This window comes from Mustela lutreola, chromosome 18 (genome assembly GCF_030435805.1).
Source record: "Mustela lutreola isolate mMusLut2 chromosome 18, mMusLut2.pri, whole genome shotgun sequence".
NCBI classification, from domain to species: Eukaryota; Metazoa; Chordata; class Mammalia; order Carnivora; family Mustelidae; genus Mustela; species Mustela lutreola.
In genome coordinates, this window is record NC_081307.1 from 16,243,878 (window position 1) to 16,532,235 (window position 288,358).

Below are 288,358 nucleotides of genomic sequence, written 5' to 3' on the forward strand. Positions count from 1 at the left end.
CCTTTGGTCTAAAATATTAACTGAAAGCTTATATTTTTAAAGAAGAGGATGAAATTTATAGCTTGCATTTTCCTCACTTTAAAAAGTAATTAATGCATAAACAGTGATACTTCTACAATATTCATGTAAAGAAGAATGCAAACTTTTTTTATTTTGCTGTGAAAGAAATTTCCAGGATACATTATAAGCGAAAAAAAAAAAAAAGTGTAGAAAGATCTTTGTAGTATTCAGTCTTTTACTAAAAAAGGATACAAAAGTAACTCAAAAACCTGTTTATTTTCTATTATATTATTTTTATGTCATTTTTATTTTTAAACCATAGGACAATGCCTATACAAAAATTTTTACAAAACTTGAATTATTTTTATCTTATTGGATAACAGCAATACAAAACATAAATACAATAGAAGGAGAGCATTTTTCTTCCTCTTTCCTCTCGCGAAGTAGATTAAGATAGAAAGGGAGAATCCAAGTTTATCCCCGTGAATTGTCCAATTATTGTCTAGGTTTTTATGAGAATGAGAGAATAAAAAAAGCACCGCTATCTTCGCCCGGCTACGGCGTGTAGTAGAAGGAACGTTTTCAGAAGAGTCCTTTTTGTATTTACTCAGAGTTAAAACTTCTTTCCATCCACTGCTGCTTTTGGAAGATTTAGCTGTAATGGAGGAACCATAGATGCCCTCAGATACCCACGTCCACCAGGAGTCCCAGAAACAAAGCCGCAGCCTCTGGTGTCCTCTGCTTGTTTGTGCTCATGCTGTTGGTGCTGCTGTGGTTTTTAGGAGGGGAGACGTTAATGCAATGAAATAACTCTATTTTGTGTGACACTCAATGTTTTCATTTGCAGTGTAATCATATGTATAATCCCTATTTCTGATGAATCCTGAAACAAGCTCATGAGGATGTCCACATTCTTGTCCAGCAGGAAGACATAGCAACGCCAGTCCCGTGCAGCGCACGTGAAAAGCAGCAAGGTAGATATTAGTTAACTTTTTATGGTGATCTGTAACTAGCTTATTTTTCATAGGCCTCACTCTCATTTTGGTGAATTATCTACCCATAATACCTATGGCCAATACGTGTATCCCAAAATAAAATACATAGGATCCATAAACCATACATCAGAAGCTATAAAAGCTATCGTTACTGCTGTTTTTCAATTCTTTATTTCATAACTTGTGGACTCTAGACAGTCTTACAGATATTGGTAATGGGGTTCTAGCCTAAGAATTTCTGTATAATTTCAAAATTTTTAGGACAAAGTATAAGTTGCAAGATAAGATAATTTGTTAAAATTTGTTGAATGGATTAAGTAGTCAGGAAAAAAATACTAAGAAGAATGGTTGGGAATTGTCTTCTCTGAAAATGAATGACATTTTGATGTGAAAGAGTTCTCACAGAACCCATCAAGAGTTACATTAAAAAGGACTGAAGAGCAGTTCATAATGGAGGTTCACTCCAGCTGACACATGAACCTAGTGGCTACTTTGAAATCTTTCAGTCACTACTTCTGTGCCAATTAAACAAAAATTTTAAAAGATATTGATGAACCCTAATAAAATGGCCATTTCTCTAATTTTGCATAAATTCCTCATGTCCACATACCTGTCCTATAGGGCAGTATTCTTTTTAAAAATTAATTAATTAGTTAGTTAATTAATTAATTATTTTTGAGAGAGTGATTGAGAGAGAGAGAGTGCGTGCGAATGCATGAGCAAGGAGGGAGGGTCAGAGGGAGAGGAAAGAATGAATCCCAATCAGGCTCTACGCTCAGCTCAGTGCAGAGCCCCACGTGGGGCTTGATCTCATGACCATAAGATCATGACCTGAGCCGAAACCAAGAGTTGGACACTTAACCAACTAAGCCACCCAGATGCCCCAGAGCTGTATTCTTAGATTTGGAGAAGAGGAACGAAGAGAGGGAATAAGAATATGTATTATGTTATTTAGGACAGTTAACGGCCTTTTGAATATCAACTATGTAGTCCTACATATTGAGTGGTAAAATTCTAAATGTTTCAGCAAATGTGTACTTACACTTACTTCAAACAATGTTCAAATAACCATTTGCTTCATGCAGTAGGAACAAATTTCACACTGACCTTGAGTCACTGCAGTATTCTAACATGCCTTCTGAATCATCAAAGATGCAATTATGGTTAATTTAATTTTAGTGCTAAGAATATGTTAATATGAATAATTTGAAATTATTGCACAAGACTAATAACCTCTCTATATAGTTGCTTATGTTAACCAGAATATTAAGTTCATAGAAATTCACATGGGTCACATGTTTAGAATTTGCTGTCCTTGTAAAATCTGAAAATAAATGATAACAATAAATGATGTTGATAATGCTTTAGAGATGTTCTTTAGAAGCACAGGTTTCAACTCTTTCAAAATCCCTTTTTAAACTTTTTCATATTTAAATAAATGCTTCTCCTCTGACTGCCCATGGCCCCTTCTACTGCACATTACATGACAATTAGCCGTTTACACATTCATCTCTTCTCAGAGATGTTCAGTATCTAGAGGACAAGGGCTGTCTTATAGATGCATGGTGTGTGAATATATGGTGAATTGTGGGGGTTGGCAAACAATGTTTTTATTTTTTATTGAGATATAATGGACATGTAATATTATTTTAGTTTCAGGTGTACACGTATATTTTGCAAAACAATCATCACAATAAGCCTAGTAAAAATCCATCACTACACATGTTACAACTCTTCCTATGATGAGAATTTTTGAGATCTAATTTCTGCAACTTTCAGAAACACAATACAGTATTATTAATGACGGTTACCACGCTGTGCAACTTTGAGTTTCACTGAGTGATACGACTGTTGCTCACTTCTGTGTCAGAGGTGCCCAGACCACTACTCAACAAAACTGGATTGAACCCCTGTGGTATGACTGTCAGCATATTAGGACAAGAGCAGGAAAATGACACGAACAAAAATCCAGAGATGCTTCTGGTTAATCTCCAGTCAGTGTCATCTGGTGAAAGACTCTACGTACTTGTGTACATAGACAATCACTTACAATAAAGGAGATCAGTGCTGTCAGGGTAAATGGGGATACAAAGAAAGAAGGGGCCGAGTGTGGAGATGAGGAGGCGACCCTTGAGTGGAGTCCTAAGAAGTGAACTGAGGTTTGTTCACACAGTGAGGAGAGAGTGCGTGCAAGGCGAAGATCCAGGAGAGGCCCTCAGTGGGGGTAGACTAGGGGCAATTCAGCGGGTCTGGATGGCAGAGTTGATGGGTGGCACTGATGGAAGCTGACATTGGCAAGGAAGACTGAGGAGATGTGGAATTTTAGTGCTTCTGGGTCCCATGGCTGGCAAGAGGCAGATGGAAAAGCAAAAGAGAAAAATGAATGGTGTGTTGAGCTGACTAGAAGAAAAGGAGTGATGCAGGCAGAAAAATACACTTTGAAGTTACTTATAAAACACCAGTTTGGCAGCACCAGGCAGTTTGCTAGGCTATTAGGATGATGCTATTTAATCCTCACAACAGCCCCGTGGATTAGGCACCATTTTCATTTACAGATGAGAAAGGCTTACTGGTGTTAAGTCACTTGCCCAAACATAAGACAGGCAGATGACACTGTCCGGATTCAAACCCAGATGCATCCAACTCCAAAGTACATGCACAGAGTCACTAAGATCTCTGCCTTATACCTAATTCTAAAAATGGATGTTCCTGGGAATAACAGAGAAGATAAAAAGCACAAAATGATCAGAGGAGATTAAAAAATCAAAACAAAACAAAACAAGAAAATGAAACAAGGTATTTGTACCCTGGCCATTCTCATTATGCATCTTGCATTCCCTCCAGAAGCACACTGGGAAATCTGGCCATGGAGCCTGGAGACTCTGATCCCCAGCGTCTGATAATAATTGCGATAAGTACATGATGTTGAGGCGATTACCGTTACACCTGTTCTGCCAATGCAGTTTTTAAATGAAGACACCCAGCAGAAGCCTTTCATAAACTGTGCAGGTTGAATTTTGCCAGAGCCCTAAAACCACCAGAGGGAAAAACAAAACACTACAACAGTAGCACGGGCGGCTTATGCAAATGGATTTAGGTCACCCAGAATATGTAATTTTTGGGCAAATTGCCTGATATCCTTGCTATTTTATGTGCTCTATTGTTTGAGTATCCATATTATTAGTTTGCTCTCCTCTGGCCTGTGAAATTGATCTTATGAATTTTCTTTTCAATCCATTTCAGAAGGTGTTCTAATTTACATTTAAAATATCTGGGCAGTGAAGTGATGGCCCTGAGAGACTCTATTACACTGATATGGGGAGGGGGGCTGTGTGTGGGGGTGTGTTGGGTAATTGCTCGGGGAGGGGGCTGGAGAGGGGGCCCAGAAGAGATGGAGCCCTCGCAACCAAGACGTACTTAGCAATGTTTTCCTTCACCTGGCTTGCCACCTCAATCCTTAAAAAAGCAAGGCGTCAAGTAAATGTTAAGTGCGGGGATTTATTTATTTATTTTATTTCTGGCAGCCAAAAACCACGATTGAATTAAGTGAGTAGTCCTGAGCAACAAAACTACTTCCATCTATCATCGAGCAGGGCTGATATGGTGGCTGGGAGTCTCAATCCACATTTAATTAAACTCCTTTGCTTTTTCAGATGAGAAGCTCAGGAACACACACAGACACACACACACACACACACACACACACACACACACAGGGAGAAACTGTTTGTCTTTTGTACAGTGCTTCTGTGGTTGCCAGAACTCGACTGATTTCATTGCATCCTGATCCATCTCAACAGGAAAAACCTAATTTGTTCCATTTTTTCCTGTGCCCTCTGACTTATTTTATTTGAGAAGAATCTGTGGAATTTGAGTTGTTTGAATACTTTTGGAGGCTCAGTACTCGGGTTTATATTAGAACCTTGCCAAATTCTAGCAATAATAAATGATGTGAGTAAATAAAATTCTGACCAAATTCAAAGGCCCTGAACATTTGATTTTATAGAGGATATTTGCAAAATACATAGAAGTTAATGTAATGTTAGTGTCTTTCATGAAGCTCTGAAACATCCAGTAGTTTAAAGAGTGGCAGAATGTAAGAAAGATTTCAATAAGTAAGTCATGTGCCCCCCATACCCCCATGTAAACACAAATACATTATGACCTGTATTACCTGAGAAGGGAAGGGAAGTGTGGTTGGACATGAATAAGTAGAATATTACATATTCTACAATCAAGAAATTATAGATTTTCTACTAATCTCTATTTATATAGCAGCGTCCTTATATCGTCATGAAAACAAATAATTTTTTATAAATATCTGCCTTCTATTACTCCCTTTCATATCTCATTCGACTATTACAAAATAAAATATTATAAAACTATTACAAAAATGGCAATTATACATGCATACCTAAAAATTAAAAGCTTAAAACATTCATTAAAATTTGAGAAATGAGAAAATTTAGTATAATATTGTCTGAATTACTGCCACATACCTGACAATGAAAAAATTGAGTTAACCAAAATTTTATGATCCTCATGAGAAAGAATTATGCTAACAAATAAACATTTTATGTCAGTCTACAAGGCTGTCTTGAGTACTGTTTTTGTTGGTAGTAATGTGAAAAGTACATGGTTTGCAAGATGAGAACTGATGTAGTCATCCAAATCCTTCCTTTGTGTTCATTTCAGCCCAGGGCCCATTCCAATTATATCATAGATCTAATTAACTAATCAGGTTAAAAACAGAACAAAACAAAACAAAACCAAAGCAACCAAATAGCTTTTGTTCAAGTTGACCCAGTAATTAAGAGAAATTTTGATTGAATGCCTGCATGATGAAATGGACATTTCATATCATCTGAGTTCAACATGTATTTCCAAAACTTTCTCAACTGCATTAATTATGCAAGTATTTTATCTAGCGTTAAGAAACACGGAAAACTGCTCAGCATCTCTGAAACAAACCAGTTGCCAGATTTGGACCGGGAGGGCAAAGTAGCCAGGCCAATACTTGAGGGATCATACGAAGGCATTGCTTTTGGAACAAGGTCCAATCATACTAAGTTCTCAATTATAGAATGTAAATTAAGATACTGTTTAGTCATGGTTTGTATTTTGGCACTGCATACAGATGACCTGGCTTGGTACCAGGCTGTTGGGTCCCAGCAGGAACTATTTAGCCTATTTAAACAGGATTTTGTTGGAGAGTTTAATAAGGAATCTATTTACAGAGGTGCAGATAAGGCTATGGGGACCCAAGAGAGATGTCGAAGCATCCTCACAAAGAAAGAAAGCCATCACCACTGGCTCAAAGGAGCAGAGGTAGGGGGCTGTAAGCAAGCTGCAGGGGAGGGAGGCTGAGCTATGGCCTTTGGTATGGGAGCATAGCCATGGCCTCCACCCAGTAGGAAAGGAAGCATGGAATAAATACCCTAACCTCATTACTCCTTTGTCCTCTGCTAGTCTGCACTAAATTTCCATTGGCTGAGCCTAATTAGAAGGCAGAGAGGAAGAGGGACCAGCTAAAGATAGCTTCCTGAGGTACCAAGCCTTTGAATCTGAATGGACTGAATCTGGATGGACAAATGGACAACAGCCGCATAGCAGATTAGCCGAAGAAGGGTAGTGTTGAGTCAAATATCTGTGATAATGATTCCAGCTTTATTTCAAGGTTTTATATCTTGTTCATCCTGTATTTTTGTCCTCATTTACCAAAAATGATCCTCTTATAGGGGTGCCTGGGTGACTCAGTTGGTTAAGCAGCTGCCTTTGGGTCAGGTCCTGATCCCAGGGTCTTGGGATCAAGCCCCACGTCGGGATGCCTGCTCAGTAGGCAGCCTACCTCTCCCTCTGACTCTGCCTGTCTCTTTCTCTCTCTCTGTGTCAAATGAATAAATCTAAAATCTTAAAAAATATTAATCCTCTTATAGTAATTTCCCCTGAGTACTGAGTTTTCTGGTTAACTCCTTAAATTTTGCACCCTAGCTATTGCCTTGATCCCCAGGTGGTGGGGATCAACGTTCTGCATTTTGCTTTCTGGTGATAACCTAGAAGTGTTATTGTGGGCTTTGTTATTTTTGTGAAGGACTGTTTTAAAACTTAAGTTCTGAAAAAATGTGAGCAGAGCTGATACGTTTTATGACATAAACTTTGAGGAGTTCCCTTGTTTTGAAATAAGCAAGATTAGGTCTACCAATAAACTTTCTTTGAAAGAAAGCTGCTTGTCTTTGATTCTGAGTATGACTTGATTTCTTTTTTTCTTAAGATTGCATTTATTTATTTGAGAGAGAGAGTGATAGCCAGAGGGAACATGAGCAGGAGAACAAAGGAGGCCACCCTGCTAGGTGGGCGGCCCATTGTGTTGGGCACAAGGCATGATCCTAGGATGCCCCAACTATGGTCTGATTTCTACAGACAAGCTGTACTTGAATGAAAGCTGCTGTAATTAAGTTACCAGTTAACAGTCTATTCTGTGGCTTACCCAGTACATTTATTTAAATTTGAGACTAATGTCTGTCTGTCCACCACCTACACTGTAAGATTCATGAAGGCAAGGCTAAGGGTTTTGCATTTTGTTTTTGTTTTCCCTCACTACGGTAGCTCTCAAAATTTGCAGATATTAGGCAATCAATAAATATGGGCTCAATAAAGTAAATGAGTTCGTCAGCCATCATATGGTATAAGAACCACGAATTTCAGACACCACATCTTCTGCTACCAAGCTTTCAGGAAAATACCTCATTGCATGATCCAGAGTATTCGGCTTTCATGATGTGGTTTTTGATGATTTAGAATCAGAAAATTCCACTTTAGGAAACAAAAAAAGGGAGAACTTACTGCAAGTGACCAAAACACCTGCTTAGGTTAAACATGTATTTAGAGCATTTAATTTCCCTTGCTAGTGGCCCAGATTGCTCCCAATCTCCATTGGTCTGTGCCCACTATGTACAAGAAAATCAAAAGAAGGATCTGTGTAAGAAATCACTTTATGAGGGGCACCTGGGTGGCTCAGTGGGTTAAAGCCTCCATCTTTGGCTCAGGTCATGATCCCAGGGTCCTGGGATCGAGCCCTGAATCCCGCTCTCTTCTCAGCAGGGAGCCTGCTTCTCCCTCTCTCTCTGCCTGCTGCTCTGCCTACTTGTGATCTCTCTCTCTGTGTCAAATAAATTTTAAAATAAATAAATAAATAATTTTATGAGTACCAATGAAGATCCTGAAATAAGTGGCTAAATCAAAGAAGGAGTTCTTGACGCCGTCACTAGAATGGGACAATTTAAAAATCTGACTACTTTAAAATTCCTAAATATCAAAAGCACTGACGTTTTGAATGTTAAAATACTTCCATTATTTAGATCATCACGTGCTCTTTGTCACTTTTTGGTAGCAACTTCACAATGAATATGGCATGACTCTAGATCAGCTTAACTTTGGGAGCTAGAAGTTTCTATATCAGATGGTACCATTTGAGTGAATCCTAAGGAAATACCTCTGTGGTACTGCCATCGTGAGCAACACTTGCCTAATGATCTAATTAGCTTGCATTAGAATTTCCCAGAAGTGTTCTCTGGGACGTTAATAGGTGGTATGTGGTCTGTAGGTGTGTTTATGTATGTGTGTGCTGGGGGAGGGTGGTTATGTGGTCAAGTGCTTTTGCTAAATGCTGTGTTAAACAGACTCTTTATGTTTCCTCAGAGCCTAATATGCTGATGTGAATTTCAAATCTCCAAGAGTGATATGCCACAATGGCCAGTATATTTGATTACAATGCTCTTTTCTCCACAGCGTTTCTCAGGGAAATACTGGTGTATCCAGAAGTAACACTTTCAGTCCTGTATTAATTTCCTCTTGCAGTTATTAACAAATTGCCACAACACAAGTGGTTTAAAACAACACAAATAATAGTACAATCATTTTAGTGGCCATAATACTGAAACAAGCTTTACCTGATCACCATCAAGGTGGGGGGCAGGGCTGCTTCCTAGAGTCTTCAGGGGACAATCCCTCTCCTTGCCACTTCTGGTCTCAAGGGGCTGACCTCATGCAACTTCTGTTTCTGTTGCCACTTCTTCCTTTTTTCTGCAAAATCGGCAAAGACCATCCTGGTATCACATTTAAATATGTCTCATTAATTTATAATAATTTAATTCAAAGTATGTACTGAGCATCTACTCTGTGTGTTACTTTCGCTCCTACTATGTGACATGCTCGTTTGATTCAACACAGTCCCAGCCCTCAAATCATTAATCATTTAATTATAGATAAACACCTACTTGCCAGATATCCACATCCCAAGGAAGAATATAAATGGCCTAAAACTAGTCACCAAAGTGCTTGAAGATTCAGAGAGCAGATCAAACACTGAGTTGGGGAATTATAATGGGGCTCACAGAGTAGGTGGGGTAACAGACCTTAAATACATAGGCTGTGACCAGTTAAAATGTGAAGAGGCTAGCAGGGGATTAAAAAAGTCAGTGCAAAATGAACATCACAGAGGCTGACACATAGAGCATGAAAATATTTAGGTGAAATGCATAAATTCAGTGTTTTGAAAGTACAGCTAAAAGCCAAGTTGGGTTGTAATGTACGAGATGTGGAAAAGTTTGGAAAAGCAGGTTGAAGACAGATGGTGTATTTTCTTAATGTTTTGAATGAGGTGATTTTTCTTAACTTGGTAGGTAATTAATTTGGTCATTTATTCATTTTTTCTCAACATGCGATTAGAAGTACCTAATCCGTGTCTGACACGTTCTAGGTGCAGGAGGAAATGTAGCCACGTCATCACCGAGGAAGTGGTAATGTCACGTGGAGTTTTAAAAACAGTAAGTGCTGGCCGTGGAATAGAATGAATGGGGTACTACACTGGTTTACCAGGGCTGCCCTAACAGAGAACCATAAATTACATGGCTTTAATAGAGGAAGTTTACTGTCATTGTTCTGGAGGCTAGAAGTTGAAATCAGGATACTCTCACTGAAAGTACTAGGGAAGAATCAGTTTCAGGTCTTTCTCCTGGGGGCTCATAGCTCCTTGAGTCTTCCTGTAACGTTCAGTTTGCCTGCCTCTGAGTCTATGTCCAAATTTTCCCTCTCTATAAGGACAAAATCATATGTAATCAGCGCTCATCCCGATGGCCTCATCTTAACTTAATCAGCCTTAAATGCTCTATTTCCAAATAGGGAGGGTCACATTCCCAGGTTAGAACTTCAGCGCCTTTTGCGTGGGGGAAGGGGGTGGAGGGGGGGTAAGGGGGCTGGGGTGGGGACGGAATTCACCCCATAACAGACTGGAAGTGTGCAAGCGAGGAAAGGAAATCCAGAGCTGTTCCATGTGTTAGCAGAACAGGAGAATTTGCAGTACCCCCTTAAGACGTAAGTGGAGCCTAAGTTAGGGTCCTAGCAGTGCAGTGGGAAGAAGCATTGGGTGTAGCATGGAGCCTGCAGGCCCCAGAATTATTTCTAATGAGTCTATTTTTAAAAACTTCCAAGTAAGCAACATAATCTCTTATTTAAAGTTCATCTGCTAAAATGCAGCAGAACTATAAATTTGCTGAAAACTGCAACTCCCATCCATTTCTATCACAATTCTCTTTCTACTATTGACCAGATGATGGAAATAATCAGCACTATCTACACAGCATAGATATTTTTATTTGTATTAAATTGAATATGATTTTTTTTTCTGAAATGATAAAACACTGCATTTGAAAGTGATTTCTTTTTCTTTTTCCTACAGACTACATTTTTGACTTTATATCTTGGCAAGTTGAAGATTTTAACATTATTTTAAATTTGAATCAAAAGCACATACTTTTTTTTTTAATGTAAGCAAATTGCAATCACCTGGTGGTATATGTTGTCAAGAATCATGCAGTCCTTAAGTGTTTTTCAAGAAACTTGTCATGCATAAAATCCTTGATGTATGAATGCTGCAGTCCTGCCTTTCTTAATGAATGTTCTGAGAAGACTTCAGAGAGACGAATTAAGATCAGTTGTCCCTGACATGAATATCTAGGGAATATCAAGAGCTTTTAAATACATTCATTTAAGGATGAATATAGGCCAAAATATTTTTATTTTCATTCTTAGAACGGATAGATTGTCAACATTCATTAATGTGGGTGTAAATCACATTATATGACAAAAATCATCAATGGATAGTAAAAATTAAAGGGAGATGTCACATATATTATGATGAGCAATTGTTCTACTCCTGCATATTAAAATTACACATGAGTACCCTGCAACCTGTTCTTGGTCACACAGTGTTCACAATTTCTCCTGAGAAATGTGTAACTATGTGCCCTCTCTCTTCACATCCCCTCCACCCACTTTTGGCTCAAATCTCTTCTTTGCTTCTGAAATTGCCCAAGGTCACCTCCTAGGCAGCCAGCCAGTCTAAAAGAATCAAAGTAGCTGTTTTACAGGGTTTTGCTCATTGTTATTTTAGCAAACTCTTTCCATGTTCCGTGTTTGCCTCTGACGCACATCTCAGAAGAATGAAATTTGCTCACAGTTGTGCATTTGTAGTCTCAGAAATCACCGTTGCTGCATAATCGCTTTATATTCAGAATGATCTAGCAAGAATCTTCTCTTTCTTACAATTAGGAGTGGTAGAATGTAGTTTGTCATTCCACTGCCAGGAACAGAACTCCAGGCTCTCAAGATTCTGAGCTGGCATGTCATGAATTCTTACAGCAAATGAAAAGAGATGTAAGGAGGTTTAGAAACAAAGGTGTAGGGACTTAGTTAGTGTTCCACTATTTCTTGTCAAATCAAATTTTGCTGAGTTATAAATAGTTCAATTAGAAATAGGTTCCATTTTCCTTGAAATGCATACCGATTTGTAATCCAAAGGAATGTTGTTTTGTGCCCTTTCTCTTCTCAACATGCATCTCTCCCCCTCTCTCCCCCCTTCTCTCTGTCTCTCCCCTCATCCCTCTCCCATATGCAAAGTTGGTAGGAACTAAAAAACAATTTGCCCACTTCCGAATTTTGTCTGTGTCTCTACCTTGGCCTACAACTGTTAATACCTCCCAGCCTTTTTGAAAAGGTGATAACAAGGCAGTCTTGACATTTAGTGCAAATTCATCCCTACTGCTGGGAAAACCACTAAAGCGGGGCCTGCTAATGGTGCATCAATAATCTTTTGTGTCATAGGTGAAGACTAGTAAAATTAGCACTTAATGTAGGCAATTCTTCCTGGCCTTCCTAAGTAAATTTATGGAAGGAAGTGGATTAGTCTTTCTCTACTCTTAGCTCTGCTACTTTTAATGTATACTTTCTTCCTTGAAGACATCATTCATTTTCATGGATTTCATATCAAGCTCTTGGAGGCTGACTTGGCACTCTCGTAAGCTGGACTACAATGCCTGTTACCTGACTCCAGTCTATTTTCTGGTCTCGTCTGCTTCTTCTCCCTTTCTTGTCATTCACTCCTGCCTCCTTTGGTCTCGGCATGGTGGAATTTCTCTGTTCCCCACACGGATGCCCTTTTACATTGCTGTCCTTATTATTCTAATGATCGTCTTTAATTTCTCTACCAAAAAATGTACTCAGCTTAGTAGTTTTCTCCCTTGTGGAGTCTTCACTTGAAATCCTCTTTTCCAAAGGCATAGTAAATTCTGCCCCCCCCCACCTTTTTTTAAACTCCCAAAGCTCTTAATTCAGTTCTAATATTCAGCATATATTTTTAAAACTATGTAAGAATTGGGGTGCCTGGGTGGCTCAGTCAGTTATCAACTCTTGATTTCAGCTCAGGTCAGGATCTCAGGGTCATGCTCTTTAAAATAAATAAATAAATAAAATCTTAAAAACACACACACACAAAAAAAACTCTGTAAGAATTCATACAGAGAGATGCTCAGTAAATATTTTCCCCAGCTTTACTGGGATATAATTAACATAAATCATGTGTAAGTTTAAGATGTATAATGTATTGATCTCATATTTTACAAAATTACCACCATACTCTTCACTAACATCTCTACCACATCACATTAACTACATCGTTCTCTCCGTAATGAGAACATTTAAGACTTGCTCTCTTAGCAAGTTTCAAGTATATAATAGAATATTATTAACTATGATCACTGTTGGGTCCATAGTTCCGGGAATGCAGGAGGAACAATAGAAATAACTGCAGGGGTGGCCATCTTCCAGCTCCCTCCACCCTCTTCGTTAACCCTTGACTCTCCTGCCAAAAGGGTGTATGCCCAGATCAAGTCTCCACAGGTAACCTATGCAGGAAACAGGAGTATCAGGAACCCTCACCCCATACCTTCTAATCACCAAATACCTTACCATATATGGATGTGAGCCCCTGTCCTGCCTTGGCCCAATAAGAGACTCCCTCCAACTCCCTCCCAGTGCCACTTCCTCGACTCCCCTTTCTGAGTTGCAGAACCTCATTGGAGAGTGCCCACCTCCTCCCAGTGCAACTTTCCTGGAGCTCTTTCTGACAAGCCCTGAAACTTTGGGGGAGAGTGCCTTTAATAAGTCTTGCCTTTAGCCTACCTTGCCTGGTGTTGTGTTTACCTCGCCTGCAAAACCTTACAATCACCATGCTGCACATGAGGTCCCCAGAACATCTTCATCTTATAACTGGAATTTTGTACTCTTTCACAGGCATCTCTCATTCGCCCCACTCCCTAGCCCCTAGAAACCACTACACTACTCCCTGTTTTTTTAGATTCTACATATAAGTGAAATTGTATACTATGAGTCTTTCTCTCTGACATTTCCCTTAGCATAATGTCCTTAAAGCTCATCCATGTTTCCTCAAATGGCAGATCTCCTTTCTCATGGCCAAACAGCCTTCTATTGTGTATGAATACCATGTCTTCTTTATCCATTCATCCATCAATGAACACTTAGGTTGCTTCCATATCTTGGTTATCATAATAATGCTGCAATGGAAGTGCGGATATCTCTTTGAGATCCTATTTGCATTTCCTTATACAACTCAACAGCAAAACAAACAAAAAGTCTGATTAAAATGGACAGAATACTTGAATACACATTTTTTCCAAGGAAGACATACAAATGGACAACAGGTACATGAAAAGGTTCTGGATATCACTTATCATCAGGGAAATATACATCAGAACCACAATGGGAAAGTCATCTTTAGAATGACTTTCATCAAAAAGACAAGGAATAATAAGTGGTGAGGAGGTAGAGAAAAGGGAGACCTCATGCATTGTTGGTACAAATGTAAATTGGTACAGAAAACAGTATGGTGTTTCCGAACAAAATTAAAAATAGAACTACCCTATGATCCAGCAATTCTACTTCCGGGCATTTATCCAAAGGTCATATTTCCTTAATTAATGAATTATTTATCTTTCATTCTCAGCACTTCCTTCACCATATTGCCAAGGGATCACTGGCCCCCTCCCCCCAACACATGGAAGCTGGACATTTCTCTAGCGTGGGCTTCCTAGCGTTGCTGCACAACTACCCATCTACATCGTTTCTCTTCTGATCTCGACTACATTGCAAACTCCACGAGGACCCAGTCTGTGCTATATTCTCAGAGTCTAACACTGTGCCTGGCACACAGCAGTCACCAGTGAGTACTGAATGAATGAGTCAATAAAGTCAAAGAGCAGCATATCCAGTCATAGGATTTGTGACTGCAATGACTTTTTTCCCCACTGATGTCTGGGGAAAATGATGTCTCATTTGCGTCATTCAGTTTAACTTGTATATATAGCCACTTTCTTACTTTACTCTTTTTTCTTTCTTCCTATTGCAAATATCGTCTCTCCACTGAGCTGTTAACTCATGGAGGTTTTACAGTTCACGTCTCCCTAACATAGAAGAATGGATTGCTATGGTGATGGGGGTTCTTAGTGACAGGATTCTTTTCTTTGCAGGAATTAGCTCTAAAACAATTGCACTGGAGCTTCCGTAAAACATAGTCACATGTTCAGCCAAATGAAATTGTATTATGGGGAATATATGAAAACCCAGTGAAGGTGGTAAGGTTCGATCTCAATGGAGATTCTCATGGCACATTAACAAACTCATCATTGATTAATCTGGTTGGTATTAGATTCAGTTAATAGTCTAAGTTTTCCAGAAGTTTTCATGTAAAACTACAACTTTGGGGAATTTTTATTATGACTCTCATCCAAAACACTGAATATTGGATTGGATAAAGAATTTGAATCTATTATCTATAAAGCCATGATAAAGTTTCTCCACTTTACTGTAGAAAATATGCAAAAAGTTCAAATCACAAAATATTTTGTCTCAATTATCTAGTGTTAATGAGAGAATGAAAGTTTTTTTTTGTTTTTTTTTTTTAACCTTGAAGTATATTTACAGTTGACTTCAAAATACCACTTTTCTCAGTTAGGCAGATAAAACTAGATTTATAATTACCTTTTTAAAAAGCTGTTCTAATAAGTGGCAATTTAAGTGATATAAGCATTCAATTATATTGTTTGATTGTCATAAATATTTAATCCATTTATCCAGGAGCATCCTATATCGTGTTTTCTGCTTGCCTTTGTTTTCTGAGGGAATAATGATGAAAATAATCCCTACAGAATAAAGGATCTGAAGCCATAAATTACCTGAAAGATTTAGGGACTTATGCCATTTGAAATCTAAGCTTAAATGAGGTTTTTGTAGGAGGAAAGTAAGTCTAGAAGCTATTCCAGTTAAGTGGAGTTGGTCTCAAAATGCTGAAAAGTTGCAGAATGTAACATTTTTGTTCCTTTGTTTCAGGCCTCTATACCCCAAATAATTTCCAGCACAATGTAAGGTCAAGCTCAAGAGAGCAAAAACTGCAATCAGTTCTAGATTCTTCATGAAATTATCAAGTTATAGATCCAGAACTGCACAACTTAAACTTATTCTCTGCCTAGGTGACATAAAGATTGTCCAGGTTCTATGTTTTTACTATAGATTTAATGTTTTATTTCTGGAGAAGAAAACAAGGTTGTTGGTCAACTGTATTAAATTTTATTTTAATTTTTTAAAGATTTATTTATTTATTTGACAGAGAGAGATCTTGAGCATGAGTAGGGGGAATGGCAGGGAGAGGGAAATGGAGAAGCAGGCCCCCTGCTGAGCAGGGAGCCCAACATGGGCTTGATCCCAGGACCCTGAGATCATGACCTGAGCCCAAGGCAGCCACCTAACCAACTGAGCCACCCATGTGCCCCAGCTATATTAAATTTTAAAACAGCACCTTAATTATCACAAATGTATTCCCTGTGGCTTATTATGTGGTGTGATAGATGGATAAAACATGATCAACCACCACAGGGACAGTTACTATGTGATAATTCGCCACTCTAAACTTTCTTCTTTATAAAGAAGATATCAATGCATTCCTCATACAGTCATTGTGATGATTAAATAAGACAACATATTTAAAGGGCTTAGAGTAAATGCTTAGTATATTTAGGTCATTTTATAGAATAGTTATGCCTTTATGTGCTGAAAAGTTCCATGGCAGCAAAGTCACTGCAAAAGTGCTTAAAAGTCAAATAATATGACTGACTTAATATCTTACGGATTAGACAAGTAAGGGATTTATAGTTCTCACTGAGAAGTCTGGAGTTGATTCAGGACAGAGTCGGCTTCTCCTGAATGTTATCAAGGACGTGGATTCCTTCTATAATTCTGTTCTTAATCATTGGTTGTGGCTTTCATCCTCAAGTTCACAAGATGCCTCCTGTACTCCCAATATCACATCTGAATTCCAGACACAAAAATGGCAAAGAGGTAAAGATCTAAAAACCTTCTCCACATGGGGATTTTGTTTTTTTTTTATTTGTAAAGGTAGTCACTTCCTAGCACACTTTCAATTATAATTTTTAAAAATCTCAACACTTTTAATGATTTTTTAGAAATTACAAATAAGAAAAACAGCTTTCAGAGATATGTATTCTGGTAGTTGTTTTAAATCACAATTTAGTATAATAGGATCATGTTTTGTCTTCTTCACAAGTGTGAGAAAGTCTTCAGGGCTCAATCCCATGGTTGATGGTTGAAGCATTGGTCACTGGATGAAAGTACACTTTTTCTTGTCCCCCTTCTAAAACTGCAGAACAAAATTCTCATCTCCATTATCACAGAAGAAGGCCAAGGATGTGGCAGCCTTGGCCAGCTTTTAGTTTTTTCTAGCATGGCTGTCTCATCAGCAAATAGAAGATTCACTCCCAACACCTAACTGCTTGGCAAGATTATTTGAATTAATTTGTCTATCATGAAGAAGCGTCACCAGCCAATAGCCTTTTGTCTTCTTGTCTTCAAGAAATAAGTTCTTACGTTGTGTTCCTTTCAAATGTTGGATAAGAGGCATCATTTCTTCAATTGTAAATACTTATGCGAACTCCACAACCTCTGTGCAATGGCCGCTGCTTGAGTGCCACCCGCCCCTCGGCACCTGCCACTCGGCTGTCCTGGCCAGTGGAGAGGGAATGCCCAATTATATTTTATCAATGACAAAAAACATACCACATGGTGATTCAACACAAAGAGGACTGAAAGCTTTTAGGTCTTAACTAGGATCATACCCATGCCTCTCTGTTGTGTCTATTTATGTGTAGATATATCAAAATAATAATAAAGGAGGAAAGGGAATTGGATAGTCAACCAATAGTGTAAGCCACACTCAAATTCAAACTATGTATTTTGTAGCTTATATGAAGACATGTCTAAGTATAATCTCAAAATATAAGTATAGTTAAAATATTTTCAGCCAATTATGCCAATTATGAAGGTATATATAAGATAGTCCAGCTTAGTGAAAACATTAGAATGGGGTTAGAGTCCTGAGTTTTGGCCTTGGATCTGTCACTAGTTTACTGCTTAGCTTTGTGCACACTACCTAATAATTATTCTGCAAAGGCTTTCCTCTTCCATCAGTTGTGGAAGTTGAAAGAGATGATGTCAAACATCACCCTCAGGTCTTAAATTCTGTGGTTTTATGATTATAACATTTATCTCTTCCTCTTTAAAAAAGTTATAATACTGAAAATTTAATAATTTCTTGGAAAAATTGATCTCTGATTAAAACAATCATCCAAAGGTTGTTTACTTCTTTTAGCACTATGCTATGCTGACTATAAGACACAAAACAAAATGACAAAACAAGCAAAACAGAACAAAACCCAAAACAAATAACAAACAAACAAAAAAAACCCCTCAAACAACAGCAAAAAAAAAAAAAGAAAAAGAAAAAAAAAAGACTGAAGACAAGTTAAAGCTATGCTCCCTATTATCCACTTATGAAACTAAGTATGCACTATGTGGCCATAATTCACTGTGTGTTCAGAAGATCTGATAAGAGACAGGTCAGGAGGAAAAAGCTGGAGATATCACCATGACTGAAATGGAAGTGGAACACATCTCAGCAGCATTTGAAATAAAATCCAAAGTGGAATGTAAGGATTTGGCTAGGTACAGAAGCTTTGAAGTAATATCTCAAATGAAGGGTTACAACATTAACAGAGACTAGAAGGGAAGTTTACTGTTTTGGGGGAAAAGCCCAAGGAAAAAACCTATCCCAGTTGAATGAGCAAGCATATGCTGGTGACTAATAGAACATCAGTTGACCAAAGAATTTACACACCTTCTTCCAGCAATTCTTATTCTTGGGGCACCTGGGTGGCTCAGCCAGTTAAGCCCTGGACTTGATTTCAGCTCAGGTCCTGATCTCAGGGAGGTGACATTAAATAAATAAATAACAAATCTTATTCTTCTGCAAATATCTAGCTAAAACCAGGGTGCTGCTTCTCCTTCAAGTCTCTTTACTACTTGCACACACACATCACACACATCTAGATCCAGAGCCACCTGGACCCAGATTCCTGTGACCCAGAAAGTATAATACATCAGTTCATTACTGTACCATGTACCAGATCAGACTCACACTGTATACATTTTGCTAATACTATATCTTGACATAGCTGACTCCTGGATCTTGGATCCTAAGCTAGGGGGAAAATAGTCTTCCTATACGCTTTTGTTGGATCTTTAATCATGAACTAATCAATCATAAATTGCAACCTTCTTCTCACTCTTCTTTATCTAACTGGTCATGTTACCTATGCGTTGGTATGAAAGATAGAAGAAGACATAGTATTGCTTCATTGAGCGATGAGAAGCCATTATTGCTACTTGAAGAGAAAGAGGACTCTTCTACAGTTTTGTCCTAGCAGCATTTGAAAGAAAAAATAAAGTAGTATAGCATCAGGAAGACAAGGTAAAGGTACTATCTTGGAGGAAAATCATGAAGATCTAGAGTAAGGGAGTGAACGTTTGAGCAGAAGGGGAAAACATCAGATTTGAGCTATGGATTGGGAACAAGGACCAAATCAGAATATAGATTGTGTGTGTTTTTGTAAGACATGTGTTTGTACCATATTTATGCCTTTCCCACCTGGGCTATATGACTTAGACGGCTCTAGAATCTGAGATTCCAGCTGAGAAGCTGAGGGTATCGGATCAATGTGATGGGGAAGAAGTCAAGGGTGATCCCATGCAGTTTTTGTTCATTTCATATAATTCAGGCATTGAGAAGGGAATCTGGAAGGGGCCAAGATGAAGCCTCTAACTCTCTAGCCTGCTTAAAACTGGGATCATAGCAAGAAACTCTAATAGTGATAGCCTAATTAACATTTAAAACTAAAGAAATGAACAAAACTTTAAAAAGTCCTCCACATTTCAATATTCATGAACCACTTTAGACCTACATTATCTTAGCTATAGATTTTGTGTTTCTAGATGTAATCTACCTAATATCTTTATAGCCTCAATTTAGAAACTGCTCAATTCTTAAAATACTTAACCATCTATATCCCCATTATATAGATCTTTGTTAAAAGTTTGACAACTACAAACTTAAAAAAAAAAAAACCAACAACTTATGTTTAGTGAGTAAGGTAAAGAAGAGGAAAGAAAAATATATGAAAGTATTTTCAAATAATGGTTATAATTTTAGTTCAAGTTCAATTATTAAAATACACTTAGGAGACTTTTTTAAAAGAAAAAAGAAAATAGCACATTTTGATCAGAGGCTTTTAAGCACTAATTGGGAAATACACCTTTTATAGTCTTGTCTCTTCAAATACTTTTTTTTTTCCTTTTAAAGTGACTTTTGACATAATGCTGTGGTTTCTCTTTGTAGGTAGAATAACTTTCCCTGTAAGTCCCTGGGGTTCACATGCCACTGACCAAATCAAACTTCACAGCTCCTGGGGAATCATTAAACATTATTGCATCAATTTGCTTGCTACATATGTAGTTAATGTTAGAAGTGGCCTTTTTTTTTTCTTTTTCTATTTCAGGTGATTTTTTTTGTTGTTGTTGTTCTTCATAGTATTTGAAGGACAGTTTTCATATTTAAAAGCTGAAGTCCAAATATAGTTTATTCTGACAGTGCTTTGTAATATTTTTGGGTCAAATCACCCTTTGAGACACTGATGAAACATTTGTCCACACAATTTTGGAGAGTTTCATGGACCCTGAAGCCAGTCTATGAAATTGAGATGAAGACTTCTGTAAACCACAAGATTAACTGGTAACTAGGCAGTGGAACTGAAGGACTGTTTCCAGGTGGAGTAACTTAAATTTATTCACTATGCTCTGGAGCACATGTCCTGAAGATGCTGATATGGTTTCTCCTCAGATGTGAAAGCCACAGCCTTACTGAGCCACTGTTGCTGCTGATGGAAAATGCTGTCCCTTCATATACATGGAGAGAACCACTAACTGGTGGTCTATTGATGTTCTCCCCTACCTTCCCGGAAGACCACAGCCATGGGCACTTCATTCCCTCATTATCCACTCTTCTATCTACATTCTCCCATCATTAGTGTGACAAATATTGGGTGTCTAATACATATTAGACAGTTGGGACAAGACAGACAAAACTCCCTGCTCTCTCTATGACTTATATTTCAGTGGCGATGACAGAAAGCAGAAAATACATGTTAGAGGATGATTAATGTTATGATAAAGGTAAAACATCGCCCAAAGTGCTTTGATTCTCCTCCCAACAAGAAGTAGGGGGCAGGACCCCCACCCCTTGAAATTCTCCCCAGATACAGTTCTCTGTTCACTTTGAAGAAACAATTCTGGAAGCAGTTCCGTGCTGGCTTCCAGTTCCAGACCCACAGAGCCCGGCTGCTTCCTTTCCGGAGTCACCGTGTTAGAAGTCTGGATCATCTGATGAGATTGTGTTTAAAATATCCCGAGAGTGCATGGAGAGGGACGCAGGTGTGCAAGTTCCAGCCATCCCTGCCAAAGTGCCAGACACAAAAGTGAAGCCTGCTTGGAACCCCCACATCCCCCCAGACACCTGCAGAATAAACTGACTGACCCCAGTCAATGACACGTGGAGCAGAATATCCACCAGGTATGCTGTGCCTTTATTTATGACCCAGAGATTATGAATATAATATAAGGACCATGGAGTTCAGTCACTGGAGGTGGGATGGTTTATTAGTCAGCAGTAGATGACTGGATCCATGGCGGTGGCCTCCAAAAAATGGAACAAAAAGCCATGCTATTTATATCAGGCAAAAGCTCAGTGCTGTTGCCCATTCTTTACTAAACACTAACTGACTCCTTCTCCTATTTCTGACAACACTGTTCTGGACCTTTCCTACCCTACCCAAACTCAAAACCTAATCCTCAGTCTCCTTACAATCATTGTAAGACCTGCCTTTCCCTATATGAATATACAAATGATGTCCTAATTTGATACTGAATTATCAATATTAAATCTTCTCTACCATGCTTTACCTCAGAGTCCAGTGTCTTCAACCATATTCTCCTCCTGCTCTCTTTTCTTAGGGAAAAGAATCTACACCAATTTCCAAAGTTAATTTTTCCACTTGGCATGCAGTCTCAATCCCCCTGGTCTCCCTGGTGGTGTGTTCACTCTTCCTCTCCACCCTTGCTGGTCCTATGTCTATAAATGGTCTTTTCTCAGTTCTCATCCAGTTCCAAAGAAGCAACGCTTCTCTCGAAATACGTTCTTTCCTGGATTTTTAAGACACTGAATTTTAAACCATCTTCCCCACAACAAGTATTGTACTATGTAATTCTCTTTCTCATGAACCATCAGTGGCTCCCAGTTACCCTCTAAATAATACAACAGACTTAACTCTCCACAAACACCCTCACTTTGTTTCTTTTGTCTTATTTTGTAGGCCCTTATTCACCTGAATGTTATAGACATCTCTGCTTCCTTTCATGTTGAATCTTCATCCTAAAAACTTTCCTCCATTCCTAAATGCTGCCTATTTTTTAAGGCACTGCTGAAATCCACCTCTCCAACCCAAGCCTCACTAATCACCAACACATTATGGACCCTCCTTCTTCCCAACTACATTTAACCCCCACCTTGCTCTTCTCTTACAGCATTCTTTCCCTGCTTTGTTAAATATTTTGCATCATCTTTTACTCTTTTCACTATTAATCTACTGAACAACAATTTTAAGGGCTAGAGATAGCAGATTCTGGGATACATGCTAAAGAAACAGAGGCAACAGACACTGCTCATTCTCAAGAAGCACACATTCTAGTATAAAGACTGTGACTTACAACAATTTTCTTTCAAACTCTGGTAGACGTAATGGCTCATAGGATATCTGAAGAATGAATGTTTGAGTTTATGTAAGAAACTAAGAAAAGACTTCTAGAAGGAGGCTGAAGTTGAGTCTTTAAAAAAATGAGAAGTTATTCAAGATTAACGAGGGTAAGGCATTCTTGATGGGGGGAAGGTCAACAGCATGCCTGGTGGATCTTTGGATCCACCAAAGATTCCACCATCTTTGGTGGAACATTGAGTCACAGCAGCTGCTCTGAGAATCAACTCATCCATCCCAGAACTGTTTATAGAGAAGGGGCCTCCAAGGGCAGTGCCAAAGGAATTGGGTGAGGAATTGGACCTTGGTGCAGTCTTTGCTAAGTGTCCAATTTTTCCTACTTCCTTCTCATCCATTTTACTTCTCTGTATAAGTGGTGCTGACAGCAAACATATGATACTTGAACATTTGAGTTTTCAAAAAGGGAAAGGGAAAGAGATGACCTCAACAGAAGTACAGACCACATCCATGCCAACAAAGTGTCGGAGAATGGAATCAATAATTACGCCATGCATGACAGGTGCAAAACCTGGAGGATCTCCATTTAGTGGTTTCCACAAGGTCAGATATCGAAGGTCATTGCTGGCATAGGCAATTTGGTATAGGTGAAACTGAAAGAGTAGCTTGTAAGAAGCCCATGTCATAGTATGCTCCTGTTTTCTGTCCCTTCCTGGTAATATGTGCCTGGTTTGTGAGCAACCTCTTTAGTTCCTTCTGGTAACCCCTGGGTGAAAATTGCTTCTTTGAGAGTTTCAAAATTCAGATAGGGTCTGAAGAGCAAGCTTTGTAGTTTATCTTACCTAACAAAATTGCCAGCAAGAGAAAAGTGCAAACTTTTCTTCACATAGCTCTCCCATTTGGATTATAAAATCTTTGCTGAGGGGGTGATGAATGTGATAGAAAACACATAACTTGTTTCAGATGTAAAGAATGCTGACAGCCTCAAAAACATTACTTTACCTGATTTTCTTGGCAAATTCAATTTGTAAGAAAAGCTGGGAGTAGAAAATATCCAGATGTCATTTAGGGGTTCACTTTCCTAAGCACAGCCATCTTGATTATGCAGTTATACTCACTGCAGACCTCTGTATCACCAAAGCCTCACCTGGAGATAAATCCCTCAGTTTGTGCGGCGGCTGTACTAAGAAGTTTCAAATAAGGAAGAGACATTTGTTTCTTTGCTTATTACTTGTGAGTAAATGTTGCAAGGAGGAAGGAGTTTTAACAGACATGGTTTGGAGCTCTGGCACCCTGAGTGGTGGGTCATAAGTGGGTAAGTTTCTTTGAGCCTCCATTTTTGTGTCTACGATATGCACAATACAATCTACTTTATGAGAATATTGTGATACTTAACCACAAAATAAATGTCAAGCAGTTAGCCCATTACTTGGTATTTGGTAAATGGGTATCTATTACTACTATTTCATAAACCCTTTCGTACATATCCCTAAATAACACCATCCAACACTAAAAGTATATATGAGTTTCTTTTATGTAGAGAAGCTCAAAATTCTTTGTATAGTTATTCTTATCTCTCCAAGGATCACATAAACTTGACCCTCTCATTTTTCTATCAGCCATAGTTTTTTTTAATCTTTTGCCAGACAAATACATGAACAATTTACCACCACAGTCATTCATTTCCTCAACAAATATTTACTGAGCACATAGCAGGGAACATGTGCTAGTGCCAGGAACTGTTCAAAGCAGTGAGGACGCTGCGGTAAGTTAACCAAACCCGTGCTTTCATAGAATTTATGTTCCAGTGCATAGAGGCAGGGGAGAGGAAGAGAACCGCATAAGAAACAAGGAAGACATAGGTAGTATGCCAGATAGTGAAAAGAGCCATGGGAAACAGTGCAGGGCAAAGGGCAAGGGGTGTAGAAGCAGAGGTGTTGCAATATATAGCACATGTATAAAATCATCATGCGAAGACGCCTTTGCAAGATGTTGTTCCAAATGGAGATGGAAAGAAAGTTTGATTATTATGAGCACATTGTAAGCTACGTTGGATGGCTGGAATTGAGGTGACCATTTAACTTGCAAAACAGTCAGAAACTGGTGTGAAAAGTCAGACATTCCCATCCTTTTGCCTGTTTCTCAGATCCTAACTTCACTATATGCCAACAAGCTAAGACCGTGTAGCAGTTAGAGGATGAGAAACCGCTGTGCTTTCTATGAGTCATGGCAGATAGAATTTCAAGTGTCTATATTTGTCTAGGGTGAATAAACCCCTTTTCTAAATATATGCCTTACCACTTCCCATTAACCAAATTCCCAAACACATATTTCTGCTGGGAAAACAGAACACCAACCATTTTGTTCATGTAAAGAGCAGCCAATTTCTCTGTTGCTATCAGACTTAGAGGTGACACAGAGCTTAAAAAGGAAAACTAATGTACTTGATGACAGAATAAAGATTTAAAAGACTTTGACATGCTGGAAATATAATAAAATCAACAAGATAAAATTAGGAAAGATATATGTATAAGTCTAACATTTACATTTTTTGAAAAAGATTTTATTTGTTTCGGGGGTGGGGCATGAGCAGGAGGGACAGAGGGAGAGAGAGAATCTCAAGCTAACTTCACACTGAGCACAGAGCCCTACTCCAGGCTCAAAACCAGGACGATGAGATCAAAATTTGAGCCAAAGCGAAGAGCAGGACATTTAACCAACTGCACCACCCAGGTACCCCTGACATTTAGACTTTAAAAAAACAGCTGCACAAGTTTGAAATTAGGGTGATCTTGGTGATTATCAAGCCATGTGGGGAAAAAAACCCCAAACCCACAGATATTCAATTGTCTAAAAACCTAATGTATGAGTCACTTGATGATCATATTTTGTTTATATCTTAAGAATTATATTTCGATAATATCAGAATTTATTAAGAGGGTATTTTTAGGGGTGCCTGGCTGGCTCAGTGGGTTAAAGCCTCTGCTCATGGCTCAGGTCATGATCCCTGGGTCCTGGGATCGAGCCCCGCATCGGGCTCTCTGCTCAGCAGGGAGCCTGCTTCCTCCTCTCTCTGACTACTTGTAATCTCTGTCTATCAAATAAATAATAATAATAAAAAAAATCATTTGCTATAGTCAACTAATAAGGAATTAACTCAAGAACATTAAAAAAAGAGGGCATTTTTAGTTTGTGTTAGGTTGTGGCCTTCTTGAAGCAAAGATTCTGCTTACTCATCTTTCTAATTCAGCCACAAGAACAATTCTTGGCAAATAGTATTTTGATCCCTTTATTCATTGAATCTAATACAATATTTTATTAAAATAAAGTTGTATATACATATAAAGTGAGGAGTGTCTCCTTACAGGTTACTATGCTTAAACTATGTCTGCAGAACTGTATTCATATTTGAGCACCTACTGGAGTTTGTCCATTAGAGTACAACCAAAGAGAGATGAAAATCTTTAAGCTAAAATCACATAAGAAATTATTACACGAAATGGAGTGTTTCTAATCTTGGAGAAAGGAAGCTTTGGGAAAAATGATAGCTGTGTTCAAATACATGTAAGGTTTTCATACAGAAAAACAATTAGATGTTGTTTCAAAAATATAATAAAAATAAACAAAATAAAAATTATAAAAGGACAGATTTTAAGTTAACTCAAGTAATTCAAAATTAAATAGTTGCTTCCAAAACAATGAGATTCCCATCACTGTGGAAGTGCTCAAGTTGAATCTGAATCAGCATCTTTGCAGAATAAGAAGTTGCAACCAAGTGGTGCAAATGTTTTTATCCAACTTTGATCTATTGATTCTAAAGTTATTCTCAACTTGCCAATAGTAAGAAATATCCTTCCAAATCAGTTGTATCTTAGAGAGAAGGACTGTAACTTCTCAGGCTATTATTTTTAGATTTTCTTTCCATGTGAACTCTGGTTTTCTTGACCTAACCATACCATTCCACTGAGCAATATTCTTGCTCAAAGTCTAATGTTGATTTTAGACAATGTAGTGAAAAATCTGTGTGGATTTCTAGGTAGTATAAAGGTTAATATGTCATCCTGCTCACAATTTCCCAAGATACATGCTGTCATACTGCTGTTCCCTGCATTCCAAGAGACTCAAGAGTTGTTTGAATTCATGCTATGTCTACAGATAAATTTCTTTGTCAGAGATTATTAGCTCTAATTAGAAAAACCATGTCCTTTTGGCACTTGTTAGTGTCCTAATGCTAAAGCATAGAATTATATATACATTTGGTCAATGAAAATTCATTAAACAACATTTATTTAGTTCAAGGGCATGTATTGTAAGGATATAGTGACAAATAAGATGCCCCAGCTTCCAAGAATTTCCAGTTTGTTAGAGGAAACAAACATAGACCAAATCATTATAACAGAGTGTAATAGCTGACGTAACAGTGTTCATAAAAGACTCAGTTCTGGGGCCTCTGGGTGGCTCAGTGGATTAAGCCTCTGCCTTTGGCACAGGTCGTGATCTCAGGGTCCTGGGATCAAGCCCTGAATCCGGCTCTCTGCTCAGCAGGGAGACTGCTTCCCCCTCCCTCTCTCTGCCTGCCTCTCTACCTACTTGTGATCTCTCTCTTTGTCAAATAAATAAATAAAATCTTAAAACAAAAACAAAAACAAAAACAAACCCGACTCAATCCAAGCAAAAAGAAAAGAGCTGCCAATTCTGGGTAGGTTCAAAGAATCCCAAAGAGGAAACTTCAGAATGAGTCCTGAAGGTAAGTCAGGTTTTTTCAGGCAGACAAGGCCATTCCAGCAAAGAGAAAAAGGGGTATTGCCATGGAGGAATATTGTCATAGGATTGGCATGGGCTGTTCAGAGAACACTAAGGAGCTTCATGACTCCACTGTAAAGTATGTATAGTAATGTGAGGAGGTACTGGGCAAGTAGGGCATGAATCACATGGACCGAAGAGAAAAAGGAAGAGATGGACAAAACTACTTCAGAGTTTTTTGCAATTGTCCACATGAAGGAATGACCTAATGTGCAGAACTGGGGCTTAAAAGGAGCTGAGGGAATAGTGAGGAAATATGGTTAAAAGATAAAAATTCACAGCATTTATTGAATACTTGCAGGGGCTGTGCTGGCATGAACTAGTAAAGGTAAATACACACAATCCTTTGCTTTCAAGAAACTCTCTGTAGAAATATAGGCTTCGGTATCAGAGAGTCCTCCATTCAAATCTCTACTTTCCTACTTGGAAACTCTGTATTTAACTTTCTTAATCTGTTACTTTGAGATCCTTTGTTCACTTTTCTGGTCTGAAAAATCAAGGAACACTGTCCTGGTTGCCTACCCAATGGAACCTTTCTCCCAAGACCCTCTGACTTTGAAGGAGAAGTAATTCCCAGAGGTTGGTGTAAAGCTTAACTTTACATGTACATGGAAGAAGTACAGGACACAAAGTAAGTGCTCAGTAAAACACACACGGAAGTTTGGTAGTCTTTGTTTTTAAAAAATGAACATATCTGACTACATAATAGTGTATGTTTGTTTCTTTTAATATGTCAGTCCCATCAAAATAATTATTTCTTTAAATTTAAGGGTATGCCCCAGAACACTGAATTTTGGACATTTAAAGCTATTTTTAGACTAATTTATCAGTATTCTCTAGAAAAAAATGAGAAAGAAAATAACTCACAGAAAGAAAAGAAAGAAGGATAAATGCTGTTAAACTAAGTGATATTTGATTTCTGAAACATAGGACTAAGTTATAAAGTGTTTCTCATAAGCTTCTCTTCCTATTTTATATATTCCCTCTTTCCTTTTATAGTCATGAGGTCTTTTTTTTTTTTTTAAGATTTTCAGTTATTTATTTGACAGACAGAGATCACAAGTAGGCAGAGAAGCAGGCAGAGAGAGCGGAAGAAGCAGGCTCCCCGCTGAGCGGAGAGTCCGATGCGGGGATCCATAGGGTCCTGGGATCATGACCTGAGCCGAAGACAGAGGCTTTAATCCACTGAGCCACCCAGGCGCCCCAAGGTCTTGTTTTTTTAAATGATCTTACCAAAATAGCTATATTAATTAGTTAAGAATTTGCATAAACTTTTCTCAGACCAATCCTTCAGTCAAAGAATTTACAGTTGTTTGAAAGAAACGTTGGTTAAAACTAACCACACCAAAAAATTTCACTTCACTATATAAGTAAAGATAAAGTGATTTTTAAAATAGATTTTTAAAATATTACATCAATAGTACCCCAGATATTGCCTATTTTTAGCCTCCATGCTCATCCACACTGGTTCCTGGGATACTTTTGAATTAACACCATCACAGCACCTGATTAAGCATTCATGAATGCAGAAGGAATAGAAAAGGAGACACATACACTTGCCAAGCTCTTGGCATTCGGTCCTTTTGATTTTAAGTTGTTATACTGGCAAAATGATCTGAGTACATGTCCAAAATACTCATTCATATCAATGGTGAGGAGAATATATCTGCACTATCAATTTTCATTCTATTGTTTAGTCCCAATCAAATAAATAGATTCTAATTCAGAAAAATAAGTTTCTCTAGTGCCATCTTTTGTTCAAATGGCAGAGATACTGAAGTAAAAATTCCCCTCCAAAAAAGTCAGAAGCAATGACAGAAAGTAAGAAATATTTTTGTTGGTTCAAATGAAAGAGCTCGGAGTGTTTACTTAGTATGCTGGATAGAATATACCCAAACGTTACCTTCACTAATTAGAAGCTTAAGTCTGTATATAAAGATCTCCCCAACTGCAAATTTATCCCAGGAGCTGAAGTGGAGAGATTTAAAAATCTACTTTTTTTTTTTTAATGATTTTCACCAGATGCTTTATACCTCTGTTTGGTGCTTGGTACCCAGGAGCTCTGTCTGAAGGCAGGTTAGCTGTGCTCACATTGGATTATGTTCGGAGCATAATCCAATCTCTGATTAATGGAAAGGCAAAACATTTGCAGTGTGTAATCTGACACACCAATGCTCACAGCAATGACTACCGTGCACTGAGAATTCAGCCCTAATAAAAGCAACTGCCCCTTTCTTATTAGTTTTCTCCTTAGTGAAATTATTCTCTCTATATGAAAATAAGAATCTCATACATCCCAGTGGTAACTGTATTTGAACATAATGTGAGATTGGCTCTGACTCCTGTTTAGATGACTCTTTAACCTGGCAAGTACAAATTCTTACCTTGTGATGGTGGAGGAAAAGTAGGAGGGCTAGCTGGGCTGTGACATGGCCAGCAACTTGGTCTGGGAAGCATGGAGGAGGAATCAGCCCCTGACTGTCCAGGCTGAATCACCCCGGGGTAAGGCTGACAGGCTGATGAACTGAGGCCACCAGCTAACCTCACTACTGATGCCCTGGGAGTCAGAGGGAGCCACAAGACCCAGAATATCCAGCTGTATTTAAAACCAAGTGGACAAATCCATCGGGTGAAATCAACTATAGGCTAGACTGGAAACAGGGAGTGGACCATGCGATACATGACCCACATTTTACTTGAATCAATGAAGCTTTTGGGCTCCCTTAATTGTGGTATGGGGAGATTAGGGAGGCAACTAATTGGTGATTGTATCTGTTGTTTTCGTTTTTGGAAACACAATAAATATATATCTGGATCATATAATCTGAACTACTTCCAAAGATGACCTCCTACAATTTTTTTCAACCCTCCTAGAATTACCTGACAATATACCACTGAGTTATAATGAAAAATGTTGTACTAACTTATAAATATTTAAGTACATTTATTATAGGGGTGCTCTTGAAGCTATTTAGCATATCACAAGGAGTTTTATATATAGATGCCTCTCAGATTTAATGTGCAAAAAGTCACTTGGGGACATTGTAAAAGTGCACATTCTGATTTAGTAAGTCTAGGTGGGATGGTGGAAACCGTGTTTCTGGATTTATAGGAAATTCCCAGTGATGATGATGTTGATGCTCTTTGGACCACACTTTGTACAGCAAGCTGTATCAGTGTCCCATGGTAGTAATTTACTCGCAGAAAAGCTGCAATTGACGGCAATTTTTTATTCATTATGTAGTACTATGAATTGCACTGGTTTGGACCATATGAAATTATCAATGTTGAATCATCTTTTAACATACATCATTACAATTTCTTGTAATAATAGATATGGTATAGCAATGGTATACTCTGTAATCAGAGTTTTCTTAAGATTTTATTTATTTATTTGAGAAAGAGAAGATGCATAACCTGGGGAGGGAGGGGCAAAGGAAGAGGAAGAAACAGATCCCCCTGAGCAGGGAGTCTGACAGGGTGCTCAATCCCAGGACTCTGAGATCATGACCTGAGCTGAAAGCAGACGCCTAACCGACTGAGCCACCCAGATGTCCCTTCAGAGTTTTTTCTTTGAGTTGAGAGCCAGGTGGCTTGTAACTAAAACTGTGCCCCTCTCTCATAACAAAGTACACAGAACCATTTATAAGGAACATATTTTAGGCACTAACTTCCCCTCTTTGTAAGTAAGGAATCTTTAAGTTATAAGAAACCAAGACCTAAATTGACTGGCTTAAGAAAAAAATAGACTTACATAATGAGGAATATTAGATTTAGACCTTTTCTTATGGTGTGCATAGATACAGGAACTCAAATACTGACATCAGATCTCAGTTTATCCATTCTGTTTTGTTTTGATGATTTTATTCTTAGGCAGATTCTGTCTTTAGATGACTCCTTGTAATCCAGGGTGACAGCCTATCTTCTTTGCAGCTCCAACACAGAAAGAGTTTTTCCATTCAGGAACTGAATTTAATTGGATTTGCTTTGGCCAGAAGAATGGAAACCTCTGGTTAGCTAACCGGAGCTCTCATGCTTTCTCTGAACCTGGATCAACTCTGTCAAACCCATATTGGCTGAGAGTTAGGGGTTATTCTTCAAGACAAATTGGGTGACTATTACCAGAAAAAGGAAGAATATTGAGAATCCTTCCTAATAATGCCTTTCCTTTTGAGAAGATTATCCATCCCCACCTCAGTGTTGTCAGCATTGGCTTGTGACTTGCTTTGGCAAATGACCTGAGAGCAGAAGTGATAGGTGTCATTTCTAAGTGCAAGTTTTAAGAACCTAGATGTGTTCTTCCATGCTCTCTCATCCCACTGCAGGATTCCAGACAAGAGCAGCTCTATCCGTGCAGATCCTGGCATGAGAACTTATAATGTGAGCAAGAAATGTGCCTTTGTTGTTGTAAGCCACTGAATACTGGGTTGAACACAAGCTAATTCTTAGCCTAAACTGACTGATAAAATAGGCAAAACAACAGATGTTCACAATAACTACTCATCTCATTCCAACACGCACGTTGATTCTTCTTTTCAAACATAAATTTAAAAAACATCCACGCCAAATTTAATGCATACATTAAATATTGCTCTAAAACCCACTCAATTCCTCCCCAAGGAAAGAGATCATAAAATCTTGCCCTGCAGATAAGGATCTGCCTGCAGAGCTAAGGTCAGGATTTTTGAGTGCTGGGAATGTTTCTAGGTCAAATCCCAATTAACCTCTACTGGTGGAGCAACCTGTTTAGTTCAAGGATAGATTTAAATATATTTAAATGATGTATTTAGCTATCCCCAATACACATAATATACAATGGTGGAATTAAAAAAGAATAATTATAAAATAAAACAAATTCCTATTCTTCTTTTGAAAAGAAGGTAACAGAAAACAGCAGAATGGTCATGGGTCCATAGCAAATAAGAACTAGAGCCCTCCTAGCAGAACGAGTTTCCTGGTTCACCAGCCTGTCTTTTCCAATTCTTCTTTCTGTGAGCATCTTCTCTGTTTACTTCCATAGGAACATCTGAGATGACCTAAATAGAATTCTCCACTGGGGCTTCTCTGTTAGCTAGTATTGAGCTCATCTGGGCCTCCAGCAGTATTAAAGAAGAAGCCTTATGTTAGGAGTCCAAAGTGACCTGTCCTTTGCCCTCAGGCTTCATGTTTAATCTTGGCTTATGTGGATGAAGACGTTTAGGAGGAGGTGCTTGGGTGGGCCTGCCATATTTATCTTCTTATCTTATCCTCCACTCTATTTCTTACCTTACTGCTTTTTGGGCACTGACTATAGCTGAGCTCATCAAGCCTAGCTGTGTATCTTCCAAGACTCCAATCTCTTAGCTCATAAATTTCCAGCCATAGGCAGAAAAGGGCTCATGAATAGACAAATAAAGCAAAACACTAATTATTTTTACTTTTTGTTTTTACACAATCAAGTTATAACTAACGTAGAGTGTCTCTTTTTACAGAATCTTTGAAAATCACTCAGCATATGCCAGACTCTGTTATTTTTCTACCAAGTCACTCATCTCCAGCCTAGGGAATATGTGGACTGATTGCCCAAGGCACAAGACATGGACTTTAACCAACCACTTGGCTATGTTACAGGATTCCCAACTTTCCAGTCCAGGAGAGGGTTCTCTTTGTGCCTCATGTTACTTCAGCTCAGCTGGTGACATAGTTAAGATTCTGCGATTTGCAAAACCTCACTTCTATGATCTTTTTAAACATCAGGGTAGGGTTCCTTGGGTGAAAGCTAGAAAAACCCTCTCTGGCTGACTGGAGGGAACAGAAGTTGAAAAAGGTCTAGATTATCTCACAGAACTGAAGGAAAAGTCAAACAACCAAACTTTGGATAGGATGAGATCCAAGAAGCTCCAGATATGTAAACAGCAAAAAGTGACGATTTTTGTTTTGTGAGGGGGATTTATTTTATACAAATATCCACCACAGTCCTGAAGTCCTCATTTCCATTTTATCCTACTTTATTCTGTTGACTTTTTAAGCTACCAAAAATCCTTGGGAAACAAGATATAGAATAAAAACAAATAGTATCTAATACAGGTATTTGGTGAAACAATTCTTTCTTGAGATGAGAATCGCTCACAGTCCCTTGTTGAGTGTAAAAGGACATGGTGGGTGATCCTCTCAAATTCAATCACACTCGAAGTTTTTCTTATTCTTCCTCCATTATTACTCTTTTCTCCCCCTGAAACTTGCCCTCCACTGGCTTCTCTTCTTCCCTCTTCTAATTTGGTTCAATAGCATCAGCAATTCTCCCAAATATCTTTGGTAAAAAGCGCGAAATTACTTCAGTTTCTCCCCCACATCAACACCTCCACTTCCCAGAATTCATCCAATGTTGACTCTTTCTCCAAACTATCTCCAAAGACTCATGTCCCCTTTTCTGAGCCCATTGCTATTCTCCTAGTCCAGGGAACCTGCCCTTTTACCTTAGAATAATTTCTTTCTTATTTTGGAATTTTCCATGATCCCTTAAACAACACCTAAGCACATGATACATATTAGTTAAGTAGGTAAGTAAATAAACATATGTCTGGGTTTGGAAATGCCCTAAGAGCTATAATTATAACTTCTTGCTCTGTGTTATGTCTACAACACCTAACACAATATCTGATATGCAGCACATTGGCAATAGATGCTTGAGAATATTCGAGAATGAATGAGTATGAAAATGAATTCCTTTTACAGGTTTTCACAGAATCTTGAAGATCCCAATGTGTCTACCTATAGCAACTCTTCATTATAAATATGAATTTGGCTGGCAGAGAGGAAGTTTTCAAAGACTCTTACCAAAATGGAAGTACCTTTTAGGTTAGCAGAGTGACATTTGCGTACACACGTTTAGGAGAGAAAGATATACTGAGAGTTTGCACCAAAGTAAAAACAGAGATTGGAAGTCTCATCAGTTGCCATTCACCTGTGTTTGGCAGAACTTTATCCTGGCCCACAAGGAGGCTTTCTGCAAGGGAAGTTCTGCAGGGAAGTTCTGTTTGGCAGAACTTTATCCTGGCCCACAAGGAGGCTTTCTGCAAGGGAAGTTCTGCAGGCAGCCGGAGGTGAGAACATAATGTAGGCACCGAGGGAGAGCAGCAGTGACAGTCAATTCCTACCCTGGGCTTTACTTCTAGGCGGTGTTTCTATTCCACAAACTCCTGGCAATTAGGAGTCCAGCAAATCCATCATAAAGTTTTAGGGACGATGTAGGAACATGCAGTACTCCGTACATTCCATTGCTATCCTTTAGGCTGAATCTCCTCTGAGTTAATTAAATTCAAATAAGTATCTTTCCATTCCCTGGGACTTGGAAGGAGGAGTCCAATGCACTTGAGAAGTCACAAAACAGCCATTAGATGTTAATAACTAAGAACTGTTCCAACCTCTGCTGGTTTCAAATGAGAGGACCAGAAGCATAAAGCTCCATAGGGCATTACTAACTTCCTGAGGCACTCAGCTGCTGAAAATGAATTCCTCAAATAATAGTTTCCTTTTCCAAAATTTAGCTGGATCAGATATTTTTAGTTTAAAGGTCTTAATGAGACTTTGCAGGAACACGCACAGCAAGAGGGATTCCTGCACAATAAATCACTGGAGGTGTGCCACCTTACTGCTGGCAATTTGAATAAGTAACTTTGTTGATTTACAACAGATGTTTTTTCACTTAGCTGTCGCCCACCAAAGCCCACATTCGGCAGTAAAGTTCACGAGGCTCAGAACCATTTCTGTCTTACTCACTGCTGTCATAAATAGAACCTATCAGTGCCCAGCAGAGATTAGATGCTCAACAAAAATTTTTGACTGTACAAATGAAAGTCTTGTCTAAATACAGTACAAGAGTGTGTAGGGGGCTCAATTGGTTAAGTGGCTGACTTTCAGATTTGGCTCAGGTCATGATCTCAGGGTCATGGATCAAGCCCCAGGTCAGGCTTCTAGTGTGGAGTCTGCTGGAGATTCTCTCCCTATGCCTCTCCCTCCCTCTCTTCTTCTCCACCCTACCCCTGCACACGCAGGCACACCTGCTCTCTCTCTCTCTCTCTCTCTCTCTCAAATAAAGAAAATATTTAAAATAAATAAATACAGTGTAATATTCTCTGGTCAATTCGATCAAAGAGCAAGTGATACCTAGTTTTGATCTTCAGATCCAAGGAGTAGAAATAACCTATTTTGAAGTAAAAATGCTTTTGCTTCTTCCCCATTCTTTGATGGGGCTAGAAAGAATAGACTAAAAGCCTGGGGAAAGGCATAGCTCTGAAGGTTTTATGCATAAAATATTGCTTCTTGATGATAGATTGCTTTCGATACATAGGATAGTTTCACATACATTTCTCAATTTTTATTTATATTACATCTATCTATTTTCAGCTCCCAGTTCCATGCTTGTAAGTTCAAGCTTAACACATTTACACTGAATGAATATTTATTTTGGTTAAATTGATTAAAAATACTCTATTCCATTGGGTATTTGCTCAAAATTTACTTCTAGCTGTACAGATGTGTCTTTTCTGAGTCATCTTGTCCTTACCTTTAGCCCTGTTCCCAAATGGAAGTTTTCTTGAAAAGAAGACAAGATGAACATAATGCAAAATCAATAGATGTGATGTTTGGCAGTTTCCCCATCTCTAAAATGATAGTTACAATAGCACCTAATTCGTAAGGTAATTTTATGGCCTGAATGATTTCATATATCTAAAATATGCAGAACATCCCCCTACAGCACTTAAACTTCTACCAAATGTTATGTATTATTATATTTGTTGTAGCTGCTGTTATGGGTTACAGCATCAAGTACTCATCCCTCTGAAGAGCACAGGTGGTTAAAAAGAAATCAGTCTAAACTAACAAATTATTGGAGAAAATTAAACCAGTACTTGGTCTAATTTTTGTTTGGTTGGGTTTTTCCTATGATATATAAGACACTTTTTCAGAGAATTTCTGAAGGCCATTCTTACCCAAAGCAAGAAATGGCCTCTGACATGGAATGCTGCAATTTCTTATTGCAGAAATGCCATGGCAGGTTGTTCAAGGCAGACTTCAAGATCCTATGGTGCATTATGTCCCCATCTGTGAAGATGGACATGCTTAGCCTCTATCCAAGCCCGTTCGCTTCTTTGCTTTGCTTCTATGGCTTTTCCTCTCCCATTCATGCTCTCCTTCTCTCCATCCTCCTTTTCTTCTAGTCTTAGTTCTGTCCCACGGTCAAACACTTTTTCTTCTCTGGTGAGGTACAACCGTGAAGGTGGTGTAAGCTCTCTTGATGGGCAAACATCCATAGTTATTTATTTTGTGGCCCTTGATGGGTTCTTTGAATGATTAACTGACAATGCACACAAGAAGAGGGTTCTCCACATAGCAGTGGTTCTCCAAATGGCATTAGGGGTCTGTCAGAGGTCTAGGGATTCTCTGCAAGACTCTTTCATTTTGTGCTTTAGTTTTGAGAAAACAGTTTGAAAATTCAGACAAGCATTTTCTCAGTCATCTGGATGACCACCTAATGCTTGGGTATTGGTGTAAAATTTCAGTACCCACAATAGGTATTATTGTATATTATCTCTGTATTACTAATAATCACCAAAAATATCAAAATTCATTTATAATAAATTTTCCCAACTGCTATCAGCAGAACCCTTGAGGTCATCTTGGGATCCTGCAAATTCTTAAGTTTGAGAAACAAAACAAAACGAAATTATAAGACTGAAGAGAAGCAGAATCAATTTATTTATTTATTTATTTATTTATTTATTTATTTATTTTAAATTAGAATCTAATCAGAGCCTGGTAATTGAGTATTTATGTTGTACCAGGTACTATTTTAAGTATCTTATAAATATCAGCAACTTTTTTTTTTAATTTTATTTATTTATCTGACAGACAGAGATCACAAGTAGGCAGAGAGGCAGAGAGAAAGGAGGAAGCAGGCTCCCTGCTGAGCAGAGAGCCCAATGTGGGGCTCGATCCCAGGACCCTGGGATCATGACCTGAGCTGAAGGCAGAGGCTTTAACCCACCGAGCCACCCAGGCGCCCCAAGCAGAATCAATTTAAATAAAAACTAAAGTGAATACATGTCGGGATGCCTGGGTGGCTCAGTCATTAAGCATCTGCCTTGGGCTTAGGTCATGATCCCAGGGTCCTGGGATAGAGCCCCACATAGGGCTCCTTGCTCAGCAGGAAGCCCGCTTCTTCCTCTTCCACTCCCCCTGTTTGTGTTCCTTCTCTCTGTGTCTCTCTCTGTCAAATAAGTAAAATCTTTAAATAAATAAATAAATAAAAATAAAGTGAATACATGTTTCCCAATGAAAGGCAGAAATTAGATACACAGAACTCTTGAGGGTGAAATTTATGGCAAGTCTTCATCTTTATCAACAAATACAGAGTGAGTGCTAATTATGTACTAGAAAATGTTAACTTTTCTCACTACAGAGACAAATAAAGCTCGGCCACTGCCCTGAAAGGTTTGGACAACTGAAAGTAAGATAGTCACTTACCCAGGAGGGCCTATACTATAAGTTACGGAGTGGAGGCATTTTTTAAAAGTGCACTGGGACAGAAAGAAGGTAACACAAACTTCTGCTTTAAAAAAAGTTGGAAAAAGACTTAGATAGAAGATGGCATTTGAGTTGGGCCTTGAGGGCTATATGGACATTTATGAGGCAGAGAAGAGAGTGAGGTGGGATGAGAAAGATATTAGCATGGCCAGAGTTTCACTTTCATGAACAAAGGTTAAGGACTACAGTGGAAAACCTACATTGGGATTAGATTTTGAAAGATCTCCCATGCCCTGTTAAGCAGGTTGATCTTTCCTTTGTTGTCCATAGAAAGCAGACAGAAGTGTTAAAGGAGGCTGAGACAGGATAAATATTTCTCCAGGAAGTAGTAGTCTATCAATAGTATGGAAGATGAGTTAGAAAGGAGGAGAAACTGGTCAGAAGGTTGTGAAAATGATCCAAACAGTGGCAAAACCAATGAAAATCTTTGATTCAGGTTTTATGACAAAAGAGTTGGAACAGACAAAAATGGAAGAGTAACTGTATGTGGGAAAAAAATCAAAGAGGATGCTGCAGATTCTAGGCACAGCCTGGGTAGATCTTGATGGGGGTGGGGTGAGGGGTGGTTGCAAAGAGACAGGAGAGTCAACAAAGAAAATTGTACTTAGCCGCTAGCATGAGAAGGTGGGGAGGAAATGATCAGGTTTATTTTGGAAATACTGAATCTGAATTGCTTTGATTCATTGTGAAAGATCTTACCTACCCCTTCAGCTATGATCCTCTCCTCACATCTCATTCACTCTTGTCAACCTACCTTAATAAAACTGCCAGTTATTATAGTAGCAAAAGTGTTTATTCGGGAATAGTGGAGAATTGCAATTCAGATTACGCAAGTTAAGGCAAAACATAGGCAAATCCAGAGACTAAAGGAGAAGAACACTCTTTTATGCAGAAATGTTGGAGAGTAAGGGTTTGAGAGGGGCTGCTGTAAACAAAAAAAGAGTAAAGTGGGAGTTTAAAGTGCGGTGGCTTCTCATTGGCTGAGCCTTGACAGTCTCTCATTGGCTGGACTGTTAACAGGGGCGGAGAAAAGCTACTTTCCCCCTGCTAGGGCAGGGAAAGTACAGGTTGGTTCTGCCTCAGGCTGCAAGGAGTGGTATCAGGGGAGCGCCACCTTCTGGCCTTCCATTTCCATTTAAAACTAGGTTTCCTTTTTTCAGTTTCACTCTTTAATTTCAAGCCCCACAAATCTCCAGATAAATGGCTTTCTCAAAGACCACTGAAATATTCCAATCACTAAAACCCATGTTCTCTTTTCAGGCCTCAATTCACTTGCTCTTTTGTAAAAGTTGAATATAAGTATAGATCCATAGGTAAGATCCAACATGATTTCTAGACATCCTGACTAAAGCTACTTAGAGGATGAAACTAAAATATAAAAGACAACAAATTATTCTCCAAATGGGGACACCTTTGAAAGTGGAAGGGTCAGTGTTAACAATTATGTTGGGGCATAATTATGTTGGGGCAATCCTGGACAAACCAGAACTTTTAGTCTCCAGAGAGTTAGGAATGTGCCAGGTCTGGAATTTATCCTCCCAAAAGGCAAGTATATGCTGAGAAATAGTAGGGCACCCACAGTTTATCTTGAATAATAGTGGAATAAAGAGCCTCCTATTTCCATGACAGTAAAATTTTCCCATTCTCCATCAGCACTGGGGCAGGGTTTGGGAGCAGGCTTCCCTGGAAAGATCAGAACAATAGATGGAGGTAGGGGGGCAACATGATTTCTAGACATCCTGACTAAAGCTACTTAGAGGATGAAACTAAAATATAAAAGACAACTCCCGATTTTGCCATCACAAAAAGATTGATCATCTGAAAGAAAAGATTGGTCATATGAAAGCAAATCATGTGTCCTGCTTTCATAAATTTCCAAAATGGGCATACGTGTGGGAGTTCCAAAGGGTTAGAGAAGACACTGTGGACTCAGATTATTTCACTTTTTAAAAAAGAATGATACAGGGACACATGTTTTTGTGGCTCAGTAGGTTATGTGGATGCCTTCAGCTCAGGTCATGATCCCAGAATCCTGGGATCATGTCCCACATAGGGCTCTTTGATCATCGGGGAATCTGCTTCTCTCTCTACCTGTTTCTCCCTTGCTTGCGTGCACTATCTCTCTCTCTTACAAATAAATAAAATAAAATCTTTAAAAATAAATTAAAAAGCATGATGCAACTAAATGAGAGAAAACAAACAACAAGGAGACTGTAATGTTAGACATTTCTTGATTTTTGAGACCAAGTGGTGGTTTCAGTTCAGTGCTTGACTGAACTCATGCATATTTTTCTTTCTTATTTTAACAATGTCTCCCTGTGGGGAAGATAAATATCTGTCTAAGAACTTTATTTCTAATCAAAATACTGTATCTTCAGCTTTTAAAAATAGATGTATATACGCAACGTAAGGATCAAAAACATCATTGTTGGATTTATACTACAATATGGTTACCCTAATCCTTTTCCTTTTTCCTAAAGTTTGACCATCATGATGTTTGCCATGCCTTTCCAATTTTTAGTTTTTAAAGATCAGACTTCTGCTGAGAATACTGATGTTTTAAAAGTATTTCTAAGGGCACCTGGGTGGCTCAGTAGGTTAAAGCCTCTGCTTTTGAGTCAGGTCATGATCCCAGGGTCCTGGGATCGAGCCCCGCATCGGGCTCTCTGCTCAGCAGGGAGCCTGCTTTCTCCTCTCTCTCTGACTGCGTCTCTGCTACTTGTGATCTCTGTCTGTCAAATAAATAAATAAAATCTTAAAAAGAAAAAAAAAAAAAAAAGCATTTCTAAAGTATAGACCATTTGAAGAAGGGTTTTTCCAGGACTTGGAGCCACTTTATTACCATTAAGAAAAAAAAAAAGAAAGGAACATAAACTTGAGATTTTGAAAAGTACATTTTGCTAAAATAGTGATAATACTTCCATATGTTGTATTTGTGCTGTTGATTTGTGACAGAGAAGTATTTTCTTAAGAAGTAATAGTGATTTATATGTAATTGTTTTTCTACAACTAAAAAGCCAAAAATTATTATTATTTATTTTAAAGATTTTATTTACTTATTTGACAGACAGAGATCATAAGTAGACAGAGAAAGAGGAGGAAGCAAGCTCCCTGCTGAGCAGAGAGCCCGATGTAGGGCTCGATCCCAGGACCTTGGGATCAGGACCTGAGCCAAAGGCAGAGACTTAACCCACTGAGCCACCCAGGTGTCCCGAGCCAAAAATTATTTTTTTCTACTTTAGCAATTGATAGAATGTTAAAGCCAAAGTCCTTTCTTGAAATAATCTGTTCAGTCACCTCACACCTACCGTAATTTATACACCTACCTGTAATTTATAATTCTGTATGACTATCATTTAGCTTTCAAAAAATACCATTAATATATTCTGGACTACAAAGTTGTTATTTTTCTATTCAATGAAAGAAATAAGAAAATTAGGCATATCAAGTAAGGTCCTAAAGCAGAGTGAGAGAACAGAGGAAACTCTTTGAGTAGAATATTTGTAAGTACTTCTGTTGGACTGAACTTTATAATGGTCAGAGAGAGAAAAATGCAGAGCTCTATTAAGAATTGAGCTTAAATATATGTTATAAATCTCCTAGGCTGGTTGTTTCCCAATCTTAATTACTGAAGTAGAGCATATGAAAGGTCTAAGCCCTTAATTAGAGTAAGTGATATGGTATTCAGGTGTCAGGAATAAAAATCTGATTGTAATTTTTTTTAAAAAAGTAGATAAAGGATTATGACTTAGGGACATGCTTGACCAGTTAGGATGTTATGGGTTTTGTGTTTGCTTTGTTTTTGTGGTTGCTCTTCTGAATTCTCTAGTTTTGTTCTGAAATGAAAGGAAGCAGAAAAATGCAATAAGCAGGAAGAGGGGGGAGGGGCAGGTGTTGGTCCTTTTGCTGAAAAGGGGTAAATACAATATTCCAGAGCTCAGTAGGACTATCAGATGGGCAAATCAAAATCATCTTTCACGTAAGTCTCACAAGACCATGAGATATCATTAAACTGCTGTGAAACCTCACTTATTGGCAGTAGGAAAATTCATGGGCACTCAAGAAGTTTTATTACATCCCAAGTCTCCGGAACTGTTGATGCCTGAAGAGTGAGAAAAAAAAATGGTTTTCTTTCATTTTTAAGGAATATTAGGGTTGGATGAAATAATGAAAGAAATCATTTCACGTTCACTTCAAGAGATGCAATTAACTTAGATATAGATATTGTTTAACTTATCTTATGTTCTGTCCATTTGTTTAGAGCAAATAATTTAAGATTAACATTTTATATTTACTATTTTAGTAAATCATGGTATTTTATAGAAAAAGCTTAATTGAATGTAATACAAGATAAAGGCTCTCGTATCTAGCAATTCTAGCCATGGATATGTGGTTGTTGGAACCATAGAGTCATAATCCAAGGTTTATACTTGTTGGATATATTGTAGCTATAAAGTCAGGAGAGGAAAAAATGAGCTTCCATAAATTGAAATCTGGAAATCCAAATTCAAAACTGATGAAGACAATCAAAGAGGTAAAGAAAACATAATGTAAGAAATAAAACTCTCATTTCTTTATATCTTGTGTTTTTCAGTGACTTTCTGAAACTTCCAAGTTGGTTTCTTATAGAAATAAAATTTTGAAGGTTGGCTATTAGTCAACAAATATTTTTTGTGCCTTTCCTATGCACAAGTAAAGCAAGTTTTCCTCAGCTACTATTTCCCACCCTCAGTGCTTCTTCCTTGTCTCCTTTACCACTGTGGATCTCCAGTCCTGAGATCTCTTTAAAACTTCCTACATCTATAAGCACAAATATTTCAAATAAGTGCATGAGTAATTTTCTTAGTTTCTTCTAATGCCTGAGGCAATTTCTGTACAAGAAAACACAAAGCATCTCATGAATTCAGTTAGTATTTGAATCTGGCCATGGATTTGACCGCAGTGCCAAGAGGGTCACCTTACACTCAAGGCATTCACTCAGGTGATGGTGGTCTCCCTGAGGCTTGGTATGCCTCTAGTCATGGAAGCCCTTGGACTCTGAATGTGCTAGATGAAAATGTGCTGTATCTTTGGAGTCCCCCATTCACTGAAAGCACTTAATATAAATATCCGATACCCTCTACACCACAAAGATAAGCTCATGTGCACCTCAGTTCCATTTGCTTTGTTAATTTTTTATTTTTATTTTTCTCCCCAGTAGTCTTAACCTGCCTGTAAATTCCATGAACACTAAGTTAGAGAACAGTCAGAACTAGACCTTCAGATCCAGTCTTTCCCTTTTAGAACAGTGATGTTATTTTAAACTATATTTTTGTTTGCCATAACCTCACATCCCTTAGGATGCATTAGTCCACAGACCTGCATGTAGACTTCTGTGCAGGGGGGGCCTTGAGACCAGTATGACTTGTGACCATGATTCTTCACAAGATACTGCAGTGTTTTATGTGCAGGGGAAGAAACACACTTTACGAGGTATGAGCCATGTCCTTGGAGAACGTTCCATCTACTAGAGAAGATAAGACACATAGCGCTGATTATAGTACAGATTGAAAGTCACGTCTGCCGCACAAGCGGCTGTGAGAAGAACTGACGCAGATATAAACTAGAAAATGTCATGCCCACTGGGTGTGGACATGGTGGTCAATTTCAGGCTGCAAAAGGAAGAAAGCCTTAGTCTGATCTAGATGCAGGGTTCTGAGCTGGTGGTTTTGATGCTGAGAACTTCTACCCAGTTCTCTCTCTTTTTCCCCTTATTTTCTCTTTCCTACCAAGGATCAGAACACCAGAGTTGTACTGGACTCCATTTTGGTAACCGGAGCAGGTCCTTTGCCCTCAAGACAAGCTTAAAGTCCTCCATCCTTTCTCTTTCCATTACTGAGCACTCAGGCTGTGAGTTGACTTTCATTTCCTGCCCTTCTTATGTGTAAGAGTTAGGTCTTTGTCCATGGTGTGAGGGAAGGTCCAACTCTCTTCCCAACTGCATTGTCCTTCCTTGCATTCACCTGAGCTGGGACCCCTTCAGGGAAGCCCACCCACCACAGTGCCCACACGCCTGTGTTTACAGACTCCTTGCTGAACAGGGAGTCTGGCCTACCTACACCAAGGTCAGCCAACCACAGCCCCCCAGGCTAGAAGAACTGCTTTCTGTGGGAAGGAATAGGAAGCTTCATTTAAATAAATATATGAATAATAAAAATAAGAACTTTGGGTTAGTTTTGAATCTGTAAGTGAATTTTGAGTCCCACATTTCAGAAAAAAAGACTTCTTGAGTTTTGACCTTTTTAAGCTCAGTTGTTTGTTAAACTCACCGTGAGAGGGAAAGCGTAAAATCAGAAATGCATAAATAAAAGAATCTTCTGAGAAGACTGCTATTCAAGATGTGATTATTTGTGGGAAAAAAATGTGCCATTAAAGATAAAAAAGTAATTCTTGGGGCGCCTGGGTGGCTCAGTGGGTTAAGCCTCTGCCTTCGGCTCAGGTCATGATCTCAGGGTCCTAGGATCGAGTCCCGCATCTGGCTCTCTGCTCAGCAGGGAGCCTGCTTCCCCGGCTCTGCCTAACTCTCTGCCTACTTGTGATCTTTCTCTGTCAAATAAATAAATAAAATCTTTAAAAAAAAAAAAAAAGTAATTCCACACAGGAATTATAACTAAATTCAAAAGAGCATAAACTTTTCGCAGCCTGTAGAGGGACTTTCTACGTTAATATTAGTGAACTCACAGCAGATGAATTAAGCTCTTTAAAATTACAAAAGCTGATTTTCTCTTCTTATAACTCAGTGAATTTTACAAAGAACAAGTGTCTCAGGTAACAAGTGCTTTACAGGATGTGTCTCGGTTTACAGAGTTTTTGTAAACTTCTAGTATTGGAGAAGAGCTTCCTATTTTTATAAATATGAATTCTGTTTTAAATTCAAGTTTATTAAGTTCTGCTTCAGCTATAAGCTATTCTCAATAATTTAAAAGAATTATTCCTATTGGCCTCAGAAAATAATGTCTTTCCCATCAGAAACTGTAAGTAGACTTTAAAAACTTAAAATCATAAAAATATCCATCCTCCCCAAATGTATCTACAGATTCAGTACAATGCCAATTAAAAGCCCAAAATATTTTTTCACATATTTTGACAAGTTGATTCTAAGATTTAAACAGTAAAAGGCCAAGCAAGTGGGGGCTTACTGCCAGACATATCTCGAAACTTATTGCAATGCAAAGGTAATTAAGATAGCACATCATTTGTCTGGAGACAGACAAATTGGCCAAGGAAGCCAAACAGAAACTCCAGGTACAAAACCCACATATACAAATCTGATAATTAATGAAACGGGGCTTAAAGCTCAAGGGTAAAAGGAGGAACTGTCTATAAACAGCACTAGCATGTTTAGTTTTAGATACAAAATCATGAAGATTGCATTTCAACTTCACATCCTCTACATGTATGACCTAAGGTAAGTGACAGAATTAAATATTCCAGGCAATATGACAAACTTTTAAAAGACCGTATAAGAAATATCTTAATTACTTCAAGATAGAGCATTTTTTAAAAAGCATGAAAGAACTAACCATAAAAGAAAGATTGATAATTTCACTACACGAAAATAAAGGACTCCTGATCATCAAAAGAACTCATTAAAAAGAGAGGCAGAAGACATGAACCTTCTCCAAAGCAGACATACAAATGGCTAACAGACACATGAAAAAAATGTTCAACATCATTAGCCATCGAGGAAATTCAAATCAAAACCACATTGAGATACCACCTTACACCAGTTAGAATGGCCAAAATTAACAAGGCAGGAAACAACAAATGCTGGCAAGGATGTGGAGAAAAGGGAACCCTCCTACACTGTTGATGGGAATGCAAGCTGGTACATACTTTGGAAAAGTGTGGAGGTTCCTCAAAAAGTTAAAAAAATAGCTACCCTATGACCCAGCAATTGCACTACTGGGTATTTATCCCAAATATAAAGATGAAATGAAAAGAAGGGGCACATGCACCCCAATGTTCATAGCAGCAAGGTCCACAACAGCCAAATTCTGGAAAGAGCTGAGATGCCCTTCAACAGATCAATGGATAAAGAAGATGGGATTCATATATACAAGGGAATATTATTCAGTCATCAGAAAGGATGAATACCCACAATTTGCATTGACATGGATGGAACTGGAGGGTATGATGCTGAGTGAAATAAGTTAAGCAGAGAGAGTCAATTTTCCTATGGTTTCACTCATATGTGGAACATAAGGAATAGCTCGGAGGACCACAGGGGAAGGGAGGGAAAAATGAATGGGAAGAAATCAGAGAGGGAGATTAACCATGAGAGATCATGGACTCTGGGGATGAAACTGAGGGTTACAGAAGGGAGCAGGGTGGGGAGATGGGGTAGCTGGGTGATGGGTATTAAGGAGGGCACATGCTGTGCTGAGCAGTGGGTGTTATATGGAACTAATGAATCATGAAACACTACATCAACAACTAACGATGCACTGTATGGTGACTAACATAACAACAACAACAAAAAAACCCAAACCCATTAAAAAAAAAAAAAAAAGTGAGAGACAAGGGGTCCCTGGGTGGCACAGTCCGCTGAGCTCCAGACTCCTAGTTTTGGCTCAGGTGGTGATCTCACTGTCTTGGGATCAAGACCCACGTTGGGCTCTGGGCTCAGTGGGGGGGGTCTGCTAGAGATTGTCTGTCTCTCTCCCTCTGCCCGTCCCCCCACTTGCGCATGCTCTCTCTCTCTCTCTCTCTCTCGCTCTCGCTCTCAAATTAATTAAATAAATAAGTAAAATCTTTAAAATAATAACAATAATAATAAAGTGAGTGGACGAGTAGGAAGAACATATTTGCAGAACAAAGTTGTACCAGCAAAGGTTTTGTGGGAAGAGCGTGTAAAGAACTCCTACAAATAAAGTGAAAAAGCAAGAAATTACACAGCAACTGGCAAAAGACATGCATAGGAGTTTCCCAGATAAGGAGGCACAACTGATGCCTCACCTATGAAAACATGCCCCCCTCCACGGCAGTCAGAGGAGTGCGAACTGGAACTACAGTGAGACAGTATTTCACTTCTGCCTGAGGGGGTGTGCCTTACTAAATACGAGGCTGGGGAGCCCATTCAACTTTTGGTGCCTTAGTTTTTCCATTCCGAAGATGAGACTTTTCTTTACCCATGTTTGCCACAGTCGGGTCTGTTATTCCACATTCTTTTAAACCCGAATACCTTACCTGTTTCGTTACATTCGTTCTTCTCGCCCTTGTATCAGTTTCTAATGGATTTAGCAGGAAGCAGACATTTCTGTTCGGCGTGTACAAACCTGTGAAAACATTAAAGGAATGGAAGTGGAGATGGAAATTTCAGGCCACCAGGTGTCTTTATGCATAAACATAAATAATGCTGCCATAAAACTGACCCCAGCCTACCTTTTAAGTAGGAAAACATTCTCCTTTAATCCAACACGGGTAATTATGGATGATTCATTTGTTACTAATTTGCTGGAAACTCCGTTCAGAAAATGCTAACAATACATATATTAAGCCTTTCGTTAACACAGGACATTCGACGAGAATCTGTTCACTCTGATACTGTTCTTCTGAGGAAGTCCTTAGATGTGTCTCCTAATCAGCATAACGAGCTCTTTGGAATTTATGAAATCTAAAACTCCTTTCAGCTTTCAAGTTTCTGCTCTGTGCTTGCACTGTGAAGGACCGTTTACTTCCATAAAAACAGACTGAAGAGCTATCACGGGCCCCTCCCTCCTCCCCATCCGCTCTGCTTCTGGGTCTAACTCCAGTTCTTTTTTTCCCTCTTCCCTTACTTCTCTGCCTCTCTCTCTAGCTTTTATCCCTCTTACTCTATTGCTCTTTCTCTCGTTTACTCCGTGATTAAAAAATAAATAAATGAGATAAAATAAACCAAATTAGAAATGTCTACTAACTTTCTAAAAAGTCATCCTTCACAACACTGAGCAGCACTGCTAGCATGCTTCAATATACAGTACGTAGTTATGAATTTAACAAAATAAGTATGACCCATATTTCTCCTTGTAACCATGGTCTTATACAATGAGATATATTCGCTAGCGATGAACAGATGATCCATCTTTCTCGTATCAAAAATTAGCTTCCTTAAGTCTTCCAGGAATTTTTAGGAGTACTCAAAGCAATTGCTCACAACCTGGTCTGTCAGCAGGAGATCCCAAGCCTTCCAGACACTTCGTTTGCGCTTTCTCTTTGGCTCCCCTGGAAGCCATCTGGGCAGCTTGACCTCTCATCTGCCCTTCTAGAGGAGGTCACTGACCCTGTAAGACACAGACTCCAGATGCTGATGAAAACCCAGCTTTCTGGCGTCAAAGAATCTCCTGATTCCCAGTAGAGGTAGGGAAGATGGCTTCCTCTTGGACAAATCCTACTTCATTATCTGGGCAAGGAGGTAGTTTTGCATCTATGCTCATCTCAATTCTTCATGAAAAAGAGCATTGTCAAATTCTGGTCCTCTCTGGGGTAACCCAAGGCTCACTCATGGTTCAAGGGGCATGTATGGAACAGACCATTTCCATGAGGGAGAGATAGAGCCTCCTACTGTTCTCCTAAACTGTGCCCCGATGTAGAACTTCAAGCCCCTCCTCCCATGCTGTCCTCTAAATAATCTGTTTCCCATGCTATTCAACCTCCTAAAATATAATCCATGCCTGGAATTAAAAATTCTTTCTTTCTCCCAGTTACCAAAGCTGCTTCTCCCTTTTCCAGCCATTATAGTTAAAATCAATGGCTTCCAGCATGTCAAAGATATAAGCATATCCTGGAAGAAGATAAGATCCCGGCCCAACCATTCCTCAGGGCCTAATTAAATAATTAATTAGACTGACCTGCTAGACCTGGAATTCCAACCTGATGCATGAACTTGGTGGAAGACACTGATTGCTTGTCCCACTAAATGAGAGCAAAAACTGCATTCGCCTAGCTCGAAGGGAAAGTTAAGGGTGGACTAGACCTTGTTTTTATCATTTGTCTGTAATGCTGTATATTTTTCTGACTGCATTTTATATTTTATTTTATATTTTTCTGCAAGCACGCTGTAAAACACTTGAAAATTGCACATGTATAAATCACTCTGAAATCTTATCACACTGAGACAACCACTGTTAAGATCCTGACATTCCTATTTCATGTCCCTCTTTGAACATACATGCAGATGTAGACTAAATTTGCATAAATGGAATCATATCCCACTTCCTGTTTACATTTTGGAAATTTTTAATGTTGTCTTTTTTCATTCTGCCCTTATAAGTGCTCTTATTTTTTTTTTAATCCCTCATATCATTTACCTAGCGTTGCTTATTGTGAGTACTTCTTTCTCCTCCTTTGAGTGCAGAATTCCCTTAAGAATGAGACCAAAAGCATCCGTGTAACCACCACCTCACTAAAACTGAAATATCATTACACAGCTGATATCTCCCCCTCCCTCCCACATGTTAACCACCATCGTAATTTGTTATTTGTCACTAACATAATTATCCTTAACCACACGACATATACATCTTTGTCCCTCAACAACATACAACAGTTTTATATGTTTTCTACCTTCATACAAATAATCACAATTTATATATTTTTCTGGAACTTCTCTTTTTGTGGCTCCATGGGATAGGAGTAACTCTAGCTTGTTCATGTTTGCTATTTTGTAGCATGCTAGTCTGTTGTTTATCTAGTTCCCTGTTAATGGATATTGGTATTGCTTCCCGCTTTTTTGCTACCCTGAGATACATTGCCCTAAATATTCTTTTCAAGTTGAGAGGTAGTGCAACATAGCAGTTTGAACACCAACTGCACCGCCATGAATCTGCCACATGGCAGTCCATTTAATAGCTAAGCAACCGGGGTACCTGGGTGGCTCAGTGGGTTAAAGCCTCTGTCTTTGGCTCAGGTCATGATCTCAGGGTCCTGGGATGGAGCCCCACATCAGGCTCTCTGCTCAGCAGGGAGACTGCTTCCTCATCTCTCTCTGCCTGCCTCTCTGCCTACTTGTGATCTCTGTCTGTCAAATAAATAAACAAAATCTTTAAAAAAAATAGCTGAGCAACCTTGGCAAAGTTATTTAATCTCTCCAGGCCTCAGTTTCCCATTTTAAAATGGAGATAAAATTTACTTCATAAGAACATTGAGATGATCAGCTTGAAGCATATGTAACTGTGATTTCTGTAGGCCGAAGAGAGTCAAATATCAGCATTTTCATATGGTACAAACTCTTATGAGTTGATACACACATGGTTAATATTGTAACTATATGGTAAATACTTAGTCATTGTTAACTGTGACGATAGTGATGATGATGATGATGATGTTGTTGATAATGATGCCATTTCTTTGTGTTTATGTGTATCAGAGTTTCCCCAACCTACACATCTAAGAACAGAAGTGCTGGGTCACGGGATCTGTATAAACTCAATTTTTATTTCCAAAATTTTTGCCAGAATTTTCCTATCCAAGATATGATTGAGCTTACCATATATTTCAGTCTCCTTTAATAGATCTCAATAAAGTTTTATAGTAAGTTTGTAATAAATTCTCTTTCTGTGTGTGTACACATTTACTATTATTTCAACAAAGCAACTTCCAACACTTTACATGTTTAAAACTTAACGTGATCTTTCCTTTCCAGTGAACAAAAAGAAAATCTTAAAATAGACTGAAGCAAAATTACAATAGAGAATGTCAATCCAAAGAAGATCCTACAGGTTCTATGGAGTCTTCCATCAAGTGGCAGGCCTCAAGTCATCATTAAGAGTGAAATCAAGTTTTTCTCCTGTTCTCTCCCCCATCCCTCCTCTTCCTCCTCCTCCTGCGACTCTTCTCCTGCTTCTGCTTTTGCCAATGAACTATTTTAAAATTATATATTCTAGATATTGATTGCTGTTACATAAGAATTCAATTGATTTTTTTTTTTTTTTGCTTTAATATTCCAGATTCAAAGGTGAACATCCTCTGATGTTCTGATGTCAAGGGGAGACAGGACTCTGATTACCTATTCAGATCCTGTGACTTCTCCATGTTTCTGCAAGATTAGCATGACCTTCCTCAAAATGCTCAGACACCATCTTTGCTTTTCATGGATCAGGAAAGTTCTTTGTTGATCTCTCTCTAGGACTGTCACCCAGAGCTCTTAGACACTGTTTCTTTGGTTTGCCTTAGCTCACAGAGAAAAGCTTGCTCTAACCATACCCAGAGAAGCCCTTGGCTCTATTTGCTCCTGGCACCCTCCCCAGCCTCTCTGTGGCCCCAGTGGCCATATCTGGTGATTGGATGGAGCTGCTATCTTCCCTAGATCCACCTCTACTCTTTGTTTTCCCTCTCTATTCAGAGGATCAAGAGATTCACTCTGCTGTATAACAAAGGCTGGTTCAGTCCCAAGAACAAGGTTCCATCTGAGAATAAATACAAACTACTGAAAGTTCCCAATTAAGTCAACATTTTATTAGTCATATGAGCTGATATGACTTAGGAATTTATTTGTAATAGGAGAATGCTAATTTAATATAAGAGACTATTAGTCAAAAGTGTTATGAATAATTTTAGGACAAATCATACTAAACAATTCAATGCCAAATGATTAAATAGTAAAATTAAATTAATATGAGAAGAGTGAGAACTACAAAGAGACTTTCCATGACCTAACATGGAGTGGAATATTTTTCCAGAATAACATGTATAATATTTTAAAGAGTCATATCTATTTAAAATCCCATTCTTTCTGTATCTCCTTATGCAAGTGATTATCCTCTGTTGTTTTTCTATCTCCATTTTCTTCCCCCCTCTCTGCTGGACCCTTTCCAAAAACACTTAAATCAAACTTAGTATCTGCCATCTTTAAAAATAAAAACAAAACTACTCCCTGCAACTGTGGTTTTATCTCTCCTTTTCAAAGCCAAATTTTTCAAAAGCATTAATTATGGTTTTTATTGCCTCCTCTCTACCTCGCATTTACTACCAACCCATTTCATTTTGGCTCACCATGGTCATCCATCTATACCAAAACTCTATTTGCCGGAGGCACACGCTGTCTTCCACACAAGGCATCTCTGAGTCCTCATCTCCCTGAGCCTCTGAGAAGCATGTACTCCACACTCCATGGCAGCATCAGGCTTCTTTCCTTGCTCCCCAGATCTACTACTCTTCAATCTCCATTGCCAGTCTCAGCCCCCCTCTCCAGCTCAGAGTGTACACGTTCTCTTTCATTCTAAGCCCATGCCCTTTCAGTTCCTAGAATATTCTCTACTCTCTTTTTCACATGCTCTTTCCTCTCTTTGGAATGCGCTTCCCTAGCCTTTCTCATGGAAATACCTACTCAGCTTAAATACCATTTGCTCAGGAGGGCCCCTTTGCTCTCCGCTTAGTCCAGTCCACCTGCTATACACTCCTCTGGCAACCAGTAATTCTCCCTCATTAAAAACAAATTTAAAAAATATATAATATGAAATATAAATATAAATGCATATTATATATAGTAGGATATATATTACATAGTACATGGTTGATCTTTGTGTTCACAACTAAACTCTAAGCTCTAGAGAACGAGAGACTATAATTTCTTATTCACTGCCACAGAATTAGCATACAGTTGGCATAGCAAAATATTTGTTAATTGAATAGATAAAAAAATCCTAGGAGTGCCAGTCTGTTAAACATCCAGCTCTTGATTTCAGCTTAGTTTATGATCTCAGGGTTGCGAGATGGAGCCTTCTGCCCAGCTCCATGCCAAGTGTGGAGCCTGCTTGAGATTCTGTCTCCCTCTTCCTCTGCCCCTCCCCCCATAATACACACACACACTCTCTCTCTCCAGAAAACAAAAACAAAAACCCTAAAAACCAACATACAACCTATACAGAAGAAAAAACTTGTGTGATGGAAACTAACATAAATTTTGCCTACTTACAGAAAGAGATCACTTGAAAGTTTTCCTTGGATTGAAAGGATTCTTTGCTATAAAGGCAAATGGATCTTGAGTCTGGATAATATCCATTAACATCAGTGTAAGTTGCCTTGTGGGTCATATTGTTGACTTTTGAAGATATTTCAGTATACTGTCATATCTAAATGTAAACTATCTTCCTGAAATCAGCTATAGTTTTTGTGAGTGTCACCTTTTCTGAAGAAAAGCTAAGATGCTTTCCCATTAGAACAATTTAATAATTCGAATGAAAATAAAAAAAATATAAGTTCAAAGCAAAAAGTAAATATAGATTTAGAAGATATTTAATAAAAACCTTTTAATGTATTTTGTTTTAGGTAGCTCAAGTTCCTTTTTTATTGTATGGTGGGAAAACCCCACTCGGCTACCACAGGATTCTATGATGGCTTGGAGCTTGCATTCTAGACCCAGTAGCTTTCCGGGAGGAAAAAGGCAACCAGCCCAGCACATATGGGCCTTTCCAAATTGGCTGACATAGTAAAAAACCACTGAGACTATTCTTTAGAAAACTATTCTTCTCTGGGAAAGGATTATGTAACTACTAGATTCATTTTTCAAGATTTTTCATTTTATATATTTCTAAGAAATAAAAAAAAAAATCCCTCATGTAGTCATTAGACAAGGATCATAATCTTCATTGGTAATATGTGCTACTTAATAACAAATGCAGATTAGCTCTGGTAAATGGCTTGTAAGACGTTAAACTTAATTCTACGGATGATATAATAATATGATGTTAAGACCAGTAGGAAATGACAGAAAGATGAGTGCAGAGGGAATGCAGTATACAATCTTCAAGGAAACATTATAAATATGGATTTAAGCCACAGATATACAGACTTTTTAAAATCATTTTTGTACCCCTCTGCCACTAAAATAAATGTCAGAGGCTCCATGCCCTGAATTATCATTACTGCCGTTTTTGTCTCCTTTTTGCCTGAAGAATTGGAAAGCCACTATGTTCTACTCGGCTTCAAGGCACCTACCTCATGGTGGGTAGGCTGAATTAATTGAAGTGAAGGAAGTGCCTATAAGAAGAAGTCAAGACTCCTCTGCGCTGTGCACTGAGGATTTGATTCACATTTTTTCAGGCTTAGAAAAGTGTTGTCGAGCCAGCTTCCCACGCAGTTACCCGGCGGCAGAACAGATCTGAAATACTTGAGCATCTCAGCTTGTTGTCTCTGTTGCCCTTGTCTTGGTCTTCCCTTCCCTCCTCTCCCGTCCTTTCTTTCACCCTCTCTCCTTCCTTCCCCCTTTATCTGCCATCCATCTAGTCTGGCAACTCTCCCCCTCCATGTTTATGACTCTCTGATCTCTCTCTAACATACTGTATCCATCTTTATTACTCATCTCTACCAGCACTGTCCGTGTCCAATAGAACTTTCTTCAACGCGGGCGATGTTCCAGATCCACACTATCCCATCCAGTGGCCACCAGCCACACTGGAGCTCGTGAACTTTCACAAGGGCTGGAGCACTTCAAATGTGGCCTTTGTGTCACGAAGAAAATGAATTTTAATTATGTACTTTTAATTAATTGAAGCATTTATTTAAATACCCACATATGGCTAGTGGGTAGGATACAAAATAAGAACAAAATGCCATCCTGACCCTCTGAAATATCACATTTCAGGGCACTTTGTACTGGTATTTTCCCCCTGGATAGTTGGAGGTTTGCTGCGTTGGCAAGCAGAATGTTCCTTACTGCACACGAGTTTGACAAACTAAGAATTTGGTAGAAAGTCAGGATACGTAAATTATACATGCACAAATTGGTTAAGATTCAAGATAGTAAAAAAAAAAAAAAAAGTGCATGACCGACATACTACTAAACAACAAAATAGAATAAGTAGGTCTTTGATCAAGACATTTGTTTTCTGAGTGTTTTAGATGTTCCTCAAAATAACTTTATCAACAGAGCTCAGATTTTTGTTCTCAGCTGGACTCTTCTACCATCTAGCTGTGTGACATTGAACAACTCAGTGAATCTTCTCTAGGAACCTTGAATTCTCCACCTTTTGTAAAACAAAGAACAGGGTCAATGATATAAGCACCAACTACTATTAGGCTGTGGAAGTCAGGCCTTTGGAGATTTTTTCCTATGACATATTTAATACATAGCTTGCTTGTCTTTTAAATATTAATCTGTAGATGTGAAATACTAAATCACCTCCATGTCTTAGTCTGCTGTATTTTTAGCACAGATGTCAAACACAATCTTAAATTCTTAAGAATGAAAGAGACACCCACAGAGAGAGTGAGAGAGAGATAGAAGGCTAACGACAAACTATAATTTTTAATATTATTCAAATCTCTTTTTTTCCCCCCCACAGGGGTAGTCTTCAAGTACAACTATGTATGTTGATAGCGCATTAAATTGCTATGATTTTACTGGTCATGGAAATGCTCTTTATAGCTCCTACCTCAAGGATGGTCTTTCGAGAATATGCTATGAGTATTTTCTAGAGCAGAATCTTTGTAAAGAACTTTTTGGAGTAGACTACATCTTTCTTACTTTCTTATAAAATTTTTCATAAATATTTAGGGGCTCAGGTCTGGTCTGGTGGCTAGACTATTGTTTAGAAAGCTCTAACTTATGTTTACTTTAATAAAGCAAGCCTGTAGCTCTCTGAGTATGGGCAGACCACAAATTGTCTTTTTTTCCCTTACAATCTTTAATAATTATGGTATTTCATTTCCCTTTTCCTAGCTATTAAATCTATTAAATACCTCAAGGAGTTATTATTTATTCTTTACCTACTTTCAGGAAGGATTTTTGGTGGGCAATATGCACATTCAGTAATTGTGATAGTCATTTTGTAGACGGAAGGCCTAATTCGATTGTTCTTGCATAGAAATGTTCAGTCAATTCTCTCTTCTCCACACTAATGGATAGAAGCAATCGAGCAGATAATTTAAGTCACCAAATGGACCAAAATGCATTTTACATTTTCCTTGGGAATATACTTTAATATTTACATTTGAATGTAGGCACCGTGGATGTTTAGCTATTCTATGTAAATGACAAAAGCAACCCTGTGGGAGATTTATTGGGAAGAGCTGAAAGAAAGGATGCTGGTATCAGACCCCTCTCCCGCTCTTCAGCAATTCCACCCTTCCTCACCGCGCACCGCTGAAAACCGAATGAATCACTTAACATACTGATGAGAAACAGGAGCCTGGAGCAGAATTTCCTTATCTCTCTTAAATTTCTGGCTCAGCCCTTTCCTGGGACAGATCGGCAATGAAATGTTCTGGTTTCGACCCTTTCTCTTCCAGTGACTGCTGGAAGAGAAAGGTTTAATTACTCCTGGCAGATGATAACGCCCAGGAAGATTCTGCCTGGAAGCCACTTGGAAAGCCATTTGAAGAATTCCCCTCTGCCACAGTTAGTTTCCACTTGTGAAATATTTCTGTAACTATGTTTCACAATGCAGAGGCTATTTTCTTCCTTTCTCTGCCTGTTGTAATAGAGGGACAACTGTGGTAGGAATGTTACAAATTCTACAGAGGGTGATGTTAGTGCACTAAAATAATTCACACACACATACGTATACAATTATTTTGTTAATTATAGATTTGGGATTTATTTTGCCTATAATGATCAAAATTTTAGTGGCAATAATAATTACATATTTAAGTAAGGCCAAAATTAATTTTTTAAATCATTTTGGAGGAAAGTGAATTTCAGAAGCACCAACAGATCTTTGCAAGTCTACTAAAAAGAAAACTGTTATTATGATAATATTGATGTACCCACATGTAATTTTCTTAAAAGATTATTTTATGCCTAGAAAACAAGACCTTTGCATTAAAAGCAGCTCATCAGTGAGTATTCATCTCTAACTTTGTGAAGAAAAAATTATTGTCTATTTCTTTTTTTCTTTTTTTTTTAAAGATTTATTTATTTATTTATTTATTTATTTATTTGACAGACAGAAATCACAAGTAGGCAAAGAGGCAGGCAGAGAGAGAGCGGGAAGCAGGTTCCCTGCTAAGCAGAGAGCCTGATGTGGGGCTCGATCCCAGGAACCTGGGATCATGACTTGAGCCGAAGGCAAAGGCTTCAACCCACTGAGCCATCCAGGCACCCCTATTGTCTATTTCTGTCCTTCCCTAATATTGATACGGATATTGCAAATATTGTAGATTTATCTGCAAATCTTCTTGAGCAAATCAATGATTAATTTCTTTTAATAACCCAGAAGGACTGCAACTTCACATATTAATTTCACTTAAAAGCTGCTGACCAAGTATTAAGATCTGCGTTTAAATAATCTGTAAATTCATTAGTCAGATTTTCATTTACTCTTCTGTCAGATAGTTGATTTCAATAAACCTTCAGTTGGACTTTGCTACTTGAACACATTTCTTTTATCATCAAACAAGTTCCAGAGAAAATGTATAACCCTGTCAGTTGTGTTCCTTCATGTAAACTCCAATTTTGTTTCTAATATCCCTAGTGTCTTTATCTGCTTATCTAAAATGCATCATTTAACAGTGACATTGTCATTTTTAATTATTAAAGAAAATAAGGAGAGTTAATGGCAACTTGCACAAAAGGGAAGATTTAGTGGCCACTTATTTTACTACTTTTAATGCAGAAATGGACCGGGAGTGTAATGAGTTAAGGTAGTATATTTTTATTTTTTTATATATATTCAAATATGTATTTTTATAAAGACATCTATAAAGTTGAGGTTATTTTTCAATAACTATTATCTCACTATTTTTTTTAAATATTTTCTTTCTTTTTTTAAATTTTTTATTTTTATAAACATATATTTTTATCCCCAGGGGTACAGGTCTGTGAATTACCAGGTTTACACACTTCACAGCACTCACCAAAGCACATACCCTCCCCAATGTCCATAATCCCATCCCCTTCTCCCAAACCCCCTCCCCCCAGCAACCCTCAGTTTGTTTTGTGAGATTAAGAGTCACTTATGGTTTGTCTCCCTCCCAATCCCATCTTGTTTCATTGATTCTTCTGCTACCCACTTAAGCCCCCATGTTGCATCACCACTTCCTCATATCAGGGAGATCATATGATAGTTGTCTTTCTCTGCTTGACTTATTTCGCTAAGCATGATACGCTCTAGTTCGATCCATGTTGTCGCAAATGGCAAGATTTCATTTCTACTGATGGCTGCTTAGTATTCCTTTGTGTAATTATACCACATCCTCTTGATCCATTCATCTGTTAATGGACATCTGGGTTCTTTCCATAGTTTGGCTATTGTGGACATTGCTGCTATAAACATTCGGGTGTATGTGCCCCTTTGGATCACTACGTTTGTATCTTTAGGGTAAATGCCCAGTAGTGCAATTGCTGGGTCATAGGGCAGTTCTATTGCTGGGTCATAGGGCAGTTCTATTTTCAACATTTTGAGGAACCTCCATGTTGTTTTCCAGAGTGGCTGCACCAGCTTGCATTCCCACCAACAGTGTAGGAGGGTTCCCCTTTCTCCGCATCCTCGCCAGCATCTGTCATTTCCTGACTTGTTGATTTTAGCCATTCTGACTGTTGTGAGGTGTATATTGTGGTTTTGATTTGTATTTCCCTGATGCCGAGTGATATGGAGCACTTTTTCATGTGTCTGTTGGCCATCTGGATGTCTTCTTTGCAGAAATGTCTGTTCATGTCCTCTGCCCATTTCTTGATTGGATTATTTGTTCTTTGGGTGTTGAGTTTGCTAAGTTCTTTATAGATTCTGGACACTAGTCCTTTATTTGATATGTCGTTTGCAAATATCTTCTCCCATTCTGTCAGTTGTCTTTTGATTTTGTTAACTGTTTCCTTTGCTGTGCAAAAGCTTTTGATCTTGATGAAATCCCAATAGTTCATTTTTGCCCTTGCTTCCCTTGCCTTTGGCGTTGTTCCTAGGAAGATGATGCTGCGGCTAAGGTCGAAGAGCTTGCTGCCTGTGTTCTCCTCAAGGATTTTGATGGATTCCTTTCGCACATTGAGGTCCTTCATCCATTTTGAGTCTATTTTCGTGTGTGGTGTAAGGAAATGGTACAATTTCATTTTTCTGCATGTGACTGTCCAATTTTCCCAGCACCATTTATTGAAGAGGCTGTCTTTTTTCCATTGCAGGCCAGAAAGAGGTAGTATATTTTTAAAAGGATTTTTAAAAAGCTACAATGAAGGAAGATAGTGCATTATTTACATACTTAAGCATTTTAAATTAACTACATCAGACAAGCATGACCAAGGATCTAATGGATCCTTCATTATCAATAGCTACTAATGGTTATTCTATGTTCATTATGACTTTGGGAGTGATGAACATGAAAAAGAGATATATTTTGTGTTTATAAAAAGCACAAGTATAAATGAATTATCATACAGTAGAGAATCTACTTTTGAACCAGGGATGCAACGTACATTGATCTATTGCATTTGACTTTAAGCTGTATTGTATTGAGATTCCAGCTGGAATGGGGAGGGGGTTGACTTCTAACTAATTTATAGAATTTTAAATGATTCTCAAAGTCTGTTAGGGCAAGTGAAAGACTGCTAGAATACAATGCATGCAATATAATACTGGTTTCAATTCTGAATTTGAGAACTCATTGTACATGAACAGAGAGGATGAGTACCAGAATCATTAATAGCATCTGAAAAGAACAGAATAAGGTTGATAATCATCTGATGTGTTTTTGAGCATTTTACTTTTGACCTTGGTAAGAGTAAGTTTAAGACTGAAAATTTGGTCTCAATTCTATACAACTGCAAGAATGCAAACACATCTGATTCCGAAAGAAATTTAATCATAAAAACTATTGTTTATAACATTTAAAATTTGTTGTGGGTTTTCTTTTAATTGTAAAATATGAAAGGAAAATTGTATATAGCAAAGTTTTACACAACCCTCTGTAAATGCAGTAAAGATGAGGTAGTTAATTATAAAGAAGAACTAAAATAAATGTAGCTTCATTGTAAATATCACATTATTGAATGGTTGGACTTGAGTCTCCTCTGTCCTTTGTATTCCCAGCCTGACTCAGTGTTGGTTTTTAACATATATGTGTTAATTAAATAAAAATATCACCACATATGGCTGAAAACAAACTGAATAAGAAATTAAGGAGTTAAGGGAAAAAAGGAACTCCTGCCCAAGTAGATGAGGGCTTCTTTGTAGAAAATGATCTACTCCAGTTGGGCATTGAAGGGCAAATTGGTAATGACAAGGGAAGACAATATATTATAACATCTGGCTTTTGAAACTTTGGCTTTTTACTTCTAGAAAACTATTTAAATATATTTCCACAGGAATATAAACCTAAACCACTATTTCCCACTAGGTAAGTCTATTTTCAGCAAATAAATAGGCATTTGAATTTTAAAAGAATAGTAACAGAAATTTGATCAATGGAGAAGAACATATTTCTGAGACAACCTCAAAGAAATAGAGAAATACAGCAGCTTTCAACAAAAAATAAACAAATTCCTGTTCAGAATATTGAGAGGTCATTTCTTCCCTTATATAAGGCAGTCAGTTGTCTCAAAATTCAGAAGGGAAGAAAGAAAAAAATTTGTATATATCTATATCTATATATATATCACCTCATCCATTATCTCATTTAATCCTAACAATGGTAATACTAAAGGTTATTTTGTATGGATTTAAAGATTCAGAAATGAATGATTTCCCCAGGATGACATGAGTGGTGGATCAGAAATCTAAGCCCAGAAACAGGAATTCAAAGTCAGGGCCTTTTTGCTACAATATTTAGTGTTAGAAGAAAGAATAGAGCACATTAATTACTGAAAATGTTTTATTTATATTTTCTGAAAAACTAATTAAAATTTGTTAATCTTTAATAAACAGTTTCAAAGATAAATTAACCATGTGAAATAAATTAGCTCAAACTCAGGGAAAAAGAGAATTCAGAGAACTTATAAATATTAAGTTTTAAGTGTAATTATTATTTCAATTTCTATTACAAAGTAGTTCTTTTTTATTAATTTATTTGCTCACTAAATATTTACTGAATGTCCCCAATGTGCCACACACTGTGTTTGGGATTGGCTATGCAATTACAAAGGACACCATTTTTGCCCTTGAGAAGTTCATAAATTAAGACTTTTCATATTTTCAAAGTTTGCTTAATGGGAAATTCGTTGCTATGGGGATCAGCATGAGACAAATGTGAGCAGATTTAAGAGCATGGTGTGATTCTGAAGTAAGAAGACATTTCCATAAGCCACACAGGAACATTTATCTCATTTCTTTACAATCACACTGGGTGCCTAATGATTTATTTTTAATTTGTTTCTACTAATAGGCGCCCTCCCAAACTCTTTCCTGTTTTCACTTTACTTTCCTTCCCCATTTTCTCATCACTCAATCTCTACCCTTCAATTGCTTTTCGGGCTCCTATTTGGTTCAGTGAAACATTTTTCATTGGGCTCCCAAGGTCAGCTCTGCTGTCCCTTTCAAACGCTAATGCATTCTTTTACAAAGCCTTGCCAGCATTAAGAATTCCTCCCAAATATGCAGAAAGTTTTATGACTGGCAATAAATATAAGATCAACCAGGATTGGGTGCCTATACATGAACAGAAAAGGGCATTTATCACAAACATTTTAATTAAGAAATATTTTAATGTGATTGAAAAAGTACTGTTCTTTTTTAAAAAATTCTGCTAGTATATGATGGCTTGTGTGATTTTATAATAATATACTCTATTTTATTTTAAAAAATCTCCTATCTGTCATGGCTCATCTTTTTATTTTAATTGCAAAATACAGAAATTGAAAAGAGAACAAGGGGACCCAGTATCCTGTAATGGAAAAGAATAATACCTTCTCAGAAGACGTTTCTTCTCTGGAGAATGTCTCACTATATTTGCATACACTTTTCTATGACTACATCCAAAAGACTACATCTATGCCCACGTGTTTCATTTACTTCAGCTCACCAAGGTAATTCTGTTGGTCTTTAGGTCACTTGTTTCTAGAACCTTCTTTCATTTTGACCATCTACTTGAAAATATATGTAATGTATCAGTCAGGGACCAAGAGGTGAGAAACTATGTTGCTTAACACAAATCCATCCATATGACTGGAAAAGCACTTCGTATATATTTTCTATTGAATTTGGGCTTTTTCTATCTACAATAGACAGCTCTTTGTTTTTATTGCAAAAATGTCCGATGCCCTGCATAAAGTATACTTTAAAAACTTGCGAATAATCCCACCTCTTAATATTTTTCCATATACTAGGAACCTTTTAATAATGAGAAAAAGTCATAGATATAGACAGAAAGCAAGTATTTTCTTTTATTTCCTCAGGTATTTAAGACCTTCCTATGCATTTAAAAAAATTGTCCCTTTCTCTAAACTGAGTCATACTGAACCCACACACACAAACACATGAACACCGAATCATAGAAGCATAATGCAGCCTCTGTCCTAATTTTGTTCTCACTTTACTTCTATTTTGACAGGCATTAGCTACCTCTAATGCAAAGGATCTTCAACTTCTCCCTATAGTGTTATATTTTATTCCAACAGATTAATCTGTAGACCACCTATCTCCACTTAGCTCTGATTCTACTGGAAAAAGAAAAAAATCTGAATTAGATGAAGAACAGAGATACCTTTGATAAGGAACAAAATTACCTTTGGAAGTCTGTTTTTTCATAATATCACAAAGTAAATATTCATAATAGAAATGTAAGGATAAACTGTTATAATGTTAATAAAATCAAGTGATCAGTTTCCAGGACTAAGAAGACTCTCACGACCCCTACGAATCCAGGAATCATTGCCTCATGGCAGCTTTTGCTAGTCATTATGTTTCCTATTAATTTGTCATTGTTTATTCCTTTGGTTAGTGTCAAAAAATTTTTTGTCTACTCCTTATCACAACTTTTTCAAAACATGAAATTTTTTGCTGACATGAAAACATGAAACATTTGCTAGGTTTGTGAAAAGGCACAAACCTAGCAAATTTTGCATTCCAATTATATACTCAAATTTTAGGTATTGAAAAACTAAGAAATTAAGAAAGACTTGAAGGGAGTTGGAAAAATAGTCAAAATATATTTATTTCTTTAGTAACCAAAAGGGAGTAGTACTCCCAACCACTATGATAATAGCCATAAAAGTGACTGCTTTTATTTTCTATTTAATAGAATACCTTAATGTTAGTTTTCTAATATTAATCTTCTCCATCATATAAACTTACTTTCACTAGACATTAGGTCACTCATCCTTTTAAGATAAATGGTAGCTTTAGGAAGCTCTCTGACTGCTTATATTTGAGCTTGTCACACTGCTGTAATGAGGAATATGAGAGGGAGGGTCCACATGTAATAACATTGTTGGAGAAGAAATGACCAGTGTTGACTAAGAAATACCTAGTTATGTAAGAGAAATATCAAAAACAGAGGGCAATTTAAACTTAAAAGTAGACATATGGGATTTTGTTCAAATAACTGAAATTACATTTTATGGTGAGAAAATGGCTAAACTTCAGCAGACACAGCTATGACTGCCAATTACTATTTTTTTTAATATTGGCAAAAAGGGCATAAGAATTCTCTGTCAATAAATATTTTCAGGCAGAGAGTGACCAGAAGTTGTCATTCTATGGGAGTGTATTATTTAGGAAACTTTTGCATGTAATGATAAATTAAATTCAAATTGTCATTGAATCACTGGCTCAGAAGACGTGGTCAGGTGGCATGATGATATTACCAAACCCAAACTTCTCCCATCTCTTCCCTCTCTGTCTTCAGTGGTATTATTTCAATTCAAAACTGGCTCTAACTTTAATCTAAACCTCTCCTTCTGGTCAAAAGATGGAGACCAGCTGCTAACAGGAGAGACATGCTTACTTAATTATACTCAGTAGGAAGAAAGATTGTTTCTCCCAGTATACTTCTTGGAAAAACAACCCAACTTCTTTCCAAGAAATCTGCAGAAAATGTCACAATTTGCATTTGCCCAAATTGTGCTCTGATTCCAATGAAGGAAGGCAAGATAGTCAGTTTCCACAAAGTACTTGTGCTTCATAGACAAGGGGATACAAACAATTGGGATATAGTGAACAAGATAAAAGGTGAAAAGATCCCAAGCAATCCTTTATGTCAAATACTTGCTATTGGGAAGTTACTTGCTTTTGCAAAAGATGATGGGATTGATCCTGGTTTTTGCTACTGTCCCTGGTTGCTCACTTAGAGCAAGGAAAATTCTGTGATGAGGTCTCTCAGAGAAGCTGTGTACCTGAAGTTGAGAGAGAATAGTGAGCTTTATCTACTGATGGTAGAGGAATCTGTTATCTTTAAAGCTAAGGTCATGTTCCTCCCCTTCACGGTTCCTTTCTTTTCCCACTCAACCCTCATTCTCAGCACACAGACACCTACATATAATAGAAGCACCAACCCAGGGGTATAGAAAAAACTGACATGGTTCCTCTGAATCCATCCAGTTGTTTTGATAATTCTTTTTCTTCTTTTCTTCCTTGCCTGCTGTCTCTAGTGTCTGATCATGTCTTTATTCTTCTGTGCCTTCCACTAGTTTGCAGCATTTTGAAAAACTGAGTATCTTAGGATTCTTTCAAAGCACAATTTAAACATTTTAGGGTTGAGAAAATTAATGGATAAATATATGCATTAGTGTGATATATATTTAACAAGGAAAGTGCTTTGAATTATAGAAAATGAATTCTAAAAGAAATCTTATTCATTCGCTAAACATTAACATGATTATTGGTTCTATGAGGGACATTTTATTTACAAAACCTAAGAACTCCACTCTTTGTTAAAATACACAGACACATACATGCACACACATAATTTTTAAAAGCAATTTGAGAAACACACAAAAGATATGTTGGTAGATTGTTGCAAAATGCCTTAGAGGTTTTTTTATTATGTATTTTACTATATTCTATACACATTTCATTATATTCTTATGGTTAGATCATAAATGATGCTAAATAGAACCTTCACAGGCACCTTCACTGATTTTACTTTTCCGCGGTTCCATGTTCAAAACCCTTCCTACGTGTATTGGAGGATATTTTTTCAATTTCTAGTACCCAATATCTCAAGCCCTTTCTTTCTCAAAAGATTCCCTGATTATGAAGTTAAAAGCAATAGATACTCTAACTTCTTGGCATCAGGGAAGTCAGCAGAGCACATGAATTAGGTTCTGCCAATTGCATGATTCTGTTTGGGACTTTTGAGTCTTCAGGTAGTGATTCAAAAATAAGATAACTAATATTCATATACTTATTATGTTTTAGACCATGTTTTAAATGCTTTACTAGTTTAATATTTACAACAACTTTATGAAGTAGAAACTTATTTTTCACATTTTACAGCACAGATTTGAAGCTCAAAGACAAAAGCCCAGTTGGTTTAGTATTGATGGCAATCAGATATGAAAGTCCAATGACATGATGGGCACTAAGATTTGAGCATTAGTTCATTTCTGCTGCCAATCATGCTAAAGTAAATGTTGGTATGATCAACCGTAAAACTGGATAGAATACACAATAAAATGGTTTCCAGGCATTGGATAAAAGGAGAAAAAGGATATGATCCCTGAGAGAGGGGGAGGTCCAGGAGATGATACCCAGTTACCACAACCCCACACACGGCTTTCAGCCTGGAAAAATTTTCTGACAGAGACACAAGTAGCTAGAGTCCATGTAAAGAATGAGGGTCCCACTGAGATGAAAAGTGTAGGTCAGAGTCTGAGACTGATAAAGGGATGGGTATTTGCAAGGCAAAGTACTGGAGAGACTCAATATTAACAAGAAACCCATTCCTTCACATCTAGAATTTCAATGCAATGTCAATCAAAACTTGACCAGGCTTTTATTTATTTTTGAAATTGGTAAACTGATTCTAAATTTCATATAAAATCAAAGGACCCAGTAAACCCAAATTTTCTGTTAAAAAAGGCAGGGGGGATAAGAACAACAACAATAAAGTTAGAATATTTAGCCTACCTGACACCAGGACATAGTATACAGCTATAGCAAACAAGAGAGTTTGGTGTTGGCACAGGGATCACCACAGAGTCCAACGTGGGCCCACCTACCCGAGCAATTGATTGTTTTTTTTAAAAGATTCTATTTATTTATTTGACAGACAGAGATCACAAGTAGGCAGAGAAGCATGCAGAGAGAGAGAGGAAGGGAAGCAGGCTCCCTGCCGAGCAGAGAGCCCGATGTAGGGCTCGATCACAGGACCCTGAGATCATGACCTGAGCCGAAGGCAGAGGCTTTAATCCACTGAGCCATCCAGGTGCCCTGAGCAATTGACTTTTTTAAAATAAAATAATTAAAGTAATTTAGGAAGAACAAAAGATAGGCTATTTTCAACAATAGTGGAAAAGTATAACATCCAAACGGGAAAAATAGAATCAAACCCTGACTCTATCTCACACCAACACAAAAATCAAGTCAAAATGGATCATAGACCTAAATGTAAATCATATATATATATATATATATATATATATATATATATATATATACTTAAAAAGGAAAAAATAGAAAAAAAAAGTCATGACCTTAACATAGGCAACAATTTCTTGGAGAGTGCAAAAAAGCACTAAACATTTGTTTAATGATAAAATGGACTTAAATATTAATTCTGTTCTTTAAAAATCACAAAAATTCTAGCCAGTCTAGGAGAAATATCTGCAGTCATATATCTGACAAAGTGCTAGTGTCCAGAATACGAAGAAAACCCTCACAACTCAATCATGAAACAAACTAACCCAAATGCAAGATAGACAAGAGATGGGGCACCTGGGTGGCTCAGTGGGTTAAAGATAGTCAAGAAACTTAAACAGACACACCCAAAAGATGGACAACAGGCAATAAACATGAGCACATGAAACAAACATGTGAAAATATGCTCCATCTTATTAGTTAACAGTGAAATACAAACTAAAACACTGATAATATACTACTTAGCACTCAATAGGATGGATAAAATCAAAAAGAGTGATGGTATGAGATACTGGTGAAAACCAGACCTGGAATATTGCCAACAGAACTCTAAAATGATAATAATGGTCTCTGAGAACTCTTTGCCAGTTTCATGTTGAACAAACACCTACAATTTGATACAGCAACTCCACTTATTTATTCATCCAAAAGAAATGAAACCATATATTTATACAAAGGTTTTTATAAGAAAGTTGATAGCAGCATCATTCATAATATTTCAAAGGTAGAACTAATCCAAATGCCCATCAACTGAAGAATGCTTGAGCTGATTATGATATATTCATTTATTTTATTTTTTAGAGAGATTAGCTTTTATTTGTTATCATTACTTATAATGGACTACTACTTCACACTAAAATGAAACTGAAAAGAACTAACATAATAATATGGACAAATCCCCAAACATTATGCTAATTGACAATAGCCATATGCAAAAGATGACATAGTGTACTCCTTCCATTTATATAATCTTCTAGAACAGGCAGAATTAATCAAAAATGATAAAAATAGATCAGTTTTTGTTTGGGATATGAGAATAGAGATTGACTGAAGGGAATGTTCTGGGGCATAACAATGTTCTGTCTTGATCAGGATGGTAATTACAGAAGTATACCCAGCCATCAAAACTTGATTAACTATACATTAAAATTGTGTACATTAACTCTATGTAAACTAGATGTTAATAAAGTACAGTTTTAAAAAATCCCAGCACTGGGGCACCTGGGAGGATCAGTCGTTAAGCATCTGCCTTCAGCTCAGGTCATGATCCCACAGTCCTGGGATCAAGCCCCACATCTGGCTCCTCGCTCAGCAGGAAGCCTGCTTCTCCCACTCCCTGACCCTGCTTGTGCTCCCTCTCTCGCTGTGTCTCTCTCTGTCAAATAAATAAATAAAATCTTAAAAAAAAAAAAATCCCAGCACTAGCCCTGGACTCTTGAATTTACCAGCAAGAACATCAAGTGTCCTAGAAATCCATTTTAACCACTGTGTTCTCATGGTTTGACCTTGGCTGAATTTGCTATTCCTTTGGTTCTTCTTTGGTTATAGAGCCTGAATTTCCAAACTCTACCTTGATTTTGTGAACTCTCCAATATTCTACTTTCTTATTTTTTTTGCTTAATTTAATCAGAGTCAGTTTCTGTCACCTGCCCACTAACAGAGCTACCTACACAGATCTATAGGAACAGTGTAAGCGAGGTCTAAATAACTCCCTGGAAATTTAGGGTCTGTTCTTTATAATCTTAGATCTTATAGTAACACTTTGATTTTTAGCAAGCCTTTCTTCCTACCATGTGACCCAGTCACTTAATTTGGTGTTTGTACCTAACTTACTATTCAAGTCTTCATTAGTATTGTGTCCTCTGCCATATTGGTAGGTTGAGAATTTTGCTCCTTATATAAGGCCTGACTACATATCTAAGTGGTATGTGAGTAAATAAGTTGGTCATTTAGAGCATTTTTCATCCTATTTTACCCTGTATAATTCTTTCAGGATATGAAAAAAATATATATATATAAATATAAGTATACTTACATATACTTATATATAATATATAATTATATATTAAATATTAAGTATATATTATATACATAATTATATATATTATTTACATATAAATTCTCAAGCAACCTTGTTTTGTTCAACATAAACATTATAGGAAGACACAATTTAGGCTGTGAAAAAGTAATGAAAATACTGATTTAGAAAGTACAATTATGTCAGGAATATTACTAGGTAGTTCTTTAATTTCAAATTAAGCTCATATCTATTAAACAAGAGAGTTCCTTATTAATAGTTTTTTACTTCTTTGGAGATAAATTTCTGACCTACTAAATGTTTGTTTTTAAATGCTCATTGAAAAATATATGGCTTGTGTAATTTTATATAAGTAAGTGGAATTTTAAGATTATATTGCATCATGAGCTTATTATTTTTATATTTTATTTGATTATATACATTATAAAATAAAGATATCCCTTCAATTTACAGAGTCCATAAATGTGGAAAATTATATTGATTTTACTCTCCTATTTAGTTGTCTAGATAAATTTTGTAATAAAACCAAACAAATTAGGTATTTAAAATAAAAGCATTTCTATAATTCTTGACTGCTATATACTTATAGTCATCATGTGGCTCCCAAAAATTTGACAATCTGTCAAAAAATAAATAAAACTAGCCATTAGAACATTCCCTTCCCTTTAAGACTTCGATTACAACAATTTCAATGCCATGAAAATAAGTCATTCAGTCCCAGAAAACAATAAACACGTACAATCTCAAATAATAGTCCATAGTGTTATGGTTTAGTCTAATAAGTGTAATAAGTTGTACACAACAATAACTGGGTTCACAAGTATAAATTTAAGTGATTATAGAGATTGCAAGGCATCATGAAAATGATTAAATAGAAAATGGATAAGAACATAAAAAGATGCTCAACATCACTAACCATTAGGGAAATGCAAATCAAAAGCACAAGGAGATACCACCTCACACCAATTAGGATGATTATCACAAAAAACAAACAAACAAACAGGAAATAACAAGTATTTGTGAAAATGTGAAGAAATTGGAATGCTGGCACACTGTTAGCTGGAATGTAAGATGGTGTAGCTGCTCTGGAAAACAATATGGCAGTTCCTCAAAACATTGAAATTCAAGTTACCGTAGGATGCAACAGTCCTATTTTGGGGTACACACCCAAAAGAACCGAAAACGGGGCATAGAAGAAATATTTTACACTCATATTCAGAGCAACATTGTTCTCAACAGTCAAAAATTGTAAGCAACTTAAGTGTCCACTAACAGATGAATGATAAGCAGAATACTGTTTATACATAAAATGGAAAATTATTCAGCCTTAAGAAGACGGAAAATTCTGATACAAGCTGCAATATGGATAAACCTTGAGGACATTATGTCAGGAGAAATAAACCAGCTTCAAAAAGACTAATATTGTATGATTTCACTTATATGAGGTATCTAGAATAATCAAATTCATAAAGACAGCAACTATAAGGGCTGTTGCCAGGGGCTAAGAGGAGATGAGGGGTGGACAGTTCCTGCTTTATGGGTATAGAGTTTCAGTTTTGCAAGATGAAAAGAGTTCTGGAGATTGTGCTAGAATGTGACTGCTCTTAATATGAATTAATGTACCCTTAAGAATAGTTACAAGGATAAATTTTATGTTATGTATATTTTACTATAATTTTTTTAAAAATCTTGAATTCTGAAACACATTCGTTCCCAAGGATTGTGGAAAAGGGATTTATAGTCCCGTAATGATGAGCTACTAATTCTAAGCCAAGTTGGGAAAGGAGGGAACAATGAGCCATAAAAGGGGCACATAGATTTGAGGTTCTGATGGAGTTTGCTTGAAGCATTTTGGAGTAACTTGGAAAGATATCAGGTGGTTGTCAGCAATTTAGAAGCTTGAAGATTTAATTTGGAAAACTCGTAGTCTAAATTATGATCAAGAGAATGCTGAGAGGAAGGTGCAATTTTGAGGCAAAAAAAAAAAATCTAAATACCGGAGTTTAGAAGCTAAGATTAGTGGATCCTGAAATCTTCAAGAATGATGTCCAGGGTTGGAAAAAAGATCAGCAGCTACTTCTCTGTCCTCCGCTCCTACCACTCTCCCAGTGAGAGTATAGTAATAGGAAGGGAGAAGGAGAACAATCACCCCAACAGGGACAAATACAACTGGGTTGTGAAAAAAAAAAAAAAAAAAAAGCCCAAGAGTGCTTCAGGGGAAGTTCTCAGAAGACTAGGAGATTTCAGTAAAATTGAAGGTAAAGATAGTATTTGGAGAAGTATGACTCCAAGATAAGTGATTAGAAAGAAAATAAAAGTCCAGGGAATGGAGGATCTACCTGTTTTTAACCAAGTCTTGAATAGATGGTAGTAGCATATTTAATTAAATCTATAAGCCTTTATTGTATCTACAACATGCAAAGCACTGCACAAAAAACATGAAAAAGATACTTTCTGACTCTTTAGAAGTTCACAAGTTTAAACAATACCAAAGAGCCATTTCACAAAGCTAACCAATCAAACAAACAAAAATTAGAACTTTTTGGAAATTCCAAAATCCGATGTATTTGGTACTGAGTAGGCATCATGTTGAGTGAGGGTATTGAGAGATTATCATACAAAGATCTTTTAAATTAAAAAAAAAGAGAGAGAGAAAATAGAAAGTTTTGTAACTGGGATGTAGATACTACTAGAGATGTAGAAGAACCTGGGGAATAGATATCATAAGTGTATCAGGCATTACATACGAAGTGAGAAGCATAAAATGCAGTTTTGAGCTGTATATCCATCCATGCTTTTCAAACCAAAGGTCATTTGATTACACATGGTGTCTAACATGGTATTTAAGACCTTAATTAAAAATCTAATCTATTTATCTTATAATTTTTTATTATGTTATGTTAGTCACCATACAGTAAATCATTAGTCTTGGATGTAGCACTCCATGATTCATTGTTTGTGTTTAACACCCAGTGCTCCACACAATCTGTGCCCTCCTTAACACCCATCACCAGGCTTGCCTACGCTTCCACCCTCTCCCTTCTAAAATCCTGATTCTTAGAGTCTGTAGTCTTTCATGGTTCATTTCCCTCTCTGATTCTCCCCTGCTTCATTCCCTCCCTTCCCTATTCCTTATGTTGCACAAATAAGTTAAACAATATGATAATTGTCTTTCTCTGTTTGATCTATTTCACTTAGGATAATCCCCTCCAGTTCCATACATGTTGATGCAAATATTGGTATTCCTTCTTTCTGATGGCTGTTTAATATTCCATTGTCTATATAAACCACATCTTCTTTATCCATTTGTCTATTGAAGGGCATCTCAGCTCCTTCCACAGTTTAGCTGTTGTGGACATTGATGCTTTGAACATTGGGGTGCATATGGCCCTTCTTTTCACTACATCTGTATCTGTATTTGGGGTAAATACCCAGTAGTGCAATTGCTGGGTCATAGTGTAGCTCCATTTTTAACTTGTTGAGGAACCTCCACTCTGTTTTCCAAAGTGGCTGCACCAACTTGCATTCCCACCAACAGTGTAAGAGGATTCCCCTCTCTCCACAGCCTCTCCAACATTTGTTGTTTCTTGCCTTGTCAATTTTTGCCATTCTAAGGAGTGTAAGGTGATATCTCAATGTGGTTTTGATTTGATTTCCCTGATGGCTAATGATGAACATTTTTTCATGTGTCTGTTAGCCATCTGTATGTCTTCCTTGGAGAAGTGTCTGTTCATGTCTTCTACGTCTCTTTTTAATGAGTTTACAACTGTATCTATATGTACTTGAACTATATTACACACATATATATAAAATATTTATTGTTTGAACTTGAAGAATATGCACATTTTTGCACTTGTAAGAACTCTTAAAAGTTGAAAAATCTGTCTCTATCTCAGTGGTGGACAAACTTTTTCTTTAAAGGACTAGGTTATAAATATTTTAGGCTTTGTGGGTCAACAGGAAAAAAAAAATCAAGGATACCATGTAGGTACATATTTAATATGAGAGAAAAATTTATACAAATTTTTATTGTTGAAGATACATATTTGTAATACAAATCCACTAATTTAAAAAATACCCTACTAATGAGATGAATAGAATTATTTGGAGGAGGGGATAACATTTTGCATAGTTGAGGTTCAAAGTTAGTACTCCCTATCATCAAGGGGCACCTGGGTATCTCAGTCCTAAAATGTCTGCCTTGGGCTCAGGTCATGATCCCAGATTTCAAGGATCCATCCCTGCAGCAAGCCCCGCATCAGGCTCTCTCCTCAGCGAGAAGCCTACTTCTCTTTCTCCCACTCCCTCTGCTTGTATTCCCTCTCTTGCTGCCTCTCCCTCTCCGTCAAATAAATAAATACAATCTTTATAAGCAAAAACAAAAACAAAAAAAAAATTAGTACTCCTTATTATTCAATCAATGGCAAACATTCATATGTGAAGGCAGGTTCTTTGTGGACCAATTAAAACAACAACAACAACAACAATAACATAACCAAAACCAGGACAGGAGGTGGACAGGGTCAGTACTGCAGGTTGTAGTTTTTGGACTTCTGCTGTCCCATTTAGCTACAATCTAAACTTAGATTTCTTGACTATCTATGATTAAAAATCAGGTTTTGTTTTGTTTTTTCCTATTTGCTGCAGAATCAATACTTTGTTAAGTAAAATAAAAACTGAATTACTAGAAAATTAAAATTAAAAAAATCAAAACATAACCCCTATTTTCTTTATTATTAGAATCAATAAACATAAAATTATCCTGTTAAATTGCTATAAAATTTTTTCAACATGACTTTTAATTTATATGTTTATTTGGTGGCAAAACATACTAAAGAGTTTTCAGGCTGGTACTAAATAGTTTATGCATGATTCTGGATTTTTTTTTTTTTTTGTAGTATGTTCTAAACGGATTGTGATATAATTACTAACAGACATGGTGCTGCCAATATATGGAATGTGCTCTAATGGGTCACCAGAGCTTTCTTATTCCTCCAATTGAACCACACATGTGTTCGTTTTCTTTGCAGGCCTAATTGTCAAGACTTTTACAGATTTTCTAGAGGGAGTGAGAAAGAAGTAGGTAAATCAACCAACGGTTCTGTTCAGGTCTCTTTGGCTCTTCCTTTGTGAATGTTCCATGTGGTGGTCACCCTTACAATAAAGCACTAAGAACCAGATTGAGTCTATCAACTCTTTTCATGGAGCCCAACCACCATTTCCTGAGTTCATTCTTCAATATTCTGTAGTAATTTTCTTGTAGTATTTTGTTGCTATAAATGCATTTTGTTACTGACGACATTTATCTACTAAGTGTCCTCATTTCCAGTTTTATCACAATTCTCCATTTCGAATTTAACCAACTCAGATTCCAATCAAATAGATACATCCTGCTTCAACACTCTATCTAAATGAGTCAATTACTGTAGTCAGACATTTCCACAAATGCTGTAGGTATTCACAGAATATTATTTAGGTCCACCTTCGCCAGCCACGCTCATCTGGCTATGCAAGTTTAAAATGAGAGAGCTAAAATTTTCATTTTTCTGTGATCTCATTCCCAAATACATTATGTTCATTTCTTTGAGAAGAATCTATTACATTTTTAAGCACAATTTCCATCATTTTCTTTCTTTGCAAGAATAAAACAGTTTAAAGATACATCAGACTCTTAATTACCTTAAGAAAGGAGGAAAAACCATGTTTCCTTTCTCTTTCTCTGCCAGGCTGCAAGAGGACTACATTCTTGAGCTGGATATCAAAGATTTACAGCTATTTAAGGCTACAGTTTTTAATAAGATGCACATTCTCTTTCTGACGTAAGCCTCTCCTCGGGGTTCTGGAAGCAAGAGGAGAAACATTCTGTCTGCATCTCTTGCCAGCTCTCACCTGATAAGTTCTTATGGAGTGTTTTCATTTTAGGAATGCTTTACCTTTGTTCTTATTTTCCTCATTAAACACCTCTCACATGGCATATATGTTTAGTCCACTACATAGGAGATGAAATAACTAAAGCTTGTTCATGGCAACTGTTTACCTAAATATCTGGAATGTTTTCTCCAAATTACCCTATAAACTTCTACTTTTGAAATAAATTATAAGTTAATTATTAAGTAGTATAAATAGTACTCTGGGTCACAACTTAAAAGACCCTAATTTCTCTCATATATATGATTTCTAATGACCCAACACAAAATGAAACACCTCCCATGCCATTTACCCCAGTGGCATTAGATCTAGTCTGTGTAAAATCATCTTCCTTGGATACAGAGTTGGAGCTCACTAGTATTTGGGTGTTTCCATGTTACTGTTGGAAAAACAAAAAAGATTCTTTTTAAGATCAAAGAAAAGTACAACCCCAGGGTAAAAGGTGGTCATTTGAAAACAGTTGTAGAGATGTGAATTCTGATCTTAAAAGACCAGTAATAGAGTTTGTGTACTGGATTCTGCCACAAACAAGTTAGTACATATATACATACATATTTTTTATGTGTATGAATGAGTGTATTTCTTATGTGAGATGCCGAATATAATCATATTAGTCCAATGAAGGAATATCAGGTTGTGTCAAAAATATAGCACCTTGCTCTGGTTAACTATCTTATAATGCTGTTTTCAATCTTCCTCTCAGGGAGAAACATATCTGATGTTCAGCAAAGTTGATGTTTCTACAACTAATGTAATTTTAAACTGTAACCTAACATAGAGAAAGCTTGATGTTTTAAGATATTTTTCTTATAGAATATTAGGACTTGCAAATACATTTCTAAACCTACTTTATAATGCTATGAGTCCTTATCGACACTGACACTAAATTATCCCAGGTACCAAATTATAAATAAAGAGATAAGAATATTCTCATATTCCCTGCAATAAAAAGGATGCTATGTGCTTTTTTTTTTTTTTTAAAGATTTTACTTATTTATTTGACAGAGAAAGATTACAAGTAGACAGAGAGGCAGGCAGAGAGAGAGGGGGAAGCAGACTCCCTGCTGAGCAGAGAGCCCGATGTGAGGCTTGATCCCAGGACCCTGAGATCATGACCTGAGCCGAAGGCAGAGGCTTAACCCACTGAGCCACCCAGGTGCCCCAAAAAAGATGCTATGTGGTTTATGCTTCATAGGATTTTCAAAAATTGAAAATTTTGGCTCCACAGTCTTCATTTTACACATCTTTCAAATATGTGCCATTTCCACAATCAGAGAGACGGTAGCTGGCCAGCAGTCTGAGGCTGCTGATGGAGATGTTCAGGGAAGAGTCCAACAGACCAGTTTAGGTCGGGGACCTCACTGGTTCCAGTGTATTCCACAGTGAATAGAGAAGATGGAGTAATCAGAGTTTCAAGCAGTGGTGATTGGCACTGAAAACTTATACACATTCTAAAATAATAATGTGGTAGTATCACCTAAAATATTTTTCTTAATATTTCATAGTAATAATCATTAATGTAGGTTGATTGCTTACTAAGTGCCAGTCACTGTTCTAAACATATTTACATATGCTAATTTATTTGATTTGCATAGCAACTTTATAAGTATATTGTTATTCTACAGTAAGGAGGGTAAAGCAAGCACAGAGAAATTAGTAGCTCACTTGAGATCACATAACATGTAACCAGGATTCCAATCCTGGCAGTTTAGTTTAGAGCCAAAGCTCTTAACCACCAGATGTTATGATAAACATGTCACGGAAGGATTAGCCCTTGTCTAAAACTCTAGAAAGTAATCTTCGCATCATCAGCATCATCATCAAAACTACTAACATATTTTTAAATTTATTTTTTATTTATTTCAGCATAACAGTATTCATTATTTTTGCACCACACCCAGTGCTCCATGCAAACCGTGCCCTCTATGATACCCACCACCTGGTACCCCAACCATCCCACCCCCCGCCCCTTCAAAACCCCCAGATTGTTTTTCAGAGTCCATAGTCTCTCATGGTTCACTTCCCCTTCCAATTGCCTGCAACTCCCTTCTCCTCTCTAACTCCCCATGTCCTCCATGCTATTTGTTATGCTCCACAAATAAGTGAAACCATATGATAATTGACTCTCTCTGTTTGAGTGAAATAAGTCAAAACTACTATCACTTAAATTGTAGCTAGCTTTGGATTCAAATCATTGTTCTGCTATTTATGAGCTCGTCACCATTATCAAATATCCTCACTTTGTTGAGCCTTAGAGTATTTTAATCTGTAAAATGGTACAATACCTATTTTGCAAGGTTATTATGAGATGTTTAATGTATGTTCATTCCAAATATAAACCACCAAAATAGTTTCCCGGTACACAGAAAGTACTCTACAAAGGGTATGTATATTACAAGTATGGAAATGAGAACAATAAATGCATGCAAATGTACACTAAATTAAATGTTTACCAAATGATTAAGGAGATACACTCTGACCACGAATAAATGATGTAAATGCCAAAGTAGCAAATATCTCAATGAAACATTCCCAACAACCTGTTAGCTCTTTAGCGGAAGCGAGCACTGGCTGCTATATGCAAGTAATGAACCGTTGAACACTATATTAAAAACTAATGATGGACTATATGCTGGTTAACTGAATATTAAAAACAACAACAAAAACAAAACCCTTCAGATGAAGGGTATTGCTGTTATAGGGCACATGGGACTTAGTGAGCAGCGACGGATGTCCTGAGAGACGTCTGGATTCAAACTTCATACCCTCAGAATGAGAAAAGGGAGTCCAAGAAAGATGTTTTATATGTGATTGGTGCTGACACTGAGGCTGAGCTGAGGTGATCATTCCTCTACATTGAAGTATTTGGCTGAAAATATCAATATGCAAGTAGCATCTGGGTGCAGAAACTCAAAATGATGCTTATCTGATGCAAATAACCCATGTGAACTAAACGTTAATGTTAGAATCACAAAAGCTCCAAATCAGGCCATTTTGCCATGAGGCAATGGTTCCTAATCTGCCAGTCCCCGGCAAACCAAGGCGTCCCTCATTTGACAACTGCACCAACTACTATTTTCCAAGGACTCTCAAGCTGCTATTCTGAATGACAGGTAGCAAAGTGACTTAAAGAGATGGCTAAGGTCCTAATAGCTTGTGTACAACAAGTATAGAGAGCTTCCCTAACCCCTTTGCTTCCACACATGCACAGCTTCCCCCACTATCAACATCCTGCCCTGGAGTTACAATCAATGAGTAGACATTGATATATCATTATCACCTAAAGTCTATAATTTACATTACAGTTTATTCTTGGTTGGGTACATTCTTTGGGTTTTGATTAATGTATAATGATCTTCACCCACCATTTGTAGTATCATACAGAGTAGTTTCACTGCCCTAAAAATCCTCTGTGTTGTGTCTATTTCTCCCTCTCCCTCTGAACACCTGACAACCATTGACCTTTTCACTGTTTCTGTAGTTTTGCCTTTTCCAGAACGTCCTATAGCTGGAATCATATAGTAGGTAGCATTTACAGATTGTCTCCTTTCTTTTTTTTCTTTTTTTTTTTTTAAAGATTTTATTTATTTATTTGACAGAGAGAGATCACAAGTAGGCAGAGAGGCAGGCAGAGAGAGAGAGGAGGAAGCAGGCTCCCCGCTGAGCAGAGAGCCCGATGCGGGACTCGATCCCAGGACTCTGAGATCATGACCTGAGCCACCCAGGTGCCCAGATTGTCTCCTTTCATTTAGGAATGTACATTTAAATTTCCTCGCTTGATAGTTCATTTCTTTTTATTGCTGAATAATATTCCATTGTCTGGCTCTACCATAGTTTCTGTTTCCATTCGCCTAAAGCAATTAAGATGCCCTTGGAGTTTGGCAATTATGAATAAAGCTACTATAAACATTAGTGTGCAGGTCTTTGTGGGGAAATGTTTTCAGTTCGTTTGGGTAAATATCAAGGAGGGCGACCACTGGGTCATATGGTAAGAGTCTGCTTAATTTTGTAAGAAACTGTTTAATTTTCTAAGTACTTCCAAAGTGGCTATACTCTTTTGCATTCCCGCCAGCAATAAGAAAGATTTCCTGTTTCTCCACATCCCTGCAAGCATTTGGCATCATCAGTGTTCTTGATATTAACTTTCTTATAGGTGTGTCGTTTTATCTTGTTTTATAAACAAGATATAGCAGCTTCTACTATTATATATTTTTCAATACATAGAAACAAAGTATAATAACTTAATCATGTGGGAAAAGTCAAAATTTTGATGTGAAAGAGGAGTCCTGATATTCACAAAGGCTGAGAACCACTTAATAAGAGGATCCTGATGGAAAAACTGGACATGGCCCATTTTACCTTCTGGCTACACCATATTCCATTGCCTAAAATTCAAGTACAGCCCAATAAGCCAGGCTGTGCCTTCTGTATTCTCCCTGGTTCACATTCCTCATTAGCACACAGTGGAAAATCAGCACCACCTTTTCCTGAAATAGGTTTCTAAAACTGCTCTACAGGACACTAATGTATTAGGAGATGTCATAAAGGGTTCCATGGTGGGGGAAGGGGGAGGAGAAATTTTATGTGTCTGGCCAAAGCAGAGTATTATAGTTCTCAAACCCGCCCCCATCCATGGAAATGCACACAATCCAATAACCCATTAAAAGGTTTGAAAAGTTGGAGCACCTGGGTGGCTCAATGGGTTAAAGCCTCTGCCTTCAGCTTGCTTCGTGATCTCAGGGTCCTGGGATCGAGCCCCACATTGGGCTCTCTGCTCGGCAGGGAGTCTGCTTCCTCCCTCTCTCTCTGCCTGCCTCTCTGCCTACTTGTGCTCTCTCTCTCTCTGTCAATAAATAAATAAAATCTTTTAAAAAGGGGGGGGGTTGAAAAGTTTTAGAATTAAATAATAAAGTAGCCTTCTAAACTTTTTATGTGAAATATAAATTAACATGGCAGAGGTCCCACAGGTAACCAGGTGGGGAAGGAGAAACATTCGTCTGACCAAGTTTTCCAGAAGACATGTCACAATGAAAAGAAATTGTGTATCAGGGATGCTGTCCTTTCTGAAACAATAGGGCATCTTCTACATTAAAGACTTTAAAAAAGTGAAGGAGAACAGTAGAGAGACGGGTAAAGAAGTCAAAGAATGCATGACTCAAGCATTTTCTTGGTCTTCTTCAAATCTTCAAATCTTAACAATGAGGAAAGTTTCAACGATAGTGGGTTTCCTAGGAGAATAGTGAAGGACAGATCGACATCCAAGCAGCCACAGAGACAACCTGTATGGACAAGACACAGAAGAATCCACGCTTTGAACCTTGGATTCATAGGCTGCCAAGTTCATTCAATTGTCTGAGGGGCAGCAAGAAGCAAGAGTTGTGTTGACATGCAGTAAACCCAAGGAGCTCCACTCCAGATGTCTTGCAGTGCTTTGGAATGCAGTGTGATAAAATGTAAACAAAATGACCCAGCTCTTTTTTTTTTTTTGGATGGCTTAAAGTAGCCAGGCATTCATCGGCTATCTTAATTCATACCTGGCTAAGCCACATGGAATTCTAAATCCTGAACCATATTTTTCTCCCCACAAAGACTGAGAAATGATTTTCTGGTAGTTAGAACTGAAGTTTTTATCTCTGCCTCAATATCCGCTCCCTTTTATATCCTTTTATAAAAAGCTGTTTCAAGAAAAAGAGACATCTTAATAAAGCAGAGTTCTGTAAAAACTGGTGTTTTTTTTTTTTTCAGGGTTGATTTTCTTTTTTTTAATTAAATTTAATTTTTTTCAGTGTTCCAAAATTCACTGTTTATGCACCACACCCAGTGCTCCATGCAATACGTGCCTTCCATAATTCCCACCATCAGGCTCACCCAACCCCCAGACCCCCTCCTCTCCAAAACCCTCAGTTTGTTTCTCAGAGTCCACAGTCTCTCATGGTTTGTCTCCTCCTCCGATTTCTTTTTTGATATTAAGTAAGTTTTGTTTGCTTGTAATAGACGATGATCAGCATGAAGTCAGCTGGTAGTCATACAGCCTGCAATTGAATGGTTTGGTATTAAATAAAACTGATCAATAAGCCAGCAAACCATTTTTTTTTTCCCCATAAGGAAGGATCCACAAGATATCTGCTGCCGAAATGACAACAGGTGTTCTCTCAACATGCTAATTCCAAAGACCACCCTGGACCCGTTAAACCTAAAGCACTAGGCACAGAAGCAAGGAATCTGAATGTTAACACCTTTCCCTCACCCGTGCTTCTTGGCTGGCTATAATTTGGTCCGAGAATCACTGGGCTAGATCCTCAGAGACTGCAAACATCAGCGTGGAATTTAGTCAGAGTGCAATGAGAATACGTGAGAATGAAGAAATACTAGTTGGAATTATGGAATTTCCGGGTTGAAAGGGTCTGAAAAGATTGTCTAGTTCAACCCCATGCCCTTGTAGAAAAGAGAAAATATGTCATTTCACCAGGGCCCCTGAGTTCAGTCTGTTGAGCGTGCTTTTCCTTCTGAAATGTCATTTAGCTGAGGCACTGAAGAAATGGAAGAAAATCTGAAAATAGAAAGCAAAAAGAAAGAAACAGATCTCTGAAGAAAGTCAACGGACCCATTTCAGAGAAAAGGCTTAATCTGTCAAGATGCACTCAAATTGGACTTCTGATCTTTTAAAATGATTTTTAACCCATGAATTAGCCAGCAAGTTTTATTTTAAATATTAACACTGCTGTAGAAAACATAACTTACATGTGGACAGTAATCTGAATCGTGACTATGTACTCTCTTGGACCAGCAAATTATAGAATAAGTAATCACTTCCTAATTTCAGGGTTCCTCAGTCGTTCAGAATTCAGACTTCCAGCCAGTCAATGAATGCCAGGTTTCTGTTCATTACAAACGATTTATCTTAATTAGCCTGAAAAACCGTTCTAACAAGAAATAAATTATTGAGTGCAAAAAGCAAGTTTGCAAAATATTTAACGTTCCTTTAAAATCCCTTTCAAAAGGAATGGCAGCTGAGAACACAGAAGGTTGGGAAGAGAACTTTTGTTGCTGGATTGATAGCAAATCTTCCTCTGGTTGCGTGCAGGTGTAGTAGTGTTTACATAAAAATTTATTGTAACAGATCACATCCTTATAATCAAGATGGTAATCAATATTTATTAAGTCTACAGCAAACATTCCGTGATTAAAGTCCATTTGTTTCATCCCAATACGATCATTTATTTATCACTGGGCAAATTGTTACAAATTGCTCACTCTGGGGCAGGAGGAACAGGGATATATGAACTTGGAGATGAAGGCTAAATCTCCTTTAGTGGGTGAAATTTTAGCAAGTGAAGCAGAGGGGGAGTGAGGCACATGTACAGACGGCAGGCGGTGCTCTTCCTCATCACCCACACTGTGATCCGATGGTACCAGTGCTGGACACCCTTCCACCCGAATCTACTCAGTTCCTCATTTTTCTAAAGGACGTGCCTTCGGGCTCTAGCACAAACTGTTCCAAACAACATGGAAACTGAGCTGTTCCTTTTCTGTAATCCCAGAAGGCACTCCTGGCTGCTGTGCTAATGTGACAGGAAGAGAGTGGGAGATGTGATAGTGGCTTCCTCTTTTTGCTTGTTTTTGTTTTTGTTTAAGCCTAAACAAAAGTGTCAAATCCATCCTAACTGCGAGAGTGGGAGAGTCACACAGAGATTGGATGCAGGGACATTTCGCAGAAAAAGGAGTTCCTCCCTTGAATAGATACTCCTTTTAAGCCATCTAATTCGAATAAACACTGTCACACTTCGCAGCCACCAGCTGGATCCTCCCACTCCCCATTCAAATTCCAAACAGTCAGTGCAAACAAATATTTTTCTGAGACAAATTCAACTGCTCTAGTGTAAAACTGCTTTGGGCTCATCTCCAGGCCAAATGCACTGGCTCACTGAAATCTCTTTGCTGTCAGACAAAGGCAGTTACTGTAATTCTCATTCAGAGTTGTTCTCAGGGGATTGTCTCAGCTGATCAGACAGGGTGAGACAGATAATCTCAAGGAAAGAGAAAGGGAAATACCACCCATCCACTCCTTGAAACGCTCACAAGAAAGGTCCCTGGCCCTGGCCCTTGAATCAGGGTGGGGCACACAGCAGCACTCTGTCTTTACAATTTACTGGGCTGGAAATACTCCTGTTTCCTTGTGTCCAGATGGTATGTTTCCCCCAAGTCTCCTTTTTAGAAGACAAAGGTGTACAGAAATACCCAATATGGCCAGCAGTCGCTCCTGTCCCCAGGAAACCTTACTGAGTGATCCCTGAGATCAAGCGAGAATCTGATGGCGGTTTGGAGTTGAGTCAGGTGGACAAGTAAAACTCTTCACGAGGAAACATGCCAAAGCCTTTTGCTTGTTCTGACTTTAGATCCCCCGCATCTGAGCTCATGTTGCCAGATGTCCCGACCGTAAGTGAAAAATGCAGACACGAATATTCTTTTCATGCAAAACCAAAATCTAAAAGGATCATACCTTTCCTTTCTTTTCAGACATTTGATCTGTAAATTCTCAAGTTTATCTCCTAAATCCCCAGTTCCCATTTTGATGTAGACAATGTATTGGTTAAGAGGTGATGCTCTGGAGGGAACTGGCCAGGATTAGGATTTCACTCAATGCTACACTTAAACCCTCTCACTTTACCTCACTTAACACGATTAATTCTATAAGCTAGAATTTCCCACTCAATGAAATGAAGTGAAGAATAGTATCTGTACCATGAAGTAGTAATAGAATTAAATAATATGATATATAGAAGCCTGCTATACAGCCCATGATTGGCAGTGAATAGATCTTACACTAGGGAAAAAAAAAAAAAAAAAAGAAAGAAAGAAAGAAAGAAAGAAAAAGAAAAAGAAAAAAAGAAAAGAGAAGAAAATTAAAGATTTATTTTGAACTAAAAGTTTAATGAGTAATTTCATGGTCATGTTTTGTTGTCCTGGATATAGCATAACCACACACAGAAACAAAACCAAAAAAGACAAAGTATGCTTAACATAGAAGCCTGATTCTATTAGTATTTTGGTAGATTTTTTTTCCAGGATTTTTTCCTTCACGCATTTTAAAAAATAAATATATACATCAACATGCATGTGAGACTTTGTATCACAACCATCTTCTTGTGAGCTACGAGGTTGTAATCACTAGCATTACTGATGGCTGCCTTATATGCCACCATCCCCACGGGCCAAGTCCTGCCTTCTCCCCGAGAAAGCGCTTGCCCTTCTGGTGACGGCCCAGCTGGCTGGCAGGCAGGGCACAGGCAACAGCTCTCAGTGCAACAAAAGATGATAGAGGAGTCTGCCTTTCTTCAGGGGCCATCCTTCCTGCCCTCCGAGCAAGCTGTCCACCTTCTTCATGTGGTGGAAGAGGTTACAGAAGAGCTCCTACGAGAAAAACACCAAGGGGGTGGAGAGAGCAGCCTTCAGCAGGCTGGGGTACAGGCCCTTCAAGGGGCCCGTGGACCTCTTATATGCCACTAAATGGGTCATTTTATAGACACCTAATCACTCCCTATTGTTTATATAGTTGTTTCCAGGGCCAAAAAGTATAAAGTAGAGCCAGTGATTAATATTTTTATACAGATAGCTTTTCCCAAGTATTTCCATATTTCATATATTTATCTTTATGTTCATAGGGTAAACTTCAAGAAGAGGGATTACCTTCTCACAGGCGCAAGAGTTTTTAAGGCTTTTAATGGTCATTGCCAAGTTGTTTCCTGACTCAGTGCTGAGGCAGTGTATGAAAATACCAATCATGTATTGTCTTACCGCCATCAGATTCATTCTAGCTTTAATCCAAAAATACATTAATGGCATTAATCAATCAGACTCTTTGCTGGAATTATTTATCTGCTTTTTGTCTCTCTTCATTCTAAGTCAATTAAGAGAAAGAAATAGGAAAAATTATTAAGTATTTATTAAGTTAAAACCCTTTAATATAATAAATAAATATTGGAGAAGCTATTAGGACCTAAGCCTAAATCTTAACTGGATTGAGTACTGATGTCTTTATCTAGATACTATTTTGCTTAGGTTACTACAATGCACACAGGTGGGGATAACCTTTTCCCCCTCCCAATAAAAGCTTGCTGTACCCTAAAGTCCACAACACTAGGCCATATTTAACTTTGGTTTTTTCTTTGAAACCAAGTATACATGATATACACAATTAAAGTACCCCCAAAGACTTAGTTTGACCTTGGGAAGAAATTCATAGTGGTAAATTTAAAGCACAGAAGCGAGGTTACCTTGCTGAAATGGTTTTATCTTAACAAATGATAATCAATCAATCCCATGATTTGGATAACCCTCAATGTTACTTCTATTTGCTGTGTACTCACCACAATATAATTCTAACACCTCTGAGAATATCTCTGGAAGGTACATATTTATTTGTTGCCACATTTGATCAACAGAGTATGCACTGTGTCTCTATTGTGATGTAGTTATCAAGGATAAAACAATAAACAGAACTAGTTTCTGCCTTGGAAGAATTTACCCACTTATCTATGGGCTAGCAAGAACTAAGTGTGAGTCACAGTCAGCCTGAGACAGTACCAAACACAGGATACTTCTTAGGTATCAGTGTGATTTTTCATCTTCTAAAATGTACTCTATTTCTTGCTTAAATAAGGAAATGCACCTCTTCATGCATCCCATTCTATTCATCCACACATGATTTTAGATTCTTCATTAATGACCTTGCCTCCTAGTATCAACAAATATTGATACTTCCCTGTTTTCTCTTAGATCACATGAGCTCTTTTCCCTTGACATAGTAGGTATGCTTCTTATATTCTGGGCTAGTAATATTGGAGCAATTGAAAAGATGAACACAGTGAAAGATATATATGAAAATACTAACATTGGTGCCTACCCATGGTATTTTTGTAAGAACTGGAAGGAAAGAGTGAGTAGACCTATAAATTATCTATATATCTACATCTATGTAATTCGACATAGGGCCCATGGATCAAACAAATACCACATAGAAGTAAATAGCAGACACGATCTTCATTGTCAACATAAAGGTAACAGGACTGCTACAGACACTTCGAAAAGCAACTGGGCACTTTTTTTTTTCCAAAATATTAAACATAAAACTATCATATCACATGGCAATTCCACTTCTAGGTATCTACGCAAGAGAAATGAAACATACATCCACACAAAGACTTGCCCAGAAAGATTCATGGCAGCATTATACATAATTGCCCATATCTGGAAACAACCAAACTATCCATCGATTGGTAAATGGATAAATAAAAGGTGGTATGTCCACGTGGTGGAATACTATTCAGTAATAAAAAAAAGAATGAACTATGGACACAAGTTACATCATACATGAACCTCAAGAACATCATGCTATGTGAAAGAAACCAGACATAAGAGATGACAGACTTATGATTCCATTTATATAAAATGTCCAGAAATGGCAAATTTATAAAGATAGTATATTAGCGATTGCCTGGGGAATCACTAGGTGGAAAGAAGGATTAATTGTAAATAAGCAGGAGGGATCTTAGATGGGATAGGAAATGTCCTAAAACTGATTTAGGAGATGTTAATGCCACTTGTCAGTGACCAAAAATCATCAAATTGTATACCCGAAATGGGTGAAGTTCATAATATGTACAATATGCCACAGCGAAGTTCTTTAAAAAAAAGGTAACGGAACTGTGGACAATATATACCCATTTTCTCACTGTCTCTTTTATACATTTAGAGCAGCTATGTCCACTGTAATGGCATTTACACAAAGTTAGGACTAAAAATTATCTAATCCAGTTGATAATCTCAACCTAACCAATATGGATAATTTCAGCTTTAAGTGATATTCGGATTCTGAATGATATATTCTTTAGTTAACTGTTTTCTATCACAGAAAGTTGTATTCCATGCATAAATATGGTAGTAATCACATAATCTGCAGCACAAATGATCCAATCCTTCCTCAAACATAATCCATACACACAAGTAAGACAGCTAGCAGTGCCAGGAAAAGTGGGCATAACCTTTCCCTAATCATATAGTATTTCCTCCATGGGACTCTTATGCCCCATAAAGGAGCCAACCTAAGTCAAGCTCCTCAAGTCATGATAATGGTGTTTTTTTTCCTTTGGGCACCACCCTTACTGGTTCCAAAACCTTCTCATTCTAATCCTCTCTATCCTCAGTGTCCTGTGCCCAGCTCTGAACTCCCAACTCTGGGAGCCCCATCTTTATTCCTGACCTGCACTTATGGCTTAAAATCAATCTCTCCCACTTTGAATTCTTTCTCTCCTGTTTGTTTCTGGTGGAAATCCACAGTTCGGGTCACCTCACCTGCCATCCTGACCCAGGTCTCCTGGCTCTGCCCCCAGTCCTGTCTCACCACTTCTCAGCCCGTTCAAAGAGGAAATCACCACTTCTTCATTACCGCTCACAAAGTATTTCATCTGCACGTGTACTAGTAAACGTAATGCTTTCTATGATGTATTAAATATAATTATTTGTGCAGTATCCTAATTCCAACTGCTTCATCCTTACTGGATGTCCCCCACAGCATTCAACACAGAACTTAGCTCATAAAAAAGTATGTTTTCAGATGTGTCCTCCTTGAAATATCTGTTATATCAGTGGGTTGACTCTGCAATAGCTCATTCCAGTTACCAGTACAGTGCACAGAGATGCTTGATCCATTGCTGGAAAACGCTGCTTTCTTGTCTTCTTAAGGCATTTCAAAAGGTGTGACTAAAGACTCTGAATCAATCCCAAGTTATCAACAAACAGAAGAAAAGTTAAAGCACTATCGTGGCTTATTAATGTTAACTTTTTTTATATCTACTTTTTTTTTTTTTTAGATCGTGGGAAAACAGATATTTGGGGTCTTTGCAAAAGGACTGCCTGGTTATAAAAAGATTGGAAAGACAGTCTCATGTGACAGTACATGGAGATACAGAATTCTACACCTAGAGGGAAAAAAAAATGCCAGCATCCCCCTCCATTTCCACTGTGTTATTCCTTAATGCTTCACTTGGCACGACAGAGGAAGTCTGATGTCTCCAAGGTGAGTTGCAAAGTGGCCAAACCACTCTTCAATGCACTATAGCTTGACATCACATTTGCTGCCAGCTTTTTGTTTAAAAATGCCATCAGTTTAACATTAACTGAAAAAGTAATTATTCTCCAGTTTCACCGAGCTATTAAGAAAAGAAAAAGTTCATTGAAACTCTAGGAGATGAAATACGGTGCTTTCAGGACCTGTTGGAAGCCTTTCAACATTCGGTGCAGAAAAACGTAAATTTATTTTGTAAGAAGGAGATTTAGGAACTTCACTGAACGGAAAGTGAGAAAATTAACCTATATTTCAGGAAAGATAGTTTGGATCAACAAAATTCTTCAAAGTCTGCTTTAATCAGATTCTTTCCATATATTCCAGAAACGCAATGCCATTTATTGCTATGGAATCCTTGGTTTAGAGACATGCCCGCATGTACTGAAATAAAAAAAATTTCAAATTAGTTTGAACTATGAAATGCTATAAATTACACTAATGACTAAACATTTTTTTAAATCCAGTCGCCAAATGTTACTGAGCATATAATGAGCCTGAAGAGGTTAAGGACTTGTGGGCACGGGAGAGAAAGATGAAAGAAATAGCACAAGAAATCTCTACTAGCAATAACCTTCCCAGTATAGTTATGAAGACTGAACATAGCATCCAAATAAAAATTGAGGCAAGTCTTGCCAATGTACGCAGCATAAACTCAGTTTATATAAATTTGAGGAAAAAAGGGTAAGGAGTGGAGAGATAATGTAAGGTTATGGAGATGGCAGACTGCTTTCAGAGACATGAAATTTAAAAATCAGAAAATGTGGCTGTGGATTCTGCATCTTATTTGCTAGGCAACTTTAAACAATTCTTTTCTCTGAACTACAGCTAAGTAGAATTGAAAGTGCTTTGCAAACTGGAAAAGATTGCTCAAATGTTAGTTATTATTTAGAGATTACCTCCTGCAGCTTTAAACAGAAAAGAATATTGTTTGAGTGAATTATAAATATATAACTATACCTTTAATCTTAACATCTTCCTGACATTTTTATGAAACATTTTAATTCATGTTTCACTACTGTGTGTTACTCAGTAATTTTAAGATGTATGATGAAAAAGGAAAGAAAGAGATCTAACTGAAACTGCTAAGTGAATTGATCATGGTACTGCTTCATTTTTATAATTGAAAAAAAATAAAAGAAAAAGAAAAAAGAAAAACAACCTTAACACTCATCCATGGTTGCTTGAAAACTAAAACTAATTAAATAGAAAACTATTCAGCTATCATAGAAGATAATATTTTAATTAAACTATTACAGTAGAGAAGTTTTAATTTAAAAGTCTAGAAAACACTAGTGGGCACCAAAACAGTTATTTTGTTTCTTTTTGCTTTAGGTTTCATTTGCTGTAAAAAAAAAAAATGAAGAAAATAAAGTATAAGTGAAAAAGAGAATATATTTCATAAGAGGATTTACTTTAAAATACTTTATTGGCACAATTAGAACAGAGTGTGTGAGTAAGAACTAGCATATATTGATGGTTTTGCAGTCAGATTATTTTTAACAACTGCTATTTATTCTGAGAACATAAAGGATCTGACTATCTCATAAGCAAATAAGAACTTTTTAAATTTTATGTGTTAAAAGATAAATATGGGAAGGGAAATAAAATATAAATGAAAATGTAATTCTTTGGGGAACCTCCCTTCCTTTGCCAATCTTTGTCCTAACTTTCCATCAACCTATTAAGGAAAAACATTTCTTTGTTGCCTTCTAATCCCCAAATCCTGATTTCTTTTCTTGATATTGTTTCCTAGAGGAGTTAGAGGGAAATGCAAGAATAACCACAAAATGAACTTTTCTTTAGATGGAATTATTTTCATATTTTCTATTTACAACAGAACTAGTAGAAAGAAAGACAATAAAATATTATAGTAATGAGACTAGCACAAACGCTGGGATACAAGATGCATGGATCAGTATATGGTAGCAAAATGCAATGTATAAATAACACCCCCAATACCATATATACTACAATGCATACAATTTTGTGACCATTCCACTTATGGGGCATTGAACTATTTATTTCCAAAGATAAACTTGAAAGTATTAGACAAAAAGCAACAACATGCCCAGTGAAGGCCTTGAATGGTGGGATCCTAGTTACAGAGGCTTGAGAAGTAGATTATCATATTTTTTGAAGATTTAACTTATTTATTTGAGAATGAGAGAGAGAGTAAGAGAGAGCACAAACAGGAAACGTACACAGGGAGGTGTAGAAAGGTAGAAGGAGAAGCAGACTCCCCACTGAGCACAGAGCTTGATGCAGGCCTCGATCCCAGAACTCTGGGATCATGATTTGAGCTTAAGTCAGACACTTAACCAACTGAGCCATCCAGGTACCCCGAGAAGTAGATCCTCTTAATATCAATGGATCATTCAGGGTTAGCGCACTTTGAAATGTGTCCTACACGTCTTTCCATTTGTAGGATCAACAAGGTAGATTTCATTGATTACTTCAATTATTCACTCTTCCCTGTTTCCAGCTTCCTTGCTCTGTGACTTTGCAATTCCTTACACAATAGATGACTCAGTCCTGCAGTATGATCAGCTCTAGCCACTAGAATGAGATATAACTGACAGTGTGCCGGAGCTCCAGAGCACTTGCCTGTTCCTCCTTGCTCTATTGTGCTTCTGCTCCAGTGAGCTCTTGGGTCCCAGGAGGAGGACAAAAGACTCCTCCACTTGGGTGTTCCAACCCAACCAACCTAGCCAACCCTGGGCCTGCCACATATGTGTGAGCTGAACTAGAATTTTCCTTCCTTGTCTTGTCTGGATCCACCAATCCTCAAACTAGAAAGGGAAAAAAAAATGTGTGAAGCCATTGACTTGGAGTGCTTGTTACATAGTAGTTTGTGTATGTGCCTATGACAACATGCCCTGATACAAGATAGCTAATCTCAAAATACTGGTCTTTCCTATTCCTGGGGCCTCTTTAGAAAAATTCATGCTTTCAGCATATGGAAGATTACTTGCTGGGGCACCTGTGTGGTGCAGTGGGTTAAGCACCTGGTTTGGCTCAGGTCATGATCTCAGGGTCCAGGTGTCCAGCCCTGCACTGGGCTCCCTGCTCAGTGGGGAGTCTGCTTCTCCTACTCCCTTTGCCCTTCCCACTCTTGCTCTCTTTCTCTCTTTCAAATAAATAAATAAAATCTTAAAAAAAATTACATACTGGACTTTTGTTTTCAAAAAATATGTACATGAGTCATGCTCAATCTCAAGACAGAGCACAAATGTAACTGAATGAATTAATCAATCAAATGCAGAATAGAAAAAAATTCAGTTTCACATTAATAAAAATATAAAAAGGTCTCCAATTTCCATATTCTCTGAAACAATATAATTTCTATTGTTATGATTTTGCAAATGGGATATATTTATTTATATTTATTCTGATGGTTGAATTATTTCCTTTAAGAAAATAGATTTGGAATCAAATACATATCTTCATTCAATATCTTCTGCACATTTCCATGTGTGTAAATAAGTGCACAATTTTTATTTCATATTTGAAATATCAACCACAACCATCTGAAAATTATAAAGAACCTTAAGACTATATAGTGATTAATTTTTCTCTTAAGAAAACTTAATGTAAACTCGTCCTTCATTTGATGGGTGAGAGAGAACAAATTATGTTTTTCTCTTTTGTTCCTGTCTCCTTCAAAGTCCTTTCCTTTCTTTTCATCTGTCTCTCTTTAACCAAATTTGTGAGCCAAAGTTGGCAAGCACACTTAGCCATTGTTAAGATGTCAGTGTACATTTAACCCTCGAAGGAGATATCAAAAGGCTACACTAAATTTGCTACAATGACTTGATCCACATTTCATTGGTTTAATTATCTAACCCCAAATCAGAAAGTATAAAGAAAGTAAAAGTATTTTCAATTACTCCGCTAATTACTTTGCACTTGTTATCTCTCTCTCTCTCTCTAACTGTCTCAAGTCTCTCCCTCTTTCTCCATTCCAACCATACTCCATCTTTTATTTTTTTACCTTGAATATTCTTTCTCAAATATACTTCCATGCATATTCTAATATACATATGTAGATATGAGCCTTTAGCGCATGAAGGTGCCCCTTACAGCACTTAGCATAAATGAGATTTTTAATAAGTGCTTGTTCCACTATGAATGAATGTTGTCTTGGTATGATAATTGGCCTAGAATTCATTTTGAAAGTCTTTGTGTTGCCAAGGTTAATCCTTTCTTATTCACAAACTTCTTGAAAATGTGATGAACAGCATCAAATACAAAATTTTGAGGTGCTGCACCTAAAATTGTAATCTGTATTTATTAAAGTCTTAGTGAAATTTCAAAACAAAACATACTAAGATTAATAGAATTACTACTATATTTCATAAAGGACTCTTAATGTATAACTGTGTATTCCTCAACTTCAAAAGAGCAACAGAAGAATTACATAGAAATTCTATAAAACATCCTGGGTTTTTTTTTTAATATCAGCCAAATAATTTGTAATTTTGGCATTTTTATTTGTTTCCCCAGCAAGGCTTTGAGAACATGCATTTCATCTTTCTGATCTTAAGTTCTCAACAACACAGAAGTTCTCCAGCCCTGTAACAATGTGCCAGACAGAAGTCAAAATTATATCGTGTGCTGTATGCTTAACACTGAAACCTGAAATTAATCAGAACTCTACTTGAATAAATGAAGCCTATTCAATCAAGAGCACCTAAATATTATAACTACACAGTCATGGAAATATCAAAGACCTTTAAAAAGTTAATAGATGTAGTGCTGATAGCACAGTATCACACAATAACTAATAACTGTTAGAACCGAGGTTCTAATGTCATTGAAGAAGCACCTCCATGAATAGAGTTGAAATGGTCAAATGACCAGCATTCTTTGAGGAGGTGTGAGTGAATTACCTGAAGGGTATTGAGGTTTCTCCAATTCTTACCTATATATTTCTTCTAGTTTTTCTTCCTGTACAGAAATTAGAAACATGTATATCCTCTTTACAATTTTATATTTGAAATACGGAAGAATCACAAATTAAGCAAGGCATTGAATGAAACCTAAGCAGGTGTATTTTAGCAAATGGAATATATTTGTTGCTGAGAAACTGCTTGTAGAATCATAAAGGTTTTATTTTTTTTTAAGATTTTATTTATTTATTTGACAGAGAGAGATCACAAGTAGGCAGAGAGGCAGGCAGAGAGAGAGGAGGAAGCAGGCTCCCTGCTGAGCAGAGAGCCCGATGCGGGACTCGATCCCAAGACCCTGAGATCATGACCTGAGCCGAAGGCAGCGGCTTAACGCACTGAGCCACCCAGGCGCCCCAGAATCATAAAGGTTTTAAATCTTCATGTTGTTTATTACTTATAATCCTTTTTTCTCTTTTATTAGAGGTTGCTGTATGATTTATAATATGCATCTTTATCTTCTACTTTGTGTAGAATATAAGAATCTCACGAAATTATACTTCCTACCATCCCTAACCCCTCACCTCATTACTTGGGCTGTATTTTCATACCTTTCACTTTACTTTCTATGTCTTTTAGAAAACCCACAATATGTTGTCACTATTATTATTTTTAAAACAATTTTATAAAAAACTCTCTTGTTTTTAAAATGTCTTTATATTTGCCTATACAGATACCATTTCTGTCATTCTTCATTCATTCACACAGAATTAACTTTTCATCCAGGATAATTTTCCTTCAGCTCGAAGAACTTCCCTTAACATTTCTTACAGGCTGGTTGGCTGTAGGCTGATTCTCTCAGTTCTTTTTTTGAAAATCTCTTTATTTTACCTTCATTTTTTAAAAAAGATTTATTTATTTATTTATTTGAGGAAGAGAAAGAAAGAGCATGCATGAGTAGGGGAAAGGGCAGAGGGAGAGGGAGAAGCAGACTCCCACTGAACAAGGACCCTGATGCCAGGGTCAGTCCCAGAACCTGGGATCACAATCTGAGCCACACAGGCAGATGCTTAACTGACTGAGCCACTCAGGCACCAGGAAGCTTAAGTTTTGAGCTACATTTTTGCTAGATATAGAATTCTAGGTTGAGAGGGTCTTTTGCTCATTTTTTTCAGTATAGACATCTTGTTGTCTTACTTTCATTGTCTCTGACGAAAATACAGCAATATTTCTTATCTTTCTCTTTCTTTGATCTCTTGTTTCAAGAGATCAAATAATTGGTTATAATTGGTTATAATTGGTTTTCAACAGTTTGGTTATAATACACATTGATGAGTTTTCCATGGTGCTTATCTTGCTTGGTGCTTGCAGGGTTCCTTGGAATGACAGACTATACTTTTTCTTCAAAAAATGGATCATGAGGAACTGAGATATTAGCATTGGTGGGAAGCTCTTATTACTCCTATGACTGTGGAGATCGTGGAAAGAAGTAGTATTTCTAGAAGCAGAATCATAATGGGAATTCCTAGCAGGGACAGGGCTCATTAAAGAAGGATAACTGGGAGAAATACTTTGGTTTTTCCACACCTCCTACTCCCTGCTCTGCCAGTACCTCCTATATGCTGAGCTTATCCAGAGTCAGAAAGCAAGCAAGCCTGAGGAAATGTTGAGCCCCATCACAAACAGCAGAATATGAGAAAGTTGGAAACAAAGCAAAGTAGCAAGTGACTGTCACAGAAAGGTTTTGTTCTGTCTTCCTCACTGTGGAATTCATATCACTTAGAAGAAAACCAGGCATGTAACTGATGAATGAATGAATGAATGAGTGAGTGGACAGATGAATGAATAAAAGATAATGTCCCCACTCATGTTTTATTATTGAGGAAATTAGAGCACATGTAACTTCACAATTTACTCAAATAGACGGTGGAATAACTGGACTTAAAATAAGGTTCTCTGATTAATATTTCAACATCACTACTGCCTCTGATTTCTGTAAATTGAATTGTACTCTAAATTCATATGGGAATACTTTTTGTAAAGACACTCTGTATAGACTCTCTATAAAACTGAAGGCAGATTTTTCCTAGATCTTTGTTAGATAGATTTTTAAAGTTTCAGTTTCTCTCCAAGCTTCCTGGATTATTTGTATTACTAGGAGGTTTTATATAACAACGCTATTTTAAAAGTATAGAGCATTCCAAAAGGATAGCTGTTTTTCATCTTGGTAAAAGAGTCAGCAGAATGTGAAAGAAAGAACTTGGCTCTTGATATCAGGTAGGATTAAATTCTGATCCAGGATTGGCAATGTAATAGCTGTTGACCTTACACAAAACATTTAACTTCTCTGGTCCCTGGTCCCTTCTCCCTAAATTGAGGACAATAATACCTCCTCTCATCACAGAACTATAAGAGAAAATTCGATGATTCCTGTGCTGTGCAAATACATGTGTAACCATCGCTTACCTGTGAATCACCCTTTCCGCAGCTCAGTGTTTATTGCTCAGATAAAATCCAGTTCCATGGTTGCCACAGGTGGAAGTGGCTACAGACAGAAGTATGGGTTTGAAAGTAAGAGGCCATGACAATAAAGACTTCATTGTCAAATGAGAGCGAAAGAAAACAGTAATGCTAATAGCAGGTAAAGGCACTGCAAGGGGTTGACAGGAGTCAGTAAGAAAGCACCTATTTATCTCTATCTTGTATTTCCCACATTAATGATCACTTTCATTGGTGAGAACAATCAAGAAATCTTTAATCAGAGACGGGCATCCCAGTAAAAGAGAACCACCGAGATCCTTCCAATGTGTATTCTTGGGACCATTAAAGCTACATGGCTTTTTGAACAGTTTTAATGAGATATAATTGACATGCTGCACAATTCACCCATTTAAATGCCCATGTCCACGGTTGGCTTTTAGTGGACACACAGAGTTGTGCATCTATCACCACAACCAATTTTAGAATATTTTTATTATTCCAAAAAGAAATCTTCTACATCCTTCAGCCATGACGCCACACAACCTCTCATCCACTTTCTGTCTCTATGGGTTTGTTTATTCTGAACATTTCACATAAATGGAATTGTAAAGCCCTGTAGTGTTTTGTGTCTGCCTCCTTTCACTTAGCATAGCTATTTGAGGTGCCGTGTCATAGCATGTGTCGGTATTTCTTTTTATAGTTGAATTGGTTATATTATTTTTTACCCATTCCACCTTCATGCCACTTGAATTTCCACTGGATTTACATATTCTAACATTGAATATTTAAGATGAAAAGAATCCTGATAATCATTAATTCAACCACCTCTTTTTTTTTTTTAAAGATTTTATTCATTTATTTGTCAGAGAGCGAGCAAGTGCGAGCGAGCACAGGCAGACAGAGTGGAAGGCAGAGTCAGAAGGAGAAGCAGGCTCCCCGCAAAGCAAGGAGCCCGATGCGGGACTCGATCCCAGGACGCCGGGATCACGACCCGAGCCAAAGGCAGCTGCTTAACCAACTGAGCCACCCAGGCGTCCCAACCACCTCTTAATTTTGAAGAAAGGGAAGTCCAAATTCCTTGAGTGTCTAGTGTTACATGTTTACCTGTGTTCAGGAGGACACGGGTCCAGCCTCTGCTCAGTAATCTACAAGGCTGGCTTCCTACATATCTGCTCTAAAATGATAGCAACTCATTTTCAGATGGCACCTAGTTTATAAAATGCTATTATATACATGAACTCATAGTCTGAACACAAAACCTGTTCTGGTAAACAGGTAAGAGAGCTAGATAGTTGAAGTATACATTACTGATCAAAATCATCAGATAAAAATTGGACATATCCTGGGGCACCTGGGTAGATCAGTTGGTTAGGCCTCTGCCTTCGGCTCAGGTCATGATCCCAGCGTCTTAGGATCAAGCCCCAAGTCGGGCTCTCTGTTCAGTGGGGAGCTGCTTCTCCCTCTCCCTTTGCCTGCCACTTCCCCTGCTTGTGCTCTCTCTCTTTCTGTGAAATGAATAAGTAAAATCTTAAAAAAAAAATTGGACATATCCTAAAAGGACTCCCCAAATAGCTTTTGGAAATGACAAATGTAAAATGCTGGCATAGTCTCATTGACTAGTTAGTGAATTCCAAATACTGAGACTTTCTGTTCTTACAATGCACAAAAACAACAGATGGAGAAACCCAAGACAGTCTTGATGGCAATGAAGAAGCCTGTCTATGTTGACAAAGTGATTCTGCTTCAGGGCTGTTAGAACGCGGATGCTCTAAGCTAAAACATGTCTCCTCCTTTTCCTCCCTAAAACATGTCATAAATTTTCTGAGACCTTTTGTAGCAAAGTGACCCAGAACATTATTGTACATCTATATGCAATTTCTGAAGTTTGAAATGCAGTAATTTAATATCAGTACTGATGGAATATAAGCTACAGAATCAAATGCTATCTGGCCTGCTAGTTAGTCCAAAATAAGTAATCCTAGTGTGAGTAATGGTGAAGGCCTTTCAAACCCAAAGGTTAAAATCTTATTTCCTTCCTTAAACTTCTTTTCATGTTTTCTTCAGTACAATAGCTCTGTGACTTATTATGCCTTCACTGAGTCACTCTCTGACCTCATTAACATTCTTATCTCTCTGGGAAAAAAAAAAAGATGTAAGAGATCTGTCTGGTTATTATCTCTGCCACCAAACATTTAAAGTTTGGCTATTTTTTTCTAAACACATATGCCTTCAAATTTCTAAGGCTTATGCATCTCTCTGCTACTTCCCCAAATGTGCTGGGTTCTAATGTTAGAGATCCACTCAATCTGTTTTATTTTTCACACTTCATGATTCTTCACACAGGAAATAGCCCAAAGCAATAACTGTGTTTAAAAAACAAAACAAAAACAAAAACAAGGGCTAAGCCATAAAATTCTAGAACCATAACAGTAGGATATACAAGAGGATACAGCAGAGAAGAGGTCACATTTGTTCCACTTGTTTTAATATATATGAAATTGATTTTTGCAAAGAGAAAATTGTGAGATTATTATTTATTTGTGGAGTGTTTGATATACTAACTATGGATTTGAAAATTAAATCACTCCATTTTCAAATAATAGCACAGCATGAAAACTGTGAAATGATAAAAAGCCATATACTAAACAATTTTTAAGATATATCAGGAAAATAATATCTCCAGTAATAACTTATGATTGAAATAATATTATTTCATGTTTATAGTAATGAACGAGTAGCTCTCCTCTCTCTCCCAAATTCCTCCATTTCTACTCTAAATTAAAGGAAATAATGTGAATTTTTTTTATAACATGAAATCTTTTTTTTTTTTTTTAGATTTTATTTATTTATTTAAAGACAGAGATCACAAGTAGGCAGAGAGGCAGACAGAGAAAGAGAGGGAAGCAGACTCCCTGCTGAGCAGACAGCCTGATGCGGGACTTGATCCCAGGACCCTGAGATCATGACCTGAGCCTAAGGCAGCAGCTTAACCCACTGAGCCACCCAGGCGCCCCGACAACATGAAATCTTGAAGAGAATTTAAAACACCACTTGGTTTGAGAACTTATCTTTCTCATGGAGTACTTATAACTCAAGCAAAATGCTGTGCTCCCTTTTTGACTTCCCATTTAAGTCACCATGCAGGTAGGAGGTAGAGTGGTCTGCCCAGAAATTGTTGCACTGAACGCTTGTGCCTATGTGTGAATGTGTGTGCATTGGTATCCATACCCTTATCCATCTTTTCAGAGTCTCTGCTATATATTTGGCAGACAAAAACAGAAAAAACATCCAGGTTTCACTTCATTCTTCTATTTCTGGGTGGCTGAGGGTGGAGAGAATCCAGCCTGGGAGTATTTACAACTTGGAGTGGTTTTCCATATTTGTTCTCTACTTTTTCCTCATTAATAAACCCTGAATTTTAGATGGGCACATGTCTACTCAGAATAAAGACTGTATCTGCTTTTTCCCCTCGAAGTCAGTAGCAATAATGTTTACAACTGTCAGAACCTGTGATCCAAAAGAGGAATCTGCTTCCTTTTTCCTTTCCTGCTGGCAGGAACGCACACGCATTGGAACGGCTCCTTCATGAAGCTTCCATGCTGCATGTCTCAAGGAGTAAAGCAACAATAGTTGAGGTTCCTGACAACTAAGAGGCTCCCGTAGCCATGCTGGACCAACTACCAACTACAGTTGTGGTTAAGCAAATATTGCTCCTTCATGTCTCATTGTTCAAATCTGGAGTCTTTCATAAATGCTTTTGGGTTCATCTCCTCTTGCCTCCCCATGTCTTAATTCAAGTACCCTTAATTTCTCAAATAGAGTTTTATAATGATCTCAAATTGCTCTTGCTACCTCTAGTTCCTTCCTTCGGCTATTGTCTTCTATGTTGCCTTCAAAATAAACTATGTAAAGTAGACGCCTGGTCATAGAAAATAAGTAACAGGGTCAGGATTGTAACTGACCCTTGTCTTGATACAGAGCTAGATATCTTAAAAACATGGCAGACAGCCAGTAAAAGAAAGAGGAGATCCACTTACAAGAGGTACATACTAAGATCAAATGACAGATTAGAGGTATGCATGGAGACTGAATAAGACATAATGGATACAGACCTTGTGTTATGTTTCAGATGTTGCTGGCATGTATTTCACTTGTATCTTTGTACCTAGCATTATATATGAGTTTTTAAAAAATTCAACACAACCTGGGATTACTACAAATGTCCAGCCACTAATAAAGAATACTAAGACATGATGGGGCACCTGGGTGGCTCAGTCAGTTAAGCATCTGACTCTCTATTTTGGCTCAGGTCATGATCTCGGGGTCACGAGAGATCAAGCCCCACTTCAGGCTTGACACTCAGCAGAGAGTCTGCTTGAGTTTCTCCTTTCCCTCGCCCCCTCCTTCTACTTGCACACGTTCTCTCTCTCTAAAAAATAATAAATAAAATCTTAAAAAGAAAAAGAATGTTAAGACATGAGAAGTAAATAATATTTTCCAGCACCCAAAACACTTCCTGCATAAAGCCATCCCTGACTAACATGCACCTCTGCAAAAAATTCTCTGGCTGTAGATGCTCTATGATGACCAATCACGTTTGCTCAGTTATTACCATGGTTTGTTCACATGTGGTGATCTTCTCTATTCTACCTACTTGAGAATTCTGTACTTCTCCATAACAACCCACAATATGGCAGTATATTAAAGAAAACACTAAATGGGGGTGCCTGGGTGGCTCAGTGGGTTAAGCCACTGCCTTCGACTCAGGTCATGATCCCAGGGTCCTGGGATCGAGTCCCGCATCAGGCTCTCTGCTCAGCGGGGAGCCTGCTTCCTCCTCTCTCTCTCTGCCTGCCTCTCTGCCTACTTGTGATCTCTCTCTGTCAAATAAATAAATAAATTCTTTAAAAAAAAACAATAAATGAATATCCTTAATTGAACTATCTTGTAATTGATGTGGTTATTTTTTTTCCTAAGATAAAATTCTTGATTAAATACATTAAGTAACTCAAGCCCAGTTCAGTGATAGAAATAGATAACAGGATTTTGATTCTTACATCTGTGCTTTTTCTACCATATCCAAAAGGACTCTAAAATGAAAGAAATGATTTTACTAACTTGACTTGACTTTCAGCCTAGATCCTATAGGAATACTTTATAATCACAAATGAGAAATCATCTTAGACCTCCCTTGAGTCTTAAAACCAAAATTTAAGTGAAGCCAAATCAGATAAAGCAAAATGGTTGCTTTCAGAGTAAAGAGAAAGAAAGTAGTGCTTTTATATAAATGAAACACCACCTGCATTAAAACGTATAATACGCAATAAGATCATGTTACATTAGAAAAGCTGTGCCCTTCAAAATGCTTTGTCTAGTTATAAATATGTTTTAAAACAGAATATGATGGTCAAGACATTTTCTTACCAAGTACATCTTTACAATCCATTGCCTGCAATACTTACTTTCTTTAACTAGTTGGTGGCCTTTTATTCTAGAGGTGTGTAACACTTAAGTCTTACCACTTGCTTTTAATTTACCACAATGGTATGACTGCCTAATACCTCTGAACTATGACAGAGGCACCCTCTTCAAAAAGACCAAGCTACCATTAGAAATGGGTCATGAAGCAAGAGTCATTAACTCATTTTAAAAAGGGCAGTGCCCAACAAAGCATTACTGACAAGCTTTCTTCCCAGTGTCCATTTGTCTTTATTAAATATCACATTTAATATCTATCTCCATGCATGAGAAGTATCTCCCCATGAAAAAATTAAAAACCATTAGAAATTAAATTTACTTTCAGGTTTTTACTTTGAAAGAGAAACATAATTCTCTTATGCAATATTAAATAGAAAAACAAGTATTAATAATTCCCAGTAATAAATATAATGATTCCAAAGTTGCTAGCTTAAACACATCCATTAATCTTAAAAGAGAAAAATTCGATTAATAGAGGCAATGATGAAGATCAAGATCAAGGTAGGGTCTTTTATTTTTACCTTGATGTCGGATGCAAAAAGACAACAACATGCAATAGATATTCTCATCTTCTCCACAAACCAAATGAAAGGTTTATTAAAAGTTAATGTTAAAATAATAACAAAAATGATAAGGAATGATATCTCTATCTCTACATAGGTAGACTTCCTGTACCAACCTTTTAAGATTCATTTTGGAATGAGCTTCTGTCTTCAACATTCAAGCGGAATTTCTTACAATAAGGAAGGATAATCTATGCTCTATAGATCCCCTTCTTGAAGGAAATGGGTTGAGTCAATTTTTACATCTGTTTTCCTCTGTTATATCCCAGAAAATACAAATTTTATGAATTTTCTCTCCTCGGGGATGTCAGTTACAGATGCCACTGCAAAAGGAGGCCAGTGTCATTTCTGGTGAGAGCAATGTCCAGTCGCACAAAACTGCTACTTTGGAAGTTTCAGAACAGGTGGGAGAAAGGTTATAAGAAGTAAAGGTCTGCATTTTTGTCCCACAGCTGACCCCAGGGAAGGAAGCCAAGTGCTGGCAGCTTTGATTCTCTAATAAAAAAATTTCGGTTTTGTTTTACTGTTTTAGTGTCCCATAATCTCAGATATGCTGAGAAACAAAACAATAAAAGTGCAAACACTCAGATATTTAGGAATATATGCAAGACAATCTGTTTTCATCTAAATCAAATATAATACTATTTTATAGGCAAAGCAAAGCACATAATTGTATCAGTTTAAAAAAAAATCTGAGTTTTTGTGTTTTATTTCTACCATATTTTATTCTTGATAATAACCTGCCTCTACTACTTTTCTCCCTCCTCTCTTCTTCCCTCTCCCCTCTTTCCTCTTTTGCTTATTTATGCTGTCTTCATTTTTTTTCATCTCTTTCTTTTTCTTTTTTCTTTTCATTTAGGATAATAGCCACCCTTGAACAGCACAGGGATTAGAGGTGCCTTCCCCCCAACCCCCATGCAGTCAAAGATCTGAATATAACTTTCGCTTCCCCCAAAACTTAACTACTAATAGACTACTGTTGACTGGAAGCCTTACTGAAAAATAAACTCAATTTACCCGTATTTTGCATGTTCTATGTATTATATACTGTATTCTTTTATTTTTAATATTTTACTTATTTGACAGATTGAGATCACAAGTAGGCAAAGAAGCAGGCAGAGAGAGAGGGGCAAGCAGGCTCTCTGCTGAGCAGAGAGTCCAATGGGGGCTTGATCCCAGGACCCTGGGATCATGACCTGAACCAAAGGCAGAGGCTTTAACCCACTGACCACCCAGGTGTCCCTATAATCTGTATTCTTATAATAAAGTATACTAGTAAAAAGAAAACTTTAAGAAACCATAAGAAAGAGGAAACATGTTTATAATACTGTACTGTATTTATGGGGGAAAAATCCACATTTTAGCAGACCTGCATTTCAAATCAATGTTGTTCAAGGGCCACCCATAGTCACATTTTAATTTTATTACTATTAATTTTTTTTAGTAGGGGACAGGGAAAGAGAGGCAGGGGAGGAGTAGTGGAACAGGGAAAGAGAGAGTTTTAAGCAGGTTCCACACCTAGCACAGAGCCCGACATGGGGCTGGATCTCATGACCCTGCTATCATAACATGAGCTGAAATCAAGAGTCAGATCTTTAACCCATATAGTTTTCAATTCTTACTTTCCAGTTACAATACATACTAGATCTTCTGTAGCAAATCCGCTCAGAGCCCCAGCATTCCTCACAATGGTCACTCCACCAATGGATCCCAATGTTTCCTTGCCAGAGCTGCAGCACCACATCAACCTGGTTCCTACCTATAGCTACCTTCTCCATTCCAGTGACTCTCCCGTCAAGTGCAATCCTACCCCTGCTGATGCTTCTAGGTCCTTCTCTGGACTCACATGTTCCTCCATTGCTTGTTGCTAAATTCTTTCTTGTCTCAATGGCATCTGACTCTTGATCTAGTTGCACTGCAGTGGTGACTCCTATCTCTGTCAGCTCCATTGTGACTTGTATAAGAAAATGACACACTGGGGCACCTGGGTGGCTCAGTGGGTTAAAGCCTCTGCCTTCAGCTCAGGTCATTGATCCCAGGGTCCTGGCTGGGATCGAGCCCCGCATTGGGCTCTCTGCTCAGCGGGGAGCCTGCTTCCCCTGCTCTCTCTGCCTGCCTCTCTGCCTACTTGTGATCTTTCTCTCTGTCAAACAAATAAATAAAATATTTAAAAAAAAAAAAAAAAGAAAGAAAATGTCACACCTTCTTTGTTTCAGATTTGCTGGTATATGCGTTCCATCCTTCTTTTTTCAGTCTCAGTATTTTCGGTTTTTGTCTTTTCCAGACAACATAATTCTTCATCCAAGTATGGAGTCTTGGTCTTTCAATTAGCAAGTTTACTCTGTGTCTCAATGGGTGTAGTTACTCTGAAATTAGATCTTATTTCTACTATCTTAATCCCGTTTTCAATTTAACTGTAAATTGAAATTATTGTTAAATTAAGACTTCTTTATGACACCCTATGGTTTTTTCACTCTTTTCTTTCAATACCTTCCCCCCATCTTTTCTCTTCCTTTCAACAGAATAAAATTTTCTCCTTCTGTGTTAAAAGTTACATATTCTATTCTTATTTTGATTGTTGTCTTTATCTTAAGACCCAACTCTCGGGTTTTCTTTGGGGGGGTTGTTCTTATTGATTTCCTAAATTTGTAAATATTGATATCTTCTTCCTAATGCAATAAAAACTAGATAATTTCTAATATCTTCTTCCTAATGCAATAAAAACTAGATAATTTCTAATATTTTTCAGTCTTGCCTTTCCCTATTTTTATTATTATTACCTAGAATTTCAGCTTTAGACGGTTGTCAGTAGAGTTTTCCTTTTTTTTTTTCAATCCTTACTTTTATTTACCTAACATAAAAATAAGCTTAACCAGGATAATTATTCATGCTTACTTTCCATTTTGCTTCTAGCATCTGATAGTTTTGTTCTTCAAAAGGCATTTTTAAATGAGGGCCATTTTATGGTAAAAGTTCTGAGAACTTTTTATGTAGGAATATTAGAATTAAGAATGTAAGCCTTAATCTTTATATGTCAACCTTTCTAGGTAAAATATTTTAAGTCCATGGAAAATAATATTATATTATCTTACTATTTTTAGTTTGCAATTGAGAAATCTATTGATAATCTGATTTTTGTTTCTTTGCAACAACCGTGAGATCGAGTCACACATTCCACCAACTGAATAAGCCAGACACTCTGCCAGTAATCTATTCTGCTGAAATCCTTTCCACTCCCCTTTCCTTTTGAATTCTTCATTCTCATGTTATCTAGTGTGACTTTTTCTTTATTCTCCATTTGGCCCCTTATCAGCCCTATCAATTTAATGTCTTTCAATTTTAGTGTAAATACCTAGTAGTGCAATTGCTAGGTCATAGTGTAGCTCTATTTTTAATGTCTTGAGGAACCTCTACACTGTTTTCCAAAGCGGCTGTACCAACTTGCATTCCTGCAAACAGTGTAAGAGGGTTCCACTTCTCCACCCCCTCACCAACATTTGTTGTTTTCCATCTTGTAAGTTTTGCCATTTTAAATGGTGTAAGGTGATATCTCATTGTGGTTTTGATTTGTATTTCCCTGATGGCTAGTGATGTTGAACATTGTTTCATGTGTCGGTTAGCCATTTGTATGTCTTCTTTGGACAAGTGTCTGATCATGTCTTCTGCACATGTCTTGACTGGATTATTTGGGTCTTGAGTTTGAGAAGATCTATACGGATCTTGGTTACAAGCCCTTTATTTGTAATGTCATATGGAAATATCTTCTCCCATTCCATAGTTTGCCTCTTAGTTTTGTCAACTGTTTCCTTTGCTGTGCAGAAGCTTTTTTATCTTGATAAAGTCCAAGTTCATTTTTGCTTTTGTTTTCCTTATCTTTAGAGATGTGTCTTAAAAGAAGTTGCTGTGGCTGATGTCAAAGAGGTTACTGCCTGTGTTCTCCTCTAGGATTTTGATGAATCCCTGTGAACTTTGATTTGAAAAGTATCTATTAATTCTTCACATTTTTTTGTTGTTGTTGTTTCTCTCTCCTTTGGGGATTCATCCATTCATTTATTCTCTATATCTTTAACTTTTCTATTTTCTCTTTATTCTTACCTATTGATTTTCTTCAGAGTTTCTAATCTGATCTTTACACTCATTTATTTGTTCCTCTGGTATACTCATCAAACTATCCCATGTATTGTGTTCTTTATATCAGTTATTACATTTTCTTACCTAATATTTCCCATACATTCTATTTCATGGTTTCTTGTTCTTATTTTATATTGATAATAGCTTATTATCTTAACTACATTATCATTTAAAAAATTCTTGGTTTACCTGCTCTAATACTTCTCATTTACAGGATGTATAGTGTCTATTTCTTTGTATTTATTTTATTTGAGTTTGTAAATGCATGTAATGTGTAGGCAACAAAGGCCAAGCCATAGCCTCAGTGAGTCTTAGGAGTGAGATCAGAGAGCCTAGTATCACTGAACCACTAACATCAGTGACTACCAGACAGTCCTTCAGCTCAGGTTTATGCTTTAAATCTTGAGATGAAACTTCACAGGGAGAGGGTAATCTCTCTTGGATCTAGTCTGCCAAGCCTGAAGGTAGTAAGCAGGAAGTGAAAGGAGGGAATGTCTCAAGGATGCTGTTAAGTTTACAACTTAAAAAACATTCTGCACCCCAGGAGAAGTTTTGATCTGCCTTGATACAACTCCAGGATACATGTGCAAGAATGTGGGCTGTTGCTAATTTCTGCCACTATGCAAGAAAAAAAGTTTTTATTTTTATTTTATTTTTTTTTAAAGATTTTATTTATTTATTTGACAGGCAGAGATCACAAGTAGGCAGAGAGGCAGGCAGAGAGAGAGAGGAGGAAGCAGGCTCCCCGCTGAGCAGAGAGCCCGACGTGGGGCTCGATCCCAGGACCCTGGGATCATGACCTGAGCCGAAGGCAGAGGCCCTAACCCACCGAGCCACCCAGGCGCCCCAAAAAAGTTTTTATTTTATAACCTATTCTTTTGTTTTTTTACTAAAACTTCTGGCCACTCCCCATCCCAGGATTCTACTACCCACTTTCCCAACCCACATCACATTAAGATTGTCTTCATCTATTGGTGTGTTCCATGTTTCCTTTCTTTTTCTCTTCTTTCCTTTTCCTTTTCCTTTCTTTCCTTCCTTCCTTCTTTCAACTTTCTTCTTTCTTTTCTCTCTCACTATTTTTTTGTTCTTTTATCTTTTTTTTTTCTTCTCTGCATCTGTAGTTTCTCCTGGATTAGTTTTGGGAAAGATACCAGACACTGCATACCTGCAGAACCCACAGCTGCTGGGCCCAAGAGGGGTTTTCAATCAGTTGGTTGGCACTGGGGCATAATTACAATCAGAATGCACTGAAACTATCATATCCCTAGAATCCTTTTGATTTTAATACTCAGTGCAATAATCTAGAAATTAATCCACTAGAACAAGTTTCGTGGTTATATGAGGAAACCAAATCATGGAACTTTACTTGGCCTTTGGCATCCTATTTTGGTGAGTGCTAGCATGTGTCTTACTAGATGGCTCTTCTTGAAAGCAACTGTGGAGATTATGGTACAGAGAAGAATAAGTTAAGTTCTGGAACACACTACCTTTCAAATGCAAACTAAATATATAGTGCTTTGTCCAGAAATCCTAATTTAAGATCAAATAATACAAGTACATTTCATCTTTGTTTTCCTAAACCACAAGATAAATAATCCATAAAATTGGTTTTGGTTTTGAGCCTTCCCTTGTCCCTATTTGTGTCTCTTGTTCTGTCTTCCACTTCTTACAGTCTCTAACTAGATCTTCCAGGCATAATCCCTAAATGGTTTCCCTAAACAGCTGATACTCTCCTGCACTTCCAAGTGATTGCAGATTCACTCTGTAATGGAATACTCTGCTTTTTTCAATGTTACTTCATTTTTCTGCCTATCATCTGCTCATGTTAAATAGACTCTTTGATGCTTTTTTATGTGGCCTCCTCCAACAAGCATACCCTCATTCATCCTTCCCAGCTGGGTTTCACAGTCAGGTCTCCCAGCATATTATGATCATACTCTGTGTGATTTCCTGAAGCAATTTTTGACTTCTCTTTCATAGGAAGGTAATCTTTGAAGTCAGGGGCTGTGTGTCTTGTACAATTTTACACCCATGCTTAGCCCCGAATAGTTATTGGGCAATTGCTAAAGGGTAGTAACCATTCTTTGGGTTTCACTGGAAGACTGTTCTAAAACACAGTTGAGTTTGATGACCAAAAGCTTGGACTCTAGTGTCAAATCATCGTCCAAATCACTCCTCCATTACTTACTAGTTGAATAACTGTATGGCTATGTTACTTAATCTTAGTCAACTCTCTGAGTGTGCATTTCCTCAAAAGCAAAATGAGGCTAAGTAGACTTAATATACCCAAATTGTAAAGATTAAAAGATAATTCATGTAAAGTGCTAAGCATTTTGGTTTGTAACACAGTAAGTTACCAATAAAGATTAGATATTATCATTTGGTCCACTCAGGTTTCTTCCATGAAAAAGAAAAAAGTGAAATAAATTACATAAATCTTTGGTATTCTCAAAACCCCTTTCCCATCTTTTCAGCAACTTCTCTGTGTTTTCATGTATTTCTAGACACCTTTCATCAGGGGAGAAAATAATCTGATAAAAGAGATTAAATTTGTATAAAGGCATGCATGACAATGACTTAATAAATTGTCTTTGTTAGTATAGTCAATGCTAATCCAAAGGAGAAAATCCCTAGAGCTGGAATTTCAAGTATCAATATCAAATAAGCTACTGGAAATAGTTTTGGGCAAGATGGCCTGTTGGGACTCACACTAGAGATTTTACTGTGTAAGGAATCTGCTTATGCATTTATTCATTTAGTTGAAAACATGTACTGAATTCTTTCTGTATCAAATATCCTACTGGGGGTGTAGAAATATAAAGATTTATATTACTTATTCTTATCCTCAAACATGCTTATAATGTAGTAGAGCAGATAATAACAACTTGTACTGATATTGCTTTAACATCCATTATCTTGTTTACTTATAACACCTATCTTGTGGTGAAGGTTGTAAGTTTTATTCTTAATATGCATATTTGGAGAAATTATTGAGTTTACTTCAGGCCACACAGTTAGGAAGAAGTAAAGTCTGGACTGGGAAGTGGTTCTCCTGAATAGAATTTCGGTTTTTTTTTCCTTTCTATACCATAATGCCTCTGCAACTAGAATCTAAATATACTGTATTATAAATAACAAAGTAGTAGAGACATTTAGATGAGGGCAAAATTAATTTTTGTAATTAATTAGCAATGGTTTCATAAATAAGTGGCATTTTTCAGTACATGGGAACTCGAAGGATGAACTAAATGTTGACAATGGAGGGGGTCGAAATGACATTCCAGACTGGGACTTGACAGAGATGGGAAAGAATAGATTATAGTTGGAAAGCCAAATGTCCTGACTGACTGAAATACAGGACATATGAAAGAAGTGATCTTGATAAGATTTAAAAGATAGATTGAAGCCAGATTACAGAGAATTGAAAGTGTGCACTTTTTTTCCACAAGCCAATAGTTTCAGGCCTGGCTGAGTATCAGAATCAATTTTATAGCTTCTTTGAAATGCCCATGCCCTGGCAACCCTCCCAGAGATTCTATTCATTAGTTCTCTGGGGCACAGACATCTGCATATTTTAAAACTCGCCTATTGATTCTGCTTTATAGGCCCAGCAGAGATCAGTAACATAGGGATTGAAGAGGGGTCCACTCGACGTGCTGTCTATGGATGGTGCTAGTCTTCAAACTGTTACATCTGTGATGAGCACTGAGAGTGGGAGTGTAAAAACTGTACAGCAATGTAACAGGGTTATTTTCTATCCATTATAGCACAGAAGTTAAAAAGTGGTGCTGTACTTTGTCCTTTCTTTATTCTTGTATAATTCACTTTATTGTATTTTATAAAGTTTTGTTTTTTGGTTTTTGTTTTTGTTTTTTTTTTTTGCAAATTGGAAATTAAAAACAAAAACAAAACTGGCCTTCAACGCAAACAGTTTAAGAAGTATTGTTCTGAGCCATGGTGTCTTATGTGAATATGAAACAGCATTTTGAAAGTGGTGTTCTCACATTGATGAGTCTCTGCCATATTGGATAGAGGAGAGTGAGGGTGAGTAAGTTCAAGTGGTACGATGTGTTTGGACTCAGCTATGCCAATGGTAACAGGAAGAAAAGGGAAAGGAATCAGAGAAATACACAAAGAAGAAAAATAGAAATTGTCAATATAATTTAAGGTAAATGGTTAAATGTAAACTGTTTCTGATATTTCATGCTTGAGAGAAAAATTAAGCACTACTATTAAGAGATATGTGAATATCAGTAAGAAAATTTGGGGAGTGAAATACAGGGCAGTGTGTGTGTGTGTGTGTGTGTGAGTGAGTGAGTGGGAGAGGGGATAATGATTTTAGTTGTAGAGCATGTTGAGTTTAAACAAACCGAGGGCTGAGGCACCTGGGTGGCTCAGTGGGTTAAAGCCTCTGCCTTAGGCTCAGGTCATGATCCCAGGGTCCTGGGATGGAGCCCCACCTCAGGCTCTCTGCTCAGCGGGAATCCTGCTTCCCAACTCTCTCTCTGCCTGCCTCTCTGCCTACTTGTGATCTCTGTCAAATAAATAAAGAAAATCTTTAAAACAAAACAAAAACAAAACAAAACAAAACAAAAAAAACGAGGGTTGCTGGAGGTGTGGGGGTGGGGGATGGGGTAATAGGGTGATGAATATTGGGGACAGTATGTGTTGTAATGAGTACTGGGTATTATATAAGACTGATGAATCACAGACCTGTACTCCTGAAACAAATCATACATTATATATTAATTTTAAAAAGTGAAAATAAAATGGAATGTTTGAAACAACCAAATGAAAATGTACCCAAGCCAACTGAAAATATGGGGCTGAAACTTGTTAGAGAGGTAGAAGTTGGAGATGATAATAATAATAATAATAATAAGAAGAAGAAGAAGAAGAAGGGTGGTATTCAACATATCTAACAACCAGTGGAGCACAGCTCCAAGAAACCTGAATGTACAGGGTACTCCAATGCCCACCAGCTGGCTATTAGACCATGTGTAGAGGGAGAGCAGGCAGTGGGATCTCTGGTGGAGAGACCCAGAGAAGAGAAGGAGTTTTGGCAAGCCTCTTTAGGAACCTTCCTCACCTTGCAGATTTTAAGTGAAGAAGAGAAAGGGAGATATTGAAAAGATAGGAATGTGGTAAGAAATTGATTTTTGCATAAAGGCAGGAAGAAGAGAAATGTTAAGAGGGAAGAAAAAGATGATAATTTTGTTTAATCTACATAGAAATTGAAGGCAAGGTATTTGGATTTAGTAAACATGAATAAATAAAAAGCTTGAAGAAACCAGTTTTGGTATGATAGGAAAAAATTAAGATATAGAGCAATAAATAGTGATATTTGGAATGGAAGTGGAGTCAGTGAATACAAATTCTTCTTTCATAAATATCACCAAAAGAATGAAGGGAAAAGACAGAATTACACCCTAAGAGGATAGAGGGAGAAAAACGCAATATTTGAAGAGGAAATGCTGACACATTTCTAGGACTGTTGAAAGACACCAATTCATAGATACTAGAATCACAAGAAACTACAATATAAAAAATTTACATTTTACTGAAACTATAGAGTATCAAATACATTGAACTCCTGAAAGCAGCCAGAGATAAAGATCACAGGTAAATGCTACATAAACTTAAAACAAATTTCTTAGCAGAAAAAATGGGAGCTGGAAAATAATGAATCATATTCCCAGATTACTAAAACTCATAAATCCATAGCCAGCAAAAAAACCTTTAATGGGAATGAAGGTAAAATAAAGATTTTCAGATAAACAGAGTTGAGACAGCTTACCACTAAATTTCCTGATAGAAGGAAGATGATCCCAACTGGAAAGCTGTAGTTACAGAAAGGAATCACAACCAACACAAGACTGGTAAACATGTAGAAAATTTAAATAAATACTATATAAAACTATAATTATGTCAGGTGGAGTTTAAAACATAGAGCAATTAAAGTACAAGACAGCAGCACGTAAGTTCTGAAGGGAGAAAGGTAGTTGAAGTGTTTTAAGGTACTTGCAAAAAAAAAAAAAAAAAGAAGAAGAAGAAAAAGAAAGACTGTGGAGGGACCAGAGCTTCTCGATGTTCTAGAAAAGCTATCATTACCATGGTGGTGTCAAGGTGCAGGTAAAGCCAGTAGGAAACTAACTCCTGGAAGAAGGAAGTGTCAATGTCACCTTGAAAGTGAACAGAGGAACTGTTGTTATTAAAAGAAGAAACGAGGGGCTCCTGGATGGTTCAGTGGGTTAAGCCTCTGTCTTCAGCTCAGGTCGTGATCCCAGGGTCCTGGAATAGAGCCCCGCATCAGGCTCTCTGCTCAGCAGGGAGCCTGCTTCATCCTCTCTCTCTCTGCCTGCTTCTCTGCCTACTTGTGATCTCCATCTGTCAAATAAATAAACAAAATCTTTAAAAAAAAGAAAAGAAAAGAAAAGAAGAAGTAAGTCCTGAGGAAGACAAATGCCATTGATCTTGCATGGTCACAGAGCTTTCTAAATATTACCTTAAATTATTTAGTTCTGCCTATTATAAAGCATTTATTATTACCTGCATTTCACCTCACTGTGTGAGGTAAGCTAACTTATCCTGAAGAAGAGTAAGTTGCCAAGTAGGGATTGTTATGCCCCAATACACCATCAACCCCTCTAGAAAGAAGGCTGTTTGGGGGAGGAGGGAAGAGATCCATGTTCACCATCCTTTGGGTTTCAGGAGAATTGGGCTTGCAGGGTGTGGCTGCCCATGTTTCTTCTAGGCCCCAGGAAAATGCAAGCCAAATGTGTGAGGAAAGAATACTTCCGAGGCTTTGATATGTTATCAGAAAGTCCCATGCTCTGGAATCCACTGATCATCTTGATGAATCATTTTTCCTTCCAGACAAAAATCCACGTCTATCAACTGCTCTTTTGTGGACTGCATTGCCCCAAATTTCCCCCCACATTTGATTTCAAAAGCGGCCATAATCTTACCTATTCCTTTTCTTTGTTCTTTTTTCTTAGGAACTAAGTATCTGTTTTTTTTTTTTTTAAACCTTATAGTCACTTGCTTCATGTTTATCTTATTTCCCCCCCTTCGTCTTCTTTCTCTAAGCAAATAAGACTTTGCTGCTGTTTACCAAAATCATTATTTAGCCAAAAGTCTAGGGTATTACTCTACAACATCTACAAGTTCACAGGAATTTACTAGAAATATGCCAACAATTAAATGACACTTTATTTCTTGGCACAAGTAGGGGCTCATGTCGTCCAAGCTCGGTCTGGCAGACAGAAGCAGGGTTTTTAAATGACCACCACCAGCCTATCTGATGGATGCAGCTTAGCCAATATACCAGGAATATGATCATCCAAATTAAAGTCCACGTCTTATTATAATAGCAGTCCATCAATGACAATCCACTACACTGCTCTTTCATAAGAAAGAGAAAAAAAAAGTAAAAATTACATGTTCATTAGAAGAGGTAAGACATGGAGATAGAGCTACAAAAATATCTTCAGAGTGTATGTTTTAGGAAATATGGTTCATTACCCAGTGTTTTAATTACTATGAGGTTGGACCTTCAAACCAAAACTCATAACGTAATTAAGGAAGTCCATCATATAGACAGAGCATAAAGCAACATGCAATTAACATTTCCTAAAAATGAAACCGATGCAAGAACATTTTGATTTACTCTAATTATACTGTTAATCCTGCACCTAATGCCTTCACATTAAAAAAAAAAAAAAAGTCCTTTAAAGGTCTTCCTCCAAATTGCAGCAGGCTTATATTTCTCTCACTGTAGCTGCTCGTAATGTACATAAAAGGGAGAATAACAAAGAATTCTCATTCCATGGATATTATAAAGTATAGATGACAGAAACCTGGCCCTGAATGTTCCCACAAGAACAGTTTGCAGCAATCATACTACAAAGAGTTTTTAGGATACCACTTTGATCAATCTTCTTCATTCATCTGCATGTACTTTACAGAAATGTCTTAGAAAGAGCTAAGAGCCAATATTCCTGAATTCCTAAATATAGGCTTGCTTTTGGCACCTGATATTGAGCCTTACTACGCTGCTATGAGCTTGCAAACCCTTCAGGCAACATTTCTTTCTAAGCACAGTGGTGCATCCTTTCCCTAACAGTATATACTACAGCATATAAGTGACCATTTGGAAAGCTAATGGATTGCACGTCACTCCTGGTGTTCAAAGTTCCTAAAAGCAAAGATATTATTTTCAAAATACTGAAGATTCAAAATGAATAAAGTGGAAGAGAACTCGAGGGATCACTTAATTGGTTCCTTTCTACAAAAGGAATCTAACACCCAGGGAGGGGTAAATGCTTTTGCCTATTCTTATAACAAAATTTCTATACTACATGGGGATAAAAAAAGCAGTTCTATTGACCTCTAGATGTTTGGAGTCAGAAAGATCTGAGAGAGCACGTGTGTATGAACAACAGGGGCTTGGGGAGAAAGAGAGGGAGAGCATAAGGGAGGAGCGAAGCAGACTCCCTGCTAAGCCCAGAGCCCAGTGCTGCTTGGGTGGACCTCTGGACCCTGAGATCATCACCTGAGCAGGAATCAAGAGTCAGATGCTTAACGAACTAAGCCACCCAGGTGCTCCAGAAAGATCTGCCTTTAAAACTGACTTTTGCATTTAACATGTGGATGTGAGTAAGCTACTTCCTTAACCCTTGGTTTCTTCATTTTTAAAATGGAAACAGTGAAATCACACCCATCAGATGTGAAGATCAAATAAAATAATACGTAGGGAACCTCTGATGTTCTCACTGTTCCAAGCTGCACCCTGAATGTAATGTTTTTCCTTCTAATGTCATACTCTAAGGTGGTTACGAAGGAGCAAAATGTGAGGCAAAAATTTGTTGGATACTTGATCACGAAGCAAATAGAGGAAAAGAACTTTCATATACTCAAAATCATAAAGTTGACATCTTATCTAAAGTACTCAGGTTGATTTTTCATATAAGCTGTATAGCTGGTGTTTCATAGTGCACTTCTTTTTTTTAGTGAAATACGAGGAAAACTTGTATTTCCGAACACAAATTTATCAGTTCATGAGGGGAAATAGGAAAAGTAATTTCTTTGGACATTAACTAAGTAAAGAGAAGGTTGAGTGCTAAGTTAGAAAAACGACAAAATGACCACAATTTTTTTAGTTAATAATTATCCTACATCAGTCTTATACCTTAAGGAATATATATAAGGCATTTTAACATTATAACTGAATTAGAGATACTATGTATTACATAGCCTTAAAATAGGTCATATAAAAAAGATAATAAAAATAAGAATTTAATAATAGGACCCAATATAAATACCTAATTATTAATTCATTTATTAGTTTTTAAATGTTTATTAAGTCCCATAGTTGTGCAAGTTTAGGGAATATAAAAATGAGCAAAATATAATCCCAGCCATTAAAGAATAAATGACTCTAGAATGACAAAGTAAAATCTTGTAGCACTGAGATATTTTCCTGGTGAGCTGTTTCTGCTATATAGTCCTCCTGCCAGTAGTGCAATGCTACTGTCAAATTACATACAAAATCAGAACATATTTAAAAAAGAAAATAAGTAGTCATATTTCACAGCCATACTCCAACAAATACCATTTCTCTAATAAGAATAGGGGTTTTCAGATGTCTTGAGTTAAGTCTTTTTTTTCAAATAAATTATTTACAAAAAGACTTTTTACCTTATAAAAATTTCTTTTTCAAATAAAATAAAATGTTATTTCAAAGAGTCTCAATTTTGCTACATATATTTTACACAATTATACTACAGAGTACATGCAGTTTTGTGGCACATGTTATATACCTAGTACTTTATTCTAAATATGTCTCCAAGTGATGAATTACTTTTTTAAAGGCTGCACTGTATTCAATTTAAGTCATTATTTACTTAATATCTCCTTATTATTGAATATCTAGACTTCTGCTCTGTCATTATAATAAACAAATGTAACTAATACAGAGTTTTAAAATGAGAGTATTTTAGCCTTAATTTCACTGAGATCCCCAAATGATAGTGCAAGAAACCACGAAGGACTTGTAAGCAAAGGGTCCAAAGGGTTTGGAAGATTAGGGAAAGGAAAACGGGTTTTTGGAAGTGGAAAGGGCTGCCACGAGGTAAGACATCTCTCTGAACCCCACGGATGAGGGTGAGGGGGTTTTCTCCTCACCTCAAGCCATGGAAAGGGATCAAAGAGCTTGGTATGAGGTCCCTGGAGTTTGGGACCCAGTGGCTTGATATGACTCAGACATGAACAATCGAAGATACAGGAGACTATGGCTGGCAAGGAGAAGTTCCTGCATTGCCGGGTAAAGGGTATGTGAGAATTATCTTAAGCACTCTCTAGAGAACGTCAAAAAGAGAAAGACTGCTGAATGCTTCAAAGGTTAGGAAAATAATCAGTGGTCTGTCATTAAAGATACTTCACCAATACCAAGAAAACTATAAATAAGAGACCCTTAGAAGTAAGAGAGTCTTCCAAGAAGCCACGTTTGGTTTGCAATTAAATTTTGCATTCTTTTAGCATGTCTTCTTTGGATAAATTCTCACAAATAAGAATGCTGAGGATTTCTTGCAGATGCTGTAATTTGCTTAAATAAACCCCATTTGTGACTGCTCTGGATTTTATTTATTTATTTTTATAACCATGATCAATGACATTGAAATGAAAGTATTTTTGAATAATAGATATTTCCTACTTTTGAATTATATGCTTAAAATAAATACCAATAATGAGGTTTGTGGGTCAGTGGCTATGCATTATTTTTGCTCTTGATAAGTATTACCATATGGCTTTCTAAAGATATTTCACACCTTTATTACTTTTTAATTACCACAAAATATTCTCTCATACATTTACCATTTATAATTTCTCCTCTGTGGAATGGTTTATGGTTTTGCCAATTCACGCCAATGGCATTTTCTGATGACAGGATGCTCATGTGTTACACCAGCCTCTTTTGTTGCATTTCTGCCATCAGGAAGGAAAGGGAATTGTAGGGAGTGGGATAGTCATAGATATTTGTAGAAATGCCACTGCTCTAATCCCCAGGGCACTAGCAATTAATGCTTTGTGAAAGACAATAGAATGTTTAGAAAGACCCTCTTCTTGGTAAAAACAACAACAACTAAGTTCCTTTCTTTTGTAAAATATGTAATACTTACAGGCATGATTTAGATGAAGGATGGAAAGAGAAAAGGGAATTTTTCATCTTTCCTGTAAAGTGCTACTGATATGTTTTATCAATCTTAGAATTATTGACTTCTTTTCAGAGAGAGCTGAAGTAAGACACTGACCTAAAGTAAAACTAAAGTAAAAATTTATTATGAAAGAATACTAACTGAAACAGAATAAGAAAACTCAGATCTATTAGAAATTCTGCTTTCTTAAGGATAGTTTGGGCTTTGATTATTAAACATAACTGCATTTTTCTAAAAGTGAAGATGTGTTTTTCATCTAAAGAAGAGGTGCTTTCATAGAAACATTTAAATATTGAAACACTGCAAGAATTAATTCTCACAGAAAAATGCAAAAATTGCAGAGAAAATGGATAATGATAACCACCCACACAGGCACACAGACACCATGGTTAGAAGGATATTTTATGATAACAAACATCATAAATATTCAGTTGTAGAAATCATAAAGAAGAACTATATTATCAAAATCAGTGATATTTACCAAACATTTAAGTCTTAGTTAATAATATGTTTCTACTCAAATGAGGTTTGCAATTACATCTATAGGACAGTTGCCAAATTGGCCCGGAAGGAAATTTGGCTGATATGATTTACAAAAGTTCATCCATTTAGTTTAAGTGAATAACAAGGACCAGAAATACAGGCTCAGGACATATCTGATTGCAAAGAGCAATTCACACTGATCAGTATTTTCTTCTACTCAGACCTGGATGGTTTTGTAACTTTGGGCTAGGATATAATCATAGAGGCTTTGACTTCAACTGGCATGGAGTTTGGGTTGTAAGATGCCAGTCCTCTTACAGTGGAATCTGCCACTTTTCCCAGGGGCATCAGAGGAAGGTCAGAAAGAAGGGAAAAATACAGCTTCCTATCCTTGGTCTCCTTTGGTTCCTAAGAGCTTCCCCCTTTTCTCTAGTATTCCTGATGCTTGTTCTACACTTCTACTTAATTTCTTTGAACCTCACTTCATACTCTGACCTTGCATAGTCACTATGAGTATTGGAAATAAGAATTCTAGAGAATTATTTGATAAAATCCACCCTCTTCGATCTTTCCGTACTATTGGTAGGATTGTAAATCCAGTAACCATAGAAAAAATTATGGAGCTTCCTCAAAATATAACTACCATATGAGCCAGAAGTTCCACTTCTGAGTATATATCCAAAGAAACCAAAATCACTATCTCTTATCGGCTCTCCTGACAGGCCTTAGGCCAAGCCTGAGGACCATTCCCTGTTGGAGGATCAAAGCTATCACAGTCAAACACAATAAAACCACAGCACAGATTCTGATACGGTTCCCCATTCAGGGGAATTGGGTGGTGATCCCCAAGTCCGTGACACCCGAACCATTGCTGAGAACTTTCAGGTCTTTGACTTCGAACTGAGCAGCGTGGATATGACCACCTTGCTCAGCTACAACCGGAACTGGCGCGTGTGTGCCTTGGTGAGCTGTGCCTCCCACAAGGACTATCCCTTCAACATGGAGTTTTGAAGCTCTCGGTGCCTCTTCCCCCTCCAGGTGACCTGCCGTTGTGTGCCCCGGGTCACTTTCCCTGTATGTAGTATAGTGTGGCCTCTGCCTTTCCTTGGTGGGTCAGCGACCTGCAGCCAGGCCAGTGAGGGCTTGGCTGGCTCAGTGTCGGGTCTAAAGAGCAGTATCAGTAGGTTAGAAGCTTCTTCCAGTTCTCTTTGCCCTTATTCCTGTCCAGCTGGAAAAGTAGGACCTTAGGACTCTTTCCTGACTAAGTTGAATCTACAACGTTGAAATAGTGCCACTAACAACTGGATTTCGGTTGCCGGGAACTTTTGTAACCCTTTCATCCAGACTTCCTGCCTCAAATAAAAAGTTCTTTTGTGAAAAAAAAAAAAAGAAAAGAAAAGAAAAAAAAATGAAATACCTTCACCCCGTGTGTGTGTGTGTGTGTTTCTCAGTAATAAAAAAATAAGGAAACCCTGCCACTTGTGACAACATGGATGGACATTGAGAGCATTATACTAAGTGAAATAAGTCAGATAAAGACAAATGTATGATCTCACTTATGTAAAAATCTTTTACAAGCCCACAAAATACAAATAGATACAGAGGACAGATTGATGATTGCCAGAGGTAGGGTAGGGTTGAAGGAAATGGGTGAAAGTGGTCAAAAGGTATAAACTTAATTACAAGATAAATAAGTTCTGGGGATGTAATGTACAATATGGTGTCTACAATTAAAAATATTGTTGTATATTTGAAATTTTCCAAGTAAATAGATCTTCAAAGTTCTCAAGGCAAGAAAAAAATCTTATAATCGTGAGATGATAGATGTTAACTAAACTTATTGTGGTAACTATTTTGCAATATATTCATATATTAAATCATTATGCTATATACCTTAAACTAATACAATGTTGTATGTCAATTATATCTCAATAATACTGGGAGGAAAAATCCACTCCTTTCCTTAACGCAAACAAATAAACCTGCACACCAGCAAACAGATTTAGCCAACAAAAATAGGGGACAACTTCTTGACAAAGTGTAGGTACAGTAATATTTAATCTGCATCATACTTGGCAAGAAACATTAGAAACACTCTTAATAATATCCCTAAAACAAGATATAAATACCTACAATTATCAGTACCACTATTCAATACTGTATTGGAAGTCCTATCAAATAAAATACAAGACAAATACATTTGTGAGGGAATCATTGGAAACAAAGAAAAAATATATACCTAGGAAAGTCAAGAAAATCAACTGATAAAATCAGCGACTTTAGCCAGCTCACCATATAAAATAAGAGCAGACAAAAATTAATAACAATAACAATAGCCAATTTGAAAATATCAGTAAAAATGCCCAATCACACCAGCAACACACATATTTAATTAGTTAGGAATAAACGTAATGAAAATAATGTGAGTCCTGTTTAAAGAAAACTGTAAAATTGTATGAAGACCATAAAGGAACACGTATATACTCTGATCCAACAATTCCATTTCTTAGGGTCTGCCCTAGATAATACTCTAATCTTGCGAAAAAGTTGTTGTTTATAATTGGGGAGGTGGAAGAACCTCTAAATGTCCATAAATATAGCTAAATAAACACTGGTTCATGGTCCAATTCAACTGCTTAATAAAAGAACAAGATATCTACACATTGCCAAAGAATTTTCAAAGTCAGACCATTAAATTTAAAAATTAATTGAAGAATAATACATAAAAATCGATCCCACATGTTTTAAAACCCACAATATAAAACAATAAGATACATAATTTATATGTAAATGCATATAATAAAGTATATTTATAGGACATGTGTAAAACTATAGAGATATGCATGTAGGTAAAAAACCCATGAAAACAGTGGTTAATTCTGGGGAACAAAGATACAGATGTAGGTAGGAGGAAAAGAATTTTATTGAGGTTGATTTTTATTTTATGTGTATTAACTAAATAATTTACAATGAGAATGCATTCACTTCTTGATGGTGAAATTTTGAAATTTAATAAAAATAATGAGACTTGGCATATAGAGAGCACTCAATAAATACTTGCTGTAGATATGAATATAACCAACTTAAAACTGTGTACTAGTCTCTAGCTCTCATGGCACCAAGAGCCTACTTTTCTGACCACCAGAATGACACTCACAGCTCTAAACACATTTTTCATACCAGTTTTGTATCACTAAAGCAAAGTGGAACCTTGCATAGTTTACAAGTGACCAGGAACAGCTGTCTGGATGGATTTATCTATCTATCTATCTATCTATTTATTTATTTTCTTTTAATTAAATTAATTTTTTTTTTCAGAAAAACAGTATTCATTATTTTTTCACCACACCCAGTGCTCCATGCAATCCGTGCCCTCTATAATATCCACCACCTGGTTACCCAACCTTCTGCCCGCCCCCCCCGCCACTTCGCACCCCTCAGATTATTTTTCAGAGTCCACAAAGTCTCTCATGATTCATCTCCCCTTCCAATTTACCCCGACTCCCTTCTCCTCTCTAACACCCCTTGTCCTCCATGATATTTGTTATGCTCCACAAATAAGTGAAACCATATGATAGTTGACTCTCTCTGCTTGACTTATTTCACTCAGCATAATCTCTTCCAGTCCTGTCCATGGTGCTACAAAAGTTGGGGATGGATTTAAAATGAGAAAAAAGCCTCAGTCCTCCTCTCTCCTTCAGTAGACCTGGCCCAGCTAACACAGAGCTTGGTAGTTGAAGAGAGAATCACACTTTGAGACACAAAGAACAAGAAGAGAATTTACATTTTAAAAGTTGTGTCTTTTTCTATCTTATTTACTTACACTTTATCTTCATTTGGAAAAAAACGAATCCCATTAACATGCTCTATCTGTGTAGCTGACAGAAACATAATATATTTGAGAAAGGAGATAACAAATTGCCACAGTGTTTTAATTTTGATTGTTAAAAATATGATACAGTTAATAGTGATTTGAAACCTCAGAAAACAGATTCTGCAAAATTCAAAATACGTTTAGATAAAATGTTAAATTTTCTATGACAAGTTTATATCACAGAAGCATCAGTAACTCTGGGTCTGCCCTTCAGCTCACCTCACTGAAATCTCGGTTTTTTCTTGGTCTGTCCTTCAGTAATAGAGGTAAGGTCAACAGTTTGGTATATTATACTTAATGTAATGGTTGTATCCGATTTATCCCTTTCTCATCTAATGCTAATTCTTATTAATGTAAGTTACGTGGAATAGATGGAGTCAGGCCATTCCTAAACTCCCTGGACTGTAGTTATGAAATATGCTCAACTTCATAATGATGGAAAGTCATATCTGGAAATTCTGAGGGTATCTTCGACTTGGAAGTTAACTTCTTTGAGTAAATTAGGATTGTCCTTGGCAAATGGTAAAGTACCTCACTAAATGAAGTGCATAATTAGATTTACAGTGACATAAGTGTATTTCTCTATGCCTCAATTTATTCAATTGTAAAATGAGATGGATTAGAGGACCTAATCATATCTTCTAGTTACAAAAAAAAATCTAAATCTAAATACATGATTTCCTGTAGAAATCATTCCATATAAAATTATACCTATTGTAAATAAATGTCAAAGAAGTAAATAGCATACAGATATATCCTTGATGAAATTCCAGAACAGATTATCAAAGATGTGGTCCAATACTATTTGACAAAGAAAAGTAAAATAATAATGAAGATGATAATAATGATTTAACAAGGGCTGCATAAGAAAATTTATCGAACAATAGTTCTTTTTTAAGCAGGGTAGAGTTACCATATTTAAAATTACCTTTTGTCTAAAAGTGTTTCTAATATGCCTTTAAATTTGGTACCCAGAACTAAAAAGGTAACCATTATCTTTTAAATATGGTAACCAGAACTAAACAAAGATTTCCAGGGTAGACTAACCAAACAAGTGCCTCTGTATACTTACATTTATAACACCAGTTGCTAAATTTAAACTGCAGTCACTTTGGAAGAGAGGGAAGGGTAGCCAGTCTCACTACCAACTCATTTTGCGATCGTTTTCTACATGTAAAATGTAGAACTATGTCTTGTTCCTAGGGACTATTGATGAGCTAGAATTTTTTTTTCTTTTTGCTGCTAGGCAAGATTTTTATCTTTTTTATATTTCATCTCATTTTAATCTCATCATTTTAAGCCATTAAGCTTTTGGAATCATGTTTTTGTCACTGGATGTACATACAGTTAGTCATCCTTCCTTGATTTAAATGATTTATAAATTTGATACTCTCTATATCGACAAACTACTGATTTATAAAAATGTGAACTCAGGACCAAGAACTTCAGATGAAAACAGATAATGAATTAATAAATGACCCTTGAAAATGATAATGAACTGAACAAACTGGTTTTATATTTACTTCTTTTTCTCCTGTCTTTCTTTTAAACAGAAACACTTAACAAAGATATAAAGAAATATTAGGATTATTTTTCACGGCCACCATTTTTATAATCAGGAAGAGAGAAGTGGCAAGAAGAGATATGTAACCTTAATGAAATCAAAACAAAACATTCTAATAGTGTTCATGTTTCTTCATGTTTATTCATCTCTATGTATTTAGTGTCAAGTATATTGACAGGCAAATGGTAGATATGTTGTGAATACTAGTTAAGTGAATCAATAATAAAAAATGAATATGTAATTATAGAGTGAATGACTCGTGAGGTCCAGTCAATGTCCCAAGCAAAGCTGGGTAACTATCTACTAGGTATCTCACAGAAAGGACTTCTATCAATCAGAGAAAGACAATTCTCATATGATCTCTCTGATATGAGGAATTTGAAAGGCAGGGCAGGGAGTCCTGAGGGGAAGGGAGGGAAAAAAATGAAACAAGATGGGACTGGGGGTGGAGACAAACCATAAGAGAATCTTAATCTCAGGAAACAAACTGAGGGCTGCTGGGGGAGGGAGGGATAGGGTGGCTGGGTGATGGACATTGGGGAGGGTATGTGCTATGGTGAGTCCTGTGAAATGTGTAAGCCTGACGATTCACAGACCTGTACCCCTGAAGCAAATAATACATTATATGTTAATTTAAAAAAAAAAGAAAAAAAGAAAGGACTTCTAAAAAAATGGATGGACTAGATGACCTTTAAGATGACTTTTACATGTGAAATTATTTAAGAGATCAAATAAATAGTTAATCTCTACAGTTCTGATTACTACTACAGTTTAAGCATTAGATTTTTCTCAAAGAAGCTTAGAAAACAAACTCTTATTTATTAAGGGGAGAATGATATAAAAATGAAAAAAATGTTAAGATTTCTGGTAAGTAAAAGCTTGGTAAAACCTTTCAGTATATGTAAGTAGATTATGTTGATTTAATTTTATTTGCAAACTAGAATGCCTTTCAGAAAGCAAATAAAGTATTTAATTTGAAGGGCAATGTACTATTCCACTTTTGTCATGAACTACTGAATCCCTTCTACAGTTTTGGCAATATACATAGCAATTAAATTATAATATTTTAAAACAATATGTCTGTATTTCATTTGGGATCTTAACTTACCATGTAGCTTTAATACATTTTAAATGTATTTAAACGTGTTTTGTGTTGTTTTATTTGTCCTAGAGAAGTAACTGCTGCAAATGGTAGCTACTTCTATTTCATAGTTATTTAAGCTTTTTTTTATTATAAACATTTTAATGCTACAACTCAAATGGATATGTTGTTACTTTTATTTTTTTAACAAAGAGAATTTTTCGTTCAAGTATTTAAAATAAACAAAACATATTATAAACATTGTTAACTAAACAAGGGAGATATAACTTAGATAACCAGAGTTTTAACCATATCCTGTGGGATATTGAAAAAATTTACTTTTTTAATTACATTTTCAAAATGTAGGATGGGTTTGGATACACAAAGGACAATAACTTTATATCAATAACAAAAATCAGTAATCTGAGGAGATTTAGAAGACAATGATTATGTAGGAAAAAAAAAGACTGACATAAAACACACACAGTTTAATGGTATTTGTCTTTTGCTAGTGGAACTATGAGTGATTTTTTCCCCCATTCTTTCTACATTTCTACAGTAAGTCTCAACTACTTTAACAACAGGTAAAAATGGTTTATTTTATTTTTATTTGAAGAAAACCTCTATAAACTAAGAGTAAAATAATAAACCAACAGTCTATATGAAAATCAAAAAATTGATTTTACATTAGGTTCAAAATTATTTAGCTTGAATCTCTTTTATGAAACTGATAAAAAGTTCTCCAATTATGTATCTTAAAGAGACCTAGGCAGGGTGACACTCAGCATGACTAGGAAATTAATTATCCTACTAAACTGAATTCTCCAAATTAGCAAAAATCACTTTTTTTAAAGTAGAAAAATCTTTGGAATTAAGTGAATTTATAATTTCATTTTCATAAATTATTTTAAGCTCCCTTCTTGCTTTCTTAATGTAATCAATACTTTTCAACTTCCTTTAAAGATTCAGAGAGTTGATGACTCTGCCCTGTTATACTCGGTGCCTGCTATAGTAAGGGGGGGGGCATTAACAAACAAGGCTTTGTTTCTTTTAGTTACAATGTTTATTTTTTACAGAGTTTCTGTATTAGATATGGCTACTTATTAGATATTACTACTTCTTATTAAATACTACTACTGTTACCATATCTCTTTCTAAACTTCTCCTCTTTTTCCTTCAGTTTCCCCTATTATATTGTTTCTAGTATTCTAAGATATGAAAATTAAGTTAATAATGCTTATGGTTGTGTTTAATAATAACATCATTAATATAGTCACCAATAAATATCTTCTAGGGTCAGGCACCCTTGAAGGTCATTAACCAGCTATGAATAGGAGCGGGCTTGAGAAAGTCAAGTGACCAGAGCACAGTACAGACAGGATGGTGTACTAGAAGATGACTGGAGATGAAATAAGGCCCATGTCATGGGGTGCACTGTAGGCCACATAAGGATTTGGTTTTAACTCTGAGTGGGGAGCCACTGAACAGTCTTGGCCAGGAAGTCGTATGTCTGATGTAAGTTTTTAAAAACCACTGTGGCTTTTCTATAATAAATATATTTTAAAGAAATGAGAGTGAAACAGGGATAGAAGTTAACAGAGGCTCAACCAGGGTAGTAATGGTAGAGATGATAAGTGCTAGCACATAACATATGTTTTGAAAATCATATTTCAAATATGATTCATCATTAATGATTATTAATGATGTTATTATTTGAAAATCATATTTCAATCTGCCCAGAAGACTCCATTGGATTAGTCATGAGATTATGACAGAAAGAAAAAAAGATGCTGCCCAGGTCTTTGTCCTGGTTAATGGTGGTGCCACTTACTGAGGGGAATGCAGTGAGCAAGTGAATTTGGATGGGAAGAAACTGCTAGGACATTGAGAGTTTAGACTTTGATATGTTAAATGTAAGCTGCCCGCCAGACATTTGAGCCATGTTGAAGGTACAATTCAGGGGGCCAAGTGGAAGTTAAGACTGGAAATATCAGTAGGGGAGTTATCACATTAGTAAAAGAACTAAAACCTGTAAGACTAGATTCTGTCAGTTAGAGGTAGGTAAGGACAGAAAAAAAATCAAAGAATAAGGGGGAAAAAACCCCACAAAACTTGAGAAGTCCATTACTTAGATCTCACGAAGAGGAGAAGATCCATTAAAGGAGATGGAGAAGATTCTACTGGGATAAGAAAAAACCAAACAGCATGTAAGGTCCTTTAAGCCAAGTGAAGAAATCTTTTAGAGAAGGTGAAAACAGATGAACTGTGTCATCTATTGCTAAGAGAACGAATGAGGTGAGTCTATGAAAATGACCATTGCTCTGTGTTACAGAATCTGAGTCTGAAGAGCTCACACATAAGACTTAATATTTTAAATGTGTAATATTTAGATAATGTCTTATCCATCTCCCAAACTTTCTCCCAAACCCACACTTCATTCAATTTTCCTGTCTCAGTAAAAGACTTTTGTTGACCCATCTGCCCATATCCAGTGCGTTACAAATCACGGTGGTTCTAACTTCCCAAGTATGTTTTAAATCTATTTCCTTCTCCCCATCTTCACTGTCACCATCCTATGTGAACCATATCCTCTTTTTCAGGAACTACTCTATTTCCTTTTTAATTATCTCTCAGGATCCATTCTTACCACTCTTGGCCTTTAAAATCTGTCATGTAGTGCTCTCGGGATTTGTTGATGGGTTAATCATGAGGTATTACAGGAAAAAAAAGAAAAAAAGAAATGTTTGGTCTGAAAATTGCATGACTGGTGGGGTCATTAGTAGAGACAGGGAGCTCTGAGGAAGATAAATATGGTGAGGCCAAAAGTCAAGACAATTTTGAAAAGGAAGAATAAAGATAAAGAACTTACACTCCTGAATTCAAAACTTCCACAAAGTTAAAGTAACTAGGAAGGTGTAATACTTGCGTAAATACAGAAACAAAAATCAATGAAATAGGTTTGAGAATCTGGAAATAAACTCTTACAAATAAGATCAATTAATTTTTCCAATGTAATTCAATGGGAATTGTTTTTCAACAAATGTGTTGGCACAACTGGATAACTTCATGCAAAAAGAGGAATTTAGACATTCTACTCACACAATTAAAAAAAAAAAACTGACAATGAAATATAGACCTAAATGTAAAAAACTAAGATTATAAAATTTCTAGAAGAAAACAAGAAATTTTTTGTGAATTTGGGTTGGGCAGAGTTCTTAGATGTGACAATAAAAGCACAATCTATAAAATAAAAAAAATTACAAACTGATCTCTTCATCAAAATTAAAACCTTTTATGCTTTCAAAACTCACTATTAGGAAATGAAAAGGTAAGCTACAGGCAGGAAGAAAATATTTGTAAATCATGTATCTGATAAAGGACTTGTTTTCAGTATATATAAGAGACTTACAAATCATAAAAACATAAGTAACTCAGTTAAAAGTGAGCAAAATTTGAATAGACATTCACTAAAGAAGATATATGAGTGGCTAATAAGCATATGAAGAGATGCTTGATGTCATTAGTCAATCAGGGAAATTCAAATTAAAGCCACCATGAGAAGCTATCCATTATACCTATTATAATAAAAAAAATTGAAAATGATAATATAACCCATACCATATCAACCAGCAATTCTACTCCTAGGAATTTATCCCAAGAAATGAAATATACAGTTACATAAAAATGTGTATGCAAATGTTCATACTAGCAAGAAATGGCAAACCTTGTATACAAAGAAAGTAGATTAGATTAGTGGTTTCCCAGGGCTGGAGAAGATTAACTGAGAATGGGCATAGGAGATCTCTTTGGAGTGAAAGAAAAATTCTAAAATTGGATTACAATGATTATTGCACAAGTCTATAAATTTATAAAATTTACTGAATTGCACACTTAATTCCAGAGAAGTTTATGGAAAGAAATTATTGACCAATAAAGTTTTTTTTTAAATATAACAGTCTTCCCATAAAAATATAGCAATTTATTATTGATAAAGGAACAAAAGTAATTCAGAGGTGAAAGAATAATCTTATAAATAAATGGTGCTGGAAAAATTAGACACTCATATGCAAAAAAAATTAATCTACACAATGACCTTATATCTTTCACAAAAGTTAATTTAAAACAAATCTTCAACCTAAATGTAAAACAAAATGCTATAAAACATCTAGAAGAAAATATAGGAGAAACATCTATGTGACTCAAGAGAATAAAAAGATAAACCACAAACTAGAAGGAAATTTGCAAAAGACATATCTGATAAAAGTCTATTATCCAAAATATACAAAGAGCTCTTAGGGGCGCCTGGGTGGCACAGTGGGTTGGGGCCTCTGCCTTCGGCTCAGGTCACGGTCCCAGGGTTCTGGGATCAAGCCCTGCATCAGGCTCTCTGCTCAGCAGGGAGCCTGCTTCCCTTTTTCTCTCTCTGCCTGCCTCTCTGTTTACTTGTAATCTCTGTCAAATAAATAGATAAAATCTTTTAAAAAAATTTAAAAAACAAGAGCTCTTAAAGTTCAACAATAAGTAAATAAATATCCCAATTAAAAAACAGGGCAAAGATCTTAATAGTACCTAACCAACAGAAGATATACAGATAGCAAATAAGCATATAAAAAGTTGTTCTACGTCATGTGTTTTCAGAGAAATCAAATTAAGGCAACAATAAAATATCACTACCTACTTACTAGCTTGGTCATAATTCAGAATGCTGCCAAGGATGCAGAGCAAAAGAGACTCCCATTCATTCCTGGTGGAAAGCAAAGTATATAGCCATTTTGGAAGACAGTTTGGTGGTTTCTTACAAGGCTAAGCACTCTCTTAGCACATGATTCAGCAATCATAATCCTTGGCATTTACCCAAAGGAGTTAAAAACTCAGTTCCACACAAAAATCTGCACATGGATATTTGTAGCGGCTTTATTCATGACTGCCAAAACTTGGGAGCAACCACGATGTCCTTCAGTAAGTGAATGGATAAATAAATTGCAGTCTATCCAGACTATAAAATATTATTCATTGCTAAGAAGAAACATATTACCAAGTCATGAACATACAGAGGAAACTTAAATGCATATTGTTAAGTGAAATAATCGAATCTGAAAAGTCTACATATTACAGGATTCCAAGTAAATGATTTTCTAGAAAGGACAAAATTATGGAGATGGTAAAAAGATCAGTGGTTGTTATGGGTTGGAGAGGGAGGGATGAATAGGTGGAGCACAGAGGATTTTACGAGCAGTGAAATTATTCCATATGACCCCATAATCATGGGCAGATATCATTACATGTGCACAGAAACCCATAGAATATACAACACCAAGAGTAAACCATAATGTAAACTAACGACCCTGGATGATTCTCATGTATTGATGTAGGTTCATCAGCTGTAACTCTGGGGAAGTGGGAGGGATGATAATGGAGGAGTCTATGATGTGTAGGGGCAGGGAGTATATGGGAAATCTCTGTGTCTCCCATTCAATATTGTTGTGAACTTAAAACTGCTCTACAAGAGCAGTTCATTACAGAAAAAAAATCTATGTCACCTTGAGGTTTTAGATACAGGACCAAAGCTATAATCAATTAAAGAAAAAAAATTAATAAGTTGGATTTTATTAAAATTTAAAACTTCTACTCTCTGAAGATAGTTTTGAGAAAGAAAAGACACACCAGAGGCTGAGAGAAAATAGATGCAAAACAGGTATCATAACAAAGACCTATATCTAAAATCTGCAAAGAACTCAACAATGAGAAAAAAAAAAAGTAAAAAATAGAAACAATTTCAGAATAAATACCTCCCCAAAAAGAGATGGCAACTAAAACTAAATGTATGAAAAGACACTTAAAATCATGTCATTAGGGAATTGTGATTTAAAACATCAAAGGGATACCTACTAGGCTGGCTAAAATCTAAAAACCCCTAATTCCACATTACTAAATGTTTATTAGAATGAAGAACAACAGGAAGGCCTATTCATTTTTGGTGTGAATGAAAAAATGCACAGATACTTTAGAAGACCATTTGGCAAATCCTTACAAAGGGAAGCATACTATTACCATACAATCCAGTAATTGTGCCCAATTTTAGTTTAAAACATATATCCATACAAAATCCTAAGTGGTAATGTTTATGACTGCCTTAGTCACAATCAGGAAGAACTGGAAGCAAATATGTCTTTCTATAGGTGATGGATAAACAAAATGTGATATATCCATACAATCGAATGATATTGAGGGATAAAAAGGAACAAGTTCTCAAAACACCAAAAGACACAGAAGAAATTTAAATGCTACTGTAAGTGAAAAGAGCCAGTCTGAAAGGTTTCATACTACATGATTCCAATTATGTGACATTTAAAAAGGCAAAACTACAGAGGCAGCAAAAAGAGCAGTGGTTGCCAAGAGAGGAAGAAAGGTGAATCAGCAAAGCACAGTGGATTTTTAGGATGGTGAAACTACTCTGTAGGATACTGTAATCGTGGGTGGATAACAATGCATTTGTTAAAATTCATAAAATTTTATAGCATCAAGAGTGAACCATAATGTATGCACATTTTAAAAAATAGGCAGCCAGGGATCCCAGATATAGATGCAGAATATGAGAAGAAAATCTTATCATAAATACATGACATAACCTCACTGAAGTATGGGGGTGGGGAGAATGTGCTGACGTAAGTGTCTTTGGACCTGAGGGGAGTCCATAAGACTAAAGGAAAAGGAACTGCACATAAGCACTTTACCCTAGCTGATAAAGTTGTTTCCATTAGGGTACAGTTGAACAATTCCTACACTGTTACACATGTTTATTGGAACTGAACATCTATGTAAATGGATCATGAGAGGAGGAAGTCAGTTTTCTTACAGCTGAGGTGAGAATTTACAGTTAAACGACAAGAGGTTAGAATGACGTATGTGCTAAAAGAGTTAGCAACATCAGCGTAAGTTCATGTTTAGCTGAATATAGGTACGAATATATACTTATATACATGCGTGAAGGTGTGTATATATATATATATATATTTCTGTGCTCTGTCAGCTGAGAAGATCTAAAAGAAATTGCACTCCAGTAGCAATGAACACAACACCCAGATCTTAGCTTCTTCAATAAAAGACACTAGGGATTTGGGTTCTTCTAGCACCACAGCAGGAAATGCATAGGATGAGCTTGAAGTGTCTCATACAGACAGGAACTAAAGCAGCTGCCCTCTGCCCAAAATGAAACCCCACATTGTGAGTACACTGTGAGTACAAATGGGCACAGAAGTCAATGTCCAAAGTTGGAATAATTTCAGCACCACAAAAAGTAAGGTCATATTGGATTATATCCCAATGTATAAATTAAGTATCCAAGAGTCCTCACTGGTATTAATAAATGATTGAATAAATTAACAAATGGGGAGGTAGAGACAAGTCTCCTATGCAGAATAACTCCAAATAATTGAGGCAGGTACTCTGCTCTAAAGGAGGGGAAGTATAACATTCTGACCTAAGTGTGAGCTGCACATAGAGACGGCCTTCCAAAGGGTGGATTATGGAAAATGTGGTAGGAGAAGAGTAACTGTAAAGAGGAAAAAGAAAAGTTGACAAAACCAACCTTGGTCAGGTGATCGAAGTCATAATCAACAATCATAAATCATATTGAGAGTAAATGTGTATAATAAGATGCGATCAAAATTTAGCACTTTACTTATATGAGCTTTCTCCCCAAAAAACATAACCTCAGTCTAGTCATGAGAAAAACATCAGAAATATTCCAGTAGGAGGTATCCTATGAAATACCTGAGTGGCACACCTTAAAACCGTTTTGATGTTAAGGTCATCAAAAGCAAGTAAAGTCTGAGGAGCTATTATAGCTGAGAGGGACCTAAGTCAAAAAGATAAAGAAATGTAATGTGGCACCTTGGACAGGATTCTGAAACACAAAATGGACATTAGGTAAAAACTAAAGAAGTCTTAATAAACTATGATATTTAGTTAGAATTTAATGGGACACCTGGGTGCTTAAGTTGGGTAGGTGTCTACCTCTTGATCTCAGCTCAGGTCTTGATCTCAGAGTCGTGAGTTCAAGCCCTGCATTTGGTTCCATGCTGAGCATGAAGGCTACTTTTAAATAAATAAATAAATAAAAGTAAAAATTGACTTTAGTTCATCAAATGAACCATATTACGGTAGGATTTTAATAACAGTGGGACTGGTTTGGAGTATATGGAAATGATCTGCAATATTTCTCAAGTTTTAATAAACCTGTAACTGTTTTAAATACACACACACGCGCACACACACACACACACACACACTGCATATATCTCAGTCCTGCCTACTCTACAGTCTCATCTTTGTACCTCTTTCTCTCAAGACTTTGAGTAATTACTCCTCTGCCTGGAACACTCTTTCCCTTGCTATTTGTCTGGCTTACCACTGATCATTTTTTGGATCCCACCTTAAATTACATATTTTTATGATCTATATGTTATTAGTCGGTTAAAATATATCACTTTCATAGACTATAAGCTCCATGAAAGTTAGGGCCATATTTGTTCCCAGTAACTAGCCTGAGGATAATATTCAGTATTCAACAATTTTCATGAAAAATGACTCTTCACCTCTCAAATATTATTTACTTACTTTTGCTTCCCTTTTGGCAGTCTACCGGGTTATTTATATTCTAAATTATTGATAGTGACTTCTATAAAACCAATGTGGTGTTATAAAAGACATTTTAACTAATTGTGCATGACTCGTATCTGGGATATATAAGCATAAATGTCTAGTTAACCTCCATGAATGTGTACTATTTTGGTCTTTGATTTGTATTACCATTTGTGTCAGTACCTTACGGAAGTCACATAAAATATCTCAATTTTTTAAAAACCTTCCAAAAACTTTGAAACTAAGAAACAAATAAAAAATAATGGACTGCTCAAGCAGCATACTGGTTAGTATGAAAAACAAACAACAAAACATCCAAATCAAAGAGGATAATATTTACTTCTTCCTTGACAATGATATGTGCATCAACATGGTTGAGTAGTTCCTTAATCAACATTATAGCTACACAATAGCAAGAAAACTTCATTGTGCATTTGAAACAGTTGGCAGTAGGTAGTTCTTAAAGGCAGGTGACAATAATAAATAAAACTGTGCTAAATGCAAAGTTTCTTCTATTATGAAAATATCAGGAGGGGCGCCTGGGTGGCTCAGTTTTTAAGCATCTGCCTTAGGCTCAGGTCATGATCCCAGATGCCTGGGATCAAGCCCAGCATCCAGTTCTATGCTCCCTGGGAAGCCTGCTTCTCCCTCTGCCTGCTGCTTTCCCTCCTTGTGTTCCTTCTCTGGCTCTCTCTCTCTAGTTAAATAAATAAAATCTTTAAAAAAAAAAAAAAGGAAAAAAGATATCAGGAAATTCTTAATGTCTGTGTAAAGAAAAAATAGATCTGTCCTCTTTTGAAAGAAGAAGGTAGTTTAAACTTCAGCATTTCTGTGTTTAAAATTGAGCTAATTTAAATAGATGGCCTGTGATATAAAACTAACATCTTAGGTACTCCAGAGTTATTTCTTAAGCTCTCAGACCAAGTTTCCTTAAAACTATCTAACACCATGAACTAGTTTTAATGCCTTGAACTATGTGTCCTATTATTGTGAGAATAAGATACGGTGTAGAAGGAGGAGAAAGCTGTTGAACTTTTAATAGAAAATGTAATATGGAAAGTAATGTTACGATCACCTAAACAAGGTTGTAAACATTATTAAACACCAGAAAGATTTTTATATACCAGCTACTGAAAGAAATTTGAAATAAATTGTGTATGCACTACTGTCTCTCAGCAGACTTTAAATCTGAATGTCAACTGATGGTTAGATTTGGCTAATACCAGGACAGGAATTAAGGTTTAACATAGTACAAACTGTCATCGTGCCTACTTGTTTCTTAGACTTGACAAGTCTTCATTTAAAATCACTCAGAGGGGCACCTGGGTGGCTCAGTCGTTAAGTGGCTATCTTCAGCTCAGATCATGATCCTAGGGTCTTGGGATCAAGCCCCATGTCAGGCTGCCTGCTCAGGGGGGAGTCTACCTCTCCCTCGCCCTCTCCCACTCCCCCTGCTTATGTTCCCCCTCTCACTGTGTCTCTCTGTTGAATAAATAAAATCTTTTAAAAAATAAAATAAATAAAATAAAATCACTCAGGACCAGAACAAGAACAAAAAATAAGTAAATAAATCAACCCCCTTCACTGGCTTGTTTGGCAAATGACCCATTGCTTGAGGTTTGCTTGTGAGAGATCAAAGAATAAATACTGCCACACCAAAAGAATTTATAATAATTAATGTGAGCAAAATGAGCACCAAAGGAAGTGATAATAATTTGCTACTTGTGAATGTCACCCTGTTTTCCAGTGTGAACACGTCACTCTTTGCTTCGGGGAAAAGAGATGCAAGATACTGTTTCTCTTTTTGTGCCTCTCTCCTACCTCACTTCTTTGCCTGGTGTCTAACTTGTGGAGAACTTGACTCCCTGTCAATTCTGAAGCTGCATTCCTGGGGTGTCTTGCTGCTACCTGTTATCCTTTGGGCTAAATAACCTCTCTGCTCTTATGTCGTAAGTTCTTTCCACAAAATTACCATCCTGTTGTCCTTGGTGCGTTTGCCGGCTAACCATGCCTTAAGCTTCTGTTGAGCCTGCAGCAAAAACTTTGTAAAATATTTGAGGATGAAATGGAGACTTTGAAGCTCTTGATGCTACACTCAGCATTGAACAGTTTTGGCAAAGCACTGATTTGAAATTTGCCTACTCTTCAATTTAGGGGCAACTGTGATGTGATGATACATTATTTTAATGAGCTGTAAGTTCAAAGGTAGAAAAGAACTTGTTTTTCCTAGACAGTTCTGGCAAAAAGGTGCTTTAGCTGTTCCTTCATTCTTCCTGCCAATTAAGCCATATTTGAATTGTTCCTGCTTCATGGGATGTGAATATCTAAAAATGCTAACAGAGTCATCTGTTTATTTCTAGAATTTGCAAAAGCCACAGTCGTTGCTGCTGAAAGGTGGGCTCCCACAGGAATTCACATAATTCTGTGGTATACCACTGACTTTAAATGGCCCCAAATACTTTCTTAAAATGGCCTGATGTGATCTATATTTGTGGTAAGCTTCTACATAAAGTGCTGGTACAGTGAGAAATATAAATATATACTTAATAGTAAGTTGCTAGCTTGAAAATGAGTGCCTTGCATATATGACATTGGATATATCAAGGAGGTCTCTGGCTTGGGCAGAAAACAAATTTAAAAGTGAATGCATTATTTCAGGTAGCCAGATAATGCCCAGTTTTTAGTAACATAAATTTCAGCTCAGAGATTTGAAATAAATCACATAGCATTCAGAGTTTTGCAGGTTATTGTTTGGGCTACAGAGAAAAGATTTTGATTGAAGGATTAAAGTGTGTCCACAGGCCATCGTGTAAGTGAGCTCCCCTAGGAAATGATTTCAATAACCATTAGTAATGATATTGCACATGTGATTCATAAAGTATGAAAGAGTCTATAGCAAGAACTTCTCTTTCTGTATTATAAGTTTTCTCTAGTTTGGAATCCCCGAGCCTGTTATTTTTAAGTTATTTCTCATAGTGTGACATATGAAAACTTCCCCACAGGATTAATTTTCAATATATATGATGCATGACCTTCCTTCATATAGAACCATATAATATACAATTTAAGGTTTTTTGTTAAAGACATTTTGCCTTCAAGAGAAAATGCAGCACAACCATCAAAAAATGTTCTATTTTTCTTCTTTTTTTCCAAAGAAGAAATAATCATTATGAAAGGTAATAATGACTTTTTACTTTTAAAAAAATCCACTTTTCTGAGATTATCATAGTTTAGGTTACTGGATTATTCCTTTACTCTCAAATTCTTACTTGCTATTTTGGAAATCATGTTTTATGTCTTTAAATAGCAATGACTGGGCAAAGTGCCTTGAATGTCTGTGCTATCTTGTTTGTTTGTTTGCATTTTATACAGTAACATTTGCCGTAACCTTGGCCCTCATGGCAGATGATTTCTAGTTCTCCAGCTGTCTCTTCTATGTGTTTAAATAAATGCTGCCATCTGGTTGATATTCAAACCAAATCAGTCTGATTTTTTGAAAGAACAATTTGTTAGATTTTCAATTAGCATAAACAAATAAATTCATTTTGTGATTTTTAAAATTTTTCTTATGTTCTGGCCATTTATTATATAGCAACCATAGGAAAACATACAAGTGTCTATTTGGGGATTTCTTTTTCCCAATTAGAGAAGTTATTGAATTTGACCTGTTATTTCATCTTTTTAATGGATATCACCATGAATATTTTCAGTATTCTTAAGTCCTAATGTATATTCAAGTTTCATTTGAGAAATATAAATTAACTTAGCTATTCTAGGTAACAATTAAGCTACCCTTCATTTGCTTTTATGTTATTTTGAGCATATTTTAATACCACTTTGTCAGGTGACCCAAGTAATTTCCTTTCTATTATGTTTCAACTTTATAGTACATGCTGTAGGTATATAACAATGACTTGGGGCATCAGAACTAATTCAAGGTCATTTTTCAAAAAATACAACTCTTTGTTTCAAAAACATTTTTCCAAACATCTCTCTATCTAATCTAGTTATCACTGAACATGCTGCTTTAAATACCACCACAATAACCTGTTGCTCAGGCAAAGCTGAATTTACTGCTTGGGGTGATAAAGAATATCATTAACTCATTTTTTTCTTAAGATTTATTAATTTGAAAGAGAGAGAGAACACGCTTGCACAAGTGAGAGGAGGGGCAGAGGGAGAGGGAGAGAAATCCTCAGGCAGACTCCCTGCTGCCGGCAGAGCTCATAGAGGCTGGGGCTTGATCCCAGGACTCAAAGATCATGACCTGAGCTGAAATCAAGAGCCACAAGTTCAACAGACTGAGTCACTCAGGGACCTTAAGGCACTAACTTGAGAATCTTAGATACTTAGACACTAATCTTGACAGAATCTTCCAAGACAGAATCTTGGAAGGGGGACAGCAAAGATAAGGTATTTATAAAGATTTTGAAATAGAGAGTTTCAAAATGGGACTTTCAATGCAGAGGCCTTATTAGAGGTGAGTAGAATTTATGATATAATAATCTAGAATAGTGGACTTGGGGTTGCACCAGTCTTGGAAAATAAACAGTCTTATGGGGCTGTGTACTGAAGGTTGAGAAGCCTAATGTTCTTAGATTTGGAAGAAATTCCCCAAGTAGATCATATAGGTATTTATAATGTTTAATTTTTGGATAAGAGTTTCTTGAAAAATTAAAATCATGTTGAGAAAGACAGTTTGAATTCATTGAGGCCAGAATTCAAATTTATAAATGAACCTTTCTAATTAAATACTATTTCTTTTTTAAGGTTGATCTAGATGTGTTTATCCAATATAGCTGCCTAAACGTGGTTTGTTTTCTAAAATTATAGATTATTAAAGATAGGATCAAAATATTTTTAAAGTCTTTATACATCATAGAGTTTAATGCCCTAGGCCAACTTCCTTCCTTCCTTCCTCCCTTTCATTAAATGAATAGACAAACATTACGATTCTGGGTAAGAGGAGCACATTTACTTTATAAATGATGTGCATCTTACCAATGAAAAGCCGTCTCTTCACTCTGTGTATCAGCAGTAGAGTACTGAATCAATGACTGACAACTCTACAAAGTTCTTGTTCACTCTGAAATGGTCTGGTTCTGCAATTCTCTGAGCAATCTTCATAAAACCATGGGATCTACACTGAACTCCACTAAACTAAAGTTGCAGTTTGGGATAAATACCAGTAGGTGGCAGTGCTTTTCACACCGCGGCCCACTTCGGCACCCTTTTCCAGGGCAGTAAGCTATGGATTATAGAGAACTCAGGAACATGTCTACATAAATACCCTCTTTGTTGATACAAAGTAAATAGATAATCAAATAAACAGGTAAAGAAAACAATACCTGAAAACCGAAAAAACAGTATTAAAAGAGAAAAATCCTTTTAAGTTCTACTTTCTTTTCTCCTCACAATGAGTTTAATTGGATACTTTGTTTTATGGACTCTGCATCTGCTTTGAAGCCCAAAGTTTAAGCTTGGCAGTATCCCACAGGAGGTCCTAAGGTTTCACTGGTGTTCAATAGGAATAATCTCTTAAATTTTGTCATAAAACCACTGAATTTATGGATGTTATCAAAGACAGTCTCACTAAAGGCAAAATAAATACAGATTTAATTTAATCAGAGAGGCTCAAGGTTTATTACCCTCTTTCTCAGTAGACCCCCCTCTTACCTCACAAGCTCTGGAGTTAACAGTCCCTTTTACCCTCCCAATTCCCCAACCCAAATATGCATATTTAACAGAAAAATAGCAGGTTCTCCGGCTCTTCAAATGGCCCCAGGAGTTCCTGATCCTTCAAGGAGGCATGCTACCACTCTAGTTTGGGGACATTCTCTCTCTGATACAGTCAAACTGATAAAAGATAAGCAATGATTCAGGAATATTTACTCTTCCATTAGTGGCTTTACGAACTGAATCCAACATTCTGAAATAATGGAGTTTGATTATATAATTTTTAAGGTTTTTTATTTTTTGTTTACAAATATAGCCCCAAGATATTTATCTATCTGTAACTTCTGTTCTTATTGTGTGCCTGTGGCTGCATGGGCTTAATCAAAGGCTACTTGATGAGGATTACATTAGGATCCTTATTCATGGCGGTTTGGCGTTATATCAAATGCTATTTCTTCTCTAAACCATCTTGTCTTCATAATGGAGTTCACCCCCTTTCTTCCCCATTTGAGCAAATGTTAGTATTTTAAGTGAACATAAAATGAACAGAGAATATTTTAAATGATTAAATAGTGACGGCTCCATGGAGTGGGAGGAAATTTGTTCAAGTTAGGAAGTCTATGGAAATTTCATAAAATGGATAGAAGTTCTAAAATTAAAAGGCAGAAATCACTAGCATAGGTTATGTTCCAAGAATGAGGAATTAAGTTAGATCTTAAAGGGACGTTTCTGTTATAATGACCACTACTCAACTCTCATTTGTATTTTATATTTTTGGTGGGGCCTCTAATAGTCTTGTGATTTAAGTTTATATTTTATAGTAATCCCAAATTTTTAGTTGAGGAATCATGGGAAGAATGCCTAAATATCTCACACCCAAGGACACACAGTTAGCTCCTTGGCAAAGCCAGAAGAACTGCAACAAAGCTGCATTTCTGCAGTGTATTAACCTGAATCATACTTTCTTGGAAGACTAACAATTCAGTATTATAATATTTCTACTCTAATAATTCACAGCAGACAAAAAAAAAAAAAGTGAAAATCTGATGTTCGACACACATCTTGGAATCCTTTAAAGTAAATGAATATTTATAATAATTCAGACTAAGTCTAAATGAAGAAAATGGTTCTGTTAGCAGCTGGCATATTAGTCACAAGAAATGAGTGATGACCAAGACAGCCAATGGCCACACAAGATGATGAAAGCTAAATTAGCGTGGGAAGGATTTTCACTGGGGCTGGCAAGAAGAAGCTCCTGGAGCAGAAGAGTGGAGGCATGAGTGGTGGGAGGGTGGCAGAATGACTCTTGCTTTCGATTTTAACACTCCCATTGGCCACAGCACTGGGTTCTGCTGTGAATGTGGGAGCTCGCCTTCCCTTTCCACTGGAAACAACTGGAGGTGTCATGAGGGGGAAATGTTGAGTTAGAGATTAGATAATAGATTTCATCTGTAAAACAAGAAGGGAATGAAAGTTCCTCTTGAAAATAAGTACAGGAATATAAATATGCTTTTAAGTATGTGTATATTTGTTTTTTGTTTTAAATAATTCTTTTCTTTACAAAGCTATTCAATAAATACTGTATCTTCTACATTTAACTCCCAACTGTCCTTGAAAGAGAACATCTAGGGTCACCTGGGTGACTCAGTCATTAAGCATCTGCCTTTGGCTTGGGTCATGATCCTGGGGTCCTGGAATCAAACTCCACATCAGGCTCCCAGCACAGCTGGAAACCTGCTTCTCCTTCTCCCACTCCCCCTTCTTGTGTTCCTGCTCTCTGTCAAATAAATAAAATCTTAAAAAAAAAAAAAAAAGAACATCTTGTCTGAAAATTTTACTTTTCTGAGATTTTCAGATTTTACTTGAACATTTGATCATCAAATATTAGTCTTCCTCGATTATAAAATTATTTTTAACAAATCAAAGTTACCAAATCATGTATACAGTGATGATCATATTGAATTTAAAGACTGATAAGACATAAAAAATTGAACACTATATAATATATATATATATATATATATATACACACACACATACACATTATTTTTGTTGCAAACTCATGATAGATCAAAATCTACAAAATTTAGATTTGTAACATCTTTGCTCTTTAATTTGCAAAACCCCACAAAAATACATCCTACAATTTTATTTCAAGTATTACTTCGTAACAGCTTTTTTTAACTGATTTTATATTAGCATATCAGCAAAAATAATGTGATATTCCAGCAGGAAACAGTGATTATTTTTTGTGCACTGGAACAAATGGAAACTTACTGATAGCTGTATTAAAAAGTCACTTTTGCAAATAAAATACTTCTTCAACACCCCATCAAAATATTATTGCTTTCTTTTATTTTATATAAGTCTTCGGATACTTTGTTTTAGATGGGATGATCAGTTATTCACCTTAAAATTTCTAGGCCTCCTTGTTAAAAAAATTAAAAAAGATTGCTGGTTAGATAATGGTTGAATTGTTTGCTCATTTTTCTACTGAAAATCACCCTAGGGAAGAATTTCTAAAGGGTTGGAGGAAGCAGAAAGACGTTGTTCTAACAAAGTGGTTGTATTCATAATTGGGAAATCTGTTAAAACTGCTTGTCAAATGTCTTAATTGATACGAAAATTTGATTGGGGCCTGGGGGGACTTATTTTCCCTGTACGATTTCTTAAAGAAATTCTTAAGTAACGAATAGTGCAATATCAGAAGTTGGCGAGAAGTATGGGGAAGTAACCAGGTTGTGACTTTAATGCAAAGCATATCAAATAGCTGAGACTTTTATTGATAAAAGAGAATCAGCACAAGTGGACTGAAAGAAAAAAAATCTACTGAAAGTAAAGTCTGCTTTTTAAAGTATTTGAACTTAAACGACAACACACAGCTGAGCATAAATTGGTAGGGTAAACAATGAGACAAAATTGTAGCGGAGGTGATCTTGTCTTCTAAATTTCTTCACTACTTTGCTGTGCAAATGTGAGTTTAAATGGCTGCTGGCAATTCTCTGCCAGAAAATTGGTGTCTTCATTTCTTGGTCATTCGATTGGATGTTCATTCTCCAGAGCCCTGATCTGCCTCAGGCACTGTGTCCAAACTCTCTATACTCACATTTGCTGAACCAAAAGCTGAACCAATGAAATAAGATGTATTTATGAAAATTTCACCATGCACCTCCACCCTGTAGGCTGGGATAGGGAATCTAGGGCTAGATTCTAAGGGGATGGATCACTTACAGGCATATTACGGAGTAGGGGATGGGGAGAGGCAAGAAAAAAGATTATTATGTGAAAATAGAAGAGGCCATTTTAGGCAGATAATTTCTTTCTTTTTTCCAAAAAAAAAAAAAAAAAAAAAATTCACGGGCAGGTAACTGCAGCAGAATCACAAAGTAAAACTAGTTTACACAATGTGACTTGGAATAAAAAAAAAAAGTGAGTGATAAACTGCAAAAAAAAAAAAAAAAAAAAAAAAAAAAAAAAAAAAACTGCAGGGATCAGGCCCACACCCTGCATCTTTCAAAACTCATAGGTCTTCTCTTTGTGGGCCTCCTGGTTGCTATATGAGATGCCAGAGGAGACTGGCAGCAACATTATCTTTGAACAAATTTACTTATGGTGACAGGATAGATAAACGTACCATATCAGGGGTTTATTCATCTTTGTAACCATGGTGCTAAGGAAGGATGCAGTATCAGTGGTTGACTTATTTATTCCCTACCAGAAAAGGTGCTTTGGCTGCAGACTTCACATTGAGAAGAAACATGATCTTTCGGAAAATTTGCCACCAATTACTTAGTCTCCAGTTTCAATCTATCAATTGAATGATCTGTCCAGGCTTGTAATATGTACTGCTGCTCTAGTCAGCCACTTGGCAGTTTTGCTATCTTATGACCTTTTTAAAGCCTGAAAATAAATAAAGTTGCAGCATTCTTGCTTTGTTAGCTCTTAAGTCCCCAAATTTCTACATACCAAATTGTTCTGGCTAACAAATATTTAGCAAAGAATACAGTATAGTGATAAATTAGTATTTGATTTATTTTATTTTATTTTTTTTGGTAATGCATTTAGTTTTCTTTAAAAAGAATTATAACAAAGGTGGGACTTTTGACCACAGCTCAGTGAGATCAGGAAATCCTCTCCAAAAAAGGTAACTTGAAAAGTGAACAAAATTGACAAAAACATCCATTTCTGTTGTCCAGAAACTGACTAAAGGCTTGCAAATTTTAAGAGGCATCAATGCTTTAAAAACTGCTGAACTAGTAAGAACAGTGGGAACCTACGTCATTTTGGCCTGGGACTGCTCCTATTTCCCCCAGGGTGGGGCACACTCTAGAGGCTGGCAGATTCTCTCCTAGGGGTAAAGGGGGTTCCCCACATTTGGAGCAATGGGGTGACACCCACCTCCAATAGTGTTGCAGACAGATTTGGGAGGATCAACAGCTCGACCTTGGGGACAGGTAACTTTTTTTCTCAAAGAATCAGATAGTAGGTATTTTATGTTTTGTGGGCCACATGCAATATCTTTTTTCCCTTCTCCTGTTCCCTCCCTCACCTCTTTTTTTTTTTTTTTTTAAGATTTATTTATCCACTTTAAAGAGAGAGACAGAGAGAGAACAGATGGAAGGGCAGAGGGAGAAGGAGGAGAAAGAATCTTGTGCAGACTCCGTGCTGAGCATGGAGCCAGGGCTCAACCCGTGACCCTGAGATGATGACCTGAGCTGAAATTCGGAGTCAGATGCTTAACTGACTGAGTCACCCTTCCCCTCCCCTCTTACTATTCCTCCCCTTTTCCTTCTTTCTATTTCTTTTTCTCATCATCACTTTAAAAATGTAAAAATAGTTTTTAGTGCACAGGTCATCCAGAAACAAGCCAAGGGCTGGATTTGGCCCATGGGCCATAATTTACCTGCTGCTACTCTTCTGGCCTGAGGTTGGCACAATCAATGCACACAGCTGCCTGCAGGCACACTGGACACTAGAGGGAGGATCCAAACTGGCCCAACACTCCTTGCTGATCCCCAGGCTGAACAAGCATGAGAGGAGAGATGTGAAAGGGTATTAAAAACAGTGAAAGCCAAAGTAGACTTAAAAATTATTTGAGTTCTGAATGTGTTTCTTTACCAACACGCAGGTACAATGGCAGGGCAGAAAGCCTTTCTAAAACTAATGGAAATACAATGAAATACTGTGAACAACATTATGGTAACAGATTAAACTACTCAGATAAAATGTACAAATTTCTAAAAAGATACAAATTACCAAAACTGAGTCAAGAAGAAATAGAAAATCTGAATACAAGTCTGGGAAATACAGAAATTGAATTAGGAATTAAAAATCTTCCCACCAAGGAAAGCCTATGCCTAATAGCCTCAATGGTAATTCTGTCAAATATTTATAGAAGAAATAAAACCAATCCATTACTTAGCATGATGTTTCAGAATGTAGCAGGGGAAGAATAATTTCTAAATCATTTTATGAAGCTAGTATTAACCTAGCAAAGCCAAACACATGACAAGTAAAGAAAACTACAGACAAATATCCTTTATTAACATGGATATAAAAATCCCTAGCAAAATGTTTATAAAGTGAACCCAGCAAAATATAAAAAGTATTATATACCATGACTGAGTGAGGTTTTTCCCAGGAATGCAAGATTAGTCTAACATTCCAAAACTAATTTAATGTAATACAGCAATCCTACTGAAGTCATAAAAGACAAAAGCCATATGATCACTTCGATAGATACAGGAAGAGTTTGATACAATTTAAGACTTATTCTTGATTTAATAAAAAGTCTTATAAAACTAAAAATAAAAGGGAACTTCATCAAATTGACAAAGGGAGTTTATAAAAACACTACAAACATCATACTTAGTGGTGTAGGACTGAAACTTGACCCCTAAGATCAGCAGCAAGGCTAAGATGTCAAGTTCACTAATTCTATTCAGTTATATTGGTTTTTCCAGCAAAATCAAGAAAAAAAAAAAAAAGAAAGGAAATATCAACCAATCAGTTAGTTAACTAGTTAATTAAATGCATCTATACTGGAAATAAAGAAGCAAACTATCCTTAAAGAGTAAATTATTTTAAATGTGGAGGATCTCAAGGAATGCATAAAAAAAAATCTACTAAGAAGTAATCAAGGAGTTTAGAAAGGTCTTGGGATATAAGAGCAATGCACAAAAATCAATTGTATTCTATATACTAGCAATGTAAAGTACAAAAATTAAATTAAGAACATAATTCCATTCATACTTGCATAAAAATATTAAATGTTTAAAAAACCTTAACAATAGAAGTTTGAAGTTTATATACTGAAAGCTATATAACACATTGCTGAAAGAAATTAAAGAAGATCTAAGTAAATAGAGACATTCCGTATTAATGAATGGAAAACTAATATTGTCCAAATGGCAATATTCTCCAAATTAATTTAGAAATTCAACACGGGGCGCCTGGGTGGCTTAGTGCGTAAAAGCCTCTGCCTTCAGCTCAGGTCATGATCCCAGGGTCCTGGGATCGAGTCCCGTGGGCTCTCTGCTCAGCAGGGAGCCTGCCTCCCCCCACCCCGCCCCGCCTGCCTCTCTGACTTGTGATCTCTATCAAATAAATAAATAAAACCTTAAAAAAAGAGAAATTCAACACAATTTCACTTATTTTTAAAGACATATTAATTTATTTGAGAGCAAGAGCAAGAGAGAGCATGAGTGGGGGGAAGGTGCAGAGAGAGAGAGGGAGAGAGTCAAGCTGACTCCCTGCTGAGCAGGGAGCCTGAAATGGGGCTCACTCTTATGACCCTGAGATCATGACCCAAGCCAAAATCAAGAATCAGATGCTTAACTGACTGAGCCACTCAGAAGCCCCCAGAAATTCAAGACATTTCTAGCAAAATCCATCAGGCTTTTTGTTTTGTTTTGGGAGTTTTTGGCAGACAAGCTGATCCTAAAATTTATTGGGATATTTCCAGATCCCAGGTTATCCAAAATAATTTTGAAAACATAGTCCATCCACAAAAAAATTAAAATTAAATTAAAAAGTACTTCCGTACCTCACACTATGCACAAAAATTAACTCCAAATGGATCCTACCAAAATGTCAGACCCAAAACTATAAATCCTCTAGTGCAAAACATAGGAGAAAACCCTTGTGACTTCAGGCAGAGCAAAGAGTTCTTAGATATGACCAGAAAAAGGACAGCCCATAACAGGAAAACACTGATACACTGTACTTCATCAAAATTAAAAGTTTTGTGCCTTAAAATACCATACAAAAAAAAAGAAAAGAAAAGAATATATACATCTATCTGATAAGCACATGAAAACGTGCTTATCACTGTAAGTCATGAGGGAAATATAAACTAAAACTATACTGCTTTATACCCACTAGATGGACAATAATCAAAAGGCAGGCAATAACAAGTAGAAAAACTATATCCCTTATACATTGTCAAAGCGAAAGGGAATTTAAAATAATATAACCATTTTGGGAAAAAATTGGCCATTTCTTGCAAATTAAATGTAAAATTACCTTATGACCCACTCCTAGGAATTTATGCAAGAGAAATGAAAATGTATTTTCATACAAAGACATATGTGGAAATATTTATTGCAGGCTTATTTATAATAGTCAATTTGGATACAATCCAAATGTCTATCAATTGGTAAATGGATAAAGAAAACACATTATATATAGCCAATGGAAAATAGCCAATAGTAAAGGAATAAACTATAGATAAATGATAAACATGGATCAACCTCAGAAACATTATGCTAAACGAAAACAGCCAGATGCAAAAGACTAAGTATTTTTGTTTGTTTGTTTTTATTTATAAGAAATGTCCTGAAAAGGCAAATTTATAAAGACAGAAAGCAAATCAGTGGCTGCCTAGAGCTGGGATCAGGAGCATATGTACAAACTGGCACAAAGAAAATTTGGGGAAGTGATGAAATATATTCTATAACTGGTTTGGATGATGGTTGTGCAATTTTATAAATTTACTACTAATTACTGAATTGTGCACTTATGGTGTGTGAGATGCAGAATAGAGACCCTCCAAAGACATCTACTTCTCAATCCCCTAAACCTGTGAATGTTACCTTACGTGGCAAAAAGAATTTTGTAGATACAGTTATGGGGACAGATCTTGAGATGAAGACATTATCCTAGATTATCTGGATGGGTTCATCAAATTGCTTGAGAATCCTCAGAGTTGAAAAGGAAGGCAGTAGAGTGGTCAGAGATGCAACATATTTGAACCTACATTTCTGGAAGATCATTTAAATATAAAGAGAGTGGGACACCTGGGTGGCTCTTTCAGTTAGGTCAGCTCAGATTATGATCTTGGGGTCATGGGATTGAGCCCCATGTTGGGTTCCACACTCAGTACAGAGTCTACTTCAGATTCTCTCTCCCTCCTCCACTGCCCCTCCCTGCTTGCACTCTCACACTCTCCCTCCCACTCAAATACATAAATAAAATCTTAAAAAAAAAAAATGAAGATGAAGAGAGGGACCCATAAGCCAAGGACTGTGACAGCCTTGAGAAACTGGTAATGCTTCTCAGCTGACAGTAAGAAAATGGAGGTTATATTCCTATAATCATAGTGAATTCAGTTCTGACATGAAACTGAGTGAGATTGTCCCCTAGAGTATCCAGAAAGGAATAGAGCTTGGGGACATCTCAGTTTTGGTTTGGTGGAACTCATACCAGATTTTTCACCTACAGAAGTGTAAGATAATGAGTTCATGTTATTTTAAACCCCTAAGTTTGTCATAAATTTGTTAAGGCATCAATAGACAAATAATATACAATAAGAGAAATGTATAAAAATAATAATGAGGACATATGTAAACCATAGTAAGGAAAATTATTTCAAAAAAGGACAAAGAGATGTACATGTTTTTTCAATGTCATACTGGAACATTCTAGAAGGTTGCACCCATTTTGATTTTTCTAATTTTATTAAGAACTCAGAATCTGGGGCACCTGGGTGGCTCAGTGGGTTAAGCCACTGCCTTCGGCTCAGGTATGATCTCAGGGTCCTGGGATCGAGCCCCACATTGGGCTCTTTGCTCAGCGGGGAGCCTGCTTCCTCCTCTCTCTCTGCCTGCCTTTCTGCCTGCTTGTGATCTCTCCCTGTCAAATAAATAAATAAAATCTTAAAAAAAAAAAAAAAAAGAACTCAGAATCTGTGAAGTAACATACTAACTTGAGAGTTTTTTGTTGTTGTTAGAAAACACATCTCCAAAGGTTATGGTTTCATTGCCCTGTAATCAGTTTTATACTAACCTAGCAACCTATGTCAAACTTTTTAAAAAATGTCTATAAATACTTTGTCCTTCAAATGCTTTTAGAAACACTTTTTATTTCACTAGTTTGCTCATTCTTGAGTTGATAAATCTTTGACATATATTTTTATATTTGAATGAGTCATATTTTTAACTTTTTTAAAGCATTGTAACAATTGGGCAGACTTAATGTCTTATAGGCTTAATGTAACACTTAATATATTAATTGTATTACTTAGTAAAAAATTGGGGGCATGCCAAATTAGACATACTAGTGAAAAACAAAAAATAAACATTAAAAAAGTTATTCCAACATCTGAATAAATAGAGGATAAACAAGAACAATATAAAGGTTGACAGGAAAAGGCCTTGATAATTTTGAAATGTTACATGATAGAGGAATCAACTTTTGTTTTCATTTTTAATAAACTTATTGCTATCAACATGAGATTTTTATTACCACAGATCTATATTGGGAATCTGAGGAAAAAGTGGCATTGTTTCAAGTGAAGTTGGGAAATTAACAGGAAGATAAGGAAAATACGTATCACAAACTTTCCACTTAAGGACACTACTTCTAGGAAAGTTAAAATAAGAAAGCATGGTGACCGTTAATGTTAACAATGATAATTTTGACAGAATTTGTGTGGAAATTGGTCAGTAAATTTGTCCTAGATGTCCTAAAGGCCCTAATGCAGTTGATAATTTGAACAGATATGTAATAGATTTTTAAAGATGTTTTTATTGACATACATTTGGCATGGAACATTGTGTAAATTTAATGTGTTTGACATGTTGATTTGATACATTTATATATTATAATTCCCATTGTAGTGACAGAACCTCTATCACATCACATAATTATTTCTTTTTCTGTAGTGGAAATAATATCTGGTCTCTTAACAAATTTAATGATTATAATATTGATTATGTTATAATACAATAATTACAATGATTATAATACAATATTATTGTTTCAACTATACTATGCACTTGAGCTCCACAAATTACATGAACATTAGTTGCAAGTTTGTACACTTAAACAATTCTCCAATTGTTATGAGTTTGGCTTTTTTTTAGATTTCACATATAAGTGGTGTCACACAGTATTTGACTTTCTTTGGTCTGTCTTATCTCAGCATAATGTTGTTGAGTGATTTTCTTCTTTCTCAAAGCTAAATAATAATTCCACTGTATGTGTGTGTGGGTGTACATGTATGCACATGTGCACAAACACACACACATATCACATCATCTTTATCCATTTTTCTAAGGTCATTTCCATATTTTTGGCTATTGTGTACAATGCTGCAATAAATATGGGAGTGGTGATATGCCTTGAATATCTTATTTTCATTTCCTTTGGGTATATACCCAGAAGTGGAAATGCTGGATCATATGCTATTTCCATTTGTAATTTTTTGAGGAACCTCTACATTGTTTTTACAGTGGTTGAACCAATTTACATTCTCACCAACAGTATATAGATTCCTTTTTTCCACATTCTTGCCAAATGTGTTAACTCTTGTCTTCTTGATAGTAGCCATTCTAACAGATGTGAAGTGGTATCTCATTATGCCTTTGCTTTGCATTTTCCTGACAATGAACAACATTGGGTATCTTTTGGAAAAATAGCTATTTAGTTTCTCTGCAAATCGGGTTTTTTGTTGTTGTTGTTATTATTGAGTTGTGTAAATTATTTATATATCAAACCTTATTTGATAAATGGTTTACAAGATTTTCTCTCTTTCTGCAGGTTTCTGTTTCATTTTGTTGATCATTCTTTTGCTGTACAGTAGAATTGTTTATGGTGACATTTCCATGGCTAATTCTTGTCTTAAAGACCCCCTACGTAGAATTTTGAAGTTTAACATCTCTATAGCCAAGACTTGATTCTTCTTCCTCAGATTAGATAGATTCTTGTGCCTAGAACAGTAGCTCTGGCAGAACATCTTACATTTCATATTAATTCTATATTCGTACAATGTCCTTCAAGTGATAGACAATGGATTTTCCAGTTAAATTTAAAACTCTCCTTAACTCTGTAGCTGAGACTCATGGTACTTTATATTTACATCACAATTACAGCTGAGAGAAATATAATAGTGTAACTGTGAGGGTCTGGGGATTGCCACATTCTTCTACAAATTTAAAATAGTTCGGGGGCATTTTTAGTCCAAAACGTTGCACTGCATTGTCTCTTTTCCTTGACTCAGTCTCTTGACTTGCCCTTTAGTCTCTGACAAAAATTATTCAAACTAAATCAATATCATGGGAAAAACATTAGAAAATGAATTATAATTTTAGTTATTCAGTATGCCTCTCTGTTCAGTGAGTCTGGAAAATGGCCAGTCTTAATTAATGGTTTCAAAATAAGGAGCGAAGGACTGGGTGCTTACCCAAAGAATACAAAAACACTCATCGGAAAAGATATATGCACCCCCTCTGCGTATTGAGACATTTCTTTTTTTTTTTTTTTTAAGATTTTATTTATTTATTTGACAGAGAGAAATCACAAGTAGGCAGAGAGGCAGGCAGAGAGAGAGAGAGGAAGAAGCAGGCTCCCTGCCAAGCAGAGAGCCCGATGCGGGACTCGATCCCAGGACCCTGAGATCATGACCTGAGCCGAAGGCAGCGGCTTAACCCACTGAGCCACCCAGGCGCCCAAGACATTTCTTTTTTAATGGCAAAATGGCAAAATGTTCCATTTGTAACAACATGCATAGCCCTACTGGGCTTTATGCTAAGTGAAATGAGTCAGACAGAAAGAGACAAATACTGTATGATCTCACTTTTATCTGGGATGTAAAAAAACAAAATAAATGAACAAACAAATAAAAGCACAATCAGACCCATAAACACGGAGAACAAACTGATGGTTGTCAGAGGGGAGGGAGGGAGGTAGGGGATAAGCCAAAAGGGTGAGGGGGAGTGGGAGGTACAGGCTTCCAATTATGGAGTAAGTCACATGACTAAAAAGCAGAGCACTGCCAATATAGTTGGTGATATTATAATGGTGTTATATGCTGACAGATGGGAGCTCGACTTGTGGTGGGCACAGCACAGAATTTTTGAATTACTATACTGTATACCTGAAACTAATAAAAATTTGTGTGTCAAATATACTTCAATTAAAAAATAACCAGTACAATCAGCAGCCAAGGAAATAAGGCTAATTCATCTTTAAGTATTTCTTTTCCTGCAACTGAGTTTACATCATGCTTATATGCTGTCATAGGTACTGATTCTGGGGTATGTGACATACATTGTGGCCTGTCTTAGACATTTTATGTACATTTCTAATCCTCAAAGCAAACTTAAAATATAGGAACTATCATCTTTATTGTTTATTTTTTTTTTAATCACTGATGAGGAAAGATTGGCCCAGAGAAGTTAGGCAAGTTGTGTCTGAGATCACACAGCCAACACCCAAATCCACCTCTGTCTAAATCCTCGGGCTCTATTCTTTCCATCAAAGGCAGGATTGGGACACCCGAGTTCTAGAGATGCTTTGTGACCTGGAATTAATCATTTTTCTTCATTAGTCCCTTGTTTCTTTAACAATAAAAGAATGTAGTCAAGTTAAGTCATGCCAAACATCTCTTCTAATTTGAAATGCAGATATGATGCATATTGCTTTGTTTACAATGTTCTCCTTTTTTGTGCTCATCACTAGATCCTTTAAGGAAAAAAGCGGGGGAAAGTGGGGTTCACACTTCCTCTTGATTGCCTGGTAGCCTGCTTTCCTCTCTGGAAAGTATGACAGAGCCATTTTCTTCACACTTTTACCATATTAAAATTATCCTAGGATTGTACTATTGACCCCATAGATGTGCATTTGGGCAGACTCACATTTTGCTGTATGAACAGGCAGTCTTAAACAAATCACTGTCTTTAAAACAAATGATCTTAATAATCACTTTGAAATCCCATACCCATGAAACATCTATGAATTGTTTGAAAGAAATATAATCCATATTTAAATATTTTCTCATTTAATTTGAAAGTTGATGTGTTTAATACACCCTTCATGAAGAACACTTTTTTTGAAAGATTTAATTTATTTATTTGACAAAGAACAAGAGATCACAAGTAGGCAAAGAGGCAGGCAGAGAGAGAGGGGGAAGCAGGCTTTCTGTTGAGCAGAGAGCCCGATGGGGTGCTTGATCCCAGGACCCTGAGATCATGACCTGAGCCAAAGGTAGAGGCTTAACCCACTGAGCCACCCAGCCTCCCAAGAACACTTCTTATTTCCTTAAGAATTGCTCACAAAAGTGTGTTAGATAACGGGCAAACTCCATGAAAATGAAATCAAAGCACTAAGAAATAGATTGTGGCAAAAATAAAGAATTCATTCTGGGCGGGGGGAGCTAAGATTGGACTTAAAATAATTTACATGTACCCACTCACGGCTGAGTTTAACAAAATATGATTTATGTACAAAGCATTTTTGCTGCATAATTTATGAAGCAAAAAAGTGGAATATAGTCAGCATATGGTGACTTGGGTTTGGAAGAGAGGATTTAAGCATAATAATTCAGCCCCTAGTTTATGCCACATTTCAATAAAATATCTGGCTTCTTTTGCTCCCTCACATCCCCAGCACTCAACCCCCTACAGACACACATGCCATCACATCTTACACATTCTCTGCATTGCTTTCTGTATTCATTGTTTTCAAGCTTAGAAAAGTAATGGCTTCTTATTATGCACTTTTCTTTCACACACCTCAAATGATGTGCAGTGTGCTTCACTGAAAATAAATAACTAGCAGGGCTGATTTTTAAAAATTTATTTATTTATTTTCAAATCCCAGCTTTCTTGGGGTGTTTTGTAAAGTAAAGAGAAAAGGAATAAGGAAAGTAGGTCTGGCAACTCTGTTTCATTATTTCAGACATGCATGGTCTTCTATACAATTTGCTTATTGATCTCAATAATGAAGACCAGAAAATTACATCCTCTCTTGTCTGTGGAGCTATGAATCACAGATTGCTCAACCACTGTCAAATTAAACAACTTGCCTGTGCCTGATAAAGGATTCACATAGAAACTAAAATGATCATCAGCCTTCTGTTTAACCCAGTATATCACTTATGTTAAACAGAGTTAACATCATGCTAGACAGCTGTGCCCCCTCCTTCAAGTCAGTTCATGAAACTCTCATCTTCTGAACCACTAGTGTTTCCAAAAGGTTTGAGCCCTGCGTTTCTTGAAGGAGATTACACCCAATATCTCTTTTTACTGGACAATCGATGTTCAAAAACAAACAATTAAAATAAAAACCAAGGCATACAAAGAGCACTGAAAGACCATGGTTTCTGTCTGTAGGAAAGTTCCCAACAGGTACCAGAAATATTGTTTTCTAACTCTAATATTTGAATATCCAAGGTCATTCACAGATTTATTCCATCAAATCCCTAAGATTAAATTCAGCCTGAGATTGGTCTTCAGAAGTAGGCTTTCATTCTAAATCACACAATTGTTTGATTGTTATCACTGGACTCCCAGTGTAACTTCCAGTGTGACAGCACCTGGAAGTGTATTACTCATTCAAAATCCAATAAAGGAGAGCAAGTTTATGAAACTGATTTGGGGGCTAAAAGCTACCACTTTATCTAGGTCCACTCTTCTCTTTAAATGTGGAATAGTGATAGAAAATACAATGTTCAATTTTAAGGTGAATTTTGCTTAAAACCAGATAAGTCATTTGGGACAAGTTTCTCAGAGTTCTGAACTTCACTTTCCTTATCTAAACCTGTGAGGTTTATAACATCTTCAATGATTTTCATACTTTGAACTCTCTGTATTTTAGCGTATAGATAATTTCCAAAACTCATCTCTATACTGAAATTAAAAAATATATATATTTCTTAAATATTTCAATGATTTTGGATAAGTTTCAAATTTACACTTACATTTATTTATGTAATTATTCACACAAATTTAAATGTGCTAGCTCTGCCTTTGAGATCTTAAGTTGGGATTTTCATCTAAGCCAGGTAAATACTTAAATACCAACAAACACCTGCTGAAACCCAAACGAAATTCATTATCAAACTTCTTTTGGTTAGGAAGTTCTCCCATTTGTTGATCTCAATTTTCTAAGTTTCTGCTCAGACATTCCTTATTGAAGGCAAAGAATATTAGTCTCCATCCTCTTTAAAATCTTTAAAATAAAAATTTCAACAACTAATTTCTATAACCTTGTCTCATCAAAGTAATAAAGAATCACTTATTCCAATATAAAATCATTTGAATTGTCTTAAATTCAAAAGGCAAAAGCTACAATAGATAATACAGATGTCATGGTGTATGTATAAAGAATAATGTATACAAATTGGATTGACTCTTCATATGAATTATCAGCAGATTATACAAAGAGGGAAGCTGGAATTTAAGAAGAAAAATAATTATAAAGACTTGTCTGTAGGTCTGTCAGTAAATTCCCAAATTTAAATATTACAATGATATTTTCAAATACTATTCAAATTGTTAATATCCACAAGTGAAATTATTCAAATACACAACAGCTTTTGTTATCTTGATCAAACAGCATCTTCTGTCTCTAGCTTAAAATGAAATTAAATTTATTTTCAAAAGGATGTTTATTCTCTGAAGCTTAATTTTTTAGTTGCCTAGTGACATGATTCATGTTCATATTTAAAAAGAAAACAAACCTCAAGTGTTATGTCATGGTGAGATATGTCATTAAATTACTATTAGAGGTGACTTATATGCAGTTTAAAGCCAGTTTTCACTAATGACTCTTGTGGAGAACATGAAACCAGCAAGAACTACTTGTAGTAATGAATTTTCCTTAATTCTTGGATTGCTACAAAACCAATGGGATGATATCATACACTGACTACTTGAAGATTTTGATAAAACTTACGTTTTCCATGCTAGAATAGGGTTGTATATAAAGCAAAAGCTCTTAAATTTCCCAAGAACTCATTCTATTATTTCATGTTTTTCTTCTGTCTCATGCCCGAGATATGATCAAGTCTTCTACTTTTGGGGTGCCTGGGTGCCTCAGTTGCTCAGGCATCTGCCTTCGGCTCAAGTCATGATCCCAGGGTCCTGGGATTAAACCCCACATTGGATTCCCTGCACTGCGGGAAGCCTGTTTCTCCCTCTCCTACTCCTCCTGCCTGATTCCTTCCCTCAATGTCCCTTTCTCTCTGTGAAATAAATAAAATCTTGGGGGAAAAAAAAAAGACTTCTTACCTTAATTAACATAAAACCTTTCATCTTCCACTTCGTTCTTTACTTTGGCATTAGCCTGGAAAGACTGCCACCATACCTATCTCCTAGGCCACCACTAATGGGGTAACCTCTGGAACTTAGAATAACTTATTTTATATTTAAATCCCAGGTTAGGAGAAAATCTAACTGACTCTTGGTCTTTTTTTTTTTTTTTTAAAGATTTCCACTAAATACAAAAAGATGGACTGCTCACCAGTGATGCTTTCAAGAAACAATCTTTATCTAAAAGGGAAAATGTGAAAACGGAAAAAGAGAACCTCACTCAAAAGGAGTCAGGAAGCCTTGAAGAGGGAGCTCTTGCACCCTACCACCTGTCACCGCTTATACAGTCTAGGAGGAAGAAGGAAGGTCTTCTAGAGGCCCAGCAATCTCAAATTGCCCTCTATGGTAGCCCATGAGTAGCCACAACGACTTTGAACTCTCATTTTCCTCCCACAAACTTTTGTTCAAAACAACTTCTTCCAGCTTCCTCCTTTCCTCTATAAAAGGATGCTCCCCTCTTTTGTTCTCCAGACTTGTCTATGGTTTGCCATAGTATGAATGTCCTCAATTGCAATTTCTTAGCTATGTGAGAATAGCTATTCTCAAATTTATTCTCAAATAAACTCATTTGCAGCTCAATAACCTTTGTTGCTTAATTTTTAAGGTTGACAGCACACTGTCTTACTATAGGATATATTTGATTTTCAGAACAAGGAAAAAAAAACAAAACACAAAATAACAAGAAAATATAAACTTCCAAAAGCTTTAACATGTGTACAATTTTTTTTCTAATTTCCTTTTGTTTTAAAGCACATTTTAAATGTTGTTTCCTGACTCAGTAAGAATTGTCTAATCTATATAAAGATTAATAAAATAAAAAACAGATAAAAGATTTGGAAAGGAAAGAACAAAACTGACAATGTTAAAATTCAATTTAATTTTTGAAATAGATAACACAAGAGACTATAAAGATAAGTTACTAAAGCTTAGAAGAAGTTTTGACAGTTGTTAGCTTATTATATACCTATATGAAATGGCATTATGTAAAACAAATAGTCCTCTAATGTGCCTATACTAATTGAAAAATGATTTCCACTTTAATAACAATGAAAAAACTACATTAACCCTCCACCAAAAATAACTGGAAACCATACAAATACAAGTTTTTTTAAAAAGTTGCAGACTTGAACAGCAGGTAGCAAGGACAATCATCTTTCAGAAAAGAAAAAGAAGGACACTTTAAGAGAGCCCCAGATCAATGCCTAGAGAGTGTCAAAGCTACGATGTAAGGAGTAAAGACAAAATGAACTCTAGTGGTTTCGCTGAGTTGAAGAGCAAGTTTTGGTGTTCAGGGCAGACTATTAGAAGAGGATCTTACAAAGGAAGAGAATTCTGGAGAGCTGTAGAAGGGTATCCTTGGATGCCTGCTGAGTATAGGTCTGCACTTGCATGCACAGAAATTATACCAGATGAAGAAACAACCACCAAAGGAGAGTACTGTAACAATTCTGAGAACTCACAAAGCCAGAGTAGAAAACCTTGCTAATTAAGAGGGCATTAGGCAGAGGACTCAGAGGGAATTCCCTCGGTAATGGGGATAAATTAACTATAAATTAAAGACTTTTCTGTCTGATACTGCTGTAACAAAGCTTAGAAGCAACCCGAAGCATCTAAACGGATTATAAGAAAATTAATTGTATCCCCGTATAGAGACTACTATACTTAAAGGAATACAATATTTGGTATAGCATATAATATACATACTAATATACATACATAGTAGCACCTCAAGTTAGAATATGAAGGTAAAGATGTATATTAGAAACTCCAGAGCAACCACTAGTACTATAAAAAAAAAAAAAAAAAAAAGGACAGCTAATAAGCAAATGGAGATAAGGTAGGATAATAAAATATAATCAATCCAAAATAAGGCAAGGGATAGAAAATAAGCAAAACAATAGGAAAAAACATGTGAGATGAGTTGAAATAGATTATAAGATAAGATTATAAGGTGGGATAAAAAACGTAAGAGATCCACTTTAGATATAAAGGCCACAAAGGCAGTAATATAGATTGTGGGAAAAGATACATGATATGTTTAAAAGGAAATGTTAGAAAAATGTTTAAAAGGAAATGTTAGAACATGCTAAAACTAGTCAAAAAAGACCTGGAATAGGTATATTAATATCAGAAAAAGTTTAAAAAAGCAGATTTCAGAGAAAAGAATATTATCAAAGATAAAGAGGTTGAATTCATAATGAGTTAAATCATTGAGGCGGAAAAGAACAATCGAGGCACCTCGGTGGCTCAGTCAATTGAGCAATCAAAACTCTTGACTTTGGCTCAGGTAATGATCGCAGGGTCCTAAGATCTGAGGCCTTTGTTAGACTCCATGGTCAGCAAGGAGTCTGCTTGGGATGTTCTCTCTCTCCCTCTCCCTCCCCAGGCCACCACCCTCTGATTTCATGCACACACTCTCTAAAAAAAAAAAAAAAAAAAGTTAGTAAAGCTGAATAGCTCGACTTGTATTAAATCAGTTGAATTTGTGGTTTAAAGTATTTCCAAAACTGTAATTCCATGTTAGGGAAGATTCACTGGTGAGTACATTTCAAAAAGAAATAAAACAAAGTGAATACATTTAAAGAAGAAATAAAATTAATTGTACACAAACTATTCAAAAAAACACAAAAGGAAAATGTACTTCTCAATGCATTCTCTGAGTTGAAAAATACAAAAACTTCAAAAGAAAATTAAAGACCAACAGTTTTCAGAAATATAGACACAAAATCTTCATTAAACTATAAAGAGATTGACTCAAGCAAACATAAAAATGATAATACATCACAACCAAAGGAGGTTTATTCTAAGAATGTAAGACTATCTCAACATCTGAAAATCAATTCACCATATTAACAGACCGTGTAAGAAAAAACATATGATTATCTCAAGAGTTGCAAGAAAAGCATTTGACAAAATTTAACACCCACTCCTGATTTTGAAAAATAACCTCTAAAAAATCTCTCAGCAAACTAATGAGAGATATCTGTAGAAACAAACAAAAACTTCAGCTAACATCATACTTAATGTTGAAAGATTACATGCTTTCTCCCTTAAATTAGGAACCAAGGACATATGCTCTCACCACTCCTGGTCAGCATGTTGCTGATATTGTTCAATAGGCCAGAAAAAGAAATTAAAAAATGGATAAATTGGAAAAGAATGTATAAAACGGTCTTTGTCCTCAGAAAACATGACTATCTAGATAGGAAATTACAAAATATCTACAAAAAAGCTATTAGAATTAATAGATGAATGGCAAGAATTAATATGTGAATTAGCAAGATCACAGGATACAAAAATTCAAACATCAATTGTATCTTTATATGATAGCAATGAACAATTTAAAAATGAATCTTAAATAGGTACCATTTATAATAGCATCAAAAAATGTCAACTGTGCAGGGATAAAGCTAACAACATATGTGTAAAATTTACCTGCCCCAAACTACTAAAACAATGATGAAAATTTTCAAAGAGCTCATAAATGAAGAGATACTGTATTCATGAACTAGAGACTCAATATTGTTTGGATGTTAATTCACGCCAAATAGATCTACTGAGTCCATTCAATGCTGATCAAAATCCCAAAAGGCTTTTTGTTTTTGTTTTGTTTTTTTTTAAGAAATTGAGGAACTGGGGGCTCCTGGGTGGCTCAGATGGTTAAAGATCTGCCTTTGACTCAGATCATGATCCTGGAGTCCTAGGATCAAGCCCCCCCACATCAGGATCCCTGTTCAGCAGGTGAGTCTGTTTCTGCCCCTGCCCCTCACCGCTTTCATGCTTGCTCTACCGCTCTCACTCTCACAATTCCTATCTCTCTCTGTCAAATAAATAAATAAAATCTTTTAAAATAACTGATGAAATGCTTCCAAAATTGATGGAGAAATAACAAACCTAAAATATCCAAAACAACTTTGAAAAAAAATAAAGTTGTATGAGACAAAACAAAATGCTGTAGGAAGGGAGAAACAGCAAACCAGAAGTCCTAACAGAACACACCAAATACGGCCCAGGTTGAGCAAAGCAAATTTAAACATAGCTTTGTGAAATGAAACACATATATTAATGAGCTACACTAGCACATACATGACCAAGTTATTGGGTTATTTGTTCAACTTACACTCTGGTGTAGAAGATTCTGTGTCATAAAAAGAATATTTATTTTGCTGACTTGGAAAAGTGGCCAAGGCAAACACACACCTGGTGATACACCATTAATTTAGTCACTGTTCTCAGGTTTACTTAAAACTTACAATGAGAAAAAAATTGATGACTTCGCAGAAGGGGAAAAAATAAACACAAATAGAGGAGAAAGCATCAATAGGACTTTCAGAGGTTAGGCATGGGTCTTACGCGGCTGAAGAAGATGAACATATGGATTCCCTAGGTGGATTTTCATTACAGACAAAGAAACAGTGACCAAGGTACTGCTGAATGGAGCAGTCAGTGAAAAGTTCCCCTAAGGAGAAGTGAATGAGAAATTTCAATGGAAAGTTGATAAAAATTACCTTTTCATGCCAATAATCTTCAGTCAATGTGTAGAGAAGAGAAAGTCTTTCTACACCTCTGTTTTTCAGGCAGTAGAGGACAGCCCACCAAAAGCTAATAATTAACAACACCCATCTTTATCATTTTCTTTAGAAAGGCGGTACATATCTTATTTGCACTGCATCATGCACAAAGAATAATAACTTTAGCCTCGCAGAACTTTAAGTCCTCATTTCCCAGCATTGCTCAGGAGATTTATGAACCATTAATAAATAAATTAATCAATCGTTCCTGTCTCTCCAGTTGGACCTCTGCTGTCAGGGTTGGGCATGGCCCGTGAGTCACAGCTGGGTCAGCAGTCCATGACTGACAGCGTCTACCCTGGGGAGCAGACTGCCAGCCCCTGGCTGGGGCCCCTTTCCCACATGAACTTGCTCTCTTCCGCGTACTTTATATTTTAAGTCAAATGAGTCCAAACACATCCTTTAACATTTCTATAAAATCTGTCTAGTGCTTTTTTGGTGACAGAAATACCAAGTAAAAAGTTACATTTATGAAAGTAGAGAATCTTTACTCTGAGGGTTTTCTTAAATTCACAGTCACCCATATGCCAAATTGATTTACTGTTCCCGATTCAGAGACTTACTGTTTATGACTCAGATCATTTTGCCCTCATGGAATTTGCTTACTGAACATTCAAGTGACTCATTTGAGCCCAATTATCTACTTCTCCCTAGTTTGTATACTCCCCTTTTCATCAAGGATGTCAAAGATCATAAATGTTTCATCAATTGCCCTTGACTTTATTAGTTGCAGGATATTCTTCACATTGTAGAAGAGTTAATTATAGTTAAGGAATGAGGACCTTTGTATCTTTAGTTTTAAATGTTCAACAGATTAACTTTAAAAAATACATATTCAGCTATAAAAAAAAGAAAGAAATCCTGACATTTACAACAACATGGATGGACCTCAAGGGCATTTGCTAAGTGAGATAAGTGGAAAGAATAATATTGTATGATCTATCCCTCTTATATGTGGAATCTTAAAAAAGAAAAAACAACAAAAACGAAACCACATTCATGGATACAGAGAACAAATTGGTGATTGCCAGAGCTAAGGGATGGGGGATGGGAGACATGATTGAACTATTGTTGTTTTAGTTTAAATAAATTGAATTTTTAAATGCCAAAAAAAAAAAAATACATTTATGGAGATTTCTGATCTTCTCCACAAGTTTTATCAAATGGGAATGATAATATTCTTCCTTGATTTATCTGACCTGAACTCTTTTTGGTTTTGTTTTTTGTTGTTGTTGTTTTTGTCTGGTTTTTTGGTTGCTTCATTTCAGACTTCTTTGCTGTAATCTTCTGCCTTTTATATATTAGTATCTTTGGAGGTTCTAACCTAACCTGTATTCTTTTCCCAGTCTTTACATTCTCTCTGGGTGATTATCCTCTGAATTGTTTTTGATTACTATATATATTATTAACACTAATGTCCCAGTCTGTATCTCTGCCTATTCATTTTTTTTCCCCCTGGAACTTAGAAAAAGCTGTCTGCTTGCTCAAGCAAGCATAGGATTATCCTGCATCTATCTCCATCTCAACCTGTCCAAACTAAACGCAACACACATAGCCTTCCTCTCTACAGTTGCTTCGCTAGAAAGTGTTCCCTATTTCAGTGAGTGGCATCCCAGATACTCAGATCCGATTTCTGAGGCCCATTCTTTGCTCTTTCTCATCCCACACTCTCCATTCCAGCAATCACAACATCTTGTCATCAGTAGATAAACCAGCCGCAGTCCTTCTTCCCCACTGGCATCACCACATGTCATGCTGTCATCATTTCTTGTAGCCTCACTGTAATTTTCCCTCCTGCTTCTAACTTGGCCTTGTTCCAATCCATTTAGCACAATGTAGTCCAAGTGATCCTTGTAAATTTCAAATATGATCGCGCCGTTCCCTTGTACAATACCAATCAATGATTTCTCATGACTCTAAAGTAAAATCTACTTAAGATAGTTTACAATTCCTACATGTCTCTATCCCAGTCTTATCTTTCTAACCTCCTTTCTCTCCCACCAAGATACTTTTGAACTCAACAGTCCTACTATGGTGAATTATTTTCATTTCTTAAATATACTACTCTCATTTTCAACATTTAGCAGTTGCTGCTAATTCTGGCTGGGATACTCCCGATATCCCCCACCTGCCTGTGCCCACTTCCAACTAACTAATCCCACTTATCTTTATCTTTCAGAGATCATCGTAGATATAATTTCTTCTGAGATTCATTCTTTTGATGCTCAAGGTTAATCTAGATGCTTCTGATGCACCTTCTTAATTTCTCTGTAATATCAATTTTTATTCTATGTTTCAATGATACTCAACTTTTTTTTTTCTTCTTTGCTATACTTCAAAAACGCTCCCCCATCTAACTTATTGTTACTGAGATTCTTTTCCTCTCTCTTTCTCTCTTTCTGTATATTGACACACAATGTTACATTGGTTTCAGGTGTACAATTTATTTATATGACAGGTTTACATTATGCTATATTCACCACAAGTTTAGCCACCATCTGTCCCATTACATCACTATTACAATATCATGGACTGTATTCCTTATGTTCTGCCTTTTGTATATGGTATTTCTCAGTCTGACTTCTTTCAATTAGCATAAGGTCATCCATGTTGTCTCAAGTGACACAATCTCATCCTCTTTATGGCTGTGTAGTATTCCACTATATGTATATGTGTGTGTGTATGTATATGCTCACACAAACAAATACCCCACATTTTCCTTATCTGTCTATTAATGGACACAAGTAGGTTGCTTCCATATCTTGGACATTATAAATAATGCTGCAGTAATCAGCATTACGGGAGCAAATATCTTTTCAAATTAGTGTTTTCATTTTCTTTGGGTAAATACCCAATAGTGAAATTATTGGATCATATGGTATTTCTATTTTTAATATTTTGAGGGACTGCCATGGTCTTCCACACTGGTTGTACCATCTTACATCTCCACCAGCAGTGCACTAGGATTCCTTTTTCTCTACATCCTTACCAACACTTGTTATTTCTTGTCATTTGATATTAGTCATTCTAACTGGTAGAAGACAATATCTCATTGTGGTTTTGATTTTCATTTCCCTTATAATCAGTGTCTGTTGTCTGTATGTCTGTATGTCTTCTTTGAAAAAATATCTATTTAGGCCCTCTGTCCATTTTTAAAATCAGATTGTTTATTATCAGTTCATAAAATTTCAGGTGTGTTTTAAGGGAAGCAAAACAACCCCAAGGATGTCAGGCATGTGTTCACATAATTAATTTCTGCTATTATTCCAGGAGTGAGACCAAATTTATTAGAACTGTGCTTAAGAACAGTAAAGAATTTAAAAACTATCAAAAGCCTTAAAATATGCATGCAGAAATTCTAATTCTGGGAATTTATGCTGGTGGAACAATTAAGAATTAGCATCAATATTTAATCTCACAGCATTTTATAATGGTGAAAATTGAGAACAGCTTAAGTAATTAATAATACAGGATTGGTTTATTAATATATATTACATTTATATAATAAACTAAAACAATAAAAACCATATTTTTGAAATATATTTATTGGCATTAAATATATTTTAATGATACGTGATAGCCAAAAAATATTGCCAAACAGTACTCATATGATTTCATATGTCAAATTATATTTAGGTACTTAATATATCATATATAAAAGAGCATGCACTAACATCCTGTATCTGATTCACAGGGTTCATTGCCCAGGGATAAAATAATTTTTTAAATATTCAATTCATGGTTTTTGTCTTTGGTTATTTTTTTTACTCTGAGTGTCTGTTTCAAGTATCATAAAATGATTCGAAATATTAAGGAATGGGGGAGCCATGGAGCAGTCTAGCTCAAATGTTTACTGAGATCTTCTTTCATCACTTTTCTATTAACTCAGATTTTTCCCAGGAGGACCGCCCAATTGCCTCTTATCAGTGGAAGGTTCTTCTAAGGAAACTAAAGGAAACATATGCTGTGTGGTAGCAATTTCAGACTTTCATAGTTTAGTGTAAACTGTGGCTGTTTCCTGGAGGACAGTGTCTTGCTTGATCAGGTGAAAACTGAGGGTATGGTGTCAACAAGATTAAACACAATCGGTGGCTCTGCTGTTACAGTAGGAAATACTGTAAGCTTGAATCATTTTCATAACCAGAATTTGCATGACAGGTTTTTTCAGTGATATATAAAAAAATGGTGGCTTTTTAATATTTTTTAAATACTGGGCTTATTTTAGAAGTCTTTTACTTTCAGAGTTACTAAAATTTAAAAGATCATCCTAAGAATTCTTAGAGAAAAATCCTATTCAATTGTGTTATTTCAACTCATTGCCTTTAAACTTTAATTAAATCCCTTCTGAGACTTCTATTACAAATAGACTAGTAAGAATTTTGCATACCTTACCAAAACTTTTGCTTTAAGGTAAAACATATATTGAATATTTCAGACTAGAAGAGCTCTAAGGAATCGTTGCTGTGATTCATATAAAGAACCTACTGAATTAGGGATTCCAGAAAGGACAGTAGGTATCTTCTGAGTTCACTGTGGTATCAAAAGAAATTTAATGACTCTACTGAAATAATATTCAGCTTCAGTAAATTTGTCTGCCAAGCTATTTTGCTAAAAGATGTTATAGTAATAATCCTCTTCTTTAAATAAGCAGTAAAAGAAATTAAAATAAATGCATGTCAATTTCTCAAACTTCAGAGCGCTTGATTTGTTAAACAATAATTGTGATTTCTATTTTGACGGAGACCTTGATAAAATCCAGCCAGATTCATTCACTGCATAAGTTCCTCCCAGGGAGTTGACAGAAGTTTCTCTGCAGCTACAAGAATGCATTCTGGCTAAATAATTCACTGTAGGCAGAACTTACTAGCTAGTAAGAACTTACTAGCAGGAACCTGAGAGGCCTCATGGATCTCCATGAAGTCTGTGCCTCGTCCTAGAGTCTGTGCAGATGATCCAAAGACACCTGGTGGTGTCCACATGACCATAATGACCACTCGCAATGATCCATCTAGTCTGTAGCCCCCAAACATGCCCCAGATGTCTTCCTTTTGCTGCTTATGTGTTAGACCTGCCCACTTTGTCCTCTACCTGCCTTTAGCCCTGACCCTCTGTGCTTCCTTCAGTAATTCAGAGCTAGGCAGTCACTCCTATCTGACATATTCAGAAAGTAAAAAATACATTTAAATGTAATTTTTTTAAAAAAAGGAAATGAGTAGGGATGCAAATAGCTTACAGGGTACTAAATATTCTTTCATTTCCCAATTTTCCACTACAGTTGATTTCCATGTTCATCTTCAACTTGAGATGATTGCAATGCTGATTCACAGCCTTGGATTATGCAAAGATAAAATAGCTTATATTGGATGCTATACTCAGCCCAGGTGCCTCCTCAGCACTGAAGGACATAGTCCCTTAGCTACTTAGAGGGCTGCTGGGGACAGTCCCCAACTATCAGCTCTCTTGGAATTGGTTTTTGGTGGAGAAAGTTACACCTGCTGATGCCACAATCCCTTGGTAGGGGCAGTTTTTTTTTTTTTTTCCCAGTTATGACCACTACACCCTTTCATCTAGTTTGTATTAAACTAGTTGTAGCTTCAGGTTGGAATAGATACAGATTGGTGGGTGGTGATGAATAACCTGGAGAAACAGGGGCCGAGAGAGAGAGAGATCAGATCACAGACAAGGATACGTGGAGTAGTAGCATGTACCTGGAGCTACATGGGCATAATGTATGAAAATCTTTGAACTGCATTTTAACACCCACCAGAAAGCATCTATCCTGAAAGGGACAACAAAACCAAATGCCTCAGCAGTTTCCATCACTGGGAATGTTAGTGGTGACATAAAAGATACATAAAGGGAGTAACTTTGGTGTAAGGGATAGAGACTATACATGGGATTAACAGCAGGGGCTCCCTCTCATTTAAGCTGGTCTAGCTCTTGGTGCTACCAAACCAAATATCAACCTATCAGAAACAAAGACTAAATTTTGGTCCTCAATATCACGGCATTCTTTCAGGAGATCAGCTAACCACCTGCTGCAAGTTGCCCAAGAGTACTCCTTTCTTCCTGGAAGAGGCAGTGATTTATCCTGACAGTAATGGAGATATATTCTGAATATGTACTTGCTTTCTTGCCTGCAGGCCTCAGGTAACATCACTTTCTGAGAGTTTACCGTGTTGGATTCAAGATAGTCATTTAATTTATTATGCCAATCCAAGGGACCCACTTTAAAGCAAAGCAGAACCATCAGTACGGTACCCGACTGTAGGATCTACCGGTCCTATAGGATATCCATGCCACATCACTCAGAAGATGCCCACTGGGCAGAGTGACAAAAAAGCCTGTTTAAACACAATGGAGGTGCAAACTCAGGTATATTTGCCTGTGAGACATAATAACATCTTTCAGATATAGCATATACCCCAAATCGATGAGCATGATATTGTTACAGATCCCTCATAAGCAGAATACATAGGTGAAAACCAAGGAGAAGCAGAAGTGGTAACTTTACCAACATTCCTAATTACCCCTTTGAGGAATGTGTGCTTTTTGCTTCTGAAACTCTAGGGTCTGTGGTTTTAAAGATCTTTGTTCCCAAAGGGATGTTTCTGCCACAGGCATTTCATCATCCCATTACAATTTAACCTATGGTAGCTGCCTGGGCACTTTGAATTTCTTATGGTAAGGGACCAGCAGACAAGGAAAGTATTCACCATCCTAATAGATGTGGTTGTCCATGATTGTCCACGGTCCTCTGTCACAGGAGGTAGAGCTACTACTACAGGGAGATTGCAATGGACTGGATATCTGTGTACAACTCAAATTCACATGTTGAACTCTAATCCCCAGTGTGATGGTGTCTGGATGTGGGGCCTTTGAGAGGTAATTAGATCATGAAGGTGGAGCCCTCATGAATGGTATTAGTGCCCTTATAAAGAAGACTTTAGAGAGGTCCCTCACCCCTTCTACCATACTGAGGACATAGGGAAGACAGCATCCATGTATGAACCAGGAGGCAGAGCCTCACCAGGCACTAAATCTGTTACCATCCTGACATTGGGCTTCCCAGTCTCCAGAACTGAGAAATATATGTTGTTGTTTAAGGCACAATCCCAGTCTACAATATTTTTTGCTATAGTACCCTGAACAAACTAAGCGGCATATGCCAGGCATTCAGGTAATCCACTTTCAGAAAAACTCTGACAGAGACGCCTGGGTGGCTCAGTTGGTTAAGCAGCTGCCTTCGGCTCGGGTCATGATCCCAGCGTCCTGGGATCGAGTCCCACATGGGGCTCCTTGCTCAGCGGGGAGCCTGCTTCTCCCTCTGCCTCTGCCTGCCATTCTGTCTGCCTGTGCTTGCTCTCTCCCCCTCTCTCTCTCTGATAAATAAATAAAAAAAGAAAAGAAAAGAAAAGAAAAACTCTGACAATTTGTGTTAGTAAATGGATATGTTTGACAGCCAGAGCCTGAAGAAGGTATAGAACCCATGGCCTCATATCATCAGGTGGTCCATCTAGAAGAATGGAGGTTATATTTGAGAGTTAATGTAGTCCAGAATGGAAAGTAGAAGATAGAAACTGGGTATCAGGTGTGACCTTGAGATCAGCTACAGTGATGAGGTCTATAATTTTCCTCCAGGAAACCCCCTGGAATCCTTGAAGGTCCTGCTCCAAACTTATACAAAGAAGTAGAACACACATAGCAAAGAATGAACTGTAGTTGATACTGCTACTGTTGCCCAGACCTCTTCCGGACTGAAGGACCTATGCCTTCCCTTCCCGCTGATTGTACTTACCTATTGAGCCTCACAAAGATTGCCCTGGACTGAAGAAAGCCTCTCATCCAAGGTCACACTGCTTTCCAGGGACAACCTATCCAATGACTGGCTGATGGAGGTACATAAATTCCCACTGTCTTTGCTTGAACTTGAAATCTAAAGGGCCATCCCAGCTTCAGAGATCCTCATGGGGTTAGCGGAAGAAGCTGAATTCCTCACTCTTCCTAATCTTGTTTCTTTCTTTACTCTGCAGGTATTAATTTTAAGGGCATTCACCAATAAACTTCCTGTATGCTCCTCTCTGCCTCAGAGTCTATTTCTCAAGAACTTCCCGGCAGTAATGGTTTTGACTGTGAGACTACTGTGCAGTTGGGCAATGCAAAGTCTCAACTCTGGAACACTCTCCAGGGAACTCAAATTCCTGGACTCTACACAAGTAGGAAGCCTTCCCTTTTTTGTGGGGTCAAAGGCTCTACTGAAATTGCAGACCTACTCCAAAGGACTCTTTCTTCTCAGCCCAAGTTTTGACTCTATTTCTCTGGCTGGGAGTATACTTCCCACACCACTAACTTGAAGACTTCAGTTCTCCATCTTCCAAACAAACATCATAATCTTTCTATCAGTTTTCTTAGAGTAGCAATGCCCAATAGAAATCCAATGAAAATCACATGCATAACTTATAATTTTCTAGTTTCCACATTCATAGTTAAACATGTGAAACTAATTTTAATAACATAGTGTATTTAGCCAAATATATCAAATAATCATCATTTTAACATGTACTCATTATAAAAAATATTAATGAGGTATTTCACTTTTTTTTTTTTTTTTGGCACTAAGTTCATTGTATCTGTTGTGCATTTTATTCTTAGACTATATCTCATTTCTGGCTAGTCATATTTTCAGTGCTCGATAGGCACAGGTGGCTAGTGCCTGCCCTTTTAGACAGTGTATATTTTAGGGACTTAGCTGAATCATTCACCTGTCTCTGAGGAAGAAAGGACTCAATATTCATATGCAGATTATCATAGAGTCAGAGCCCTAAATCAGACTCAGAGTGTCAATGCTTGCTTTAAAATGGTAATCTTTTCTTTTACCAGGAGACTTACTGTAAATGTGAGTCCAGAATTTGATATGGAGTGCACTTTGGGGCCTAAATTTTAGGGTATAGACTTACCTGCTAATGGTGATTAATACACTTAAGAAGTGGTTGAAGACCTTGTGATTGAGTCATGACAAACACTTTTAATTATAAAATAGCAGTGTGCTGACTCTTCCTGGCTTTTAAATGATGTATTTATTAGAGTCATGAAGTTACCTGTCTTTAGAATCACTGGAAGTTAAGTCAAAGATAATTTATTTGATTCAAACACTACAATAATCATGTTATGTGACCTATGGGAATGAATATCAAATAGTCTTTTAAAAAAAAGAATTATGTAATTTCATGAAGTCATCTTGTTAAGGATGACTACAAAACCCAGGAAATAACCCTGTCTTCTAAATTTATATGGACTAGATTTATTAGTATTCTTAAACTAATTTTTAAGAAAGTAATTTTAGTTTTTGGTATAAAAGTAATAAGTATACATTAAACTATACTAGATTTGTGTTATGACTCTAAAGTTATATTTGCTTGAACATATTTGGGTAGTAATAGTATGATGTTTAAAAATGCTGCCTGGTTCATATCCTAGGCTCACTATTTAGTAGCTGTGTGACCTTAGGCAAGTCACTGAAACTTTCTGCATTTGAGTTTCTGTTCTGTATTTGTAAAAATTAAAAAAAAAAAAAAATCATCCCTTCCTTTTAGGGTTGATGTGAGGGTTGTATGAATTTATAGATATAAGACATTTAAAAAGTGCTTGGCACAGGGGCTTCTGGGTGGCTCAGTTGGTTAAGGATCTGACTCTTGATCTCAGCTTAGGTCATTATTATAGGGCCCTGGGATCAAGCCTCACTTTGGGCTCTGAGTTTAGCAGTGAGTCTGCTTGAGATTCTGTCTCTCTGTCTCTTCCCCTCCCTCTGCCTGTCCCCCCCACTCACTCACACACATCCTCTCTCTCTCTCAAATAAATAAATAAATCTTTTTTTTTAAGTGCTTGCCACAGAGTTCAGTTCTCAATCCATTATTGTTTTCAAATGCCTATTATACCTACGATAATGAGAAGTTGCACTTGAATAACTGCTTGAAAAGACATTATCCCATTTAATTCACATGATGGCCCTAGGATGTAGCTGCCTCCACCTTACTTATGAGGAAAACAAAGTCCAGAGAAATGGAGCAATTTGTTCAAGGTCACACCTACACAGTGGTCAGGTTAAGGCAGCCAGGTTCAAAGCTAGTAAACACAATCCAGTAGCTATCTTAGGATTGCTTCATAACCTTTTCTTTCCTCCCTCTCAGATTCATTATGAATGTTTCAGTCTGGCCACGTCATCTGTTTGGTCCATTCTCCAGAAGTCAGGAGATTAGATCTCAATTTCAGTCAATCTTGTCCTTGATGCAACAGGCAATCGAAATCCTTTCTTAGAATATATATCAATATAAAGCGTGATTCTTCCAAAGACCCTGTGAGCCATCTTTGAGTTTGTTGATGAAATACCTGTTCTAGCTTAAACCACAGATATTGCTCTCTGATTTTTTTTTATTCAAACAAGTTGGCACACTTTTATTCATCTGAGAACAAGATTTTCTGCAAATCCATCTGAGAGCTACTATATATGCATGGGGATTTATATTAAAAACAAATTCACCACTTTGCCCTTCAGTCTTTCCTCAAAGTCTCAAGGATATCAAATTTTGTTACCTCATGGCCCGAAGGCCATCACTCTGTTATAAAATAAAGTTGCACATTTATTCACATATAGTTTTCAAAGTATCGCAGAGTTGTCTCCTCTGCAGCAAGATTTAACTTGTAAGATCCAATTAGATGGTTCCTCACACTGTATTTAACATTACATCCTCCTTTGAGCCGAGTCAATCAAGAGTAAAACTCCATCTTTTCATAAAAATTTCTAAAACACACAAAATTAAAAATCTATTAAAGAGAAGCTCTTGATTTGCCAGAATCTGTTTTGAAAAGGAATATTTCATCAATTTTCCTATCAGAGAATACAGCATGCTAAACTGAGGGATATCTAATTCCTTTTCATTAATAGAAAATTACTAAATAGTCACGATGCTTGATAAAACTATAAATGATAAATTCTTAGAAACCACAGGCAGATAACAATAAATGTCAACATTTATAAGAAAGGATAATAATGCTTAGCTATATCTAATATATTAAAAAATATATTTTTAAAAATCACAAAAACCATAGGTTTGTGATTACTTTATTTTAAAAAAGAATTTATTTTTTTTATTTTTTTTTAATTTTTTTATTTTTTATAAACATATATTTTTATCCCCAGGGGTACAGGTCTGTGAATCACCAGGTTTACACACTTCACAGCACTCACCAAATCACATGCCCTCCCCAATGTCCATAATCCCAACCCCTTCTCCCAAACCCCCTCCCCCCGGCAACCCTCAGTTTGTTTTGTGAGATTAAGAGTCACTTATGGTTTGTCTCCCTCCCAATCCCATCTTGTTTCATGGATTCTTCTCCTACCCACTTAAGCCTCCATGTTGCATCACCACTTCCTCATATCAGGGAGATCATATGATAGTTGTCTTTCTCTGCTTGACTTATTTCGCTAAGCATGATACGCTCTAGTTCCATCCATGTTGTTGCAAATGGCAAGATTTCATTTCTTTTGATGGCTGCATAGTATTCCATTGTGTATATATACCACATCTTCTTGATCCATTCATCTGTTGATGGACATCTAGGTTCTTTCCATAGTTTGGCTATTGTGGACATTGCTGCTATAAACATTCGGGTGCATGTGCCCCTTTGGATCACTACATTTGTATCTTTAGGGTAAATACCCAATAGTGCAATTGCTGGGTCATAGGGCAGTTCTATTTTCAACATTTTGAGGAACCTCCATGCTGTTTTCCAGAGTGGCTGCACCAGCTTGCATTCCCACCAATAGTGTAGGAGGGTTCCCCTTTCTCCGCATCCTCGCCAGCATCTGTCATTTCCTGACTTGTTGATTTTAGCCATTCTGACTGGTGTGAGGTGATATCGCATTGTGGTTTTGATTTGTATTTCCCTGATGCCGAGTGATATGGAGCACTTTTTCATGTGTCTGTTCGCCATCTGGATGTCTTCTTTGCAGAAATGTCTGTTCATGTCCTCTGCCCATTTCTTGATTGGATTATTTGTTCTTTGGGTGTTGAGTTGGCTAAGTTCTTTATAGATTCTGGACACTAGTCCTTTATCTGATATGTCGTTTGCAAATATCTTCTCCCATTCTGTCAGTTGTCTTTTGATTTTGTTAACTGTTTCCTTCGCTGTGCAAAAGCTTTTGATCTTGATGAAATCCCAGTAGTTCATTTTTTCCCTTGCTTCCCTTGCCTTTTGCGTTGTTCCTAGGAAGATGTTGCTGCGGCAGAGGTCGAAGAGGTTGCTGCCCGTGTTCTCCTCAAGGATTTTGATGGATTCCTTTTGTACATTGAGGTCCTTCATCCATTTTGAGTCTATTTTTGTGTGTGGTGTAAGGGAATGGTCCAATTTTATTTTTCTGCATGTGGCTGTCCAATTTTCCCAGCACCATTTATTGAAGAGGCTGTCTTTTTTCCATTGGACATTCTTTCCTGCTTTGTCGAAGATTAGTTGACCATAGATTTGAGGGTCTATTTCTGGGCTCTCTATTCTGTTCCATTGATCTATGTGTCTGTTTTTGTGCCAGTACCATGCTGTCTTGATGATGACAGCTTTGTAATAGAGCCTGAAGTCCGGGATTCTGATGCCACCAACGTTGGCTTTCTTTTTCAATATCCCTTTGGCTATTCGAGGTCTTTTCTGGTTCCATATAAATTTTAGCATTATTTGTTCCATTTCTTTGAAAAAGATGGATGGTACTTTGATAGGAATTGCATTAAATGTGTAGATTGCTTTAGGTAGCATAGACATTTTCACAATATTTATTCTTCCAATCCAGGAGCATGGAACATTTTTCCATTTCTTTGTGTCTTCCTCAATTTCTTTCATGAGTACTTTATAGTTTTCTGAGTATAGATTCTGTGTCTCTTTGGTTAGGTTTATTCCTAGGTATCTTATGGTTTTGGATGCAATTGTAAATGGGATTGACTCCTTAATATCTCTTTCTTCTGTCTTGCTGTTGGTGTAGAGAAATGCAACTGATTTCTGTGCATTGATTTTATATCCTGACACTTTACTGAATTCCTGTATAAGTTCTAGCAGTTTTGGAGTGGAGTCTTTTGGGTTTTCCACATATAGTATCGTATCATCTGCGAAGAGTGATAATTTGACTTCTTCTTTGCCGATTTGGATGCCTTTAATTTCCTTTTGTTGTCTGATTGCTGAGGCTAGGACCTCTAGTACGATGTTGAATAGCAGTGGTGATAATGGACATCCCTGCCGTGTTCCTGACCTTAGAGGAAAAGCTTTCAGTTTTTCTCCATTGAGAATGATATTTGCGGTGGGTTTTTCATAGATGGCTTTGATGATATTGAGGTATGTGCCCTCTATCCCTACACTTTGAAGAGTTTTGATCAGGAAGGGATGTTGTACTTTGTCAAATGCTTTTTCAGCATCTATTGAGAGTATCATATGGTTCTTGTTCTTTCTTTTATTGATGTGTTGTATCACATTGACTGATTTGCGGATGTTGAACCAACCTTGCAGCCCTGGAATAAATCCCACTTGGTCGTGGTGAATAATCTTTTTAATGTACTGTTGAATCCTATTGGCTAGTATTTTGTTGAGTATTTTCGCATCTGTGTTCATCAAGGATATCGGTCTATAGCTCTCTTTTTTGGTGGGATCCTTGTCTGGTTTTGGGATCAAGGTGATGCTGGCTTCATAAAATGAGTTTGGAAGTTTTCCTTCCATTTCTATTTTTTGGAACAGTTTCAGGAGAATAGGAATTAGTTCTTCTTTAAATGTTTGGTAGAATTCCCCCGGGAAGCCGTCTGGCCCTGGGCTTTTGTTTGTTTGGAGATTTTTAATGACTGTTTCAATCTCCTTACTGGTTATGGGTCTGTTCAGGCTTTCTATTTCTTCCTGGTTCAGTTGTGGTAATTTATATGTTTCTAGGAATGCATCCATTTCTTCCAGATTGTCAAATTTATTGCCATAGAGTTGCTCATAGTATGTTCTTATAATAGTTTGTATTTCTTTGGTGTTAGTTGTGATCTCTCCTCTTTCATTCATGATTTTATTTATTTGGGTCCTTTCTCTTTTCTTTTTGATAAGTCGGGCCAGGGGTTTATCAATTTTATTAATTCTTTCAAAGAACCAGCTCCTAGTTTCGTTGATTTGTTCTATTGTTTTTTTGGTTTCTATTTCATTGATTTCTGCTCTGATCTTTATGTTTTCTCTTCTCCTGCTGGGCTTAGGGTTTCTTTCTTGTTCTTTCTCCAGCTCCTTTAGGTGTAGGGTTAGGTTGTGTACCTGAGACCTTTCTTGTTTCTTGAGAAAGGCTTGTACCGCTATATATTTTCCTCTCAGGACTGCCTTTGTTGTGTCCCACAGATTTTGAACCGTTGTATTTTCATTATCATTTGTTTCCATGATTTTTTTTCAATTCTTCTTTAATTTCCCGGTTGACCCATTCATTCTTTAGAAGGATACTGTTTAGTCTCCATGTATTTGGGTTCTTTCCAAACTTCCTTTTGTGGTTGAGTTCTAGCTTTAGAGCATTGTGGTCTGAAAATATGCAGGGAATGATCCCAATCTTTTGATACCGGTTGAGTCCTGATTTAGGACCGAGGATGTGATCTATTCTGGAGAATGTTCCATGTGCACTAGAGAAGAATGTGTATTCTGTTGCTTTGGGATGAAATGCTCTGAATATATCTGTGATGTCCATCTGGTCCAGTGTGTCGTTTAAGGCCTTTATTTCCTTGCTGATCTTTTGCTTGGATGACCTGTCTATTTCAGTGAGGGGAGTGTTAAAGTCCCCTACTATTATTGTATTATTGTTGATGTGTTTCTTTGATTTTGTTATTAATTGGTTTATATAGTTGGCTGCTCCCACATTGGGGGCATAGATATTTAAAATTGTTAAATCTTCTTGATGGACAGACCCTTTGAGTATGATATAGTGTCCTTCCTCATCTCTTATTATAGTCTTTGGCTTAAAATCTAATTGATCTGATATAAGGATTGCCACTCCTGCTTTCTTCTGATGTCCATTAGCATGGTAAATTCTTTTCCACCCCCTCACTTTAAATCTGGAGGCGTCTTCGGGCTTAAAATGTGTTTCTTGGAGGCAACATATAGATGGGTTTTGTTTTTTACTCACCCCGGCCCCGGGTAAGGGCGGTGTAATTCCGCCTGGGGCAAAGACACTTGAGAATCACTACACCAGGCCCCTCCCCCAGAAGATCAACAAGAAATCCAGCCGAGACCAAGTTCACCTACCAAGGAGTGCGGTTTCAATACCAAGGAGAGCAGCAGAATTAAAGAGGAGGAGAAAGCCAAACACGGAACTCATGGCTTTTTTCCTGTGATTTTTTTTAGTCTTGCAGTTAATTTAATTTTTTCTTTTTCATTTTTTTTTTTTTTCTCGCCTTCGGGTAAAATTTTTTTTTTTTAACTGTTACCTTTTTCTTTTTTAACGATTTTTTACTAGTTTATCTAATATATATATTTTTTCTTTTTTACATTTTTCTTAGGTGTTTTCTTTTTTTAAAAATTCTTTTCTTTTCTTTTCTTTTCTTTTTTTTTTCTTTTCTTTTTGTTTTTTTTTTTCTTTCTTCCTTTTTGAACCTCTTTTTATCCTCTTTCTCCCCACTCACGATTTTGGATCTCTTCTAATTTGGTTAAAGCATATTTTCCTGGGGCTGTTGCCACCCTTTTAGTATTTTACTTGCCCCTTCATTTACTCTTATCTGGACAAAATGACAAGACATAAAAATTCAACACAAAAAAAAGAACAAGAGGCAGTACCGAAGGCTAGGGACCTAATCAATACAGACATCGGTAATATGTCAGATCTAGAGTTCAGAATGACAATTCTCAAGGTTCTAGCCGGGCTCGAAAAAGGCATGGAAGATATTAGAGAAACCCTCTCGAGAGATATAAAAGCCCTTTCTGGAGAAATAAAAGAACTAAAATCTAACCAAGGTGAAATCAAAAAAGCTATTAATGAGGTGCAATAAAAAATGGAGGCTCTAACTGCTAGGATAAATGAGGCAGAAGAAAGAATTAGTGATATAGAAGACCAAATGACAGAGAATAAAGAAGCTGAGCAAAAGAGGGACAAACAGCTACTGGACCACGAGGGGAGAATTCGAGAGATAAGTGACACCATAAGACGAAACAACATTAGAATAATTGGGATTCCAGAAGAAGAAGAAAGAGAGAGGGGAGCAGAAGGTATACTGGAGAGAATTATTGGGGAGAATTTCCCCAATATGGCAAAGGGAACGAGCATCAAAATTCAGGAGGTTCAGAGAACGCCCCTCAAAATCAATAAGAATAGGCCCACACCCCGTCACCTAATAGTAAAATTTACAAGTCTCAATGACAAAGAGAAAATCCTGAAAGCAGCCCGGGAAAAGAAGTCTGTAACATACAATGGTAAAAATATTAGATTGGCAGCTGACTTATCCACAGAGACCTGGCAGGCCAGAAAGAGCTGGCATGATATTTTCAGAGCACTAAACGAGAAAAACATGCAGCCCAGAATACTATATCCAGCTAGGCTATCATTGAAAATAGAAGGAGAGATTAAAAGCTTCCAGGACAAACAACAACTGAAAGAATTTGCAAATACCAAACCAGCTCTACAGGAAATATTGAAAGGGGTCCTCTAAGCAAAGAGAGAGCCTACAAGTGGTAGATCAGAAAGGAACAGAGACCATATACAGTAACAGTCACCTTACAGGCAATACAATGGCACTAAATTCATATCTCTCAATACTTACCCTGAATGTGAATGGGCTAAATGCCCCTGTCAAAAGACACAGGGTATTAAAAAAGAATTTAAAAGGAAAATCAGGGGCACCTGGGTGGCTCAGTGAGTTAAAGCCTCTGCCTTCAGCTCAGGTTATGATCCCAGGGTACTGAGATCGAGCCCTGCATCAGGCTCTCTGCTCATGAAGGAGCCTGCTTCCCCTCCTCCTCTCTCTGCCCACTTGTGATCTCTGTCTGTCAAATAAATAAATAAAAATCTGTAAAAAAAAATATTAAAAAATAAGAGGAAAATCGATTTAATTATAAATACAAAATATTGTGAAATGGAGTTAATATCATTTTTAATGTTTCTGGACTTCTTTTTAAGGGCCAATTTTTTCTGTAAATAGAGAAACTGCAGCAGCCATCAGGAAATTCAAATAAAAACCACAATAAGATGCCACTAGGATAGTTATAATAAAAAAGACAGATAATAGCATGTATTGACAAGGATGTAGAGAAATTGGAACCCTCTTATATTATTGGTGGAAATGTAAAATGGCACAACTGATTTGGAAAACAAAGAATCTGGCAGTTCCTCACATAGTTAAACATAGAGTTACCATATGATCAAGCAATTTCACTCCTCCATGTATCTCCAAGAGTCACAAAATACATAAATATTCATAGAAGCATTACTCATAATAGCCCAAAGTGCAAACAATACAAATGTCCATCTGATGAATGGACAAATCAATGAGATATACCCATACAGTAGAATATTATTCAGCAATAAAAAGGAACTAATTACTAATACAACATCAGTCAATCCTAAAGTGAAAGAAGCCAATCAGAAAGGAGCACATATTGTGTGATTTTGTTTATATCACATTGAAAATAGGCAATATGTAGAGTCAGAAAATAGATCTGTGGTTGCCTAGAATTGGGGAAGACAGGGTTTGGGGGTGGAGGCTAACGAATACAGTGTTTCTTTTTCGGGTAATGAAAATCTTCTAGAATTGATTGTGGTGATGGTTGTACAACTCAATGAAGATATTAAAAGCAATTAAATTGTACTCTATAAGGGGTGCCTGTGTTGCTCATTCAATGAGACATCTGACTTCCACTTAGGTCATGATATCAGGGTCCTGGGATTGAGCCCCATGTCAGGCTCCCTGCTCACTGGGGAGTCTGCTCCTCCCTCTGCCCCTCCCTACTGCTTATGTTCTCTCTTTCAAACAAATAAATAAAATCTTAAATAAATTATTCTTTAAATGGGCAAATTGTATGGTATGTGAATTACACCACAGTCGAGGTTTTTTTTGGATTTTTGTTTTTGTTTTTTTAAAGAAACAGCAAATTTTAATAAAAATTTAATTTCTATTAAATTGAAAAAAATTTTTTTTTCCCTCCAGATTTGTGAGAAGGAATTTCAAAAGTCTATGGTATGTAACACATTGAATTAATATAAAGGTCTTAAACTAGGGTTGTATTTATATTTTACTAATTCTTAATCAAAATATATGCTAGATATAGGCTATTTTGTATATAATTACTCTTTGCATGAGTTATAATGTTTTAAATAGTATTCAAATACTACAGTTATGTAAAATCTGTGAAATGAATATTCTAGTTATACAAGTACATCCTTTAAAATAATTAAGAATATATATAGTTATTTCATTTCAACCATGTTCACTAATATTGTTTATAATAGTAAAAATTTAAGACAACCAAAATGTCCAATAATAAGTATTAGTTTAGACAATATCACAACATTCAATGATATAATACTCACACATTTTTAAAAGGTTTTAGAAATAGTGATTGAAATGGAAGTGCTTGTAATACAGGATGTGGTGAACAAAACGGGTTTTAAATGAACATGTATAGTATGATCCTTTTTTATTAGAGAGATGCTCAAAACAGTGATTTGTTAAGAGCAGTGACTATTTCTGGACAGTAAGATGATTATGGATGTGTGCCTTCCCTTTCACTTGTCTATATTTACAAGTTTTTCTCAAATGGATATCTGTTTTTTGGTAATCTGGAAGATATTTTTCATTGTTTTTTAAGTAACTAAATAGCATTTTAATGTTGACAGCAACCAGCACAAGGCCCTGTATCACACCCTCAATATTTCACCTGAGGGGTTACCTCAGGTTACCCTGAAAAGAAAAAAATAAGAAATGGTGAACCTGATAGAATATATAAAAAGGCTGAGGAGCAGTCCTATCTACCCGTTTCTCATGGACTGATGGTACCTAACATTACTCAGGCTGTTTTCATCCATCATTGTGTAGTCACTGAAACCCCCCTACCATCCTCATCTTGTGGGATAAATGACAGACTGTGTGTTTCAAACAAGGTTTCCAGTTGTGAACAACAACAAGGAGTTTAGCTAGTGTAAGCCAAAGGAATGGACTGAAAATATATTGAGGGCTCAGAGAATGGGGTAAGAGTAACTGTCTAGAAAACCAGCAAGAACCAAAGGGGATCTAGAAGCTAAGAAATAACAAATTCCTGGATGGGATATCACCACACAGTACCACCTTATGTCCAGGCAATGAGACCTTGTCTTAAGGTCTGGGTTTTAAAGGACTCAACTTGGCCCTCTTCTGAATATGACCTTCTCTATGAAGCAGAAGTCTATGAAACAAAGGGAGCACCAAGTTCTGTCTTCTTGACCATGCTCTAGATACATAAGACCCCAGAATTCCTTGCATAAATAGTTCTGAATTCACTGCCAGAATGATGCAGATTTCTTCACAGGCTCAACTCCGTCAAGAAAGAACAATATCCAGGGGTGGCTAAGGTACCACTTTCTGTTGAGGGGTATAAATAGGAGTTTGGATCTGCATGTGCATATGCATAGGCACAAAATCCCTTACAGAGCAGGACAGAACCAGGAACACAAAGAAAAAGAGGGCCAGTAGACTAGGGCCAAGCCCCAGGGGTCCACTCTCCTCAAGCTTCCAGTATCCAGCAAGCTGCTCCAAGGGATCTGAGAATTCTAAATTCAAACCTGATCACTTTGTTTTTATGAAAATAACATTCGTCAAGTACAAGAACAAAAATATTATGCATATTATTAAACAGTTCATTATACTGACTTATAACTTCTAAATATTTAGTTTTATGGCATGTGGGCTTTCGTGGGTATTGTTGGGCCTTGCAAATGCTTGCAAATGCTACCATTGTCAGACACATCTAGTAACAGTATATTCTGCTCATTCTTCCAACTTTGCGCTTTTTTTCTCAGATTCTGTCTTGAAATTAAATTAACTGAGCCCAGCTAATGAGCCACACTCTTGCGGCCAGACATTGAGAAGAAGGGGATCTGGCCCTTGACAGTTTCTACAGTGGGAAGCAGAACCCCGCTGACCTACAAGACCACACACACGGTGAGAGCTTACTCCTCCCTCCATTAATTAGGAAAGGGAAGTGCATGCAAGACTGCCAAACAATACCAAACACAAATACATATGCATTTTGGGGGAAGAGGAAAATTGTTAGTTACTTAATCATCTTGGGTCAATTGAAATCAAGCCCCCTTTTGCTCACACATGACATAACCATAATAATGCTTCCTTCTTAGGATGGTTGAGAACATGAAAAAGATAACACATGTAAAAAATGTTCTCAGAGTACTATCTGAATGATCACATTAGTGTAATCACACTCTGGGGACAGATCCGGAGGCTGCTAATCAAAAATTAAAGGAAATACAGTGAATGGGGGAGACATGGACAATGAACAAGAGTGATAACAGGCATGACTGTATCTGTCTCAACACTGTCCTATTCAAATCTTTAATCGTATGTGTTCCTGCTCAGCCCTAAATTAGAATGAATATCTCTCATGTAATCTGCACAACTTCCTTACAATAAATTTTCAGGCTTCATTTGGTCATCCCCATGAACTCAATATACTCTAAGCAGGTTGTTAAGTATATTCAAGGATTTCACAATGAACAGCAGATATCCAGTCCCCATTAAAATGAAGTGCTGACATTGGAATAAGGCCACAGGAATTGTTTACTGCTACTGCTCTGGAATTATAATTATTTCTTTGTTTGGCCTTTGGAGGACTGAACCATCTGATGTAAATCTATCTTGTTTACTAATAAGATACTTGAAATCAAAATGTTGAAATGCCCGTGTATGTATGTCTATCAGCACTAGAAACCATCTTAGCACTGAGTTTACAAAAACATAGCTTCTTTGTTAATTGCCTACATTTATTATCTATGCTGGATGCATAAAATTTTATGAGATAGTCACTTTCCAATTTAACAGAGGATAAGCTAAAGCATACTGGAGAGTCTGAGAGGAAACTTGACATGGAGTAGGAGGTAAAAGATTAAAACAAAAAAATGAAGGGCTTTGTTTTAGGAGAAGATGCACATCCAAAGAGACTGCTGTCTTTGGAGATGGAGGGATTTTGCTAAGAAGTTCACCTTGATGTAAAAAGCGTTGGGAGACAAATATCCCAGGCAATTAGAGAATACACATTTGAAAGAGAATAAATCATGACAGATATAAGACACTTTGAAGAACCCCAAAATGGACACTGGGCAAGTGTAACCTGAATCTGGAACCAGGAAGATCTGTCAAAATACTATTTAATCCTTATGAGTAGAAAGGACAAAGAGTTCAAAATGCAGTATCCACAGGGACCTCTGTAAAATAAAACAATTTTGTTGCTCAGCTGTTTCTCCTCTTCCTCTTTGAAAGAACCATCTTGATTCCTTGCCCAGCAGACACCAAATTTGTTTTAACCTCGTTTTGTTATAGTGTTGGAATCTAGAAAAGCTAGGTTCATAAAATATTACTCGACAGGTAAATTTAAATGTTGCCACCTTGGATGTTCTATCTTGTTTTTCTGCTCCGTATCAGCAGTTTTCCCAAATCCAATGTGTGGGACAAAGTTGTTCTGGGAAACATGGTAGTTGGACAGTGATTATTGTTTCCAAGGTGAGCATTTTATTATCTTATGAGATATAACATCAAAGGTTATTTACAACCTATGCATGACTGCCACAGGTTTCTTGTCTGTATCCGTAAAAACATCCCTCCAGCACAGCATCACAGTAAAGGTAAAAACTGCAATCCAAAGTTATAGTAAAGTCCACCTAGAACTCTCTCCTCCTAGACACCTGAGAGGTGCTTTCTCTTTTATTCAGGTACCAACTTCGACAGCACCACATCAGTGAAGTCCTGCGTGATAGCCCTGTATAAAATACCAACTCCAGTCCCAAACAAGCTCAGAACTATTTCTCACCCCAGATGATTTTTCTCTACACTACTATGGCCACCTGGTGAGGTGCTTTTGTTTCCATATTTTGATTAGGTGCCCCTCACTCATGATAGCCTTGCATGTCCAGCACCACTGGCCCCAGCAGCACAGGTGACCAGGGCTTTGACAGCACTAGTGATGGCTCTTGGATGCAAGTGAATGTGGGTGAGTCCAGTGCGTCCTGGGATACACAGGGCAATGTGTTTGCCACTTCACTGGGTGACCCAGTAGAATGAAGCTTTACAGGAGCTGTGCTCCTTTGGGACAGTTGAAAAAAGATCACCATATTCCATCATAAATAGTGTTACTTCTCTTTCCTTTTTTCTTTTAATTCAAATTAAAAGTTCTTTCTTTGAAACAAAAGTCGACTGACAAAAATCTTATAGAACAAATTTAAAAATAAGAGCAAGCAATTGATCATTCATTATTCATGAAATAATTCACTGTCAGAGTCTTGGAATAAATTCTCACTTTTTGCCTATATTCTCACACATCTGTAGTTCGGAGGAGTAACTTCATAGGTTGTTCCAAACAGCAATTAATTGTCTGTTAGTACGTTTTAAGTGCCACTTTGTTGGGAGAAAAAAAAGATTTTCTGAAAATGTCGTCATTCTCAAAAGAGCAAGAGACTAAGTAAAGCAGAATGCAATGATTGCCTTGCTGACAGACAGTTACAAGGCAACTCGATTAAATTTATGTGCCTTATTTGCTGTGGAGCATTTTACCATTGGACCAAACCACTTCAAGCTTCTTCTCTCTCATGCCTTATTATCTCCCCCACCTCCCACCCTCCCTATGAAGCTCCAGGTCAGAATATTTAGAGAAGAACTTTTAGACTTTCCAGCTATAGGAGCAATGTGATGTATATTCTCTGCTGCAGAAAGCAAAACTGCACTGCCTGAGCCTGAATTGTAAAGTATGATTAAATCTCTTCAGTTGACAACAACTCCTTACACAGGTCTGCAGGGTTTTCCTAATATGGCCGTGCCTCTCACTTACATCTCCCAGTGTTTCCTAATCTGGACATTCTTCGACCATCTGTGCAAACAGTTTTCCATTTATCATGATTATGTAATTTTATTCTTGCCTTTTCTTCACCTTAAATGCTCACCCCTTCCCACAGCACCCACAGCACACACCACTCAACACCTCTGTCCACACTGTAACATTCTCCAAAATGGTATTTCTCAAATTTTGTATTGCTTCATCTGCTTCAGAATCACCTGAAGTCCTTCTTAAGAGTTCAGAGTCAAATTCCAACCCGTTCAATCAGATCCAAAGGGCAGGGCCCTGAAATCTGAATTTGAAAGAGGATAGCTTGTTGAAGCACAGATACATTTGAAATCAGTTGTTTCGTGTTTTCCATGAAGCCTTTCTTATTAACCCAGTTCACCAAGCAATTTCTTCATCCTCCTCGCTGGAGGTCTTACTCCCTAAACCACTTGTAAGAAATTTCCGGTATTCTGCCTGGTGACATTTCTTACTTCACTTAGTGGTTCTGTAAATGTTTGTATTAATTTTAACCTTTTGTTTGTGTGTATGCATGCTATTTTCTTCCCAATATTCCTGAGGGGGAAATGCTGATGTTTTGCTACTTTCTTGCATCAGCTCTAGGGCCCAACACATTACCTTGTGTGTGTGAAATGCATAATTCATACTGACGGATTGACTTCACCCTGGAATCATCCTGGACACTCTTGTAACTCCACTCATAGACTTCCCTTCTGCTTAGTACTGTTTCCCAGTATTTTGTCTTGACCAACGGTTCTTTTTACCTTTACTTCTCTCTGGATGAAGAGCCATTTATGTGGCTGTGAGTGCCCTGCGGATGAATCTCTAACCAAGTTTCTTTTAAATTCTATGTCAGTATATAATTACTCAGTGGCATCCCTTCATAGATGTCTAACTGAAAGCTCAAATTCAGCATATCCACAATATAGCTTATTACATTTCCCCAAAACCTCTGTATCTGCATCTGAATTCCTTTTGGTGAATGACAGCATTGTCTTTTAAGTGGGTCCTACCATTGATTTGGAAGTATTGCCTAATGCCTCCTGGTGCATGTATTCTGAAGTCAAACAGACCTGGATCCAAATTCTGTCTTACCAATAGTTATGCAATCTCAATCAAGGTATCTAAATTTTCTGAATCCCAGGCCTTTGTCTTTAAAATGGGTTCTTAATACCTACTCTAGAGGTTTCTTATGAAGATTAAATGAGCTGTTTATAAAATACTTATTAGCATACTACTTATTGTTGTTATGGCCTATGATACATATTTAGTTAAGGGTAATGATTATTATTCAGGGTTTGCTCATTTCTTGCACTGAGTCTGTTTTCTGAAGTGTTCTTCTGGCTCTGGTCTTGATTTCCCCAAATGTACTTTTCACACAGCTGGCAGTGGCTATATTCAAATCACATATGAAGTCAAGGCAAGTCCTTCAGTGACCCCCCCCCCCCAGTGCTTTCTTGATAAACAACAAATACCTTTGGGTGCCCACCATTCCTCTTACCTCATGTCTGATACAACATTTGCAATTTCTGCTATAGACAGACCCAACTTGTTTGAGTTCCTCCAGTGAGTCATGCAGATTTCAAGCCTCCCTATGTTCCACCTGGATGCATCAGGTGAGATTTGTTTTTCCAATTTATCAAGTTAATGCCTACTCAGATCTTAGGGCAACTTCCCTGATAATTTAGACCCTTCTGAATTTTCCCTTAGCATTGTGGCTTATGTTCCTTGTAGCGATTATTGTGTTTTGGTGTGGCTATAATTTGCTTGTTTATTTCTCCCAAGCAATTAAATCATATCTAATTCATCTTTTGATCCCACAGTGTTAGACACTGTGCCTGGCACGCAGTAGGTGCACCAGGGTCATCTGTCAAGTGCGATAATATGGTAAAATGAATTCTAAGTAAAAAAAAGTGTCTTCCCCAGCTCACTGAGACCCTTTTCTCCTTCCTTATCGTGGTTTACCGCGATAGGATACGATTTTGAATTTTAAGATTGGTTAGGGCATTCAAAGGAAAAGTAGTCAACTTTTTCCTCAGAAATAAGAATCCTCACAACTTGCCTGGCCCCAAGTCACTTCATTTCAGAAAGAAGCATAAAGGAAACTATCTTAGGAAAGATTATCAGTAGTTCTGTCTCTTACCAGCAAGATAAAATCCACTACACTTCATTTAGAGCCACATGGCGAGTCTGCTTCCAGAGGAACAATTCAACAGCTTTTTTTCACATGCGATGCTGATAAAACTCAAAATGGGCCACGAGGAAGAATATCATGACGATGACACCAGATTTTAGGAGGCCCAAGTACTTCTATCTTGGCAGAATTATTTATTAGATTCAAACCAGACTTAAAGTGTGTTCAACTTTTGTCTTTTCTCTTATCAGTGTGGGTCAGAAGGATCTGGGGAGTGGATCAATACATTGCCCCCCCTTGTCCTACTACATCAATGTACCTTGCATTGAACAACAGACAATTTACTTAAGCTCTGCATTTGCTGAACTTCTTTTGGATCAATAATTCATTATCTGTTATATTTGCCAATATGCAAAATGTTCAATATGCAAAATGAAAAACCTACTGTTTGCAGACTGTTATATGATTTGAGATTCAAAAGGTTTTCTCCTACTTATACTTTCACGGTATTGGCTTTGACCCTATTCTGCTTGTCAGTTTTTCTTTAAAGAATCTGCAATTCCAAGTGCTTCTCATTTAGATCGTAGCCTTGACATATAATACAAGTAGACCACTCACCTTTTCCAAAATACTTAAAGTACTATCAGATTTCCTGGCTTCTCATACCACTGTCAGGTAGGAAGGACTAACCTCTTGGGAGATCAAGGGCCATTAGATATCATTAACTTTCCCCATTCCCTTTTCTTAGGAGATGGATTTTAAACAAGTACTACACATCCCACCGTGGTCTGTGATTACATTCTATTAGACGTGATGAAGCATCTTCAGAGAAGAGAGTCATCATTATGAAGTGAGTTTAAAAACAAATTCCCATGAGATCTGATAATTATCTCATGGAGTAGAGATTATCTGCCTACAGTAAGAGGATTTATTTCGTTCATTACTGTTCTCATAATAATAGCTTGCAGCATGATCTAAAAAGGAGAGAAAAGTACACGGTCTCAGGAGAACAGAGACACCACTTCAGTTTGTATAGGAAATCAGCCATAAGGAGATGAAAGCAGAGGGTAAATAACTATCATACTCTGGGAAAGAACTTGATCAATTTTCAGTTATCTGTCATGGTTCACACTGATATAATTAAACAGAATAGCTAATTGTTAATATCGCTCAGAATCTCTGGCTTTCATTCCCATGTGCAGTCTACAAATCAGCAGGATCTGTTTAAACCAAAGTACTTCATTACCTTCCCAAATGAGGAATGTCATGATGAGAAAACCCACTAGGAGAGAGAACAAGAGAGTGAGAGAGAAAGAGAGAACGGGGGAAGGCTGTCATACCCTGACACCCGGTCAGGAGGAAGAGATGTTGTGAGCTAGCTGTTCCACCTGGGGTAGGAAGCCAGGAGCAGCTCCGAGCAGAAGACAGGAGGAAAAGTCTGGGAGTAAGACCTCATCCTTTTGTTTAGAACACATTGCTAAAATCTTGTATTTGTATGTATATTTAAGTGCAACATGGCATTCCCAAGCCAAATGTATCTTGTATGCTGTAGCACTTCAAACACATAAATAAGGAGAATGGATAGTTGAGGCCCATGGGCTCTATACAAACATTTCCGTAAAGGAATTGGGATCTGAACATCCAGAAACATACCTGTGATAAGGCTCTATGACAGCATTTTGGCCCTCCCTTTCACTTTGCTCATGAAGACTATAAGCCAGAAAGAAGAATCTTAACACTATTAGACCCAAACTGATTGTCCTTTTCCTATTAAGATATGTCAAGGTTATGTTTAAGTAACAGGGAAGTAAGTAGCATGTTTCTGTGAATAAGTGTGCCTGCGCTTTCTTAAACTTTTTAAGAATACAGTGTTTCTATGAACCTGTTGCAAGTATCCTGTGTCTTAGAATATGAAAAAGGTTTACAATCCTAGTGGATGGAAATAATACCACACTGTTTATTGCACACCCCACAGGTAGGCAACTGGGCATCTTTTCTATATATCACATTTAATCTTCAGTCTTGTGAGAAACACTCCATTTCCCAGGTGAGACGCTGAGACTCAGAGCAGTCAGGTGCCTCTTTGCCACGTGGACAAGGAAATGGCAGTAACTGAGTTTAAACCTGGATCATTCATATCCCGTGGTCTTTCTTACCTCATCATGCCTCTTTCAGTGCATCTGTTAGCTTGGCCTCAGGAAATTCTATTTGTGAAGTTCCTCAGTGTGTTTCAGCAGGTGAGGAAGTAGTTGGAAATAACAGCACCATGACTCCAACTTGTGACTTTTTGTAAGATGACCTGTTGGCAACATCCAACAAGATGGATAATCCTGAGGGCTGTCTGAAAAGTACCAGCACAGGCCTGGTTGCAACTTCAAACTCCAGGCTTCTTTCATGTCTCTCTAGGCACCATTCACACTTAGAGTGTCACCCGATTTTTCCCAAGAGAAGCTATCAGATCCCTTGAGGTTTTCTAGGCTGTAATCGTAAAAGGACAGTAAAGTGGGAAGCTGTCTTTGAAGCTTGTTCACACGTGCCTGATGCTGAATTTAAGTGTAGAGAGTGTTAGAACTCTCAGCATAGCAGTCTTAATAAAGTAGCTGATGAGGTTTCACTTGTGAATAATGGAAGAGGCAAGTCGGCCTGTGTTTGTTGTTTTTCTGAGAAAGAAAATAGGTTGGCCTGCCAGTCTGACTCTGGAAAGAATAATTTATCAGGTGATCTCATGTTTGAACACAAAGATAAGAGTTAAGAACTCTGAAACTCAGTCAGCATTAATTTTCTACTAGCAAACTAGTACCTGTCTTCAAAAATGCCATCCAAGACATTTAATGAGAGTCTCCCATGGAAAAACAGGTACCAGACATAAGCTCACTCATTGTCTTTGTCTCATACTTGTGGACACTAGAAAAACTGCCTAAGTCAATTATATTTATATTAAGATTATGCAACATAAAAGAATGATCCAAACTAAAATCCACTAATTTACCTAGAATAGGGGTTGACAAACTTTTTCTGTAAAGATCCAGATAGTTTTGTAGGCCAAATCAGGTAAATCTGTATTTATTTTTTCATAGTTATTGGCAGCAATATTTTTAACATGAGAAAAGCTTATTCACTTATACTTAAGAACAAAGTAGAAAGGGAATTTGAGTGACTTTATTTGCCTGGGCAAAACTGTGGAAGTCATGATAGAATATTCTAGTATGAATGTCTAGAATGTTCTAGAATGTCTCCTTTCTGTGGAGGATTTGCCTTCATGTCCACAGCCTGAGAAGGGTTACTTAATGAGTCTCAAGACCAGACACACAACACAGGTGAGTTGTTAAATATTCCTCAAGGGTGAATTAAGGGAGAGCCAAAAGGCAAGAAGTCCAGAGTTATTCTATCTGTGTAACCTTGCCTTTTCAAGACTCCTCAGTTCCATCTCTATGTAGTGCTTTTCTGGAGACATCAGTATTATTTTTGACATCTGGATTAATCTCAAAGTGCATTTTTTGTTATTAATTTTTTAATTTACTTGTTACATAAAGTGATATTTTCTACACAATTTTCTTACTTTGCTTTGAACATTGTCACACTGAACCTTAACTTCTCATCAAAGAGTAGTATCCTACAACAGAATGAGGCATCAAGAGATAGAGGAAAGATCATGATCTTTAGGGTCCAGGCACTTCCATGTGCACAGTTCCTCTCTAAACCCCAGTGGCCTCATGTATGAAATGGGTCAATCATTTCTAACTTCTAAAATGATTCCGAAAGTTAACACTAACAGAAGTCAGATGCTTGGCATAATGTCTAGCCCATCATAGACACACAGTGATAGCTGATGTAGTTCTAATATAGCAGGTGTTATTTTAGCTTTTTAAAATATTTATCTATTTTAGGGGTGCCTGGGTAGCTCAGTGGGTTAAGCCTCTGCCTTCAGCTCAGGTCATGATCTCAGGGTCCTGGGATCGAGCCCCGCATCGGGCTCTCTGCCCAGCGGAGTGCCTGCTTCTCCCTCTCTCTCTGCCTGCCTTTCTGCCTACTTGTGATCTCTCTCTGTGTGTCAAATAAATAAAATCTTAAAAAAATGAAAATAAATAAAATATTTATCTATTTTAGAGAAAAAGAGAGAGCATGAGCAGGAGGACGTGCAGACAGTGAGAGAAAGAGAGAAAAACAGTCTCAAGCAGACTCCCCACTGAGCATAGCTCAATACAGGGCGTGATTTCCTGACCTCAAGATTATAACCTGAACCAAAACCAAGAGTCCCACACTTCACCAACTGAGCCTCTCTGGCCCCCTGCAAGGTGCTACACTGAAAACTATGTCAGGTTTATTTCTATCACTTTGTAAGCAGTTGATGATAATGACTACTATATATGTGTTCTCTTTTTTTTTCTCTGAAGTAATACCACTATAAAAAAAAAAATCATATGAATCTTTGGAGTAGGGCTTTACACTGTTCATAACTCCCACTATTCTTTAACTCCACATTTCCCTCTTTTGACCCATTATGTTTGATAAATTAAGTTTCTAGTGAAATTTCAGGAGGCAGTGTCATTTTTCTTGCATGGACAGTGGTTCTATGCTGTCCAGACACCAAAAGACTGAATTTTATGTCACCACACTTGACTTTTTTCCAAACTCTATTTCTGTCATGTTGATGGGATGACACAGAGTTTCCTCTGTGTGTGTATACAGTAATGTATTTATTTATGAAAATCAGAACTAAGAATAAGCTTTGCTTCCTTTCATACACAAATAGGAATCTTTTCCCCTCAAACTGGCTGTCTTATTAGGTTAAAAACCTTTTCATTTTATAATGATTGGACTAATAGACCTCACCTCATTGTCGCTCATCTGTTTCTTGTCAAATTTGTTTTGGAACCCAAAACCATAAGATACCTAGGAATAAACCTAACCAAAGAGGCACAGAATCTATACTCAGAAAACTATAAAGTACTCATGAAAGAAATTGAAGAAGACACAAAGAAATGGAAAAATGTTCCATGCTCCTGGATTGGAAGAACAAATATTGTGAAAATGTCTATGCTACCTAAAGCAATCTACACATTTAATGCAATTCCTATCAAAGTACCATCCATCTTTTTCAAAGAAATGGAACAAATAATTCTAAAATTTATATGGAACCAGAAAAGACCTCAAATAGCCAAAGGGATATTGAAAAAGAAAGCCAACGTTGGTGGCATCACAATTCCGGACTTCAAACTCTATTACAAAGCTGTCATCATCAAGACAGCATGGTACTGGCACAAAAACAGACACATAGATCAATGGAACAGAATAGAGAGCCCAGAAATAGACCCTCAACTCTATGGTCAACTAATCTTCGACAAAGCAGGAAAGAATGTCCAATGGAAAAAAGACAGCCTCTTCAATAAATGGTGCTGGGAAAACTGGACAGCCACATGCAGAAAAATGAAATTGGACCATTTCCTTACACCACACACAAAAATAGACTCAAAATGGATGAAGGACCTCAATGTGTGAAAGGAATCCATCAAAATCCTTGAGGAGAACACAGGCAGCAACCTCTTCGACCTCAGCCCCAGCAACATCTTCCTAGGAACAACGCCAAAGGCAAGGGAAGCAAGGGCAAAAATGAACTACTGGGATTTCATCAAGATCAAAAGCTTTTGCACAGCAAAGGAAACAGTTAACAAAATCAAAAGACAACTGACAGAATGGGAGAAGATATTTGCAAACGACATATCAGATAAAGGACTAGTGTCCAGAATCTATAACGAACTTAGCAAACTCCACACCCAAAGAACAAATAATCCAATCAAGAAATGGGCAGAGGGGACGCCTGGGTGGCTCAGTTGGTTGAGCAGCTGCCTTCGGCTCGGGTCATGATCCCGGCGTCCTGGGATCGAGTCCCACATCGGGCTCCTTGCCCTCCGCAGGGAGCCTGCTTCTCCCTCTGACTCTGCCTTCCACTCTGTCTGCCTATGCTCGCTCTCGCTCACTCTCTCTCTGACAAATAAATAAAAAAAAAAAAAAAAAAAAAAAAAAAAATCTTAAAAAAAAAAAAAAAGAAAAGAAATGGGCAGAGGACATGAACAGACATTTCTGCAAAGAAGACATCCAGATGGCGAACAGACACATGAAAAAGTGCTCCATATCACTCGGCATCAGGGAATTACAAATCAAAACCACAATGCGATATCACCTCACACCAGTCAGAATGGCTAAAATCAACAAGTCAGGAAATGACAGATGCTGGCGAGGATGCGGAGAAAGGGGAACCCTCCTACACTGTTGGTGGGAATGCAAGCTGGTGCAGCCACTCTGGAAAACAGCATGGAGGTTCCTCAAAATGTTGAAAATGGAACTGCCCTATGACCCAGCAATTGCACTATTGGGTATTTACCCTAAAGATACAAACGTAGTGATCCAAAGGGGCACGTGCACCCGAATGTTTATAGCAGCAATGTCCACAATAGCCAAACTATGGAAAGAACCTAGATGTCTATCAACAGATGAATGGATCAAGAAGATGTGGTATATATACACAATGGAATACTATGCAGCCATCAAAAGAAATGAAATCTTGCCATTTGCGACAACATGGATGGAACCAGAGCGTATCATGCTTAGCGAAATAAGTCAAGCAGAGAAAGACAACTATCATATGATCTCCCTGATATGAGGAAGTGGTGAGCAACATGGAGGCTTAAGTGGGTAGGAGAAGAATAAATGAAACAAGATGGGATTGGGAGGGAGACAAACCATAAGTGACTCTTAATCTCACAAAACAAACTGAGGGTTGCTGGGGGGAGGGGGGTTGGGAGAAGGGGGTGGGATTATGGACATTGGGGAGGGTATGTGCTTTGGTGAGTGCTGTGAAGTGTGTAAACCTGGTGATTCACAGACCTGTACCCCTGGGGATAAAAATATATGTTTATAAAAAATAAAAAATTAAAATTTGTTTTGGAAAAAAAGAATAAATAAACAAGAAAACAATTAAGAATCCCCTTTAAAAGATTCATATGTCCAATATGATAGCGAGAATTGTACCTGTTGAAAAGACCAAACATGATTAGCTATGTGCTAGCCTCTGTTTGGCTGTATGGAATTTACCCAGAAAAGAGACTTTTTTATCTTTTGAAAGTGAGCATTATTTTCCCTTGCACTGTGACCTGAGAGCTATAGGTGGGTGTATCCTGGGCAGTGTAGGTCCTAAGGCCGTCCTCCATGTGTGCTTCCCCTCTTTTCCCAGGAATGCTGTCCATAGGCAGAACCAGGATAAATACAATGACCAGGAAAGGCCATTCTGAAGGGGAAAACATTCTGAGATGCATGTAAAAGAAAGAAGATATCGTCCCAATGGTGTTTTGAAGAAAGGGACAGAAAAATTATGAGCAAATTATACGCATGGGAGTCTTAAACATCTTTTTTATGTTTTAGAACAACATGATTCACCTATCTGACACGTGACAAGGCTCAATTTGTAGCTCTGTGTGCTTGCCTGAATCCAAAGGCCCAGGGAAAACATCCCTGGATTTCAATACCCTAATAAAGGCCCCACCTGTTACTAATAGCATGCATTTTTTACTAGAGAAGACAGACTCAGAGGCATCTGGGTGCCTCCCAAAAACTTGCCTTCCAGAGGAGAGGTATAAATGCTTCTCCATGGTCCACCATGCTTCTGGGCTTACAGCGATATCTCCTCTTTAGGCCGGAGGCACCTTGCTATTCATTCACCCATCCAACATTTTCTTTCCCTTCTCAATATCTTCAATTTCTCTTTCTCCTTTCTTCCTATGAAATAACACCCCAAAATTCTTTCCAAATTTAAAAATACCATCCCAGTGTCCTACTGTGCTATTTAGTCTTTTCGGCTAAAAAAGCTGCTAATAATCTTAAATAAGTGTTTTATGAGTTTTGACTCCTATTTCCTCCCGTCTACTCTCTTCTCTGCTTCCTACAATGAGGGTAATTTTCTCACCATGCTCCCAAAGATGTGCTCAAAATCACTAAAGCTCAATCTTCTCTACAACTGTAGGACATCTCATTTGTTCTGATTTTTTCTTCACACTTTTAAAAGTACAGGTAGATTCTGTTGGCCCTTTAGAGCTCTTTTCTCTTCTATGTCAAGAGGAACAGCAGATAGTTCAAGGTTTTCATTTTGAGCTCACATCTGTATTGCACATGCATTGTTGCTAATTAGCTTTGGAAATCAGCCCATTAAAAGTTATGGTGAATACTCTCTTCTGATAATTAACAAGATTAATCAAGAAACACGTCCAAAGAGATGGCATTTCCAGTCTCTGGACAGAAAGGCAAGCCATGGTTCACAGCTCAGTGCAAATGGTATCCAATGGAGTTAGGCAGTTGCATCCTGCTTGTCTACTCCATGCAAAGAGGTGAACTCAGATAATGCCTATCAAATGCAAGGCTAAAATCTGCCTCAAAAGCATCTCTGAACCTGCCATCATATAAGGTTAAGCTGGTGACCAAGGCTTCTATGGACTGGGCAAGGCCTTGCTCTTGATGAGCACTGATGAGCAACTGTGAGCCAGAGAGAGTGTTCTTTAGAACACCTAAATGAACACGCTACCTGACAGGAAAGTATTGCTACAATCCCATTCTTTACAGAGTTAAAGCCAAATCATACATTTCAGCCACAAGTAATTTTTTGCTTGATTTCTTCTTTGAAAGCATCATTTTGGGAAATTGTTAATGGCACTAATATTTCCTGCAAATTAATCTACCTTCAAAGTGTTCATACATGTCGGGATTAAGACTATTATACCTATTGGTTATATTACAGAGAAGAATATTTGTCCCACACACATTTTTTTCTAATTAGAATTATGTACTGTTCTTTTTTGGAAGATACAGAATTCTAGAACTTAGAATTTATCTTCAAGAGCTTCAATCTTAAAATCTTAAAAAAAAAAAAAAAGTGGGATGTCTGGGTGGCTTAGTTAGTTAAGCACCTGTCTTTAGCTAAGGTCATTATCTCAGAGTCCTGGAATGGAGCCCCACATCCGGCTTCCCACTCAGTGGGAAGCCTGCTTCTCCCTCTGCCTGCTGCTCCCCCTGCCTGCTTGTGTTCTCTCTCTCTCTAATACATAAATAAATAAAATCCTTTTTTTTTTTAAAAAAAAAAAAGCACTCATTCTAATCCCTTACAAAGGAATTACAGAGTAAAATTTCCAATGTATTCTTCATCCTAAAAATATTATAAGTCCCCTGAAGATTTTATCTAATACTTAACTTTAGGGCAGGAACTTTAGGTTTTTAAAGTAGAAATGTATTTTTAAAGTAGAAATGTAAGATTTTGGTCAGTTCTACTGGAATACCAGAGGAAACCCCCTCCTGCTAACTAGTGCAGATCTGTCTCTCTTCTTCACCTTCAACTGCAGTATATATGGTTTATTACCAGAATAGAATCCTTCACCTGAGTTCTGGTAATTCTTTAACTGTCAAAAACACTTCTATTTTTGAAGTTCTTTTCAATGATCCATTCAGAAAAGAAAGGGATCCTAAAATTTCAAAGTAATTGCTTAATTGAATTTGTTTCACACTCTTTTCCCCATCCCAATGCCTCCAACACAGACACACACACTCTGGATAACCCTATCCAGTGATAACACTTTATTTTCCTATTTTTCCCATTTTGTCTCTCTGATGTATGTATGTGCGTGCGTGCGTGTGTGTGTGTGTGTGTGTGTGTCTTTATATCATCTACGCTGCAGATTTATCCGGAATCCACTTTCGTCCTCAGTGGCCCTCTAAGTGTGTGTCTGAAATTGCAATCAGTGTGTATTCTACCCATCCTTTATGCAAGTCACCTTCATTTCCATGGATTCCATTTATAATTCTTGGCTCATTATTATATTTTTGTATGTAACTTTCAACCCTTTAGAGCTTCTTACATGCTTAGCATATTTCCATACATATTTCTCTTTAATTCCTAAATGCAAAGAAAACAAATGCTGACAGTGTTTTTTATCTTTGATCATGTATCCCTCTGTTTTTGCATCAGGAAGATTTTAAAATTCAAATGATAAATGAAAGATAATAAAAATTCAAGCAAATTTTTTTAAAAATTTGCTGAGGAACTCTCTTAAATGTTTGGGGGGGGGGTAGGCATGAGGAATCTGATGGTTACATAATTGATAGTTCTTTAGCCATTGGCTATATGGGACACACAGTTCTTCCTGGGAGATAAATCCTGATTTCTGCCAAACTCAAGAATTGCTATCTATAGAATAGGAGGTGGAAAGGGGGATAAACATTCTCATATACTCGTGAGATAAAATAATATAAATTAGTAAAGCATTTCTTGAGGACAGTTGGGCAATCTGTGTTGAAAGCCTTAAGACTGGCAATGATGAGCATGTGGAAAAGATAATTCATAAGTAATTGAACAAAAGAAAAGCCTTTCATGAACCCAGGATACAAATGAGCCATGAATTGACAAGTCTTAATTTTAAATTTTTATGGAGAAGGAAAAAAAGTAGCTGCCCTCCAAGAAACAATTCAAATCAAAGATAAAGGAGGCGAGAGGCTGACTTGGTGTGAGTGAACAAAGCTCAAAAAAAAAGTAGCTGCCATCTGGGTTAACTGCAAGCATTGGCTAAAAATTCTGTATAAAAAAATTCAGTTAATTCAGTGGATTATAAGCAGAGAGGAACAGAAATGGGCTATAGAATCTTCTCTTTAGTAATCAGAAAAATTAAGACACAGTTGCCATCAGGCAGAGAGTTAAGATACTACTAATTTTCTTCTGCTTTCATCTTTCTCTTCAAATCCAAAGTTATGACTGCAAATATATCTTTTTTAACAGCATTGTTGAGGTATCATTGCTATACAAATAACTGTACATATTTAATATGCACAACTGATGAGTCTAGACATATGCAACATACACAGAGTGGTAGCAACACTATCAGTACAATCTAGGAAATGTGTATATCCCACACCTTCTAGAATTTCCTTATATCCCTTTGGTTGCTGGCAGCAGTGGGGGTGTGCAGAATAAGAACACTTAATGTGAGACCTACCCTCATAACAAATTTTGAAGTACAAATACTGTATTGCTAACGATAGACACTATGTTGTACCACAGGTCTCTAGAACATATTGGTCTAGCAATATATCTTATAGCCTAATACCTTTATTCATGTTTTAAAATTCCTCATGTTCTTTCCATGCTGACTTGTCTTAATTCAATTCACCTAACATCCACAGAAAATCTGTAGAATGAGCCAGTAACCTTTGAACATCAGAATTTCAGCAAGTAGAACAGAGCCAGAGAGGCACTGAGCAGGTGGGCACTTCAACCTTGCTAGTCACTAGCGTGAGTGTGCAGGTGGGTGAACTCCATGTTTGCTCATGCGTGTTAGAAATACTCCATACAGAATAACTCAAATAAAACAAAATCAACACTAATCTTCATTAAAGAATGTATCACGTCCCTGGAACTCCAGGGGCAGGACCGGTCCCAGCAAACAGCTCCCTTCACGACTGCCCTTTTGATCATTCCATTCTTCCCCATTGTTCTTTCATGCACTCATTCATACCTTAATTGTGTTGCACTCTCAACAACATGCCACATAGCTTGCTAAGTTTCGGCGATATAGATAAAGAAGCTGTGACTGCTTCTTGCACAAGTACACAGACATGGGGCACCTTGGTGGCTCTGTCATTAAGCATCTGCCTTCAGCTCAGGCCATGATCCCAGTCGAACCCTGCATCGGGCTCCCTCCTCAAAGGGGAGTCTGCTTCTCCCTCTCCCACCCCCTCCTGCTTGGGTTCCCTCTCTCACTGTCTCTCTCTCTCTCTCAGATAAATAAATAAAATCTTTTTTTTTTTTAAAAAGTACACAGACATCTATGTAAACAGAGGCTCAGAAATCAATATAAAAGAGTCAAAGCAAAGAGATAGAATAGCATAATGATCAAGTCTGACTTGGTGGGCTAAGTAGGGTTTCAAGATTCCCATTTGTCATTTATGTCACTTGGGTAAGTTATTTGGTATCTATATACATCTGTTATTTATCCCTAAAACTGGATAAAATACATACATTAGAAAGTTTTTGTGAGAGTTAAGTTAAACGAAATGAAATAGCATCAATAGAAGAGCTACCATAATATTCAGGACAACCTGAATTATTCTGTCACTGTTACCATATATGTATAGTGTACAATATGTCACTTGGTCACCCTCTTCAGTGGAAAAACTCTGAAGTGGATCCGGTCCTCATGGTGGAGCAGGGGTGGTTGGAGAGAGGTTTCCTCTAGCTCTGCTACCGCACAAGATTGGGAAGTCCCGTTTGTTCTGCCCCAGGCCCTTGGTTAGGCAATTCTTTTCTCTCCAGGGTGCCTTCTCTTAACCTTTTCCACAGACACACTTACCAAGCGTGGGGAGCAGAAAATCTCATTCCACGAGTTTTCATACAAATCCTTCTCTCTCACGTAGGCCAGCCTCTCTGTGTCTTTGGTTCAGCGGGGAATGTATAGAAAGCACACAGACTAAGTTTGTGATGTAACCCTCACAGAGGTTGGGTGAGCACAGAGGGAACAGAGGAGTCCCTAAACCTGCCCTGGGGATGGGAGGGGTGGGTCAGAAAGATTTCCCCGAGAAGTCTTTTAAGATGAGTACTGTAAGAAAACAAGGAATTTTCTGGGTGCAGCCGAAAGGAAACACAGGAGAGTATCTCATGCTGAAGAAACAGACCACAGAGAGGTGCTGAATCGCTAATTATGTATTTGTGTCTAACCCATTTGTCTCCAACTGGTGAATGCAAATGGCATTTTCATACCCAGACAACAAAGGTCCTTACCAGCCAAACTGAAGAGCATCAGCCAGACATTTTCTCCAATGTTCCCTATTGCCTGTCCTGGATCGGGGAACCTCTAGGAAAATGTCAAAGACACTCAGAAAGGATCCCACTCACTTTTTGTTGTTCCACCTCCCCCACAGACATGCACTGCCTGCTCCAGGAGCGTTGCTGCTGCAGACCCAACACTGTTAGGCATGGCTGCCATGGCTACTCCACTTTGGGGCAATGCACTTTTTGGAAGAAGCAGCCACCAGGTTTAGGTGCAGAGACAGCGATTAGATTTACATTACAGAAACATCATTCTTGCTTCTGGGTGGGAACGAATTTAGGGGGAACAATTAGGAGCTTGTTCCCATAATCTAGGCACAAAATTACAGTGCCCAAATTGTGTAGTGGCACTTATGATAGAGAGAAGCAGAGAGATCTGGGAGATATTTAAGAGGACAATCAATAGCACTTTCTGATTGATTAGAGACCTAGAGCTATAGGAGGGCAAAGTCACGGATAATTTACCAGTTTCTGGGTTGAAAATTGGAGCCACAGTGGTGCTGCACAGTTCTATCAGGAGAGCCGTGTGTGTGTGTGCGTGTGTGTGTGTGTGTGTGTGTGCGTGCGCATGCGCGTGTGTGGATGATGGGTGCATATCAGAGACAGGGAAGCTGAGACAATAGTCAGAGAGTGCCTGCAGACATTTAAGTAGAGACTTTCCTCCAAACATTGCAAACTTGATCCATTTCTTTGGGCATTTCCAAACACCTAGAAAGAGGCCCTACCTTTTAGGGCAGAAGCCAGCTCTTTGCCTATTTCTTGCATGACACCTTTCCCAGCTGCCCCAGACCACACTGGCCTCCTCAGCACCTGAACTCCTGTGGCCCCAGGGTATATGTAGCTCATCTACCATCTAGCATATGTTACCTTGTATTACATTCACTTGTATTGCATATACTACCCTGTGTTACATGTAACATCTGTGTTATATATTCTTAAATTACATATACTACCTTGTGTCACAACATTCAAGTATCCCCTCTCCTAACCTATAAGAAGGATGAAAGCATAGAATTGTGGTTTTTTTTCTTTTTTCATTATTTTCTAAGCTGTTGGAAAAAACCAGAACATACAAATGTTCCAAGTGATCCAAGACTCAGCAAACAGATTCTAGAATCTTCAAGGTCAGGGAGAAGAATAAGGAGTTATATTTGGGTATTTGACATAGTAAAGGAGACAGAAGACTGAGCTTTATGCATTGTAGGGACCATTGTTGGCAGTGGAAAAGGTACAGAGTTCCTCTTAAAAAAATAATATTTCTGCTGTAAAAATGTAAAACATAAGGAGGGCAGTGTGTGAGAAGTAATTAAGGAAACTAAAGTGAGGATGATCTTTGTAAAGAAAGGAAGAGAGGGGTGCCTGGGTGGCTCAGTAGGTTAGGCCACTGCCTTTGGCTCGGGTCATGATCTCTAGGTCCTGGGATCAAGTCCCGCATCGGGCTCTCTGCTCAGCAGGGAGCCTGCTTCCCTTCCTCTCTTTCTGCCTGCCTCTCTGCCTACTTGTGATCTCTCTCTGTCAAATAAATAAATAAAATCTTAAAAAAAAAAAAGAAAGGATGGGAGAAATTATAAAACTACTGTATGTTAATGATATTAATACTTAAGCATTCTATAATGTTTGCTACATGTCAGGCATTATTCTACACACTTTACTTATTACTGTGATCATTACAACAACGCTATGAAGCAGGAACTAATATTACCCTCTCTTTAAAGATGATACTAATCACTTCCCGCAGGCCCCATGTCCTAGTATCATCACCTTGGGGGTTAGGATTTCAGCACGGGAATCTGAGGATGTACAGCACATTACAGTGACTTCCCCAAAATCACACAGCCAGGAAGTCTAACCAAAGGCAGGATTCTAATGTAAGCAATCCAGGCTCCAAACCCAAATAAGCTTAGTTTTTAAAAGAATAAGCAAATGTGAGGGGGAAAGTCTCAATTTAGAGAAGAAGGTTGCAATTAGAAATACAAGCATATTGGGGAGTGTGGGCGGCTCAGTCATTAAGTGTCTGCCTTAGGCTCAGGTCATGATCCCAGGGTCCTGGGATAGAGCCCCACATCAGGCTCCTTGTTCTATGGGAAGCCTGCTTCTCTCTCTCCCACTCCCCCTGCTTGTGTTCCTTCTCTCGCTGTCTCTCTCTGTGTCAAATAAATAAATGAAAGCTTTAAAAAAAGAGGGGGGGGATACAAACACATTGAGTGTTTTAATGGGTATACCTTCCATGTGACCTGTTCCCAAAAGAAATAAATGTTCTACCATATGAAACCTAGCATAAAATTCTTAAAAGACCATAATGGCTACCATTTATTTATTAAATGTGTACTGTATATCAGGCATAATGCCAAGGAAGCTAAAGAACTTCCACGTATTATTTTTAATTTTTACCTGAGTTCTGTTAAATAATTACTAGTCCTGCATTATACCTAGGAATATTGAGCTTTAAAATGGTGGTCATTTACACACAGCAAGTGGAAGGACAGAACTGGGGCTCAAATCTATGCCTGAGCAATCTCAAAATCCAACTTATTTCTACTACCTCTTCTGTCCCAGAGTAGATGTCTGTGTCCCACTAAAATTCCTATGGTGAAACCCTACCCCAATATGTGATGGTATTGGGGGGGGGGTAATCAGGATTAGATGAGGTCATGAGGAAGGAGCCCACAAGAAGGGGATTAGTGCCCTCGTAAGAGACACAAGAAACCTTCCCTCCTCACTCTCTCCCCATCTCAGAACACACCAAGAAATTGGCAGTCTGGCACCTGGCAGAGAGCTTCCCCCGAACTAGACCCTGCTGGCATCCTGACCTCCAACTTCCAGCCTCCGAAACTGTAAAAATAAATTTGTGTTAGCGTATACCACCAGTCTAAGGTACTTTGTTATGACAGCCCACGCTGACTAAGACCCCTTAAAACAATATTCTAGGACTCTGAGTTTACAAAGCTGACAATCCGTAGAGGTCACCCCCCTAAACTCCTGCAGCTCCTTGAATCCCATCTGTGTTTCAATGGGTGAAGAAGCTTGCTTTCTCCATGTGGTGTTGGATATAATTCGGTGTTTGGGACAAAGGTGGATATAGCACTGAACACAGATAGTGAACAACATTTCTCCTGAAAAGAATGAAGTCCAACACGTAGACATGAGGACACGAGAGATAATGTTAGGTGACGTACAGAAAAATGTAGTGAGCTTATAAATGTTAATATTCTGGATATGTTTTTCAAAAGGCGATTTTTTTTTTATTATTAAGGGTATTCTGTACATTCTGTCAGTACAGAGGAGACAAAAGGGACTAAAACTTTTGAAATTGAATGTCATCCACATTTTTAGCTTGGATAGTTGGTAGAAAATTACTGCATGAATCATGTGAAAAGATGGAAAGGCAAAGTGAAAAAAAAACGGAACAAGAAGTGAAAAAAATGGAATAAGAAGATTGAGTCTGTTCCTTGAGTTCAGCAAAAGAGCTGTGTGATATTTGGAGGAGATTTCTAACTTCTTAGCACTCTAGTTTATCTGGTTATAAACTGCAGATACAGTTCCTATTTTACAGGCCGAGCAGACAAATAATATACATGTAAGGCTTATGTGTAAAAAGGAAAACATTCACTCTACAGTTATTGTCCTTAACTCGTATTTCCCCTGTGTTACACCTAACATGCTTTTATAGGCATTATTTCATATGGCCACACAGTATTATAAAATGTTGAAGGATGTGGCCCCGGGATATAAAGTTTCCAATATTAACACCTAAAAATAAGAACCATAATTTAAACCCATAGTATTAAAAGAACAATAACACCTCTTTAAGACTGAGCCAAGTTTACTTCTAAGCACATTTTTTACTGTGAGCTTCTCATTCGCTACACTGTATTCTGAAAGAACAACTTTAATAATCTTTTTGACTGTCAGCGGTTCTTTTATTCATTCATTTGTAGAAGATAGGTGCTGTTATGTTCTTAACTGTTCATTTTTTCTACACATAATTATCTTATTGTGAAAGATTGTGTTTTGCAAGAAGCTAAAGTTCCTTTATCTCACTGCTTACCACAAATTCTAGCAATCAGACAGTGAAATGAGACCCACCTAACATGATTAAAGAGTTAGAAAACATGGCCAAAGTAGAAAGGTTAGCATAATGATACTGGATAATTTTAATCTTTTTTTTTTTTTTTTTTAATCTGGGTTGATTTCATACTGCCAGTAATACTCTCTATCTTCGTTTTTCAGGATTTGAGAAAAAAGAACCTTCACTATTGTATGAGAAATTTAGTTTAGGAACAAAAACTACTTTTTGGCAGCATTTTATATAGAGTCCACATAATTTAGCTGAAAGAACTGGGTATTTCAAGACCTGCATTAATGACCCAGTTCAAGTTAATGACCAAGTTCAGCAACTTGATCTTGGCCATGTTTTCAGATGAGCTTTCCCTTGCTTATCTGTAATGGGAATAAATTGCATGTGCTTCCTGCCTCCACAGTTGTGAAAATCCAAATGAGAAAATGTATGAAAAGCACTTTGTAAACTGTAAGAACTAAACAAATGAAGCTGTTATTGAGCGTGGGAATTGGTGGCAAAAATTCTTATTTTACAAAAAAAATCTTCAGAAGTAGGTCAGAGTCTCATCACGCTGGGTGGTTGGTTATATCCACTCTTCTGCAAAAGCAGCAAGAAAGATTAGGTCAATGCTATGTAAATACTTAGTCATGAAGGGATATTATTCTACTTGCATAAGTAGTTGGGAACATTGAGAATCGTTTGCATTTACTTGACAACAAGATATCCTATTACTAGTGCTTTGATTATCTTGTATAAAAGCCTTATAGGGACAGTTGTCTCTCTCAAATCTTTTTCAACACCTCTCTCTTGCAAGTGTATACTTCCTTCATTGGACCATCCTACACCTTACGAGGCTACAATCATCTTTGTTTCCTCAGATACCTGCCTCATTCCGTGAGACCCTTACTTATCCATGATTGCGAGACAGCTGTGCCTCCCAGCTGCTCTCTACCCCTGTCCTGTTATGGTCATATACCTTGCAGTGATTCCTCCTTCCCTTTCTAAGGCCTTTGTCCATGACAAAGTGGGGTGTCCTGGGACTACCCACATTCTAAAAATTGATTTTCGGTCTAAGAGTATAAGAATGTCCCATCATGACTACTTGGCCACTTGGCCCATGAACTTTACAGGTCACATACTTTTTATTCTTTCAGAAATTCTGTATGTTTTACTGAAAAATATCTTGTTATCTGGTTAAGTATTGCCGGGAAGATCATTCTGTCAGGATATCAACTATCACCTTAACGTGGGCATTTCTTGATTTCTTTCTCCCATATCCATACTACCACTCTCATTATCAACCAAACCTGAAAATTTCCTGTTTTTCCTTTCAGCATCAAAAGCATTGTATTTTGAAATGTTTTATCTACTAAACTGTATTTTATTAAGTAATATTTTTGTTTTTATTAATCAGATATGTCTATTTAAATTCACAATCCATATGGGACAACTGCTACCACAGAGTTGATAAAAAAGTGCAGCGAAGAATTTTGTTTTTTTAATTAGCCTGAGCTGCTTTATAGAGGGCAAATATAAGAATCCTATTTCATTGTTTGGAAGTGCTTATAAAAGTTTTGTTGTAAACTGAATGCTTTGGTCTCCCCCAAATTCACACACTGAAGCTCCAACTCTCAATGTGATGGTATTTGGAGCTGGGGCTTTTGGGGGAGGTAATTAGGGTTTGATTAAGAATGTATCCTTATAAGAAAAAAAAGAGAAAGATTCTTCCTCCTTTCTCCCTCTCTCTGGATATGCACCAAGGAAAGGCCATTTGAGCATACAGTGAGAAGGTGGTCATCTGTAAGCCAGGAAAGAGCTCTCTGCCAAACCCGACCAGGCTGGCACTCTGATCTCCAACTTCCAGCTTCCAGAACTGTGAGAAATTAAAAGTCAGCTACTTAAACCACTGAGTCTCTTTTACACTTTTTATTCTATCATAGCAGCCCAAGCTGACTGAGACAAGCTCATGCAATACCACTGCTACCCATTAAGATTGAGGAATACCAGGTCAGAAACTGCTTCATTGAAACAAGACCTCTGAAGCAACTTTATGTGTTTAATTCTTTGACACTGACCATGGTATGTGCATTAAACTATGTGGCTTTCATTCACCCAAAATTGGCTTGGACCATTCTATTTAATTAAACTGCCAGTCACCATATATAAGTTATTTTATGATCTCAGAGGGAAAGAAAGATACTCTAAATATTTTATTGTTCTTGGAAAGAAATTTTGTTTATGAAAAAGTATCAATAAATGCTCCTTTTTATGAAAACACGTTTTTGAATAAAATTACAGTTGAAACTTATTGAGAGTATATGTACAGTGGGTGTTTGCATGCCCTTCTCCTATCCACTCCCAAAACTTTGAAAGATAAACATTCTTCTATGATGAATGATAAAGCTGAATATCAAAGAGGAAGAGATTTGTCCACAGCCACTGGGCTAGCTGGAGGTACAGCTAAGATTTGCTCCATGGGTTTTCTTGAATCTAAAGTCCCCAAACTTTCCAGTAGATTTCATATCATTTTAAATCACAATGTGAACCCCATTCTGATCAACATTAAATTTTAGTCTCTGCAAGTGAAGCAGATTTTTTTTTTTTTAAGATTTCATTCATTTGACAGACAGAGATTACAAGTAGGCAGAGAGGCAGGTAGAGAGAGAGAGGAGGAGAGGAGGAGGCAGGCTCTGCATGGAGAGAAGAGAACCCGATGTGGGGCTCGATCCCAGGACACTGGGATCATGACCTGAGCTGAAGGCAGAGGCTTTAACCCACCGAGCCACCCAGGTGCCCCGTGAAGCAGATTCTTAAGGAAACTATTTATATTTCATGTCCTAAACTCAGACATATTTTCTAGTGAAACTGAGAACCTGGGTCACAGAAGTGCCCATCCATTCTGGGCACACCTAAAGTGAGTGACAAATCATCCAGGAGAATGTAAGAGTAGGAAGGGTCCTTCTAATTATCCATGAAGGACTGGAACAACTTTGTTTGGAGAGAAGAAAAATGACCCCATACTCTTAACCAGGAGTAAACCTTGATCTTTTCATCTGACTCTTAAATAACATTTCCATTAAGCTTTGGCAGGGGATTTCACTAACCACACCCTTAAGCCACACACATAGACACACAATATGGGGACTCCTGGCTCTGGTACTTTCTACCTGTGTGATCTCAGTCTCAGTTTTCTCATTTATAAGTAGGGACTTAATAATAGTACCTGGTATTTACAGTTATTATGGAGATTATTATGGAGATTCTAGAATACAAATAAACCTCTTAGAAAGTTTCCTGGCACAGTAAATATTAAATATTATAATGGTAATTATCATTTTTAGAATGTGTACTGTGATGTTTTATAATATCTCAGTAGAAAAATATTTTTCTGACTTTAACCTGACTTGGTCTAGATTATACTATTACAATGTTCATTTACCACTTCAGTCTCTCTGTAATCACCACTTCCCCAAAGAATGATCCTTCCTCACTCGAGGTCTCTGACAGAAAAAACTGGAACAAGATTTGAAATCACAGCCAACAAACCCCCATAGACACAGATTAAAAACTTATTGACCCCATCAAGTTAACAAAATAGATACTACTCAAGTTGAAGACAAATGCAAAGGTCAAATTAACATAAAGAAGTATTTGCTAAGGTAAGAAATAAATATCAGCCAAAATAAAAACAACTTTGAAAAATGCAAAACAGAAATTCTGAAGGGAATGAAGTGCTAACATATAAACTAGAAATACGCTTCAAAAATTCCAGAGAGGATGGGAATACAAGATGAGCTTGGCCATAAAGCAAAAACAGGGCTTGTTCTTTGGAGCTGCATTGAGGGAGCTGTGAAAACTTTATCTTACAAGCTTCTCAAAGGCATTGCATTTGGTTGGTCTTTCACATGTATTTGCTGTTACATACCTTTTTCTGAACTACCTCGCTGAGGTATAATAGTAAGGATAGATTTTATCGTCATGACTCTGCCTTTAGTTTTGTTTCCCATTATTGTGCCAACATGTACCGGTCAGTGAAGGATTAACTGTTATAATCATCATATCACTACTTCTAAAGATTTTGATCCAGTTGAGAAATAGCTGGGGAATCTGGCACACTTGAAAACATCAGCTTTATTACTTGTAAACTGAATGAAGAGAACTTGGTTTTGGTCTTCAGGCAGCTGACTCCTCTTTTCAACAAAATACACTCTCCCAGTCCACATGCACAACTGTCCATGTACCTACCATCTCCACATGCTGCCCCCACTTGAGGATCTGACCTAACTGCTCTAATCCTAGATTCCAGGACAACATAGCAGGTGGATCACGGAACCTCAAAGTCAGACTGACTGGGGTATGTCTATCCTGGCTCTGGAGTTTAACCCTCTTATGATCTTATGTAAGTTCTCTAAATTCTCTCAACCTCGGGTTACACTTTTCTAATGTGGAGACAAAAGACTTGCCCCAGATGAGAAACACAAACCTCCAAATCCACTGTGCAAATAAGCTTGTTTATTATATAACTGGGCACAGATTTCTGATGTTAAACTGTTGAGTCACAGGCCAGCCGAACGCTCAGCCTATATCACATTGAGGACTTCTGCTCATTCGTCATGCTGGACCACAGACAATTTTGGGGTCTTACAGTTGTCAAGAGGGTGGAAGGTAAGGAGAAAAGCTGCTCCTGAGTCATCGGTACCCATGTTAGCAATGGAGGTTGCTGTGGGCTCATTCCAACACACCCATCCCAGAGTTTCGACCAATTTCCTGCCACTGTGGGGATGAGGAGACCATTCTGGGACTGCTGCTACTTCTGTCAGCCTGGTTGCTTCACATAGCTGCTTCTTTGTGCAGGCTGAGAGCAGGAGCTCTCCTGATGAGAGGGCCTCAGAAAGCATGTCCCTCCTCCCCTTTGCCCTCAACCAAGGCATCCTTTTCTTTTTTTTCTCATTTGTAAGGGAGAAACAGTCCTTTCTGCTACTTGCAGCTCCAAGTTACCCTTCTTTAATCCATGAATTCTCTTTTGCAATTCTTCTTCTATATCTGGAGACTAATTTCTCCTAAGAATTTAGACTTTGTGACATGTCTTCTCCTGAAACACTGTGGTATCTTCAGGAATGGAGGTGAATGGATGGGTGAAAATGTTGGTGTAGGGGGAAGCAGAGAATAGCTCACACATATACACTACACTAACACTCACACACGCACATCAATATCTGAATATGCTACCCAGACATTGCTCACTTGGAGATAAAATAGGAAATATGCCTTGTCTATAGGGCATTAATAGCATAAGGTGTATTTTATTGGAAATAATGCATATAAGTGATGGATCATTTACACCGAATGTGATGAAAAGCACTAGAGTGAAGAGAACTTCCAATCTGAAAGTGTGTTTATGTACACGTGCATGATTGGTGTCTGAATATACATGTAGAATATTTAAAACAAATTCAATTTATAATGGCTCACTGATACCTATGCACTGTTTGTTATATCCCTAATATTGTGCTAATATGACAATTGGTATGAATTAAATTTAACATTTATAAGATATAAAAATATTCTTTGGCTATTATAAGGAATAAATACTGAATTATTTGTCAGAGCAGCTTTGATTCCAGTCTTCAAAAAACTCTCTCTGAAGACTTGACACTTTTGTCAAAGAGATTCACACATCAAACCAACATGTAAGGGGGAACCTGCACTGACATGGAGTCCAAAATAAGAAAGTCCTTCTGAATGACCCTGAGCTGCCAGTCAAACCTCCTTCAGATGACAGGGTGCTCCACAAGAACTTCAAACAGCTCCTGACAACTCCAAGAATAGAGGGGACATTCACACAGAAAAGGGACAAGGTTTCTAAAAGGTATATATACATACACACACACACATATATATATACACACACATACATACACACACACACACGTATATATATATATATGTTTTCCTAATGTGAATCAACGTCCTATTTAGGAAACCATGGCAAGAGTGAAAACTCATCAATTATTTGTGTTCATTGTTCTTCTCTGTGTTTCTCCCTTTACTAAGATTAAATATATATATTTAATAGAAGACTAGCAAGCGACCCTTACATACCAATTAGAGGTAAAAGGAAATAACAATCCAGCATCTACAGAAAGAATCACCAAGGAATATTTGGCCAATACAAGTTTAAAGAAGAAAACAAACACTAGCTGACAATCTAGAAACAAGCCATTTTTCTCTAAAGATATAGCTGAGGGGGAAACAAATGAAGACTCCCTACCTAGCAGATTTCATGGAAATAGAGGCATATGGAGGTCACACAAAAAGTGTTACAGTATGGCAAGTAAGTTGTTCACAAAAATCAAAGTGAAGTTTCATGTTTATAAACTCCAGCCATACTATTTAAATTCTTTTGTGTTACTGGATTCTATAGTGGGTTTTATTATTATTATTATGTTTAATGGTTTAAGGCTGTGACTTGGGGGTTTAGTCATCTTATTACATAGATCTTCTCTTCTTAGATACTTTGTGAATAAATATTCTCTCACATATTTTCTGTGTTATATTTCAGAAATTTTGAAGGCAGATAGCCAATGTTGCTCACCTCTTTCTCAAATGTTGAATCAAAATCCATGCCCAGTTGGGGCTGCTAGTAGCTTTCAGACTTGATACTTGTTCAAGAACCTCCAAGGGGAGAGCCAGAGATGTTAGTGGCGAGTCCCTTTAGACACATGCATCTCTTATATAATCCAGGCCTTGCTTGCAACCAGATGTGGAAAGGGAAAAATTGCAAAAATTCAAAAAGCATTATAATCATAATGCTCAAGGGCATTTTATCCCCATCCAGGGGACAGAGGCTCACTCCCTCCTCACCATAAAAACACCTGCAGACGATTTCCTGGTGTAGATTTACCAGAGCTCCATTTCTAACCCTTAGGGTAGAGAATAAGGTACTTTGTTACAAACCTTAAGTGCAGTGTCAACATGCTAAGACCATGTCCCTGAGCTCTTGTTCCCTACAGCATGGAAGAAAATGACCCTTTAATGTGTACTCAGTCGAAAAAATATTTGTATTAAGATATTTCTCTGAGACTTCTGTGCTGGGAATTAAAGCTATATCTATACACATAAAATAAACAAACTGCCCTATGGCTGATCTGCTCATTTCAACTGTCTTAATGATCAATGTGATTGTTGCACAATCGATTCAACTGCAGCAATCAGTATTATTCACAAACTCCAGGAAATCTAGTGCAAATGAAATGGCTGGGATGCTGGAAAGTGTTCTCACTTACCAGGTATTTGTTTTTTTTTTAATTTTTTATTTTTTATAAACATATATTTTTATCCCCAGGGGTACAGGTCTGTGAATCGTCAGGTTTACACACTTCACAGCACTCACCAAAGCACATACCCACCCCAATGTCCATAATCCCACCCTCTTCTCCCAACCCCCCTCCCCCCAGCAACCCTCAGTTTGTTTTGTGAGATTAAGAGTCACTTATGGTTTGTCTCCCTCCCAATCCCATCTTGTTTCATTGATTCTTCTCCTACCTACTTAAGCCCCCATGTTGCATCACCACTTCCTCATATCAGGGAGATCATATGATAGTTGTCTTTCTCTGCTTGACTTATTTCGCTAAGCATGATATGCTCTAGTTCCATCCATGCTGTCGCAAATGGCAAGATTTCATTTCTTTTGATGGCTGCATCAAAAGGAACTTTGACATACTAAAAATCACCAAATTTTCCTTATTGTTTTTGTACAGTTTGTAATCTGATCTTTTTTCCATCTGAATTTTGGGTCTTTACATAATTGTAAATTCAAGATAATCTCTTTGAAATGTAATCACTAAAAATTTCTCTGAAATATTCTCAATAATTTATTATGATTTTTATCATGTTACATACATATGTGATTAAGGAAATTTGACATACTAAAAATCATCGAATTCTATTTTTTTTTTTACAACTTACAATTTAATCATTTTTGAGACAAAAGAGTCAAAGTTTTGACTCAAGTTTTGAGTCAATTATTGGGCCTCTATATGATTTGAAGTTCAAGATAACCTCCTCTTCAAAATCTAATCACTGATAAATTCTCTAAAATATTATCAGTGGTTTATTATGACCCCTACCATGTGAAGTACGTATGTAAAACTCAGAGGAAGAATTCCATCCTAATTCCCAAGGGAGTGTAAGCTAAATGTCTAAAAACACATTTTTGGTTCACAGAAACTTAAAGTCCAGTATCTTGGTGGAGGGTGGGGATCTCTTTGGAGAATTTTCTGTAGTATATATCACATGCAAACATGTCAAATTTGGCAGATTTCTCTAGGTACTTTTCCAATAATAGAGACAGACAGCAACCTGAAAGGATTCAAAAATTCTTATATCTAGGTTTTTCAAAGATTGTCGTGTAAGAAACTTTGATTTTGTTCTATATGGTGAATATCAAAGAAATTAATTCTGATAGAAGTCAGTTTGTTTGGTAAAAGTATACTGCAAACAAAAGGCCTCCAACAAAAGCATGTAGTACAGGGATCTTAACCGGCTTCACAGTGAAGTTTTAACAATATCAAATCTCTCAAAGTCAAATGAATTCCAGGTGTACTGCTGTGATACTGAATGCAAAAGAGAAAATAAATATATGTAGGTCTTCAGAAAAAATTGTTTACTAATTATGGTATATATATAATTGGGGCTCTTCTGCTGGACACACACGGCTATCGTCTAAGGAAAGTTGGATTTCTCTATTAAAATACAGGAGAGGCACAGTATACTAAGTTCACAGAATATCTGTATTGCCAATTCATTTCTACCAAAAATGAACTATATTCCTTGTGGGATACAAGGAATGCATTCCTTTAAGATAGCAGTTGTCAAACTTTTTGGTCTCAGGATCCATTATACTTTCTGAAAACTACTGAGGAACTCTAAGGAGCTTTTGTATATGTGGGCTATATTGTCTGATATTTACTCAATTAAAAATTAAAACTTGGGTTTTCTTTTTTTTTATTTTTTAAAAAGATTTTATTTATTTATTTATTTATTTATTTGGGGGGATGGTAGTAGGCACAAGCAGGAAGAGAGGCAGAAGGAGAGAGCAGATTCCCAGCTGACCAGGGAGTCGGGATTCGATCCCAAGACCTGAGCTGAAGGCAGACTCTTAACCAGCTGAGCCACCCAGATACCCCAAAACTAAGGTGTTAAAACAGAAGAATACCTAAGCACACATCCCATTACCTGTCAGAGTGATGACATAATCACTTAGGCAAACTTTGGAAACTTCACTGACCAAGTGTGGGAGAAGGGAAATGGCAATCAAATGTCTCACTAAGAGTGTGACCTCAAGGGGCACATGGGTGGCTCATTTGTTTAAGAGTCTGACTTTGATTCAGGTCATGATCCTGGAGTCCCTAGGTAAGGATCAAGCCTTACCTAGGACTTCCTGCTCGGTGGGGAGACTGCTTCTCCTTCTGCCCCTAGACCCACACATGGCCTCTCTCTCTCTCTCATAAATAAATAATCTTTAAAAAATAGGTTGACCTCAAGAACTCCCTGAAAAGATCTTGGGGACCCCCAGGTTTTCACGGACCATACTCATTATGAGAAATACTGTTCTAAGTTCTCTTTCTCTCACTTGTCAAAGAAAAATCAAAAATCATCATTATCACAAAGATTTGCTTAGAGGGTCAAAATAAAATGATGTCACATAAAGTGAAAGAGTTTCATTAATTTTGTGTTACATAAATACAAGCTTCTACAAGCTTTAGATTTATTAGTTGAAAAAATGGATAAACAATACTTGCCTTTCAGGGTTGTGAAAATTAGTATTGATGTCTGTCTAACTCAAAGTAGAAATTAAAAAATTGTAAGACTTGCCTGGTTTATTCAGTTTATTTCTAAGTTTTCATTAATTATGAAGCAAAGTTTTGAAAAATATATAATTATTGGGAAAAATTTTTTCTTCCCATACCATAATGATAATATACACAGGAAATGTATAAGTAACCATCACCAGATTATTGTTGTTGCTAGCCAAAATGTTCTGAATGTTCTGTGCTAAATACTGAAAGAAATATGAAGAAGAGTCTTCAGGTTCAATCCTGAAAAGAAATGAAGTTTATTGGACATAATTAAACATGAATATAATGTTCATACAAAGTGTAGTAGGCTGTAAATACCTGAGATGATCAACAAAGGTTTCCTGGAGATTATACCATTTGTGGTGGACTGAAGAAAGAGATATGTGGACAGATGACACTGGCTAAAGGTGAGCAATGGACCTTACAGTAGGAGGGAATCACCTGAGCTGGAATGCTATGAATAGGTCAGGGTTGCAGGCATTCCTTGCTCCTCACAAATCCTAGATGAGCTGATAGCAATAGGATTGGATTAGAGGTTTGTGTTAGCAGCAGTTAAGTTTCCTCAATCCCATAAAGTTTAAGAGATTGCTTCTCTTCACCCCCAGAGGATATAGGTTTTCTTTCTGGAGATGCTTGGTCAGAGAAGCTCTGTGTGGGTACAAGCTACAAGGTGCTACTCTGAAAATAGAGGGATTCAATTCATGACTTCATTCTGAAGACTGACAGCCCCACCCCACACCTACACCCTAACCCTGGCATCCTAGACAGTATCAGTGATGCAAAATAATGGCTCTAAAGAAATGAATTATGGATACTGAATTTGAATATCTATCCAAAAAAAATGACTGATTCTCTAACTAACCTATGGGAAGACCCATCAGTCAAGAAGCCCACCCAGCTACACAGAGCATTTGAAAGGTTTTTAGCATCTTGCTCTTAAATTTGATTAGTGATCTGAAAAACAATGATTACTAGACATCTGAGAATAGCCTCTACTATGTAAGATGAAAAGCACAGCTCCTTATACTTTGATATCTACATAGGTAGCAATATGCCATGCGATGGATGGATGGATGGATGGTTCATGGATAAATAAATAGACAGATGGTCATAGAATTCTGGAATCAGACTGCTTCAGCTGAAACACTGGTTTTGCTCTTTGCTGAGTGATCCTCAGCAAGTCCTCAGATCTTTAAATTCTAATTTTCCTCATCTGTGAAATGGGGATAACAACAATTTCCATCTAATAAAGGTGATAATTACATGAAATTAAGTGTTTTGGGAGCACGCAATATATATTTTCATTACAGCTGACTGAAACATGGTAGGATATGCTTGAGAATCAGAATTTTTCAGGTTGGTTGAATTACTGCAAACATAAAGTAGAAAAAGAATATGGAGCCAGCTGGTCAGATATGTTGACTCGTACACACCACCATAGTGTTAGGATAACATGAGAGCTCTTTATGGCAAAAAATGTTTACTCTTGCCACCCAGCAAAGTTTCTAAGGGTCATTTTCTCACATCCTTTGCCTGGAACAAGAATCGCCCCTTGACTCTTGAATGCACAGTGTTTGAAAAGACCATAATGGCCTCATATGTCGCTCTAAGTACATTTGGTTGTTCATTTTACGTTGTGAACACTCAATAAATGTAAAATTAATATGTGATTAATTACCAACAGTGAAAAGCCTCCTCTCCCCCTTGCACAAATAGAAATTCATAGCTCTTTCAATCTACTCACGGTCCCTTTCCAAGCCTCAGAAGGTTGGATATTGTGGCAATTAATTGTTTAAACATATTATGAAGGATTATGATGAGAGGCAAACAAAGTGCAATAAACACTTGGTAACCAATTTATTTTAATAGCAGTTTCTCTGCCAAGCCAGCAGATTTTTCTAGGACATCACTCCCTTCTATATTCAGCTAAGAAAGATCAGGGGAATTTCCTTTAAATGGATCTACTCATCATTCCCTATGAAGTCATGAAAAGTCCACTACTAGACCATTTATATGGCCTGGCTAGAAGAAAAGTTAAGCTTCGTCAACTCTTTGGAACATCAAGGAACTAGTTTCCTATAACAATGTAATTGGGCATTTCATTAAAAATATCAGCAAAGGACAAAGAAAGCAGGAACTGACACCAAGGAAGATTAGATAACACTGCCTAATAGGAGAGCTTTTATTCACGAATGATTGAAGGCTTTAGATACGTGTCTCTTTCCTTAGCAGAATGTCATCCTTGAACAAAAATAGTAGCAGGAGCAAGTATAGCATTCGGTTAAATCAATCTCAAATTCTTCCTCAAAAAGATGTCATCACAAGTTGATTTTCCACGAATAGCTTAAGTCTTTGCAGATACTTAGGCTCCTGGGTCTCAGGCTTTCCTGCCCCAGTACATTTATTTCTCCCCAGAGAGCTTTCAAAGGGGAGGGGAGCTGACATAGATTTAGAGCAAACGATGCTTAATGGATAATTAGTTACCAAGACTATAGGCCTAAAAATGCATTTTATTCAATTTCATTCAGAAAATTGTATGGAAAAGCAACTAATGAAAGATTTCTGCCTTGGGTGGGCTAATGCAATATGTATGTGTATATGCCAATATGTGTGCGCCTGCCTGTGGAGAGTTTCCAAGTCTTCAAACACTGATTTTCTATAATTGTGTACATTTCTCTCCTGACCAAAAATTTAATAATACATGTGCACAGATAATTGGAAAACTTGGCGAGCATCTGTCCTATACAAAATTCTCTATACCCATACAGAGAGACCGGACAAATATTGTCTTGCTAAGAATCAGATTAGAACTGAACACCAGTAAGTTATTATAAAGGAATAGTCTTGATTTCACTGTATGAGCTTTATTGAAAATGTTGTACTCTACAAAAATTATAAATTGCATGGAATAAGAAAGTCTATTTCAAGAAAGTTCCTCTTTTCCCTAGCCCCAATAATCTCTGCGTGCTCAAAACACTCAAAAACAATAACATGTTAATTAAAAAATTGAAATAACAACAAAATAGACCCCAGTAGGTTAAGTATGAGGTAGTGAGATGTAAAATTTGTAGCAACTATAGTTGCAAACTTTGTTTCTTCCATAGCTGGGCCTCAGTTTATTAACATCTTGTTCTATTTGCCTGCCCCTGGTTGTTGATAATTTTTAACATTTAGAATAGTAATCTGTTTTAATATCATATGTTTATCTTTCTTCATAATGATTTTTTGAAAATGTGAAAAACAGAAGGTGGTTCCCTGAAATTTATGATTGTTGAAATTTGACAGAAACAATGGACCAAACTTTGCAATCAGGCTTCGGGGAGCCCTGGATTCTAAGCAAAGCCTTCATCCTTGTTAATTAGCCGCCCAATGCTGACAGGACTTCTATGCAGAATGAATGGCTTGTTTTAAAACAGAGCTGCACGGGTGCATGCACACACATGCACACACACACACACACACACACACACACACACAATATTTTTTATGCAGCTCACTGTTTTAGAAAGTCTAGAATTTTCCAAGACAGTTCTGATTTCAAATATCTTATCCATTGTTAGATTATATCTGACCATGTATCCAAACATGGCTACTCTATAATTTGTGTGTTTTTATTACTGAGATAGAGCCTGCTGTACACCTGAATCCAATAGTCACAGATTGATAAATTGCTTGAAAATCTTTGATAATATTTCTAAACAAATATAATGAATAGTAATGACTTAAAGGTCAAAAACTCTTAGCCACTTTTGTATTTTCTAACATTCCTCTGCAAGTCAATATTAAACAATGACTAAATATACATAGCATGTTTTAGAAGATGATTTCAAAATAAGGAGCATTTGGGGTTTGCAGAAAATCATCACATGTCACATTCTTTTTAAAAAATGCTTGAATGCAAATATGAGTTGACCTATACTTGATGATCCATTTTGATTTCATTATCCAATGTCTTCACATGGAAGACACTGACAGTCCAACAATTCATTTTCTGTTCTCTTTTCCGATTTCTTTTATTTTTAATTTGGAGAAAGAAAATGGCATTTTATTTCCTGCTTTCTATGGACTCAAAAGTCATAAAATTGTAGAGGAGAAAAATTGTCAATTTTTTAAAGGTTAAATGCCTGGAAATTAGAGTGTCTGAAAGGGCAGACTCTGAATGGATTCAGTGCTGAAAAGTAGAGGGTACTGAAGAGCAAACTCAAAGATGAGTATTGAACAAAAAGATTGGGCAAAGGTAAGTATGTAAAGACAGATTCAGTGACACCCTTCCAGGGGTTTCTTTTGGCATTACAGTTGCACTGAGCTGCACAGAGTATGCACACCTATTTGACCACACAATAGAGAAATGCAATCATGATTTGAAGTGGACCATTAACTCTAAAAGGAAAATCTTCAGTAAGGTAAAACGTCCCTTTCCTTCTGCCCCAAATCTTTCCTTTTGAAGTACAGAAAGGGAGCTCTGTAGGGGAAAAGAAAATCTCACGACATCAGGCAGAAAACAAGCTACTAATTGCTGAGGGAAGCAGAGTTAGTGCACTGTTTGAATTTCCCAGAGAACTATCTAGAACAAGCTCTGCAGATAGATTTCAATGTAGGAAACATGATTTTCTGGCAGAGAAGGTGGATATTTTCTGTTCTTGTCATTCCTGAAAACAGTAGGGAGCACAGGGAAGAAGAAAAGATTACTCCTTGTGGCACTTATCAAGCATGAAGTTTCCCTCTTTCCCCATGAAAATACAGGCTCGGGAAGATTTCTCTAAAGCAGATTTCTACCTCCAGCTACCTCTGTAAGACACAGTCATTGGGATGCTTAGGAACGTAGTCTCTCCTGGCAATATTTGCACATTTGTTTGGGTCCACCTGTACTCTGCAGTTGGTCCTGCTCCTTTTCCCTTATCAGTACTGAAATCACCCTTTGTGAGTATTTTAAAACTATCAAAAAAAACAGTGATTTTTCCCAAGAGTTAAAGACACTGGAAGCCACTAAAGTATAATTTGGTGCAAAGCTGTCACCCAATGAATCTTTAAGCAAATTCATGCAAAAAATGTATAAATACCCATTTAATGAGCCAGATGTTTCTGGTATCTAAACTATTCCTTGGGAATAAAAGGAATCTTTAGGACACATTGAATTCCTTCTGCATATTCCAAAGCACCTACCTTATTCCCTAGGAATAACAGAAATATTCATTTAATCTAAATTAATTAACACTGACAAGTTGGGGAAGAAGTCTTCCAAAGGTGTTTATCAGCATCATCAACAGAAACGAGATTTAGAAAATCTGCTCTGTGTGGGAAATCATGCTCCATAGCACCCTGGAGAAAATAAAATAACATACGACACAGTGCCTGGCTTCAAGAAACTTGTTATCTAGGTGAAGATACAATAAACATCTAAAAAGATAAATAACAACAAAGAAAAAACTACAAATTACATGTATAATAGAGGTACTATAATATTGAGATTTAAAATAATAAATCTATTTTTGATCTGTGTCCCCATTTCTAGCACAGAGCTCCTAGGACCATTGGGATTTCTTAAGTGATGAGAGGTAAAACGTATCTTTTGTTTTGTTAATAAGGTGACTTTTAAAAAGCACCTAAAGATAGGGGTTGGTTGCTAGGAGAAACTACCAGGTGATTAGAAGGTTGGAATTTACTTTCAGTCTCATTCCATGATTTCCAGAGAGGAAAGGAAGTGTTGAATCAATTGTCAGTAGCAATGATTTAACCAATCATCCCCATGTAATGAAGCCTTTCTATAAAAACCTAAAAGGAGGGGCCTTGGATGGCTCAGTCGGTTACGCGGTTGCATTCAGCTCAGATCATGATCTTGGAGTCATGGGATGGAGCCCCACATTGGGCTAACTGCTCAGTGGGGAGTCTGCTTCTCCCTCTACCCCTCACCCTGCTCATGCTCTCTTTGACTCTCTCTCTCTCTAATAAATAAAAATCTTAAAACAAACAAACAAACCAAAAACCAAAAACAGACAGACCTAAAAGGATGGGCTCAGAGAACTTCCAGGGTGGGGAACCTGAACGTGCTACCATGCCCCAAACTCCATGAAGACAAGCTCTTTTGTTCCAGCCTCATCCTGTGTATCTCTTCATCCGGCTATCGTTTCACACTCTTTAATGTCTTTTGTCATAAAGCAGTCATCTAGTGAGTAAACTAGTTTCTTGAGTTCTGTGAGCCATTCTAGCAAATTAACCAAACCCAAGGAGAAGGTCCTAAGAACCTCTGATTTATAGCCAATGGGTCAGAAGCACAGATTACAACCTAGACGTCTGACTGGCATCTGAAGTGGGAGCAAGCTTGTGGAACTGAGCTCTTAACTTAGCAAATCTGGTACTATTTCTGGATAGACAGTGTCAGAATTTAGTTGAATTGCAGGCCCCCCAGATGGTGTTACAGAATTGCTCGGTGATGCGGGCAAAACCCCTACACACTGAAACTGGGTACAAAATTTCAAGTACAGAGAAGTAACTTAAGAAATAAGAATAGGATACATTACCTCGATTGGAAAGGATCTTAAAAATCTTCTATCTGAATAACTTACTAATACTTGAATCCACTTTAAAGAGAAGAGTTCACATTCACTAAATGTGTGTTATCGCACCAGGCACTGTGCAAAGTACTTTGAACATATACAATGAAAAGATTATATTCATTATTCACATAAGTTCACGAGGTGAGTTTTTTTTTCAAATTGAGGAAATTAAAACTCAGAAAAATTAAATAACTTGTCCAAGATCCCACTGTTGGCAAGGCACAGAACAGTGATCCAAACTCAGGTCTGTCTTGTCTACTGCCTATGCCCTCCATTGAGGGTAACAGACTTGCCATGCAAGAATGGTAACAGTCTTGAATCCCTTCTCCAGTTATGAAGACTCAACACCTTCCCAGCAGATTGTTCTATTACTGGTTGCTGGGGACCCTAGTAAACCCATTCACAGAGGTGAATGTTTGAGAAAGAAGAAAATCAAGAAGTTCATGAGAAAGATATTAATCAAATTTAGAAGACTGAATTCCTAACCACACATGTGGTCTGTGACACACAGGTTTGTACTCCAGCTGCAAAGGCTTTAGAAGGAATTCAACTTTGAACATTCAGAGTCAGCCCTGGGTTGCTAAGAACTGTTGATTAAGAATATTGGTTTCTAGGTCTTTTCTGGTTCCATATAAATTTTAGGATTATTTGTTCCATTTCTTTGAAAAAAATGGATGGTATTTTTTTTAATTTTTTATTTTCTATAAACATATATTTTTATACACAGGGGCACAGGTCTGTGAATCGCCAGGTTAACACACTTCACAGCACTCACCATAGCACATACCCTCCCCAATGACCATAACCCCACCCCCCTTCTCCTAACCCCCCTCCCCCCAGCAACCCTCAGTTTGTTTTATGAGATTAAGAGTCACTTATGGTTTGTCTCCCTCCCAATCCCATCTTGTTTCATTTATTCTGAAATGGTCCAGTTTCATTTTTCTGCATGTGGATGTCCAATCTTCCCAACACCATTTATCGGAGAGGCTGTCTTTTTTCCATTGGACATTCTTTCCTGCTTCGTTGAAGATTAGTTGACCATAGAGTTGAGGGTCTATTTCTGGGCTCTCTATTCTGTTCCATTGATCTATGTGTCTGTTTTAGTGCCAGTACCGTGCTGTCTTGATGATGACAGCTTTGTAAAGCTTTGTAATAGAGCATGAAAAAGTGCTCCACATCACTCGGCATCAGGGAAATACAAATCAAAACCACAATGAGATATCACCTCACACCAATCAGAATGGCTAAAATTAACAAGTCAGGAAATGACAGATGCTGGTGAGGATGCGGAGAAAGGGGAACCCTCCTACACTGTAGGTGGGAATGCAAGCTGGTGCAACCACTCTGGAAAATAGCATGGAGGTTCCTCAAAATGTTGAAATTAAAACTACCCTATGACTCAGCAATTGCACTACTGGGTTTTTACCCTAAAGATACAAATGTAGTGATCCGAAAGGGCACGTGCATCCGAATGTTTATAGCAGCAATGTCTACAATAGCCAAACTATGGAAAGAACCTAGATGTCCATCAACAGATGAATGGATAAAGAAGATGTGGTATATATACATAATGGAATACTACGCAGCCATCAAAAGAAATGAAACCTTGCCATTTGTGACAACGTGGATGGAACTAGAGGGTATCATGCTTAGCAAAATAAGTCAATCGGAGAAAGACAACTATCATATGATCTCCCTGATATGAGGAAGTGGAGATGCAACATGAGGGTTTAAGGGAGTAGGAGAAGAATAAATGAAACAAGATGGGATTGGGAGGGAGACAAAACATAAGTGACTCTTAATCTCATAAAACAAACTGAGGGTTGCTGGGGGGAGAGGGTTTGGGAAAGGGGGGTGGGGTTATGGACATAGGGGAGGGTATGTGCTTTGGTGAGTGCTGTGAAGTGTGTTAACCTGGCGATTCACAGACCTGTGCCCCTGGGGATAAAAATATATGTTTATAAAAAAATTTAAAAAAATTTAAAAAAAAAAGAATACTGGTTTCTTTGGGGTTTTTTGGTTTTCTTTACGATCTTATTTATTTATTTATTTATTTATTTATCTGATAGAGAGAGAGAGTACAAGCAGGGAGAGAAGCAGAGAGAGGGAGAAGCAGGCTCCCCACTGAGCAGGAAGCCGGATGTGGTCTCAATCCCAAGACCCTGAGCAGATGCTTAGAAGGCAGGCACTTAACCTACTGAGCCACCCAGGTGCCCCAAGAATACTGTTATTGTTTTTAAAGAACTTTGCTTCTGTGACTTTTTAACAGATAATTAAAAGATGGAGGAACCCAATAGGAGGTGAATGATATAATCCAAAGAGCTACAAATGTAGGTTTAGAGAATTTAAATTCATTATTTAGGAATGAAGTGGTAATTATCGACCATCTGACCAAAGTCCTTTAGTTCTGGAATTTGTTTTTTACCCAACGATTTATCCTATACCCATAGTTCTCCCTTGAGTTTTATCTGTTTCTCTAAGTCATTGGTTTATTTAATTTCAAAGAATACTAGATAAGCCAAAGTAATGATTCCACAGATGTATAAATGTATCCTGAGATGAGGAAATTACAGACATTTCTATAAAGGAGCAAATGGAAGGGGAGCAGTTGGTTGGTTGTATACAGATGGGTTATTGGTTGGAATAAACTTCATCTTCTCTCTCTCTCTTTTTTTTTTTTTAACTAAGCAATATGGTCTCTTTTATTGCTTTGTGAACGATTAGCCAAAGAGCATAATTCTTGATGTACTGGTCTTTGATAGCCATCACTAAATCTATGATTCAAAGTTGTTGTTGTTGTTTTTTTTCCAACCTCCTAGCAATGTGGCATGAATCCTTATGTGAGTCCTACATGTAAGGAAGCCTGAGAAAAACATGCTTCATAACCTCATGAAGAAAATATACATATATGATATGAACTCTAAGTTTGTGGGGGGGCTTTACTAAAAATGCAAAAGAAAGACAATGTTTTCTATTACAATCTTTTCCTTATTTTGTTAGGCTTTTCTTTGTAAGACCCAATTCAGACTAGCTATGTAAACTAACAGGGCATGTAATGGTAGAGTGTTTGAAGAATATTTATATAAATAAGAAAGATAGGATTATTGATTAAAATATTTTTAAAAATCACACGACTTCATTGCTCCAAATAACAATGGACTCGCCACTTAATTCAGAGAACATAAAAATTTCCTGATGCTGTATTACATGTCTTGCATCATCTGACCACTCCACATGGATTTGGGCTAGTTATAGAGGATCTTAGCTGGTATAATATATACAAAGGTTATTTAAGGTGAAACAGAAAAATAGAGGTTAAAAGCTAGGGACCTAGAATCCATTAGATCTTGGTTAAATTGTAGCCTAGAATTTGCTAGTTTAGTAACCGTAAGCCCATTAAACTGTCTAAGCCTTGTTTTCCTCACTAAATGGGGATAGTGATTCTACCTTTTCTATAAGGTCATAAAGAAGATTAAATAAGATAATGAACTTAAGTACTGAGAGCTCAGTGCTTTGTTTTAGGTTCAGTATGTGTTCTACTTCACTTTTATAGGCTGCACTATTGTTGTTGGGAAATTTTTTCTCTGATTCTTCATATATTTGCCCTTGAAGTTCCATCTGACTACAGTACTATTTTGTCATCTTCCTGGATAGTCAAATTCAGTAAATCTCCCAAGACTCAGCTCATTTACTACCCATGCCACTACACCTGTCAGTCTAACTAGAAGTTAATTTTCCTTCCTCAAAGGCATGAAAATTGTTATTGTTAGCAACCGACATTTGCACTTAATTCTTGCAGGTTTATTTAGGTATTATCCCTTCATACCTGTCTCAGCTATATAGCAAGCTCCTTGAAGGCAGGTACTGTAACCATTTCCACATATCTAATTCAGTTTCTCCCACAGCATCCCAAACAATTAACATCGGTTGTCTTATCAATATACAGCAAATCCCAAGTACTTTCCATATTGCATGAAGTGGCTATAAAATGTGATTAGCTAACATTTATTGTATGTTACTAGTAATGTTCATTATGTCCCAGGCATTTGTTCTAAACACTTTAATGTTTTACTCCTTCAATCCTCACATGACTCTGTGAAGCAGATATTTTTTAAAATCACTTTAGAGTTGAAGATATTGAGGCACAGAAGCTTAAAAGCTTTTGCTAGTGTGAAATAATAAAAAATGTATATACACATGTTCATCTCTGCTCCAGTTCGTGGCACAGAACTTGTAAAACCCTTGTAATTTCCTAAGTAATAAGATGCACTAGGAGCATCTTTGTTCTAATATTTGGTCCTTGATTCCAGTTCCTGACACAGGGCTCCTAAAACCCTTGGAATTTCTTAGGTGATATGAGTGTCTTTTGCTCTAATGAGGCAATTTCTGGTGGGCTTCTGGGAAGCATCAGGATGGGGTCTATTCACCTGGAAAACCAAGACATGATTAAAACTTGGAACTTTCAGCCCCACCCCCTTCCACTGCAAGAGGAGAGGACTGGAAATTAAGTTAATGGCAGATTGTGCCTAAATGATGAAGCCTCCACAAAAATCTCCTAAGTATGGGGTTTAAAAAGTTTCTGGGTTGCTGAACAAGGGCAGGTGCTCGGCTAGTGGTGCAGCAAGAGACGGCATGGGAGCTCCATCCCCATCTCCTTATCCCCACATCATCTACCATCTAGATCTTTTATCATATGCTTTATAGCAAACTGGCAAATGTAAGTAAATGTTTTCCTGAGTTCTGTGAGCCATTCTAGCAAATTACTGAGGCCAAGGAAGGTTCATGGGAACCTGACTTATAACTGGTTTGCCAGAAGTATGGGTGACTGCCGGGGACTTGCAGTTGGCATCTTAAATAGAGGTGGGGGGTACTCTCCTGGGACAGGTCCCTTAACCTATGGGCTCTGATTCTATCTCTGGGTAGTATGAGAATAGAATTAAACTGTAAGACACCCAGCTGGTGTCAGAGAATTGCTTGATATGTACAAAACCCACAGATCTGGTGTCAAAAATATGAAGTGTGTAAGTAAAGGAGAAACACAGAGATGTGTGCTTTTAAAGAATTTACCCCAAGGTTATATAGTCAGTACAGGATTAAGGCAAGAATCGAACCCCGGCAGAATATCTCTAGATAGACACACCGTGGTCCTAACTTCTACTCAATACTGTCTAATAAAAGAAATTATCCATACTTAGTATTAGTACAAGAGTATTTAAATTCAGAATTTGAAAGTACTATAAGACCACTATTATTGTCTTTTCAGCTTCTTCTAAGTTGGGCTAGAAACCAGGAACCAGATAACTAATACATCATATTATATAATAATATTATATATAGATATAGATATAGTAGATGGCATCATCCTACTTGAATGCTTCTTATAAGATGCAGGAAATATGACTGTAGTTCCCTAAGGTGAAATCAAGTGTAAACATAACATAAAATAGGACTGTCTTGCCAAAAAACATTTGGGGCACATGACGAGAGTAACAATACAGACTCTGAGGTAACAGAAACTATCTTACACTATTAAAGCAGATTTTCTTTTTAATTAAAACACACTGGTTTTTCATATCGAGAAAGAGAAAGCAGACCCAGGAAGCTGGTGGCTGGCCTAGTACCATGAGCTAGGCCTTGATGTTCTCCTGATGAATGTAAACCATTTCACAGAGAACCACCGGCCAAGATAGATCAGCACAAAATATCACCACTCCATAATCAAGCCTGAACCCAGACAAAAACAAGAACATTTCCAAACCACACAAGTAACCAAGCATGCTCTTAGCCTCACTACACTGAGTAGCTGCTGCCTCTTTACTGATTATAGCATTAGCCTCCCCCAGGCCTTCTGTCCTGCAGGTAAGAATTATTAAGATATGAATCACAGAATAACCCCTTCCCCAAAGCATCCAATCCAAAGCAAAGTTTTCTTCTTTGAGCCCTCGCCAAAATCAGTTGGCATAAGCCAGAATCCTATACTTCTTTCTCCTCTTCTCTTCCTGGTGTGCTCCATAGCTCCCTTTGGTCTGCGTTCTCTCTTCACTGGAACATGTCAGTAAACCAGCTTTGCTAGAGGAATAGTGTCCACTATTCCTATCACTATTTTTTTGACAAAGAAGCTGTGCCTAAGAAGAACTAATTGACTAAAGAGACAAAACTATTGTCTGAGTCGAGATTTACACCCCGTTTGCTTCTATTTTGGTGTGTTTTTGTCAAACCCACTCCATAGCCTAGTCTCCTAAACCAATATGTTTAGCCTCCCATATGGTTACTGCAAATAAACACAGAGGGGTAATAGGGCAGTCTGGGAAACTAACCTCTACTGCACTCTTGTTATGTGTTGGCTATCTTATGTGTATTTCTTACTTAAATATCTAATTACCTTATTTAGATCTTAAATAACAACCCTTTTTTCAAAGAAGCTCAACTCAACAACTAAAGATGTCTCTACTTCTAAATGTTAAGTAATTTGTCTTAAGTCAAAGGACTAGTGAGTTTTAAAGTTTTGACTTAGATATAACACATGGCTATCCCACACTGGAGTAGTAGCTGTTTGGTCTTTCTCACAAGTTTTGGAACCTGGGACTCCCTATTCCTGCCTCTATTATATAAACTACTGAAATCAACCTGATTTTGAGAGCACGTGGATTACTATGGAAAACTTTGGCTCTCACACATATAATGGCACTGGCTTAAAAGTATCTAGACAAGATGAAAATTGGGAAATAAAATGTGTTATTTCAGGAAATGATGTACGTACAACCTATATAGTACATATCAGTGAATATGATAGTGAATTATCCTCATCCTAAAGAGATACTGTCATTCCCCTGAGTTATAATCAGAGTATCCTGTATTACTGGGATGCTTTCATCCTGAGAGTATACTAAGTGCCAGTTTCCTTTACCTTATTGTTTTTCTTTACCAAAATCATTTTCTGAAAGGAATGTAAAAAGAAGAAAGCAGAAACAGAGCATATCTCGTATGCCTCATCTTTCTATAATATCAATTTTCAAAAATTTTTTGGTGAAAAGCTATTCAAAACTGCATTTGAACAGGAATTCATTGTGACAGCAAGGAAAGCTAGACATTGGGTTGCTCCCCATTTCTTAGACTCTCTGATAATCTTCTCTTCAGTAGGTCTAAAGTCAATGCTGAATTTTAACTAGAATTATTTGACTTTTCATACAGTTGTTGAAGATGAAATAGTGGTAAATCACTTTAGAATATAATGAAAATTCAGGTTATACACCCCTTAGAGCAGATGACATCATTAGAAATGTCAGAATTTATAGACTGGTATTTCAAATTCACTGGTATAGATAACAGGTATCAATACATACTAACAAGATTTTGTTTCCTGAAAATACGAACATTGCACAAATGACAAGTGGCAACAAATCTTCACGTCATATGTACAGCCATTTACACTTCCTATCCATGAACACTGATACATACATTCAATGATGTAATGTTCAATAACATACTAATTCATTTCTAAGTGTCATTTAGTCATAAACCTTGAGTCATGATTTCACTTTAAATTGAACAGTACAATGCAAAAGAAGTCCTGAAGCCAAAGGGTCTCATACCTGAGGAAGCATTCCAGGCAGCTATGTGCTATGACTTCCCAGAACGAGCACACAAGATCCAGGCCCTGTAACAAAAATTTTACACACTTACTAAAGATAGAGGATTATGGGATATTAAAAGTTTTATTTGCCTTTTATTAATATACTTTTCACTTTTGTTCACTAATGAACTAAAAATTTTCTAAACAGAAAAACTCAGAGTACATGTAGAGATTTTTCAGAGATTTGGCAGTTCACTGCACCAGAGCTCTTGGCGCTAATGTTAAGTAGAATGGCTCACAGGGAAGTTACAGTGACAGAATTTAATGTTAAAGCTCAAGTCCTGAATTCCAACTCCACAGACCCAGAGTGAGGGTCGTTTCATTTCTTAAAAGCAATTAAGGGTAAAGAAATAGGAAAAGACAAGATTGTAAGGCCAACTGGATTCAGCACAAGAACACTATAGAAATCAAACATTTTGATTAATGACCTCTTTGACCATGAGAAAGCCTGGTAAATGAGTTCTGACATGATTATGACATAGATTTATTTATAATGACTAAATATTTTGGGACTAAATATTTTGGGAGGCAGTTTTTTCATAAATAGAAGAGGAATTCATATTGGAATTGTGTTCCTATTTCCAAAGTCTGCCCTTTTTTTCAGATGTCAATGCACCCATAAGAAACATTTCATTCTAGACATAATGTCCATTTTCTTAACACATTTTCAGAATTTCTGGCTTATCAAAAGAAATGAAATCTTGCCATTTGCGACAACGTGGATGGAACTAAAGGATATTATGCTTAGTGAAATAAGTCAATTGGAGAAAGACAACTATCATATGATCTCCCTGACATGAGGAGTAGAGATACAATGTGAGGGGTTTGGTGGGTAGGAAAAGAAAAATGAAACAAGATGGAATGGGGAGGGAGACAAACCATAAGAGACTCTTAATCTCACAAAACAAACCGAGGGTTGCCAGGGGGAGTGGAGTAGGGAGAAGGTGGTGGGGTTATGGACATTGGGGAAGGTGTGTGCCATGGTGAGTGCTGTGAAGTATGTAAACTTGGTGATCCACAGACCTGTATTCCTGGGGCTAATAAATACATTATATGTTTATAAAAATTTTAAAAATTATTTAAAAAGATATTAAAAATTTCTGTCTTGACCTTTTTTTGTCTAGATTTATTGATATGTAACTGACACTTAACATGGTATATGCTTAAGGTGTACAACATGAGTTGATACATGTATATGTTGTGAAACGATTACTACAAGAAAATTAGTTAACACATCCATCACCTGACAGAATTACAATTCTTTTTTATTTTCTGGGGAAAATATTTAAGATCTACTTTCCTAGCAAATTCAAGTATACAATACAGTTAAAGTCACCATGCCATACGTTAGATACCTAGAATGTATTCATATTATAACTGGATATTGGTATCCTTCGACAAACATAGATTCCCCACTCCACTGGCCCCTGACAACAACCATTTTGTTCTCTGTTTCCGAGTTTGGCATTTTTTTTTTTAAGTTTCTGCATATATTGAGATCACACAGTATTTGTCTTTCTCTACCTTATTTCACTTAGCATCATACATTCAAGATGCAACCATGTTGCAGCAAATGGCAGGGTTTCCTTCTTTTTTAAGGTTTACTGATATTCCATATGAGACAACTTCTTTTTCACTCTTCTTTCAGTGGACACTTGGACGCTTAGGTTGTTTGCCTGTCTTGGCTACTGTGAATAATGCTGAAATGAACATGGGGGTACAGATATCTCTTCCAGGTAGAGATTTTATTCCATCAGATATAACAAAGAAGTAGGACTACTGGATCATATGGTAGTTCTATTTTTAAATTTTGGAAGAATCTCCATACTCTTTTTCATGGTGGCTGCACCACTCTATATTCTTACAAACAGTGCATGAGTGTTCCCTTTTCTCCATATTCTGACCAACACTTTTATCTCTTGTATTCTGATAATAGCAATACTAAAAACTGTAGTTTTGAATTGCATTTCCCTGATGCTCAGTGGTGTTGAACACTTTTTCACATATCTGTTGGTCACTTGCATAACTTTTTTTGGAAAATGTCTATTCATGTCATCTGCCCATTTTTAAATTGGTTTTTTTTTTGTATTGAGCTGTATGAGTTACTTATATTTTGGATATTAACTTACTGTTTGATATACAGTTTGCAAATATTTTCTCCCATTTTATAGGATGCCTATTTATACTGTTGATTGTTTCTTTTGCTGTGCAGAAGCTTTTTAGGTAATCTAGTCCCACTCATTTATTTTTCCTTTTGTTGTTCACGCTTTTGGTGTCATATGCAAAATACACATACACACACCAGACAGTGCCAAGGAGCTTTTTCTCTGTTTTCTTCTAGGAGTTTTATGTTATCAGGTCGTATGTTTAAGTCTTCAATCTGTTTAGAGGGTTTTTTTTTTTTTAAGATTTATTTTTATTTATTTGACAGAGACAGAGAAAGGGCACAAATAAGGGGAGGGGCAGAGGGAGAGAATCCTCAAGCAGATTGCCCACTGAGCAGGAAGCCCAACATGGGGCTCCATCTCACAACCCATGAGATCATGACCTGAACTAAAACCAAGAGTCAGATGCTCAACTGACTGATCCACCCAGGCGCCCCTGTTTTGAGTTTATTTTTATAAATCGTGTCAGACAGGGTCCGTCCTTCTTGCATGTGAACACTGTTGACCCAACATCACTTATCAAAGAGGTTATCCTTTCTCCATGGAGCATTCTTGGCTTCCTTATCAAATATTAGGACATATACACGTGGGTTTATTTCTGGCTTTTTAATTCTATCCCTTTGGTCCGTGTGTCTGTGTTTATGTTAATATAATACTGTTTTGGTTACTGTAGCATTGCTGAGTAGTGTGAAATCAAAAAGTGTGATCCCTCTAGTTTTGTTCTTTCTTAAGATTGGTTGGGATAATTGGGGTCTTTTGTAGTTCCACATAGATTTAAGGGTTTTTCCTGTTCTGTGAAAAAGCCATTGAAATTGTAATAGGGAATGTACTGAATCTATAGATGGCTTTGGGTAGTACAGACATTTTAGCAATATTAACTCTTCTAATCCACAAATACAGGATATATTCCATTAATTGATTTCTTCTTCAATTTTTTTTTATCTATGTCTTACAGTTTTCATTGTATAGATCTATCAGTCCTCTGGTTAAATTTATTCATAAATGTTTTATTCTTTTTGATATAATTGTAAATGACACTGTTTCCTTCATTTCTTTTTTAGGTATCTCACTGTTAATATATAAAAATGCAACTGATTTTTGTATGTTGATTTGTATCCACTGAACTCATTTATTAGTTCTAACAGCATTTTGGTGGAATATTTAAGGTTTTCTATATATAAGATCATGTCATATGTGAACAGAGACAATTTTACTTCTTCCTTTCTGATTTGGATTTTTCTTACTTGTTTTCCTTGCCTAACGCTCTGGATGAGATTTTATGTTAAATACAAGCAGTAAGCATCCTTGTCTTAATCTTGATTTTAGAGAAAAAGCTTTTAGCTTTTGAGAATGATGTTAGTTGTGGGTTTGTCATACATGGCCTTTATTTGGTTGAGGTATATAAAAAGTATAGGTATATAAAAAGCTGTCAAACACCTTTTCTGAGTCTACTGGGAGGATCATATGATTTTTATCCTTCATTCCATTAATATGGTGTTATCACATTTCTTGGTTGTACATGTTGATCTTCCTTTCATTCCAGAAAAAAAGTCCCATTTCATCACGTGCATGATTCTTTGGATGTGGTGTTGAATTTCCTTTGCTAGAGTCTTATTGGGAATTTTTGTAGCTATGTTCATCAGATGAATATATGTCTCTGTATGGCTTTGGAATCAATGTAATGCTGGCTTCATAAAGAGTTGAGAGCACTCCTTTATCTTCAAGTTTTTGGAAGACTTTGAGAAGTATTTGCATTCATTCTTCTTTAAATGTTTGGTGGAATTCACCAGTAAAACCATATGATTCTAGGCTTTACTTTGTTTAAAGGTTTTGATTACTGTTTAGCTGGTTTGGAACCAGCTATAAGGCTGCTGCTAGATCTGCACTGGGGACCACAGTCAGTAGGCTTGTTACCAAGAGCTCAGGCAGAAGGGGTCCTGTCCCTGGGTCAATGGGCCTGCCCTTCAGTAACTTGTTCTGTAGGGTAACAGTGGGACAAGTGTCACTTCAAGGCCCACAACTGGGTCCTCAGCTAGTGCCCTGTTACCAGATGCTCCACTGGTGTAACTCCTACCAGATTCCTAGGAGGATTGGACTGATCCCTCACCATGACTGGAAAAGCTGGAGCTGAGCAGAGTCTTTCCAATGTCTCCTGAGACATAGATGTGAAATTCCTGCCTGATCCCAGTGCAGGGAAGACTATACCAAAAGAGCATAAAACCTGTAGGGCCCTTTCATGATCTCGGGGTACAGACAGGAGTGTCTTTCACTGGGTTCCTGGGCTGGCAGGTCTGTCAGGAGACCGCAGCTGTGATATTGTTCAAGCCAAATTATAGAGCCCTTGTGAGACAGGGAAACTGAAGAAGGACTCCATAAAAATCTGCTTTTTTGCTCCTTTTCTTGCTTCTGTTCTTGCTAGTACCTGCAGCCTGCTTTACATATGCCTCATAGTACAAATAATGTATGTCCTCCTTGAAAGGGACAAGGATTTCATGATTTCTTCAGAGTCTTGCAGTACAACAGGTGACATCTCAGGAAGGATCAGTTAAGAGTGACCGGACAAAGTCATTACGTGTGTATTCCAGGCTACTGGTACTAGACATCTCAATGCCAAGATCCTCTGGATCTAAGCCATAAGTGACATGGAAGACACATGGACCCCTGCCCTTGTTCTGATCAGTTCTTGGATGCCTGAGAGGACATGTGCATCAGACCACAATCCTCACTAAAATACCCAGACCCTGAACAAAGATGAGACTCTCCTTTTCCTTTCTGAGGCTCCCTGATACTCTATCTTATTTCTGCACTCTTTCTATATCTTCAATAAATTCTTATCTTATTCCCTCCCGTCTCTCATTTGATTTCTATCCTGCATATAGCCAAGGATCCTCTTGGCTTATCCCGTGGGACCCCCTCTGAGTCCTTAGACCCACCCTGTTTACATCACTTCGTGGAAGTGCTGGTAACAGACCCAAAGCCAAGCAAGGCTATGGCTGAGTCCCCAGGCATAAGGAGCTGTTTCCATTTTTGTCACCTGGACCATGGTATAAATCTGTCTTCTCAAAATGGCTCTCCTCAGTCCTGAATTGCCCTATGGTTTCACAATATCCTCTCTGGATCCCAAACCTCTCACAAAAGCACTTTGTTCACAGATAGATGTCAATTCATTTTTGTTGGGGGGAGAGGTTACATGAAGAGAATATCTTACTCAGATATTTTGTTGACATCACTTAAAAATTCTTTCTGAAAAAATATGGAAAAGACTTTAGAGCTGTACATGCGTGTGTTATTAAAGACAGAATCGTAAGTGCCTCTTTAGCGCAGTAGGTAGCGCGTCAGTCTCATAAAGACAGAATCATGGCTGTAAGATAAATCATTTTTATAGTAAATTTATAATAAAACATAACTCATCAGAAAGAAAAGAAGTAGGACTCATTCATTCACAAATATTTATTGATCACCTTATTTGATTTTCAGGGGAAAAAATGAATAATAATGCATACTAATACATTGTTTAAAGGTGATAACTATTATAGGGAAAAATGGGAAATAAGTCAAATAAAGGGAATTGGGAATGCTGGGGGCAAGGAAGGGATGGTGTGATTGAAGTTGAATAATGTGGTGGGGTGGGCTTATTTGAAACACAGACATGCACACACACACAATAACTAGAAGATTCTCCACAAGGATATGAAGAGAGAAAGAATTGTAAACAGAGGCAACAGCCAGTGCAAAACCCCTACAGAGGGAATGTGACTGTTTAAGGAACAATTAAGGAGAGTTTAAGCTGAGGAATGACATGGTTTGTGCTGCATTTTTTAAGGATAACTGTGGCTTTTGTGTTGAAACTTTAGGAGAGGCAAGACTGGAAGCATTGGAAAACTAAGAAGCTTTTGAAATAATTGAGGCAAACCAGGAGAATGGCAAATCAGGGCTGTAATATGAGGGACTAAGGAATCTATGGTCCCTAGATATATTTGGAAAGTAGAAAAATATACAATTTCCTTTAAAGAAATGGATGTGGAAGGGAAAAGAAAGAGAAGGAGTCCATTGTTTTGGCTTGAGGAAACAGAAGAGTGGATTTGCAATGAACTGAGATGAGTTAAACTCATACGGAACAGGTTTGGGGAGAAAGATCAGAAGTTTAATTTGGGACATATTGATAAATATTATAGGAAAAATGGGAAAGCAGTCAAATAAGGGGAATTGGGTATGCTAGGGGCAAGGAAGGGAAGGTGTTATTGAAGACCAATAAGGTGGGTATGGTGAGTTTTATTGAAAGTTTGAAGATTCTCTCAGAAACCTGAGTGAAGAAGTTGCACAGACTGTTAAACACATGAATCTATATGACCGAGTGTGATTTGAGCTCAACATATAACACAAACTTTTACCATAAACTTTGTAGCTCAAGTCAACATAAGTTTGTTTCTTACAGTTCTAGAGGTCAAAAATCTAAATTGAGTCTTATGGGGCTAAGATCAAAATGTCAGTAAGGTGGTCGACCTGGAGGCTCCAGCAAAATCTGTTTCTTTGTCTGTTCCAGGTCATGGCCCTCTCTTCCATCTGCAAAGTGCTTTACTCTAGCCTCCTCTGCTGTGCTTCCATCAGCTTCTGCCTGTGACTCTCTTGCCTTCCTCTCATAAGGATACTTACAATTACACTGGGCTCATACGGATAAACCAAGATACTCTTCCCATCTCAAGACCATTAATTTAATCACATCAGCAAAATCCTATTAGCCAAGGAAGGCAATGCATTTAAATATTTTGAGAATTAAGATTAGCCATCTTTAAGAAGCCAGGATTCAGCCACCACGAATGGTCTATGAAGCCATGGGACTGGACGAGTTCACCAAAGGAAAGAGTGTAAGTTGAAAAGAGGAAGATCATCTTCTAAACCTGGGCACATTCAAACATGAAAAGCTAGAGAAAAGAGAAGCAACTAACAAAGACTGAAAAATGGTAAAATAGAAAAACAGTGAAAAGAAACTGTAGAGTATTCTTAAGCGGGTTAAAGGGAAAAGGAGTAATCTATTGTGTCACCGTGATTCAGTCTAACAAATTCATCCTGGTACAAGACTTTGGTCTAAACATTGAGGAAACAAGATTGTAAAAGATTACTGAAATCCATTGCATACATATAGACATAGAGCAAATAAACATCAGCACTCTGAATAATTCAGAGAGCATAATGACAGATGGTACAAGGAAAATACAAACAAGTGATGAGATAGGGAATGATGGGGAGAGAGTGCAATGGGTATTTTTTAGGGTGAGTGGCTAGGAAAAGCCCCCAAATGATCACACTGAGTTGAGACAAAATGACAAAAAAGAGTGAGTCACAGAAAATTCGGAGGGATAAAGAGAGCTCTGTCCAGAGAAAATAGCTTGAGGCTGGACAAAGAAGGAAGAACCTCAGCACATCTGAGAAGAGAAGGCCAGATGAGCCCCAGGGTGGAGAATGGGGAGGGTGATGTGAGATGAGTCAGGGAAAAAAGGAAGTGCCCTGTCATGCAGTGTATGTTCAGGCTCAACTGTGGGGCACACTTGGATTTTGGATTTATTATAAGTGTAAAGGGAAATCAACGGAGGGTTTTCCCAGGCTGTGACAGGATCTCATTTCTGTGTCTGATAGAATTGGGGCAGCAAAGAGTCACATTAGGGAGACCAGAGCAGAGGGACTGCAATAGTGGAAGAGAGATGGAATGCTTTGAACTGAATGAGAAGTAGTGGATATATGTTCTCCACATGGAGACAACAAGCTTTGTTGATAACCTACACAAGAGGCATTTATTCTTTTTATTGCTTCTCTGCCTCACAGAAATTAATTTGCAGCATTTGTGATTTGGTAAAAACGTTATCCTCAGATGGTTTCAAATCTTCTTGTAAACTGGTTAATCCTACTGTATACCTATGGCAACGCTACAAATTATACTCAATGAATACTTTAGACAACTATAAAGTCACCAACTAAAATGTGATTAGCAAAACGAAGTTTAGTTTGATAATAGTTTTTGTCTGCTTTTTGTTGCTATTGTTAAAAAAGTAACCTGGTGATAAGTTTGAGGATAGATATTATTAAAGAAGTATGTTAGCAAAATAGTAATAAATTCCCCTCTGTCAAAAATAATATATAAACAATAAATTTTGGAAGATTCATAAAGAATAACTATTCCAAAACCCTATAAAGATAAATCTTTAATATGCGGAGATGAGAAGGTTTTTTTTTTTTTTGTTCTGTTTCATCTTGTTTTTAGACAACATAGGGAAAAAAATGAATAGACAGTAAAACTGCCAAAACAATCTGGTTTTATTTTATTATAAGTTACAAAGAAAAAATAACTTTCTTTTTTGAGCTTATCTATCCATATACTCTAAAAATAGCAAAAGAGTTTGATAGCATGCCATTCTCGTATAACATAAATTTTAAGGCATTCAATAATAGTAATCATTTAGATAGCATCCATCAGAAAATTTCCCATTGCTGCTCATTTTATTAGTTCTATTGAATAGCAACAACAGCAGACTGCATTTTAAAAAGTTAAGGATAAACAAAACAAAGTTATTTTGTTTTTAACAAAAAAAGGGAAAAAAAAGGAAGCTCAAACGCACACTGCTATTAGAGTCAAAACAAAGAAAATTCATCAAAGCATACATGAAGGCCACCCTGGAAACAATGATATTCACGCTCTAGAGAAGACAACAGATACTGGTCACAACAGGCTGCCATCAGATTCTAGGGGGGAAGTCAGTGTGAGCACACCACAGTGTGGTTGGCTGACCGCTCGTGTCCCACACATGGATGTCAAGAACGTACTTCTAACCTGCATTCTGATTGGTTACATCTAATTTAGACTTTGAGATAGACGGTAAATGGATTCTTTCTCTAAGTTCCGGAGCCAGGTTATATTAACTTATTTAATCACAGCTAAGAAGTAATTTAATTTAATTACTGCAAGACTTAATTTAATTTCTGTCTTAGTAGAGCTACTGCTCTTTAAGACAGCAAAAGTATCCTTCTGCTGTATCATAACAGGACAATAATAAAGATTTGGACTCATGACTTTAAACAGAGGACTGCTGTTTACTTGAGTACATTACTTCATCATTAGAAATCTTGGAAAAGTTCTTCTTACTATTTGGGTAGTTGAAGCAGAGTCATGTGTATTTTAGGGTGTGGATAGTCTACTGGTTGTAATCAGGAGGTGATGCAAAAATGCACCCATAAATAGGGGAAAATACACTTATTTTACATTTAGTAGTGTTCTATTGCAGATGTACTGGAAATCATAGGCAAGAGGAGACTAATTTCTCAAGTGGAACTTGGCTAAGAGGAAAAAATGGAATTCTAGAAAAGCACTATAAGAAACTTTTTTTTTCCCCTTAAGTATTCAATTTACACTAATAATTCCAATAAGCAATGAACATGAGCATCAAGGTCAGGGTCCAATATTAGCACATCTCTTGAATGTGTCAGTGCTGCAGATATTCATACTAAAAAATCAAGAGCCTACAAATGAATCTATTAAGAATTATAGACAAGGGGAGTCTGAGTGGCTCAGTGGGTTAAGCCTCTGCCTTCAGCTCAGGTCATGATCTCAGGGTCCTGGGATCCAGCACCGCATTAAGCTCTCTGCTCAGCAGGGGCCTGCTCCCCCACTCCCTGTCTGCCTCTCTGCCTACTTGTGATCTCTGCCTGTCAAATAAATAAAATCTTAAAAAAAAAAAAAAGAATTATAGGCAAATGTAAAGGAGTATTTAGCAAGCTTCAGGAAGCTTTCCTTCACTGATGGATGTTAAAGACATATGCCTTGGATGTTTTAGGCGACATCAATATAATCATATTCAAAATTAATAATGAAAAGACTAAATATTCTTTTTTTTTTTTAATCTACCTCCCCAATTTCTTCAACATCAGTCCCTTTTAGAGTCTTTCTGTTTGTTTTTCCTCAAGTCTGGAAAATACTGGCTCTTAGCGCCATTGTGACTTAAAGCAGAAGGACCCTCATTCCCATGACCCTAGATCGATTATATTTGTTTATTCCTAAAATATTCATTTTGCTTAGAAATAGACACAAGTTGTTGACACGTCTGATTATAGTTCCCTCACTCTATCATTGAACAATTTGTTCTAGGTATGCTAATTCTCATGATGTTCTGCTACAGAAATTAAGACAGTATAATTTTTAGAAATGTCAATCAAGTGTATTCTATCATTGTCAGCACATTTCAGCACTGATTTCTTACAAGATGTAGGGGTCCTCTTTTTGTACAGTTTAGTGATAAGAGAAGTTGCAAAGAACAGTAGCCATATAGGAGAATTAGCAGGAGTAAAATTAAATTAGGTTAAAAGTTACCAATTACAAATGGGCCACTGTGCAGCCATTATGCAGAAAAAAGGGAAAAAAAAAAAAAAAAAAAGGTCTCTGCAGACTGGCAAACTTAGACAGGCAAGCCAGTGGCTAAGAATTAGAAGTCAGCCTATTGGAAGGCTACCCTCTGGAAAACTTGACCCAAAAGAAAGCCTGCATAGCCAAGTGGTTAGGAAAGAAACTACCATCTAAAAAGACAATTGAGGACAGTACCACCAGATGCACACTGTAAGCCATCCTTAGAGATCTGCCATTTCTACCCACATATTAAAGGCTCTGAAAAGTCCTGCAAAGAAGTTTGTTTAACTTTACTTAGCCCAATGTTCTCCATACTTATTTGGACAAGGAAATGCCCGCGTGTTTATTGAAACACAGTTTGGAAAATGTTGTTGGGTTGGTAAATCAAAGTTTTACCCAAAGTCTCACTTGGTTCTTTCTGGAATTAATCTATGTCCTGACATATGTCCATTGCCTGCCAGACCATGTGTAAACCCAAGGGAATCTATAAATTTGGTCACACAGGTAGTGCAAAATAATTTAATTTTTTAAAAATATTTATTTATTTGAGAGAGAGAGAGAATGGGAGTGAACACAAGCAGGTAAAAGAGCAGAGGGAGAGGGAGAGGCAGGTTTCCCGCTGAGCAGGGAGCTGGATGCACAGCTCGATCCCAGGACCCTGGGATCATGATCTGAGCTGAAGGCAGAGACTTTAACTGACTAAGCCACCCAGGCGCCCCAATGTAAATTATTTTTTATCTCACTTTCTATATTAAATGTTCTTTAACTACGTGTTACCTTGGGGGAAAGGGAATCAAATGAGTTAAAGAGTGTGAAAATCACTGTCAACTGTTATCTTTCAGAAACGTTTAAACTTCTCTTAAAGTTGTGTTCCAAATGACATATAAGAATCTAGCAAGGGATCAATCAGTGACTACCATCTTGAGTTTTTAGTTTAATTTAGCAAACAAAAACATTTGGTGTGGAAAAAGCTTAAGTGTTTTTTATCTGAAGTCGCAAGTATTGCCAGTTAAAATAACCACTTTCACGATCACCCCCACCAGTTTGCTAATTGCACTCCTGCTGAACACTGCATTTTATCAAAAACATATTAAATCCTACTACCTAGTAAGAGAAGTACAGAACAACTTTATGCATACCTAGCTCTCCATGTTTGACAAAGCATTCAAGGCGAACTTAAACGTTATTTATTTTAGATTATTGTAATTCTTTTGCCATTCTGCAAAACTGGTTAAACCTGGGGGATGGAGGAATTCATGGTTTAATTCTGCACAGCCACAAAGATGTCATCAAATTCTACCTGGCTCAGATCTGGTTTTTGCCAAGAAAATGTTTTAGTGATTCAAGCTCCGTGAAAGATAAACTTGGGAGCTGGAAAATTTTAATAAGTATTTTTAACAACAACTCTTCAGTTTCATTAGGTTTGATGAAAGCAGATGATAAGATGGATAATTTGCCAGCTAGGGGTTTTTACTCTCAAAACAGGTGTGTGTTGCAGGAAGTTAGTACTAAAAGGTTTGTAAAATGCCTAGGTCCAAAAATCATATGCCTCATCAGAGTGTATCCAGTGGGTAGACACACTACTTGCTGTTTTCAAACAAAAAGAAAAATGATTCAATAAGGAGCAAATTTATCCTGAGAATAGAAAGCAACAATTAAAAAAATTAACAAAACAAACAAAAATTTCCCTGGCCAAATAAGCTAGAACATTTTCTTAAACACGTAATTTTGAAAAGTACCTTCAAGTTAATCACTGCTGATAGCTAAGTTCTAGAGACAGTCGCTGTAGGATATTGTGCCCATAGTTGATAATACTGTACTGTGCACTTAAAAAATTGTTGAGAGCCGATCGCTTGTTAGGTGTTCTTACCACAATAAAAACACATGTATATATAACTTGTAAGACTTAGCTTCTGCAAAATGTGATTAAGTGTTTAAGATAGAGATTTCTTGAGATTTTTAAATAAACTGATTACATAGTTATTTTGTCTGATGCCCATGTATCACACAAGTAATATCAGTTTATTTGCTTAATGTCTCACAACTAAAAAGCCTGATTAATTCATTCATTCGAGCTTTATATTTCAAAGCAATATTTGCATAGGAAATAATTTCCAAAAAATGTCAATGCTATTTCTGAACAGTACACAAAGCATCTTGGAGCTGATATACACGACAACAGATGTATAAACTATTATGATGCTAGATTCAGTCAAGGGAGAAGAGAAATAAATATCATCCTATAGCTATTGTACAAATGTTTATATGTTTCAAATTATCTCCCTGTGCTACATAAACACACACACACTAGCAGAGTAAAACCCCAAATATTTTTTAATCCAAATATGTGAAATGAAAAGTAAGATCCTAACACTGTTTTGTTTGATCGATCATGGCTGACATCTAAAAAATGTTTGAATCCTCCCAAATTGTTTTGGTATCATCTCTATAATACCAATGCCTGATTGGATTCCATAAGTATACCAGTAAATATTTATTGACTACGGACTATGTGACTTTGTTGCCCTGAGACTTGTGGAGAATAAGAAAGTGTTCTTAGGGGAAATATTACCTATTAAAAAGATTCCCGGGCGCCTGGGTGGCTCAGTGGGTTAAAGCCTCTGCCTTTGGCTCAGGTCATGGTCCCAGGGTCTTGGGATCGAGCCCCACATCCAGCTCTCTGCTCAGCAGGGAGCCTGCTTCCTCCTCTCTCTCTGCCTGCCTCTCTGCCAACTTGTGATCTCTCTCTCTGTCAAATAAATAAATAAAAATCTTTAAAAAAAATAAAAGATTCCCTAATACTAATTTCTAAATCATGTCATAGCTGTCCACAGTCATGTAAATGCTGATTTAAAAAAAAATCATGCCACACAAGAGGCCATACCATATTCCAGGTTAGAAAAATTAATGATGAAATTAATGTAACAAATTTCCACTGTGTCTCCTATATGTAATCAACTTCAAAGATCTAGGGTTTTGTATTGGTATACTTAAAGAATAGAACATGATCTTTGTTTAATGACTCGGATATTCTGCACACGTTTTATTAAAAATACCAACATAGGTTTTAAAAATAAATATTCAGACTTTGTGACTTTCTAGGTTTATCAAGAACAAATTTTAATACGTTTCTTTCAATAAAGTGCATGAACTCTTTTGGTTTTTACATGTAGTTTGTGCAGACCTGCATATTAAGATAAGCCTATCTTTCCAAGAGTAAAAGGTATTTCCAGGGGAGTTTTTGCTCAATTTGAACAATGAGTTAAACACAGAATTACAGCAACTTCATTTAATGCTCCTGATTTTAATAAGTGCATATATGTACCTTTAAAATATATTCAAAATGGTCTAGGGAACTTTTCATTGTTGAACAGCAAAGCAGAAAAGGAGGACTGTTTGTGTCATGTACCACTTCCTCCCTAACATAATTTTGAAATATAAACTTTACAAGGTTGTTTTTAGTTGTGTGGGAAACCAGTGTTTCTGTGAGATAAAAACACGGAACTAATTGTTTATATTAGAGCCTTTAGGACTGGTGCTATTTTATATGCAAATTTACTGAAGCAATTTGTTTTACATGTGTATTAAGTCAAATGGATCAAATTATCTGAGTGGGTTGAACTAAGATGATAGACCGTTTCATCCTATTTGAAAAGAATTCGCGATTCAGCATTTTATACAAATCTAATTGAAATGTATTCATGCCTCTGTGGAGCAGTGATAAACTTAATAAATGAGGACAGTTATTATGCACCAATAAAATACCAAACCCGGCAAATTATAAAATAGTTATCGGTATGACTGCTTAAAATAACACAGCAGCTCTAAAGCTGGGTCAAAAATAATTATTCCAGCCGTCAGAAGAACAATCTAGCAGAATGAACTCTATTTTTTTTCTGCCTGAAGATTAAATATCTCTCTAGATTCTCTCCAGTAATAAATTCTCTCCAGAGCTGGACTGTACGCATCATAGATGATAGTTCCAGAGCGTCATTATGACCTGGGCCATGGCCGGCATCAGCTGTCAGGCCCACACACAGGACTAACCATTGGTTCACAGCCTGCAACAAACAAGCCTGTGAAGGGAAGTGTTTTCATGAAGCGAGTGTTTTCCTATCATTGCAATGAGATAGGTAAAATAGCCTTTTTTGATGATGAGGTCACGAGTCATTTAATACCGTGGAACTAGTTATTTTCAGCTGTTTTTCTTTTCCTTCTCCCCCTCTTTTTGGTCAGTACTAAAGCGAGCTCTTTCTTGATGAACAGGACAGAAGGACAAGAGTGGTCATGGCCTTGAGTTAAGACCATGGCCTTTGACAGTTTTGTTGCCAGAAGACTAACAGGATGTAACAAGAAAAGAAAATTCTAACATCCTAGATGTGTCTTGTATCATTATGTAATGGGGTGTTTTCTTTAAGAACTTCTTAATGCTCTTTTTTTTAAATAATCCTCCTTTTAAAAAATATGAGATCTGGGGCACCTGGGTGGCTCAGTTGGTTAACGCCTCTGCCTTCAGCTCAGGTCGTGATCCCAGGGTCCTGGGATCAAACCCCATATTGGGTGCTCTGCTCAGCAGGGAGCCTGCTTCCTCCTCTCTCGCTGTCTGCCTCTCTGCCTACTTGTGATCTCTGTCTGTCAAATAAATAAATAAAATCTTTAAAAAAAAATAGAAATAATAAAAAATAAAAAACACAAAAAATTAAAAATTAAAAAAATAAAATAAAAAATATGGAATCTAACTTAGTAGCTCTACAAGAAACTTTGACTTGCATACAAGATAACTAAAAGATGGTACAAACTGCAGAGCTCTTTATTCAACATGGTAGTTTGCAAAAGGTTTGCCTTGCGGTGAGTTTTGAAATATTTTCAAGTTTAATGGCTCTTAGTAACAGGTTTAAATGTGGTGGCAAATATTAAAGCCAATTTGCTAGAATGTTCTATTCATCCACTTACGTCCAAAATTCTAACACCAGATTGGTGACCATCCCACTTAGAACACAAAAGCAATCCCACATTAACCACTGAGTGCTACAGTTGGAGTGTAGACACCCACCTTCATACAAGGATAGACTATTTGTTTTAAGTGAATGGTGTGCTAATATCCTCATAATCATCAACATTTGGGATATGTCCATCTCAAAATGTTGGAAGAACATTTGAGAAGAATCTACTTGTTAGAAGCCTCCACTTTTATTCTTTTTCTTTTTTTCTCTTTTTTTCATGTTATCCTGGGACAAGAAATGAAAACAGCAAAACATAAACATTTATGAGTCTCAAAAATAAATACTAAATGCAACTAAAAATGTTTCAGATTATTGTTCTTATGGTACTCCAGACAACATCTTTTAATTACGAAGGTTCTTTATGTTTTTCTTTTTCTTTTTCAGTTTTTTGGTCAGGCACATTAATAAACTTTTGGCCAGGTGGGAGGAACTCATGAAATAAATCCTTAAATCTTATGTGCAATAGATGGAAGAAATTTTTATTCCTATATATCCATCTGCAAAAGACAAAAGTGACCTCCAAGATACATTCCAGCTCTGTTTGATGAACCTGTGAATTTTGATTAATGAAAATGGGTGGGAATCCCTGTCCCAAGTATCCAACTGACCTCAGTGGAAGTTAACAATTTGTAGTTCTATCAATACAAGGACAATTATCAGGGCTGTTAGGTACTACTTCCCTCTAGGGAAGAACAGTGAAAACAGTTGACAGAACCCAAAGCTTTGTGATATCAGCAGTGTTTAAAACAAATCCATGCTTACTTATATGCAGAAAACACTAACAATTTTGGATGACAAAAACTATTGAAAAATATAAAACTGAGATTTATCTCTTTATATTTCTTTTCATGGCAATGCCTCAATTAACGCATGATCTGGCACTTGCTCATTTGTCCTCAGATAAATCTGTTTCTCTAGCATTTTCCCTTGTGTGTCCTCATTATCTTCAATAAGGAGTAACACCTAGGATATTTTGATAAATTTTGTTTACAGACAAATACAAGCAAAGCAGCAAACTGAGGGAAGCGGTCATTGCCTTTAAAAGTCTGTAAACAGTAAGACTTGCTGTTAACAGTCATGTCAATAAAAGCAAATTTATTTTATAATCCAAACATGTCAGGATTTGACCAAAACTCCAAATAGGACAGCCAATGTAGGAATGCAAAGGTCAATGTTGGTTATAGATCAGAGTAGAGAAGTTTAAGAAACATTTTAAACAGATTTGCAAAAAACAGGAGAACCACTTAATGAAGCAAATGCTCCAGTAAATAAAAACCTTAACTGTATACATGTTTGAAATTGAGAATAAAAACCAGTGGAAAAAGAAAGCTGGAGAGGATAGGGAGATAACTGATTATTAAGATGACAACAAGGCCTTAAATGGGGCAAGGAATCAAAGACCCAGTCATAGGCATTCTCCCACTTCTCTAGGATCTTGGTTTCATTCTTGCCTTCCCAGGCCATCCCCCTCAGGTGGAGGAAGTCAGGGGGTTAGTTACAAAGGTGACGGTCTCTGAACTAGTAGTATTTGTCTCTGAGCTCTCATACAATAGCCCACTAGAAACTCTAAAGATCCCTATGACCTAGAGATAGATATAAATCCTTTTATTAGAAAATATTTATCTATGTGAGAACAACACTAATAATTGTGCTTTTTTTTTTAAGATTTTATTTATTTATTTGACAAGAGAGAGAGATCACAAGTAGGCAGAGAGGCGGGGGGGGGGGGGTGGAGGGGGAAAAAGCAGGCCCCCTGCTGAGCAGAGACTGATGCAGGGCTGACCTGAGCCAGAGGCTTAACCCACTAATTTTTTAATTGATAGATAATGTAAAATTCAACATGTGGGTTTTTTTTGTTTTGTTTTGTTTTTTTGGTAGACTGTGGAAGTTATGCTGTGTGTGCAACCACGTGAAATATTAACTGCTCCTTTAGCTAGTCATCTCCTGGCTTGGGCATGACTTTTATTTTAAATGCTAATTTTCAGAATCTTTTTGGAGGGTATTGTGTTTGTTATTTCATCACATGGTCCTTTGAGATTTGTACAGTCTCTATAAAATTGTGAACTGCGCATATGTTTTCTAAGGATCACATATAATTAAGATTAAATATTCACATTATTATAAGCCTGTTCTTGCAGACATAAAGCAAAGCATATTCCCAGCGGATAATACTTCAGGAAATATTTGCATCCTTAACTTTTGTAGCATTAATTCTGTCTCACTGAGTTAAAGCTAAAAGTGCTTTAGTGACCAACCCTGAATGCAAAAGGGTAAATAAATAAATCCAAAACACGACCTAAAAGATAACAAACTGTGCAAAAGAAACAGGTATGCAACATACATTATTGATTGCACTTTCATATTTTAACTAGCTGTTTTGCCAATAGCAAGTATAATATATGCATATCTATATGCATGTATATTGCCACTGTTTAAATACAGGTGTTAGGGCAACTTAAATACTTTATGAACCGAAAATGATAAAATCCTTACCCCAGAAAAACAGGAAAACAAAAACAAGGAAACATTTTCTCTTTTCTAATGGTGTAATTCTGTATTATCTTGGTGACTCTGCATGTTTTCCTCGATGTTTTGAAATCACTGCAGACAACAGTAAACATGAGATCAGTCTGTGATTTACATATTGCCAGAAGAGGCCACTGGGTATATGTGATCAATTGCTTGGCTATGAAAGCACTTGAAAAAGAGGCACTCACTGATCTAACAGAACAAACGAAAATGTAAATCTACAGATGAGATTCCTTACAGAGATCAATTCAACAAACACATTCTTTCTGGACATCTTCTAGGACAATGCACAGTCCTAGGTCCTTTTGAAGAGGAAGCTTAAATGGAATCCTGGCCCTCAAGGAGTTTAGAGTATAAATGCACCTGGGAAAGGAGATGCCTATGTTTCTAGTACAGTTGTTTTGCCTCAGACAATTTTATATAGGAGTGCTTTAGACTTTATGTAAACCTCATAAATACAATGCCTTTTCTTTTAAAAATAGTGAAAACTAAAGATATTTATAGGGAAGAAACTGCATTTATATTTAAATATAATTGAAATTAGCTGGAAGTGAAGTCACATAAAATGCCATTAACATGAAATTATACTATTAGAGCCTCAAATAAAGAGATATGCCCTCATTGTTAAGTGCAATTCAGGAGGGAAATGGCGAAATGGCACTGTTACTTTTAACAAGCATTTTTTTTTCTTCAGTTAAAAAATATTTTTAGTGATTTTTGAATATTTCTTTTAAATATAAAGTTAACAAAATATGTATCAATCTAAATATTTTGAGGTGCTTAAATTTTTTAAAATTATGATGGCTTAATTTGAGAAATACAATTAAATACACCCATCTTCATTTTATTTCAATTTTCTTAAAGGAGCAACTATACCATATTCATCTTTATGTCCTCAATGTCTAGTAAAAAGACATGCACACAATAGGAAAGCAACAAAAGTTGCTAAACATTAGAGCGTTTCTAATATAACCTATTTGGTTATCTGCAGGAATAATTTTCATATTTTGTGTTCCTTCTATCCACCATCCCTACCAGCAATCCTTCTCAGATGTTGCTATTAATATGCAGAAGGATAAAGGAGTAGTAGTGTAAACTTTGGAAACATGAACAAAAAAATGGCTGGGGCAGGTTTTACAAAGGATCAACAATGATGGCAAGCTTCTGGCAACCACTGTGATGTCATGTGGGTGGGAAGTACTCATCACAGTTTCTAACTAATCTCATGATGATGTTACTCAATGAACTGCTCAAATTTAAATCATCATATATAAACTAAAGTAACAAACAACTCATCCAGCACAGTCAATGCATAGGATAATATGTAATAAATTTTTAATAAATATTTTTAATGAATAAGTAGGCAAGTAAATGAGAGGGGAAATTTTAAAAAATAAAATAAAATAAGGCATAAAATGAGTATGGAGTGGGGAAGGAAAAGTAGTCATGTAGTAGAGGACTAGAGGTGAGAGACAGGGCCATCAAAATTCCATATGGCTACAACTGTGTCAGTTGTACTGAACCAGGTAACTTTGTTCAGGGCACTGCCTATAAAAGAGTAGGCAGTACCCCTGTGCCTTTACATGCATGCAGCACTTCTCCCGGAAAGAACCAGTCATGTTTTATTTACATAGCCTTAGGTGTTTACCTCAAGCATTAACTTCTGGAAATTTCCTGTGTTGACCCTGTTCTTTGTCTTGCTTTAACTCTATCATAGCATTTATCACACAGTATTATAATTATTTACTTATCTCTTCTTCCAGTCATTGAACATTCTTAGTCTTTTCATATCTTTATTTACTTTTCAATGCTATATTTGAGTATCCTCTATAACATTTCCACTAGGCACTGGGAATAGAAGAGTGAATAAAGAATTTATAGTCCAATACAGTAATATACTGTAATGTAAATCTTTGTCTCCTACATTAACTTTTTCATCTCATTAAAATATTCTTAAAAATTGCTTTTCCAAGTATTAGTAACCATTTTAAAGATTTTATTTACTTACTTGTCAGAGAGAGAGAGCGCACACAAGCAGGTGGAGTGACAGGCAGAGGCGGAGAGAGAAGCAGGCTCCCTGTTGAGCAAGGAGCCTGATGCGGGACTCGATCCCAGGACCCTGGGATCATGACCTGAGCCAAAGGCAGTGGGTTATCCAACTAAGCTACCCAGGCATCCCTAGTAACCATTTTATATAGACATTATTAAAGTATGTGTTATTAAAGTATGTGATAGAAATTAGGAATGGTTAGTAATTCCTAAAATGTACTACCTACACAAGGAATATTTGGAGAAATTTTGGTATTCTTTTCTTCTAATGAAAGACATAAAGACTAGTTATCTCATTATACATTAAATTTGAGGGATATTAAATGCAAAATCAATTTAGATTTTATATAGTAATTATAGTAAATATAGTAATTTCTCACTATATCTCCTAACATTACATAGGAGCTCAAGTCAAGTTTGCTGAAAGAATTAACCAAACAAATGTAATTAATAATCTGAAGAAATTTCATGTAATATCTGTATACAACTACCTTATAAAATCCAAAGGTCATTTTTAATCACCATTTTTAGTGAAATTCTACTTTTTGAGAAAATTAGTTAACATAAGTTTCTAATTAAAAAATAAAGCAAATACTTTTCTTTTTTTTCAAGAAATATATCTGATTTAGTGTTTTGCCTGTGATACAAATGAGAAATTTTTATACTTGAAGGATATCTAGAAAAATATTTTAATAATCTCAATAAAAGTCTAATAGCAAAAACACATCCTATTTTCTGAATTGTAAAGTCCTCTCAGTATACATGCGTAATCTTGCAGCCAGTCTAAGCAATTCCTTATAACATGTATTTCCAGTTCTCCAAATGTATTTTCCATATGCTTTATCTCACATGATGGGTTTTCTGCTTTCAAATTAAGCAATATGTAGTAGTGGTTCATTAAACAGTTTTTAGAATCCAACACCTGAGTTTGAACTCCATTTACTTACTAACTAGGTCAGGTACTTGGGCACCTCGATTGACTTCAGAGTCCAGACTTTCCTGTCTGTTGTTTGCGAGGAGAAGCCAACAGTGAACCAAGCATTGTGCTCGGTCTCTAACAGAGGAAAGGCTGCATAAATGATACATATTGTTACTATGCGTTTGCTCAACTGAGAGTATCTCCACTGAGGGATGTCAATTTTTGAAAAATATTATAGGATAGTTCACACTACATGGCTTCTAAAATCTCCCAGCTGATTGAATAATATTAAAAATTCATTTCTCATTAATAATTTCAGTCTCAGAATGTAAGGGTGTTTTTTTTTTTATATATACTTTGCCCCTCACTTAAAGAAGTAGCATTCAAGCTTAACATATAAGGAACTCTGAGGAAGCATAAGCAGAACTTTACCCCCATGTCTGAAAAAATAACCTTCTTATTAAGACACTTGTACTTTTTTGTCTGATTGCATTTATATTTAATAATCTTAAATAATACAAGAAAATTAACTACAGAAAGAACAGTGAAACTCTTGAGCAGTGGGCTGGGTAGATGAGCAGGCATAAGCTTGCAGTGCATGGAAAGAGAAAAACCAATTCCTTAACTTCCGAAATAAAGCCAAACTGTAAATATTGAGAAGTTACATTTTGGAGTACTCTGCAGGAAGTACTGCTTGCTACCACCACAGCAACATGAGCAGCTAGGGTCTGTTCTCACGTGACTTTGTCTCTCTGCCCCAACACTGTCGGGCTGACTTCTCCTTGAAACACTCTTTTCCTTGAATAACCTGGTTCTCATTAAATTCCATTCTATTCTTTCAGTCTTTGTCTTGACATGTATTTTCTGATTCATTTTTGGTTTCTACTTTATTCCTGTCCTATGTAGGTCTATTTTCAGCCTCTTCTGTCCCCCTAAATTTTCCCCATTATGGTTACTTTTACACTTAGAAATTCCATTTCTTTCAGAAAAATTCTCAGCCACTCCATCACTTCTATTTGTTTCCAGTTAGGTATTCTGTGACACCTGGATTCAAGGATTGCTATGAAATGCCCTAGCTGAAAGGCTGAGAACCCAGGGAAGATGTGAGAGAATTTTTTATTTATTTATTTTTTTATTTTTTAAGAGAAGCCAATGCAATAGCTAGTTTCTACTGGAAATAAGAAACTTTACAGTACATTTTATGTAAGTTAGTTCAGGGCTTAGCAGCCCACCTAGTGGGACCAGTTGGTGGAATACCATCTTGTAAAGGGTTCCACAGTCAAGGCATCTCTGGGAGTCACTTCTGTGCAGACTGTGGTCTATCTCACAGATCCAGTCTACTATTTGCTTGGGACTAAATTAGGGTCTCCCTTGGTGTCTGAGGCTTCCTTCAGGGCTAGTGTACTGAAAGGGTTCAATTCATTCCATGCCACCATCATGATCTCCAGCCCAGTGGCCTGCTGGTCACCAGCAGGAAAACCAACTCCAGAAGCCCTCAAGCATACTGCAGCAAGCCAACTGGGACTGTGGTCCCTGAGGCCTGATCACCCAGCATTCCAGCTCAGCAAAGAAATTCTGAACGGTTTTGTTTGTAGAAGAAGACAGAGTGAATGCAGTCTGCAGACAATTAGCTCCCCTTAACACAGCAGGAAAGAATATAAAATCCAAGTCCATTGGCTCAGCATCAGGGCAACCATGTAAAGTCCTACTCTGGACAAGTACCAAAGTCTCTATGAACAAGGCTTTTGACTTCGTTCTAGGCCTTACAAGTCACCTTGGTTCTCAGCACCCCATCTGCTGAGGCTGAAGCCCTACTAGACTCCCTCTCTTCTTCTAGACTGGATTAGTATGCAGGCCCCTTGCTTTTAGCCTCTTTTCTTGTTCCCTCCCAACCTACATGAAGCCCACCTCTTATTTTGCTAATATATCTATAACATCAAATGCCCACCAGTTGGGGCTTTTTAAAAATGCACTTATAAAGTGCATTCCGTTTTCTTTTTAAATTTGTTTTATTTTGCATTCTTTTTTTGTGCGCAGTTCTATAAGCTAAAGAACAAGTCCCCAGGAATTATTTCATGCTGCTCCTCATGCTGTTCCTCACCTTAACCCCTGGCAAAGCTAATCTGTTCTCTGTCCCTGTAGCTCTGCCTTTTCTAGATTTTCATACAAATGGGAATCCTATGGTATGTAACCTTTTGAGTCTGGATCCTTTCACTTAGTGTAATGCATCTGAGAGTCATCCATGTTGCTGCGTGTCTCAATAATTGGTCTCCATTTATTGTTAAATGCATCTCATTGTATGACTGTACCAGAGACTGTCTATCTGTTCACCAGCTAAATGACATTTGGGTTTCCAGTGTTTGATGATTACAAATAAAGCTGCTATAAACATTCATGTATACCTTTTGGTGGTAACACACATTTTTATCTCACTGGGGTAAAGACCTAGCAGTGGAATTTCTGGGAATATAGTGAGTGAATATTCAACCTTCTAGTAAACGGCTAAACTGCTTTCCAAAGAGATGGCATCACTTTGCATTCCATGCATTTTGCAATAATATATAAGAGTTATAGTTGTTCCACATTCTCACCAGTGTTTTGGTATTGTCATATTTTGTTTTGTTTTGTTTTGTTTTTAGTCAGTCTAATGGATGTGGCTGGAGTATCTTTAGGCCTCTTCTTATCTTCTCTCAAGTGTCTTTACTCTCCTACGAGCTTATCCAGCGACTTTGCCTCCATATCTTGGGTTCTGGAACTTCATATCTATTTAAGTCATTAAGTCAACAAATATTTATTAAGTGCCAACTATGTGTCAGGTACTGTTCCTGATGTTATGATTCAGTGATGAACCTGACAGATTTAAGTGCTCTAACCTTATATATCAAAATTATATTCACAAACAGAAGCATAATGAAATGAACAGGAGGACAGATATATAAATTAAAAACTGAATTATTCTAGAATTTCCACCAGCCAACATATTAGTTATTAGCCACAGTGTCTATTGGTACATGAGATGTGACCAGTACTAGCTGAATGAACCATAAACAAAAAATACTCACCAAATTCTAAAAAGTTAAACTGTTGGGGCCCCTGGGTGGCTCAGTGGGTTAAAGCCTCTGCCTTCCGCTTAGGTCAAGATCCCAGGGTCCTGGGATCAAGCCCCGCATTGGGCTCTCTGCTCAGCAGGGAGCCTGCTTCCCTTTCCCTCTGCCTGCTTCTCTGCCTACTTGTGATCTCTGTCTGTCAAATGAATAAATAAAATCTTTAAAAAAAAAAAAAAAGAGTTATTTAAGTGTCTTTCACTGATTCAGAAATATTCCAGATGGGATCAACACAGCTGAGATGTAGACTCAGGGTTGGAAAAGACAGACCTGATGTTACCCTATGGAGCTAGGCTTCAGTGTCCCCAGAGCCCACCCATGCTGCTTAGAGACTTCCTAAGATTCTGTTAACTAGACTCTTTTGTGTCTCCAAATACTCCAAATAGGTACAACTACCAAAAGCAGAAGAATATGGGTAGAAATGTAGTCACAATGAATAAACTTTATACACAGTATTTCTAATCTCTATTACCATCTTGGAAGGCTTTATTTGAACCTTAAAACCAGGGCCCATGCCTACAAAGGTGGTCTGTTGAGTGAGAGGATGCTTCACAAGGTACTATATATGTTTTGTGAGAGTCATGTGCTCAGATCTCTGATTTCATTAGCACATTTAAAATCATTCGGTCTCTCAAGAATAGACTCACATAAATGACGCTCACTGAGGCTCGTTTTATCTGAATGTCAAATTGTTCTGGTCAACAGAGAATTGCGTTCTCTTCATGGAGGCAACCTAAGCATAAAGTCATCTTATCAGATTGACTTGACATTCCTTCAAGATCAATGTCATTTCTAGGATAATCACATTGTCAAGAATGTAATTCTATTTCACCTCTTGAAAATCCCATCTAATCCTTCAAAACAAAATTCAGATGCCTCTCTTGAAGCTCATTACTTGATTTGCTCACCCTGAACACCTAGTGTATGCTATTATCCACTTCTTTGTCATTTTGCACAGACTATGGTGCATTCTAGTCATTTAAGGACATTTCATATCCTCTAGTATATTGTGAGCTCCTTGCGTACGATATGTAACCATAATGTATGTAACCATACATTCAAAGACCCTAGGGTAACAGATATTCAAAAACACCCCCAAATTATATGGATCCTGGTTTCAGAGATGAAAGATATTTGGGAAGCTATAATAGTAAATTTGAATTAAATTAAGTTGGCTATTAAGTGGTGGCATTAAAAGTGAAGTCTGACCTGGACTTTCAGTCATAACTCTAGATCAGTAGATTCTGAACCAGTAGTGATCTTAGTACACAAAAGACATTTGGTAACAGCTAGAGGCATCTCTGATTGTCAAAATGGAAGTGGAGTCAATAGAAGGAAGCTACTGACATTTGATGGTAGAGGCCAGGCATGCTCTAAACATTCTACAAAAGGACAGCCCCTCTGTCATTCCCAGTGACAAAGAACTGTCCAGCCCAAAACATCAGTAGTGCCAAGACTGAAAAATCCTGCTCTAAATCCATCAAGTTGGTTGCTTTTTCCCTGTTTTCCATGCCCTGGCTAATCTTTAAGATGAATGAAGTTCACTGAAAGTATATCCTTTTTAGATAATCTCAGAGTTTCTGAAAAGCCATCATCATCTTTACCATCATCATCATCATCATCATTTTCAGCACCACATTAACAAGATTAAACACTGAGACAGTCTGAGGGATTTGTGGGAACCCAGAGCATGGTCTTCACAATTCTGAAGTTCAGGGATGAGAACCATATGTTTGCTAATACCAGAACAATTAACTACTAGGTCAGGGAGAAATTTCCAGAGAAATTGTGATTATTTCTGTCATTTCAAATCTTCTTATCATAACTACCTGTTATGCCCTGCCTTCAAAGACGAGACTGGAGATAAACTCTTTTAAAGAATCAAAAATTTTTCCTTATCAGCAAATATGTTTTGGAGAATCAAATTCTTTGCTTACTTGCATCATAACTTATTTAACTTATAAATTGTTAAGAACTTTCTATTCAATCAAGTTTTATTTCTCCTTGTTATAACCACCAGAAATTTTTTTTTTTTTTTTTTGGTCCTATATGGAGCTTTACCCTCACTTTTCTGTAGATTTAGATTTAGAAATCTAGATTTAGAAATAAATGGATAAGAATTTTTGTGAGCTCCTTTTTCTGAGGGACAACAATCAAGCTTCCTTATCTCAGCAGCCCCCCATACTTTTCAGTTACTGCCAATTTATTCATTTGACCTCTCTCATAATTCCTCATTTTTCTTTTACCCTCTAAAGCCCATGGTCTACAACACACACACACACACACACACACACACACACACACACACCATACATGCTTCTCTCTTCAGGGCTGATACACACAAATAAAAAACGGAAGAAATGGAGAATAAAGTATTTTGTGCAATGGAGAAAGTTGAGCTTCATTCTAGAATAATTAATAAGTGAGTTGTGGATTCAGATTTCCTTAATTGTCTTAGTTCAGTGACAGCAAGTGTAAGAAACTGAAAGGTTCCAGGCCAAGATGATTTCACTAGTGAAGTCTACCAAACATTTAAGAAATAAATAATACCAATTCTCTACAATCTGCTCCAGAAAAATAGAAGCAGAGGGAACACTTCCTAACTCATTCTATGAGGCCAGCATTATTCCAATACCAAAACCAGACAGACATTGTAAGAAAGAAAAACTAGGAACCAGTATTCCTCATGAGTGATATATGGAAAAAGCCTTAATAACATATTAGAAATTGAGTCCAACAATGTATAAAAAGAATTATACACGATGATCATACCTGGGATCTATTCAAAGTATGCAAGACTGGTTCAACATTTGAAAATCAATTAATGGAATCCACTATATCAACAGCCTAAAGAAGTTACAGATATAGTAACATACATGATGATGATGATGATGATGATGATGATGATGGTGGTGGTGGTGATGAAAGAGTTCCTTTTTCAGGAACCCTGAGACCATCCGAAAGAATATACTCCTCAATTTTGAATTTAGATCACTAAATTTGGCCAGTTCATGGAAAACAAGAAAAAAATTCATTGAATTAATAGAGGTAGGCTTGAGAGGCCAGTCAGACTCCACTTTTAATACCACAATATAATATCCCACATAATTTGACTTAACCTTACTTTGCAAGGGTAAATAACTAAATCTAAGGAGCAAGTCTATTCCATAGAACTGAATAAGCAGAATGATTGCACTTCATGAAAATTTCTTGAAAGTCAAAATTCAAGCCTATCTGTTCTGTTCAACACATTGTTAAATTGACTCAGATTTTGGATTTAAGAGACATAATATGAACTCTCATGAGGCTCTTTTATTTAAAAAGGTGGCTCAGTGGGTTAAGCCTCTGCCTTTGGCTCAGGTCATGGTCTCAGGATACTGGGATCAAGTCCCACATGGGGCTCTCTGCTCAGTGGGGAGCCTGCTTCCTCCTCTCTCACTGCCTGCCTCTCTGCCTACTTGTGATTTCTCTCTCTGTCAAATAAATAAATAAATAAATAATCTTTAAAAATAAATAAATAAAAGAGGTGAAGAAATAATCTATACACAAAGCTGTTTTTAGGGGCTGAATTTTTAAAAGTCAACTTTTATAAAATGAAATTTAAAATGCTGAAATATACTAAATATCCTATGTCTTGATAGAAAACAAAGAGGGCCATATGACGTTTCATATATATTGCTCTCATTTTGCAAATAATTCCATTAGAAAAGTATAATGTTCAAATATAAACCTAAGCCCCAAATACCAACATTGAACTTAAATGAAATCTTGATCTACATCAGTGGGTAGGGAGAGTTTGTGCTTGAAGGTTCATCTTTTTCATCTTGTGCAAAGAAAATCTTTTTCTTTTTTTCTTTTTAGATGGAGAGACAACACATGTGTGCATACAGGGAAGGAGCAGAGGGAGAAGGAGAGAATCTCAAGCAAAGCCTGGGGGTGGGGCTCAATCTCACAGCCCTGACATCATGACTTGAGCTGAAATTAAGAGTCAGATCTTTAACCAACTGAGCCACCAGATACCTCTTCTTAAAGCAGGGCTTTTATATACTACTGTACATTTTCCGTAGTCTTCTATTTTCCTACATTTACCTTCTTTTTTGAGTGCATAATGCATTTCCATCTACTAAAATACTGCCTTACATACTACTGCTTGAATTAACTTTAGGTTTTATACAAAGCCACATGGGAAAAGAATACTAATATGGTTGTTAACAGTGCAGAAACTACAACCATTTGTCATTTGCCAAGCTATGTTTACATACTGGCAGTGAGAAACTAGAAGGTTACTTTTTCTTTTAACTTGCTCTCTGGGTTTATCATTACTAGCACAAGGAATTTTCCCTAGATTCTTAATAAGTTAAATATAAATTGAAATAATGTCTTTAACCAAAACTTAACCCTGCTGTACATTACTATTTATACAAGCACTGACCCCCATTTACAATTAGAAGGGAAAAGTCAAGGCAGCAAATGACACTTTATAGTTCACTACAATAAATTATATACCTGTCAAGTCTCCAGATTCCAAGATGGCATCACTATGGAAGCATAAGAGTTCTCAACTTTTTTTTTTAACTCTTTCTCTCATTTGAGTTATAAGATACATATATAAAAAGTTAATTATTTTCCCATATGATAAATCCCTTTTATGATTTCTTGGTTAAAAATGTAAAATTTAGAAATGGTGAACTGATTCAAGGCAAAAGTGTATGCATACACCCACTAAAAGTATTATAGTCATAATATGGTTTTTCATTGAAATGGTTCTTAAAATAAAAACATCTGTCTCTTCAACAATGGTGTGGGGAAAATTGGACAGCCACTGCAGAAAAATGAAACTGGACCATTTCCTTATACCATACAACGGAAAAAAACAACTCAGAATGGATGAAAGAGGAGACAGGAATCCATCAAAATCCTACAGGCAAACACAAGCAGCAACCTCTTTGACCTTGGCTGCAGCAACTTCTTGCTAGATACATCTTCAAAAGCAAGGGAAACAAAACAAAAATAAACTATTGGGACTTCATCAAGATAAAAAGCTTTCACACAGCAAAGGTAACAGTTGACAAAACTAAAAGACAACCTACAGAATGGGAAAAGATTTGCAAATGTTTTATCAGATAAAGGGCTAGTATCCAAAATCTATAAAGAACTTATCAAACTCAACACCTAAAAAGCAAACAATCCAGTCAAGAAATGAGCAGAAGACATGAACAGACATTTCTCCAAAGAAGACATCCAAATGGCCAACAGACTCATGGAAAAAATGCTCGGGCGCCTGGATGGCTAAGTCTGTTAAGCATCTGCCTTCAGCTCAGGCCATGATTCCAGGGTGCTGGGATCAAGTCCTGAATTAGGCTCCCTGCTAAGCAGGAGCCTGCTTCTCCCTCTCCCTCTGCCTGCCACTCCCTTTGCTTGTGTGCTCACTCTCATCAAATAAATAAATAAAATCTTTTAAAAAAAGAAATAAAAAAAAAGAAAAAGAAAAAAAAATGCTCAGTATCACTTGGCATCAGGGAAATACAAATCAAAACCACAGTGAGATACCACCTCACACCAGTCAGACTGGCTAAAATCAACAAATCAGGAAACAACAGATGGTGGTGAGGATGCAGAGGAAGGGGAACCCTCCTACACTGTTGGTGGGAATGAGGTTCCTCTAAAAGCTGAAAATAGAGCTACCCTATGACCCAGCAATTGCACTACTAGGTATTTACCCCAAAGACACAAATGTAGTAATCTGAAAGGGGACCGGCACCCTAATGTTTATAGAAGTACTGTCCACAATAGCCAAACTATGGAAAAAGCCTAGATGTCCATTGACAGACAAATGGATAAAGAGATGTGAGATATATACACAATGAATTGTTACAAAGCTGTCAAAAATTGAAATCTTACCATTTGCAAGACTTAGATGGAACTAGAGGGTATTATGCTAAGCAAGATAAGTCAATTAGAGAAAGACAATGATCTTATGATCTCATCGATATGTGGAATTTTAAAAACATGGCAGAGGATTATAAGGAAAGAGAGGGAAAAATGAAATAAGATGAAACCAGAGGGAGAAAAACTATCACAGACTCTTAATAATCATAGGAAACAAACTGAGGGTTGCTGAAGGGACAGGGTAACTGGGTGTTAGGCATTAAGGAGGGTATATATTGTAGGGAGCACTGGGTTTTACACGATACTGGTGAACCACAGACCTGTACCCCTGAAACAAATAATACAATATATATACATAGTATATATGTATATGTATGTATACATATATGTATATGTATATGTGTACATATGTATATGTGTAATGAATAATATGAATAATATGTTGTATGTTAATTAATTGAATTTCTTAAAAATCCATTGAGTGTTAGAAATTGGGCATAGAAATACGTACCAAACCTCTATCCAGGTCCCTAGAGCTTATTATCCAGTTAAATTGAGAAGTTATATAGTAATAATAATAATGATGATAGTAACAATAAAACAAATTATATGCATTATAATGCTTACATATAATACAACCTAGTGCATAAGCATATAATTATTACTATACTCCAAGCATAACTCTAAGCACTTTATATTACCTCATTTAATACTAAAACAACCTTATAGGATTGATATAATTATTATTATTTTCATTTTACAGATAAGGAAACTGAGGACAAACATGGAAGAAATGGTAGAGATGGAATATGAACCCTGGGTCCAAGCTCTCATTACATTCTACTGCCCCTTACATTATAACAGGACACATTCGCAAAGGTTACAACTGTTAGGCACCAAGTGAGTTGTACACTTAGCAAATGCAAAAGAAGTGAGGTATATGGGGAGAAGACACTGTGGGCTGAAGTAGAGACTGGAAGGATTTCAAGGATAAAATGAATGAGCCTGGATTTTAAGTGAACAGTAAAAAACTAAGCAGGGTAAAATGTCTGAACAAAAAGAGGAAAATGGGAATCAGTTTGCAAAATAACCATATAAACATTCTATTCGCTCCTTAAACTCAACATGACTCCTTGAGATTTTATAAAACTCTTTTTTTCGACTATTAACTTGTTTTCTTTGTCTCTCTGACCAGCATCTAAGCTCCACGGGAACAAAAACTTGCCTGTCATTTTATGATTATATCCTTAGTGACTTTCATGGTGCCTGGCATAAAATTATTTGTTACATGCCTATATAACTGAATATACAAAGGAATGAAAGTCTAAGTTTGGTTCAGCTTCCCTCCCCCTCCAAACAAACAAACAAACATAAACAAAAACAATTTGACTGCCTTTATGTGTTCTCTATGTCATGAGTGGCACCAATATGTTTAGGCAAAAGACCTAGAAATCATCTTTGACTGGTCCCTCCTTTTCATTACTGCTCTACATACATTTAATCATAAATTTTCTTTTCTTCCTTCTGTCTACTTCTTTCACTCTGTTCTCACTGCCATTATTATATTTCTATCACATACTTTTCTTGAAATAATGTTATAACCTTTTTATGCATCCCCCTGCCCTTGATTTTTTTCCACTCCATTCTCCACCTTGAAGTGAGAATAATGTTTCTGTAAAACAAATCTGATTATTTTATTCTCTTGTTAAAAAAATCAGTCAACTGGGTGCCTGGGTGACTCAGCCATTAGGTGTCTGCCTTTGGCTCGGGTCCTGATCCCAGGGTCATGGGATAGAGCCCCGCAACAGGCTCCCTGCTCAGTGGAAGCCTGCTTCTTCCTCTCCCACTCGCCCTGCTTGTGTTCCCTCTCTCACTGTCAAATGAATAAATAAAATCTTTAAAAAAATATTCAATAGTAGCGGCAGGTCAGTCAGTTGAGCCTGGGTGGCTCAGTCGGTTGAATGTCTGACTCTTGATTTTGGTTCAGGTCATGATATTGGGATTATGAGATGAAGCCCCATGTGGGGCTCGGTGTGGAGTCTGCTTGAGATTCTCTCCTTCTCTCTCTGCCACTGTCCCAGTTCACAATCTGTCTCTCTAAAATAAATACATAAACTCTTCTTTAAAAAAGATCAGTGAATAGACTTCCATGGTCCTCAGATAAAATGCAAATTCCTTAACATGGTTTAATATGCCCTTCATGGTCTAGCCACTTCATAACTGTTCTCTCAGCTTGAGAACATGCCCCGTCACTAACACTATGCCTCTCTGAAGGCTACATTTTACTATTAATGAATCTCTTTGAGCTTATCACATGACTTTCTTCTCTTCTTCCCTTAGGTTGTTCCAAATCATCAACACGATCTGAATCTCTCCTTTTTCCCTGCCCCTTTTATTTTGCTCCATAATATTTATCATTAAATCTTGGTTTGTTTGTTTTTTTTTAAAGATTTTATTTATTTGACAGGCAGAGATCACAAGCAGGCAGAGAGGCAGGCAGAGAGAGAGAGAGAGAGGGAAGCAGGCTCCCTGCTGAGCAGAGAGCCCGACACGGGACTCGATCCCAGGACCCTGAGATCATGACCCGAGCCGAAGGCAGCGGCTTAACCCACTGAGCCACTCAGGCGCCCCTTAAATCTTGGTTTTAATACTTCTTCTTTTAGAAAGTTTTCCATAACCTCAAAAATGATGTTATTCTGCTTCCTATTCTAACTCTACTGCATTCTTTATCACCTTTTGTAAGGAGAAGCTGATTACTCGTACAATTGCCTCTTAGACTGAAAGTCTATATGACTATAGAGATCAACAATTAGTATTTTATCATTCACTGTTTTGTGTCCAGTGCTGAACTGAAACTTAGGATTATTAACATAATGTTCAATTAGGTCATATACAAGGAATACATGAAGTTGAAATTTGAATATTAAGTGAGACTTTCCTTATTGATCTCAAATTGACCATAGTATTCAAAGTTGAAAAGAAGAGAATGTAACACTCCTTCTTCTAAATAGAGCTGGAGAAAACGGAATCAAATACCTTGCCTAAGTATACAAAGTGTATACAAAGTGTACACTTTGAAAGTAAAGGAAGGTGAACTTTAAGTCATAGCAGTAGAAATTACCCAAATTAAAATACAGAGGGGAAAAGATTAAAAAAAAAAAGAATGAAGCCTTGGACTTGGATAAAAATATCAAATGCATTAACATACTTAGAATCCTTGAAGAGACAGGGGGGTCAGGAAAGATATTTATAAATAATGGCTTAACATTTTTAAAACATTTTGTGAAAATTATAGACCCTGTTTCCAAGAATTTCAATAACAGGCAGGATAAGCAAAATGAAAACCAAACAAAAACATATCAAAATCACAATTGTGAAAAATCAATGGTAAAGAGAATATTTTAAAAGAAATCAGATAATAAAATACATATATATAAAGGGAACAAAGGTAGCAATGATCCCTGACCTCTCTTCAAAAACAATGTGAGATAAGACAATGGAAAGGTATCTTGAAAGGTCTGATAGGAAAGACTAAATAAATAAGTAAATACTGTTAAAGTAGAATTATATTACTGACAATATTTTTTCTCAAAAATGATGGCAAAATAAAGACTTCAGTACAAATAAAAACTGAGAACTTTCAGCAGATTGGCGCTATGAGGAATGTTAAAGGAAATTCTTCAGGAGGAAGGGAAAAAAATGTCAGATAAAACTCAAATCTCAGAGACGCCTGGGGTCCTGGGGTCCAGCCCTCATCAGGCTCCCTGCTCCACAGGGAGAGTGCATCTCCCTCTCCCTCTGCCTCTGCCTACCACTCTGTTGCTTGTGCTCGCTCTCTCTTTCGTTCTCTCTCTCTCAATCTCTGTCAAATAAATAAATAAAATCTTAAGAAAAAAAAAAGAAACCTCAAATCTCAAAATAAAGAATTTTAGGAATAAAGAATGTATGGGTAAACATAAAGCATACTTTAATTTCTTTTTAAGACAAACTGCTATTTAAAGCAAAAATAGTAATAATGAATTGAAAGATTAGTAAAATGTACAAAAGCAAAATAGTTGTATTAGGGTGTTCCAGAAAAACAGAAGCAATAGAATACTAAGAAATAATACTAATAATAGAATACTAAAAAATAATCCAAAAGAAGGCAAGTAAAGGAGGGGGAACAAAAAACAAGTGTTACAAATAGAAAACAAAAAGTAAGTAACAGACTAAAACATAACCTTGCTGGTTATTGAATTCATATAAATGGTCTACACATTGTCATAAAAAGGCATGGATTTTTCAGACTAAAAAAAAAGTGCTATAAAAATAATAAGCTTTAAATATAAAGAAACAGGTACATTAGAAGGATAAAGAATGTATACCATGCTAACATCAATAATAAGAAAGATGAATTGACTCTGTTGATAAATTATATGTCAGGAAAAGAGATATTACCAGGAATAAAGGGGGACACTTCCTGATGTTCTTCAATTCATCAAGAACATATTAAAATTCTAAACGTGTATGTAACTAATAACTCCATTTAAAATAGAAGCAGAACAGACTAACTAAAGTGACAAATGTAGAAATTCACAGTCTCAGTTACAGATTTTAGCCCTCTCTCCTTAATAACTGATAGGACAGAGATATATTCAGAAAAGGGCAGAAATATGAATTACATTATTGTAAGTGTCATTTTCACGTAATCACTACCTGAAGTTATCTTATTCCCATATTTAGTTACTAGTCCACTGCCTGTCCCCTCATTGTCATGTAAACATCATGATTGTAGGGACTTGTATATCTTTCTCACTGTTCTATTCCTAGCCTTTACAATAGTGCCTGATATATAATAGCGAACAAATATTTGAATGAAGGAAAGGATAAATTAATGGATTTAATGGATATTTTGAAAACATTATGCTCTTATTTAGGGAGGTTCCTAGCATGCAAATTAAGACATAGGAGGAGGTGCTTGAATCAACAACTCAGTATTCTTCTGGAATTCTAATCAAATATTTCAGTTTTAGACTAGGTACTTAATTTGCATATCAATTATAAAAGATAGAATTAATAATGTCAAAAGATACTTATATTCAAATTTAGTTGCAAAGAAATAGCATGTTTTAAAAATTAAAAGATGAGAAACTAAGTTGTATCTTTGAAAGACAGAATCTCAGCTAATGATTTAGGTCTCGGTTAGTAAGGAAGCAGGTCACTCTCACTGACTTCATATCTTGCTAACAAAGAAGGTTAAGTAGGAAGGACTCTAACTTATCTACTAGTCCTAAACTGAAATCAGATTGTTCTGGCTTGTGTTCAGAAACTTTATCAAGATTCTACTTATTGCAATGTTTATAAAGATCTACATAGTGGTTGAGTTTGACTCAAAGTCAGAGAGAATAATACTGTTGGGCCTCTAGTCATTATCTCCAACTGAAATAAACTCTGAGGTGCAGAACCACTTGTAAAGAGTCATTCAGAAAACTCCTTTGCCATGCTATGTCTCATTCCAACCTGTCTGCCCCTTATCCACCACTGTATCTATTTTAACGGAATGGTTCTTAAAATGATAAAGTAGAACACCAGCTAATAGTAAGAAGGTCCTTGACCATGGGTACTTCTGTTTACAGAGAATGGAAGACTAACTGTGCTGATCCATATTATAGTCTCAAGTGTGTTAGACCTGGTCAATACGATGCTGCTAACAGGCATCATTCTAAGTGCTAAGGAATAGGAAGAATGTATGTCTGTCATCAGTTATGAACCAGAATTCACACTGTGCAGGGTACTATTCAAAGCCACAGTAACTTCATTCTTATACAACTGTAAATCATCGTTTTATTTTAAAACAGGGACTTTGCTTTTTGACTAGCTTTAGAAAGATCATGACACAATGTGAAAATGGACATTTAATAAATACTCCTTTCTACACTGCACACAGGGTACAGGTAATAAATGCCGTTGTCTGACTTGATAATGATGATGCCTGGCAGAGTAGAGAGACAATTAATGAGTGTTCTTTGATTGATGATGAGACAAGCAATACAAACAAGAATTTTTCTTTGTCAGTTTTCCCCAAATAGTTCTGAACAAAAGCAAAATGTGCTCTAGGCAAGAAGGAACTTAAGACGCTGAGATAGTAGCATCTTTCTTGTTGCTATATGTTTCATCTTACTAGTAGATATTTATATATGATTGATTGATTGATTTAATCCTCAAAACCACCCTAATAATTATAATGATAATAACAATGCACTATTATGTTTCCTGCTTTTATAGATGAAGAATAGAAAGCACAGAAAGGTATCTTGTCCAGGGTTACAGTAGTTTTAACTTTTGGCCTATTACATAAGTAGTATATATTAGCATAGCATAGTATGTAGCATATATTACAGTATATATATATATATATATATAAAATATAATAGTGTATATTACATATATAGTACTGCAGAGAATATTCATTTACATATTCACACATACAAAATATGAGTGAACACATTTTCTGCTGGGTATATTTTAGATGTGAAATTGCTGGATCAAGGAACATACATATGGCCATTTTTTTTTTTTTTTAGATTTTATTTATTTACTTGACAAATAGAGACCACAAGTAGGCAGAGAGGCAGGCAGAGAGGGGGAAGCAGGTTCCCTGCTGAGCAGAGATCCCAATGCAGGGCTTTATCCCAGGATGCTGGGATCATGGCCTGAGCCAAAGACAGAGGCTTTAACCCACTAAGCCACCCAAGTAACCCAAATACGGCCATTTTTAATAGATATTCCTAGATGGTTTACCCAAGTGATATTGTCTGAGAATTCTAGTTGCTCCACATTCTAGTGTTCCACACCAACACTTGATGCTGTCTTTTTCATTTTAGACGCTCTGGTAAGTATGCAGTGAAATTTCATGTTTTTAATTTGAATTTCTCTGATGAATAATGAAATGTTGATACATTTAGTGGTCATTGGAATATTCTCGTTTAAGTGCCAGTTAAGTCTTTTGCTCTGTTTTGCCAATTCTCTCCAAACCAATCTATAAATGCCACACAATCCCAATGTACATTTTAGCAGGGTGTGTGTGTGTACATAAACTAACAAGAACTTTGTAGAAACTACATGGAAATGCAAGAGGTCAAGCATAGCCAAGGACATCTTATTTTTTTTAAAGATTAAGTTATTTACTTTAGAGAGAAAGAGAATGCAGAGGTGGAGGGTGCAGAGGGAGAGGGACAGAGAATCTTAAACAGACTCCATGCTCCACAGAGCCCAATGCAAAGCTGGATCTCCTGACCCTGTGATTGCGACCTGAACTGAAGCCAGGAGTAGCACCTAACCCGCTGTGACTCAGGCACCCCAGTCAAGGACATTTTAAATGAAAGGAATATAGTTGGAGGATTTACATTACCAGATGTAATTATAAAGTTATTCCACTTTGTGGAATAGGCTCGTGGTTAGACAGACCAATAGAGAATAGGGAATGTGGATTAATGACAAAAGTGACAGTTGGGAAAGGATAGTCCTTTCAATAAATAATTCTGGATCAGTTGGTCAAGATGGAAGAGATGAGGGAGCAGGGAAAAAAGGGTAATTTTTTAATGGAAAAATCTTTACCAATAGTAGAAGCTAGCTACAATGAGATTTTAATCTTTTTTTGGAAATTATGTGAATAAACTTTGCAAACAATAAAGCACTAGGTAGGTAATATTCATTATTATTCAAAAGACGAGGGGACCATTGCAATACATTTTAGCATCAGACAGGTCTATTAGGTTTTCTACACCATTTTTTTGTCCTTTTTCTTCCTTAAAACTGTATTTTCAAAAAAAATGTTCTAGTACAGAAGATGTGAATTGACTTCCTAAAGCAAATCTCAACAGAAAAGACTGATATCACTCTCTATTCCACCTGATACAGACTCATCACTGAATTTTAAATTTCCTTGGAAATTTCAGAATATCTCTGTCTATAATGCAGACCAAACATAGTTTATAAAACCATTCTTGATTTCTCAAATGAAGGATGTTTGGAATATCATAAATTTCCTTATCATCTTGTTGATATTAACTTGAAATGATGAAGCCCTTTCAAAATCAGAGTTGTTGTTTGTTAATCAGTCCATTACTCATTAGGTCACCCAGATAATTCAGCCCAACCTGACTCAAAGTAGTACTGAAAACATTTGCAAATTGTATTTAACAGGTTCATGGTTCTCTAATGATCCAACGAGAGCCAAGTTAGCTAAAGTGACTGACTACTTATTCCAGTGACTGAAACCAATATATTCTTGCACTTTCCATTCTAGTTTTTCTTTTTAAGGTAATTTGTTTTTAAGTAAAAATTCTTAAAATGCTCTCACTGAAGTTTAGAAGTCTGCAAAATAAAAGGATTCATGAATGAGAGACACCTAGAACTGAAAGAATCTTTTCTTTCAGAGGAGAAAACCTGCAGCTCATGTGACCCACGAGCTAGAGGTCTTGCATCAATTCTGACAATAGTGCTACTCTCAATTAATTAACTACTGATCCCCGAGGCAATACTTCATGCTTCATTCCTTTTAATCTTTTTTAAAAATGAATTTCAAATATATGATATTCATATCAGCTTTATGGTGAAATAGTTTCCCTGATGTCTGTGGGGGAAATGATACAGAGAGTGATGGATTCAGAGCTGGGAAGGGATATTCACGGCAGAATCAGCGCAAAATTCCAGACTGGGTTCCTGAGGTGCAGAAAGGCAAATTCTCTGGACATTTATTTACTACTCTGGATTGGATAACATTTCATCTATTCTGTGAGATTTCTTTTTAATGTTGAGAAATACTAACTTGGAAAATAACTTTGCCATCTTTAGAGGAAGATGACTTTCTGAAATTTATACAAATGTATGTAAGTCACTAATGAGACATTTTATTATGTATTTATGGCAACCACTCTACTTCCCTATATGATTGATAAATCTCTGTTCCATATAAATACATATTAGGTAATTTGAACCATAGCTTTTTTTTAATATCAAGAAGACAACTTTATTTATTTGTTTACTTATTCATTTCCTTTTGACCCCATTCACCCATTGCTCCTGTATCGTAGCTACCGTAAATAATGCTGCAATGAACATGGGAATGCAGATATCTTTTCAAGTTAATGTTTTTGTTTTCTTTAAATAACTAACCCAGAAGTCAAACAAACTGGCTGGATCATATGAGAGTTCCATTTTTAACTTTTTGAGGAACTGCTTTCCATAGCTGCAAGGATTTACATTCCCAACAGCAATGCACAGTGGTAGCCTTTTCTCCCTGTTCTAAGCAGCATTTGTTCCTCTTGTCTTTTTCACAATAGCAATGTTAACAGTGTGAGGAGGTAATTCATTGTGGTTATCATTTGCATTTCCCTGATGATGAGTGATGCTGAGAATCTTTTCATATACCTGCTGGCCACCTGTATGTCTTCTTTGGAAAAGTGTTTATTTAGATCCTCTGCTTATTTTTTAATCGGGTTGTTTGCTTTTTTGCCATTTAGTTGTATGAGTTCTTTCTATATTTTAGATATTAGCCTTTTATCAGATAACTCATTTGCAAAAATTTTCTCCCAATCACTAGGTTTTCTTTTTTTTTATATTGATAGTTTCTTTTGCTGTGCAGAAGCTTTTTGGTATGATGTAATGCCACTTATTTATTTTTGCTTTTGTTGCCTTTGCTTGTGGTGTCAGATCCAAAAAGGAAAAAAAAAAAATTCTAAGACCTATGACAAAGCTTACCATCATGTTTTCCTGCAGGGTATTTTTATGGTTTCAGGTCTTATATTTAAGTTTTTAATCCATTTTGAATAAATCTTTGTGTATAGTGTAAGACAAGGGTCAAATTATTTTAACTTAGAGATATTTTTCCTTAGAGCTAATTAAAATATCTCTGGGTTTATAATATGATGCCAGTTACATGTTGAACATGTACTTTTGTCAAATCCTGGATCTGATACTTTACTGAAGATTTTAACAACCTGAACAAAATTAAAATTTGGGGAGATAAAAGAAAAACAGAGACACCTGGGTGGCTCAGTTAAGTGGCCCTGACTGGATTTCCGCTCAGGTTTTGATCTCCACGTTGTGATATGGACCCCTGTGCTGGGCTCTGCATTGGGTGTGGAGTCTGCTTAGGATACTCTCTCTCCCTCTCCCTCTGCCCCCTTCCCTGCCACTTACACACTCACTTTCTCTCTCAATTAAAAAAAGAAGAAGAAGAAGAAGAAACATGAACATAAACTCAATGTATAGTTCTTTAGTATGATTATAAATTATCTAAGTGGTCACCCGCACAATGTATGGCATAGTGAGGATAGTGATTTAATGATGATGATGGTGACGGTGATGAAAATGACGTCATATTAAGCCAAGCCAATCTGTTTTATAGAGCTTCTATATGGGGTCCATACTTTACTGGATGCTAAGAATATAGGACTATATAAAACAGACATTGTTCCTACCCTGACAGAATTTATTGTTAATTTGAGCAAATCTTCCTAAGTTTAGATAATGAAAGCTAGTGATTCTTGACTCGGACTTTAATAGAAAAAGAATATCTGAAGAAAAGATATTCAAGCTGAAAACAGGAATGACTTCCAATATCTTTCATCTTTCACATTTTCTGCATGGTTTGTGCAAATATCTGTGGTCCTTGGAGGAAATTTAATCTTAAGGATTGTCTCTTTAGAATTTGAATGCACATTTATATATGCATTTACCCAATTAATATAAGAGTAAAATATATTTAATAAATGCTAAATATAATTTATGGAAATCAACTCATTTACAAAACTGAATAGATATTTGTATATTGAGACAGAAAATGGAAAAGTAAAATTTAATGCTAACTTTAGTTGATGTAATATATCATGTAACTGTATTGTGTTTTTCTATTTTGAATTAAGATTAGTTATATCAATGAATTTTTTTACACTATGAAGCAACATTAATCATAAATGTTGTTTTTTAAGACTAGAGTATTCCAGTACTTTTTACTACTTGAAATCACTGATTACTCCATTGTCATGGGTACTTTTTATGTTTTATTTATAAAGCTCACAAAATAACATAAATAAAAAAGATAAATAAAGTGAAAAATTTGAAGAGCTCACAGAGGAGCTATGATTCTTCATCTATTTAATCTATATTCCATATCTAAAAAATAATTTATGACAATTTCTTTGTATGGAAGAAAAATTTTATAATGGTTAGATCCATTAAGAGAAAGAATGATTTCCTAGAGTTTGAAGCTATAAGACTAATGCAAAAGAATATATCATTCTTCTATCTTCTATCATGTGTAAAGTCAATTTTAAAAATTGCAAGATATTCAATCAAAAACCATTAAAGATATTTCCAAAATCTTACACTAGCCTTGGATATATTATCTATTATCTAGTGAGTTTACAAAAAAGAATATGAAGGGAGATTTATGTTTTTACTAGATCAGGTAGTTGAATAACTGTCTTCCCTGATGACTGAAGCATAATCTTGACTGAGTAGAGGAACTAAATCAGCTCTTGCTATGCCTTTCAGTAATATGATTCTATGACAGCTTCCAATGCTTAGAAAATAAGTACCTTCTTAATGCAGTAATTGGCATTTATACTTGAAAGGAGTTTTAGAAATCATCCAGTTCAGGGGTCAACAAGCTGCTACCCACTGCCTGGTTTTGGAAATAAAATTTCATTATAACATAGCCACTCCCTTGCTCATTAACTCATTCATTTAAATACAGTCTATGGCTGCTTTCACAGCCCAATGGCCCAGTTGAGTAGTTGGAACTGAGACTGTCAGGCCCACAGAGCAAAAATAAACTAGCCCCGTGGAAAGAGCTATTGACCCCTGATCTAGCTCAACCACCTCATTTTATAATGAAGTAGCTGAACCCCTGAACAATAAAAGCAAGGTCACTTGCCCATTGTCACACAGGCAGTAAAAACTACTTACAGGCAGGTCTGCTGTTCCCAGATTCCGTAAGTTTTCTTTACATCAACCTGCCACTTATGATATTAAAAAAATAGTGTTTCATATTCTCTAATATTATCATGAAACAACCCCTAATAAGTAGAATTTTCTATGTAAGTTGTTGTACTCCTTTACCTGCCTTATTCTTCCCCTGTACTTACAATAAAATTTATAAAAGACAGGTAACCAACATAATACCTATCGTTTTTGGTCCTTCAAAGTTGTCCGTGTTTCTACAGAAGGAAAACATTGTGATCAGAACAGATGCACGTATTATTAGATTCCCACTGTCAGTCATGTTTTTATTTTTCTCAATTGACTCCAAATTTTTGCCTACTACTTCCATCCCACTTGTATATTGTGTAAAGACACCATTAAACAGACGCCTGCCAGTATCTTCAGGAAATGGAGAGATGAACTTTCCTCTACGATTTGAGGTAGAGATAAATGTGGGTTTGGGGTTAGGGATGAGAGGGTGGCAGGCAGTTTACCTTGGATGAAATTTACTCCATCCCATCTGCTTATTTACAATGTACTATACCCTTAGTACAGTATATATAGTATATGTAGATTATTAGTATTAAGTATTTATTTTAATATTTTAATCTAAATATCTCACTTCAAAACCATGAGATTGTTACGTTCACTGCCTTGATTGTGGTAATTGTATGTAAATTATACCTCAATTAAAAAAAAGAAAAAGGAAAAATCATGAGATTGATACTCTTTTAGCAAGAGAGGAAAAGAAAATGTAAAGCAGCCATTTAAGTCATATTTTTGTGCCAAAATCAAGCTTGTATGTGACAAATCACAATAAGCAATAATCACCATGAAGAAAATTCCTGTCCGATTAAATCTTTGGTTATTATTGTTGGTTAACTCAAAATAAAGTGGCCCTTTTATCTTATTTTGTAGTGACAAACCTTTTGATGCATATGCTTTAAGTCAGATGCAGAACAAATCACCAAAACAAATACTGTTGACATCCAGTATTATGTAGTCATCTGAAACTATTACACTAATGATTCTAGTTGAGCACAAAAATTTCAGTTCCAAAAGGCACTTATTCAGACATATTCTGAGCACTACCACAAAAATGTAGAAACATGAAAAGTACAACACAATAAATAAAGCATAACAAGATAGAATGGGCCCAGAGTATATTTTTCCCCAGTTTGAAGTTAAATGAAACTATTTTCTTTCAAGAATCTAAACTGCTTTAATTAGGATATCAAGGAAATCAGACTTACCAATAAGTTTTAGCCTTACAAAAATCCTAGAATTGATCCTCTGTTCCTAAAATAACGCAGGGTCTTCTGGGGGAAAGAAATAACATTTGGTTAGTTAGGCTGCATGTTGCATGCCTAGTGAAGACACTGAGGCTTTATCCATAATTTCCTAATTTGCCAGCTCCTTGCCTTCTTTACATGCTCTCAGGAGATTATTGTAGACTTCTGAGGAGGAGCTCAAGCTGCTCCTAGAACCATCTTCTTTATCTCACAATCACTGTTGGTAAGATAGTAAGATACCAAGGGATTTCATGACATGTAATTCTTCAATGTGCACAAGAAATTAAAAGAATAATTTATGTTTCATACAACTCTAATTATAGCAGGGTAAAAAGAAGAAGGAAGATCGTATCATTGAAGTTACAAATTATGTATAAGACCCATCTAAAGCCAGCACTTTCATTCAGGGTAAGTTTAAGGCTCATTAACTCTGTTGTGTGTAACACTCCTTTTATGATCTCACTGCTCATATATTCTAAGTTATAGAAAGCTGATTATAGATACTTTATATAAACTCTGTGCTCTTCTATTTTATTTTATTTTTTATTTTCAGCGTAACAGTATTCATTGTTTTTGTACCATACCCAGTGCTCTCTAATACCCACCACCTGGTTCCCCCAGCCTCCCACTACCCCCCTTTTATCTATTTTTACTTTTGAATATCTGTGGCCTTTATTTTTGTTTTTATTTTTTTATTTTCAGTTAGTCACAATATAGTACATAATTAGTTTTTGACTGGGTGTTATACTTAACTAATGATTATAGATGATTTTTTTCTTACAATTTTCTTACAATTATGACACAAATGACCCACTATATCTTGGGATAAATATATTGACTACAATTAGTTTTTTCTGAGCCTTAAGGAGAGGTATAAAGAAAAAAAATTCTTAAACAGAAATTATAAAAATCAAACAGTTATCTTTTTAAATATTTAAAAGATACAGCAACTGGTAAGCTATATATATTCAATTTTATCTTTTTGTTTTAAAGTTTGGAATAATATTTTTATGTGCATATTCAAGAAATTTTAAACTCTTCTCCTGGCAGTTATTCCTGAGAATTTGACATGATGAAACTTTCTGATTAATAAAAACAGAAGATGGGGCGCCTGGGTGGCTCAGTGGTTAAAGCGCCTGGGTGGCTCAGTGGTCATGATCCCGGGGTCCTGGGATCGAGCCCCACATCAGGCTCCATGCTTAGTGGGGAGACTGTTTCTCTCTCTCCACTCCCCTTGCTTGTGTTCCCTCTCTCACTGTGTCTCTCTCTGTCAAATGAATAAATAAAATCTTAAAAAATAAATAAACAACAAATAAATAAATACAGAGACATATTGATTCTATAATTATCCATTCTTAAAACACACTCTTGGATCAACATTAGATTGGTTTAAGGAGATTATGTGTGAGCTAGGGCTCAAAGTGGAATGTCTTGGATTAAAATAGACAACATCCAATACAATAAAGCACATTCAGTGGACACCTCCAATGTGCAAACTGCTATAATACATTTTACAGAAGGCACCTGAGGGTATAAAGATGGAGAGATCGAATTGGCTCTGCCTTCAATTAGTGTATATTTCTGTACTTACACAAACACCACGAGTGTAATAATAATTCTGAGTGTGACTTTCAGTGTGCCATGTGAAAATAAGAGGGAGAGAAGGGTTAATTCGACCTTGAGTTTATTTGAACTACTCATATAGTTACGGAAACTGACACAGCAAAATGTATTTAAAGAAGGAAAACAACCTGGCATGGATCAAGTTTAGACAGCAAGAATGCATGAGACAACAAGCTTGAGAAAGTAGGTGCAGGCCCCATCTTGGATTTTATACAGTAGACAAAGTGATGGCATTAATCAATATCAGACATTTGTTTTTGAGAAATATATCCAGTAGAAGGAACAATAGATCACAGATGAAAAAGATAAAAATGAGTAAAATGGAAACTTGTACTCCTCCAGGGCAAGACTTTAAAAGGGTGATCAAAATAGGATCCATTTTAGGGCGCCTGGGTGGCTCAGTGGCTTAAGCCACTGCCTTCGGCCCAGGTCATGATCCCAGGGTCCTGGGATCAAGCCCCGCGTCAGGCTCTCTGCTCAGTGGGGAGCCTGCTTCCCTCTCTCTCTCTCTGCCTGCCTCTCTGCCTACTTGTGATCTCTGTCTGTCAAATAAATAAAATATTAAAAAAAAATAGGATCCATTTTAAGGTTGAATTGAGAAACATTTCAAAGAGTAAGACCAACTTGAATATGGAGTATGAACATTTGAATTTGAGGTATGAAGCAGAAGAGAATTGGGAAAGCTACAATATTTTTTGCTTGAATGACTGTATGGTTGTTGAAGTTATTAATTAAGACAGGGAATATAGAAATAGCTGGTGAAGAATGGTGAAGAATAATGAAGTTGACTTTGAAAATACTGATTCTGAATTGTCAGTAGGGGCCTCACAAAAATTATCTCAGAAGTAATGTGTGGGACATTTAAGATAATTGAACCGCAGACCTCAGCCATAAATTTTGAGATCATTTGCATATCAGTTGATATCACCAAGCAAAATATATTAAATTGAAAAGAGGTCCAAGAAGTAAACACACCCACCAGGCAGGAAATGCTGGAGAGGAAAGAAGAAAAAGAAGAACACAGCAGGGAGACATAAAGGAAGGGAAAGAGCAAACAGATCCTAAACACACTGCTGGCCTCCCACCAGCTCCCATCTCCTCCACATCACTTCTGCTCTGGGATGGCTCCAAAGCTTTCTCTAGTTAGTCTTCTCTAGGCTTTGGTGATTCATCTATCTGGCCTACTTTGTTACCAGCACTCAGACTTTCACATTTCAGACACACTAAGAAGGGATTTTATCAAGTTTCTCCTTTCCTTCCCTGTTCCTAAGGGAGTTTGAGTTTTAAACAGTTTTTATTGCTAAATACTACACGAAAAGATTTTTTCAAAATACAAATAAGACAGTTGTAAAAACAAAATAGAATCTTAAATGGCTTTACCTTATTATTCATGTTCTTTGACATACAAAGAAATGAAAACTGATGGTTCTTAGCAATCTCCCTGATTCCAATTTTTATGTTTTCCTTCTTTGTTTCAGCCTTTTCTAAAATTCCAATTATCCTTTTTGTTCCAGAGGCTGTTCCTCTGAATCATTTGCAAATCCTCTGACCATATTCTTTCCTATCCATTACATACTGAAATCCCAAAGTCCGTCTCAATGTTCAGCAACTGGACCCACCTGTGAGATTCACTTATCCCAGAGGGTATCACATAACCAAGGTCTTGTTGTTTAATGTAGAAAATGCCTTATGTTACTGCTGACTCAAGTCAGAGTAGCCGGCATGGAGTACCAAATGGAGTATTAGAGATTTTTCTCTTCTCCCTGTTTTATTCCAGTGTCAACAACAATAAACATTTACTGACTGCCTCCTGTGCAGAACACTGGGAAACAAAAGGAAGTGCCACTTAGGTTTTCTGCTCTTAAAAAGCTCAGTAAAGAACAACTACACCAACCACTGGAAAAGAGGAGTTAACTTAAGATGAGAGAATTATCTACTTAACAATTTAGCATATGCTAGAATTACACAACTATGCAGAATATAAGGTGTATTTAATAAATATTATTTGAATTAAGTGCTTTGCAATTTGGGGGAAAAATCAAATTAGATGCATACCTCCCACCATAAACCAAAATAGCTCTGTTTGAAGTGTTTTAGAGATACATATGAATAGCCTGTGATTTCTTCCCCCCAAATCTCTACCTGAGCTTGTCATTCATAGATGAATAAAAGCATCAATAGGTTTGAGGATAATGACAAAGAGTTCTTTTTCTGTTTAGAAAATCATGAAATTTAGAAAAATTACAGTAAAAAATTCATTAGTTAAATGTCAAAATGATGTGAACATGCAATTCACGAAAAGAGGTAGCACATTTTAAATATTGGCTTTAAAATGTGAGAAATTGTTGAAACTCAATAAACATGAAAAATTTTACATTAAAACAGCAGTGAAGTAGCAATACTTTCACATACTCCTAGTGACACTCTGAATTTTTACAACTATTTTGGAAAGCAATTTGGCAACATGAGCTGTAAGTCTATACTCTTTTAATCAGTAATTCTAATTCAGAACAAGCATAGAACATATTCTCAGGAAATAATCAAATTGTAAATTATGATTAATTCACTTAATGTAGCATCCATTAAAAACTAAGGTGCTTGGGGCGCCTGGGTGGCTCAGTGGGTTAAAGCCTCTGCCTTCAGCTCAGGTCATGATTCCAGGGTCCTGGGATCGAGCCCCACATCGGGCTCTCTGCTCAGCGGGGAGCTTGCTTCCCCCCCGCCCCCGCCTACCTCTCTGCCTACTTGTAATCCATGTCTGTCAAATAAATAAATACAATCTTAAAAAAAAAAAAAAAAACTAAGGTGCTAAGATCTATAGAAATGGGGTAAGACTTTATATTATAAAGTGGAAACTCATGATATAAAATTACATATGCAGAGTAATTACTATTAGGTAAATTTATGAGTTCATTTGGAATATGATGTATAAAATGCACAAGTGTGTATTACTACTATTTCAAAATAGTGATTATTTCTGAGTGTTTTATCAATAATTCAAACTTTAATGCAGGTTGTATATGGTTTTTACAATGAAAAAAAGTACTTCTGATTTAGGCTGAATAGACCTTGGATTGTTGGTTTTGCTTACCTCTGGCTTCCTTATTTGATAACTCTTAGGTTGTCTAGCTTGCATTTGGCTTCTGTTCAGTATTAACATTAATTTACCTAAAGTAAACTAATTAACCAAGGATAGCATATCATTAAGTTATTGCTGCAATAATGTTGCTGAACAAATCACCCCAAACTCAATGGCCTACAACGACATTGATTTTTCTGATTCCAAGGTCTGCAGGCCCAGCGGGGCAGCTCTGCTTCAGAATTTAGGTCTGGGTCAAGGCTGAAGGGAAGCAGCTATACAGCATGCTCTTCTCAGTGTTTTGCTAAAATTGTGCTGGCTGAATGAAGTTATAGGGTCAAACCCAACATCAGTGGCAAAGAGAAATATAGTTTGCCCCCTCTATGGTTCTGCAAAGTCGTATGGCAGAGGGAAGAAATACAGAATTAACAACAATCCAGTCTGTCACAGAGAGATTAATTCTCATCTCTGTTTCTGAGTCTTTATCTATAAGAATACTGAATTATATAATCTCATCAGAAAGTTATTTCATCTGCCCAAGCCTCAATGTCCTCGTTATTATGGATGATAACAGTATCCGTTTCATGGAATATTGTGGGATTTAAGTAGACAGTCATTGTAAAACACTTGTAAAGCTCAACAAATGTTATTTATAATTAATCCTAAAGTCTTGTCCAGCTATATGACATCTACAACATTTCACAGTCTAAAAAAAAGTCAAAGTAGGACTTTTAGGAAAGATGGCAGAGTAGGAGGACCCTAAGAGCTCACCTCTCCTACAGATTTAACCCACATCAGTGTAAAACAACCCAAAGACTAGAAGAGACTCCACAACTAAATGCAGAGTAGAAGTCACATCAAAGAGAACAGAAAGGATGAAGATGTGGTTGGGAGCTAAAGGGACCCTCAGAACTGTCCACGGAAGGGAGGAACACATGGTTGCAGAGAGAGAAAGAAAGAGACTCTCTCACAAGTCATCTCTGGCACAGGAAATACCCATAACATTTGCCTTTGAAAATCAGAGAGGCATAATTTTACAAGTTCTTACAATCACTGGGGCTTAACACCTGAACTTAAAATAAGCCGTAGTATATAAAAAAACCTCTTTCCATTTTTTCTTGAATTCTTAATCTGGCCTCCAATGCACTGTCCAAATTCCATTTGGGGGCATTCTGGCAGTCTACACCATGAGAATTTATTTATAAATCCTGTAGGTCAGCCAGGTCTACCTTTGTTTCCAGGACTGAAAATTTTGAGATGTAGTCAAGATGACCCGAGTAATGAGTTTGCTTTGTGAGGGAATTGAGAGCCATAAAATCCTTATTCAGGTTCAAAATAGGCCTAACTATTTTTAAGAAGTTATGGTCTCCAAAAAGATTCAGAACAGATAATCTGTGAAAGTTGAGCACACCTGGGCCAACTTCTTTTGACTATCCTAGAAACAGGATAATCAGACCCATCAAATAGCCAATGGACCAGGCCACTGGGTGGTTACTCTTGATTATGTTCAGATTTTTTTCTTATTATTTGTCTTATTTGGTCTAAAAACAGCATAGTGACCAAAACATAAATCCAATTAATATTGATATTGGAAAAAAAAATTTTATTAATTTAAAATTTTCAAAATATTATCGATATATCATTTTAATGAATACCCATTATTTTTGCAAGGATATAGCAATCACTTCTCTTTTCTACTTACCTTCTTCTGGAACTCCTGTGCAGATTTTAAAATATTTTAGATTTAAATATATTTAATATATATATTTTAATATATATTTATAATAATATATATTTAATAGTATAATATATATTTATTATTCTATATATTAGTATATTATATATTTAAATATATATTTTAAAATATATATTATAATATATTTAAAATCTATAATAATATATATTTAATATATATTAATAATAAATAGATTTTAAAATATTTTATTATGGGATATTGTGTGTTATTTTTATTTTAAAGAGGTCAGTATTAAATTTCTGATTTTCCATGATACTAGTTTCGTAATCATCATATATTAGGTAGCACTAACACCTGTAGTTATAGCATTTATAAAGACAAATAGCATAAATCTTAAAAATATAAAAAAGAAGAAAAGTGAGACAGATGGACAAGAAAGGGAAACTTGCCAAAAGGAAGATTTGAAACTTACATCGCAAGATTTTGCATTATTTTGAAATTAGTATAGCCTTTTCTAGTTTTCCATATTTTTTAAATTTGTTCAATTATAAATCATTCCATCAAATTCTGTTTCCTTAAATCTTCAAGGAATTGGAAAAGACTTTATCATGGAGATAGCTCTCTTTTTATTTAGGTAAAGCTCTGAGATGAAATTCACACAGGGTCTTTGAAATGTAGAAAACCTTTATTACTCACATATATACCTAGGAAAATTCCATAGTACCATTTTCCCAATTGAAAAGAATAATGTCTTGATCAACGAGTCATTTATTATTTTTTAACTGTTTTTCAAGTAATGTGTGCAGAATTGAAGAAATACAGCCTGTGGTTTGTTTGTTTGTTTGTTTAAGATTTATTTATTTATTTGAGAAAGAAAGAGTGTACATGTGAGCAGGGAGGGGCAGAGAGAAGAGGAGAGAGAAAAATCTCAAGCAGACTCCTTGCTGAACAGAAAGCCCATCTCCAGGCTTGATCCTATGACCATGAAATCACGACCTGAGCTGAAATCAAGAGTCAGACGCTCAACCAGCTGAGCCAACCAGATACCCCAAAATAAATTCTGTTTTTGAAGCAAGAATCTAACTCTGTTATTCAAACACAGGCTTAAAAATTCACGTATCTTTCCTCATGTCACAGGATGTCACCTCCCTACCCATGGGTACCCTCTCTTTTCTCTTCAGCTCCATTGATGTGGTACCACTATTCTGCCTTCTGTCAGGTTAGATGCTATCTGGTTAGAAATACTGGCCTGCATGAATACTGGAAAAGGGGTAACTCCCTGAAGAATACCTTCAATTCCTTGATTGATTTCTCCTCATTGCTGTGGGTGACCACCTTACTTCTTGAAGGATACGATGCATCAAGAGCCAGGTCCTGTACTTGCTACCTGGCACTGTAGTGTGTCTCTCATCTTGACCCTGCCCAGCCTTACTTTCCCCACACCTTTATCTTTTCTCTAGTCTTAAACATTTTATACTTCTCCTTTCATTCTCTGTGGGTATAGATACACAATATATAAATCTGGTTTTCCTCCTTTGCAAAAAAAACAAACAAATGCAAACCCTATATGTTATCAACACCAGCTATTTCTCATTATGTGGAAATCTCTGAATTCCATGAGGTATAGTCTTCTCTTGAATCCTCTGATTTCCTTGGTGTAATTACTTGCCTCCTCTAAAAATCTCCATAATTTTGAAACTATGAGCCCACACACAAATTTTCAAAGAATCTCTCTTAAATTAAAATTAAAATTAAATTTTAATTCAAAATTCTTCTTTTTAAAAACAAAACAAAACAAAGAACCCATACTTTACCCAGTTATGTGATTTTCAGGTAATTATCTAACTTTCCTACATTGTGTTTAATTTGCTACTTGAAAATAATACAACCCCTCATAAAGTTGTAGTGAGAACTAAATAAGAGAATGTATGAAAGGTGCTCAGTTCTTAAAAAAGGACAAAAAGATGGCTGGAGTTTTTGTTTTTGCCTTTATTGTTTGCCCTTCCTCATTAACTCCTTTTGAAGTTCTAGACATCAAAAGCAATGCTATCTTCAATCCCTAAGTTATTTGATTATCTTGTCCTTGGCCCAGCTCACCTTCACTTGATAGTTAACTCTGCAGAGTCATAGAAACATACCTATTAGCTGACTGTTTTTAGGAGGAGTCCCTCCAGAGTACACAGTAAAATGGTTGGGGCTCAGTTAATATTTGGTGAATGAATGTCCTTCCTTCGGAACACCCTCTTTGTACCTGCACTCCATTTCTTGGGATACCACTTCCTCCCCAGCTTCCCCTCTACATCTCTGGGCAGCACCCTGGGAAGCAGGTGCACAAGACTTCCATAGTGAAGACTGTTCACCTCTGAAGACTTCCACTGGAAATATTTTCTCCTTTCTGAATTCAGAAAATAAGAGGGAAAACTGAAGCTAAAGGATCCAGAAGCAGAGGGAGATTGTGAGAACCCTGGCAAGTTATTCATTTACTTTCTCTCACAAATATTAAAGCAAAATGTAAGGCCAGCAAAAGACTTTCATTAATTATGCTTCAGGAAATCATATAACCAAAAAAATGTACCTGCAAAAACTCACAACAATAACAAAAACCCTACAAAGCTCCTTCCTGGACTTCTGACTAAAACACTAGGCAGGTTTATGTTTTTAAATTTATAAACCAGTGTTATATTTTTATTCTAAATTCCATTAAGACTCAGTTTTGGAGGCTGTGTTCCATATCTACTGGTGAGAGAGGCCACTGTTTCTACAAGGATAGTTTATCAGATCCAGGGAGAAAATACTTTAAAGGCAATGCAATTCTCACTATTTCTTAAACAGAAATTCTACTATTCTATATTACATTTTCATATAACATGTATTTGGCGCCCCTGGGTCCTTTTGTAAAACAGAAGTCTATAGTAGTAAATGTCATGATAAAATGAAATCAAGGATTATAAAAGCGGTAAAATGTTCATTAAATATGAAATCCTATATTCACCACCTTAAACTCAGTGACTTTAATATTGCTTTTCAAAATTTTGTGTCAATATCAGCATGTCTCAAAATTAACAAACTGCATTGAGCATTTAAGGCATCAACTTTTAATAAAATAAAAACAGTCAAATTTATATTTTAAATACATTGCTGTGTGTCCAAACATAAAATAACTTCAAATGTAATCCCCCCATTTTATCCCAAAATGTTTTGAACATCTGAACTTGAAATATAGGGATATAAATAAAATAACCAAATGTCAATTTATAATATTATTCTAATTACCCAGACATTTAAAATTATACACTGATAAGTGTCATCCAACAGCACTTTCTGCAGTGATGGAAATACTCTATATCTGCTCTAATATGATCGACACTGGCCACACATGGCCATTGGGCATTTGGAGTGTGACTAGTGCAACTCGGAAGCTCAATGTTTACATTTAATTTTAATTAACTTAAATTTAAATTGGCTCATGAGGCTAGTGGTGACCAAACTGAACAACATGGTTTTAGAAAATAGAAGATTCTTTTAGAAACATTCTTTATTCCACTCTCAAACTCTTCACATACATCTTAGCATTATCATCACCACAGTACAGTGATGTTAGATGTATTATTTAATCTTTTCCACAGCATGTAGTTTTTTTCTTCTAAGTGTTTTAAAATACAAAGAAGATTTAAAAGAAAATGGTGTTTGCAGAGATAAGAACATAGAACAAGTGTCTTGATACTTATGTGTAGAATGAGACTGAAGAGAAGAGACGTGGAATACAAGGATTATTCCCTTTGAAGATAGTCTGAAACCTATCTGGGGTTTAGCACTTTGTTCTTCCGGATTCTAAAGAACCGAAGGATCCATGTGGAAATGACAAAGCCTTTCATTCTGCAAATTATTTTCAAGTAATTGTCAAAAGTCTCATTTACAACCATATCTAATCCTTGCAATTGTGAGACCTTACCTGTAGGGATAATTATAAAATCTGTTCCACATTTCTTTCTTTTTTTTTTTTATCCTTAAGTTTGTATTTCTTTTCAACATCAAAATCCAGCACAATTTGAAATCATTTCAGGTAAACCCGAACTTTGTATTTCAAGAGAAAATAACTGAGACATGTTATATGAGAGACTTTTTAAAGACACCTCTTCTGATGGATAATTTTGAGGGAAAACAATTGTCTTAATTTGGTACATACAGTAACTTAAAAAATTACAGAAGTGAGAACCAAAGATTACTTATTTAAAAGGTGTGTCTTTTGCAGAGGGCACAGATTGCATGGAGCACTGGGTGTGGTGCAAAAATAATGAATACTGTTAGGCTGAAAAAATTAAAAACTTTTAAAAAAATAAATAAAAGTTGTGTTTTCTTCTGTGGAAAGAACCAAGATGCCCTTCAACAGAATGAATAAGGAAGATGTGGTCCATATACACTATGGAGTATGATGCCTCCATCAGAAAGGATGAATACCCAACTTTTGTAGCAACATGGACGGGACTGGAAGAGATGATGCTGAGTGAAATAAGTCAAGCAGAGAGAGTCAATTATCATATGGTTTCACCTATTTGTGGAGCATAACAAATATCATGGAGGACAAGGGTAGATGGAGAGGAGAAGGGAGTTGAGGGAAACTGGAAGGGGAGGTAAACCATGAGAGACTATGGACTCTGAAAAACAATCTGAGGGTTTTGAAGGGGCGGGGGGTGGGAGGTTGGGGGATCCAAGTGGTGGGTATTGGAGAGGGCATGAAATGCATGGAACACTGGGTGTGGTGCAAAAATAATAAATACTGTTATGCTGAAAAAAATAAAAAATTTAAAAAATAAAGTTGTGTTTTCTTTACATTAAAAATTATGAAATATTTTCCTATCGCCAAGCCCTCTTTAGCTGTTTTTCTTTCCTAATCCTCAAAACAGCAGTCCACAGAGGCTCATCTGAATGGAGTTCAGTGATTGGTCATTCTAACTACCACCAACTGGCAACATCACAGAGGGTGAGGGGCGCCCTACAAGGCGACAGGGGCACAGGTATGAATCCCAGGCCTTTCTGGCACCTCAATAAAGATGAGTGATCATTTCATACATCTTGATAGGTGTAACAAGTAACATAGATAGCTATGAATTTACAGGCAAATAAAACAAAATACCCTGGCTGTCACTCTTACAATGAGATACAAAGCCACTCTCAACTGACTTTCCAAACTTTCCTTAGAACTATCTTTCCCCCAAGATTAAATGAATGATGTTTAATATGTGCCATTTGGTTCTGCTTTATTACTAAGAATTCCTTGAATGGGGTGAATGAAAAGGAATGTTAAGCTACCTCAATCCAGAAAAAAAGAAATCCTCCTATCCATAAAATGAAATTAATGATCTCCAGAAGCAAATAATTTTAGTGTGATGATGATCTTTGAAGAAGAATTAAGGTGCTTTCAGGTGCTCTGCCTGGATCTTTAGCTTAATGAGGCAGATCAATCAAGAGGATAATGGCTAGATGGATATTTTTGTTGTTCTATTTTTAATGAATAAGAGACACTTGTATTCATTAAAATTATAAAAAAGATAAATAATGAATCACCTCAAATTACAGAATTTCCATATTTCTTAAAAAACTGACACTGTGCCCGCCAATAATAGTCTCATATAATATTTATGAAGGACTGGCTTTCTGTAATGAGAAATTCAACAATTATCATGGTAATAACTTGGGAGGCAAGGATGAAATATATGGTAGTAAAAGCAAGTCTCAAGTGGAGATGGCATGTGTGTGTGTAGCGTCAGAGTGCCTAGAGTCTGGAATCCTTCTGAGGTCTGCGAAGTGAAGCACGTGTGCCTCCATGACTGTCCACATGAATATGAAACTTAGTTTATATAAAGCAATTTTCATTGTTTTTCCTTATAAATTTCTCATCACATTATATTAATAATTTCTCAGACTCAAAGTTTACATTCTTCCCCAAACATCTCCTTATCACTTTTTCACTTTTTTTACCTGTGTCTCACTTCACCCAATAATTTCCAAGAAAATTTTCCTTTCATTAAATGTTCTAAGTTATCCTTCAATAATCTGATTTCTCCTCCTCCTTCTTCCTTAGAAATATTTGGATACAGAAACCCTTCCTACAATGATTTTTAAAACTGTTGAGTAAGAGATCAGCTTATTTTCTGGCTTTCTTTGGAAACTGTGAAACGTCAGTGCAAACTAGAGCAATGCAAACTCAGGTCCTGCTGGTGAAATTTAAACTTCTATTTGGGCCAATTCTCTGCTTCTGATATATTTAGAATTTTGACCCTTAGCCTACATTTATTAGCAAAGGTCAAATTATAAATCTAAATACAAATATGTTTAACCAAAAACCTTAAAGTAATAGAGCACTGAGATGTTATGACTAGAAAGAAATTATTAAGATGTTATTTTTAGAAATATACATGTGGTTTAATTAGCCATAGACTTTTATCAAGAAATCTTTTCAATGAAATTAACTGTCTCTCATATTTTGCAAAAAATCAATCTTCTATTCACATTATATAAGACAGGACCATGTCAACATACCACAAAAGGAAATAAAACTAAATAATAGTTATAAAATACTATGCAGAACAAGTATTTCTAAAGAAAATATATTTGTTATTATTTTTAAATATTTCACAGCAAATATTTCAATTATATCTCTAGTTACCCAAAAACTATATTGAGAAGCACACCATATTTTAAAATGTCTAATTTTAGGATCTCCAAATGCAAATAAATAAAGCATTTAAAAGCTTGACAATTTATCCTGTCACTGCTTAAAGCTCTTAATGGTGTATATTTAAGGCTAGTAAAGATATAACAAGAAATAGATTGGAAGCAAGCTGAGCAAATAGATAGTGTTCATAAATGCATCTTATTTGATATTGAAGTCAAGGGGTTCTATCAAAATGATTTAAAAACTTGAGAGATAAACTAATACAGAGATCAATAGGGAATCTTATCTAGTTCTGTTCACATGAGTTCAGAGCTTTCCATTGAATTCTATTTTTTTTTTTCTACCTCTGATTATTCCACATGGACCACTGGGAGTAGAACAAATTGGGGGCACTGATCCTAATTTACATTCTTTTTGACCCTTTTCCCTAACTTCAATTCTTGTTTGAAAGACTGTTAAAAAATGTTTGTGTCAAAATATAGTTTGGATAATAAAGTGTGGATACTTCAGAATAAGAAATGTTGGTTTCATACTGTGCACATTATTATACTAACTAAATGTTCTTATTTCAGCTCTTGATGTGACTGTACTGTGAGTCATATCATAAAAGGTATTTGTCAGTGTAACAAAGTATATTATATTAGCTTTTTACAAAGTTAACAAATGCATGACTTTCAAGAGAATAATTTTTTAAAGTACAAATAAGTAATTAAATTTTATATTGAATATTTGTGTATATACAATAAATTCTATATGTAATTATATAACATATAAGGTGTTAATTACATATTATTAAATAATTATTAAATTAAAATAAATATTACATAATTATAATTACATGATTATATAACATATAATTATGTATATATACATATATGTAAAATATATGATTATGTATATATAACTATACATTTTTATATAACTTTATTTATACACACACACATAGAGTATATCTAAACATGTACACAAAGGAAATAAAACAGAGAATCTTTTTTAGCTAAATACGATCTTGAGAAATTCTTCCAAATGTTGAAAAGTTTTCAGTTTATCTGACATATAGCAATAAATACACACAGGGGGCTGTATATACATTTATCCTACATTTATTTACTTCAAAACATAAAATAAATTATTATTTTTTTCTTCCTAAGCCACAGCTAGGAACAACAGCTCTCTCTCTATGGAACCCTATTAGGGCAATGGAGCAAGCAAGCAGATTTAACATCTTGTCTATTTGTTAGAATTCAAAAGCCTGCACTTTGGTTTATTTGCTTGGCCATTCTGTGTGTAGACAAAGAGATAGAGACAGAGATAGAAACAGACAGATAAAGAGAGAGAAACATAATATTTTTATATAAATATAAAATATATAGCAAAAAATCATCTATACTTTTCACTTACCTGAAACAATAAAATCACTTAAATGTGTGTATCTGTGTCTGTGTGTGTCTGTGTGTAGTAATAGGGGTTTGATAGTTATATCCATGAAAGTCTCTGAATTGATCTAGCAGTTATAAACCTAAATATTTTTAAATTAGAAATTAGAGAATTAATGTTAGGGGGGTCTTTAGATTCTACCTCATTCATTCACCTCATTTTGCTGACGTGATCAAGTAAGATATTAGAAAGCAAGTATCTTCCAAGGGCCAAAAAAATGAATGAGAAAGAGACATGGAGCTAGGGCCTAAATTGCTGTATCTTCAATGGAGTACTACTCCTGGCATACAGTGCTGCCTCAAAAATGGCATTGTGTTATCTTGTTGATTTAATTGTTGATTTGGCCCTTTGAAGAATGATAAAAATTAATTAGTAAAATAAATCATTTTAATGAATATGTGATCCTACAAATTTATTCTGAAGCCCTATATACAACAATAATATTAAAACAGATTCAGTTTAAGATGGGTGTATACATCTGAAAGTATTTAATATAAACTGGTTTCTCTAACATTAATCAGAAAAACAACTGGATGGAGGAGTAGCAGTCCTAAATTCTGTCTGGTCCCAGGAATTCAGCTAGATAGTTATCAAACCATTCTGAACATCCACAAACTTAACAAAAGATCGAAGAGAACAACAGCAGCAATTCTAGGAACAGAAAAGCAACCACATTCTAGAAGGTAGGATGTGCAGAGAAGTGGATCCAAGGTGATATTTGGGAACCACAGAGGGAGGGAGCGTCCATCAGCCAGCTCCCAGCAAATGATAGAGCAGCAGAGCACAAAAACTGAACCTTTAGAGGTCTGCTCCACAGAGGGACATCACTCCAGAGGCTAAGCAGGGGGTAGAACCCTTGATGGCACAGTGTGGTCTCAGGACCCTCAGGGGTTACAGAAAGACCAGGGGTTTCTGAGTGTGGGAGAGCACCTGGTTATCAGAGCAGGGAAGCTGACTGCAAATAGAAGCCAAGAAGTTGGCTTTCAGCTTGGGGTTACCTTAAACCATGATTGGAGGCACAGTGGGGCCACTACTCTTCAGGCAGGGACCTAACAAGCAGCAGATCCGAGAGACTCACCTTCCTCAATGGAAGCAGTGACACAGGAGCACAGCACAGCAATATGCATGGTTTAGAAACTCCAAACGGGGTCATGTGCCAGAGACAGAAACACAGACTAGGTGAGCATGGATTGTGGCAGGAGACCAGGGAGATGGAAGGGACTGACTGCTTTTCTCTGAGGGCCATTGAGGAATGAGGCCCCGAGCTCTCGGTTCCTCCAGACCAGAGATTGGGAGGCCACCATTTTCATTCTCCTCCTCCAAAGCTCCACAGAAAGTATTCAGGAAACAAAAGCTCCCAAGAGCCAACCTGAGCAGATTACTTAGCTTGGCCACTGACAAGAGCAGTGCAATTCCGCCTCTGGCAAAGACATTTAAGAATCGCTGCAACAGGCTCCACCCCCAGAAGAACAGCAAGAACATTCTGCCAAGACCAAGTTGACTGATCAATGAGAACTGCAAAATTCCAGCACCATGGGAATACAAAACATGAAATTCATGGCTTTTTCCCCCATGAGTCCTTAGTCTTTCAAAGTTAATTTTTTTTAATTTTCTTTATGTTTTTCCTGAATTTTTCCTCTTTCCTATTTCTTAAAAGTTTTTTTTTTTTTAAAGATTTTATTTATTTGACAGAGAGACACACAGCGAAAGAGGAATACAAGCAGGGGGAGTCAGAGAGGGAGAAGCAGATTCTTTGCTGAGCAGGGAGCCCGATGCGGGGCTCAATCCCAGGACCCTGGGATCATGACCTGAGCCAAAGGCAAGACGCTTAATGACTTGAGCCACCCAGGCACCCCTCCTCTTCCCTATTTTAACCAACATCTTATCAATATCTTTTTAAAAATCTTTTTTATTTTTTTCCATTCTACTTAAAATATTTTTAATTTTCATTTTTACAATCATATTCTATCCCTTCATTGTATTTAACCTTATTTTTTGTGTATATATATGTAAGTTTTCCTTTCTTTAAAATTTTGAGTTTCTCCTAACAGACCAAAATATCCCCTAAATCTAGTGTATGGCTTTGTTCTAGTCTTCCACCTGATCACATTCTCTCCCTTAATTTTTTTCCTTCTTTTTTCAACTAATGTATTATCTTATCAATTGCTTTTTTAAAATCTTTTTTAATTTTCATCTTTACAGTCATATTCTATCCCTTCATCATATTGAACCTTATTTGTGTGTGTGTGTGTGTGTGTGTGTGTGTACACATACATATATATAATTAAGTTTTTCTTTCTTTAAAATTTTGGGGGGCAGTTTCTTCTAACAGACAAAAATACACCCAAAATCTAGTGTGTGGCTCTGTTCTATTCACAAGCACAATCATATTCTTTTTTTTTCTCCTTTCTTTTCCCCCTAGCTCCAAGTCTCTTCTGATTCATTTAGTGTATACTGGGGTCACTGTTACCCTTTTAGCATTTGTTCTCTAATTCATCTATTCTTCTCTGGACAAAATGACAAGACAGAAAAACTCACCTCAAAAAAAAAAAAAGAACAAGAGTACTGATTGCCAGAGACCTAATCAATACAGACATTAATAAGATGTTGGAATTAGAGTTCAGAATGAAGATTATAAAGATACTAGCTGGTTTTGAAAAAAGCATAGAAGTCACTACAGAATACCTTTGTGGAGAAATAAAATAACTAATATCTAACCAAGTTGAAACCAAAAAGGCTATTAATGAGGTACAATAAAAAATGGAGACTCTTACTGCTAGGATAAATGAGGCAGAAGAGATAATTAGTGATATAGAAGACCAAATGATGGAGAATAAAGAAGCTAAGAAAAAGATAAACAAATACTGGGTCACAAGAGAAGAACTTGAGAGATAAGTGATACCATAAGATGAAACAATATTAGAATAATTAGGATCCTAGAAGAAGAAGAAAGAGAGGGCGCAGAAGGTATATTGGAAGAAGTTATAGCAGAAAATTTCCCTAATTTGGGGAAGGAAACAAGCACCAAAATCCAGGAGGCACAGAGAAATCCCCTCAAAATAAATAAAAACAGATCAACACCACATCATCTAATAGTAAAACGTACAAGTCTCAGAGTAAAAGAGAAAATCCTGAAAGCAGCTTGGGACAAGAAGTCTGTAACCTACAAAGATATAAATATTAGATAGGCAGCAGACCTATCCACAGAGACCTGGCAGACCAGAAAGCACTGGCATGATATATTCAGAGCACTAAACCAGAAAAAGATTCATCCAAGAATTCTATATCCAGCTGGGCTGTCACTGAAAAGAGAAGGAGAAAAAAAAATTTCCAGGATAAAGAAAAACGAAAAGAATTTGCAAATACCAAATCAGCCCTACAGGAAATATTGAAAGGGGTCTTCTAAGCTAAGAGAGAGCCTAAAAGTAACATAGAGCAGAAAGGAACAGAGACAATATACAGTAACAGTCCCCTTACAGGCATTACAATGGCACTAAATTCATATCTTTCAATAGTTAGTGATATAGAAGACCAAATGATGGAGAATAAAGAAGCTAAGAAAAAGATAAATACTGGGTCACAAAGGTATTCTGTAGTGAATACCTGGTATTCACTAGAATAGTCACTTTGTGGTATTTCTCCACAAAGGCAGTCCTGAGAGGAAAGTATATAGCAATGCAAATCTTTCTCAAGAAACAAGAAACGTCTCAAGTACATAATCTAACTCTACACCTAAAGGAGCTAGAGAAAGAACAGCAAAGAAAGCCTAAACCCAGCAGGAGAAATAATAAAAACGAAGCAGAAACCAATGAAATAGAAACCAAAAGAACGGTAGAATAGATCAACAAACCTAGGAGCTGGTTCTTTGAAAGAATTAAGAAAATTGATAAACCCCTGGCCAGACTTATCAAAAAGAAAAGACAAAGAACCTGAATTTTAAAATCATGAATGAAAGAGGAGAGATTACAACCAACACCAAAAAAATACAACCAATCATAAGAACATATTATGAGCAACTACATGCCAGCAAATCTTACAAACTGGAAGAAATGGATGCATTCCTAGAGACGTATAAACTACCAAAACTGAACCAGGAAGAAATAGAAAGCCTGAACAGACCCATAACCAGTAAGGAAATTGAAGTAGGAAATAAGAGTTGAGGGCCAGAGAGCTTCACAGGGGAATTCCACCAAACATTTAAAGAAGAATTAATACCTAATCTCCTAAAACTATTCAAAAAAATAGAAATGGAAAGAAAACTTCCAAATTCATTTTTGAGGCCAGCATTACCTTGATCCCAAAACCAGACAAAGATCCCATCAAAAAGGAGAATTACAACCAATACCCATGATGAACATGGATGCAAAAATTCTCACCAAAAGACTAGCCAATAAGATCCAACAGTCCATTAAAAGGATTGTTCACCATGACCAAGTAAGATTTATTCCTGGGCTGCAAGGTTGGTTCAACATCTGCAAATCAATCAATGTGATACAATGCATTAATAAAAGAAAGAACAAGAACCATATGATACCCTCAGTAGAAGCAGAAAAAGCATTTGACTAAGTACAGCATTCCTTCTTGATCAAAACTCTTCACAGTGTGATAGAGGGTACATAACTCACTATCATAAAAACCATCTATGAAAAATCCACGGAGAATATAATTCTCAATGGGGAGAAACTGAGAGCTCTTCCCTTATGGTCAGGAATATGGCAGGGATGTCCACTATCACCACTGCTATTCAACATAGAACTGGAAGTCCTAGCCTCAGCAATCAGAAAACAAAAATAAATAAAAGTCTTCTGAATTGGCAAAGAAGTGAAACTCTCACTCTTTGCAGATGATATGATACTTTATGTGGAAAACTCAAAGGACTCTACCCCAAAACTGCTAGAACTCATACAGGAATTCAGTAAAGTGTCCGGATATAAAATCAATGCGCAGAATTCAGTAGCATTTCTATACACCACCAACAAGACAGAAAAAATAGAAATTAAGGAGTCAATCCCATTTACAATTGCACCCAAAACCATAAGATACCTAGGAATAAATCTAACCAAAAATGCAGAGAATCTGTACTCAGAAAACTATAGAATACTCATGAAAGAAACTGAGGAAGACACAAAGAAATGGAAAAATGTTCCATGCTCATGGATTGGAAGAACAAATATTGTGAAAATGTCTATGCTATCTGAAGCGATCTACACATTTAATGCAATCTCTATCAAAATACCATCAAATTTTTTCAAAGAAATAGAACAAATAATCCTAAAATTTATATGGAACCAGAAAAGATCCTGAATAGCAAGAGGAATATTCAAAATGAAAAAGAAAGCTGGTGGCATTACAATTCTGGACTTCAAGCTCTATGACAAAATTGTAACCATCAAGATGGTATGGTACTGGCAAAAAAACAGGTGAATAGATAAGTGGAACAGAATAGAGAGCCCAGAAGTGGACACTCAACTCTATGTCAACTGATCTTTGACAAAGAAGGAAAGAATGTCTAATGGAAAAAAGTCTCTTCAACACATGGTGTTGGGAAAATTGAACAGCCACTTGCAGAAGAATGAAACTGGACCATTTTCTTATACCATGTACAAAAGTAAACTCAAAATGGATGAAAGACCTAAATGTAAGACAGGAATAC

The 288,358-nt window shown here is 36.8% G+C and overlaps 1 long non-coding RNA gene across 1 annotated transcript; it reads right to left on the minus strand.

Moving 5' to 3' along the window:
• Nucleotides 1-279: 279 nt before the first annotated feature.
• Nucleotides 280-243,041, minus strand: LOC131820381 (uncharacterized). Its single transcript, XR_009349615.1, has 7 exons — nucleotides 242,939-243,041; nucleotides 240,496-240,670; nucleotides 224,848-224,912; nucleotides 186,082-186,224; nucleotides 47,171-47,259; nucleotides 8,945-9,077; nucleotides 280-769 (listed from the first exon to the last, which is right to left on the minus strand). It is a non-coding gene; the product is annotated as an uncharacterized LOC131820381 (long non-coding RNA).
• Nucleotides 243,042-288,358: the final 45,317 nt, after the last annotated feature.